Source organism: Ambystoma mexicanum, chromosome 3p (genome assembly GCF_040938575.1).
Source record: "Ambystoma mexicanum isolate Mex_15411 chromosome 3p, UKY_AmexF1_1, whole genome shotgun sequence".
In the NCBI taxonomy this organism is placed as follows: Eukaryota; Metazoa; Chordata; class Amphibia; order Caudata; family Ambystomatidae; genus Ambystoma; species Ambystoma mexicanum.
The window spans coordinates 1,154,141,029-1,154,429,386 of NC_090925.1; the positions used below are offsets into that span (position 1 = coordinate 1,154,141,029).

The following is a 288,358-nucleotide window of genomic DNA, read 5'->3' on the forward strand; positions in this document are numbered from 1 at the left end:
AAGGGAGAGTTTTATAGGACTGTTCCTTATCATAAAGTAACAACCAAGTTACCACCAGAGATGAGACTGGAACATCACCAATCGCTCTCACTCTCCACTGAACCGCAATTGTCAGTGAAGAAATAAACTCTTATCCATTTCAACTCCTCCACTACCCTGGCACTTCCTTTACACTCTTGGTTGCAACCAACATGTACAGTGCTCCATTGCTTCCCAACCAGGTTTCACTTCATAAATCCCATACATAAGGTGCAAAGAGCTTCACTGTACAAAGTTGCATTGTGATTAATCTCCAGTATTTTTCCCTTTACACATCACAATGGACAGGATTTTTGGTCTAGCCCAAGCCTATCGAGGTTCCAGTGAATCTCTTGCAGCAGTCCTAAAAGGAGATGCATTACAAGCAATGCCACAGCAAGGGCCACAACATATTGATTCCTACTGACAAAACTCATTGGGCCCAATTAATAGAAATCAGCGCAAGCGCAGCACACTGAGGAGCGTGCACCAGCTGTGGCCCAAACCAGCAATTGCGCGGCATGTGTATTCATTGAATTTCCAAGGCATCAGTAGCCGTAGGGCAATGAACATAAAGTAGCGCCAGTAACACCCCGACACGCCCCTGTGCCCAGGACAAAGCCAAATTGCATGGGAAGGCCTGCACACACCCCGTCCACACCCCAGCGAAATCGCGTACCCTGCTTGCACCAGCCAAATCGCGTTAGAAGGCCTGCCCACACCAGCCAAATCGCGTGGGAAGGCCCGCATGTACCCAGTCCGCATCCCAGCGAAATCACGCATCCCAGCGAAATCGCGCACCCCGGCGAAATCGCATAACCTGCTCGCACCAGCCAAATCACGTGGGAAGGACCACGCATGCAGCCATCAGCCGCAAACACCACACAGACATCCATGAACCAAATAAAAAAAACAAAAAGAAAGTGAAAATGAAAACCAATGGGATGTAAAAAATGAAAATGTGAAATATTTGGTCCGTCGCCATCAATGTATGTCCAGCAAAAAAAAAAAAAAAAAACACATTCCTTCCTGGTGAAAACAAGTTGTTCCAATGAAAATCCAACTATTTAGAATGATCCAGGGTCCATGGTCCCAAAACATGTATGAACATCCTAAAAGTACAATCCAGAAACTATATACAAGAGGCGAGCAAAGTCCAGGAACTCCAAAAAAAAGTGAAAAGACAAATGAAACCTACTCCTAAAGAACTATATACAAAGGCAGCGGGCTACTCAATCTCCTCACCATCCTTTCAGTCTCCGCCAGGGCATCTTCAAACACTGCGTCCACTTCCACTAGGTGGGCCTCGGCTTCCCCCTCGAGGGCTTGCAGGGACTCCTCCATGCTCCTCTCAAACTCCCAGCGAGTCTCCTTGAGGTCCTCTGCCCGCCTCTCTGCCCGATGCAGTGAATTCTCCGCCTTGGCCATGGTGGGTCGCGCCTCCTGTGTCCACTGCCGCTCTGCCCCGATTTGATGGCCCAAACGCTCCAACACGGAAGACATCCTTGTCGTAAGGTCCACATTTGCCTCCTGCCCGATGGCCGATACCCACCCCTCTGATGAACGCCCCGAGTCCTGTTGCCTCCTACCCTGAGCCCGCTGCTGCCAAAATGCCCGGTGCCTGCGCCACAAGGACAGCATCCAGGATGACTCCACCGGGACATCGTGCACATGCCCTGGTGCCTGCACTTCCTCCATTGCCATGGCTCCTGTTTCTGTGGTGACCGCCTCTGCTGATCTCCTTCGACTCCAGACTGTGGCAGGGATGTGGTCTCCGCCACACTGGCTGCCGGGGTAGGGACAGGGTCACAGGGGGCCCTGGTGGTATCTGGGCCAGAAGACGGCAGGGAGGACGACTGGTGCATAGGAGGAAGAGGGGGTTGCAGCAGTGTCCAGCACAAGTAGCAAATTGACCAGGAAGTGAGCTAGCTAGTTAATGCGGTGACAGACCTCATTGTGATTATGTGCAAGCCCCGGATTGGAAGCCTGAACATCCTCACGAATTGTCCCGGTACGCCTCGCAATACCGGCTAGCAACCTGTCACGAATTGCTTCATCCGCAGGTAGTGGAAGATCCGTTTCCGTGGATACACCCACCACCTACGGATGGGTCCGGCCTGAGGCATGCCCACAGGTGCATATTGGTGGTGCAGTTGCAGTTCCAGGGACAAGATCAGTCACAGGCCCCTCCATGGTGACCTGCACTGCCTCCGGCCCCTGACCCTAGATTGCACCAGTCACACCTACCTCATCACCCCCACCGGGCCCCATGTGCTGGGCTGATGTGGCCTCCACCACTACCAACCTACATGAGTCCTCAGTGCCTTCCACATCAGATTGCCCCTGTGTGTCCCTCCCACTGCTCAGGAGGCCACAACCAACTTCACCTGCTTGGGCCTCCCCCCTCAGCAGCTGCGGCTGTCGTCACAGAACCAGTCTCCTTGCTCCCGGAAGAGAATGGTTCCTTGAAGGATGACTGGGCCCTGTGCCTGCCTGGTGGAGGCATCCCTGCTGTGGTGCTCCACAGCACCTTCTCCGCCCTCTTCTTCCATCGTCCCTGTGGATACGGACACATAAAACACAAACATCAGGCCACTGAATGTGTGTGTATGTTTTTGCCACAATGCAAATGTAAATCAGTGGCACTGTCACGGTCACAACCATCATCACCCTCCGCTACACACAGGGAAGTACCATTCACACACATTCACAAACATGTCTGTTTTTTACAACAAACATTCACATCCTTGGACAAGGCACTGACACAAGATCATAATTGTGTATTCAGCTCACACACACCATGGGACATGCACATCTCATTCACACCTCACCTGACAGTCATGAGGCAGGCCATGAGGCTATCACGTCACAGTGCACTCTTAGGGCAAATTAGCAGTGGGAGGCAATTACAAATCAAGAGCTCAAGTAATGTACATACCAGAGTGTTGGGCAGTCACACTCACTACTCAGACACCGGCACTGATACAGAAGGCGCCATTTTGGCATGGCATGCAGCTACCACTCCGGCAACCCACGCATTCTACACGCCCTCCCCTCCCCCCCCGCCCGACCACCAGACCCAGTCCTAGGCCCCCACACCAGACATCGTGGAGACTGGGAGGCCGCAACCTTCAAGGCACTGACAGCGGGGGAGCCATTCACACATGCAGTGCCCAGCTCATGCTCTCCATGGTCACTGGCGTGGAACACATCACTGGCTGAAGCCCCTCCCAATCCACGCCAGACCAACGTTCCAGCAGAAGGAGCCTGCGGACCGGAGGTGATGTCGGCCCCTTCCGGGCACAAGGTGAGACCAGCTATCCCCGGAACTTAAAAGGGCTCACAAAGGCCGCCCTCCCTCACCCTGCCTGAAATGCACTGTTGCGACCCCTATCCCCCTCAGCCACTGAACTTGACAATCAGCCTTCTGCACACAGCAGAGAGAAGCAGGGACCAGCCTACGACAACTGGGCCCCGGAGAGCATCTTGCTGACCCGGCCCAATAACCTGTAGCCTACTGACTGAAGAGGGACGCCAGATCTGGGTACCCCCACAGTGGAAATACTGTGCACATGCAGTGCATAAAGCAGGCGACAAGAGAGAAAGGATAAGGCTTCAGAGAAACAAATATGACCCAAGGGCCAAGATTGCTATAAGGGAGGCGGTCACTACCACCAAACCAGGTAGGCGAGCAGACCAGCCCCCTACACAACACAAAGGGTGCGAGACAGCGACGCAGTGGACCCCTGCCCTACCCCGGCATTGATACGTCCGAGCAAAGGGTGAGGAGCCTACAACATGAAATAATGACCACCTGAGCCCGACACAGCAATCAGCACAGTGGAAAACCTGGACATAACCAGCCCCCGCAAGCCCACACCCCCAAGGTCACAGCCATTGAATCAGAAGGTCCCTCTCACTCAGAATCACTAAACCATCAACGTCACACTGCCCCGTGAGCCGGACTAGGAGATGGGCAAAGATAAAACCAAAAGACAGACCCTCCAGAGCAAAATGGACCTCTATACAGTCGGTCCCCTCCTGGGCCCGTCAACCACGATCCCCAGAAACAGAAGACAAACCCCACATCTCTTTGACTGATGTCATGAAACCCATTAGCGAGTCGCAAACATCACTCAAGGGGAAAATAGGGAGTTTGGCTACAGAGGTGTCCTTTCTGCGGCAGGACCTCCATAATTTGTCTTCGAAAGTGGGGGAAACAGAACAGAGGATCTCCGACACGGAAGATGCCATGGGGCGGATGGAGAAGCCGCTATAACCCAGAAAGTGTTGCAACTTGAAACAGGGCCGAGGACAATGAAGGCCGTGCGAGGGGGAATAATATTCAGATCCTTGGAATTCCTGAAAGGGAGGACCCCCCCCCCCCCCAATGGCAAACTATCTCTGGAAGACTGGCTGATCGACGTATTTGCACCCAAGAAATTCTCAAAGTTTTTCTCCATCGAGCATGCACATAGAGTTCCAACCAGACGGCCCGTCCCCGGAGCACAGCCACGAACAATCATTGACTCTTGAACCTCCGGGACAGATATGCAATCCTCCAAATGGCCAGCTCCACTGGTCCCATCACATACAACGGCCTCCGTGTCGGTTTCTATCCGTACTATACCAGGGAAGTTCAGAAGGCTCGACAATCCTACCATTCAGTGAAGAAGCTACAATCCCCATCGATGAAATACACTCTTCCCTGCACTACTGAAAGTACACCACAAAGGCACTACCCATCTATTCTATTCACCGAAAGAGGCTTGGGACTTGATGGAGACCCAAATCCTGAACAAGCCCGAATGCCAAAGGCCACCAAGAGAACCTCCGAACCGGACACCAAGGAAGAACGGCTCCTCGCCGCAGCAGAACCTGCAGAGCCCTGACCCTCCTCCCCGCATCGTCACAAGACAGCCAAGACAGAGAAGGGACCGGACGAAACGTGCCTCAATGACTCCGCTCTGATTCACAACACAGAATTAAGGGGATTACACACTGGCAACCGTCACGGGTAGTCGGAAACTTGTTTGCAGTTGGTGAAACGCCCCGCAACTTTCAATAATGTTCTGGTTCCAGGTTAAGCGCCCAGATGGTGCACAGTTTGGGCGACAGTTGCTTCTGGTTCGATGGGTTGGGGATGGGAGTACAGGGTGGGAAACTGGGATGGAGCACTTGCTACGAAACAGCAGAAAGTTAAGTGGAATATGGTGTGAGGGTACAGAGCTTACTAAGGTTAATCAACTCAAGGATCCAGCAATCATGGCACATACTCTTAATCATATGTGGAATGACAGCGCCCAAACATTCTTCCAGCAGTGACACCACATATCAGAACCAATGCTCCCAAATACCCATGCAGCCTAGCACAGAGCGTGGGATACGAGAACACACCATGAGAATCACTGACAACACACCTCCCTCCCATGAGCATGGCCACGCATAACGCCACAAGCAGGACCCTCTGGCTCCGGACTTGGAATGTTAACGGGCTGGGTAGCGGAATTAAACAAAGCCTAGTCGGGCAGCTTCTGAAAAGGGACACACCGGACATAGTGCTCCTGACCGAGACGCACCTAGCAGGCACGAAGTGCACCCTATTCAAGCACACAAACTACCGAACAGCAATGCACGCAGGGTTCTCTATGGGCGCCCGCGGCATTTTGATACTAATCCACAAGAAACTCCCCTTTCATTTAACCACTGTCACCCAAGACACGGGGGGGGGGGGTAGATACACATATATAACAGGGACACTGTGGGAACAATCTATTACAATGCTAGCGGTTTATGCGCCACCAATCCTGCGGTCCTCACTGCTGACTGACATTGCCACCCTGCTCACTAGGGATACTACGAATACGCGAGGCGACTTCAACAAAGTCATGAATATAGAATTAGATTGATCGCCATCTACGTGGTAGAAACCCTGCCATAGCCACATTTGCTGGTGCCCTGGGACTGCGGGAAGCAAGGCATGCTCTACACCCTGATCATAGAGAATATTCCTACCATTCTGGAGCACATGCCTCGCTCTCTAAACTAGATTACTTTTTCATCCTGTCTGTAGACCTACATAAAGTCCGCAAAACAAACCCACTCCCTAGAGGAATCTGACCACTCCTCTAGTATTCGAACCTAGCACCTCCAGACCGCCCCACCCCCTGTTGGCGCCTGAATTATTATCTGGAATTTCCAGAATTAGTGGAAAGGATCCAGGACACAACAAAATTATATTTTGAATAAAACATCAGCACTGTCAACGGCCTGGGAGTGTTATGGGAAGCCTACAAACCAGTATTGAGAGGCGACATCTCTTGGACCACTGCACAGAATAAAAAGCACCTTGCCACAAACATGAGGCCGAACAGCAGGTCAAACAGGCAGAAGAAACCCACCTGGTCCAAGACACGCCCGGAACACACCAGGCACTATTGCTGCCGCAAAAACTCCTTCAAAACATAGCTCTGGATAATGCCAGGCAAGCACACAGCGCTCTGCGCACTAGAGTACATGAGACAGGGGATAAGGCCAGCAAGATGCTAGCATGGTTAGAACACAGGGATGAGGGACTGAACCATGTTCGACGACTCAGCGATGGTGATTCAGACCCACTGACGTCGGATAGACACATAGCGGAAGGATTTGTTGCATAGTACACCGATTTATACAGGGCACCCAACTCCCCCATAGACAAGTCAATCTTGACAGAAATCGCCCTCACCACCCTCAATACCAAGCAGCAAAGCCTTCTGGAAAAGGAGATCACTGTGGAAGAAGTTATAGCAGCCATGTCGGGACTCCAATCTGGGAAATCTCCGAGCCCAAACGGCTTCCTGGTAAAGCTTTGGCAAAAGATTGGGGCGAGCGATATTGCCTCACATATGCTGAACATGTACCAGAATGCAAGGAAGCAAAGCTCCCTGTCCCCAGACCTGAGGGAGGCCACTATAATAGTGTTGCCCAAGGCGGACAAACCCCCCGAAAACTGGTTCGTACAGACCCATCTCCCTCATAACCGCGGAAACAAAAATTCTGGCCAAAGTATTGGCCGATCACCTGCAACAGGTCATTTCATCTCTGATCCAACCGGACCAGTGCGGTTTTATGCCACAGAGGTCCACCCGTATTAACCTATACAGGCTACATTTAGCTTTAGAAAGGGCAGACATACTTCGAATCCTCTGGCATTGCTTGCCATAGACTTCGAAAAAGGCCTGTGATTCAGTACACTAGCCCATATGGGAAATAATGTACTGCATGGGTTTTGGCCACCAATTCTTGACATGGATAAAACTCGTACAGTCATTCAAGAGCGAGGGCCAGGGTCAACGATTAGCAATTGAACCCCTTAACCCTACGGAGGGGCACAAGGCAGGGCTGCTCCCATCAGCTATGATCTTTGCAATCGATATTGAACCCCTTTCTGTATTGCTGAGGGAGAGAGGCATGGGAGGGCTTCCGATGGTCAGACACATGGGAGGATAAGGTTTCACTGTACGCGGACGATTTGTTGATCTACCTGAAGGATCCAGTTAACTCCTGCTCTACAGTCAGTTGCTAGAGAGATACGGAGCCTTCAGCGGATTACGTGTCAATTGGTCCAAATCTATATTTTTCCCCATAGGGAGAGCGAACGATTAACAATATACTACCAGTAAACTGCCCGTACCTGGTTGAAAAAAACAATTCAGGTACCTAGTCATACAGATCACAAACAGCCTTATAGATTATATACCTCTGAATCTACACCCCATCACAACAAGGTTTCTAGAGGACACTTGCCACTGGATCTCATTACCACTAACCCTGTTGGCAGAGCAGCCCTATTCAAAATCATTGCCCTTCCCAGATTCCTGTACATTCTACAAAATGCCCAGTTACATGTCCCAAGACATGAATTCCAGAAAATTGATCGTGCCCTCTGGAAACTTATGGTCTAATGGTCACCCGCGTATAGCACTCGCCACGCTTCAAAGATCCATTTGGGACGGAGGTATTGGACTGCCCAGGCTACAAACATACTACTGGGCTAGTCAGATGGCGGTGGTGAATGACTTATTACACAGGGACCCAACACTACCACACGTCAGAGCAATAAACTCGACCAACAAAATGGCCACTATAGAACTCCTATATAGCGACCCGGGCCGTGCAGCCTCCCCACCCATGCTGTCGCACATGTCACAGATTTGGGTAAATACACACAAGTACATGGAATGGGACATGAAACTGACACCCGGGCAACCGCTGTGGACCAACTGATACCTCACAGAAATAAACTAACCCAATGGCCCGCCTGGGCGGCTCATGGGATAAAGATCAAAGACGTTGTACAAGAAGGCAAGATGGTTACCTTCGAGGACCTACAAGCCTGTTTCTCTCTCCCACCAGCAGAATGCTACCACTACACTCAAATGAAACATGCAGTACAAACCCATCTTCCGGACATGAAAAACATGCCCGAATACACTCCGATAGAACGCAACATAGTGCCTGAACAGATTAAACACAAGGTCACCTCAACCATGTACAGAGCGAAAACCTCATTTGGCACAAAGGATTTAGATATCCTTAAGGCCAAATGGGAGTGGGATGTGGGGACACTACAGCCAGAGGAATGGACAGCTGTGATGTACACCCGTGCACGTACTACCTGAGAGTGGTGCTCTACCAATGGGGGGAAGGTCTCAGATTCACGATGCCTGCGATGCAGACACAAGGATAGGTAAAACGATACCAAGAGAGCCCAAACCACTGGTACTGGGGATAGTTGACAAATTGATATGTCCCGATACGAAAGGTGGTTTCTGTCTACTGCCACAGCAGTACTAAGGCGGAACATTGCACAACTATGGGGATCGGAAGTAACACCCAACTATGATCAATGGGTTACGGATGTTGATATATGCGCCGCGATGGACCACCAAGTGTATACCACAAGGGGCTGCTCAGACAAGGGACGCCAAATTTGGCAGAACTGGGAATGCTCCCATTGACTGGTACACCCACCCAACCCCCGCCCAAGTTAAAACGTACACCTCTGGAAAGAAAGCGAACCACGTGAATGTCATTGTAATATTTCACACTGCTGATCTAGTGGTTTGGGAAGTTTGCATAGCGTCTGAGTAGATGTAATGTTTATTTACGTATGAAAAACCAATAATTGTTAGATCAAAAAAAAAAAAAAAGGTGTTCTTGTCTGTGGGTTTTCTAAAGAGAGTGGTGGTGAGGCTTTGCCCTTATTTTTGATAGTTAAATCTAGAAAGCCAACTTCCATCATGCTCCATTCGGAGATGAATTTAATGCAAGGATTACAACCGTTAACCCACTTAAGGTATTCAAGGATTCAATATCACCTCTCCAAACTAGGAAGATATCATTGATGTATCTATACCAGGCTATTAGGCACTGGTATAGACCTTGTTGATACCTGTACTATTGCCCCCAGATCTATATCTTTCTTCGAAGTCAGCATAAACAAATTAGCCATGTCAGGGACAAACATAACCCCCATGCTGACTGCTCATTTTTGTTTATAGAGCCATCTTTTTAAACACAAAAAAGTTTTCCATCAGACAGCCGGGCGCACTCTAAAATGAGGCCTGTGGGAGGGCAATGTGGTGTCGATCTCGTGTCTAGAACATTTCCCAGGACTTCCAGGCATTGCATTTGTGGGATCGAGGTGTACAGAGACTCCACGTCCATGGTTACAAGGAGGTCACTTGCTGTTATTTCAAGACTCGCTGTAATCTTGATAATCTCTGTAGAGTCTTTTACGTAAAATGGCATCTGCTCTACGAAGGGTTTCAAAAAGTGTTCTACATAGATTGACAGGGGCTCCAAAAGCGAGTCAATCGCTGAGACAATTGGTCTCCCATGTGGCTTAGTTAGATATTTATGCATTTTAGGCAAGATGTAGAAAGCTGCACGTTTCGGATATACCTTATCCAAAAACCGACTCTTCACAGATCCAGTTTTCATCCCCGGCATGGTTTTGTAAGACTTTTCATCTCATCTTGTAACCTGATGGTCAGTCATCTCCCGATTTCATGTATGATGCCTCACCTCCCAGGAGGTGTAGGCATCCAGTTTCGTATCACAATCCCACCCCCTTTATCCATGGGTCTGATGGGAATACCCAGAGTTGCACATAATGTTCTCAGACTTGCTCGCTCGTGTGCTTAAGATTGTCATGAGCGTGATTTTTCTTTTTGATCATCTCCATTATATATCTGGTCACTTTGTTATAAAATGAACATTTCAGGTGAACAGGCATAGGGAGGTGGATTGAAAGAGGATCTTGTTTGCAAACCACTTCTATTTTGCATCTTGTCACATGGGTCTCAACTACATCCCTATTCTTGAGTAAGGAGGTCTCGAATATTTTAAATCGGATATTTCTGTAGAACCTGTGCAGCTCCAGTTCTGTAGTAAAGCAATCTGCTTTAGCCGCTGGTACAAAGGACAATCCTTTGGACAGCAGGTCTCGTTCTGTATCGTTCAGCACAATGGTAGATCGATTAAAAATGGGTATCCTGTCATGATCCCTCATTGGTTCTGATACCATTGTCTGGTCCTCATTCCTGTGCTCTGTCGTGGGCGTCTTCTTTGGTTCCGTCCCTGAAAACCCTGTTGTGGCATCCTCCTCCCCGAGCTTTGAAGCTGATGCCGGGTAGGTCATTTTGGGATGGGTCAGATCCGTTCGATGTACCAGACATGTTCGAAAAAAATACACATTTGTTTCTGCGAGAGGTTGGTCCAAAAACAGGATCGGTGAACAAGCCTTCCCTCAAATATGGGTAGGTATTATCCTCTTGGTAATTAGAGATATCCTTTTGTAATTTAAAGGCTATCCGATCGAGATTTAGGCGAATTTCCTGTTCCAAATCCTCCAATTGTTTAGCATCTTTTATATTTTTAATTTTCAAGAAACCATTTTTCAAGGTCTGCCAAATGTTCGCCCTGCTTTTCCGTTTCCTCCTTGGCCATCTCGATTATTATGATCGAGAACAATTTTTGCCAACCCCACTGAAGTTCTTTTGGGACTTGGGGTTGTCAAATATTCGGGATATTTTTAACCTGTAAGCCCTCTGGGATAATGTCCGCTTTGAGGTACTCTAGCATAAACTTCCCATGTAAATCGGTCCTCGTAAATTGTTTTCATTTGTGTTTGTCAAAATCTTGCCCGTTGACTGCGGCAACTGGTAAAGCCGCATTCGACAATAGTGCTGGAGTTTCCAGGAGCTTTTTATAGTGCTAATCTGAAAATGAGACGATATTAACCATCAAGTTCTATACCAGTGCCTAATGGTCTGGTATAGATACATCGATATCTTCCTAGTTTGGAGAGACGATACTGAATCCTTGAATACCTTTAAGTGGGTTAACTGTTGTAATCCTTGCATTAAATTCACCTCCGAATGGAGCATGATGGAAGTTAGCGTTCTAGATTTAAAGATAAAAATCAGGCCAAAGACTCACCACCACTCTTTAGAAAATCCATGGACAAGAACACATTATTGCACTGTACTAGTTTTCATCCCGTGGGTTTAAGAGAACATGCCATATGCAGAAACTGCGTATATTTGCAGAAACTGCTACACAAAGTAAGAATTCACCAAACATGCAGGACATCTAAAACAGATTGACCAGAGAGGTTACCCGAGAAAACTAGTCAGTAACAATCTTAAGAGCGGCAAATTCGAGCAGAGAAGAATGTCTAAAACCAAGACATAAGAACAAAGTTGAAGGGTACGTGGAATTTATAATCCAGTGATTAATGATATTTAAAAAAATCATTAATCGCAACTGGGATCTTATAAAAACAACCAGGAACTTTGTCCCAGAGACCTCTTTGCCTTCAAGAGAGGCCAGAATTTGCACAAAAAAAAAACGGGTACACACATACCCAGAAGAGAACAGGGAGCAGCCAATCAATGGGGGCTTCCACCTATAGTGGGACACCAAATGTGGTTGTGTAGCATGTCCAGAGAATAGGTAGGAATTTTACTACAAACACATTGGAAATTACGAACACAAACTGCAAATCAAAAAATGTGATATATATAATAAGCTGCCCATGTGGCCTATTATATGTGGGAAAAACAACACGAGAATTACGCCAACGAATAGGGTAACATAGATCATGCATCAGTAACAAGGTTCCAGGTAAACCCCTAGTAGACCACTATCAAATTGAGCCTTCAAGACACTGATTTAAAGTTGTTTGTCCTGCAACAAGTGAAAGCATCCGCACGTGGTGGTGACATGGCCTCCACAAAAATCGATTTTGACAGCATATAAACTAGGAAACATGTTGAAATTATAACACCTTTCCGAGTAAGAAATGTGGATGTGGTCTGGGTATTTTAATTTATTGTATATTATTTGATTTTCACTGTGTGAAAAAGCTGTTTAAACAAGTACCCAATTGCATTAAATATATCAATGTCATCCATAGGTGCACCATTCCGGATTTTGGGCATGTGGGTTGAGTTCCGTAGAATATGCTGCAATTACGAGATATTCATGGAAGCACCATCAAAGAGTTTCCAGTCTCGTTTCTATGTTCATGAACTGAAGAAACAATATATGACGTGATCAGCGCAGGCGCTGTGTAAAACTGCCCAGTAAAATTGAAAACAAGACATGAAAGCAGGAAGCTGCGAATTTAGGTAAGCGCGCAAATGGTGCTTGTATGTTTTGTTGATTTAATGCGGCTGACATCTAATGAGCGTTTACAATAAAACACAAGAATAGCATTACATATGTTTTGTTTATATAATGTTTGTTTATACACAATACGGCTGCAGTGTATACAATGCAGCCCGGGCACACATTATGAAATTAGCTGCAATCTGACCTCATGAAGAGTGAGAATAACTGGGGCCAAATAAAAAACTGAGGGAAGGGAACTAACCTAGTTACAATCCCAATATGATGCACCCAGACTGGCGTACTATCTTTAGCTGTTTTGACAGCATAGTCGAGCACACAGATTAAGATTAAACAAGAGTACCATCACTTACACAATAAGGACAGAATTACTCCACTCAATGACTAGTGAGCCAGGGGGCTCTGAAATAAGATTAACATATGCGCTGCAAGTGACAGAATATTTGAGACTATATTGGCAAAATATATGAGACTAGGCGGGACATTAGAATATTACTAAGCCAGTATTACTTCTCTCATTTATCCTATAGGATCGCCAGGATGATCTAAAAATCCTTGGACTACCAGTTTCCAAACTAAGGGAAAGAAACAAACATGACCAAAAAACTAAATTGATGGACTATCACGACACGCGAGTATATGGTGATAATCATGAGACCATAGAAGATTTTACCTAGTAATTCCCTTAAAAAGGAGGTGTAACAAGGGGGATGCCCCCGCTCTTGTACACAGGGCGAAGGAAGAGAATGGTCCTTACTCAGCACCAAAAGGAAGATCGCTAAGTGAGACGCCACCAGGAATATCTTTGGAATAGATGTCGTGCACACAACCATCGCCTTAAGTCCAGAGATATCAGTATGAACAATATAGCGGGAGACACTGAAGATTTTCCGATTGCAATGATGCTGAACAGTAAGAAAATAAATTGTTACACGTCTGACCAAGTTGGGAGTTTTGCTACCTGTTTTGAAAAGTGGATATATTCCCACATCTGAACCACCCCCACCGGATACATAGTGGAGGTAAGTCAGATTATGAGTCAGTGCATATACATTAATTGTACGAGAGAAAATTTGAGATGAGAGCTAGAGTGACTCTAATTGTTTATAAGTGCGAGGCTTACCCTACCTATTGAGGTAGGGCATGGAGAGGTATGTCTCTCCCGTCCTGAAGGTTGCTGTACTTAGGTACTGAAACAGGTTCATAGACAACTGAAACATGTAGACGATCAAAGTCTGAGATTAACACTACACAGAAGACTATCAAATAGTAGACCGGAGGAATCAAAAAATTGTGTAATTAGAAAAAGGGTTATCTAACATAAATAGTTAGAAAAAGAATCGATACATTAGTATGGATGCGATGTTGGAGTGAGTATGAATGAAGGTAGAAGATTTGTATGGTGAGTTGGGTTATTTGTATCCAGTCCTATAATTTGTATAGTGATCTGGATATAATTTGTTTAATAATTTAACATTTGTCATTTTAAATGTTTGTGTTTTAATTAAAATTGTATTGATCAAAACTATTTGTAAAAAAGACAAATTGTATAGTGGTCGAGATTATCTCTTCCGCTGGTCCACTACATACTGTTTGTGAATCCTGTTGAAGCCTGAAGGACTAGGCATTGTGAATCAGGCATCCCGTTATATATATTATCATTCCATCTGTGCAATGACTGGGAGGGCAACTAGTGGGAAGGGAGGCAAAGGTGGCTGGGTTGTCCCAGCCCTGTGCAGGGGGAGCCATGCCCCCCACCCAACAGGGTCAGGAAGCGGCAGGGGGAGCAGTAGCAACCACCACCCAGCCTCCAGGTCACTCATCCATGCCTGTGGTGCTCCCCACCCTGGTCCATGGAGACGCTGGGGCAGATGCCATCCGTGCATTGAGGGTGGATGGGGAATGCTGTGCAGCCTCATGGCATCGGCACCAAGTCCAGATGCAGCAGTGTCACCTGCAGTATGCACCCGCCAGGGTCAAGTAGCAACCACTGCCCATCCTCCGGGTCACTCAGCCATTCCTGTGGTGCTCCCTGCCCCAGTCCACGGAGAAGCTGGGGCAGATGTCATCCGTGCATTGAGGTGGGAGGGAAATGCTGTGCAGCGTCATGGCACCCATTTATAGCCACCTGCAAGGGCACCTACAGTCACACTATTAGTGTGTGATGCCACAGCCCAGGCCACCAGTGTTCCAGCCCCTACTGCCCCCAACTGGTCCCAGCCACTTGGGGTGTGCACAGCCTCGTAAGAAGGAAAAGCGTGCAGTAGGCAAATAGGCTTAGTCCCAAGTCACGGCATAGGAGACCTGCATGTAGAGGAAGAGGAGCTTTAGTGATTAGTAGCTCCAGGTCCTCGTGGACTACGTGCAGCTACACCAACGCGACAAGCTTGGTGCAGGCAGGCAAAACACATACGCCTGCCCAGCGTATGGCCCACTGGCAGTGTGTCGCTGACCTTAACGCCTTGGGTCATGAGAGGCGCTAAGCTGCTGACGCAATGAAGCGTTGGTATGACCTGCGGCACAGAGCCAAAAGGTAAGATGGGTGCCAACTACGCCTCTACTCTGGTGACTGGAGGTGGGTTACCAGAAGGACAATGAACTCACTCAACAGGAGGAGCTCATAGTTGCTATGATGGATGTGGAGCAGATCCAAGGCGTGGGAGACCTGCCAAACTATGAGGCAATGTCTGGTAAGTGGTGATGCGTGTGTCCAGGTCATGTGTATGTTGCTTGGATGAAGTGTGTTGGTTGTCTGGGAGTTCTGGCTGCAGTAGCAGGACTGCAACGGGTGAACCATGTCATGGTGGACTGACGCACGCTCATTGACCTGCAGATGCAATGTGCTGCACACCATGACAAACTCCATCCCCACACCTGCGCACTCCTTCCATGTCACTATGTCCAGGCTCTCTTGACCCTCTTCCTGCTCCAACCTGTGATGGCAGAGGGCTGGTCACAATCTTGTACTTCAAACTGGCCTTCTCTGTGCACATCCGACAGGTCACCCTGCCAGCTGCACCTCCTCAGGGGGATTACACCTTTCCTCAGATTCCCCCAGTAGCTCAGTGTCTCCAGTAGACAGGTCATACTTATGGTGGGTCGCTACTACGGCCTATACAGTTTGTGCCTCTTCTCTTTTCCCTCTGCAACTAATCCTGACCAGGGCAGTGGAGATGGTCCTTGTGTTAGGGTTGTAACGGTATACCAGTATAAACACTGAACAATTGAATTATCATGAAATAACCGTCATCTTCTTTGTAACGGTATACCGATATCGTGTTTGTAGTGCACATGTTCAGTGCACTTTACAATATGCGAACAGGGCTGTGGAGGCACTGGCTTCTGCTCGCAGTCAGTGAGCCTGGGATTGGGGGAGGAGTTTGCCCGGGGCACTGGCTTCTGTCTGCTCTGCAGTCCGTGTGCCTGGGACTGGAGGAGGAGTTTGCCCAGGCCTGGATTGCTTAGAGTAGATGTGCCGACACGTGTGCTGATAAAGTCGGCAGCAGTGCCTGCAGCGCTTGTTCGGACTCAATAAAACAAGACTGAAGCATTCACGGCGGGTGCTGCCTTGGGTCCAGCTGATTACAGGATTATTTAACAGGAGCTCTTTTGACTTCTGTGCTGCGACTCGAGTGACAACATTCCACTCCGACATGGTCTAGTGCTCTGGATTCAGAATCGGACGCAGTAGCAGGGCAGTTTTTCCCTATTCGCATGAATATGCAATATAAATAAACGGGTCATTTACACCTTCTCCTGGGCCAAATAGGCTCAGACTGTACATTCAAACACTGGCAGTTTCTTGGCTATGCAGGTCGGCAGGCATGGGGTGGTGGGGGGGTGGGGGGTGAGGAGGACTGGTGCCAGTAATGAGGGGATAGGTAGGCGTTATAAAACGTGACGTGATGAGAGGTGGAAGAGGCAAATAGTGACAGTGTGGATTAGTAGAGGGATGAAAACTCGGGTAGGCTTTGTGGAACAATACAGGTAGGGTGGTACAGATTGGCAAGTGGGTGGGTGTAATTGGGCGAAACAGAGGGGTAGCCATGAGGTAAAGTAAAGCTATTAGTGCATAGGGTCTGTGTGGTCAAGACAGGGTATCCCAGTCTTTGTTGTAGTGAGAGATGTTGGGGGCGGGGGCAGTCCTTTGGGACAGTGAGATGTTTCAGCCACTGTTTTTACGGGCAGGGGTCCAGGAGTCTGAAAAAAGCATAGGGGAGTCACGGAGCCTGGCATTAACCCTTTTCCTGAGGGGGTGAGTAAGAGATCTGCAGCCTTTTCCTATGATGGGGGAGGGTGCGTGGGAGCCTCTAACTCCAGCATTTAACCTGGGTGGGTGTGATTGTGAAACAGCCCTAGCCTGCGATGGGCATCAGGGGTTAAACAGTCTTTTCCTGAAGGGGCCGGGGTCTTCTGACCTCAAACTGGTGGGAGAACTGCCTGCAACCTTGAAACTGTACAGGGATGAGGGGGAGGGGGCATAGTTCTTTACCTGACAAACAGCTACAGCCTGGGGAGGGGCATGCGACCTAGTACGTGTTTGTAGGGTGAGCTTGACGAGCTACTAGTTGGTGCATTAAAATATGGGTGTCTGTAGAGGGGGGACGGAGGGCGTCTGAGTCAGCAAGGTACTGCGAGGGCAGGTGCTCAGGTTGTAAAAAACATTTCTTTTTATCAGTGGCATGATGGAACGTTTCCAACTGAAAGAGGTCGCAAAGCTCAGTTACCTTGCAAATCTGTGATAGTTAAAGTGAGCAACACAAAGCAACCATTTAAAGGCATCTTGAAATACAAAAATATAAAGTTGCTTTATGACACTCACTAATCAAATGTTTTCATGATGAATAACAACGAGCCGGTTTGTTGCAAAGAATCTCTGTACCTCTCTGAGTTTACAACCTTTTTATTACATGTCTTAAATCACTGAAAGTACACAGTGGGTTTAAATAGATTTTTCACGTTGACTGACATCTTGCATTCTGGGATGGATTACCATTCGTGATGTAAAAAATGAAAGCCATAATGATATTCATGTGGCTTTCTTATGCAACTGTAGTTTGCATTTTTTGTAAGTAAACTCGTAACTGTAGGCCTTGAAATCCAAACCATTTTTACTGAGTAAAGCTTGGAAAGTAGGTATATGGTCAAATTTGAAGAATGGATTAAAATCCCTGCTTCACTCACTGTTCTGCCAAAGTTTGTGATCCTGGTCTGTCCCCGAGCACTCCCGCACCCACTCCCCCCAGCCCCCTTGCCATATGTCTGGCAATCACACTCCCTCCTTTTTGGATGCAGGCAGAGTACCACTCGTTCCTTTTTTCACTTCCACCACTGCCTAACTAGAAGTTTCATGTACATGGAGCTTCCCATGGGCAGCTTGTTGCAAAAGTGCCCAAGTGTTTCCTGCAAAAATGGTAACCTTCTAAAATAAAAAGAATGCTCATGTTATTCAATTAGTACTATTTTTTTATAAAACATAACGTGGGGCTTGCAGCAGTCCACTGACTCCAGCCCTGTGTCACTCACCGTGACAGCCTGGAACTGCAACTGGAAAACGAGTTGATCTGATCTTATTTGTACAGATCAGCACGTTTTCCATTTTGCACAGTGTAGATGCACAGCACACTCGAATTCCCAAGCAATTGCTTGCAAGTTCACTGGACCATCACAAGGTGGGATCAGAGGGCTGGAGTGGAGCTCTGCTGCAAAGAAGGCACCCCCCCCATGTTTAATTCCGTTGGAAGCATAAAATTAAACATGGCTTTTTTTTATTTTACACAAAGTTAATTCTGTCAACCAGGCCGTTGCTTTGGGATCCCTCCCAACCCCTACCAGTCCAGTACCACCAGATATTCCAGCACGTGCAGTGCCACGTTAATAGCCCTGCTTGCACTTTCAGTGCAGAGCACACAGCAGCACATGCTTTGCAAGGGCTCATCAGAGGGGAGATGGTGTAACACCAGAGGTCTAGTTCTACCATCCAAAGTAGAGAAGACAACTATTAACTGCAGGAGTCCAATAGGCTACACATTACATAGCCAAAAAATAAACTCTTGCGGGTCATCATTCCTTGTCTGGCAAAGCTATTCAAAAGCCGGTAAGCTAGCAGCAGGCCCTTAACTTGCTGAGCTATCTGTGTGATCTGGAGGTTCCAATCCCTGCTAAGTCAACTCGGCCTTTCATCGTTCTAAATGGGCTTTAGCCCCAGCCCCACAACCCCCCTGCAATTTTGGATTACAGGGCCTTGACTGACCATGGCAGAACAGGACAAGACAGTGCAGGCCCAGTAATTTAAATACAGCATGGGACAAAGTCCAGGGCTATTACCCCTTAGTACTTTAGCAATGAACCTCACGTTGCCCCCATAGAAAAGAAATGTTGCCCAATTTCCAGTTTCTGGACGTACATCCTAAGTGTGTCTGTGTCACTGTACTGGGAAATGTGGATAAAATACTGTTAGTCATAGATGTCAGGTGAACTGCACATAATGCAGTGATTTTGCGCAGTATCACTATCGGGTATCTGGCATCCCCAATCCATTCAGTTTATATTAAGTAATCAGGCAATACCTTTGGGGAAAGAGGGCCTACATTTTCCCACACTGCTGAGTCCTGACTGAGACGAGTGTAATGCATCGGATTGCACACAATCACACATGTCATATAAAGTATAACTTTTTTATATGGCCCTGTCCCCTCCTGACACACCCCATTATGCTTTAAATGTCTTCTAGATGTGTGCATCTGTGTTAACCAGGCTCTTTCAGCCTACAAGCAGCAGCGCTATAGCTTCTGAACCCTGCACTTTCTTCTGACACCAAGCCTCAGTGACTAAAGCTTCCTTCCTCCTCCTTGTGACTTATTTTGAATATACGCGCGTGTGTGCTATATCGCGATAACCGTGGTATACCGTCATTTAAAATTAAGGTTATTATACCATCAAAAAATCAATATCGTGACACCCCTACCTTGTGTTGGTGGCAGGTATTGCATCTCCCTAGAACTGTGATGATGGCACTGGTTCCCAGTGGCTACGACCGTTCATGTCAATCGCTCTGCATTATCCAAAGGGCCTTATAGCTCCTGATGCCGGAATTCAACTCATCTTTCCAATTTGCTTCCTTCTCATGGTATTTGATCATCCCTTTCCTACTCCCTCAGGGTCAGTTACTTCTCAGAGAAATTAGTTGGTGGTTAACGTCCATCTTCGGCTGGGGCCTCCCTATGCCCTGGCCTCCCTGCCTCAATGACCCTGGAGATGAACCTTCTCTGGGTCTGGGGGCTCTTCTGATCCCTCATGTGTTCTGCTTTCTCTGCCTCCTCTCCCATGCTGGAGTCCTGGATGATGGGAGCATGCACTAGTCACCTGCCCACACTATGACCGACACGGGCCTCTGAGCCACCAGTTGTACCCATGCACTGCCTCCCTGCCATACTTCACACACTGTGGCTGTTAGCTGCTAAAGGGTTGTAGGGATAGTCATCGACAGCCGATGTCTGCACATACACTTCCACCAGCATACCACTTTCATTGATGGTAATGTAGTTGTATCCATTTGGTATGCCATTCACATGTGATTGTGAGCTGGCCTCATGTTATGATGTGTCTGGCTTCATTCCACCATCGTTGCCCCATGTGACATCTGCGTGTTTTGAGTTTGTGATTTACATGTGATGTCACATCCTTTATACATGGCTCTGGGACAGTCAGCAAGTCACAACTGATGCAGTATTACATATCAGGCATAGCTATGGTACGTGTCATATGTATTTTCACATCTGTGATGTTGGTGGATAAACTAGTAAACGGGAGGGAAGGCCCTATGTATTGGGAAGGTCAGGTAAAGGGCATCGAAAATGCTATTATACGAACAAGGAACTGACCTCCCGACAAATATTTTTACACACACTATTACTTCCCGTGTGGTTCTTTACAAACAGAAGGCTTAAGGCTAATTCGCCTGTATAACAATGAATGTAGAACCCAAATACTCAGGATATCTGATTAGCTTGATATCTCAGGCTACCCCGAAGCATCCAGTGTTACTGCCTTGGAGCAAAAAACAATACATAAAGAAAACTGCTGTAATAGATTAGTGGCTATTTATTAATTTTGCAGTTATTGTCTAACAAGTAAAAATGATCTCCAAAAAGGAGTATTTACAGAAATGACACTTTCAAAAGAATCAGTGACCATTAGTGTGCATAATAAATTACATCAGATAGTGTAAGACATACACTCAAGTGTTGGCAAGGAATGAACATTTTCAAACAAAAACCATCCACAAAATATATAGCTGAATAAACAGTCTATCCAACAGAAAACGGGACAAAGGAAGAAAAGAAAAAAAAAAACCAACACGTCCTGATTGTATGTGGTAGGGAAAAGCAACCAAATGCGTCCCCCACCAGAGTCTGGTGCATTTGTGGCCACGGCTAGTGAACCAGGTCACTCAGGTGCTCACGTATGTTGCAGGTGCACCATGCACTACAGGTTGTATTTAGCCCTGCCACAGGTCTATCGCTGCTTTCATGCTAGCCCTCACTTGCATAGACACTGCGTAGTTGTGGGAGTTTGACACATGGGAGGTTGATGTGTTACATGCCGATGTTGTAATGCCTATGTGTGTAGTGTATGGTATTTACATGGCTCTTCAATTTGCTTCCTGTCCATGTGCAGGTGAGGAGGGACTGGATGAAGAGGAGGAGGTGGAGACGGAACAGGATAGTGTGTCACGACCAACCACCAGTGGAGGATGTGGTGTGGTACCCCCTCAAGTTCCACTAGTGCTACAGGCCATCCTGCCCCAGGGTCAGTATGAGTCCGCCTCAGAGGATGCCTTATGCTCCGGTGGTGAATCAGACTGAGGTACCTCTGTGGAGTCGCAGGCGAGTGCATCAACTGTGGGTGCTGTTGCATCCACAAACATCGGGGGGGGGGAGAAGAGACCCCTCAGGGCCACTGTGTTACGTCCGTCTGTGGTGGTTATGGTTGCAGGGTCACGTTCCACAGCATTGACTCCTAGTCCTGGGGCAGCAGATCAAGGGACGGATGCAGTCCTGCAGCCACAGACGGCATCACCACATCAGGGGCCAGGTACCCTTGGCCTAGGCAGGCGTTGGGTCCGCCAAAGCAGTGGCCGTGTGTTAGCTGGCGATATGGTGTGGGAGCAGTCCATGTATGCTGTTGCACAACAGGCTGCTTCACATGAGATGTTGGCTCAGGGCATGGAGATACTTTTAGTACTAAGGGATGCACACAATGTAGCACTTCCTGACACATTCTCAGGGTGTTAAGGTTGGGACAGATGACTGTCCCCTTGTCATCGATTGTCACCTGGAATGTGCCAGGCCTGTGTTGTCATGATCTCTGCTTCCAAAAGGTCAGGGTTTTCCCAACTCCCTAGGAAGCAGATCCATAACCCAGGTTCCGAGTGCCAACCAGTCCCAATTGGGACCTTTTGGACCCAGTCCTGGCGCCAGTGGCCCCAGGCTCATAAATATGCCCAGTCCCAGCGCTGGAAGCGCCGGGCTCATAATGCTTGGGTGGACTTACCTGCAGCAGACCATGCTGCTTACTTGCCTGCCAGTTGAGCCTCTGATCCTCTTCTGTTTGGAACTACTTTTCCTGTTGGGTGGGGCTGGAGCCACTCCCTAGATTTAGAACACTGGAACTCTTCTGGAAGGCAGGAACTCTTTTCTTACCAGGAACTCTTTTCTTACTTAGGCGTGGCTGTGGAAGGAGACACCTAAGCACTACAGGAGGCCATTTAAACCACACCCGGTGGATGAATCTTGCTTTGCGTTATTCTGCACCCTCTGCAGCAGGACGCTCATCGTGTCTTCTGCATCCAGTCCTGGGCCTAAGGAAAAAGGCTTACCATCCTGAATCCAGTCTTCAGCAACACCTATAAAGACAAGAAACAGGTTAGCATTCCGGCATCGGAAAGGCAAAGGCTTACCTACTCTTCGTGCGCTCCGGAGGTCTTCATACTGCATTCCGGCATCTGAAAGACAAAAGCTTACCAACTCTTCGCACGCTCCGGAGGCCTTCGGCGCTGCATCCGCATCTGAAAGACAAAACAAGGTGCGTTTAAAGACATTGGGGAACTTTAATACTCACGTGCCATTACTCCTTTCCACATCTAATCCAGTGGGTATTCCGGCACCCTGCAGCCGCTCCGAACTCGTACCTGCAAAATAAAAAGACAGTTAGAGCGCATCGTGAAGCAGGCAACAAGCGCTTACTCACGTGCTTCCAGGCGCTTCTATTCATCACACGGGCTCCATCTTCAACTCACTTCAGCCCGTCATCCGCCATCGCCGGAACCCTGCAAAACAAGAGACATCATTACTAAAGACTTTAAAAAGACATTTGAATGACTCGAAACTTACCGTTCGTGCAGTAAACGACGGACAGCAGTCCTCTGAAGTCAAGAGGCCTGCGCTACCTATCCAGTGAAGAAACTGGCTACAGCACCCTGCCCCGAGGCAGATGGAGAGCTCGGCATTCACTTACCTAAGGTGAGAGCGTTAACCTTTGGGGTCTACAGGAGAGAAGAGGAAAGAGATAGGGACACCCCAATAACCCCAGTTCATTAACCCCATATTTTCTATCTGCAGACATCTTACTCTACACGTCAGGCATACAGTGCACAGAGGTCCAGCCCAAAGAGCCAACCGGGTGCTACACATCACCTTTGAAGATACGGTAGTCGCCCAGTCAAGACCGGCGCCTCTGCGAGAATCAGGTGAGCGTTACATGTGTGCACTCCGCAGAGGTTGGATTTTAGGTGAAGAATTGTGCCACAAGCTGGGTACAGGCAGCCGTGCCACGTGCCCTTTCCCCTCCCATGCGCAGCCACCTTGCATGTGGGGGCACCACCATGTCCATTGGTACGCCCCGCTGTGTTGCAACCTTGTGCAGGACACATGCTGCCACAATGATCCTGCACACTACTGGTGCCGCATATAGTAGCTCACCACCTGAGTGGTTAATGGGAGCGGAAGCGTGACTATCACTCCGAATGTACGCTCCACTATGCCCATTTGCAATATGGGCTGTGGCGGATCTTACCTGGGGTGGTGTGGTGGTGTGGTTCCGTATTGGCGTCATGTAGGTGCTCAGAGGGTAGGCAGCGTCCCCTGTAGAGGTGAGATGGGTTGTCAGTAGTGGTGTGGTTTTGTCTGTGCGAGACATGCATGCATTTGCAGGGCCATTTGTACTCACCAATGAGCCATGTGTTGCCATGCCTCCCAGCTTCCAGGGCCTGCTGTAGCAGGGACATTCGGAATATGAATGTGTCATGGGTGGACCTCAGATAGTTTGCATAGAGAGGTGATTATTGCCTTGGCTTCACATACAACCTGCACGTTGATGGAATGCCAGTGCTTGCGATAGATGTGCTTTGTGGCCCTAGGTGGACGTAGGGCCACATGGGTGCAATCAATGGCACCAAGCACTTTCGGGAAGTGCGCCACCCCTTACAAGTCCTGGACCATGGCCTGCCTTTCTGCAGGTGCTCGGCATGTATATCTGCCTGCAGACTGAGGGGCCTGCAGTCATGATTGCCAACACCTGGTGTAGGCAGCGTGACTGCATGGCCTGCGAAATGCCCCCAACGGCAGTTGCCTGCTGAAATGACCCAGTGGCCAAAAAATGCAGTACATTGAGCACCTTTTCCAAGGGGCTCAATGTTTGGGTGCACAGGGTGGGTGATGTGAGATCATCTTCCCACTCCGTGACCAGGTCTAATATGATATGGGGGGAACCTATACCTGCCATAGAGCTGGTCATCAGGCATCCCAAAAAGGCTGGTCCTGGGTAGAAAAATGCGTTCCCTGGCTATCCTCCTGCGGTGTTCTGCGATCACAGCTGTGAAAAAGGGGACATTCATCGTAGCTCTATACGCGTGTTTGTGTGCTCTTTATGCATCATTTTTGATGCGCTGTGACACTTACACCCGCTTTCGTTTGGCAAACATGTTTCCAGATTAGCCTGTCTTTTCCCGCATGCAGGCAAGCCCTGTTCAATTCCATGAATACATGTTAGCACGCGTGTGGGCGTTGCAAGTATTTTACTGTGGTACTTCCCACTTAACTCACATTTATGCTTCTTTCCCATGCCACGCGTTCCTACCCCTTATTAGGTGACTGCACTAGACGGTACACACCTTCCCTGGGCGTCTCTCACAAGGGCTTAGTGTCGCAGTGATGGGTTGGACCGGCGTGGATTCAGCGCAAGTCTCCGGTAAACCACGCACTATGCGTTCCATGAAGCAACAGATGGGCGCTTGCGTGAATTGCACCCATTTTGCAGCGCCATTTAATTCTATGAATTGGAGCCATTATGGCCAGATAATCTTCAGCATCACAGGGATATGCAGCAACTGAATCGAAGTCAGAAGAACTGGGTACACAGGATTCCAACCTTTCTTCGTTAGTGGGCAAGTCACTTCGAAGCCCTACTTTACTAACATACCCGGTCCACAGCACACTACCAAACAGGGTCCTTCCAGGTCCCGACATTTTAAAAGCTCCTTTCATGGGCACAGCGTGAAGCTAGCACCTTCAGTTCAATAATACCCATTGGACACCAATAGAACCAGATGGATGCACCACATACCCCCCATGAGTTCACTACACTGACCTGTAGTCAGCCGACACCTGTGTCTAGATCTACTACCGCAGCCAATGTATGCAGAGTACACAAGGAGCGTGTCCCAGTCTCCCCGCTTGTTCCACAACCGCACCCATTTTGTATTCTTTTTAGCAGTTCTGATGTGTTCAAATCAATTGCCAACACCAGGACACTGATATGATAGGCATGTATAACATGCCTGTACAAAAGTGCTTCTAGGTACCAATGTCAAAGAAGACCTAGAGGGGGACAAGACAAACTATCCAACTGGGCCTCATCATTCGGATCGTGCAAGTGCAACACTAGAAAAGCAAGGGGAAGGCGGGGTGGAAGTGAAGAAAGGGGGAGTGCCATCAGAGCAGCATGGCTCTCAGTAAGTGCCGCCAGGGCAGCGCGGCTCTGGGTAAGTGCAAGGAGACAGGGAGGCTGGAGGTTACCATTACAGCCCCCCCCCCCCCAACCCCAGTATTGGCCTACGGGAGTGAGAAAAGTTAAGAATGCCTCTGAGGGGCAGCTGGAAGTGGGCCTTTTCGACAATGTCTGATGTGAGAAGAGAAGGAGAAAGTTGACTTAAAGAGGACACCATGTTTTTTTTGCCTCAAAGGAAGGTGAGGGTAGAGGGCCCAAGGAAGGTGGTGGGAGTGAAAGAAGGAGCAGGGGTACCAATAAGAAGGATCTTAGTCTTACTGGCATTAGGGCAAAGATTGTTGGAGGCGCACCAATCCTGAATCGCAGACAGTCAGGGAGGAGAAGACGCTGAGGGAAGCCTGAAAGAGCAGAGTGTCATCCTCAAAGTTAGAAGAGGTGGTGATCAGGTAGGTCAAAGGGGCCAAATAGTCATTGAAGAGCCAGGGTGAGAGGATAGAGCCATGGGGGACACCACATGTGGAAAGGGAGGTGGAGGTGTGTAAGAACCCAAGCTGGACCTGCGACGGACGGTCCAGGAGGATAGCCACGCCAGCATCTGATCCACGATGCCCAGATTCACCCAGAGTCGGTTGACCGTGTCAAAAGCAGAGGAAAGGTCAAGTAGGAGGATAGAGGGAGAGCTGGAGTCTAGGTTCGAGGGCAGATCTTCACAGGCGTTCAAGAGAACAGTTTCCATGCCTCTGGCTGCTCTGAAGCCAGACTGATGGTAATGGAGGCAGTAACATTTAGTGTGGAGGGTAAGCTGGCAGATGGCCATCTTATCCAGGAGTTTGCCCAGGAAAGGAATGATTGAAACCTGGCCATAGTTTGCCAGACATGTACGATCGGCAGAAGACTTTTTAGGCGGGGGTCCACAAGGGAGTGCTTGAGGGGGACGATCCAGTGGCGAAAGAATGATTGCAGAAATTGCCCAAAACTGGAGCGAGGGCGGCAATAGGACGACACTTTCATAGATCAGATTTTAGAGCCATTGTCAGAGCGAAGGAGGAAAAAGGAGGGAGAGGCAGCCTGACCGGTAGGGGGAGAGGAAAGGACAGAATGTGCTCAGTTTTAGTGGTGAAGAGAGGCCAGAGAAGTGCACAAGGCCTGGGAGGGAGATGGAGGTGGAGACTGCAGTAGGATTGGCCAGCTCCTTGCTGGTTTTTAAGAGTTCAGTTGCGTTAGAGGCAGCAGGGACACAGGCTTGGATATTGACCCTCTTCTTGGAGAGGATAGAGTCGGTAATGCCTTTGGAGCAGACAGCAGGTCAGTTTGTCAAAGCAGGCGCCGAAGAACTCATTTCTTGCGTTTCAGGGCAGCAAGGTCGTACCAAGGGTAGCACTTGGAGGTAGGCTTCAGGCCGATTCTCATGAAAGGGGCAAGCATGTCCAGAGTGTTGAGATAGAGAGATACAGGTTAGAGAGGGCTATGTCAGGGTGCGAGTCAGCAGCAGGAGTATCAGAGAAAGTAGAGGCAAAGGCATCCCATGGACACTCACTTCATGGGCCAAATGACAAAAGAAAGGTGCCAGTGCTGGGGTAGGCTTTGCTCGAGGGATTAGAAGTTTCAGGTGAGAGAAGAGCATAAGGCGGTCAGTACAAGAGAGGAGTTGTGAAAGGGGCTCAGGGGGAGGGGGGAGGTCTGAGAAGGGACCATCCAAGGTGTCCAGCAGAGTGGGTAGGACCAGAGGGTAGAATGGAAAGGGAGTCTCACATAGGTTTCCGAAGAGCGCATGAGGGATTGGGAGTATCCGGGTGGATGTTGAGGTCTGTGAGGAGAATTTGAGCTGACGAGGCAAGGAGAGAAAGAGGTCAGCCCATTCGGAGAGGAAGAGGGTGACCTGATCAGGTGGCCTGTAGATGGTAGCCATAGTCAGAGAGGCCAGGAGAGAGCTTGCCGACTAAACATTCACATATCCAGAACATGATCACAATTTGATTTGCAAATGTTGCTCATATTCCACAAAATGAGCCGGACATATACAACTAAGGAAGGTACTATGAAGTTAAGGTAGCAATCACCCAGAGGGTCATCTGAACATAATGGTTATGCAGCCAAATTATAAACTTTACCCATTAACTGAGGTTTAGGAAATCTTAAGCTATCTTGCCAGGCTTGATCAGAAGAGTATTCCAAAAGCAGAGAAAGTCTATTGAAGAAGTTTCACACCACTAGAAAGCTAGATTTGCCAATTACTAATGCGAGAAAGCCATGTTGCTACCTGCACCCATTGTACCAGAGATTACACTAAGGCAACCACATTAACCCATAACCAACGCTGAAAATATCGTGAATCTGTCATTTAATCACCATCAATGGAATAGTAGTAGGTTGAACCCAATTAATATCCAAGCATTTCCTCCAAATAGCAAGGACACACATGAAACCATGTTCATGCCAGACAATTTATAGCAACGCATAAATGGTTTAAAAGGTTTGTGTTTTGAAAGATTTTATTTTTACAGAAGGAATACAAGCTATAAAATGAAGCTCCCATCTGCACATTTTATCATCTGGGTGATTCCTTATAAGCATTAGAAATGGGTAAAAGCAACCGGGCATTTACTTTTCAAAAATAAAATGCTCACTTTAAAAGTCATCTGTAATAAAATAAAGATTACTTGTCAAAAACTGACAGTGTAGGATTCAGGCCTCTGTATAAGGCTACTTTTTGAATGCTATGAATTTAACTGGATAAACAGGAAAAAGTCACCAATATCCAAAACTGTTTTATCTACGGCACATGGGGGAACGTTTACTTTAGAACTTATGAGCTTTCAGAAGCTAACCATTTAAGTATCTAGTGCAATGAAGAATATGGGGTTGTTAGGTTGAACAGAGCCAGAAGAAAAATCCCTTCACAATCCAAATTTGTGTGTCAAAACACCTTTCACAATTTCCAGGTTTTAACTGAAAGGCTTCCCAATGTGGCAGTCCAAGGGCAATTCACTGGCCTTTTAGTAACGCATGCCAGTAATCGACGAGGCAAGTGCACATTAATGGAACTGCAATTTTATAAAATGGTACAGAATATACAAGATGTATACTGCCTTGTCATTTACTAGCTTGAGGTACAAAACTAGGCGATTATGGCGGTTAGTAGTTTAGCCAAGTGTAGAGGGTGTCTGCTCTCATCAAGACATTACATCAGAAGGCAAACTAAAGGCATTTCACCAACATGAAAACTAGAGAACACTGACCTTGTGCCCAAAATGGCAATCATGTAAAGCCTTTGAACTCTATCATTGCCAAGGAAATGCTAAAACATTTAGCTTATTTATGCCCGTTTCCATAAAATAAATGTACATACAAGTGAACACACCAACTTCATAAAAAGTTGAAACTTCAAAGGCAAGCGCTAAATGTCCTATACAGGGATCAAACTTTATTACAGCAAAATAAAAGTCACAAATCTGATTACATTGGTAAAAACAGCTTTAGGATTTAATATGGAGTCAAAGTTACACATGCAATGGAATAATGTCCTTCTGGAAAACAAATTATTTGCTGCCACATCTAATATTAACAATTATTAACAGCAGTGCGCCTAGTGTTGGAGCAGTCTTTACAGTGTGTTAACAGTGCCAGTAACCAGTTTTCATTTTTCTTCACACCACTGGTTCTCTTTGCGTACCTACAAAAAAAAAAAAAAGACAGAAAGCATCACAATTTACTACGGCAAAAAATATTAAGAAAGCTAAAAACCAAATATTAAGAAAGCTAAAAACCGTAGTGTATTGTGGAAGATTCAGGGATGAATCCACAATTTGAAAGAAATTCGAATATTAGGGACACATTGGCAGTTGAAAAGCAGCCTCAGAATCACAACATTAAAGCAATTGCATAGTTTCCTCTGGTATCAGATTGTCCATGGAAAATACATTTGAAGAGTTCAGCTTACAGTGCTCCATAAATGTTTTGGGGGGAATGGGAAAATAAAGCCTCAATATGGGTGCCGATGACAGAATAATGTAAAGTTATACTTGTTCCACAGTCACATGAATGGGGGCGATAGCCTTTGACCAAGCGAATACTGCCACAATGCTTTAAAAAGCAGAGCAACTGCGCTTGGCGCCCAACTGCTCTCTGCACGCTACCTGCCGTTCAGGCGTTTTCCATCCCTGCACAGGGATTGGAATGTGATCATGAAGCCAGTTTGAAGGATAATGAAATCAAGGGAACTAGGACAGAGTGATAACTATGGCAATTCTACGTCGCCTGCTCTGCTTTCCTACATACTATAGGGAGATTCCTAAAGCAATGCATCATTTGGGAGGCTGGTAATAAATAATTTAACCAGAGACTACAGAGCACTGCTTGCCCAAACTGAAAATCACGTTGGAACAGACATCCAGTGTGGTGTTTGCGGGAGAAAGTTGCATACACGATAACCGCCCTGAAGAGGACAACTAGGTAAAAGTCTATGAACAGCAACAGCTGCGCCTTAGGTTGGTACAGATTGAGCTGGAAGTCCTTTTTTGGGGGGTGGGGAGGAGAAGACTTGACATTTATTTTAATTAATGCGTTATAGTGGTACTAAAGAAAACTATTCAACACAATCAGCCCAAGGAATAATAAAAAAAAAAAAATCCACCCCGTCCGTCAAATCCCAACCCAGCATCCACAATCGCATTTCTCTACTCCACGCGCCAATGACCTCACTTTATAACACGCCAGGATGAACAAGACTACCATGTACGAGAAATGCCATACGTAGGAGAGCCTGGTAAATTATTCCCATAGTCGGCGAGCCTGAAAAAGTTGGTCTGGTTGATATCCAGCCAATGAAGAACCTTAAATTCGGAAGAGGGGTCAGAAAAGGTTGGTGGGCAAGTTTCATGCAGAAGTCAAACCCTTTAATTTGGGAGCACGCCACCACGGTCATTGTGAAATGTTCATAGGATTACTTTTGGATAAAGGCACTATATAAATAACACATTACTTGGCTAAAGACTGCTTCACTCACATGCAGGGTAGAGTAAGGGAGACAAAAAAAAATGTTTAAAAAATGCTGCTTTGCACATTACTAGGTGAATTCGCCCAGTAGCAATGGGCTCAAAAGGCTTGTACAAGCTAAGAGGAAACAGATTTCAGGAAGAGCTTGGTGCCTTGCCAAGGAGAGATTAAGTAGCCCCTCCATGTACATGTCACAGCAAGATTACAACATGTAAATTAGTTCCTAGAAGCACTGGTGACAAACATCTATAAGCACTACAAGCATCAACTTGAAATGGCAAGGCCGCTAGTAAATGGCAAAGGTTTAAATAAACATGGTATTGAGGCTCGCTTTTAAGCGATAATGTGAAAACCAGTCACTTGCTGCAGCGCTGTGCCCTCATGGGTGGTTGACTACCTACAAGTGGTTTGCCATCTAGAAAGTACAGAGCCACGAGTGAGGGACCAATTCAACCTACTGCCAAGCTTATTGAGTGTTTTTACAACTCCCCACCATCCTCCCTCTCCCCTTCTACCTCCAAAATAAGTCATGGTGATCTGCTTTTTAAATCTGGTTGGAGAAAGGAATTCCGTCCGAGTCACTTCTGCCGAGAGCAGATTTCTCTCCTACCCACCTCCTGCAAACATTGGGGATAGAAACCCAGACCGTACCATGTGATCCCACCTGGGGATGACAAACGACACTGAAGCCTCAGACTGGAAAAAAGGTGCCAACAATTCCAATGAGGCTCAGACCCAGCCAATACAGAAAGCCCTTTACATACAATGGAGGAAACGATTAAGAGCTCCGATGGCTCGGTCTAGGAAAGATTCAGCCTGTAATTCTGTCCGAGGCTAACCTTTACGTTATTACTCAGACTATCAGCGTCAAAGGTAATCCACCAGCATAAAAAAAAAATCAGATGCTGCCGCGGGTGGGCTGTCCATCGAGATGTGCCAGTTGTCAAAAATGGACAGACGGTGAATCTATGGACTGAGGAGAGTTGCAAGAGGCCCTTTTGTGAATACTTGTGGCAGACTAGGGTGAAAAGGAGAAAACAGTTACTCACTATAGTGACTACTTTACTCCTAGTCCCCTTTCCTCCATACTTGTGGGACATTCTGTCCTTCTGGATGGGACCGGAGCACTTTCGTCAAAAATGAACATTTTTGTCCTTCACTTTTTACGCGGGGTACTGCGTGTGGCCATAACCCCGAGCTCCGCGACCATTTAAGCAATAGAGGGGACGACAGGCATATGGAGGAAAGGGACCATGTACTAGGAGTAAGGTAGTAACTACGTTGAGGGTTATACTCCTAGATCCCCTCCTTTCCTCCATACTTGTGGGAGATTACCAAGCACTCAAGGGTAATACAGGTGGATGGAAAATCCTTACTGAAAAAGGTTTAAGAACAGCCTGGCCGAATTGAGCATTGGCCCGGGAGCTCCGGTCCAAGCAGTAATCCTTACAAAAAGCTGATGGGGAAGCCCATGTAGCCGCTCTGGCAATTGTTTCCCCTGTAACATTTTTGAAAGGCAACAGCAGCCGCTTTGCCACATACAATATGGGCATAAATGCCCTTAGGAGGTTGAAGGCCCTGAATGGTATACGCTCAGCGATCCAGGAGGCAATCTATTGGGAGATAAGGAAACCCACTTCAAAAGCTTTCAGGTCTCCAAACGAAAGAGTTGTCCTTAAGGAAGGTGAGGAATGGATGTTCGACCGACAAAGCTTGAAGCTCGCTTACTTGCCTTGCCGAAGTCACTGCAATCAGAAATGCAATGTTCCATGAAAGGTACATTAGATCCGCCGTAGCCATGGGTTCAAATGGCTTATGGCATAAGGCTTTGAGGACCACGTTTAAATCCAATTTTTGGAGGAGGATTGCATACAGGTGGAAAAAGATTTAATAAACCTGCAAAATGCCTTTTAATGACTGGATTTCTCAAAGAAAAGGAACAGTTGTCAGTGGGCAAGTAAGCAGCAATAGCCGACAAGTAAGTCCTACAAGACAAGAATGCCCGAAGCTGCCAGATGAGATGAACGAAAGGACAGTGTCAAACGTAGCATGTCTGGGGTCCAGCTGCTAAGCTAAACACCATGGCAAAACCGGAGCCACTTGCTCCTATACTCGTAAAGGGTTTCCTGGCAGCTTGGATAATGCACATATTGTCCTCGGACAAGTTAAACCATGCTAAGGTTTTGAATTCAGGCACCAGGCTGCCAAGCTGAATGATTGTGGGGAGGGGTGCCACATTTGCTGGTCGCACTGGTGAAGCAGGTTGGGAATCAACGGCTGATCAGAGGCCAAATCGACAGATGAAGGTCCGAGAAACAATCTGGCTGGCCAGCAAGGAGCTATGAACAGGAGAGTGCAATTCTATGTATTGCTTAGCTTGAAAGGGACTGATGAATCAGAGGAAGAGGTGGAAAGGCATAGGCCTTCATATGCCACGGAATTTCGAGAGCGTCCAAGGGAGGAAGCCCCCAAAACTGTTCCTGGATGCATAAAGAGGAAATTCTTTGTAGAATTTGCAAAAAGGTCCACTTCCGAAGTGCCCCACTGTCAAAAGATGGTGGCGAGGACCTCAGTGTTCAGTTCCCACTTGTAGCTGGCCGCTTAGTGAGTCTGCAGTCACATTGAATTGACCCGGAATGTGTACCGCCAGTAGCCAAATGCTGTGCTGGATGGCCTATTCCCGAATCTGAATGGCAAGGTCCACAAGAGGTGGTGATTTGGTGCCACCCTGCTTGCTGATCTAAAACAGTGAGAGTTGTCAGTGCGGATGCGGACCACCCTGTACGCGACTGACAGGTGGAAAGCTTTCAGTGCCAGAAAAAACATCCAGGAGCTTCAAATAATCCATATGAAACTACCTGTCCTGTGGCGTCCATAGATCAAAAGCCTGGAGACGATACCCACCCAAGAAGGGAGGAGCCTGTGGTAATAGTCACTTGTGGGCAGGGATCCTGAAAGGAGGTCCCCATTATAAGATTGTTGATCGAAGACCACCATAGAAGGTCCGCCATCATGCAAGATGGAACTGGATCATCTTGGAATCCAAGTCCAAAGCCTGACACCAAGTGGGTATGCCTCATTTTGAGACGCGCAAGAGGAAGAGCAAATACGCACAAAGCCATGAGGCTCAGAAGTCTCTGGAACCACTAGGCCACCATGTGCTCAGACTCGAAGAGCTGACACGTGGAGAATAGATCCGCAATCCTGTCCGCTGACAAATACACCCTGGAGTCGATTGTTCCAACGGAAACCCAGGAAAAATCAGGTCTTGGGAGACCGTCATAGAAGATTTCTGGCAGTTCAACGACATCCCAAGATGGAACAGGAGCTGCAGGAGAGATTGGTGATTGCTTGAAGCAGTCAGTGGACAAGGGCTGCGTAGGAGACAGGCTGCCAAATACGGATATACATGAACCCCTGTACCCGAAGGAAAGCTGCGATGACTGACATCTACGTAAAGACACGCTGAGCTGAGAACACAGAACTGAAAATGCTCCTCTCCCAGGGAGAACCGCAGATATTCGATGCAGCCTCCATATCACGATGTGCATATATAAGGTCCACTACACTGAGCCAGTCGCCCTTCCGCAGAGAGCACTTTATTTGGTAGGGTGTGATCATCTTGAATTTCTCTTGGGGAAGAGAAAGGCCGAGGATGGTGCACAGGCCAGACTGCTTGGGTTTGGGCACTGAACAGAAGAGTAGAAGCACTCTCCTTGATCCCCAAGGGGAAAAGGTGCCACCGCCCTGAGGTCTACAAGGTTCTGAACCTCAGCTTGGAGGGAGGGAGGGTTGAAGGGTGGGGGCAAACGAAAATCCACCCGAGATGGACTCTTCAGCGATGGTCTGCCACACCTCCAGATAAGAGATTCATCCTCCCACCGGAGTCTCCTGTGACTGACAATATTTTGCAGATCGGTCGGCAGGGAGACTACCTGCCCCTGGAGGAGGCTGATGGCCGAGAGAAAAACAGATCACGTTTGATGGGTGCCACCAACCCGAAGTTCTTCTGCGCGCCCAGCGGTCCTGAAACCCCCTGAAGCCAGAGAAGGATAGAGACTGAGTCCCTGACCTCTGTGTACAAGGGGCCATAGCTGGGACCTTCCCCAGGTCCGACAAAGATTTGGCAGTTTGGGTGCTCGCCTTGGTCTTTAAGTTAGTCATCTGTAGAAGAATGAAACAACTCCTTTCCGAAGGAAGTTCCAGAACTTTGTCTTGCACCTCCTTCGAAAACTGTCACATGGAGCCATGCCTGGCGGGAGGTGTCAATTCCAACCATAAGGCCTCGAGCAGAGGGATCTACATGTTATGCTGCAACTTCCAGCAGATCTTGTGCCAACACCCTGGCTTGCGACAAACCGGCTTTGAAGTTGTCTGGCCTTTCCGCAGGAATACACTCCTAGAAATCAGCCAACGCCTTCCACAGCCTCACATTAGCTGCAGCCAGGATGAGTTTGGTATTTGCTTGACGAAGATGGAGTGCTGAGTTGGCAAAGACTTTCTTGCCCAAGGAGTCCAGAATCTGGTCTTCCTTGGGCAGAATCTGAGCCGCAGCTGTTGAGGCCGGCTTGGATTGAAGCGTGGCTGCAGCTACCACCGTCAAGGAAGGGAGCGGACAAGACGCCAAGGCCATCTCCTCAGAGGTGTGGAGCCTGTAATGGCCGTCAATTTTATTGATATGTAGCCCGGTGTGGGGTTTATCCCAGACCTTACAGGCCTCAGCCAAAATGTCCTTCTGGAGGAACAGGCTGGTGCGCTCATGGTGACAAGTTGAATACTCCTGAAAGCACCCCTCCTGCAGAGCAGGGGCCTCAGGTACTGGACTGTCGAGGAGGGACATATCCAGGAACCGGTCATGGAATGCTCTCACTGAGTGGGCCTGCTCATCACTATCCTGATCTTCTTGAAGGTCAGGCAGCGAATCGGTGCAGACGGCTGAGCCGCCACAGGTTTTAAAGGGCTATCCTGTTCTACTAGTGTCTTCTCTACGGGAGACAACAGGGGAAGGGGCAGAAGAGCTGGAGGCGGGCCAAGAGGAAGAGGTGGTACCACCGCAGGAGCTGCTGGGGTGGAAGATGGAGTCGGAGTTCAGGGTAGATTTCCTTGAAAAAGACCCTTAAAATACTCCTCCTTGGGGTCAGAGTGCATGAGCCTCTGAAATTACCCAAAAAAACCTAAAAAAAAAAACGCATCCTCTGAAGTTTTAGGCCCTGGGGCAGACAGGCCTCTCATATGGGGCATACCCACCCCACAAACGCAATTAGGATGGTTGCCAGGAAGGCCCACCACCAATCTGGTCCACATAGACCAGTGGAGCAGAAGCGAGACAGTATGAGGCAGCGGCATCTGAGCACGCCAGTCAAAAGAAGGGCGGAACAGATTTTTACCTTCCCCTTGAGTTGGAAACAGCTTGTCAGCCCCAAAAAGAAGGTTCCCTCCACCTGTTGTCGAGAACATAGGTGTAAGGGAAGAATCCAAAATTGCTGCTGTGGACCATGATGGTTGGGCCGCCATTTTGCATATGCCTGAAGAGAACTGCATCACATGTGCAGATGAGGCAACCGTCTCCTCAGGCTGGTCAGGTGAACACAAGGATCCTCAGCAGAGCCGGTACTGGTGGGCGCTCTGATGTTTACTGGACATCTTTGATGTGACCCCAAAATTAGCCTGCAGAGGAAGAACCTCGGCTGAGCCAGTAACATGAGTTACGGTTTGTGCCCCCTCAACAGAAACTGTATCATTGCGTCCTCGAGTGCGGCAATGCTGAGTAATCCACCTCACAGACAAGACCTTCAGAGCAGGTCCTCTGTTTTGTTGGTACAGACGTAGCCTCAAAAAGAGGAAACTCTTGTTTCCTCCCAGTACGTGTAGCTCCCTCGTGGGGGAGCTCAAGCCGTGGCTCGGTACAGAAAGCTCCAGAAAAGGAGGCTTCAAGGCGTACCCTGGCGTCTGTGAAAAGCTCCAGAAACAGACCCGAGCGAACCCCGGTGTCCAAAGCCACAGATGAACTGGGCTAAAGTTTAGCACCCGACAGGTGAACCTCGGAACGTGGTCCGGTCTTGGCAGGTCCGTCGTGGGAACCCTCGGAGAAAACTCTGGTAAGCCCATCAGGCCTACGAAGCACCTAAGGGGAATCCCTGGTACAAGAGCTACTTGAGCCCGTCCCGGACCTAGAAGACCACGGGAAGGAGTCCCCGGCCGAGGCACCCTAAAAAGTAAGAACTTCCCAGGCGTCTCTTCATCTATGATAAACTGAAGATGAGGTGGAACACGCTGAAAGACCTCCTCCCACCGAAGACAGCACTGGAGTGCCCAGACGGAGGGGGAAATCGCAGAAGAAACATGAATCCCAACAATGGTCTGGAACGAGACTCCAAGCAAAGAGAATGGGGATCCACCCTAGCGAAGCGACGCTCGCATGAGGAACAGGACACAAATCCCAGACACTCGGAGCAGAAGAGAAGGAATATGGGAACAAAAACAAAAAAAATCTTTCCCGGTGATGCAAGTTCATCCAGCTCTAACTGTGCGGAGAAAAGGACTGAAGGGCGGTGTGTGGGGCAGAGCTCCGGAGGGTAGTGTTACAGCTGCGTGCGGTACCCTGCATAAAGAGAAACATTTTCATTTGATGCTTTGACAAAAGTGCTCCGGTCCTGTCCCAAAGGACGGAATGTCCCACAAGTATGGAGGAAAGGGGACGGGATATAGGAGTATACCTATATAGATTAGCAGTTTAATTATAAACTGCAATGTAGTGCTCCATAGTCATTTTGGAGTCATACTGCTCAAAGGGCTCTTAGCTTCACTGCTGGAAGAATCTTCCGATGTTTCCCAACACGTTTTGTGTTCAGTCTAATAAAAAAAAAAACTAAATAAATAATGTTGACACTTCAGTTTTCTACATCAATCTTACTTTGACAGAGGATCCTCAGCTCCGGCAACACCTGGTGTGTGTCACGCCCCGGTCCAGTCACTGGCTTCTCCATGAACTGATTATCATTTTCTTCTGACGCTGAGGCCTACATCCATGGCTGAATTCAGATGAAAAAGAGTAAAGTCTGTGCTGCTTAAAGAATGTATTTGTGGAGGATCTCGACAACTGGCTCTACTGCCTCCATCCAACTCAGATCTGCAAGTCGTTAATCGAACATAACGCAGGGAGACCGCCACTAGAGGTTAGTGGCATGGCTCGATGACACTGGGGTCTCAATCTGCTGCGGTCCGTGTTCATGCCTTGCTCAGGCAAGGGAGACCGACTCTGCGTACCACCTCCAGGTCGCATAAGGAGGAGTCACAAAGCAGAAAGACGGCTCATGCTGCGACACCTTGGCTCTTCAGAACATGGTCTGCGACTCAGACCGTATCCATTTCAGTGTTAATGACAAATCTAGAGCAGTCACGTCTTCGGCTGAAGGCAGGTCTTAATGTTAAGTCAACAGCTCCATCGTCGCTGATACCAAGCGCTTCGTCCACAGCATCAACCATGTAAACCATGAAGACAACTCAGTTGATGAGCATTAGCAAGCAGCCAACATCGCTGACCATACCGTCAAGCTCCATCAATCAGAAAGTCTATTCCGGCAACACCATCAACTCTTTCGTTGGCAGAGCCATCCGCACTGGCTGCCAGGACTGTCTAGCTATTGGCATCCCCCAGAAACAGCTCATTCGTCAGATTATGTCCTCCAACCAGATACCTGTCTGGAAGGGCCATTCGCAGTTTCTTTATGGCGACAATGGGTGGGAAGAGACCACCTCCAAACCCAAACTGGACATGCCTCATAAGAGCAACCCTGGCACATGTGCCACCTCATAATGCAGTTTCACCAACAAGGTTGGTGCTCCCAGAGACGTCTCAGAGATCCTAGCCACTGCAAGCTGTAGGTACGGAGTTTCAGCACAGGTTGCCAGTCCCTGGAGTGCCTCAAACGCCACAACAAAGTACAAGAGGTACAGCTACTCAAACCTCACCCTACGAGGGAACACTGCCCTCCTGTGCAGCTTAAAGAGTCAGGTGATGCACCAGACGACCAGGCGTTCGTTCACACCACAGGCAAAGAGTAGTTTGACATCATCCCTGCAAACGGCGAGCCAGATGACACTCCGCCAAGGGATTTGCCACCGGATGAAAACTGATGTCTAGGTTAACAAAGCTCAGAAGAAAGACCGGTTGCTCTACCAACATCGAAAACACTGGAAAGCTGTCCTAGCCATACCCCTGCTGGACATCTGGGAAGACCGATTGTAGACCAACAAATCCTTCCTCTGCTCCTCCACAAGAAGGAAACATACGATCCCCACAGCGTAAACATGTCCAAGGACAGACCATACACCAGAATGTCAGTAGTGGCCCACAAATGCTCTGCCAATCCTACTTCCTGTTCAGTCCCTCCAGACAAGGAGGGGAAGTGCCGAGATGAGTTGGGAAGAGTCTCAAAACTACAGCTGCCACGACCATCAAAGCAGCAAATGCCAGGACTATCCGGTCCAGTTCAGACAAGGAGCTCTGGTTCAAGAAGTCACGTCCTAAAATTCCTTCAATGATGAGAAACGGGAGGCTTCTAAGAGGGGCTGCCCGCTGTCCATTGATTTTTGCCTTATGAATGGAGCCGATTGCATGTCATATCACAAAGAATGCAGCCATTAAAGCGGTCCCAGTCCAGGCAGGGGGGACAACTCTAAGGTTTCTCTATGCAGATGTTCTGCTCACCCTTCATAACCTGTTCCTCACTGGCAAGGCCTGATGGGAAAGGACTGATTTTGGCATGGATTGTTACTTTTTCCCCTTCTTTCTTCATTTTGTAATGCTGCCAGTGAGTTAGAACATCTGAGCTCCCGCTCCAACTTAATTTAAATTCTGTTGGGCTCCATCGCTGCCTGTGTGAGAGCGCTGCCTTATTACTCATTCCCTCTGCCCATCATCCTGCCCGAACACCCGATAAGGCGAACAACCCCACTTTAGTGAAAACAGGGCAGCCCCACTTCCCGTGCAGCCCCCTTCCGGCTAATGGCCCAGAGGAAAAAGGTAGTTCACAGAAGACTCTCCAGACAGTTTCCCTGTGTTCAACGTGGGATCATGCAGCGCAGCCGTCAACCAGTAGCAACAGACAAGGTAAGACCAGTGCGGACAGGGGTAACAGCCATTACTGCTCCCTATGCAACTGTCATCTCTGATTACTCCCATTAGCCAAGTTTTAGTCTGCTGAACTTCAGTTTTAAGTTATCCCTATATGGCCTTATGTGAATTGTCGTAGTTGGCCATTGGGGCCTTTCCCCTCTATCTAGGAAAGTCAATTCTGTATATTTTTGCATTTGCTATTGTATTTGCGCCCTCTGCCCACCCTTCAAGGTTCCCCCCCCCCCCTCTATCCACAAAACTAGGTGTTTTGCTTTTTCGTTTGTATGCCGTTACCTCAGCTTTTCCATAATCCTGGACACGTTATTCTAGATCGTTGCTACGCGTTGCGGTTCAGCTTTGTGCACTGCAGCTTCCCCCTTTCCTCCCCCAAACATCTCTCCCCCCGACCCCCTTTCTGCTATTCTATAGCCTATACTATCTCTTTTGCAGTCTGGAAGGAAAAGGTTCAAGAAATCTCCTGGTCTCCAATCCAGGCCCGACCATCATGGACACCCATGGCAATGCTTCCTCCAGGCAATTAGTCACAGACATCCTCTGTTCCCTCTCCGTACCTTTTGATTCCCCATATGGTCCCAGTGCTCCCCACTTTCTTTTCCTCTCCCATTGATGGTGGCACTCGTTTGGGGGGGGGGGGGCAGTACTCTTGGCATACTTGCTTTCCTCTAGGGCCATCATCAAGGTCTACCGTAATGGCACCATCATGGTCCAGGGCTCTAAACAGAACCACCTCATGGATAAGAGTCTTCCGTCTTAACAACTTGTTCCCTTCTCCCATCACCCCACTGGGTGGCGGGAGAAGGAATCACATTCCTGTACCCCTACTCTGATGACCTCAAAAGTGGCCACCAGCTTCAATTTGCTACCCTAAACTCTCACTCTGCCACTCCTAACACTTGCCACCTCCTTGAAGATCACCACCTCGACATCCTCGCTATCACAGAGTTGTGGTTCACGGCAAGCTCGGTCACAAGTTTTGGCACTCGTCCCAGAGTGCTACAAGATCATCCCTAAACCCAGGCCTAACTGGTCTGGACCTGATCTTCCCTGAATGGTCCCGGTTATCATACCCACTCAGTCCTGCTACTTCATTCGAATGCCTCGTCTGCAGGCTTGGTGCCTCACCAATCTTCTTGTCGACTGGCCACCATCTACAGGCCCCCTGTCCTGGACTTCCTCAGTGATCTGACCTCATCTCTTCTCTCCTGGCCTCCACCTCCAAGCTTCTCTTACTTCAACATTCACGAACTCCCAGATGCAGCCTCTGTACTCTTTCAGAACCTCTGACACTTCCTCTCTCCATTCTTCCCTACGGTCTGATGCACCCAGCCAGAAATATTGGATGCGCTAATCTCTGCTGACAATCCCATCTCAAACCCTTGCACTACTCCTCTCCTGGCCTGATCATGCTCTCCTGGACCGCCTGGGTCCCCCTGCTAAGCTCCTGCCTGCACTGCTAGTCTCAGTCATTTGACATATGAAGCGAGTGTCAGTTGCTGCTTTTGCTGCCACCTTAATTCCCCCTCCAACTTCTTCCTCTGACTCACTCGACACAGTGCTTACTAACCTTAACTCTCCATCTCAACACTATGGTCATCCTTACCCCTGTCCCGAGGATGCACATGAAGCCTGCCTCCAAGTGCAACACTTAGTATGACTCTGACCTGGCCTCTCAAACGCAAGTGCAGAGCTGCTGAGTGGAAGTGGCAGGCTTCGAGCACATCCTCTAACAAACTGGCCTGTTCCAAAGGCAATACAGACTCCATCTGCTCGAAGAGGGCCTATTTCCAAGCCTGAATCTCTGGGGCCAATAACAGCTGAACTTTTCTAAATCTGCAAGGAACTCGCCAATCCTACTGCAGTCTATATTTCTCCTCCACCTTCCCCATCACTTCATTACTAAAGCTCATTTCATTACTAAAGCTCATATCATCCTGTCCTCCCTACAACACTCCCTGCTACCTCTTCCTTTCTCAGGGCTCCCTTGCTCCCCTCCACGCCTTCCTCCTACTTCTCTCCCTTATCACCTGAGTTTACTAGACAAGACCGCTCTATGAAAGTCTCATCCCAACAGGAGCTCCCTGCTCCTCTAGAACAATCAAGGACAACATTGTCTCCCTTGCTCCATCCTTAGCTGAGGCCTGCAATCACTCCTTTGCACTGGATCCTTCCTGCTACTCCTCAAGCACTCCCTTGTACACTTCAAAAGCTCCTGCCGATGCTTCCTGTTCAGCTAACTACCGCCCTATCTCCATTATCCTCATCCTGGGAAAACTCCTGAAGAAGCTGGCCACCTCCCAGCTTATCCACCACACTGACTGTTGGTTGTCTCCACGACCACCAGTCTGGCTTCAGAGCAGACAGGGACACTCAGCTTGTCCGACCAACCCTCAGAGTGCCAGCGTCAAGGGGACCCGAGATGGGAAAGTAGGACCGCAACAAGTGAGGCCCTCTGTCGCCGTTGAGCAGTGACCACCGTCCGAAACTGCTTACCTCAGTCAAGCCCAGTCCTGAGATGGTTCCTGCATTGCGTTTCTCTGCAGTCTTCATCTGAGTCCTGGCACCAGCCAAAGACAACGACCGGAGATTAGCTTGTACCTGCAACCTCTGCAAATCAAGGACTGGGGCCCACTGTGGGAAAAGCAACCTCAGAACTTTTCATTGACATGCCAAGTCCTGGGAAGAATCCGAGTACGGGGCAAGTTAAAGTGGTTCTTACCTTCCCCTAAACTCCCTTTAAAAGTTTTTCTAACTTTTATAAAAATTTTGCTATACTTAAGCTTTTGCCATTGCCTGCTCACGCAAGCATTCCGAAAGTTGCCCCACCCCCCCCCCCCCATTTGTTAAAATAAACTATACACTGGACCCCAGAGACCCTACCTTCATTTTTTCTTGCATCACAAACTGTCAGATCTTTTACTTTTTGGCATAAAGCCTCAGACAATTTAGGGAAGGAAGTTTGGAGTTAAAGTTAATTCTCTGAACATATATGTATTATGCCCTACTCTAGTGATTATATATATATATATAATCTATTAGTGTTGTGTGATGTTCTACCTGTTAGTAGTCATTTTTCATAGCGATATTTGGCCATAAATATTTTTATACATACTGTCTTAAGTGTAATCTGCGATTTCCATTGTGTTTACTCATTGTGGACCCTTTAAAAACTCACCACCTCTTGAGACTTAGCCTAGACCACTCGTCACTGCTACCAGTTATTGGTTTGGCTACAGCTCCCAGAGTTGTCGTAGTCAAAATCTAAGTTGGCCTTCATCTGTCCATCAGGCTCGAGCACTCACCCAAAGAAAACAAGCTGCAAAGCACTGCTCGTCTGACACAAGACGACTCCTGGAATCCGGGTTTGCAGTAAAATCACATGAAGGTGTTAATATACCTCAACAAAGCAGCCCTGCAGATATCCAGCCGGGGTAACACCAGAGAGGAACGCATTAGTCCAAGCGATGGCTCTGGTGGAATGCGCTCTCAGCCAGCCTGGCAGTTGCTGTTGGCCAATTGATGGCAATGCATACAGCCAGAGAGCAACATGGATGGAAACCTTCGAACGGTCCTTCCAATGCCCCACAAGTCCATAGTTGACAAAAAGTTTAGAAGTCTTTTGAAAATCTTAAGTGCGTTTCAGAGAATTCCAAGGCACGCAACATGTACAGTGAATGCAAGGACTTTTCAGCACGCACATAAAGGTTTGCAAAGAAAACTGGTAAGACCAAATGTTTGCTAAAATGAGTCAGATGGGACCTTGACTGATGAGTTTGTAGAACCACAGTAGATTGGTGGAAAGACTAATATGGAAGGGTTAGGACAGTTTCTATGAAGTCCAACTAATGGCTTAGTAAAACCATTCAACTGATGCAGTATAGGACTGCACTCTTAGTATAAGGCTGTACCACCAGCGTATAGGATAGCGTAGACAGAGCAGCTAGGCTTATCTTAAGGAGAGAGGGCTGTAGAATCATCAAATTAAATTAATACAAATGGTCCAAAAAACAGGGAAACACTATGTATTGTAAAAACAAATGGTTTAAATACAAGTAGGCACAGATATATCTGGGGCGGGGGGTAAGTACTCACATTATATATACACACACACACACAATTATAAAAAATAACAGTATGCTTTAAACTTCACACAAAGCATAGAACCTGATTTGGACTAGGGAAGTCAAAACCAATAGTTACTTTCAGTAATACACCCTATAAGTTGTACCGTGACGCTCAGCAAGAAATCACAATCATATCAAGTTGTGCAATATACTTTGCATAGGATCTGTTTCACTAGATCAGAACAGTATAAACCTGACTCTAGGAGAGTTGGACCTTGGGGTGTAAAATTTGAATACAGTTGCTTTTCAGTTCACAGACTTAGGGCAGCAATAGCCAACTTATTTTAGGATAACTCAGTTCTACTCAAGGTGAGTAAAACCTGTACACTAGGTACAGGAGCTATAAGCAACTGAAAGGCAGGTGTAAACCTTAAAACTTTTAGTGGCCGCCTGAAACGGACCAGGGAAAGCAAAACCCAGTGTTACACTTGAGGAATCACTCAGTTGCTCTAGGTAGGAAAACCCTATTGCAGACTTATTCTGAAAGGCTAAAAGCCTTTCAAGAAAAGCAAGACAGTTGGGAACACTCATACAATTACTCTAACAGGAATAATAATGTGAAACCAGCAGCATTACTTTTGGGGGAAGAGGCACAACCAATTCACAGGTGAGTAACAACCTTAGATATACTTTTCAGAATAGTGAAACACACATTCAAAGAAAGAAACTTTAACTGCTCACTCAGAATTACAGTTACCAACCAACTTCTTTTGCAAGGAAGTAACATTTGAAACACATTGGGCCTCATTACACGGATGGCGGTGAACCATGGCGCTATTAGCGCCATGGTTCATGCCGGTAAAATACTGGCACCGCCTTGGTGGAAAGGGGAATTACCGCCCTATTCCAAGGGTGGCGGGGCGGTAATTCCCCTTCCCCATTCCCATTTTTGCCCCATAGGGTTCTATGGGAATGGGGAAGGCGCTAATTACGGTACTGCAAATTGCGGTACCGTAATTAGCTCCCTGGTCCCTCTGCGGGTTGGTTTTTAACGCCTGCAAAAAGCAGGCGTTAAATTCCCCATCCCGCAAAAGGACCTCGTAGTAAGGCGGTAAGGATTTACCGGTACTGGTAAAATACCGGTAAACCCTTACCGCCATCCGTGTAATGAGGCCCATTCTCCTTTCTAGGCAAAAGGCCCAATCATTAGAAGTCTTTCCCTTATTCTTGGAGCATGAGTTTTCAGTGGCAGAAGGGGGGTCACTAGGGTCTAGTAGCCAACAGACAGGTCAGGATAGGCTCTTAAAGTAGCAAAAGTCTAGTTCATAAGGAAAAAACTCAGAACTAAGTACTTTACTTTAGAGTAAGTTGAGGGTCTAGTGGCTTTACAGAAGACACCCTAGGAGGATTCCAGCTGGGGCCTGGGTGCACTGGACAAGAGGCCTTCCAATCAGAGTAAACACAGGAATCACAACAGACTTAAGTAAATACCCAAACCAGCACAGAAGATTTTTGCAGGATAACTGCAGGTTTTTGGCTGCAGATTCTGTCATTAAATTCTTTCAGTAAAACAGGACACTGGAAGGACTTTTGCAGCAAGGATCACAGGCAAGGCTCAAGGCAAGGTATTCCTCACGGCTAGATGCACTTCTGTGACTTTGGCACCTTTTCAGGAGCACAGAAGAGACTATCGCCGGTTGAATTCTTGTCATTTGCAAGGTCCAGCACTCTGGTGAGGGGACTTTTTGGACTGGATGCCCATGAAGTTTCAGCGAAATTCGGAAGACCGAGCACCGCACAATGGGTCAAGGTCCCAAGTATTTTGGTATTACAGCGAAACAAGGTCGCAGCATGGCTAAAAATGTAGGTCTTAGCTGCAAATTCATCTTCCTCTTGTCCTTCAGTGGTCTACTAACTCTTCAGGTTCCCGGAGCGGACTCTTATGCACAAAACCAACCAATCAAACAGCCTTGCAATATTCAACTGGGGGTGGGGGGGCTTGCCAATCCTTTCAGGACAGCCAGTCTTCCAGTTTGAAGTGGAATCTCTCAGACTGGAAGACAAAGGGCTGCAGAGTTATGACTCCTCCCTCGCTTCCCGCCTTCAAAGACACTCCGGAGTCTGGGCAACTCCCACCAAAGATAAAAATCACAAGATACAAATCACAACAAGGAATGTCCAACCCTGGATATCAGGAATCCAAAAAAAAGACAAGGAAAACTAAAATGGCGAAATAAATTACAGGGGCCATTTTGATAAAATGAGCACCCATGGTGTCTTTACCACAGCTGTGGAAACAGCCCGCAGTAAAGGTGCACCGAATTAGTAAAAGATATCACTGCCACCAGCCATTTAAGGCAAGCGTTCTTGTAACAAATCATTTAAAATGAGAAAGGGGATCCCCAGCACTCCACATAAAGTGGGGGGTGCTGGTCTCACTTAATAAAATGTAAAAGGGATGCAAAGATCCTTTCTACCCTTTGGAACTAGTTCGCTCACGGTTAGCCAGAGAACGTTAAAGGGAGAGCACCTAGGGCAACCCAGCAACAAAAAGCAATTATTGCCAAAATGTTGTTAGAGGATAACTTTTAAAAGAAACTATGGAGATGTTAAAAAGACACCCATAAATAGAGTAAGATTGTGAATGTGGGAAAAGATTCCACACAGGTATAAGGAAAAATAATCCACCAGTAAGTTCTGGGGTTGACAGGTCAGGAAGATTTATCATTAATATGAAAATCTTACCCAACAGGAGGTTTACAGGATAGAGCCTGGAGTTTTCCAACACGCCTGGCCAAGGTGATCACTACTAGGAAGGCGGCCTTCCATGAGAGGAACTTCAAAGATGTCCAATGCATAGGCTCAAACTGAGAACCCATCAGTTTGGACAGGATGACCTTCAACTCCAGGGCAGGAGCCTACACCAGAGAATGGTCTGAAAAGGCCCTTGAGGAAACTCTTCACAAGCCTGTTAGACCACAGGGAGAGCTTGACAGGAGCTCAGGTATACTCGGATATCGCAGCTAAGTGCACTTTTATGGACGTATGGGCAAGGCCAGCCTTCGCCAGCGAGAGCAGGTAAAGCATGAGAAGCTGTGAGGCGCTGGAGAGATCTGTGTCTGGCACCACACTGTAAAGTGCTTCCACTTGTGTTTGTAGCATGCAAGTGTAGATGAGTCCTGGCCTTGGCTAGATTCTTGCATTCCAACAGCAGTGAGGGATGCCCAAATTCTATGGCTGCAGGAGCCAGACAGGTTCAGGGACGCTGGGCTGTGGTGCAAAATTGCCCCGCCTTCTCAGAATAGCTGGTCCGAAAGAGGAGGCAGCTTGATGGCCAGCACCACCAAAAGGTGAAGAAGGTCTGGGTACCAGATCTGTCTGGGCCACGCCGATGCAATGAGAATCATCTTGCCACGGGATAGTTTGTGTGTTGATCACGCATATGATCAGCGGAAATGAGTAAAGGAATAGACCTTAAAAGCGACCCCCAGACATGTGGGAATACGCATCATGCAGATCCAGCATCGCCAGAAAATCCCTTTTCCAGCTGGCTGAGCACATGCTGCAACGTGACCATCCTGAATTTCTGGAACATTAGGAATTTGTGTAGACAACGCAAGTCCAGGATGGTCTCCACCCACCTGACTTGAAAGTATCTCGATTATACTCCAGAGCCGTAGAAGGGAGTAGTTTCGAAACAGATTTCTTCAGGGTTGGCATCTTTCATGGATTCACATGCTGTGAATATTTCCAGTCAGGCTGGGAAACCTCAGTAACTTTCATATAGTGTTCAGGTCTGAATGTGCCCCGTTCTTTTTGAAAGATATGGCTGCCAAAACCAGAGCTAAAAGGGTGCACAAGGATGTTAGAACTGGGATGGAAGGTGTGGCGCAAGGCTTGCCAGGCCATGGAGAACCCGACCCCTTGTTCTCCGCAAGTGCCGCTAGTGGCATTGACTGGAATGGTTGAGCAACTGAGGAAGACTATTCGTACGCACTGGGAACCAGTGGGCATTGCAACGCTGGGAGATGTATGGCAAGATGGGAAGGTAATAGAATTCAACGTACTGGTAGAAGAAACTGGTCTACACCTAGGACAATATATTACTTACACCAGATTGGTACAGCATGTGAAAGACATGGTCAGACAGTGCTGGAAGATCAACCAGACACGGCCATAGAAACCATTTACAATATCTCAGAGGGGGGGCCTGAGGTCTCTTGAATCAATGAACTGCTGATGCCCAGGTTGGGAAAGTAAGTGACCCAGCTGAGACGGGACTGGGAAGATGAAGTGGGGAACCCATGAATGATGGGTTGTGGGAGAGGGCTCAGAGTGTTTAGGAATGCGAGGCTGCAACAGATCCAGCTATATGTTACCCAGAGAGCATACATGACCCCCCCCCCTCCTCTCCCCAGAGGACTGCTCGATTCAAGAGCGCAGAAATACAAACATGTCCGAAATGTGGGGAAGTGAACGCTGGGATGATACATACGTTCTGGGCATGCCCGGAATAGGTAAATTCTGGGGAGAAGTAGCCCACCGCTTAATTGAGAAAGGGAATCACACTAGATGTGGAATTTGTGTGGGCATGTATGCTAGTTTTTTTTCTAGATTGCACAAACTGAAACAGGCGAGTAAACTCAAGGACTTGGCCTATATACTCACCAAATGCAGAATTGCCATGGGTTGGAAAGCTAATAGACCAAAGGTAGAGGTTTGGTGGCATGATCTCCAGAAATGGTCAGAAGTCGAAACGGCATTATGGAATGAAGTGGCCAATAGAGGGGGGGCGGGGTGAGGAAGCAGAAACTGATGGCCTGGAGACATTTAGTGGCCACATTTCTGGGTCCACCCAGGCCTGCCTAAGTGAACATGATTCCTCGGGGAATACAGAGGGGGTGGGGAGTACCCCTAGAGGAGACAACGGAGGCCGAAGTGGAGTAGGCTCGAGTTAGGGGCGGGGTAATGGGGAGGCAGTGGACATCTCATGATACTGTATATGATGTTTTAAGTTATGACATGCACTGTTGGGTTTGTGTTCGTCGATTGTCCTTGGACTTTGAGTGTCCCATCGACGTCTTTATGGGTGCTTTAAGCCACACCAATGGGACGTCCAATATATAGCCCTGTGGCTTCCCTTCAGAACAGGGATACCTGAAGAGTATGTTTGCTTGAAGGGTGGGGTGGGCCGAAGGGCGCATGTGAATTCATGAAAGATACCCACGCTGAAGAAATGGAGTTACAGGTAAGAAACTACTCCTTTCTCCAGCACTGGATCTTTCATGGATTCACATGCTGTGAATAGACTATGTAGCAGTAAGATGACATGGAGGTGCATAACAGGCAAACAGGACCCATACTACAGGTACTATAAACGGAAAGACATCACTTTGTTATTTGAAAAACTGAAACATGAGCAGAGCCAAAACCCCAGAAGCTGCGGGGCTTACCTTCGCATGTCCCACGTGCACGTCCTCAGCTGATTCAGACAGTCTGGTAAACTTGTGCGGGACTGCCCACTTTGCTGCCTGGCAAATGTCTGCCCAAAGACCCGCTGTAGACCTTGTACAGTGAGCCCCGGGAGTCGATTAAAGGCTTGTTGGCTTTTTCGTGGCAGAATGATATCGTAGATGCGACCCATTGAGGGATGCCTTGCTTTGAAATCAGCTTCCCCTTGGTGGAGGGGCCGAATGCCACAAAGAGTTGCCCAGATGCCCTGGACGACTTTGTCCGGTCCAGATAGAACTTCAAAGCTCTGGACATCCAATGAATGCAATGCTTTCTCCGCTGGAGTGGAAGCCTTAGGACAAAAGGTTAAGGCTATCATAGTGTTCTTGTGAAAGTCAGATAGAATCTTAGGAATAAAGTGGGGATTTGTAGAGAGGAGAATCTTGTCCTTCATGAAATGTAGGTATGGCGGGTCAATGACCAGAGCCTGCAGTTCCGAAACCCACCTGAGATACAACGGCCACCAGAAAAAGGACCTTCCGCATGAGCATGGTTATGGCTGCTGTTGACATAGGCTCAAACAGTGGTTTCATGAGGGCCGCCAAAGTTGAAACTCCAGACCGGCGCAAACTTCTTCAGGTGGTGTGGGGGGGGGGGGGGGGGGGGGGGGATGGGTAGTCATGAAAATGACCTTGAGGAAATGTTTAATCGATCTGTCACTGAACAGAGGTGTAGAGTTGCGCTACCGCGTGAACCTTGAGACGGCCGCCAAGTGGACCTTCATAGACAATGCTAGACCCTCCTTTGCCAAGAGTAGAAGGTTAAGGAAGGAGCGGTGGAGGGGGGAACCTGCAATGGCTGCAAGTCTGGCTGCTAACACCACCAGATACAAAACTTTGTCCATTTACAGGCACATGACACATTGGTAGAAAGCACCTTCACTGCAACCAAGATGTGGCAACAATCCTGAAGGTTTCTGAATTTGGAGTGGTTATGAGCCCAGGTCATCATGCCACACCCTCCTTGTTCTGCGAAAGAAGATCCGGCTCCAACCCCAGGGGAAGTGGGTCGTCCACACATAGGTGAAGGTGGTCTGAGAACCAGGTCTGTCTGGGCCAGAACAGGGCCACCAGGATTCCCCCTGCATGGAACCTTGCAAATCAACTGAATTGTTTTCCTGATCAGGGGAAAGGGAGCAAACGCATAAGCGAACAGGCCTGTCCACGGAAACGTGTTCCCACCCTCCCCCCATGAATCCGGATGAGACTATGCTGGCGAAGAGACAGCACTGTTTGTTCTCTGGGCTGGTGAATAAGTCCAGAGGGTGGTGGGTTGGGAGGGGTGTCCTATTTCCCGAATTTCCTCCCCACCTGGTCGTCGTTCAGCCACCATTGGTGCATCTCAGTGGATTCCCTGCTGAGGGCATCTGCCTGAACCTTTTGAATCCCCCGTAAGTAGAAAGCAAGGATCCAAACCTTGTGAGCTATGGCCCAGAGCCAGATGGCCTGAGGCTCCTGGGACATGGGCTGTGAATGCGTGCCCCCATTTGCATAGATAGAACATAGTTGTGGTGTTGTCGGTGAGAATCCGTACCACCAAGTCCTCAATGAGGGGAAGAAAAGATGAGTGCCCAATGAACTGCCTTCAATTCCAGAATGTTGATATGCAACAAAACCTCAGTGAGGGACCACAGGCCTTTGACCTGTAATTCGCCTAGGTGAGGGACCCCCCCCCCCCTCACCTCCCACCCGACCTGGGAGGCATTGTCACAATCGTGTACCAAAAATCCAGTTCCACCAGGGGCATGCCCCTTACAATGTTGCCGGGGTGAGCCCACCACTGCAGGGCATCTGCCAGAGACCAGGAGACGAGTACCCTGTCAGACCAGGAGCCATGGATCTGTGACCACATTGAAGCAAGAAACTCCTTTACAGGTCGCATGAAAAGACTGAATTCGGGATGAGTGGGAGGCAGGACGCCATGGTGCAGAGGAGACATGTACAAGCGGACCGTGACTGAAATTTCCGGCAAAAACGAGCCCGCCAAGGACAACTTGGCTATCCTTTCCTTTGACAGCTTGACTTAAGTGCCGTTTGAAACTGAGCCTCCAGAAAAAACAAATCCCTTGAGGGCATCAGAGGATTTGACGAAGTTGACTGCAAAGCCCAGATGCTGTAAAAAAAAAAAACATAGCTGTCTGCTGACAAGACCCCCACCCACCCACCCACCCCCCGACCAACCAGTCGTACAGGTACGGATAAACATGTCAATTTCAGCAGAGGTAAGCCGCCACCGGAGCAAGGAGTGGACCTTAGGCCAAAGGGAAGAACCTGAAACTGGTAATGCTCGTCGCTGACCATGAACCATACAAATTCGATGCCTGGGGTCCAGAGGGGGGGGGGGGATGTGAAAGTATGCATCCTCGAGATCCAATGACCCCAGAAATTCCCCCGGCTGAACAGTTCATATGACGTCTTGCAACGTTAGCATCCTGAATTTGTCACTTTATATTTTTGTTTAGCAGCCGCAGGGTCATTTTCCATTTGGCTTTTTGATGAAAGAACCGGAGTAGGTTCCTCTTTCTGACGCCGGGACCGTCTCGACAGCCCCCTTTTGCAGCATCAGATGCACCACCTGACGCAAGACCTGTTGGTCTAGCTGAGCTCTTTTTACTGGTGAATAGGGAGTTCCAGACGCCTGAACTCTAGTGGCTGTATTGGACTGCATCCAGCACACGTCTGTGGTGATCAAACTCCACGAGGTGGTACACCACCCTCCCTCCTAGTGGACTGCCCTTGTGGCAGTCATTGTTGGGGCTTTGACCGACTCTTTGAGAGGAGGAACCCTTTTGCTGTCCTGGATACTCCTTGCTCTGCAGACTGGAAAGACCGCTGGAAACCTTGGGAGAAATAAGTAGATCTATCATACCCATTGAAGCGGGAACCTGCAAACCTTGCGTTACTGAGACAAAAGGGTGAAAAAAAGAAGGTCTGCCAGGGACCTTGCAGTATCGGAGTCTTCCTTCATGTTCTTCAGCGCGTCGTACATCTCTCCAAAAAGAGGTACGATTTGCAAGGCACGTCCATCACCTTGTGCTGAACTGCTGGTTGGAAATCAGCACAGCAAAGCCAGGCCTGACACCTGAGAACACCCCCCCCAACCCTCTTCCCCATCATCAATTTATCAATCTGCTTAAACTGAGTCTCTGCCAGGCGACTGCAATGTTAATACTATGAATCAACGCTTCCTCCCCTCAAACCAAAATCCGTGCCTCCTTGCGCTGCTGCTCTGGCAGGTTGTCCAACAAAGGAGGCAATCTGCCACATCTCGCAGTTGTACCGCACCATTATAGTCAACGACTTGGCAGCTTTGACCGTAGTAGCTCCCACTGTGAGGATCTTTTCCAAAAGAGGGGGCTGGGGGGGGTGGATCGCGTCTTGCACACTTGTGCTGGCTAGGAGCCTTTCTACTTGCTGCAGCCACGGAGTGGGCTGCAATGTCAGGCACTTTGAGTCAACTCAGGGACCTTGAACTTCTCCAAGCGGCCCTTGACCACAGGCTCCATAAACTGGTGGTGCATTGTCCACAGCCCTTCCTGCCAGCCACGCATGGTCCAATATGGGGATCGAGAAGACTGCCTTCCTCCTCTTCCCCATATGGTCAAACAAAAAGCAGTCTCTTTTCCTCTGGTATGAGGCCAAACTCTGACAGGATTTAGCAATCATAGCATGAAAGTCTCCAATATCATCCAGCAGAGATGGTTGGGCCGGGCTACTCAGTGTCCAGATCAGAATCCCAGGTATCCGCCCATCTGGGCGAAGAAGAGTCCGTTGAGTGTCCTGCGGAATGCTGTCTGGCTCAGACTCCAACAGTTCTCCTTCCTCCTGATCCCTTCGAGGAGGGTTGAACTGCCTGGGATCCGGATGAGGCAGAACCAGGGAAGACCTGGGATGACGCTATTGCCAGGGGCTTCCGATACAGGACTTTCCTACCGTTCCACGTCCGAAGGATGTATCATCGGAACAGCTGGAGCCTGAGGCACAGGGAGCATGGCATCCAACTGCTCCAGGAGCGATTGCAACGTCATCAGCACCTGCATCATGAGTAAAAAGGACTGACCAGAGGCGGAACAGCCTCTAGGCGTGGACAGAAGATAAGGCTGCAGGCCCAAAACCGAAGGATCCAGAAACTGCTGCACTTCCTCCTTTGGATCCAAGTCAAACTCATAGGCGGTTCATGTTAAAGAATATCCATTGGGAGTATGGACGTAAATCCTGCCCTCGACTGCCATTTTGTATCCCTGGGAGACAGACAATCCACATCGTCCACCAGTCGCTGCGGACTTCTGCATTTCCACTGATGCTGGAGCCGCAGACAGGGCAGCCCTCGATGTTAGGGTCAGCAATGGGGGAGTCGGTGTTAAAGCTTTCATCGATGGACAGTCCCTCGTCAAGGCGGCCATAGACGGTGGAACAGCGAACAGACCAGCAATCGGCACGGTCTTTGGCTCAGTCACCTCCTTAGGCGGAGAAGAGGGCCCTTTGGACAAGGACTTGGAACAGTGCCTTGATGACTCATGGCTGGAAGAGGAGTGACGCCTGTCCTTGGAAGACTCGGAATGAGACCTGGACTTCTCCTTGTCTGATGTCGAATACTTGTGCGTCGGTTCCGCAAGCCTCTGCGGACATGAACCCGAGTCCTTCAGCTTATCTGCCCTTGGTGCAGACTTGTCTTGGAGGAGTGGTGCCCTGGCACAAACTACTTGGCACTGGCCATGCACCGAAGACTGACTGCCCCGCCCCCCCCCCCCCCCTCGAAATACGCGGGCCTGGTCCCAGTGCGTTGTTTCATAGGCATTGCTCTGAACACGCCGTCTGGTGCGATGGCAATCTCTTGGCCGAAGGAGTATAGGACCTTCCCCTGCTGAAGAGCCCACCTCCGAAGCCAGGTTGGCCCCCTCGTTCAGCCAGCAAATCAATTACCGGTTTTGGTCCTTGAGCGTCTTCTGGGAGAAACCCCCCCCCCCCCCACAGATGGTATACTTGGCGGCGTGATTGGGGTACAAGCAGCACGCTTGGCCTTCCCCTTCATATACGTTGAGACTGCAGACAGCCGAAAAAAAAAAAAGACTTTTCGGACCCGCAGATGACATGACTGGGCCTAGAAGTACCACAAGACGCTCTGAAAACAGCAAAGGCTGTGTAGGGGAAAAAAGTGAATTCTCTGGAGAGAACAGTGTTCCAACAGTTGGACGGTTGAAATCTGAATGTGGGGTGGGGCTATATACTGGACGTCCCATTGTCGTGGCCTAAAGCACCCATAAAGACTCAAGGTTTCAAGGTTTTTCCATAGGAAAACCACTATTAAAGTTACCAAGGTTTTCCAGCCTGACGGGAAATATTCAAAGCATGCAAATCCATGAAAGAACCAATGCTGGATAAAGACTTGTTCTATTGCCCCTTTCAGCAGCATGGCCCGAGCTTGAAGAGTTGGCTCTGTGCTCAGGAGGAATGCAGAGGCACTTCTTGCAACTGTAGTTTCCCTGCTTGAGGATGTCAAGCACACATTTGTCCGTAGAGATGTTGCACCATGTTGACAGAGCCGGAGCTCCTACTGTGGTGCTAAATTGGGACTCTGGGGCTGGGCCTGGTCAGGCTACCTTCGGCATCTGTGTCCTGGTGGCTTGTGGACAATGCTGGATATCTCCCCCTATAGGTTTGGGATTGGCCTCTATACGCCTCCTGGGTAGTGAAGCAAAAAGGGCTGCCTCCTTTGTTGCAGCGGGCCATCTGTTTTGCTGGTGAGAAGAGGCTTAATCCACTGCCTTTCTGAGGTTATCCATGACGAAAGGCATGTCGCCCACCTTAGTTTGGACATCCTGCTGGATGTTTGCAGCCTTGACTGCATAGGGCAACCCTGATGCACATGTGCCAGAAACCGGCGTCGCAATGTCAAGGGCAGCTATGATTGCATAGTCTGATGCCACTTCCCCCTCCCGAAAGATGGCCATGACGGCCACTTCATCTGGCAGGAAATCAAGGACGCTTGCAACTTGTACCAGGGCTCAGTCGTAGCAAGCAAGAGCGTTGGTGGCCTTGACTGTAGATGCTGCAGTGGTTGTTATGCACTTTCCAGCCGCATCAAGCTTCCTGACCTCTAGTTCAGGAGGAGCTGAGCAAGCGGACCATGGATTAGACTACCCCTTAGTCGCAGCACAGACTAGCGAGTCCGTCAGATGGTCTCGGAGGCACTTTGGAGTAGTCTCTGGGACCCTATATTTCTTATGAAGCCTCTCCTTTTTTAAGAGGCACAGAAAAGGGTTTCTGCATCACCACCAGCCTGTCCTCCCAGAGGTCATCAAGCAGCGATGAGACCAGTCTTTCTGGAGGATTCACAGCGCTAGAAGAGGAATCCTTTCCTCCAGAACCAGGTTGAAAAGCTTGGCCACCAAGGACATAATTGCCTAAAGGTCCCATTTCATCTGGGGGAAAGAGTCCCTAGACGGTAGGTCTACATCTGGTGGCAGGTCATTTGCAAGAAATGACCCTGGAGACCTCTTAATGGATGTGGCTGGTAGCTGAGGGGCCCTGATAGGCTTTGGCAGTAAAGAGCTGCTGGTGCCTCTGCTGGAAACTCTTGGCAACGTGTCCAGCACAGGTGCACCCAGAGAAGGCATTGCGGATGAAACAGACCCAGCTGGGACGGACGGCAGCCTTGGAGGCAATGCTACCCTCGAGATTGCCGTTGTGACCATCGAGCTGGTACCTGCAGTCGTTGACGAGCCTTTAGATGTGACAAGAAGCAGTACAGCAGGCCTGGCAGACTTGTCGACTAGGACTATGCTTCAGACAACAGCCCTGGGGGAGTCGATGAGGATGCTGCCGACAAAAATGAACACTGCTTTGTCAGTGACCAAGTGAATAATCTCCAGCCTTCCAAAGACTGGGCCCCCTTCGGGCCAGTCGCCAATCCAGACAATAGACACTGCAGTGCTCGTCGACAAGGAAGTCCGGTACCTTGTCCTTGGAAGCTTCCCCTCAAAGGATCTTAACCTCTTGCCAGAGGGAGTATGCTACTTGGGCATGCAAGACCTGGCAAAGGCATGACTGTGCACAAACGCAGAGGGAGAGGCCTTACCTTCCCTCCAGCCATGACCGAAGCCGCCGATGCATCTTCCTTGCATTAGTGGAGAAAAAAACTGGCAGATGGTGCATCCCTACACATAGTGGTCCAGGTGCCGGCAGCAAACATTTTTGGCGATGGTCCTCGATTAAGACATTCTTTTAAATACATCTGGTGCAGGCCTTGAAGAGGCTTTTTCTTGGCCTCTGACATGGTGTGTACTAGGCCCAAAACTCGGTTCACAGCTTCACATGAAGTAGCGATATGCCAGAAGGTGGGATCGAGACTGGCAACGGATCCCCCGCTTATTACAAGTCCAACAGTGACAGATTTGAAGAAAAATCAAAGAAAAAATTATGGAAAATAAGCAAGAAAGTCGGAGCAAAACTAGGACTACCAACACGAAAAGGTGTAGTAACAATCTGAAGATGGCCACCAGGGGTGAAGCCAAGGAGGAAGTGTGTCAATGGTTGGGGCAGTAGGACCCAAAGTGACAGCAATAGGCTATAAGACAATGCAGTTTTTAGCTTGAAGCTTATTTGCTTTATTTTACACAGCATTCCCATCCTGACAGGGAATAGTCATAGCTATCTGTGCAATACCCCCATGCTGGAGAGGTAGTGCTATATAGGTCACCCAAAAACAGGACTGATTTTAGTTTCAGGTGAATCTAACAGCAGCAAATATGGATACCAGACCTAAAACGTAGGTTTACAGATTCCTATATAGCTAACTTGGGTGGCAACCAACATATTGCATGGGGTGGATGTGGAAATAAATCAAATATGATTAGAAACAGATACTTTAAATATCTTTAGAACAGTAAACTGATAAGATTCCTAGAGCCAGTACTGCCTCTTCTGGGTTAAATTCTTGAAAGCCGCTATGGGAGCTTTACACATGGGATACTTTTGCTAGAAATTCTTTGTGGTAATACATACATTTCAGCCAAGTTTCTGCTATATCGCATAATTCACTACCAGCCATGGTGCTTGAACTCCATAGTCCAATATTTCATTTTTTTATTGCATACCTGTGCTTCCTCTTCCTCGGTGAAGTCATTTTTTATATTGAAAGTCTTTCGAATTTCTTCTGGGGTTTTCCCTTTAATCATATTTGCTACAGTCTTGCATGTGACATCAAGCAATCCTTTTATATCCAAATAGTTTGCAGCCTGCAAGAGAAATATCAAAGACTGTCAGACTACAGCAAATATAACCTACCAATCTCATTCCCACCCAGTATGCTCCCCACTAAAGGTTCCAGCTTTCCCTGCCATCAATAATGTTAAAAGTCTCAGTAAAGGTATGGACTACAATGGTCTCAAATTAACCATTCTCATTTTTAAACCATTTGTTATGACCATGCCCTTCCAACTATAGCACAAACCTCAGCTTAGAGGTGGGTGTTTTTCGTTCTCCGTATCTTAGAAAGCAATTTAAAGCAACCTAAAAAAAATGTAGGCACTTGTATTTCCAAAATAACCTAGTAGAATTCTAAGTGTCATTGGGTACATCACATCATAGTGAAATACGGAACAAGTTACTTACCTGCAACTGTTCTCCAGCATGTTGTCTGGCATGGATTCACATGAATAAATACATAGCAGTACATACACAACCACGGGAGGTGGCAAGGCTCAACAGAAGCAATTACTCTTACCTCCTCACCAGGCTCACCTTCAAGCGAACAGCTTGCGTAGCACTGCTTGCCGACTCTTGACTCCTCCCTGGAATCCCCGTTGACACAGTAGAATTTTGTGAAGGTGTGTGTCTAGTCCTCCATGTAACAGCCCTGCAGATGTCCAGCAGGGGCACACCAGACAAGAACGCAGTCGTAGCAGTGATCGTTCTGGTAGAATGGGCTCTCGGACAACCAAGCAGCAGTCAGTTTGCCAACCGGTGACAATGAGTGATGCAGCCAGAGAGCCACCTGGAGATGGAAGCCTTGGGCAAGGCCGTCCCATAGTTCACAAAAAGCCAAGTAGTCTTCCGGAAACTTCATATGGGACACGGAAAACTTTACCACAGAAGCCACATCCAGCAAGTGCAAAGTGCTTTCAGCCGGTGATGAGTCGGAAAAAAACACAGGCAACACCAAAGGCTCAGAGGTGAAAGGCTAGGCCTGGATTTCACTGCTCTCCCGGAAGGCGATGCCACACCTAAAGCAGTCTTCCAGGACAGGACCAGGAGCTTGATGCACCCCTCCCCCTCCCCCCCAACCCTCCCATGAGCCTAGTCAGCACCAGGTTGAGTTCCCACACCGGGGCAGGCGCCTTCACCGGCGGGAACAAGCGGAACAGTCCTTTGATGAAATCCTTCACTAGGTGGTGTGACCAAAGAGAAAACCGTCTGTGGCGGGAGATCGAACAAGATGCACCTTGGAGGCGTGTGCCATCCCAGACTTAGCCAACGGCAAGTACAGAAGGACCTGGGTGGCCGTGACACTCCGTGTTAATCTTCTGCGACTGGCACCAAGTCATGAAACACTTGCATTTGTGTCCATAGCATTTCAGCACAGACGTCCTGGCGAGGACCTCCCGGCAGTCCACAGGCAGCTCGTATCACCAAACTCTAAAGCTGCAGGAGCCAGGCCTTCAGGTTCAGCGATCCGGTTGCAGGATTGCACCTCCTTCCCTGGCGAGAAGATCCACGACCACTGGTAGCTTGACTGGAGGAGAAGCTGACATGTTGAGAAGGTCCGGCTACCAGGTTTGCCTCTGCCATGCTGGTGTGACGAGGATCATCCTGCACCGGCACCATCTGAGTTGACATAACTCGTAGCGGCGGCAACACATACAGGAACAGGTATTACCAATGGAAGGAGAATGCATCCCTCATGCTCCACAGCTGGGGAAACCTGCTGGCGAATCTCCAGCACTCAACCAGATCAATCTGGGGACTGCCCCACTTGAGAAAGAGGTTGTCTACTTGATCCTGTTGAAGCTCCTACTTGTGGCAAGAGCACATCTCCCTGCTGAGGGAGTCGGTGACTGATTCCCGCCAGGTGGAAAGGAATGAGAAACATCCCATGGGTGATTGCCCAGTGCCACAACTGCTGCACCGCTCTGGAGAGCACCGGGGATCTGGTGCACCCACCCCCCTCCCCCCAGCTTCCAGATGTAAATCATTGTGGTGGTATTGTCCGTGAAGACCCTCACCACTTTGCCCTTAAGGGGACGAAAGAAAATACTTCAGGGCCCAAAACACAGCCCATAGTTCCAGGACATTGATGTGCAGTGCCTTCTCCTCCGGCAGCCACAGGCCACGGCAAGGAGACGTCCAATGTACTCCCCACCCTTCCAGCGAAGCGTCCGTCATGACCGTCTCCTGGTATGGAGGATTCTGTACCCCCGGTGATGTTGGAGCGCACGCCCCACCACCTAAATCGCTCAACGGAACTCAGTCGAGCACGATCCTGTCTTTGAAGCTTCCAGACACTTGGATCCAACGAACATCCACAAATTCTCGGAGCGGTCACATCCAGCCTGCAGAGCTGGATCATGCCGAGCAACCACTTGATCGTCCTCACTGTGGAGATCTTCAGTGCCAACAGTGGCTGCACTTTGTCCAAAATGGCTGCCATCTATAATACAGAGCTGCCAGACAGGACACTTGAGCATGGACCCCAGGAACAGCACGTTCTGCGATGGAGTCAAGCAGGATTTTGCATAGTTCACTGAACCCCAGATCCGTCAGCAGCCAAACGGTCCCCTCAGTGTGATCGATGATGTCCTTTGGATGAGCCAGTCGTCCAGGTACGAGTACACATGAATTCCCTGTAGTCAAAGATAGGCTGTCACCCGAGCCAGGCACTTTGTAAAGAGTCGAGAGCCTTGAACTGGTAGTGCTTCCCTTGTACCACTAAGTGCAGGAACTTGCAATGTTTTACATGAATAGGGACGTGGAACTACTCTTCCCCCAGATCAACCAACGACAGTCTCCCTCCTGCAGTTGGCCAATTAACGAGACCATCCTTAATTTCAGGGACTTGAACGAGGAGTCATAGATCGAGACCAACCCTCCAGCCCCTGGTCTTCCTTACCAGAAAGTAAGGTCTAGTAAACTCGAGTCGTGGAGAACTAGCTCCATCACCCCTTTTCTTAACATGGTCCGAACCTCCAGCAGCAGATGAGGGATGTGTTCCCGTTGGGCCACCGTTGTATCTGCAGACACTTCACTGAAACCAGCGTGTCTGTGGGCGAGAGCACCCAACACCGATCGGTGGAGATTTTTCCCACATGCTGACGAAGTTTGCCAGCCGGCCTCCCACTGGGGTGCAGGCCCGATGTCCTGGCCGGTACAGTCCTGCTTGGAGGCTGGTGCAACGCCCCATTTATTTTATTTTTTACATTGATAAAGCACAGAAATGGCCCTGCAGCATTGTGGCGCTGTTACAATGGGTAGAAAAGACACTGTAGGTGGTTTTAGTTGGTGAAAATAAGATAGATGACAGTGCAACAGTAATGACATTTACACTATATGCCGCTAAGTACTAAACTGGTTCTAGGGTTCTAATAAACCAACTGATTTTTGTAGAGGAGGGCAGGACTTAGTTGAAAAGCTTGGTTTTGAGTGCTCTACGGAAAGGTGCGAGGGAGGTCTCATTACTAAGAGGTGGGTCGGGCGTTCCGATTTTTAGGTGCTAGAAAAGGAAAGCTTGCCTACGACATCGCCTAGGAGCCTCGACGATGGCGGCCACCTCCGAAGGCCTTGGAACAACTCTGGTAGGGTTCCTGGGTCGTGGAACTGGAGGATTGGCGGTAAGAACGGTCAACCGCCGAAACGCGAGACCTCCCAGACTTCCCTCGCGAGGGACAAAAGGACGAAGACGTTGCAGCGTACCCAGGGCACGGGCCGTCTCAGCTTTTATCACTTGAAGAGATTAGTCAACTACCTTGCCGAAAATATGGTCTCCATCTAAAGGCCTGTCTGAAGTTAGTGGCATTTAGCCAGCCATGACAACCGATGCAAACCCTGTTTCCACATCTGGCAGCACCCTGTGTCCGCAATTCCAGGGCCATGGTGATGGCGTGGTCTAACGCCACCTCACCTTCCTGTAGGATCTCCATTGCCTCATCCTCTGGGAGGAAATCCAGAATCAGAGCCTTGTACCATAGCTCCGGGTTGTACCTGGCCAAGATTGCTAAGACGTTGGGCGCCTTGACTGTTGTTGCCGAGCAACAATCTCAGTCCCACAGAATACAGTTTCTTCCCCCCCTTGCTGTCTGGTGGGGGGACCAAGGTTGAATGATTCAACAACTTCTTCCTACCCACAGCAGAGTCCGCCGATGGTTGAGACTGCAGACATTTGGGTGCAGATTCTGGTACCCAATATTGCCCTAGCCGGCACCTCCGCACCTGGCCTGAGGGAGGGGCTCTGCATCAGCGCCAGCCCTTCATCACAGACATCGTCCAGGAGCGGTACAGACGGAATGGTCTTCCTTTTCGCCTCCCAGCACTGATGCAGGAAACCCTCTTCTCTTCCGGAGTGAGCTGGAAGAGCTCCGACGCATGGGCAAATCAGAGTGGAAGGATCCCACTTCATCCAGCGGAGAAGCCCTTGGTGACTGCGTCACTGTCCCTGTGCCCTTAAGGGGGATGAGGGTCAGCGACAGTTTGAGTGGAGGCGTAAGCTGTCTCCGTTTCATCGGCGGCGGCCCCGGTAGTCGCTGGTGGTGCCATCAGCATCCTCTTCTGAATCTACGACACCAGTGTGTGGCGGGTCGAAAGAATATCATGCGACAGATCTCTAGGAGGTGCCTGGGGAACAGCATCTCTAGGCCCAGCACCTACCTAGTCTCTGCCGCCGCCGGTGGGCATCTCGTCGATGTTGTCACCACCCTCCTCCGGGATGGTGTGTACTGAAACTCCTCCTCAAAGAAATCACCGTGCCCTGGAGTTCTTCCAGGCGCCCCCCCCACCCCCAACCTCCCTATTTGGGTCCTCAGGGGTCGGCTGAGGTCTGGCACCCCCTTTCCAGAGTTTTCTCCACTGGCTTGGCCGAAGCCTTCCATTAGGGGGAGAATTCTCAATTCTGCAAGACCGCCAGCTCTTTTGCTTGACTAATTTTCATCCTGAAGAGAGACTTGTCCCCACTCTCTCGCATTTGCATTTGATCTGAATTTCTTTTGGTTTTGGAGTCTGACAAACTCCATAGGAATCATCTTTTTACATGACACTGCACCCTCAGTGCAGTGTCATAAATCCTTTGGATTTCTGCTATGGTTTAAATGCCTTCTCTTGGATAACTACTGTTTCCAAGAGTATTAAAGTGAAATTGACTACTTACATTTTCCTCTTTATAGACCCAGTACATCTCACAAAAGGGTGCTGGAGGGGTTACTTTGTATCCCCTTTGTCTAGCTTTCTGTAACATTGTTACCCTTTCTACAATTAATGGCTGGTGGCAGGGGTTCACTTTTTCCTACCATGGGGTTTTTACCACAAGCTGCATTTGCAGCTGCAGTATAGCACCAATGGTTGCCCATTGTGTCAAAATGGCCCTGGTCTCTTTTCGCCATTTGTTGAAAATCGACTTCATATTTACTCTGCGCACGAAACCAGATATGGTCCCTTTGTTAGTTTTGTCTTTAGTGGGGTTCACTGGTGACGCCTGCCTCTGGCTACAGCGTGTGTGGCAGGGCAAGAAGCGAGGGAGGTTCCCAAGTCTGCTTGTCTCCTTGGATACAGTAATGCACCCAAAGGTAATTGGCTGACTGTTCTTGAGGACAGTCACCATGCTGTGAGAGTACAAATGAATGGGAGAAACTTTCATAAAAGGTGACGTCTTTTGCAAGGAAGGCAGAGTCAACCACTGGATGAAGGAACCAAAGAAGAAAATGGAAGAGGAGCTTGCTGCACCCTCACGGACTTTTGGTTTGCCAGGTGAAGCCCTGCTGCAGCGCTGAAGCTCCAAATTTCTAATCCACTAGAGAAGCCTGGAAAGGACTTCTCCCCTTGGGTTGGTGGGACCATGGAACCAATCAACCTCAAGATGGACTTGCTTGGAACACCTCCCTCTGCTGGCTGTACTACTTTGCTGCTGCAGGAACAGAGTTCCAGGGGACAGGAACACCAGGACGAGTGCATCACCTTTAAGCCAGACCCGAACTCCGGGAAGATCCTCCAGACTCCCTCGAAGCAGGACTAACCAAGCCTGAGCCACAACAGAATACTGGACCCCAGAAGCAATGAAAGTCCACAAGGTGTCCAAGAACCATGGTGGTGCCATTTGCTAGTAGCTGAAACCGCAAAGTGCCACTGATCTGGAGTGTGCCCATTGCCACCACCGACCTTCAAACCATAGTGCAGGAGTCCCCAGAGGTCCTCCCTCTTGTCCCCACAACTGAGGCCCAGGAACAACGGATCTGCAGGAATCTTTGTCAGACTCAAGGTACTGTCTAACTAAGGGGGGCGGGGGGATGGATGGGGGGGTTTGCTCTCACTGGAGACGTGCATTTGCAGCCTTTTGCGGAGTTGCTTGCATCTTTGCTCTTCACAAGCCTCCCAGCTTGTAGCCCAACATTGATTCTTTTTACAACAAACTGACATTGTGCAAGACTTTTGTGCCATATTCAAGAAATGCCTCAGCTCCCCTAGTCTTTGCTCAATTGACAATGGCTGTCCTGGTCCCCTGAAGACTTCTTACGACTGTGTTGAACTGCCCCACCAAAAGTCATGCATACCTTACTTGTATATCTGGGAAAGGATTACCATATTTCATTGGGGTACCCGTTTGAGAAACTGGTTAACCTGGTTTCCTTCCCCAACCTTTTCCCACATCCTCAGTATTGCCTTAAGCGTAAAAGTTATATGAATGTCCAGTGTCCTAGCAATTGAACTCACATCAGGGTGTAGGAAGTGTGTGTTCCATCCCAAAAGGGTATCTACCCGCTTACTGAAACAGTGTATTTGTTAAGTGTATTTTATGGTTACATATTGATCCTTTCTGAAGGCGTATTTTAAAACTGACTTAAATTAATGACATGCATTACTCACCGCAATAGCATTTCTGATGCTTGCATCTGTTTAGATTCACATGCTGTGCATATGGTCCGACTTACAGTGGTAACCGCAGAGTATTGCATCTCCTCTTTTGGGGACCGAAAGGGGACGTCCGCATTGGCGTCTCTGTAACACTATCCCCATTGTGACGTGGAGTGTACCTAAAATCCCTCACGTGCCGAGGTCCCTCCGATTGTATTTTTTCTGCCATGAGGGAGCCCAGGGCTATTGTGAGGGAGTAGATAAGAGAAAGTAGTAACAAGTCCATGTTCCTTCCACCCGAGCGGGGAGGCAGGGTGGGCACATGGGAATCTAGGCAGATACAATCAGAAATGCTATTTACGGCGAGTAATGCATGTCTGACGCTTGTTAATCTGCTTAGAATCACATGCTGTGCATAGACTAGCGCACAGTACCCAGAGTTGGAGGTGGGTTATGAGAGGAAACTGTAGTGAAAATATGTCTTAATACTGCTTGTCCCACCTGAGAATCGGATCTAGAATGTGTGTACAAACTCCAGGTTGCCGCTTTGCCAATGGACTCTAGGGGAACATTTGCAATGAATGCTATGGAAGCCCCAGTGCCCAGAGTAGAGCATGCTCTAGGCTTGAAGGGCAGTTGTCTCTTAGCAAGAGAGAAACAGTGATGCATTTGTCAATCCACCTTGAGATAGCCGATTTAGAGACAGGATCCCTTTCTCTACCAGCTACCACTGAAACAAAAAAAACTGGTTTGTCTTCCTCAGTGGTTTGGTTCTTTCGAGGTAAAACATGACTGCCCTATGCACATCTAGTGTGTGTAGGCTTCCTTCGGCCATGCTAGTGGGATTCTGGAAGGAAGTGGGTAGTTAGATTGATTGGTTCACATGGAACTTCGAGATGAATTTAGGCGCAAATCTGGGATGAATGCGCAAAACCACCTTATCCCCGTGACTGTAACAAAAGGGTCTAGAACTCAAGGGCCAGTAGTTCACTAACACTTCTAATAGAAGTGATAGCCACTAGGACGGCTGTCAAGTAAGGTCTTTTAGACTTGCTTTATGCATGGGTTCAAACGGAGACCCCCATGAGTCTGGTCAAAACCACATTTGGATACCATCAGGGAGTTGGGTTAGAAATGGGGATGGGGGGGGGGGCGATCTCTTAACCCCTTCCATAAATGCTTTAACGGTATTTTCCACCACAACACTTTCTGTTGTGACATAGTGTAGGCTGATAGAGCAGCTAGATGAACCTTTAAAACCAAACCAGAGTAACAAATGAGTTGGGTACAAAGAAGTAGGTAGGCGAGCAGTCAATGGGATTGACGGCCTTGGTTTTTACACCAGATGACAAAGCGTTTCACTTACTGGAATAGCAATAACGAGAGTTAGGTTTTCTAGCCTCAGAGTATTTCCATGCATCTGAGGGAGTTAAGTGACCTCAGGAGCTAGGCCACTAAGTTCAGAGTTTGCGGGCATGGGTTTAGTGTCTCCCCTCTGTCCTGGACATGTTGTACAGGCAGTGTAGTCTCACAGGGTGATGTGGTGGGGGGGGGGGGGGTGGGGAGGGAGAAAGATGAGCAAACCAGGGTTGGTGGGGCCACCAAAATCATTGTAACTGGTTCTTGGTACATCTTGTGCACTCTTGTTTAGTAGGGGGAGGAGGGGAGCGTAGACAAATTTCCCTGACCGTGTTATCCAGAGTCTGTTCCCCTTGGAGTGGTTCTGGGGTTACCTGGAGGCGTAGTCTTGGCATTGGGCGTTCTCCTGAGTTGCGAACAGGTCGATCTCTGGAAAGCCCCATTCTGCAAAGACGTTGGAGACTATGTCTTCGTGCAGACTCCATTCGTATTCTATGGGCAGTGGGAAATCTCTGCTGAGCACGTCCGCTAGAAGATTGAGTTCTCCTGGAACGTGTTGGAACAGAAGCATCCTGTGTTTGAAAGCACACATCCAAATGTTCTGGGACAGCTTGGATCATCCTGGAGTGTGGCCCCCTGTTTGTTTAGGTAATACATGGCTGTGGTGCTGTCTGTCAGAACCAGGACCGTGTTCCCTTGTAGCTGTGTCTAAAAGGCTTTCCGTGCTTTGAATACCACTAGCAGTTGTAGCAGATATATGTTTGGATGCTACTTGTGGGGACCACACACCATGTGCTGTCTACTGAAGCAGGTGATGTGTCTGTCGCGAGAGTGGCTTCTACTGCAGGAGTGGTGAAGGGAATAGTTTCTTACCTGTAACTCCATTTCTCCAGCATTGGTATCTTTCATGGATTCACATGCTTAGAATATTCCCCGTCGTCAGACTGGGACCCCTCGGTACACATATATAGCCTTTTCCAAAGGAAAACTTTCGACACTTTTGTGTCCTATCTACGTCCTTCTAGGACCCGCCTACGCATGCTCCGCAGGCCGTGCTAGTATAAGAGGCCCGCCCCCGCGGCTCCCCTTCAGATTTCGGCCCCTCCAAAGTAGGAAGGGTTAAATTTATCACATACATTACATACGGGGAGGTTGGCGGGCGCATGTGAATCCATGAAAGATACCAATGCTGGAGAAATGGAGTTACAGGTAAGAAACTATTCCCTTCTCCAGCATTGGATCTTTCATGGATTCACATGCTTAGAATAGATTGTATAGCAGTAACACTTGAGACGGCGGTGAGAATGTAATGTAACAATATATATCCTCACCCTACTACACAATGCATATCTACCGTAGGGATAAGTTAAGTCATATAACGTTGCCCACAAAGTATATCGCCCTTAAGAGGGTAGACAACAGAATCTCCACAGGGAGGAGCTTACCTTACTGAAACAGATGGTGCAGGACAGCTCTTCCCATCTGCACCTCGTCTGCGTGCTGCCTGGCAAGGCAGTAGTGGCGGGTAAACGTGTGGGGCACTGACCATGCCGCAGCTTGGCATATGTCCCTCAGCGGAATTCCAGCCCATAACGCTGTTGAGGAGGACATCGACCTTGTAGAATGAGCTCTAGGATGTCCTTGCAGTGGCCTTCCGGCCTTAGAGTGACAAAAAGCAATCGTCGACGAGACCCATCTAGCCAATCCCTGTTTAGAGATTGCTTTTCCTCTCGTCGACGGACCATATGCGACGAACAGTTGCCGAGTAGCCCTGATGTCTTGTGTACGATTTAAGTAGAATTTCAGAGCCCTCTTAACGTCCAGGGTATGAAGAGTTTTTTCTGCTGCCGATGAAGGAGTGGCGAAGAAAGTAGGCAGAACCACGGCTGAGTGTTTGTGATATCCTGTCGGAATCTTCGGGACGAACATAGGGTTAGTTGCCAGGACTACTTTGTCCTTAAAGAATCTTAGGTAGGGCGGGTCCACGACCAGCGCTTGTAGTTCCGAGATACGTCTGGCTGATGTGATAGCTATCAAGAATGCCAACTTCCACGAAATGAATTTTATGTCGGACGTGGCCATAGGCTCGAAAGGCGGTTTCATCAAGCCTGCCAACACTGTGTTGAGGCTCCACGTCGGGGGAAAACGTTTCACCGGGGGAAAAGCTCGAAATAAACCCTGCATGAAGTGTTTTACCAGTCTGTCATTGAATAGAGGAGGCGACTGCCTCTTCCTTGTGAACCTCGAGATGGCTGCCAGGTGTACCTTTATCGATGAGGGGGACAATCCCTTTTCTGCCAAGAGGAGCAGGTAAGGTAGAACTTGTTCCGGCGTCACCAACAATGGTTGTAGGCCCCGTTGTCCTCTGCACCATTCACAGAATCTCCGCCACTTCTAGGAGTAAGATTTGTTAGTAGAAGGGGCTCTAGCCGCCTGTAGAATTTTTTGGCAATCCTCTGAAATGTCTAAAGCGCCGAACTCCGAAAAAAGTCAGGAGCCAGGCTGTAAAGTTGAGACTGTCCGGGTCGTGTTGCCACACCGTGCCTCTGTCCCGGGATAGAAGGTACGGGACCTTCGGAAACGTTATGGGATGTTCCAGCGATAGATGGAGGTCTGAGAACCACGGCTGCCTCAGCCAGTATGGTGTCACTAGAATCACCCGGCAATTGTATCTGCGTATCCACTGTATTGTTTTCCGTATGAGGGGAAACGGGGGGAAAAGCATAGAGGAACATGTCCGTCCATGGGAAGGAGAACGCCTCCCCCACCAAACCCTCTTGGGGCCATCTGCTTGCAAATTGCTCGCATTTCTTGTTGTCTTTGGTCGTGAAGGCGTCCAGAGGGGGGTGACCCCATTTCTCGAACACTTTCCTCAAGTGACCCGTGTCCATTTCCCACTAGTGTAACTGGGCCATGCTTCTGCTGAGGGAGTCGGCTTGGCCGTTCCTCACTCCTGGAAGGTGATGAGCCACGAGGGAAATTTCGTGCTTCGATGCCCAATGCCATGTTTTCTGGGCTTCTATGGAAAGAGTCCTTGATTGTGTCCCTCCTTGTTTCCTCAGATAAAACATGGCTGTTGTATTGTCGGTCAGTATTCGCACCCGCGAACTCTTGATGTGTGGTAGGAACGCCTTCAAAGCCCATCGTACTGCTCTGAGCTCCAGTACGTTTATGTGTAGGAGTGACTCCGTTGGAGACCAGCGACCTTGCGTTTGGAGAGCACCCATGTGCGCTCCCCATCCGGTTAGGGACGCATCCGTCACTATGGTGCTCTGAAACTCCGGCTCCTGTAGGGGCACACCGTTCAGATTGTGGGAACTCTGCCACCACTGAAGGGTCCAACGTAGCTTGTTGTCGTCGATGGTTATCCTGTCCGACCACGATCCCTGAGCCTGTGTCCATCGGTCCGCGAGGAATTCTTGGACTGGCCTCATGAATAGTCGGCAGTTTCTCACCAGATGGATGCAGGATGCCATGGCCCCTAGGACCGAAACATACTTTCTCACTGAGATCCTGGTGTTTCGCCGTAGCCGGGCCGCTTGTTGAATGAGTCTTGAGGTCCTGTCGAGAGAAGGATTCACCAGCCCTAACTGAGTCTCGAACTGTGCCCCCAAGAATACCAGCGTTCGATGGCCGCAGAGAGGATTTCTCGAAGTTTATGGCGAATCATAGCCGTTGTAGAAGCTGCATGGTGGCTTGCAGACTTGTGTTGGTCGACGCTGGGGAGGATCCCCTTACCAGCCAGTCGTCGAGGTATGGGTATACATGGTGGCTTTGCTTCCTTAGCCAGGCAGCCACTGGAGCCAGGCATTTTGTGAACGTTCTGGGGGAGGTCTTGAGCCCGAAAGGAAGAACCGTGAATTGGTAGTGAGTTCGCCCTATTACAAAACGTAGGAATTTCCTGTGTTTCCGACACATTGGAATATGGAAATACGCGTCCTGTAAATCCAGGGACGCCAGGAAATCTCCCTTTTGAACTGCGCGGATCACTTCCTGCAGAGTGAGCATCTTGAATTTCAGGCTCTTTAAGGACATTGAGATCGCGCAAGTCTAGAATGGGACGCCATTTGCCGTTCGGCTTTTTTACGACGAAGTATCTTGAGTAGACTCCTTGACCTCTCTGATGTTGGAACTAATTCTATCACGCCCTTCGCTAACATGAGTGTAACCTCTTGTTGCAGTACCTTCATATGGGACTGAGCGGTGAACGCAGGTGGGATTTGCGGAGGGTTGTGCTTGAATTGCAGAGAGTGTCCGTTTTTTATAGTGTCTAACACCCATTGGTCCGTCGTTATCCTTTCCCATTCGTCGACATATGCTGAAACTCTTCCCCCAGAACGGTTTGTGGTATGTCACTGCTGATCTTTATTTTGCTGGTCTCTCGACGACGATGGGTATGATGGTTGTTTTCTGGAAGACTGGAAGTTTCGTCGACGGTTAGCCGATTGTGAGGCACGTCGGTATCCCTGGGAGGGGTAAGCCGATCTGGCAAAGGATCTGTCTCCAGAAGAGAATCTTGGATTACCTGAAGCCCCTCTAAAGGGACGAAAAGACTTGTAACTTCTGCCACTCTGGAGGGCACCCAATGAACGTGCCGTGTCCGAATCTTTTCATCCCTTTTAGGGCCTCGTCCACCTTCTCACCGAAAAGAAGTTCTCCCTCAAAGGGCATATTTAAGACCTTGTATTGCACTTCTGGCCTGAAGTAGGTACACTTAAGCCATGACTGTCGACGCAATACCACCCCATTGTTGACTTGCTTGAAGCCTGACTCAGCGAGATCCACCGCAATATTTATTGCGCGATTTGAGGCTTCCTCACCCTCTCGGACCAGTAGCATCGCCGCCTTCCTCTGTTCTTCTGGAAGATGATCAAGCAGCGGAGCTAGTCTGTGCCACATCTCCCTATCGTATCTGACCACAATTGCCAGAGAGTTTGCGGCCTTTACTGTGGTCGCTCCCACGGAGAGCACTTTCTTGCTCAAGGCATCTTGGCGTCTCGCTTCATTCTCAGGAGTCGTCGTTCACTTGTGCTGTGCCTTTGCCTTCCTCGCTGCTGCCACCGACACCACCGAGTCCGGTGTTGGTTGGGAGGATAAACACTTGAGGGTAGACTCTGGAGCCTTAAAAATTTTTTCTAGGTGTCCTTTCACTGCTGGTTCTGAGAATGGGTGTCTTATTGTCTGCAACCCCTCTTCCCATACATGGTCTAGTATTGGTATCGAGAACACCGACCTTCTCTTGCCCATGTGGTCGAACAAAAAAACAGTCCTTTTTCTGTTCTTCCTGGGACAGAACAAATTCTTTGCATGCCTTCTCCATCATAGAATGGAATGACGCAATGTCGTCCGGAGGGGACGGGTGACCTGGGCTTCGGGGGTTTTCCAACTCCGCCTCTGACTCCCAGGTGGGATCCCTGGAGGGGGATAATGAGATATCCGACATGGCTCCCCTGTCAGACTCCGAATCTGGCAGCTCACCTTCCTCCTGTGCCAGTGTTGAGATTGGCGTGCGTGGGTGCGTCGGTTGACGGGACGGGCCCGGCTCGTCGACGGGTGATTGTGGCAGGCTTGCCTGGGGTAGTCGCTGGTCCAACGACCGCAACAAGGACTGAAGCGTGGACAGAATATCCAACGACAAAACCGATTTGAGGATTGAGGAGAGGGGCAGATACCGGTGTAACGGATGCCCTCGTCGACGACTTGTCAGCCGCTCGTAGCCCTAGGTCTGTTGGGCCAGCAACTCTCGTTCTCGTCCTCCGTGGACAGCAACATAGCTTGTTCTTGTAGCAAAGCCTCCGGGGGGGGGGTCGGGTCAAAGACTTCAGGCCTCCTGTAGAGCCCCCGTCGACGGGACGGTGGATGCCCCCTGTGCGAGTGGCAGGGCGGCGGCCGATGACTGGACTGCCGTCGACGACGTAGACTTCGCAGGTGATTTTGGCGGTCCCGCCTTCTCCACACTGTGCCCGCTTTTACTCGATTCTCGACTCGTGGTCGATCTGTAATGATCGCCAGAGGAGGATTTCCTTTCCTTCTCATGCTTTTTTGATGAGGATGATTTCTTTGCCGAGGAGTGACTTCCAGACGACTCTTTTTCCGACGGTCTAGATTTCTTCGCCGGTGGTTCCGACGAGGCTGCGCGGCGTGATGTTTTCGCCGATTGTGTGGAGCCCACCTCCGAGGGGGGGGTGTGTATGCCCCCGCTCCATCATTCAGCCATGCCACCAGGCGTCGGTTACGGTCTTTGAGGGTTTTTGAGAAAACCCCTTGCATATGTCGCAGGTGTCCGCCGAATGGTGAGGGTGGAGGCAATATATGCAGTCCATATGTCCGTCCCCCTCGTAAACCTTTTTTAAGCCGCATGTCGCGCATGGACGGAACAGTGCCTTTCCTGACACAGAGGACATTATACTGTACTCGAAAACCAATAACGCAACCTAGTACAAAACAGTAGGACAACACGAGGAGATCCCACTACTTTGGAGACAGTTGAAATCTGAAGGGGAGCCGCGGGGGCGGGCCTCTTATACTAGCACGGCCTGCGGAGCATGCGTAGGCGGGTCCTAGAAGGACGTAGATAGGACACAAAAGTGTCGAAAGTTTTCCTTTGGAAAAGGCTATGTGTAACGAGGGGTCCCAGTCTGACGACGGGGAATATTCCAAGCATGTGAATCCATGAAAGATCCAATGCTGGAGAAGGTCTTTCCCCTTCAAGAGGTTTTCCCTAGACCACCACTGCAGAGAGAACGAGGGCTGGTGAGACAACTACCAGATCTTCCCATTGACCACTGGCCTGACACCACTGGCTGTTGAGCCACTCTTGCATGGGACGCATGCGCAGCCGCACCTAGGGAACTAAGTAAATGCATGACGCCATCATACCTAGCAAGCACATGGCCTTGTGTACCATCACTTCCCGACTGGCTACATTGAGGGATTTGAGACAGCATGTTCTGAACCTTCTTGTTGGAGGGGAAGACAAGGCAGTCCTTTGTCTGAATTAGAGCCCCTAGAAATTGCTTGACTGGGGTCCAAGCTGGATTTGATGGAGAATCCCAGACTGAACAGGTTTATTGTCCGAGTACTCCATAGGCATGTTTCGTAGGAGTTCCCCATTATGAGCCAGTCGTCGAGGCAAGGGTAAACCGGGACGGATAGTCTACGCAGGTGTGCTGCCGCTACTGCCAGAACCTTTCTAAACACCCTTGCCGCTAAGGCAATGCTGAAGTGGAATACTTTGAATTGATAGTGCCTGTCCTCTATCAAGAACCTTTATTTTCTGTGCGCTGGCAACATTGAAATATGAAAGTATGCATCTTTAATGTCCAGTTTTGCCATGTAATCCCCTGTTTCAACAGTGAGATTACTTCCTGCTTGGTTACCATACGAAACTTGAGGTTTGACAAATTTGTTTGCTGGGTGCAAGTCTAACACAGGGTGCATGGCGAGGTCCTTTTTGGGTACAAGGAAGTACACTGAATAAATAAATACCCTTGTTTACCTCAAGAATAGGGACAGCTTCTATGGTGTCCTTTCCCAGAAGTGCCTCTACTTCTTGTATTAGAAGTCGCTTATGGTCTGGTGCCAGGTGTCGTGCTCTGGGCGGTCTGAATTGGGGGGGCAAATTCCACACAGTACCCGTGGGCGACAGTTTTGAGAACCCACTGCTCTGATGTAATCCCTCCCATGCCGAAAGGAAATGTAAAACGCTCTCACCCCACCCCCCCCCGGACCGGGGTGGCATGGGAGGGGACCTGGATCTGTAGCTAATTTCTGACCGGAGGCTGTGGTTCCCCTGGAGTTTGGGCCTCTGCCTTTCCCACACCGCTGACCCCTTGGTGGGTAGTTTGCAGGGGTGCTGGATGCTTGTCCCGAGTTCCAGGTGTTTCCCGTATTGTACATGTTCTGTGCGGAACTGGATTGGCCTCGAAAGGACTGGAGGGGTATGGGTGATTTGCTGAACGTTCTAGTCTTGTGCCCTTTGGCAGTCTCTAGAGCATAGTCGACTGCTTTACCAAAGAGATTCGAATCCGATAGGTTTGTTTATAAGAGCTGCTTGGGTCTCCAGTTTGAAGTCAGAGTTTCGGAGCCAAGCGTGCCGTTTGAGCAGGGTTCCCTGAGCTAGGGGATCTTCCTGCCGTCTCTGCAGTATCCAGAGTGCTTAGTACATAAGGTTGACCTGCCTGCCCTCGGCCACAATGGCGAGTAATTTAGTTCTTGCGGGTTCAGGCACCTCCTGGAGACCTTATTGTATAAGGTTCCACTGTGCATCGGCATCACTGGCAAGCAAAGTAGCGTTTGCTATGTGCGTGGTAAAAGAAGCTGCCGTGGTAAAAGAAGCTGCCGTGGTAATTCGCTTTCCCAAGGCATACAATATTTTTGACTCCTTATCGTGTGGTGCCTCTCCCTTAGCAAGGGGTACTCCTGCCCGTTTCCGGGTGGTGGTGGTGGTGGTAACCACTAGGGAGTAGGGGGTGGGGTGGTGTGGCCTTTAATATATGTAGGGTCAGTAGGCGATGGCCGAAATTATTTCTCCACCATTTGATTTACTGCCCTAGTCTGGGCTAGTGTGACCAGGGAAGGAGCCAATCTCCTTTTAATGGAATTCAGGAGAGGTATGGCTTGGCTGGGAGGGGGGGGGGGGGGGGGGTTTAAGGGGAAGGGTAAGGTTCACCTCCATGAAATCTTATGCAGGTAGGGCCTCCTGGGTGGTCATTTTAAAATCCGCTGCCTTGCCATCGGATCGTCCACTGGGGAAGCCTGGCGGGCTGGAGTAGAGTGAGGGTAATCCAAACAGGGCATCCATGTTCTGGTCATGAGTAGGGAGTGCCCATGGTTCCATCTAAACCTGGTGAGTGTCTTCCCAGCCTTCTGTGGGATCCGCCTTGTCATCCAGAGTGTAGTCTTGTAGGAAGGTAGTATCCTCATCATAAATGTCCTGATAAGTGCCATCTGGATCTCATCTTCTGGGTGGATAGAAGTGAAGTGTTCGAGAGGGTCCAAACTTTCTAGGACATTTAGAAGCAGGCTCACAGGGAGGGTCCTCCCGAGGCCTCTTGGGGGTAGGTTGCTCTGAAAGTGAAACCAACGTTTCCAAACGGTCCATGCACCCTTCAAATTTCTCTTTGGTCCATTTAGATGAACCAGAAGGGTCCAAGGGTGGAAAATCTTCATTTTCCTCCCTATGGCGCTGAAATTTGTTTACAATAGCGCTAGCCAAAGGCTCTGGACTATCGTCCTAGTCCTCTTAAGCATCGGGGTGTTGCGCCGCATCTTTCAACATGTCCGGGCCTGCTCTTTGCGCTTCATTGTGCATTTAGACTTCTCCTTCAGCCCCACTGCCGAAGCAATCCTAGCAATGCTTTTGGCGATGTTCGGCAAAGTGGGGCATGCCGTATGACTAGGAGGCCTAGTGGTAGATTTTCCCCTACCGGGGCCCGAGAGGGCGTCAGAGCGTAAGCTGAGCGTGCTTCAACGGATGTATGCGTTTTGTCGGTAGCGCCCTTATTTTTTTGAAGGGCCAGTCGCAAGATGCTGCTGCGGATGCAGAGAAAGCTGTTGATCTTGATCAGAGGATTCCGGTGACATTTTCGGCGGCCCCGTTGGCGCTTTTGCCAGTTTCGGCGGTAGCAGTGGGATCAGGGTTGTGTGTTTAGTGTGGCGATCTTGTACGCCCCTGTCGCCAGGTGTTTTCCCCATAGCATGACTTGTGTCAGGCCTAGCGCGGTCAGGGACTGGCGTGGCAGACCTAGAAGTGCCAGTCCTGAGGTCTATGGCATCTGACACAGATGCCTGGTCATCACTAGTACCCCCGTCACTTTCGGTGGGTTCAGCTGTGGGGGTTGGAGGGGGAAATCCAGCCCGCAACATGCTGTAGGCGGCCCACCGCTTAACGCGGCGCTCCTTAAGCATTTTAGGTCGAAGGAGTCTACAGGCCGCGCACCGCGCTCCGTTGTGGTCAAGGGGTAGACAATTATTGCTGTGCTCATCCTTCCAAGGGTATCTTGCCCTGCAAGAGGGGCAAAAACGTAATGGTGTCCTTTCCATAAGGAAAGGTGATGACCAGACCTAAAGGGCAAAGAGGGGGAAAAGAGGAGAGACATAGCTGAACAGATATGACCACCCCGACCCCACTCTCCCTACTGTGTAGGCCGGCCAGAGGGCCCAGCCACGTGGACGGCTCCACCGCCGGAGTTGGGCGTCAAAGTCCAACGCAGTCTTGGACGTAGCACAGGAATCACTGTTGAAGTTACCATCAGAGGATAGTCGATAAACTAGGTATAACAATGTCTTATAGAAGAGATCCGCAATAGGGCGACCAGGTATCAGGGTGGAACAAAACAATCTGAGGGACCTTGGTGCGCGAGGGATTTTGGGTACACTACACGTCACAATAGGGATAGTGTTACAGACACACCTATGCCGACGTCCCCTTTCGGTCCCCGAATGAGAAGGTGCAATTACCACTGGATGTCGGCATGTGATTCTAAGCAGATCAGCAAGCAATAGAAACATTTTATAAAGAAATCTTTAAGTGTTATTTAAATACATGTCTCTGTGAATCTCTATGTTGGAAACCTACAGCTCACATTGACCACTCGAGATATGCCCGGCTGCTCAGTTACTACCAACGTGTGTAGTACAGGCCTATACCAAAGGTTGGGTACCCATTACCAAGAGGACCAGGCTGGTGTAGTCTCCCACAGGGTTAACTACATACAATCTTCCCCAACACCTCACACCTGGAAGGACAGCCACCCTGACTGCCACTGGGGTACCCTCGCCCGAGTCAGCCCATTTCGCCTTAGATAGGGCAGCACAACGGCACCAACCAGCTCAAACCACAAGGAATATTTGGTCTGGATCACTTGGTCCTTAACCGGCAGGTTGGACACCTTTTCCTGCCTGGCCTTCTCTGGCTTTTCTCGCAGCTTCCCCGGGGTAGCCAACTCTTCAACGAAGAGCTGGAGATTGAGGCTGATGGAGACAATGGAATGCGCCCTAGCCGTCCAGGGGGGGGTCACTTGTTCTTCAAATGGATTGTGTCCTCCAACATAGTCTAATAAAGTTACTCACCGTAGTGACTAACTTACTCCTAGTCCATAGTCCCCTTTCCTCCATACTTCAGGGAGTCCTGTGGGATGGGACCAGAGCACTTTTGTAAAAGCATAACATTTCAAAAATGTGTGGTATACTGCATGTGGCTGTAACCCCGCCTTCCTTAGCTCCGCCCATCAGTCCTTTTCTATCGCCAGGTCTGAGAGAAAACTTGGAGGGGACAGCGGGCGGGCATATGGAGTAAAGGGGACTAGGAGTAAGGTAGGCACTACGGTGAGTAACTTCATTATACTCTTACGTCCTGTCTCCCTTCCTCCATCCTTATGGGAGATTCCCAAGCACTCCTCACAGGAATTACGGGTGGATGGAAACTCGTACTGAAACAGGTTCCTAAGCACAGCTTGACCGAACTGAGCATGAGCCCTGGAGCTCACGTCCAGACAGTAATGCTTACAAAAAGCCGATGGGGAAGCCCACGTAGCCGCTTTGATGGTCTCCCAGGGAATATTTTTGTAAGGCCACAGCAGCTGCCTTGCCCCGCACAAGGAGCATGAATTCCCTTTGGGCCAGAAGCCCCTGGATGGTATACGCCTCAGAAATACAGACAGCAATCCATCAGGAGATGGTTGCTTTCGATGCCAGCTTTCCTTGCGGATTTCCGAAAAGTCACTAAAAGCTGCAAAGAGTTCCTGAGCCCAGATGTTCTGTCCAGATAGAACTTAATAGCTCTTCTAACGTCCGGACAGTGTAGAACCCTCTGGGCCTCCGAGGCCGGGTTCTGGAAAGAAGACCGGCAATGAAATTGACCGATTCAAATGAAAATCAGAGACCACCTTCGGAAGAAAGGAGGGATTTGTCTGCAGGACAAACATATCCTTATGAAAAGGAATGGATGCTCCATTGACAAAGTTTGAAGCTCACTTACACGCCTTGCCGAACTGAATAAAAAAAGGACACTTTCCACGAAAGGTACTTAAAATAGACAGTAGCCATTGGCTCAAAGGGCTTATGGCACAAGGCCGTGTGGACCACATTCAGATCCCACCTTGGATCGCAGGAGGGTAAAGATGTAATAGGCCCGCAAAGTGTCTTACTGACCGGATTAGTCAGTGAAAAAGAGCACAGATCAGTGGACAGGTAAGCGGCAACAGCCGACAAACAAGTCCTGCAAGACAAGACATGAATGCCCAATTCTGCCAGATGAGACAAAAGACAGGACCAGGTCGATAGCCTCCCTGGGATCCAGCTACCTAGCTAAACACCAGTGGCAGAACCGTAGCCATTTACTTCTATACTGAGATCTTAAGGGTTTCCTGGTCACCTGAATAATGTGCTCGTTATCCGCAGACAAATTGAAACTCAAGATCTGAACTCAGGCACCAAGCTGAACAATTGAGGGGTGGGGTGCCACAGCTGCCGATCGCTCTGATGAAGCAGATTGGGAACCAGCGGACGCTTGAGCGGCAGGCACAGAGATGCTGAAGCTCCGAAAACCAAAACCTGGCTGGCCACCAAGGGGCTATAAACAGGAGGGAGCAATTCACGATGTTTTTTAGCTTGCAAAGCGCCCAATGGATGACAGGAAGGGGCAGAAAAGCACATAAACCCTCATGTTGTGTATGGAATTTCGAGAGCATCTCCCAGGGAGGAGACTGCGAGACATTCGTGGAGGCATATAGAGTAAGCTTCCCGTTTGTCGATGTCGCAAAAAAGGTCCACTTCTGGAGTGCCCCAACAGGAAAAGATATCCAAGAGGATATCAGTGTTTAGTTCCCACCTCGTAACTGACCACTAATTGTCGGCTGATGGCATCTGGAGTGACATTCAGCAGGCCCGGGATGTGTACTGCTACCAGCCAGATACCATGCTGAATGGGCCATTCCCAAATCTGAATGGCAAGATCCAAAAGAGGAGACCACCTGGTTACCCCTCCCCCCCCCCCCCCCCGTTTGTGAATATAGAACATGGACACTGCATTGTCCGTGCGGACACGGACCACCTTGTTGACAACGTCTGGTTTGAACGCTTTCAGCGCCAGGAGCTCCAGATGATATATGAATCTGTCTGCCCTGTGGCGACAGAAGATGAAAACAAAAAAATTGCACCCCAACCCAGAAGGGAGGAATCAGTCATGACAGTCCATAGTGGGCAAGGGTCCTGGAAAGGAGCGCCCACCAACAGATTGCTGAGAGACGACCCCCACAAGAGGTCCAGCCTCATGAAAGGTGGAACCAGTATCATTTTGGAATCTGGATCCACTTCTTCAAGCCATGAGCTTGAAGCCATGAGCTCTGCAGAGCCATCTGTGTCCGCCTCATCTTGAAGCGAGCAAGAGGAAGAGCCAGCATGCACGAAGCCATGAGGCCCAGGAGCCTCTGGAACCACCAGGCTGACATGCTCTCCACCTGCATAAACTACTGACACATGGCCAAGAGATCCGCCATTCTGTCCCCAGGCAGGTATACTCTGCAATTGATAGTGTTCCAATGGAAACCCAGGAAAATCAAGCCCCGAGACCGTCAGAGGATTTCCGACAGCCCAAGGTGGAACAGGAGCTGAGGAGAGACTGAAGGTTGTTCGAGGCTTTCAGTGGACAAGGACTGTGCAGGAGCCAGTCGTCCAAATACGGATACACATGGATACCCTGTAGCCGAAGATAAGCTGCGATGACAAACATATTTGTTAAGAGACACGGTGCTGAGACCAAACGGGAGCACACACAACTGGAAATGCTCCTTCCCCATGAAAACTGCAGGTATTTCCGATGGGGACTCCAAATTAGTATATGCATATATTCATCCTGAAGGTCCACCACGCTGAGCCAATCACCTTCTGTAAAGAGGACTCTGACCAGGCGTGATCTTGAATCTCTTGGAGGAGAAAAAGATTGAACTGGTGAAGGTCTAGGATGGTGCGCAGGACAGCCTGGTCAGATTTGGGCACCGAAAACCTACTGGCGTAAAAGCCCTCCCCTCACTCCCCCAGCGGACGGGTTCCAACGCCTTGAGATCCAGAAGCTGGACTTCGGCACTGAGGGAGCATGTCCCCGACTGCTGGAAGGGAGGACTGATGGGTGGGGTAGTGATGGTCTGCCATGCCTCTCAGTGAGACGCAATGCGCCCTCCCACTGGGGTCTCATGCAAGCGCTGAAAAGCATAATTTAGCAGACTTCTCGGCGGAGACCGCTTGATCCTGAAGAAGCAGAGGACCGAGCGAAAAAACAGCCTCAGTGCTGCTTCCGACTAGAGTTCCCAGATGTAGGGTCGACCCTGCATGTCCTCCAGTCTAGAAACCCCTGAAAACCAGAGGACCGAGGCTGAGAGGACGTTCGAGCTTTTAACTGCAGTTTCACCAACACGGACAGGGACTTGGCTGTTTGAGTGCCGTCTTTAGCCTTAGTCCGCTCCACATCTGTTGATGAATGGAACAGCTCCTTGCCGCCAAAAGGGAGGTCCAGAACCTTATCCTGGACCTCCTTAGAAAATGAAACGCATCAACCCCAATCATGAGGCCCCGAGCCAAGGTGTCAACATGACCCGCGCCATCGAGCATATCCTGTGCCAGAACCCTGGCATTTGACAAGCCACCTTCAAAATCATCCAGATTGTCGGCAGGAACGAAATCCTCAAATTCAGATAGACCTTTCCACATTTTCATATTTGCTGCCGCTAAGATGAGCTCCGCGATCGCCTAGTGGAACTGCAGGGCCGAATTAGCCAAGATCTTTCCGCAAGGAGTCAAGCAACTTGTTCTCCTTGGCCAGAACCTGAGCTACAGCTGTAGAAGACGCGGAAGCCAGTCTGGATTGTAGTGTGGCGGCCACCACCACGGAGGAAGGGAGCAGGCAGGACACCAAGGCTACCTCTTCCAAAGTGTGAAGCCTATAACAAGCGTCCATCCTCTGGTTAAGGAGACAAGGTGAACGCCCCAGAAAGCACCCCCTCTTGGGGAGCAGGTAGCTCAGGTACTGGTACATCCAGAAGAGATGTCCAGTACCCAGTTATAGAACGCTCCAACAGAGAGGCTGGTCCTCGCTATCCTGATTCCGCCTGCGTGTCATCCAAATTGACCTGCGTCACATCCGGCTCTGCCAAAGACTAGTCTATTGGAGACAAGGGGACAGGGGCGGAAGGTCTGGAGGTGGCCCAACCGGTAGAGGTGGAACAGCTGCTGGAACCATCGGCGCTGGAGGGCAGATTTCCCTAAAAAGACCTCAAAATATTCCTTCATGGGGCCAGAGTGCATGAGCCTCTGAAACTTCAAGAAAAAGGCATCCTCCGCCGAAGGCTTAAGTATTGAGTGGGGAGAGGCTGATCATGAGAGGGGTAACTCCATGGCCGTAAGGGAGGATTGCTAAGAAGGACCTCCAGCCAGAACCACAGATCAAGGGAGCTGACGTAGCAAGCAGCGAAATGGTGTGTGGTAATGGCATCCGAGCATTCCAGTCATAAACTGGATGAAACTGATCACCCCATGAAGTCGATGTTCGCCTGAAAACACGCTCCCAGCACCAGACGCTGATGGTGCAGGTGTAAGGGAGGAATCCAAAATGCCCACCATAGTTATTGCGGGATCGGGTGCAATTTTTGTCAGTATCTGAAGAAAACTGCTTTGTGTGAGTGAAGCAGGAGTCTCCACAGATGGGTCAGGGGCCTCGGCAGAGCCGGTACTGTGTGGCGTAGGCTGTTTGAGACATACCATTAGCCAAATTAGACTCTAGAAAAGGAACCGCGGCAGAGCCTGTAGAAGAGGAATTATGGACAGTGACCACTCTGTGCCCCCTCAACAGAACAGGTATCACTGCAAAGACAGGAACATTGAGGAATCCACCTCACAGACAAGACCTTGACAGGTCTCAGTTCTATCAGTCAGCTTAGCCTCTGAAAGGCACCTCGGAACAGACTCCGGTAACTGCTCCCTCAAGAGGGTGTTCGAACCTTGGTTCGATACAGAAAGCCTCTACAGAGGCTTCAGGGCGAACCCCGGTGTCTGAATGTGAAGCTCCAGACAAGAAGACCTTAAAGCAAGCTCCGGTACCCATGCCTCAGTAGAACTGGGTCGTTGATTTAGCACCAGCAGGAGGGGCCTTGGATTGTAATCCGCTGTCGGCAGGCCCCTTACGGAAGCCCTTGTAGAAAACTGGTATCTTTTTTAGGCCTGGAAGGCACCTCAGGGGGAAACCCCGGTAATGGAGCTATGAAGCCAGCCCTCCCGGACTGGGAAGACGTCCCCCGGTCGGGGTGCCCTAAAAACTCAACAGGCGTTGCCTCTTTTCATCGACGAAACTCCTGAAAATGTGGAGGAGCGTGCTGAAACACCTACTCCCACCGCTCCAGACAACGTTTAAGTGCCTGGACCGAGAGAGAATCGCAGGTAAAAAAGTCCCACTGATGATCCGGACCCAAGCACTCTAAACAAGAGTATGGGGATCCACCCTAGCGAAGCGTCGCTCGCAAGAAGACAAGGAAATTCTAAATGAACCGGCATAGACAGACTAACATGACCACCAAACCAGAGCAGGAGAGAAGGACACTGGAAGAAGAAAAAAAAATCTTCCAAAGATGCAAGTGCGTCCAGCCCCGACCGCGTGGACAAGGACTGATGGGCAATGTGCTGGCCGGAGCTGAGGGCAGAGTTATGGCCAAGCGCGGTACCCCATGCAAGGAGAGAAGGACACATTTTTGAAAATGTGATGTGTTTTTTTTACAAAAGTGCTCCCGTCACAGGATGGAATGTCCCATAAGTATGGAGGAAAGGGAAGGGGTCGTAGGAGTACTCATCTTTGACAGTCTCCCAAAGCATTATCCATGTTTGAAGGAGGGTGAAGAATTTAAGGGCATAGTAAAGTACTGCCTTACCAAAGCAACATCCTGAGCATGGGAAGTATCCAGAGAGTAATGCTTAATAAACGTGCATTGATGAAACGTTGCAGCATCACATAGGTTTTTAATAGGGACACTGCTTTGCAGGGCTGTCGAAGTGGCCATACCTTTGGTTGAATGTGCCTACAAGCCCTCAGGAGGGTCCTTGCCTGCCAATCTATAGCATTCAGAAATAGTGAAGATGATCCACCTAGACAAGGTCTGTTTAGAAACAGCCTGGCCTAGTTTGTGACCTGTATACCACACAAAGTTGGTCGTCCACTCTCACTTTGGACATTCTGGAAATCTAAAAGCTTAATGCTTTTAGCGTCCATGGAGCCTTTCCTCTTCCTTACTAGAATGCGGAGGAGGATAGAAGGCTGGCAGAGCAATAAGTGAAAGTCTGAAACTACCTGAGGTAGGAGAGAAAGTTTCACCCTCAACACAACCCTGTCCTTGTGGAATATAGTAAAGGGTGGCTTGGAAGAAAGTGCCTGAAACTCGCTCAGTCTACGTGCAGGTGTTATAGCAACCAATAGTAATGTCTTAAAGGTCAACAACTTCAATGGACAAGTGTGCAATGGTTCAAATGGGGCACAAGGTCCAAAACTGGAATCTGAGAAGGTTGATAGCGGGAACACAATTGGGAGCCCTTTTAGAAACTGATTAACCAGTGAGATCTTGAAATAGGAGCAGATCTTGGATGAGCGCTTAAAGATTGAAAGCGCTGCCAGGTAACCTTTAATGGTTCCAACCTGAAGACCTTTGGGCCAATGAAAGCAAAAAGGATAGAACACTGAAAAGTATGAACATTCTTTTCTCTGCACCAGTCGCAAAATAATATTCCAACGGCAACGGAACAGAGCCTTTGTTGCTGGCCTTCTGGCCGAAAGCAACACCTCCATCACATCATCCAGGAGGTCCCAATTCTTATAGCTCAGCCTTTCGGAAACCACGTGTGAAGGTTAAGCGTCTGGATCTCTAGGTGGAGAACCCACACCTTCCTCGCAAGACGATCTCTTTGTGGACAGATTGACATGGCCAGACAGTCCGGGGACAACGGTTTCCTGACCCAATCCGGAGCAATGAGGATCATATGGGCCCAAACCCTCAACCTACTGAGAACTTGAGGCATGACGGGAACTGGAGAAAACACACAGTAGCAGGAAACCCAGTCCACCACGAATGAGTCTCCTAGAGCTCCTCAGAGGAAATTCTGTTGAGCAGTACCACTCGCACTTCTGCTTGGCACTGGTCGTGAACAGATCCATTTGATGGGTTCCCCGAAGGGCAAAGATCTCTTGAAGGACTTCCTGGGCTAGTTCATACTTGTGGGAGACCGAGCTCTGCCTGCTCATAGCATCCGCTGCTGTGGTCTCATGCTAGGTGAACTGCTGATAGGGCGATTCTTTCTTGAATTACCCAGTACCAGAGCTAAATTGTCCCTGCACAGTGGTAGGGACCCTACGCCACCACTTGAGGTAGTGCATGGCCACCGTGTGGTCTGTCATCAGGACATTCTTTCCCCGTACAGACGGCAGAAAAGCCTTCAGCGCTAGCCTGATTGCTCTCATCTCCAAAAGATGGATGTGTAGTTTGGACTCCGATGGAGACCAACGATTACCGATTATCAGAGTGTTGGCATGAGCTCCCCACCCTGGGAGTGAGGCATCACTAGTCATCTCCGGCCATGGCTGCCAAAAGGGTTCTCCCTCAAGTTTTTCCTCGCAGGCCCACCACAGAAGATCCTGTGAGACTGACCAGAATCTGAAGGTGGTCCGACATCCGCACTGAGAACCTGGACCATTGTGATCGGAGAGCCCACTTAAGGGATCTCATTCTCAGGCGGGCCTCTGGCGCCAGAAAAACACAGTATGCCATGAGGCCGAGTAACTGAGAATTCGAAGGCTGGAAGACAGTAATTTGGTTACCATCTGGAGAAAGTCTCAAGACCTCACCCTGGGTGGCAAGCACTTTCAACCAAGGATGTGTCTAATACAGCCCCGATGTACTGGAGCTGTTGGCAATGTGTCATATGGGACTTCCTGCAATTGAGGAAGAAGCCCAGCCTGAAGGGAGTGGCAGGTAACATTCAGATGATCCAAGGCTTGCTCGGGAGAACACGCCCTGATCAGCCAATCGTCCAGATAGGGGTAGACCTGAATCCCCCTCCACCTTGGTGAACACCCTAGGGCGGTGGTCAACACGAAAAGGCAGGACTCGAAACAGATAGTGCTCACCACCAACAGCAAACCCCTGTCATTTTCTGTGCTTAAGATGGATCGGCACATGAAAATAAGCATCCTGAAGGTCCAATGACACCAATCCTCAAGTTGGAGGGCCTGAAGGATCTGAGAAAGAACTACCATCTTGAATTTGTCCTTCCTGAGGAACTTGTTCAAGTATCTCAAGTCCAAGATGGGTCTTAGTCCCCTGTCCTTGGGAATCAAAAGATATGGGGAATGCCAACCCTTGTTCCTCTCCGCCACAGGCACTGGTTCTATAGTGCCTTTCTCTAGCAGGGTCCATATTTCCTGCACAGGGAGCAGATCCGGAGTCCTCAAAGAGTGATTACCCGGTGGATTGGCCTGAGGCTTCTTTAAAGGAAGGCAGTAGCCGTGGGCTATGGTTTCCAGAGCCCAAACATCTGAAGTAATGTCTCGCCATTCTTCTAGATGCTGAGACAGTCTGCCCCCCCCCCCCCACTGGTGAGCTATGACTCAAGGCCTCAGCGGTTCTGAAGCAGCTGTTGCAGATGCCGATGGCAAAGAGGCTGCTGCTTCAGCTGTCTTGGCACCTCCACCTCGTCCACCACGAGGAAACTTTTGTTGGTCTCTTTGACCTGCCATTCCCCTCGCCCTTCCAAATTAGGAGTAGTATCAAAAAGATCTGCCCCCTCCAGTGCTGTTCGGCAACCTCTGCCTTTTCGGCGCAACGAACAGCACGGCAGCTGCTTTAGAGTTCTGCAACCTCAAGGCTCTTGTCAGCCTTGCTACCGTAGAACGGCATGTTCAGAAGCCTAGCCTGCACATCAGGTACAAAACCCAACTTCCGCAACAACGCAAACCTGCGCATCACGTTGCTCATAGCTATGGACCTGCTGATGCCATCTGCAGAATACAACCCAGACTGAAGGGATTCGCATGGCGTACTTTCTGCCCTTAATAGCCGGGAAGCTGTCCCTTTCTTTCACTTCGGCAATATGCTCTGCCACTATAGAGATGGTCTCTCCGGGGTCTCCCAATTCCTGGCCACCCTTTTTTGCAGAGCCACATGGAATGACAACACTGGATCTGTAGGTGGACCCTTGTCCAAATTGTCAGTTGGATCATAATACAGTGTCTAGACCAGCCCAAATATTAAACAGCTCTCAACATAAGTTGGCAGGATGAGTCGGCATGCTCCCCTGGGTCTGGCTTGCCACACTCCAGCTCAGGAAAAGTGTCTATATGAAATTGTACCAAAATGTCACCCTCACAATTACGACGGCTGAAAATGACGCCTTTTTTTGGACCCCCTCCCACCTTCACCACATATATGTGGGGGTATAGAATATTAATATGGTGGGTCTGCGGTGGGTCTCCCCCACATATATGTGGTGTAAAGGGGTTTAAAAAAGTCCCCATTTTCTGCCGTCGGAATAATCATAGATCTGTCCATACCATTCGCATTATGCAACACAGATCCTGCATCCTACTCTCCTCCAAAATGAGGCATTCAGGCACATAAGGGGTCAAACTGGAGACCAAAAAGGGGTATTATCCTCTTCCGAACGCTCCTTTTTCGGTAGATGGGCATAGCTTTTCTCTGGGGTAGTACCCAGAGGCTTCAAAGTCGCAGAGGAACTTTGCTATGCCTTCATTGAACCATCAATAGTCACTGGGATCTGCGCTGGTAAAATGGTACAGATGGCGCCGAAGGCCTGACTGGGGTGGAGGACCCAACCGGCACTACCAACTGGCATGGCGCCAATTGCTTCTAAGTGAAGGTGTCAAAGACCTTGACCTCTCTCTGTGTCTTGATTAATCCTAGATACCTTGTCCGAACGAGGCCTTGAGGGCTCCCGATGTGGATAACACTTTACTCTAGCTAGAGGGTGCGCCGATCCGGGCCGAGACTACTCCCTGCCGGCATCTACAGATGGCGCAGACAAAGCTTTGCCCCATTTATCAAAAATGTTAACCATCTCCACACAGAAAGCTTCCCATTCTGCCGGCGTCGATTTTTGTATAGGCATGTCAGCCACTCTGGGGTGTCGCTGGACGAAGACTAGGAAGGCGACCAGCGGTGCCTTCTCAAATGCTTCAACGAGGAAAAAGCGTGATGGGGACCACTCCTAGACCTTGAGCGTTTGCCCTTCTTCCTCCGAGGAGAGTCACCCTCAACTCAATCGGTCGAAGGCCCAGCAGGTCAGGGCTCATGGGGCTTGGGCACCTTGCCTACCTTGAGCTTTGTTCCCTCAAGGCTTTGCCAGTCATAGACTGGACACTTTCAGCACATATCTGTCATGGCCCTCGCCAAGGCACCACAGACAGATTTTATGCAGGTCCGTGATGGACATCTTGGAGGCGCAGTCCCGACATTTCTTGAATCCGGACCGAGGTGTCGGAGTAGAAGACAGACATCTTCAAAAACTAACAGCAAACACCCCAAGTATGAGGCACACTGAGTTTCACAAAGCAAACGCGTTTGCAGAAAAACAGAACGTAGGCAATGGGCCCGGCAGATGCTTCTTACACACTACCTACACCGTGAGGGGTCTTCACTAACTGACAGTAAGGAACAAGTTACTTACCTGTAACTGTTGTTCTCCAGCATGGGACTGGCATGGATTCACATGCTCATGAATATTCCCCGTCGTCAGGCCGGGAATCCTCGGTAAAGAAAAAAAAAAAATCACTATCAGTTTCGCTTCTGATCCGTCTTTCTTAGTAGTAACCAATCACTGGTCTCTGGGTCATACTGCCCCCAGCCAATGACTGCCCTCTCCCTAAGCCCCGCCTCTGGCAGCCATCCTCAGATTTGGTAGCACGTAAAGTGGCAGTATGAGACCAAGTGAAGAGCAGCAGAGGGGTAGGAGGGAGGGTTCACATGTGAATCCATGCCAGACCCATGCTGGAGAACAACAGTTACAGGTAAGTAACTTTTTCCTTCTCCAGCATGGATTCACATGCTCATGAATACAAGAATACATAGCAGTACACATGCACAACCACGGGAGGTGGCAAAGGCTCAATATTAAGCATTACATCAAAACGCAACATTAAGCATTTCTTACCTCCTCACCAGGCTCCCCTTAAGCGAACAGGTTGTGCAGCACTGCTTGGCCGACCCTGGATTCCTCCCTGGAATCCCAGTCGACGCAGTAGAATCTCATGAAGTGTGCGTCGACCTCCACGTAGCAGCCCTGCAGATGTCCAGCAGGGGCACACCAGACAAGAACGCCGTGGTAGCAGCGACCGCTCTGGTCGAATGTGCCCTCGGACGGACGGGCAACGGCCAGTTCACCAACCGATAGTTCATGATGCGGCCGGAAAGCCATCTGGAAATGGAAGCCTTTGAGAGAGCCTTCCCTTGGTTCACAGGTCCAAAGTTCACAAACAGCTGTGATGTCCTCTGAAAACTCTTCGTTCGGTCCATGTAGAACTTCAGCGCTCTAGCTACATCTAGCGGGGGCAAAGTCCTCTCGGTCGGCGACGGAGAGCAGGCAACACCAAGGGCTCGTTGAGGTGGAAATCCAACGACACCTTGGGCATAAAGGAGGGGTGCGTCCTCAGCACCACCCTCGTGTCGCGAAAAGTCAAGTATGGAGGCTTGCAGGATAGGGCCTGGATCTCTCCCACTCGTCGTGCGGAGGTGATGGCCACAAGAAATGCAGTCTTCCATGACAGGAACTTCTACGGTGCCGAATGCAGGGGCTCGAATGGCACCCCCATGAGCCTGGTCAGCACCACGTTGAGCTCCCACACCGGGATCGGGGCCTTCACCGGCAGGCAATCCCTTCATAAATTCCTTCACCAGGCGATGGGGCCACAAGGACGCCTGTCCTGTGGTTCTGGTGTATCGGGAGATCGCAGCCAGATGTATCTTGGAGGCGTGAACCAGTCCAGCCTTGGCCAGCGACAGTAGGTACGGCAGCACTTGAGAGGCCGTAATCCATAAAGGGTTAATCTTCTGTGCACGGCACCAGACAGAACCTCTTCCACTTCCGTCCATAGCATGAGAGTTGAGGACGCCCTGGCCTTTGCAAGAACCTCTGTGCAGTCAGCTGGGATATCGTACCCTCCAAACTCGTGCTGCAGGAGCCAGGCCTGCAAGTTCAGCGACTCCGGGTCGTGATGAAGTATGGCGCCTCCTTCTCTGGAGAGAAGATCCGCGTCCGTCGGCAGCTTGACTGGTGGGGATGCTGACAAGTCCAGAAGGTCCAGGAACCAGATCTGCCTCGGCCACGCCGGTGCGACGAGGATCATCCTGTACCGGGACCTCTTGAGCTGGTTGACGAGTCAGAGCAGGAGCAGCAACGGAGGGAACGCATATAGGAACAGGCCGTCCCAGGGGAACAAGAAAGCATCGCCCATGCTCCTCGGCTGGGGAAACCTGCTGGCGAACCTCTGGCACTGGAGTCACCGTCGTGACCAGGTCGATCTGCAGTCCCCCCCACTCCTCCCATTGTAAGAGTCGATCCACTTGATCCTGACGTAGTTCCCACTCGTGGCACGAGCGCAGCTCCCTGCTGAGTGAGTCGGCAATGGGGTTTATCCCCGCCAGATGAAAAGGCACCAGAAACATCCCTTGGGCGACGGCCCAATGCCACAGATCCTGGGCTTCCTTGGAGGGCTGGGGATCTGGTTCCTCCCTGCTTCCGGATGTAGATCGTGGTGGTGTTGTCGGTGAAGATTCACACCACCTTGCCCTGGAGGGACGGGAGAAAGGACCAGAGGGCCCAGAACACTGCACGGAGCTCCAGGATGTTGATGTGGAGCAGCTTCTCCTCCAGGAGCCAAAGGCCTCTCGCATGAAGTTCTCCGGTGTGCGCTCCCCACCCTTCCAGGGATTGACTGATATTTTATTTCTATCGTGCTCGTACACAAGTGTTTCAGAGCGTGACAAGGGAGGGGAGGGGGAACAGGGGAGAACAAAACATCGATCTTACTAGGCCCAGTGACATGGAGAACGTGCAAGTGCATGGGAGAAGGGGGAGGGGAAAAGTGCATGGAAGGGGGAGAGGTGGAAAGTGCAAAGCAGAGGAGAAACATATAGCAATGGCAACAAACAGTGGTAATGCAGCCAGCAATTTCCAAGTGCTAGGTTTAAGGCAGCAGACAGGGTAGGTCTGATAAGTGCAGGAAGAAAAAGGGGGGCTGTATGGGTACAGATACAGACCCCAGTGCAAGGGGTGGCCCGGAGGCAGTGCGGGAGGGTGACAGGATGAGCAGGTACCTGGGCCCAAAAGAGAGGTTGGCCAGGTGCACGGTGCCAAGAGAGAACAGATCAGCAGGGGAGAGGGGGAGCGAAGGCAGAAGAGTAAGGTCTTGAGGTGCTTCCGGAACCAGAGATGGTTCTGCTTAAGTTTTAGAGTGGCAGGTAAGCTGTTCCACAGGGAGGCATCCGTCGTTAGTTATCTGGTGAGATGGGGTCTGAAAGTCTGTGCCCGCCGTCAGATGAGCGCGGGTGCCCCACCACCGGATTGCTTGTAGGAAAGTCTCGTTGAGCGGGATCCTGTCCTCGAAGCTGCCCGTCGCTTGGATCCAGAAGGCGTTGAGGAACTCTTGCAGAGGGCGCATCCGGAGCCTGCACAGGCGCACAAGATATATGCAGGAGGACATCATCCAGGGGAGGGACTTGATGGACCTCACCCTGGCCACGTCTGTGGCCAGCAGACGCTGCACCTTACCCAGGATGGCCTTTGTCCTTTCCTCCGCGAAAAATGAGAAATTCCCTTTGAAAAAGCGCAAAAACGCAGCAAAAGCTCAAGAGCTAAACACGAGGACTCCCAACACTTGAGCGTGCAGTAAAAATCTGAGGATGGCTGCCAGAGGCGGGGCTTAGAGAGAGGGCAGTCATTGGCTGGGGGCAGTATGACCCAGAGACCAGTGATTGTTACTAAGAAAGACTGATCAGAAACAAAACATACTGATTTTTTCTTTACCGAGGATTCCCGGCCTCACAGGGAATATTCATGAGCATGTGAATCCATGCCAGACCCCATGCTGGAGAAATGCATTTATATATCAATAGTGCACTTTGTAAATTCTGAGGTTTGTAAAAAGGAAAGGGTAAAAGGAAAAAGGTTAAACAGGTTCTCAAAACATGTGAACACTTTAAATCTTCCAATGAAGTCTAGGTAAAAATAAATGCTTCACCTATGAGGGACAGCAAGTACCAAAATCAAATGGAACAGGAGTCTGCAGGGAGCCAGGACAGCCAAGGTCAACGGAAGCAAAGTCTATGGAGCGGAGGCACCTTAGATGGTAAACTTCTTGCAGAAAGTCAGTTTGTTGAAGAAGAAAAAAAAAAAGAAATCGCTGTAGGGTCAGAAGCTGTTACACGTGAAGGTTAGAGCTAAAATCAAAAGCAGCTACTGCAAGTCTCAACTGAGAAGAGCAAAGCTACAGACACAGGAAGTACCCCAAGTCAGAACAGTACCTTTGGTTAGAAGAGGGTCCAGATGGCTCCCGTCTGGTTGCAGCGATGCTGATCCTGTGTTCCTGGGCCTCGGTCGTGGGGACAAGAGGGAGGACATCTGGGGACTACTGGGGCAGCAATTCGAAGGTCGGTGGCAGCTACAGCGGCACTCTGCAGTTTCAGTGCTCTGTAAACAGCACCACCGTGGATCTTTGATACCGGTTGGGCTTCCTTCACTTCGAGTCCTGCACTCTGGAGAGGGGACTCTACCTCTGGTCGTCTGGCTTCTGGAGGGTCCTGGGGAAGACTCCTGGAGCTTCTGGCCGGATCAGACATTGCAGATTGCTCGACCCCTGGCACTCTGTTCCTGCAGAAGCAAAGAAGTGTAGCCAGGCGGGGAAAGGTGTTACAGTGGAGTTAGTCTTGGGGTTAGTTGGTCCCTTCCGGAGCTTCTCTGTGGATTGAGTTTCAGCACAGAAGCAGGGCTTCACCGGGCAGTTAAACCGTCCAGGAGGATGCACCAAGCTTCGTTCTTTGGGATGTTCTTCACAGTGGTCGACTGTCTTCAGTCCCAAAATCCTTGCCTTCTAAGCAGGTTTCTCCAATTCATGCACAGCCTAGCTGTCACTCAAACAGCAGGGTGGCTGTCCCACAAGGACAGCCAGCCAATCAGGACTGGGTGCATTCAGGCTTTCCAGAAGACAGGACAGGGGCGTTTCGATAGCCTCCCTCACTTCCTGTCCTTGCAGATACACACTGGAGCCAGAGGCTGGTTTCAGTACTGAAGCCTGCCAAAGGCAAAACAAACAAAGGGCTTAAACCTGGTTTGGCATGCAGAGTCAAACCCAAGAAAGAAACAAAAATTGTGAAAAAAGACAACCAGGGCCATTTTGACAAAATGGTCACCCATGGCTGCTATACTGCAGCGGAGGATTCAGCCTGGGGTAGAAAAGCACAGTAGAGAAATTAAACAACTGCCACCGGCCATTTAAAGTAGTGAAGGTAACAAAAAAAATGTTACATGAGTAAGTAGGAAAAGGGGCTACTAAGTAACCCCCCCCTAACACTCACATAAAATGAGGTGTTACAAAGAGAAAAGGCAAGTAAAGTCAATTTCACTTAACTATTATTGGGAACAGTAGTTCACACAAGAAAATGTATTTAAACCTTGTGAGAAATCTAAAATGATTTCTCTGACACTGCACTGAAGGTGCTGTGTGCCACAATACACTATATGAGTGAGAAAACGGGCTCACTCATTCCAGGGTTAAGTCCAGCAAAAGAGCTGGGGGTCCTCCAAGGTTGAAGTGAATTTGCACAGAAATGAGAATCCTCGGGATGATCGACCCAGGGAGGTTAGTTTTGCTTTGTGCTAGCTCCGGTCTACTGATTGATGCAAGATAAACAGGATGACAGAAAAGATGTTTTTACAACAGTCTATTGCCATCAACCACCCCCCCCCCCCCACCCCTCCGCCAGTTTCCCTCAATTAAATTCCTTATTTTCAGCACCTTAAAGTGAAGCATGGCATTGGTACTTGCTATCCCTTTCAATAACATTTTTGTTACTACATGTGTGCAAAACTGGTTGGTGGCAATGGATTGTCTTTCTACCATGAAGTTTCGCGCATGCTCTTATTTTACTACACAATTACTTTTTGCATACCATAGTCAAAATGGCTATGTAAAGGGTTTCACCCTTTCCTTTGGCCTTCCTGCCTCAGGCCAGGAAACCCCATCTAACCAATGCCCTTTCCTGGGCAAAGCCTTTGCTTTCTCATATCCTCACTCTGACCGGGAAAATGGGGGTGGGGATGTCTGTGGCAGGGCCGATACGGGGCAAGAGGCTGTCCAGGATTGTGCAGCCCTTGATAAGTTTGAAATATGCAGCTTGGGTTACCATGACTCAAATAGGATAACAGGACGACTCCTGCAGCTATTCAGGATATAGTGGATGGAGCCAAGACTACCAAGTAAGGTTGCAGACAGCTGACGACCTACGCATGGTTGTTGACTTCCAGGATGGCATCCAGCCAAGCCAATCTTGTAAATACCCTTGGACAAAGGGGCCAACTAGTCAACCACTGCATCCAGATCCTGCCCTCCGGACCCTTCAGAAGTGTAGTGGGACAGTCCTATGAGCGGACCAGCTCTGTCCTGGTTATCTACTGTGCATCATTTGGAACTCTGCGTGTCTCCAACTTGTGCAGCAAGAATTCACCAGTCGTTGCTGCTCCCCAACAGGAAGAGGGGGCTTCCAGAAGCAGTTTCTTTGTGCACAACACATAAGTTACCTGTTGACTCTTGAGTATGGCCATTGTCACGGTTGCCTGCCTCCATCTTGTCCTGGAGTCTCAAGAGAGCGTGCCTCAGTCTGCCTCAGAGTTCCTGGGTCCTCATCGGGGTTAAGAACTGCTGCGTAGCCAGATCCAATCCAGACACTAAAAGTGACCACAGTATCCATGACCCCTGAAGCCCCTGCATCGGGACCCAAGACTGAAGTGTGCCCTGCAAACTTAGGAACCACAGGGATGTTACTAGTCTTAATTGAACTAAGGGGATGGGGGCGGGGTCAAGCTGGCACAGCCCCTCCACCCCCCCCCCTTTCAGCCGTAGGATTGTATGGTTGCAGAATGATGATCTAACTGGTCCTTTGCTTGGACCCAATTTGGGGCGGTCTGGCCAAGGACTCCCTGCCCTGGGCTTCCCTAGTGTGTAGGATTGGGAGAGGACCCATAAACTCTTGTGGCTCCCTTTGTTTCTGCAACCTTGGAACATTACCAGTTGGCTTTGCCATACAGCTGCAAGCACTGCAAAAGCCTGCAGACTCCGTAAAGGCTTTTCCTTAGGACCAATAACTTCAGGGCACTTTGTCCACTCACATGTGCTGGGAACGACTGAAGTGTAGTGTCCTAATTTTTAAAAAGGCAAGATAATTGTTGCATATACTTGAACTTCCAAACTTTTACTTGCTTTACTATACTGTCTGCTTCTCCCCATGGAAATGTATATACATGTATAATAGTATGATGGTAATACTTCCCATTGATTGTATTGCATAGAGTGTATCCAGGCCAAAGAAGAGTATTTTTGCACTCTTATTGGAGTGCTGTGTGCACCTCACTATTTCACTGCCGGCACGATCACTGGAGTGTAAACCTTACTGCTCAGCTTGCTACCACTTGTCTAGACTGCAAGTTCACTACACTAGGTTGGCCTCCCAGAACCCTCCTGCAGGGTCGATTCTGGAAGTGTACCTTACACATTGCTACCTTTATTGATAACAAAATTAATGTTTGTGCTATGACCGAAAATTGGGGACATATGGCAGCTGGTCCCTCTTCATTTGGCCATTCCAGAAGGAAATAACATTATACGGAAAGAGGATGGCTGGGGTTGCATTGAATTTTTAATCTGCCTCAACTATATGGGAAGTCGATGCTCAATTCATGAACAGATCAGATTCTCTACACCTAAAAATAGGCATTAATGCATAAACTGCACTGAATGTATTCCTAATCTATCGACCGCCTTCATTAAATGAAGGTTTTATATCCGCTCTCTAATATGCTATCCATCCTAATATGCTATCCATCCTAAAGCCCAACTCTAGCTTTTTAGTACTGGGCGATCTAAATTACTGGCTAGGACAGATATTCTTGCGTCAAATTTGGAGCAAGCTCTAGTGGATCTGGGATTTGAGCAAATAGTTTGTGTGCCAACCCACTGTTTGGGGCATACCCTTGACTGGGTTTAGTCTTTGTTACCAAGGACCTCCAGGTATTCCCCTGTGCATGGTCGGACCACTATCTTTTACTATTTAAAGTACTGGGCGATTTTCCTCAGAAAATGAAGGGCAGGAGCGTGCAAGTAGGGATGAGAAGAAATCTAAAATTACTTGCGAGAAATTTTTTTTTAACCCATATTGAGCCCATCAGCTACCTTTTCCCCCCTCTAGATTCTCTAGAGGATATGTCGAAATGTATTCTTGGTACCCTGAATAATATTTCCAATTGTCTTGCGCCATTAAAACACAGAAAGGTGAAGCAAGGGGCAGATAAAGCCTGGTTTTCACAAGAGCTAAGAAAGCTTAATTCTGCCTCCATGAAAATGCTGTATTCGTGGAAATGAAATCCTTTGCCAGAAGCCTTGATAAACTATAAAGAAGCCACCAAGACATACAGACCGGTGATTGAGGCTTTGAACTTTAGCATTGTGCTAAATTGGAAAATAAGGTACTTTCTAATATTTTAAAACAGGAATCCACTAGCCCGGCCAAAGCTAGCGGTCTTGTAAAAGATGTTGCGTGGTGTCAACATATTTAACTGCTATGCAAGATAAACTGAATGGCATTAGTGTCAGATATAGTCCAGAAAAAAGAAAAGACATTGCCGCCAGCAAGGCGATCAAGGATATTTATGTAAGAATTCCAACCATTCCTCAATTCGGCGTTTCAAACATAACTGAGGGCAAGCTAATTGAACAGCTGAAAGCTACAAAATGCAGAGGTGACTCTTCAGCCATTAATCAAAACCTGCCCCCCCAATCTTGGTGGAAGAGATTTGTAAGTTTGTAAATGCCTCAAAAAAAAAAATAAATAAAAGTCAGCCTGATCTTTTAAAAAAAAGTTTGGCCGCTGAGGAGCCGCTTAATTACAGACCCATCACCAACAAAGGTTCCTGCTCAAACTCCTAGACTGTTGCATATGGGCAAATTGAGCATTTGAATAAACACTATCCTCAACTGTCGCCAATCCAGATTTGGACAGGGCTACAGCACAGAGACCGCTCTACTTTGATTAAACTCTAGGCTCCTGAACGGGTGGACAAATTTAAGCCCTCCATGCTGATGTTGGTGGACTCATCAGCCGCTTTCGACCTGGTTGACCACTCAATACTGGTCACCAGGTTGGAAGGAGTGGCTAATCTGCCTCCTACTGGAGAGCCTTTTTTTGGAAAATGGGGAAAGTAGAGTGTTCTATGGAGATGTAGCTGCCACACCGGTTACAGTAAAATTTGGTGTGGTGCATGCATCTCCTTGTCTTTGTAATGTATTCACAGCTCCCTTCTTTGCTCTTTTAGAGTAGGAGATCATGTTTACAAATTACGCAGATGACAGTGCATCGTCCCTCTTGAGGGGATACATTCACTGGATGAAGCAACCCTTAATAGGATATATTCAATCAAGGATTTGATGGTGCAGAACAATCTGGCACTTAACAGGGGGTGGGGGGTAGAACAGAACTGATTGTTGGCACTCGATCCATGCCAACAAAGCTCGGTCCATCTTACGCGAGCTTCCAGTTAGGAAGTGTTAAGATCACCCGATTAAAGCAGGTAAAAACTCAGAGCAAGATCTTTGATCAACAGCTTAGTAGGACAGCTCATGTAGGAAGTATTGTGTCTGCCTCAGCATATTACATTAAGCTCCTTGCACACCTTAGACCATTAGTCAGACTAATGCAGAGGATAAAACCCTAGAGCAATAATTGGATCTAAACTAGATTACCGCTGCAGCCTCCTTGTTGGGATCAGTAAAATAGAGTCCAACAGGCTGTAGGTAATTCAAAAAGGGGCAGTGAGAGTGATCTTGGATTTGTCCCAAAGAGATTGTTTCTCAGCTGCAAGGCGAACTCTATTGGCTCCCTGTTGATGTCTGCTTACTCCATCGATTATTAGTAATCACTTTCAAACGCAGACTAGGCCTCATGTCCAGCTACCTTCAGGATCTTATCACTGATCAAGTTTGTAGGAGAACCCTTACATCCAATAATGCAGAGTTGATGCTTCCTAGGTGCAGGACCGTGAAAGTGAAAAAGGGTGCCTTCTACATACTAATACTGCATTCACATCATTCACTATAGATGGCAATCCCATCACTGTGTCAAACACTAAAATCCTTGGCATTTACCTTGATGCCACCTTATCCTTCTCCAAACAAACTAATGCGGTAGCATCATCTTCAGCATATACTTGTAAACGTATCACTGCTGCAGGCCGTTCATCTCTACACCTAACTGCATTACACTGGCTAGAACTTGCCACAAAACATTAACAAGTTACAAATATTACAAAATAAATGCCATCAGGGCAACCCTCAACATCCCTAAAAAGTTGCATATATGGAGACTAGACGCAATTTGCACTGGCTCCCAGTAGAGCATAGAATTTCTCTCAAAACCCTTGCCCTAACACACAAAGCCAGAGCCAACCTTGCACCAGCCTACCTTACTAACCAGCTCACCCCACATACGTCCTCAAGACCACTTAGAGCAGCTTAAGTAAACACTATGTCCATACCGAGATTCAAACTCCACAACTCGGGAGGAGCTAGCTTCCCTGTACAGGCTTCAAAGCTATGGAACAGAGTCCCTGCTCCCCTCAGATCAGAACCTTCCTTCCACATTTTTAAGAACACCAAGCGTTGGCTTCAGGACTTGGATAAAATAGTTCAACCTCCCGGATCCTAGACCTGCCCCACTGTTTATATTGTACATACTATACTATTTTATTTAACTATCAGCCATTGTTCACTGCTTGCAACTGCAACATGTATGTATCTGTAACACTAATCTGTATGTAACTAACGTCCTGTAACCTGATCTAAACTGATGCGCCCGTATGCCCCAGGGCCTGGCTGCACTTAATAAATACATTGCGGCTCCTAAGGCACGGAACAACTTACCTCTGGATCTCAAACTGAGCTCCAAGAAAAAAAAGTTGAAAACCATGATGTTTGTCTGACTTCGTAACTGGATTTTCCTAGATTGGTAATGCGGTTTAGGTTTTGTCCGCGCCTTAATGCCCATGGGTTCATGGACTGCACATTAGGAATATTAAACTAAACTTTGTCCCTGCATTTAGCTCTTGTATAAATCTCAACTTCCGGGATATATGTACAAGACTTCAATATACGTTCTGAAGCACCAATGGAACCAACAGTTCACACAGTCAAACACACACTGCTTAAGTCGAAGTAAAAACAAGTTTAGCTTTTTGCAATAGGAGGGCGTCATTCTTTTCACATGGCAAACACAAATGATTTGAAGGCAGAACGAAAATGACTATACATTACCAAAATAAGCTCAAACAGTGTTCCCTGGTCAACTTTAAGAAACTCTTGATCCCATACAGGGATGTCATCGGTCCGCTTTTCTTTGTTCTCATCATCCTCTGGTGGTGGAGGATCATCCTTATGGTGGGTACACCACTGGATAACCTGAAAGACATTGGAGAAATTTCTCACATCATTGTAATATGGAATCTGTTTTAGAGCCACACTGTAGAATACAATAGTCTTCCTGGGGGAAGGGGAAATGAGAACGCACTGGAGGTGCATAGACATTAGAACACAATTGCGTTTAGTAGGAAGGAAAACCTTTGTCACTAGTGCTTCAATGAAGCAATATTTGGCTAGTTTTGACAAACAAAATTGAGCTTGTGAAGGTAGCTGTTCATAGATACTCGAACCATTTTCTTTTATGACTGTTCATGACAGCTGTGTACCAAATCATTGTCTGCAGGTGTTAGGGAGCATTCTCAGAAATGTGCTAATTCCCCCTTCTACCTACGAGATCCCCAGCAATTTTTTGCTGGACTTAACCTGGAGAGAGCGAGACCAGTTCCCCCACTCAATGTATTTTTTTTTTATCTGAACACTTTTGGTTTTGGAATCTGACAAACTCTATAGGTATCATTTTACACTGTCACAGCACCTTCAGTGCAGTGGCACTGAAGTCTCAGATTTCACAAAGGTTTAAATACCTTCTCTTGGATCAACTACTGTTTGAAATTGAAATTGACTTCACTTACATTGTAAGTTTCTAGACCCAGCACACTTTTATAGGGTGCTGAAGGGGTTACTTAGTATCCCATTGGTTTAGTTTCTAATGTAACAATTTTGTGTTACCCTTTCTACAAATGGCTGATAGCAGTGGTTTACTTTTTCCTACCATTGTGTGTTTTTACCAGGGGCTGCAATTGCAGATACAGTAAAGCACAGATGGGTGTCCATTTTGTCAAAATGGCCCTGGTCTTTTTTCGCCATTTCTTATTGTAAATGTTATTTGCTCTGTGCACCAAACTAGGTTTGGACCCTTTGTTTAGTCTTTGGCAGGTTCCACTGCTGAAGCCCACCACTGGCTCCAGAGTGTGGCAGGGCAGGAAGCGAGGGAGGTTCCCAAAACGGTGCCTACTCTCCAAGGTAACAGGAATGCACCCAAAAGGCGATTGGCTGGCTGTCCTTGGAGGACAACCACCCTGCTGTGTGATTGACAGCTATGCTGCAAATGAATGGGAGAAACCTGCATAAACGGCAAGGTCTTTTGCTTGGAAGGCAGCGACCACCTCTGGACGAAGTAATGCGAAGAAGAACTTGGAAGAGACGCTTGCTGCAACTCCTGGACTGTTGGCTTGCTCAGTGAAGCCCTGCTGCATTGCTGAAGCTCTGAATTCGCCTCGACTAGAGAAACCCGGCAAAGGAAGACTTCTCCCCTTAAGTTGGTGGGACAAACTTGTCTGGACATCCGTTCGGAGTTGGTTAGGCTAACTATTGCCAATAGGACAAGGCTAGTGCAGTCTCCCACAGGGTACTGCAAACAATCTTGCCTAACAGCAGGTTTGATGTCTTGTTTCCACTCCTTCAATGCTTTTTCAGCTGATATGTTTAGGGCAGAGGCAGTTTAGCTTCCTTCACTGCTAAATCGAAGTACCGCTTTCTCACAAATGATTGCATTTCATGTAACAAAGCATGTGGTGGGCCCGGAGGTAGATACAGGAGTGAGAATGAGGTTACAAGAGACCCTAGTGGTAGTAGGGCAGGCCGATTAAGAGCATTTAACATCTTGAGGCCATACAGTGCTTCTACAGTTACCGACACCATGAGCACGCATTTCACCAATTGACAAGGTAGTATCACCACAGGTCAGTGTTCATTACAACATGTTTGCAGAACATCACCCGTCACTACAATAAACACAGGCCATGCTTTTGGGACATACAGCAGCTCCTCTGGTGCAGTACTATTTGAAGCAAAACCATTGTCCCAATAGATCAGCAAGTTCCTTAAAGAGGGGGTGATGTGGAAAAAATGCTCCTGTTCAGAGTACAGTGTGTAGAAGTGAACACCCATCTAGTTTGAGGACCTCCACACACCTTGTTAACATTGCTTGTCAACCACCGGCGAGAGCGTTTAAAAAACCTAGTGGACCAGACGAGCTTTACACTAGACTCTAACCAAGCCATCAATAGTGGAATGGCAGAGCTTTAGGTCTTAGGCTCTGGAAGATAACGGGTCAACACAAGAACAAAATTAAAACAAAATGTATTACGAGCCACCCTAGTAGTCACCGTCAAATAAGCATGAGCGCCATCATTTGCTACAGTGGCAAAAATAAATGTAATCACAAACCATAGCCCTTATAACTAATGCTTAAGCAGCCTAGGCAATCCAGTGACCAGATGGGCCAGTAAATCCTAGACGCACAGGTTTAAGGCAGTTTGAACACGTATGCTCGACCATACAAAACAAACTAGCTTGAAAGGCGGTCCAAATGTCCATTTTAAATGTATTAGTGTCTACTATGGGGCTCTTGGCAATACCCCGATCTGCCCAGGTAGGTGAAATGATTAGACAAAATTGATCAGGGCGTCCCGAATGTGCGAAAGAATACGGTTTCCCATATTGAGTTTGACATGACATTGATTAACTACTACCTTAATGTGATCTTAATTACACAGGACAAAAACAGACCATTGATGTGTGTTCTGGTCAAAGTCAGCACAGAAATCAATGTACATGCAGTAATGGACAGACCATTTTTACAAGACATATTGTACACAACAGATGGGTCCCATTTTTTTCCAGGGAGCCACGCAACTTGTGGTGTATGCGGGTTTAATCAGCTGACAGTGTGGACATTAAACAATGAGAGGGAAGGATCATTGTGTGGGACTCTTAGATCATTTGAAGGGAGTCCAGGTAAGGATAGGGGGTGAACCTATCACAGCCTCATCGATGGCAGGCCGTGAGAAAAGATAGATTGGTAAGGCAGTGTTCGTGCCGAGTTGTTGCACAAGTGTGCATAACATGCATGGGGAACCTGTGTGCTCACTGGACAGGTAGACCAAGAGCGTGTAAGACTAGAGTAAAGTGGGCATGACCGCCCCAGTGTATGCCTGTAGCCAATGGGGTGCCAGGTTGCCCACCCAGATGAACAGGGCACCTGTGTGGTCCCTTGAAAGTTAGGCGAAGGCAAGTGTAGAAGAGTGTGCAACACAGGGCTGTGCACCCAGTGTTGATGCTGTCTTTCCGTATGGTGACCTAAAATAGATTATGCACATCAAGGATACCCAATGTTGCCATCGATAAATTGCCAAGTGACTTTCATGCATGGTATGAGTGAAGATCGGAGCGGAACCCCCACGGGGATGCGTTGTGGGTGGAGAGCCCGATCTGTGCAATCCCGAAAACTGGATGCCTTGTGTGTGCCAGTGTCTTGAACTGGCAGCATTGCATGTGTGCTCCTGCAACAGGGCATCCTGATAGAGGATTCCTACCCCGTAGCAGTCAGGGTGATGATCAATCTGATCGTCTGCATGCAATCCGTAACGTGGAGTTGAATACTGAAACGGCAGTGGTAGAACCGAGTGTACAAACGAATCCGTGGCCATGGTAACAATGGCCGTCGTGAATGTGCCAGGCTGCTTATGTGGTGGCAATGTTGGAATGGTGCTGGGGGCCTATGGCCATGGGTTTGTCTCTCCAAAAATATTGACTTGAAGGTGTTGTATGGTTCACCGCAAATTATGTCACCGTTATGGAGAGGGACCTGTATAAGAATTCTGATATCATTCAACACTCAGGGGTGTTAACAAACAAGGGAATGCAGAAGGAATCCGCTCTGGTGCCACACAAGTGATATTTATGCAATTATTATCAACAATGGTTGAGCGTCACTGACAAATGCACGTGAACTGAAAAAGCCAACACAATAGGCTGCCACAGGTAATAGGAATGACATAACTGTACGATCAAACTGACATCAGTGCTATTGCAACTCGTGAGGGTAAAACGTACATGCCACGTTTCACTCAATCATCAACATTTTGCAATGACATGGTAGCCCAAAATAAAGATGACATTAGTGAGAACAGCAACCATCTCATTATCACCAAAGTGTTGATGACAGTTGAAAGGGGTCTATGGGCCGTTTCTGCAAATCAGGAGAAACTGCACAGACAAGACAACGTTTACGCAACACAGAGCATCTCCAACAAAGATTGGTTGACAGGCGATAGCCCAAAAAAAGCAGTAAGAATGTCCAAGAAGATGGCAGATAACTGCAGGCAGACATTTAACTCCTAAGAAACAAGAACCTCTGGACAGACTGTCACAACATACAGCCCATTAAGCAACCTGATAAAAAGTACAGTCAATACACATTGATTGTATCAAAAACAGTGGCACGCTCAAAAATGTTTCCATTCAAGAAACACTGCAATATCAAAGAAAAATGTGTCCACATTTTCCTAGAACCAATAAGAACAACTCTCCCCGAAACTCTGGGGTCTACCGCCTGTAAAAGGACACCATAAATGCGGATATTGCGTTATATGTGACTTCAACAAAAGTAAAGGTTTTTGAACACAACTTCAAGCCCACACCAACTGCAACAGTAGACTGGTCATTTCCGTGATGCCTGTGCAGCTTACTCTAAATTGGCAAAACCATCCGGGAAGTGAAGCAACGCATCTCGGAACACCGCTCCAGCATCCAGAATAAAGTACCAGACAAACCCTTGGTTGAACATTTCGCCTACAAAGCACACCAACTGGGGAGCTAAAAGGGTTTGTCCTGCAAATTCTCTCCCCATAGAAAAGGAGGGGACATCAACAAACAACTGACTAAACTTGAACAAAAGGTGGATACATCAACCACAGTCGAGCTGAGTCATTTCCTGGGAGCCCGATTTAGATTGGTTCGGCCCATCTCTAAGGATTACTTTTGCACATTGTCCATCCCACCATACTTTAAAGCTGTCAAAATCCAAACAGCTCTATCATGGTGCCCCACACGACAGTTGCATCCTGTCTCCCTTACAACCATTGCACAGACCAAGCATTTTCAACTGTGAGAACAGCAACCATCTCATTATCACCAATGTCATTTTGTGCTACCATGGCATTCCCAAAATTGTAGTGTAAACCCGTTGATAATGAGTGATATATGGCATGTACGTTTTACCCTCACAGGTTCCAATACCACCAATATCAATTTGATTGCATACAGTAATGTCATTCCTATTACATGTGCCAGTCTATTGTGTTTGCTTTTTTGGCACATGTCTCTCACAGTGAAACTCCACTATCGTTGATAATAGATCAATACTGCATAAATGGCTCTGGAGCCACACAAGTGATGATTCCTTCTGCATTCCATTGTTTTATTAAAGCCCGATGTCTCTTATGCAGGTCCCCCTCAGTAACCGACATTCGCAGTGGTAATGGATATCATGAACCATGCGACACCTTAGAGTCTGGCTGCCAAGATTTATTAATATTTTTTTGGGAGTGACAGACCCATGACCATAATCCACAGCACCATTCCAACATGGCTGCCACATTCAGCAGCCTGGAACATTCACAACGCCATTGTTAGCATGGCCACGGACGCATTTATACACTTTGTTCCGCCACTGCAGCTCCAGTATGCCCACACAACACGTACCCACAGGGGTTCCACACCGATCTTCACTCAAGCTTCGCAGTCACCATACGGAATGGCAACAGTGGGTGCACAGCCCTGTGTCGCACGAACTAGATGTCACCACCACTTGGTTCGGATTAAAATTCACTTGGTATACACTTTGCCTACCCTTCGAGGGAGCATGCAGATGACCTTCCCATTCGCTGGGCAACCTGGCACCACATGGACGACAAGGCATACAGTGGGTGTCATCCCCACTTTACTCTGGTCGGACACACCCTGGTCTACCTGTCTGGTGAACACACTGGTGCCCCATGCATATTCTGCGCACTTATGCAACAACTCAACACGAATACAGCCTTACAAATCTTTCTTTTGCTCACAGCCTGCCATCGATAAGGCCGTGATTGGTTAACCCCCATCCTTACCTGGATTCCCTTCAAATGATACAAGCAGAGTCCCACACCGGGTTCCTCAAGGGTCACAGTATGACCCTCGCCCAAAAGGTTCTCTTCAAAATAATAGCTTGTCTAAACTAGCAATGAGATACCAGAATGGCTTCTCAGGGACTGAAACCCATTTGTAATTTCAGACCCACACAGGAGCAATCATTCTTTGTGTTATACACCATCTCTTGCGTCCTGATGAAGGCCACCCAACCTCAAGCACCATAGAATGCCTAAAAGCGTCAGAAACACCTGTGTCAACAATCCCGCACAGTGTTTAATGTCAACACCATCATCTGTTTGAACCAGCATACACCACAAGTATGTGGTTCCCAAGCCAAAAACAATATTTAAAAAACCAAAGTCTGATGTCCATTACTGCATGTGCATTGATTTGTGCCGATTTTGACCAGAACACATACAATGGTCTGTTTTTGCTCTGTGCAATTAGGATAATATTACGGTATCAGTTAATATGTCATGTCAAAAACTAATAAGAGTAAACATTTTTTATAACATTTTTCGGAGTCACGAGTTTTTCGTACATTCGGGATGTCCCGATCAATTGTATATTGTAACGATAGAGGTTATGCGACCCTTATAGCTAAAAAGATCAGGCCATCAAAACAAATTTCAAAGCTTGCTCGCAGCTTTGTCCTTCATTATGCTAGTTACTCCCTAAGAGGTATTATAATGCTTTACTTACAAAAGTTCATTTCTGTAGTTGCCTATGGACTTTAAGCTTTGTCAATTAAAAATCTAGATTGCTTAATCAGATAGGCTATTTTTGGCACACTGTTACATCTACCTCGATCATACATATTCAATATATTCGTACTGAAATAGGTTTGATCTAAAAAAAAAACTAAATTCTACAACAAGGACTTTGCACTCGCCGGATGACAAAGTGCTTTCAGGACAATCTCTTGCATCAATGCAACTGATGTCTTTCAAATTCGAGATGGAGTGACCTTAAATGTGTATGACCAACAACGTAAAGCGTTTTTTCAAGCATTTAATTGGTCTATGGATACTTATCGAACAGTTTTTTTAACTTTAGTTTGCCTTTAAAAAGAAACAATCAATTGATTGGTCTAACAATTCTGACTACATAAGTGGTTTGCGTAACAGCTAATATCTTGTAGGCTTAGTGTACACCCATTTAAAACCTCAGATATATTTGATCAGATGTCCCTGTCCTGCAGTGCGCCAATTTAGAGCGTTATGATGCAAACTAGTCAGTTACCTGTCAGAGCTACTTCTGGCACAGTGGAACCTTGATGTTAACCGATGTTTCTGTAGGTTGTGTAATCCGGACTCCCATGAAACTGTCCAACATATTCTAACAACGTGTCCTAAATTGGACGCCCTACATCATAGCATGTATGGAAAATGTGTATAGTCATTCCATTGCCACAATTCATTTTTGACATCTCTGCTTAAATTCTCCTACGAACTCTCTACACATTGCACTGCATTATAAGATCTGGTCTGCTGCTGAATCAATTTGGAGAAACACTAATGACGATTACAGTTGTCTACTAATGAATAGGATTTAAAAAATATTTATATTTCAAACTGAGTTGAAGACGCCATCACTGGTAAAACACTTGAATTCAAAGGCATCTGGGATCTAGGGACTTAAGTGTATTGTATATTGTGATAGTGATATTTATTGTGATGTTATTGCTGTTAACTTTGTATGTGTAATTTTGGGATTATGTTTTTGTAAATGCTTTGTTTGATGTAATAGGTAAAGATTTATGAACTAAAATATAACTAATAAATATTCTCTTTATAATTTATTTTTTAAAAATTAGAAAGACAGATGCGTTGCAGAAAAGACTACTGGCGCTTAAGGGGACTCCAAACAGGCCTATGCCCAGGCCTCCACCACCTACGGGAAGAATAGATACAGGTCGATTGCATATCCGCAGGACTATTTCATATCCGAATGTTATTTGATATTTGTATAGCGCCTACTGCCATTGTTATGGCTTCGAAGCATTGCTAATGCCTTCATAAAGGAACATAAGTACCCAAGGACATGTAGACAGCCTCTGAACAAAAATAGCAAAATTCTCCACAAGACAAGACCTTTTGATAGGACGGCTCACTGAAACTACAGCAGTGGTGCTTGAGGCTCCTGTCAACAGTCTGGTCACAACAAGTAGCCCTCGACTGGAATACGTCATAACTAAACCCTACAAAGCAGGACGGCCACTCGAGTGGTCCCAGGGAGGCCCTTCACCATGCAGAAGTGAAGCAGCAAAGTGAAGACTTCTGCAGTTCATCGAATATGCGCAAACGTTCAAGTCCTAAAGATGGATGTCTACTCACTGAGGTTGTCCACCTCATCACTGCCTCTTCTAAATCCTTAACAGTGATGCCAGGACTTTGGGCTTGCTGATGCCACTTAGTGGGAGGCAGTTCTCCCCACTCGATAAGGTAGCTTTGTGGTGTTTGGCAGGGCTAATGCCGGTTGCAGCAGTCTTTCAGTGTTTTCAGAGCCCTTCAGATACTTTATTCCAACTGGAGTGACCCCAAAGCTCCAAAATAAAGGGCCTGCACCGTTAAATTGGGTTAGCCTGTAACACCACATCTGACCAGCAACATGTAGATTAGGACTACACCATCCCAATTCTGAGTTCAGGTACACAAAGCACTAACCAGGGCTTTCTGGCAGGAACCCAGCGAGCGCACCAGAAAGATCAGGAAGAATGCACAAATAGGCTTAAGCAATGAGCAGTATATGGTACCCTCAAGTTTCCAAAGGGTTGTGCACTAGGTAAAAAAAAAAAATCCAACACGTGCAGTCGCTGAGGTACGATTTTCATAGCAATGATACATCTTCCTCACTTTGTCAGCCACAGAGCATTTTGCTTTACTGGTAGATTATTTTTCTCTATACCTCAGTGAGTGGGAACCTTTTTCCACACTCTATTTGACTATGGATGTAGCGTCTTTAATTCTATCCTCCGACAACTTTTGCCACATACCATTGCTGCCGGGTTGCCCTTGGGGCAACCCTTTTAACTTTGGCTAACCTTGTGAGAACTACAGTTCCCAACGGTAGAAAGGATCTTTGAATCCTTTTACAGTTTATTAGGTTAAACCAGCACACCATGTGGAGTGGCAGGTAGATCCATTTTACAGTTAAAAAGGAGAAAGGCGATACAATGTAGGTTACAGGGACAAGCTTACCTTTGTTGGCTGGTGGCAGTGAACCTAATTTGGTGCACCTTTACCACAAGCCATTTCCACACCCCTGATAAATGCACCCAATGTGTGCTCATTTTACCAAAATGAGCCTGTCTTTCACCATTTCAGTGTTCCTTGTCTCTTGTTACTTCCCCTGACCTCCAGTGTGGGAAAATCCTTTGTTTTCGGCTGGAATCCCATGGATTTCCCCACCCAGGCTCCAGAGTGTCTGAAGGCACGGAGCGTGGGAGTCGACCAAAACCTCACAGCCCTTTGGCTTCCAGCCCAACTCTGAGATTCCAGTTCAAACTGGGAGGCTGGCTGACCTGATTGGCCGAGTTCCTGCATAAAAGTCCAATCCTGGAAACTGAAGAGGTAGTCTACCACTGGAACTGAAACTGAAGGATGAAGATGCAGCTGAAATTTCCAGCGACCGGAGAGCCTGCTGCATAACCAGAGCCTGCTGTTAGCCTTCCTCCCAATCGACCTCAGGACTCCAAAAAACGACCCATAGCCAGGTGAGATCCACTAGACTACCTGCATTTTGAGCCATCCCATGTCGTGGTGCGACCTTGCGGGGCTGCAATACCCCAATACCCTGGGACCTCGAGCCATTGTGCAGAGCACGGTCTTCCGAATCTTGCTGAAACTTAGTGGGCATCCTGATCGATGTCCAGAGACAGGAATAGAGTCTGAAAAGTCCACTCACCAAAGTGCTAGACCGTGCAAACGACGAGAATCCGACAAGCGATATTCTGTCTTCTGGCTCCCAAAAAGGGCGCAAAAACCACATAACTGCACCCAACTGCGAAGGAACTCTTGCTGGAACCTTCCCAATTGATCCTGGCTTCAAAGGTCCTTCCAGGGTCCAGTCTTCATGACAAAGAATCCAGTGACCGGGTTTTTGGCTGCAGATCCTGAAGACCTCACACCACAAACTCTTTCGTGCCGAAGTAATGTGTTGGCTTGGGTATTACTTACAGAAAAAGCTACACAGTAATCACAAGAGACTTTAGGCGAGTCCTTGTCCAGTTGTACCCCACTAGAATCCTGCTAGGGCGAGAGTCCCTGGACACTCAAATAACTGAAAAGTAGAATACTTGTTTGAACAGTCCTCAGGAGCTCAACTTTGCCTGCAACAGAGCCTACAGCTGGCTCCTAGACCACTAGGGTCCCTCTTCTGCCTTAGAACTTGGGTCGTAGAATTGGAAAGGACTGGATAATTAAAGGGGTCTGCCTTAAAAAGTAAAAAGGTGTAAAAGGTGTAAAAGTTTACTTGAGTTAGTTGGTAACTAGCTCTTAGAGCTAACAGTTACACTAGGTTCTTATATACCTTGAAAGTGTTCTGTCACTTGTAAAAGTATATTTAAGGTTATTTTACCTAACTTGGAAATGTTCTGCAACAAGAAGTCTTACTTTACTTAGAAACGGTCACCATTCTAACAAAGTAGATGGAAGATTAATTTACTCGCTAGTGAACTGGGTCCCCCTCTTCCCAAAAGTAATGCTGTTGGTTCCACTGTACTATTACAGTTAGAATATAAAATGTACAAGTGTCCCCAATTGGGTCTTAGCTGACTTGCTGTTCGCTTGTCCTGAAAAGTTTGCCTTAAATTATACAGATACCTCTAAAAGTATATGGGTTTTACCTGCCTAGAATAGCTGTGTCATTCTTCAAAAGTGTTCTTCAGGTATAGCAGACCTCGGTATGCATGAATTAGTGTAAAACAATAGTACTGATCTTACATTGTGTTCAACTGAGCTGAAAAGTGTGTAATTGAATTAGACCCCAAGGTCCAACTATCCCAAAATAACATCCCGATTCAGTTCTAGGTTTTTACTTTTCCTAGAAAAGTACATTGTCCAGTTGGTTTACTGGAATTTCTTTGCTAAGCATCACAGTACCACTGCTAGGGTTTACTTCCCTGTATCACAGAAAGTAATCTAAAAATTAACTAATGGTTTTTACTCCCCATGAATAGTTACCTATAGTGAATGTGCTTTGGTCTGTGTACTTTAATCCCTTAAGTAGCTAGGACAAGCCATCTCGTGCTTCGCATTACCCTTCTGTTGCAAAGGACGAGATAGCTTGTCATTTTTGGCACGTCATTGTGTGATCCCTGCAAAGTGAGATCTAACCCCCAGGCTATGCTAGGAGGAGGTCCCTGCACACGACCCGGGGGTTGGATTTCCTTCAGTTTCTCGTCGAAACAAAGTCCTTTTCACAGTGGCAGCCATTACGGCTGCTGCAGTGAAAACAAGTTGTGTTCCATTTTCTCCCTCGATCTGTGGCATTAATGTGCTGTTCAGTTCAAGAGAGGTGTCGTTGGTAAGGGGAGACTCCCCTTTCCAATAAAACCTTTTTTGAAGCATTGCTGGCCACAGATCAGGCACAGAGCGCTCAATCCGCACCACCAATACCACTAGACTACTAGTGATCTGTTTGTGGAGTGGGGAGAGGGGGCTGCTTACTATGTAAGCGACCCTCTCCACCACCCTGTTCCCCGTCCCCCCCCCGCCCAAGAATGGGCACAGTAGTGATGGGCCCTAGAGTTCTGTCTGGGCTGCGTTACAGCTTTTCCCTTCGGGGAGGTATTGTCACACAGCCAGGGCTCCCTGGTGGGGAAATGCCAAAACAGGCCAGTCAGAACTCCAGAACGGTTAGAGTTGATGTCCCCAGCCTTGGAAATCAGTTTACCATGTGGGTGTACAGTCCCAAGCACAGCGGCAGTTCCAGGGAGCCTCGGCAGGGTCCCCTTCCCTCCCCAGAGGGAAATTCTGTAACAGCACAGCCAGCGCTTCAGGGTGGTCAGGGGTTATGTCCCTAGCCTTCGGTGGCTGTCTCCATGTGATTGGACCGTCCCAAGCTCAGCAGCAAGTGCAGGGAGGCCTGGCAGGGTTCCTGATCTTTCCCGGAGCGAGAAGCTGTAACAGACCAGCCAGAGCTCCGGGATAGTCGGGGGTGATGTCCCTGGTCAGCTGTCTCCCATGTGGTTTGACCGTCCAAGCCCAGCGTTGGTTCCAAGAAGGCCCGGGACATTGCCAGAGGGAGAAGCTGCAACCCAGCCCAGCCAGAGCTCCAGGCTGGGCTTGGGTATGGTCGACCCACATGGGTTACGGGTGCCTAAGGCCTGGGACATCACCCCGACCATCCTTGAGCTCTGGCCGGGTAACGTTACACTTCCCTCCCTGAAACCGCCGCTGGACTTGTGGATGGTCAACCCAAATTAGGGACAACCCCCCCTCCCATCATTTTATTGATATTTTCTAAATAAACCCAAAATGTCTCCTTTTTGGTTATTTTCTCTCACGCCCCCACAGCAAACTAGGATTCCTTGGTGGCGTTACAACAACCTACATGTGGGAAGAAAAGAGGCCAAATTTGGCAGAGTTCTCATGTAACAAAAAGGTTACAAGGGATTGTATGGCGACATACCAAACTCACCAAAAAAGGCCTTGGCAGTTAAGGGGTTGAAGCATAGTATTTTTGTAGAATGTTTATATGATCTGTGATGGTACTCCTCACCCCCAAGATTTATCTGGGCCTATTTGTACTTAAATAAACCCTTTTATTTTTTACAATACATGGTGTCTCTTTGGGCCATATTTGTATTGCAATTTCTTTGTACCGATTCTACAGCCCTCTCTCCTGCTCCCAAGATAAGCTTGGCTGCTCCGTCTACGCTACCATATACTCAGGTGGTACAGCCTTATACTAAGAGTGGAGCCATGTACTGTCTCAGTTGAATGGTTTTACTAAGCCCTTACCATCACCAACCTGTTCAGCGCATATTAAACTTCCACAAAGATTTTGTTTTAAAAAAGTATCCCGGAAACTCAAAGTAGCTTGGGCTGCCATTAAAAGAAAATGAGTGAGGTGCTCCTTTCACTGCTAACCATACGGGTTGACCAATGCACCCCAATCAAAGTTGAGCGAGACAGCAGGACAACTCAAAAATAAAAATCTGGCTCCAGACTTTGAAGATCTGCTGAGGGACTTTACTGGAGTCAAAGGACTGTTGTGAAAGGACTTTAAGGTCAAGAGAAAAGACAGATTTACTGTGACCGATTTTCTATTGATCAGAAAACAGTCACTTTAAAAGGTCTTTTTCTCTCGAGACCTTTAAAATTTGACTCTTTAAATATTCACTTTCCCCCCCACCCCATTTTATTCAGTTTTCCCCCACACACACTTCTGCAAACTCATCATACAGAATGGGGTTGGGTGGCTGTCTATTGGGACAGTCAGCCCTCCAGGGGTAACTGGTTCCATTCAGGCACTGGCAGACAAAGCAGGGGAGTGATTAACTCCTACCCCATTTACTGTCTGCCCAGACACACTGGAGCCTAGGCTGGGACACCAAAGGCAAAGGCCAGCTCCTGAAGAAGCAGCTCCAGATGGTGTTTGCCAGTGGACCTTGAACTGCAGCAGACAACCAGCAGCAACTGACAAGGTAAGATAGGTCCGGGCAGTGGGGTACAGCCATTATTGCTCCACATTCAACTGTCCAACCTACGTTATTAACTAAAAGCTGGTCAGCTTCAAGTAGCCCAAATTGTAGTTTACCCAGATCTGGCATCTGTAATCCTTGGTGCCGCTAGTTTTTGGTGGTACATTTTGTGCTTTTGCCCTTTCCTGTTTTACTACCTGCACGCCCGCTCTTCCCATTCTCCGATCCGGTCTCCCAGCCCGCCCCCTCCCATGATGGTTTTATTCTTCCATTTTCACTCAACTCACCAGGGCAGCACACTGCCCTTCACAGCCCCTGTGGCTAAGGGCCACAAGGCCAAAGGCAGCTCCTGTAGAAGCAGCTCCAGCTGGTGTTTGCCAGTGTTAGTCAGCAGATACTGCAGTGCAGCCATCAAACAGCTGCTACTGGCAAGGTAAACAAGCTCCGGACAGGTGGGCCACCCATTACTGCCCCCCACGGAAATGTCCTAACCATCTCATTACCTAAAGGGTTGTAATTTGCCGCACGTTTGCTAGCTCCTAGTCCAACTTGGCCATCTCGCATCTAGGTCGATTGACCATGTAAACATCTTGCCTTACTGCACTAGCCAGCCAGGTTTTACTGTTGTGAACCCATCTTAGGCCCTTCTCCCTCTATCCAGGTATCGCAATTATGAGCGTTGCTGCATTTACTGTTGTGCCCCCATTCTAGGCCCAGGTAACGCAAATCCGAGCATTGCCGCATTTGTTGTGCCCCCATTTTGGGTCCAAGTATCCCAAATCTAGAAGTTACTGGTTTACACTGTTGTGCATGCATCCTAAGCTCTCCTGCCACCCCCACCCAGGTGTCCCAAATCTAGGCGATCCTGCATTTGATGCTCTGCCCTTTCTTAAATCCAAATCCAGACACTAGCCACTGTTGCTTCTACTCGTGTGTCCTTGCACAGCATCAGACTCTCATCTAGCCCTCCCATCAATAACAGTGCCCCCACCCACACCCTTACACAACCATGGTGATCAGCATAATTCCAAGCCAGACATGCAGCACCTACATCCCCACCTTCCCGTATATCACTACCACTCACCTTGCACCGCTGCTCCCACATACAAGAGCAACTCAAGCACTCCAGGACACACCAGCATCACCCTAAACCACCCTGTTCTCAAACCCACCACCACACCCTCCCAGAATCATCCACACCAGACCCTACCACACCCGCCCTACACCACCTACCCTCACACCCTCATTCTGAAACCCCAACACTACCTGGAATTATATACACACACCCCCCTTACTCATTTACACATGGAGCTCTGACCATCTGGAACATTCCATCCGCATTTCATCATTCACCCACACTTTCTTACCCGAACAAAGTACCACATATACACCCCCTGAGCACACATTACTCCCCCCCACTCACTGCCAGAGCTCAAACAATCACCACCTCACACAACCTTCATCCTCCACCCTTGCACCCAGTCCTGAAGCAAGCTCTGAAAAACTTGGTCACCGCTGAGGCGCCCATTCATATGCCACTCACCCCATGACCCATTGCATCCACCACACATTGTACACCCTCCAACTCGCCGACCAGAGGTGCTCTGTGCCCACCTGGAGTTTCCAGCTGCATACCCTCTACCAACCACTGGCGCTGGCTCTCCTCCAACCCCTCTTTACGACCCGCCCTCACCGAGAACCCACAGCCTCCCCCACCCTAGCAGCACAAACCCTTAAACTCAGACCAGATGGGCACTCTCACCTAGAAACAACTGATCCCTGCCCAGTTTTCTTAATCCCACCAGCCCATTTGCTCCCTGTCCTCTCCACTTCCAAAGGCAGGCCTTTACACCACCCAGCATCCAACCCTCAGACCAGAGGAGATCTCGGGTGCTCCCAAAAATACATCCTCTGCCAGCTCAAACCTTGCGCCTTCTTTGGGAACACACGCTGCACCTCTCGCCACAACCCTGTCCCCAGCCCCATCAGCTACAAGAGACCACCAGGCATCGACCTCAATGCATATCACACAAGGGGAGGCTCCCCTCAACCCAACTGCCACGACCCTCCAAATAGATGTCATGCCTCAGACACTCGCCTGTCCACACTCACCACAACCACCACAGAGGAATCATGGAGGCGCTGTGACAGCTTAAGCCCAACCCCTGTCCGGCGCTACCACCTCCCTCATTCTGACCACCCCCACCTTGGCAAGTGTTGCCCGCCCACCTACCACTATCTCAACAAGGAACACCCCCAAATGGCCTTACCAGCAAGCCTCTGTGCCAAGTGTGGCGCGTCTTACCCTTTTGCAAACCATCACCTCTCCCCGGCCCCACCCCCTTTTTCCCCGCTGACACCCCCACCCTCTTGAACACTCCCCTCAGCACCCAAACAAAAGTCTGCGATAGAAAACGACCATCTGCCCTCAACACTGCATGCCTCACCTGCCCTAGTCCTCAATCCATCTCCCCTCCACTACTGCATCCCCTCTACCACCCCTGCCTCCCATCCCCTCCTGGCAGACCGTTCCCCTTTCTCACTACATCCCTCCCCCCCCTCCCCAGCCCCTGTGAACCTTTGCCAAGCGACACCTAGCCAGACCTTTGTACTACCCATCACTGCGCCTCAACCCTCGCCAGCTGCAGTCTGCTACATACCCACTACAGTATACCACACCCCCGCCCCCCAGCCACCTCCATCAGTCCTATAACACTGCCTTTCCCATTCAACCCTCCGATGACCCAGCCAACCTCAGACACCCAGGTAAACAATGCTGCCTCAGACAGTCACCCGCCTCCTCTCCTAATGCCCCCACCATGTCCCCCAAGACTGTCAGTCCTGGCACCTTTGGCACCAGGCTCATATGGAAAGGCAGTGAACGGGAACTCACAATAGCATTTATACAACATGGATGCCCCCGCATGGCTCAGTTCCAGAGCTGAGCTATGCGGTCTAGCATTTAGGGTGTGGTTGGCCCTGGGGGGCATCTGGGATACCTGCAGGCTATATAAGCCACGCCCAAGCTAGAGAATCGCGTTACTCTGCTGGTCGCAGCGTGACTCACCACGGTCTGTTGGACTCTTCCGCTGTATTCCGGGCCCAACACCTGCAAGACCACCTTTAGAATTTGCTTACTTGCTTCTGTCCTCCGTTCAGAATCCCGAACATCCAGCATCTCAGCAAACGCTTGCTTGCTCTCAGAAGCCGCAACCTGGAAGGCTAGAGAAGCAGCATTAGTAAGCGTTTCTTCTTCAACATTGAAAAAACAACCAAAAGCCGCTCGCCTACCCGAATTTAACTGTCCCTGGGTCCATGTCCATCCCGGGCCATTCCACGACCTACAAGAACAAAGAAAAGACAGATTAACACTCAGGAGTGCTAGAAAAGGAGTTTGTGCAACACTTTACTTACCATTCTCCATCTTCTCGGCAACATACAGCCCGGAACATCACCGTGGTCTGAAAGAAAAGGGACAACAAGCAGGTTAGCACAAGAAAGACACATATCGCCGCGCTCCGACTTACTATCTCGTGCACAGCCCCAGTAGCACGGCATCACCAATACTCCTTCTGCACCCAAGAAAGGAGACATTAATAGGGGCAACTGCAAAATTAAAGGACAAACTACCAACACAGCAGACTTACCGGACGAAAGGAGTCGCAGCAGGTCTGGACTCTGAGGGGCCCGCACCAGTGAAGCAACTTGTTGGCGCCACACGCACCTCTGCACAGAACTGCAGGACGGAGAGCGCATCATACCAAACAAGGTGAGGAGAACACCAAGGGGTTGTTGGGTCCACAAGGGAGGTGGGCTCCAGACTAGAAGAGACGAAGCTAAACCAAAAACTTGTTTTCAGACCTGGTCCTCAGCTGAACAAGAGTCCAAGGGAGTGGGTCTAAGGTCAGAAGCAGTCCAGCCAGATTGGGTGACGTCCCCGTGGATACCAGGTGAGTGTTACAGCTAACTGCAAATCCCTCCTAGTCAACTCTTGCCTAGTCACACAGCTGCCTACTCATCTTCATGCCCCCGGGCTACAGACAATTTCCAACAGCCTATGCAACTCACTAGCATTCACGTCATCAACCCAGCATTTAAAACTGGAAGAGTTAACACGTCTGGTTCAACCTCCCCAACAACTGCATGACTACCACTGGTCAACAGCCTTGAGGCCCTCAACCTCACGGCATATCAGAGGACCAACACATACTGCAAGCCACACTCAATATGCCATTTTCAGCTCGGACATCGCCACATCCACCCTGCAAACCCCTCAACTGGACAGACCACTGCCATACCTTTCTCCATCCTCTCAGCACTGCCCCTCCACCCCCCCCCCTTCCTCAAACCATCCTCTACCCCTTCATCTCAAGTCAAATGCTGGAACAAGGCAAAGGTACAACCAGACCTGGCTGAGGCGCTACCAAGCACCCTCACCTCACTCTCGACCACAGCTGGACCCATACCCATAGAACTCTACTGCGGCAAAACGACTCCCTCATTCCCCCAATCACCTCCCTCCCGCATTGGTCCCCACCCCTTTTAGACTAAAAACCCACAACTGCTCCCTTGAGCGCAAATGTGAGCTTCCAGAACCCCAAAGCAAATTACTCCCCCCACCACAAACTACAAATCAGAGATCCGAAAGGCCGAAAAAAAGCATATAAAGAAATGCCGAAGCAGCAGCAGCAAAGTCCTCCAGAGGATCATCACTGAATTCCTGAACCCACCCTGCAACGCAGCCCCAACAGCCTCCACAAACGCTCTGCAATTCTCCCATCTGAATATTTCCACAAAACAGCCCTAGACAGGACAGCCACAATCAATGTCAAACTACCTTCACTACACCTGCCAGGCACATCCTCCCCATCACCTCCAGCCAATTCCCAGACTCCTTCAAAACTAGGCATCTCAAACCTCAGATTAAAAAAAAGCATCCCTCAACCCCCCCTACTACCAATCAACTACAGTCCAGTAGCCAACACCAGATTCTTGGCATAAAAAGAAACAACCGCACTGCCTACTCACAGCTCAATGGCTTGGTGGAATCTAACAATCAGGCTTCCGTCCGCGCCACAGAACAGAAAAACATGCTGATCTCCATCTGGGATGATCTCAAAAGGGAAAGTCTCCAAAGGATACGCAGCTTTTATTCTTCATCTCTCGGCCACGTTTGCCACCACCAACCACATAATCCTCCTTGAAAGACTGCGCGACTGCTCTCTCCTGGATCACCTCATTCCTCCGACACCAAGACAACCACCCTCCCCCTTTGCTCTCCGCTGCACGCCCATAAACACTGGTGTGTACACACACCCCCCCCCCATAGTGTGCAACAGCCTGTGGGCATTGTGGTGCTGTTACAGACAGCATGCTTAGCTACAAAATACATTCTTAGTTACAAGAATAACAGAGGGGTAAGAGGGAGGAGAGGAGTAGGTTAGTTGAAGAGTAGTTTTAAGCACTTTCCGGAAGACGAGGGAGGTCTGAGCTCTGAGTGTTGGGTAGGGCAATTCATAGTTTGGTTGCTATATTAGGGAAGCCAATCTCCCAGCTTTCGCTCTTTTGATGGGTGGGATGCGCAATTGGTTGGCGTGGCAGGATAGTCCGATAGGTACGGCGGGGCTGTAAGTAATATGCATTTGTGCGTTAAGGTAAGGGACTTGAAGGTGATCCGTTCCTTGTGGAGCCAGTGAGCTGCTAGTCTGGCCTGCACAATGTGGTCTCTTTTCGGTATGTTAAGTGCTGCTCGGAGGGCACTATGTTGCGAGTCTATTTCGATTTTTTTGCAGAGGTGCCTGCTAAGAGGACATTGCAATAATCTAGTTTATCCCCAATAGGGGCTCTGGCTATTGCAAGGCAATTCGGTTTAGAAAGGAAGGGCTTTACTGCATTTATTAACTTGGTGGTGTTTGCTGAGACAGAGGAACTGGCGCTAACCTGTCGCGTCATGGACAGTAGAGTCTAGGAAAATCCCAAGTCTCTCGACTGAGGAGGAGACCATGATGGAGTTATCAATGGTGAAGTTACAGTATTTATCAAGTTAGAATGGCGTTTTTTTAGGGCCCATGAGAAGCTCGGTTTTGTCTCGGTTGAGAGAAAGCCCATTGGCTGCCATCCAGGCTTGGATGGTGGAGTATCTCAGGTGGAGGGCTGCAGCGTCTTGGTCATAAGAGCCAGAGTGTGGCAGGGGTACTTGCATATCGTCGGCATAGTTAGTATTTGCTATGCCAAGGGAGTCCAGTTTGTAAAAAAGTGGCTTAGCAAACAGGTTGTATAGAGTGGGAGATGTGCACGATCCCTGCGGGTTTGGAGCCACACTTGCCTGGTTAGAGAAAACCTTCATGGCTCTACCTTCTAGGAAAGAGGAGATCCATGATGAAGCACTTTTGAGAATGGTGCTGCTTGCGTGAGATGCAAGGTAAGAATCTTGTGATCCATAAGATCACAAGCGGCTGAGGGGTCTAGATGAGAGGTGGCTTGCCTCTATCCATAATTCCTGTAACTTGGTTTTAAGATCTAGGAGGGCGGTTTCTGTGCCATGGCCTTTGCGGAATCCAGATTGTCTTTTACAGAGGATAGAGTTGGATACGATGAACTGTTGCACCTGGTTATGAGCCGCATGGTCTAAGATTTTGAGGAGAAACAGAACAGTGGTGATGGGTCGGTAAGTAGTGTCTAGGGTGGGTTTTTCTAGTAGTGGGCGTACCCATGCTTCTTTGAGGCGGGAAGGGACAGTGCCTATTGTGAACAATGCATTAATAAATGCTGTTAGGAGGGGTGCCAATGGGTCAGCACATTCTTTAATGATGTTTGGAGGACAGCTGTCTCGTTTGCACATAGATGGTTTGGGATGTCGGAGGTGGTCAAGGACTTCCAAGAAGTCACAGAATCGGAACAAGAAGAGAAAGTCAGTGGGCTTATAAGATGCGAGGCTGGGCAAGGGAGGCTGGTCGAGGTTGGGTAAGGCTTTGTGTCTAATTTTTCTTTGTTGAGCAGGGCTGCTTGGATGCTGGAGCACAAAGCTTCATCTTTAATGATATCGTCCGGGCTGGAGGGGGCGATTAGGCCTCTGAAAATGGTGACCATTTCCTTGGATTGAGAATTGGCCTTAGAGATCCGTGATTTGGAAGAGTTAGACTTGGCTTTAATGATCGCTTCTTTATGCTGAGCGGATAGTCTTAAAAGTCTTTCTTGGTGAGATCATTGGGCTTGGATTGTCAGTTGGTTAACGCATTACGTTTACTGGTAAGGAGGGCCTGTAGTTAATCTGTGAACCATGAGTTAACATGCATAGATTTTCTCTTTTTTTGCATTCGATCGAGGCTATAGCTTTGATTGCTCTGGTGAAAGTGTCAGCATAGATCTATGCTAGAGTGCCAGGGTCACTTGAGAACAGGGGCTTAAGTTCAGGGACTTCCATGAGTGGGCGGAGGTCATCTTTAATTTCTTTTTGAGCTTCTAACCCGAGCTGGAGGGGCGTAGGCGAGCGCTTGGTGGTTGGTGCTGTAGGCAAGATGAATTGGATGATCTGTCCATGGGTACGGAGAGCTGGAGTTGATGGAGGTGTAACAGTTGTGGTGAGCCACCGAAGGGAGAACGTGACCTTTGCAGTGAGTTGGGATGGTACCTTTTTGTAGGAAACCCAAGTTTGAGTTCCTTAGCTAGGGCTGTGGCTGCTTTATCTTTAAGATAATTTAGGCCAAGATTAAGGTGGTCAGGTAGGATAGTTCCGGTGGTAGTTTTGAGGTTATCACCTAGTAGGTGGAAGCAAAGTCCTCTGAAGTCCAGGGCTGGGTCTGGGTCAGGTGGCCGGTAAATGAGGTGGATATTTATGATGCAGTTTGGGGAGAAGGACAGTTTCGCTGAGAGAATGTCAGCATTGCCTTCCCAAAGGTGGTTGCACCGCATGACAGGGCATCGTTTGTTCTTAGAGCTACATCTCCTTTCAGCAGCTGTCTCTCTTGTCGGAGGATGGAATATCCAGGTGGGAGGGCTAGAGAGATGGCAGGGCCAGAAGCCTCATGGAGCCATGTCTCAATGACACCAAGTAAATCTAGATCGTGAATAGTGATGAGGTGGTTGAACTCCAAAGCATGGGCCGGGAGAGCACGTGCATTGATGAGTGCACATTTGAAAGGGTGGGGGTCTGCATTTCTTGGTAGGGAGGGTGGGAGGGTGGAAGAGTGGTGGGGGGGTTGAGTGCGAGTATATTGTCTTCTTAGTGTTGGATTGGAGCATACAAAAGGCATTAGTGGTGATGGGGTGAGTCCAGTGAGAGGGTGTTTTAAGTGACGTTTCTGACCAGACATGCGAGTCTTTAGCAGTGCTACCCTTAGTGGCATAGGCGTGGAGAGTGTGCCCAGCCGGGGATTCCTCATAGCTGTAAGTCTAGGGAGACTGGTGAGGTAGATGTTCCGTGCGAGACCAGAGTCTTGGGAGCCTAGATGCTAGGTGGGCCGGAAGGCAGATTATCAGTGGGGCACCTAGGGAGGCTAGGTGGGCAGGCATAGCGGTGGTACTACATTTCAGTGTGGGAGGTTGTGATGGAGTTCCGCACTATTGGTGGAGCAGAGTTAATGTAGGTGATTAGGGCAAGCACTAGGACCAGCATCTTATGCTGGCATGTTGAAGTGTTTGTTACACAGAGTGTGCATGAACGATGCTGGTGGATTAGTCCTGGAATACATTGGCGACATTGTGGACTAGTAGCTCATTTAAGAAATGTCATGCAGCAGACCTGGAGTAAATTAGCAACAGGCATTAGTACTGTGGTGGGGGCATAACATATAACTCATGTGCGCCATGTAAAACCGGTGGCAGTTGCAAACTATACCAGCCCCCTCCCTAGGATCATCTGTTCACACAACCTCATGTGCTAAAACCATGCGCATGAGCCAAATCAGCCTGAGAATCTGAATCGACCACCTACCCAGCCCTGACCCAGCAGCATGACATTGACCGCTGAATGATAACCATCTCCTTCTAAACCCAGGTAAAACAGATCATGGTATGCAGAACATCTGCTATTCCCAATCAGACTCCCGGGCCACCCTCACACCAGAGACCAGTACCACGAGAGGAAAGAAAACCCAAAAAAAAAAACTTGCCTGCACAATGGACTCGGATCCAACTGTCTCACTGCATCAATACTTCCAAAGCTGGTCACTTCCACCTTACCCTCCTGAAGCATATCTTCCCTCACCTTCCCAAACAGACTGGTCGCAATTATGCCCATTGTCATGTCCAGACAATGCAAACTCCATCTATCTGGGTGCACCAGCCTACCAGTTACACTCCAAAGAGTAGAAAACTCAACAGCCAGACCACTTCTTGCATTGAGACAAAGGGACCACATCTCACCAGCTCTACGCACACTACACTGGCTCCCAATATGCATTACCCACCGAGCAGTGCACAAAATAGTCCCCAAATTACCACAATATAAGATTACACCTTAACACCCGACTCACACCCTTTAATCAAGCACTGCCATCCTACATCGGCTGGGCAGCCTACTCAACCCTGCTGCCAACCTTGTGGAATTCACTGCCTCCCTGCATTAGAGACAGCAATGACTACATGGCCTTCCGGAAGGCACTCAAAACCTGGCTCTTCGCCTAAAAACACGTAAGGGAAGGCAACGTACCACTGACCTACCAACACGACCGACACCCGGCAGGGTAACCCACTGATTACGGACCCAGTCAGAACATCAGGCCAGACGCTATGAAACTATAGTACCTAGAGCCTTTGCCCAGACTTGACTTCCCATCGTAGTCATTTATTCATCACCTCATTCACAAGAATCCCGTACGCTCTGAGACCTAAGGCAATCCATGTCAATTACTCATGGGCGATTGTGCTACACCCGTAACCCAAGCACCAATAACTTTCATGAGCCTGATTAAGGCTATGCAATTAAGCTCTAGGCAATCAGCCCAAGAAGACACTTGCCTGCTGTTACAGAATTGCATGCAGTACCCTCTGGGACCACCACACACAATTAGGACTACCGGTGTAAGCAATACCAACCTTTGGTATAAGTCTGTACCACAGTTTGTTGGTAGCGAGCTGAGCAGCCAGGCTTATCTCAAGAGTGAATGTGAGCAGTAAAAGTAGTTACGCAGAGGACTTACACAGTGGTTCAAGTAAACCCTTTTACTCCAGGTTTCTTGGAAACCATTTATTACACAATCATTTAGCAAAAACATTTCACTAGGAGTCAAATTATAAACCAATACAGTTCAATACAAAAGATTTGACAGTTTGAGATCCCCGGAAATAGGAGCCAAATGGCAATTTAGTTACTTCGAAGCGAGCAAAAGGGACAAAGTAAGTAGAATAGATCACATACGAGAGTGCAAATAGTTTCAGTTCACGAAAAGAGTTCAATTCAAGTCAATGGGCTAGTGTTCTGATAGGAAAGAGCAGTTCTGGTATCAAACGGTAAAGTCTTTACAAAAATTATCAGAAGTAGTTTAGGAGATGTCAGGTCACAAGCTGCTTAGGCCTGCAAGTTGAGAAAGGAGTGGCGCTCTCATTTGGGTTGGCAAAGTACCCTAGTATGAAGAACAAAATGCAGCTGAAGATGTTGGTTCCTGGCAGGTCCTGCAGATCTCACTGTTCCTGAGCCTCAGTCCTGGGGACAAGAGGTAGGACGTCAGGAGACTCCTGCACATGATCGTCGAAAAAGCAAACAAGATGGAGTTACTTCAGTTCCAGTAACTGTAGATTAAAGCACACAAACTGGTGTCCCCCTCCCTGGTTAATCCCAACCAGCCTTGAGAATGGTATCCAGGTGGCTTACAAGTTGATTGGTCCCACCAACTCAAGGAAGAAGTCGTCCTTGGAGAGGCTGCTCTGTCGAGATGAACTTTGGAAATTCGGACCTGCAGCAGGGCTTCACTGGGCAAACCAACGGTCCAGCAGCCGTCCTCTTCCAGCTCTTCAGTTCTTTTGTTCCAGTGGTCGACTACTTTCCAGTCCAAGACTCGCCTTTTAAACAGTTCTCTTCCATTCATTCCAGCCTAGCTGTCACTCACCCAGCAGGGTGGCTGTCCTTGCTGACAGCCAGCCAATCACGTCAGAGTGCATTTGGGTCTTCTAGGAGACTAAGCACAGGGAGTTCTGGGCACCTCCCTCACTTCCTGCCCACCCCAGACACTGCAGTCTTCAGTCCTGAAGCCTGCCAAAAGGGATATGAACAAAGGGACCAAACCTGGTTTGGCGCACAGAGACAAACACTAGAAGGACCTATCCAAAAGGAAACGGCGAAAAAAGACTGGGACCGGTTTAAACAAAGGGGCTTAAGGAGTCACCTTGAAAAACATGGCTCCCGTGATTCGCGGTCGGGAAAGATCAAGCTAGTTCGCTGTAAAACCACTGCCACCAGCCTTTTCAATAGGAAAGGGTAGCATTTGACTGCTACATTAGACACAGGGGAATACTAGGTAACCCCTCAAGCACTCCATTGTAAAATGGAGTGTGCTGGGTCTATACTTTTGGAAAGACTAGTAAAGTCAATTTCACTTTACATTCTCTGCGAAACAGTTTATCCCAGAGAAGGTATTTAAACCTTTGGGAAGTCTATAAAGACATCCCTGTGTCACTGCACTGAGGGTGCAGTGCAGCACATGAAAAGATGACTATGGAGTCATCTTAAAACTCCGTAATCAAAAGAAACACAAACAGAATTAAAAAGTACAGAGCCCAAAAGTTCAGCAAAAGAGCTGGGGGTCTCCAAGGTAGGGAGGAATTAGCACATTGTGAGAGTTCTCCCAAACACCTGCTAATTCTACGCACCTGGAAATGTAAGAGCAGAACTAGATACCGGGGCCATCTAGCAGTTAAGCTGCCTGCCACCAGAGAGCAGTCGTCAAAACAATCTAATCCGTCAAGACAAGAAGCTACCACACCCTCTCAAGGCACTGTAAGATGAACAGGAAGGATTCCCCATGGAAACCACCACTATGCTAACTCTTGCCTCTGCACCAACAGTAGAATGCAGCTAAACGCCTCGAAATGGGCGTTGCAGCACACGTCATTCTCAAGCTATCAGCACCGCAAGAACGCAGGTACCATAGTGCTGCACATTCTGATACTACACAACCACTACACACCTAGCACTAGTATGTAGCTGCACACATACCAAGTGCACCCAAGCACGTTCTACTACCTCGAACCTGCAGTCTGAGGGCGTTCAATCAAAAACACTTAATGGTAAAAGACACGAAATGCCAAATAACAGAATCTAGGTCATCTGTGTTAACTAGCCATATCTGGCATTGCTAGTGTGGTCTCTTTCTGTGCTTTCCACCCACTTGCCAGGTGTCCTAAATCTACCACTTTTACTGTTGTGTGTATCCTCCCAATTGGAAGGTATCCCAAATCTAGACATGATCACTTACTGTTGTGTCCTCAAGCTAGGTCTTTCTCCCACTTGCCAGGCATACCCCAAGCTAGGTACTACTGCTGTGCCTCTAGCTTGGGCTTCCCCTGCAATCCCTCAGTATGTAAGGTACAGGTGCCCTTTGACTGATTGCTGCGTCTCCAACCCAGACACTTCCAGCCCAAGGGTTCCACATACCCCAGCTCTCCCACCTAGCAGTGCCCCAAACCAAGGTTGTGCCGCCCACCCCTACCCCGGCAATGTGCCTAGCCCACAGGCTCAGCTGTCTAACTCCGGGGGAGGGGGGGTGTGTTTGTCCATCTTCCACTGCATATGAACCACTAGGTCTCTACCACTTCAACGGTTAGCTAGCCACACAGCCTGTGTTCTCTCAGCTCTCAGCTGCAACCTCTTAACTTTCTAACAGAACCAGTCAATCCCAATACCTGCTGCCCTAGCTATCCCATTCAGAGGTGTTTAACTACTCTCCTGAACCTAAACAAAATCCAACAACCTAAATTAGCAGAAACTGCACTGGGCGAATCACCAACCGCGAACCCACAGAACAAAACAGAATTGATCCTACAACCACCACCAAGCACCTCTGTGTGCACACCCAAGAGTAACACCAAAAACGACAGTCTCAAAGGAGATGCCAGTAAATCAGTAAATGACCAAACCGCAACGGTTTACAACCACTGGGTCAACAACCATAACCTCGCCAACACAAGCAACAAAAAACAGACTGAACCCCGAGGACCAAGAAACATATCCATCCAAAGAGGACGCCCACAAAGGAATACAACCCACAACCCAAACACACACCATGTCTCCCAACAAGAACGAAAGCAGCTAGAATGGACAACAGAAATAAGGAAATCTCAACTGTGCATGGTGACTGCCAGCAAGAGCACACAACTGCAAAAAACTGAAGCCAGACAGCTTGAAGACCCATACAAAGAACACAGCAAAGAGACTACATCCCTTACTACCACTCCATATAGGTCTGCTTGGTAAGCAAAGCCAGGTCAGACAAATACAGACCCCTTCGGGCTGCGCAGCCCAAGACAATTGATCAGCCACTCCAACCTGGACTAGACCATGGACAATAGCCCAAACAGAATCGTGGTCAAACTGGAATCCATTGCCCTCTACACACCCTATATCACATAAGACAAATATTAACTTCTAGACCGTTTTAAGCAAGTACTTTGCTACTAGTTATACTTTCAAGACAGAATACTTTTTTTATCCAGTCCTTCCCAGTCAATTGCACAAGTTTTCAGAGGCAGAAGAGGGGCCCTAGTTGGCAGGTTGCGATAGTGTAGGAAAGTAAAAGTTCCAGAGGAGATATTCAAAAACTAAGTCTTACTTTCAGAGTTAATTAAGTGTTCAGGAACTTCTGAGAAATACAGGCCTGGGCAAGTGTTCTGGACAAACTGCAGCCTTAAGGCATGTACTACCCAAGCCCACACAGTACCTTAGTAGTGGATGCCTTCAGGAGGCACCAGCACATGACCCAGTCCCTGGATTCTTGGTCTGGAGACAAGAGAACTGGGCACTGGATGCGGCCTTACAGCAGCAGTCAGAAGGGTTCCGGCAACATTCCAGGATGCTTACAGCTCTTGATTTGCACCTTTTACAGCAGCCAGATTAAGGATGAATATCAGTGGTCGGATTTTCTTTACTCTCAGTCCTGCAAGCTGGTGAGGGGACTTCAGGGATTCGAATAGTGTGTCTGCAGAGCCAGTCTGGGGTCACCAAAGTTTGACGATTCGGGCAGCCATGCACTGCGCAATGGCTCACACTGGGTAACGAGACGTACTGGATTCATCTTATCACCTAAAGGTGCAGTTACACAGCCAATTGCTCATAACTGGATTACAATTTGTTGAGGTCACGTATTGTTAAGGTGATGGATTATGAATCTAACAATATTAATTGATTCTGTCCACTAGGACAAGGATGCTCACATTCTAAAATGGTTTTGGCCCCCCCCCCCTCCCCTACCATTTTTGCTTTTCTTTAATTTCTTCTTGGTTAGCCTTTTCAACTGTACCTATATTTTGATATGTATTTTTTGTAAAAAACATTTCATGTCAATGGATGATTATAATGTGACATGCTGCAATTATGCCCGATATGCATGCAATTGAATATCAATGCTCTTTGACTGTTTATGGGATGCGTTTACTACCCCATAATAATAGACAATGATAAATATTGTTTGTAATATGATTTATTAACAATTTGTCTAATGATATCAGCGCATTAAGTCTTGAGAACGACCAGACGTCAAAACATGTCGAGTTAACGCCATTAAGAAAACTTATGAACTGCACGGTTATATTCTCATTATATAGATAACATTAATTTGAGAAGCACAGTATAAAACACTTGAAGTGTCAACCTATATTGTTCTCTTAACATTGGGTGTCTGCTGGGGTCAGGAGGGGCAGGTATGGTATTTTGTACGAGGTCTATCAGATATCCAGTAGAAAAAAATACCACCCCTTTCCCCAGGGACGCACAGTACCTCAGACTGAGAGCTGATCTCAGCCGGTGAGAGGGGCAGTACAAACCTACCCCCACCCTTCCCACTCGCCCAAAACCATATCGGACAAACGCACATTTAGTCAGCAAGCACTCGCCGTCTCATTCACAGTCACGAGCACCCATCATATAACACAAGCATAGATACAGCCATACATTTAAATGAACACACTTACACTACATACACACAGCAAGCACGCCCTCGTTCACACCATCATCCATCATACATTCATATCCATCATACATTCACCAAACATGAAAGCATCCATGCACAACTTAAATAAAAAACAGAACAAAAAACCTGCCACAGGTCTATCCTCACCGGGGCTCAGGCCTCTGCTGGAATGAACAGGAATCGGGAAGCTTCCTGGTTTCTGCTCATACGTAGAGGGCCCTGCGCGTGGGTGACGAGACACCCCATTCCAGCCTGCTCAGTCTGTATGTGCCAGGAAGCGCATGAGCGCCCCCTTGAACTTAATGCAGTTCCCCAGCCAGCAGTACCAATGAGCCACGCAAGGCCAGGGAAGCAAATGCTTGCACGGCTATGTAACTTTACTGTTAACGGGAAACGGTTTTTCCCTTCGATGGTTACGAGTACTCCCCTCAGCTGAAGAAAAACAGCTGAGAGAGTGCTCTTAGTATTTTACTGGGCTGGCTCCTCCATAATGGGTGAGGGCTAAGACCCAGTGGGTCGACACCCTCTCGCCCATTATGGACGAGCCACTCCTGCATGCTACAAACCTTGAAGTTTGTCATGTGGGTAGGTTCCATGGTACAGTGTGTTAAAAAGGTTCAATGATTGGACATCTTAGTGGTTGAGCGCCAAGATGGAAATAAAGCAACTCCCCTCCAGCTAAAACCTGCAGGTGTCCACAGGACTTTGTAATCTTGGGGTCTCCCAGAGGTAACAAAAGCCAGTGATTTGGACTCGATGCCCATATGGGGGAGGAACACATCCTTGGCTACCGCCAGGCAGGGTGCCAGCGTCCGTGAAGGGGTCCTAGTGTACCCTAAAATGGGGATGTCACTGGTCTTGTTCTGGGGCTCCCTAGCACTGATGCTCTGAAAGCCCTCCCATGCAGTTGGGACTGACAAAGGGCCCAGTAGCTCTCACAGGGTGCTATAGTCATCAATTTCAGTACCTGGGTGTTAGGCAGGAATGTATGTAGTAACCCTGCGGGAGACTACACCAGCCATGTCCTCTTGGCAATAGGTAACGCACCCATTTGTATAGGTCTGTACTACACAAGTTGTTAGAGTGACTGAGCAGCCAGACTTCAAGAGGTGTAAACGAGCTGTAGAAATGTAACACTGAAATTCAAAATTACAAGTATTCAAACACGTATGCTCAAGGTTTTCTAGTAAAATAAATATTTAACAGTTGGTTTTAAATAAGCCTTCTTTAGAAAGGGCAATATGCAACAATATAAATATGCTTCACAACACTTACTCAGATTTAAGATGAGTAGAAACCCTTTTGGGATGCCACACTTCCTACACCCTGAGGGCACTTAAAATTACTAGGACACTAGACATTGATGTATCAAGTTTTAGACTTCATGCAATACTGAGGTTTTGGGAAAGGTTAGAGAAGGAAAAAGGTTAACAGGTTCTCAGAGCATGCGAATACTTTCCAATCTCCCAACGAAGTCTAGGTTAGACCTTTCCCAGCAATACAAGTAAACGTATGCACCACCTCTGAGGGACAGTTAAAACCAAAGTCAATGGTCAGAAGAGTCTGCGGGGAGCCTGGACAGCCAACGTCACTTTGCAAAATGTCTAGGGAGCAGAGGCACTTCAGATAGCACAAATCTTGCACAATGTTTTAAGAGTGTAGAAAAAGAAACATTGTTATGCCGCAAGCAACTCTGCAGAAACAGCAGCTACTGTAAGTCTCCAGTGAGAACAAACAAGCTACAGACCAAAAAGTAAAGTACCCCTTTAGTCAAGACTACCTTAGGTTGAAAGAAGAGGATCCAGCTGCCTTCTGTTCTGGATGCAGTCTTATGAATCCTGGGCCTCAGTTGTGGGGACAAGAGGGAGGACGCCTGCAGTTTGAAGGTCATTGGCAGCTACATGTTCTTTCTAACTCAGCGGCACTTTGCAGTTTCAGTTACTGGTCAATAGCACCCCTACCGCTGTTCTTGGACACTTGATGGGCTCCCCTTGCTTCTGGGGTGCAGCACTGTCGAGGGGGCTCAGGCTTGGGTCGTCTTGCTTCAGGATTTCCCTGGAGCTCAGGTCTGGCTTAAAGATGATGCAGTCATCTCTGGGTTTCCTGACCCCTGGCACTCAGTTCCAGCAGCAGCAAGGACGTACACCCAGCATGGAGAGTGGTTTCCAGCAAAGTTAGTCTTTGGGTCAGTTGGTCCCATCAACCCAAGGGAAGTAGTATGTTCGGGGCTTCTCTGGTCGATACACAGCAGCAGCGCTTCAGCAGGCAGTTCAACGATCCATGAGGATGCAGCAAGCTTCTCTTCCAGTTCTTCGATGGATGTTTGTCATGATGCCTACCTCCAAGGAGCCAGGCCGGGCCCAGCAACCCCAGAGGCAGACATCATTTTCCCCAGGGAAGTCTCAGCGGGCCCAAGTCGGGGCCCTTTGGACTCAGTCCTGGCGCCTTAGGCGCCAGGCTCATAGAAGAGGATATGTGTTTAAGTGCTTGGGTGCACACTTACCTGATGCAGACCTTGCTGCTTCATCCAGGCCCTCTTGAGGCCTGAATGGGACTACTTTACCTGTAGGACTAATTCACCACCCGGGTGTGGTCGGGGAAGGATACATACCTGATTGGTGGAAGGATACATACCAGGAACTTCTTCCAAGGCTATTTAAACCCCACCCGAACAGCCACACGTGCTTCGCGTTGTTCTGCACCTAGCAGCTGGACGCTCACCGTGTCAGCTCCTGCATCCTGACTTCAGCCACGCCTGCCAGCACCCTGGAACACCTGCAAGGGGAGAAAGGAAGAGAATAGGAGAAGAAAAGCCCTTACCTGCTAAATCTGCATCCCGGAGTCATTTCTCCAACGGCCCTGAAAAGGAAGACATCATTTTAAAGGCATTTTGTTTCGATCGCTGCAGCGCTGCATTTTACTCACCTTTGCAAGGCGCTTCCATCTTCAGCAGCAATCTTCCGGATTCAGCTACGCCCCGGCGCCTAGAGGAAAAAAGACAAGAACAAAGGTGAGAGGGAGAAAAGGAATAAGGAAAGCTCAGTTTCCTTTTAAGTCTTACCTGTTGGATTATTCCCACTGCATTTCGGGTCCTGCCGCTTCCTGGCATCTCCGGACCCCGGCCCCTATGGGGAAAAAAGACAAAGACATTGAATGAGCGAATGCAAAGACATTACCTGAGCGCTCATCCAGAACTGTTTCACTTCAGGTCGGCGCCATATCTCCGGCACTCCGAACCCCGGCCCCTAAGGGGAAAAAGACATAAGCATTAGCGCTTGCTGCAATTAGACAACGAACATTATTATTAAGCTTGAACTTTTGAACAGAACTTTTACAGCGCCTTACCTGAACAGTCAAGCTTACCTGAACTCCCATCAATCCTCAATCCAGTGAGTGAAGTAACTGGGTTTCAACGCGCTCCTGCATCAGAAGCAGGATGGAGAGCTCATCCTTCCAAACCCTAAGGAGGGTATCCAACGAGCCAGGGAAGCCAGAATAGAGGGGCCCTTCCTGTCCATCTTCAGAGTTCTGCGCCTTCGACGCCGCGCTTCTGTGGGAACCAGGTGAGCGTTACAGTTTCTTCCAATGGTCAACTGCCTTCTGTTCAGGAGACCTCGCCTTTTATGCAGGTTTCTCCCATCCATGCACAGCCTAGCTGTCACTCGCAGCAGGGTGGCTGTCCTCCAAGGAGACTAAGGACAGGGAGCCTGGCACCTCCCTCGCTTCCTGCCGTGCCCGACACACTGGCGCCAGAGGCAGGTTTCAGCACTGAAGCACGACAAAGGCAAAACAAAAAAGGGTCAAACTTGGTTTGGCGCGCAGAGTAAGACCCAAGAAAGACCTCACAAGCAAGAAATGGTTAAAAAAAAAAAAGACAGACCTGGGCCATTTTTACAAAATACTGCAGCTGAGGATTCAGCCTAAAAGTTACACAATTGTAGGAAAATTAAACCGCTGCCACCAGCCATTAAATGTAGTGAGGGTAACCCCATTTTTATTTTAACATAATTAGGAAAAGGAGCTACTATGTAACCCCCTCACTACTTCCAAATAAGATGGGGTGTACTGGACCTACATAGGAAAACAGGTAAGTAAAGTCAGTTTCACTTTCCTTCTCTTGGGAGCAGTAGTTTACCCAAGAGAAGGTATTTAAACCTTAAGAAAAATCCAAAGGACTTCTGTGACACTGCACTGAAGGTGCTGCGAGTCCATACAAAAAAAAAAAAAGGTAGATGCCTATGGAGTTTGCCAGACTCCAACACCAAAAGAACGTCCAAATCAGATCAAAAACACGATGGAGTGAGAAAAAGGACTCATTCACTCCAGGATAAAAATGAAAAGCCCTAAACTCCAGCAGTGATTGGGGTCTCAAAAGGTTGAAGAGCATTAGCACAGAAATGAGAATGCTCCCCCAACACTGACGTGCACTGCCGGCAGCCCTGGAATGTGCTTCCTCCTCCCCCCCTTCCCAAGGGGTGCTCTGGTCAGGCTCCCTGCAGGTTCACTGCCCTGCAATTGTATCCTGGATCCCCTGCAGGAAGTGTGGGTCCTTCACTGGCTCCCGAGAACCCCCGCTAGCTGCACAAGTTAGTCCTGGGTACCCTGGGGTCCCCCGCGCTGCACAGCGACAGGAGAATTTGCAAGGGGGCAGAAATTCCAACTGCCTAGGGGCCACCACAGGGTTTAAACCAGAACTGCTTATTCTAACCATTTCGTAAATGGGTGGCACACCACCTTCTTACAGGTGGTGAGGGTGGGTCTAATGGGGACAGCTAGAAGTGTGTAATGCCCAGTTTATGGTCTTTACTCACCACTTAAGTCCTCTCAAGCTTTAGATACGATGATTTTAAGAAGTTCAGTGTGAAACTACTTGTATTAATTTGCCAAGGGTTCACTGTCTTGTGTGAACAGTTTGTTAATGGCAGACATAAATAAAATAGTATCTAGAGTGCCCCCCCTTCTCAAATTGGTGTTTTAGACTTAATTGTACACTACTGCTCATATGCAACTTGGGGAGGTCAACAAATTAAAAAACAGAAGAGCCTAGAAATCAGGCACATTTGGAAAAGGCAGAATGCTTGACTGAACAGATACTGAAAACTAGGAGTAATCCGTTTAACATGCCATCAAGCTAAACAAGGTATTAAAAAAAAGTCCACTTAAGGAGTTTTATAATCGCAGTGCAAATATGAAAATAAATCCATTACTTCTTACCTTTTTAAGTATAGCCGCATTAACATTTGGCAAAGGCACCGGATCGTCATCACCCTCATCATCCATTCCCAAATCTTAAGGAAAAAAAAAGATCAGAATGTCACACCTGAAATCCATTCATATAGGTTGATAGATATTTTTTTAATTCCTCAGGTGGGTGTGTAGAAAATCCATCTAAGGGTAAACAGGGTTTTCAACCACAACATGGAGCAAAAGCACATTGGGGAAGCAATCTCAGAAGAATTTGCTTCACTTAGTGGGAGGAAGGCAAATGGCTGGTAAGATCAGAATGTCACACCTGAAATCCATTCATATAGGTTGATAGATATTTTTTTAATTCCTCAGGTGGGTGTGTAGAAAATCCATCTAAGGGTAAACAGGGTTTTCAACCACAACATGGAGCAAAAGCACATTGGGGAAGCAATCTCAGAAGAATTTGCTTCACTTAGTGGGAGGAAGGCAAATGGCTGGTAATTAGGTACAGTTAAACCCAATATACACATTAACTATTACCACCGGGCAAGGCATAAAATAAGCACTGTTCCATAGCCATGTGCTATGCAACTCTGCATATTTGCCAATTAAACCAACACTTGTGGAGCGCAGCTAGCCATTTAAATTACCCTGTTCAATGAAAGCACAGCTAACCCTGCATTACTCTCCACGCTCTTTTCCCTGTCAGTGCATCTTCAAAGGGGCTAACGGAGTGAGGGAGCAACAGTAATATTGCCTTAACTCGGTGCCAAAGGCCATACAAAAAAATAATTCAGTGCCACAGAAGGTGGCTCTGGGTACTAATGGTGATGACCACTCATGGCTGTACACTGGAATTCTGCGCTTCGGCCTAACTGGCTCGAATTTGACCTTTTTAAGCAGCCCTGCCCTCCTCCTAAAGTACCATTTAGCGCTAGATTTAAATCATATCAATGACAGGCAAGCCCCATCCTGTCCACTGCCACAACACCATACCACATAGTTGTAGGCTATTACTTTCCTGTGACACTGAACATTTTGATTTATGAAACTCCCTGCAGAGCAAATTATGGGTCAAGCATGTATCATACAACTGCGCTTTGCAACAACGACTGGACCCAGATGCACATGTTTTCAGGGCTTTATTGTATCCATGTGTCAATTTATGCAGCCAACCTGTACATTTTACAGGCTCATCTCAAAAATGTCTCACTTCAGCAGTACACAAACTTGTTTATTGTTGCCAATTGTATGTTTTGGGTAGAAACATCTGGTGACACAAACTTGCTAATCAAATATGGTTTGCTAATCTAATCATCCAGTTTATTCAGATTTGTATTAGAAACAATCCATAAAACCATTGCAAGATACAATATAGGACAGTTATCTCAACAGAAACATAAAACCACAACTAAAAACAGAATTACAGCCTCAGTTCATTAATCAGTGTATAAAAAAAAACAACATCCATTATAAAACTACAACAAACGTGGAGCATTCCAGATTCAATTATCTGTGTATAAAAGTTCATTGGCAGGGCAATATATCAAGCAGATTTTTAGGTACGAGACTAGTGACCACAGGCAAGTTAGAGTTGGCCTATATTGCACAATGCTGGTTTCCATTATTAGCGGTAGCATGAGCAGTTTTCTCGTCTGCATATGCAGGGCAAAAGAGAAGTGTGCCAAGATCAATCTGCACCTGCCCTGGCCCATGCTGGCCCCAAAGCCTTTAGGCAGATGCAGTTAAACCTCGCCCTGGATACGAGTATGCGATCTTTGGCGATTCTGCCCATAATAGGTAGTGCTGAACACCCAGGGACATGGTCATAAGCCCACTATTCTTTAGAGTCATAATTTCTCTGTCCAAGTACACAGACTCATCTGTTTATTTCAGCAACTGTTTCCTGATGTGCAACAGCCATGGGATCTTTTCTCCCGCTTCCTTCGCCATCAGAAAAGTTATTAATTTGCGAGTGAGGCCCTGCCATTGCCCCCTAGCCTAAGCCAGTGCAATACCGGCTGCAGAGAAATCATGTCACCAATTGGTGTGCAGCCCAGTTCCATGAATGCTCTGAAATTTGGAGCCAAAATTGTGAGCAACAAGTGTTTTCAAAAATTGGTCCTCCAAAGTCTGTACCGCCTCGACATTGGAGTGGCCCCACAACTCCATCCCAAATTTAGCAACCAAAGCCGCTTTCCCCTTGTGTAACTGAGTCAATGGGGCTATTGGCTTTGCTTTAAACATAAACATGGCCCTGGAGACCCCACCTAACGCCTACTTGAACGGCAGGGCCGGTTTGTTCACATGAGCCAAGGCACACATGTTGGCAGAAAACCTGACGAGTCAAAATGGTCAATCCTGGGGAGACCACTATTCCCACAATATATGACCCTAAAGTTAATCCTTCATCTCCCCTGCCAGCAGGCCATCACCACTGACTTTGCTGCGTTTACCACCAATTCCAGGCCCTCCACAAATGCAGCATATTCAGAGAGGGCCTGCAAAGTCCTTGGAGTATGGGCTATCAATACAGAATCATCCGCGTACACCAGGTATGTTAAGGGCCGGCCACCCAGATTTGGGACATGGGGAAAGTACTTTATATGGGATCCTCTTTCAGGCGAAGGGAAATTAGCCAATACTAGAGGTCAAGTACCTGTTCTGCTGCACCCAGCCCAAGTCTAAATCCTAGCTGTACCTGCGAGAGAGCTCCACTACTCGGAACCCAATCCTCCAGTCGGGCCAATATGGCACAACCAATATTTTAAATAGAGCCTAGGAGTGATATGGGTCTAAAAGAGGCAGGGGAAGCCCAGGACCTCTTGTAAATAGGCTGAATTACTGCCCAAGGACCATGAAGGTGAGATAACATTCAACCCTTGAGCAAGCACTGGTGCAGAGATCTGGCTGCATGACAAATTACTCAACCAGAATATCCGGGCCGGAGCTCGGTTACATCGCTGGCTACCAATGGCCTTCTTTACCTCACCCACTGAGAACCCAACACTATCCTCATTGCCAATCTCATCACTACATTGAGGTGTAGTAACACTGAGCCTACACATCTGCTTGGTGTTAGGTAACCCACCTTTTGGTATAGGTCTGTACTACTCAAGTTGGTAGTGTGAATGAGCAGCCAGGCCCATTTCAAGAAGGGCAAGTGTGAGCTGTAGCAATGAAGTTTGTTAATACAGGTAAACAAGTAACTTCCACCCAAGGTTTGTTAGTTATTTAACATCAAATTTTAAATAAGCATTCATTAAGAAGGCAAATTTAAAAAGGTAAATATACTTTAAATACTTTCAGGATCAGCACAAGTTAGTGGATACTCTTTGGCTATGCTTCTTACACACTTCCTACACCCGGAGGTGTGCTTCTTACACCTACACCACTACAAGGAGACGTCTTCATTCACCAGGACAGTAATGGCATTTATACATCCCAGGTTGAGGTTAGAGGAAAGGGAAGAGATTAAAACGTTTGTGGAACACTTAGTCTTCCAATGAAATCTAGACAGGCCTTTCCCAGCAATAACAGTCTAAAACAAGTTACCACCTATGAGGGACAGACAAAGTCAATGGGCTAGATGAGTCTGCAGGGAGCTAGGACAGCCAAAGGCAATAGGAACACAATCTATGGAGCCGAGGTACTTTAGATAAAACAAGTCTTACACTCGTAACTTTGCATGTAGAAAATCACTTGTAGGGCCACAAGCTGTGAAGAGTTAACTCTTCAAAGGTAAGCTAATGCAATTCCCAACTGAGAAGAGCACAGCTAAAGACACCAAGGTAAGTACCCAAAGTCTAAAACAGTAACTCTGGTTAGAAGAGTGGGCCAGCTGGATTAGGTCTTGTTGCAGCCATGCAGACCCTGGGTTCCTGAGCCTTAGTTGTAGGGACAAGAGGGAGGACGCCTGGATGGCTCCTGCAGTGTCAATTTGGAGGTTGTCGGCAGCTATGGGCGCTTTTCGGTTCAGTGGCACTTTGCAGTTTCAGCCCTCGGTAAACAGCACTGTCGCAGATCTGATACCGGTTGGGCTTCCTTGAGGCCTACACTCTGGTGAGGGGATTCTTGCTCTGGCCATCTGACTTCCAGAGGAGACTCCTGGAGCTTCTGGCCAGATTTCAGATGTTGCACTCCACTATGGATTTCTCGCCCCATAGCACTCGGTTCTTGCAGCAGCAAAGAAAACAGCCGTTCAGAGGGATGGTCCAGTGGAGTTTGTCTCCAGGTTAGTTGGTCCAACTAACCCTAGGGAACAAGTCGTCCCTTCCGGAGCTTTTCTGTCTAATTGAAGGCGTTCAGCACAGCAGCAGGGCTTCACCAGGGAATTCAAAGGTCCTGGGGGATGCAGCAAGCTTAGTTCATGGTTTCGTTGGGTGTTTCTCCCAGTGGTTGAATGCCTCCAGTTCCAAAACCCTCGCCTATAGGGGTCTCCCATTCATGCACAGCCTAGGCTGTCAATCACACAGAAGGGTGGCTGTCCTGAAAGGCCAGCCAATCAGCACTGGTTGTATTCATGCTCTCCTAGAGACAGGGGACAAAGGACAGGTGAGTCGCAGGAACCTCCCTCACATCCTGCCTTTCCAGACACACTGGAGCCAGAGGCGGGCTTCAGGGCTGAAGCCTGCCAAAGGCAAAAACGAACAAAGGGCTCAAACCTGGATCAACACAGAGTTAAACCCAATTAAGACCTCAAACAGAAAATGGAGAAAAAAAAAAGACAACCATGTCCATTTTGACAAAATGGTCACCCCGTGGGTGCTGTACTGCAGCTGAGGGTTCAGCCTGTGGTAGAAACGCACAATGGTAGGAAGATTAAACCACTGCCACCAGCCATTTAAAGTAGTGAGGATAACAAAAATGTTACACGAGTATGTAGGATAACGGGCTACTAGGTAACCCCCTCCCCCTAGCACTCACCACAAGATGGGGGTGCTGGACCTACAAAGAGAAAAGGCAATTAATGTCAATTTCACAGTAGTTCTCACAAAAGGTATTTAAGCCTTATTAGAAATCTAAAGGCCTATGGAGTTTGTCAGACTCAAACAGAGGAAACCCAATCCAAATCAGGTCAAAATTCACTACAGGGTTAAAGTTAGAACATTCTAAAGTCCAGCAAAAAAGCTGGGGGGTCTACAATTGGCACATAAATGAGAATTCTCCCAACAAGAGCTTGCCGCCCCCATCCCCCCCCCCCCCCCCGTTCTGCTTGTTCATCTCACGCGGCCCTACTCCCCACACTGAGAAATGGTCCAACCAAAGCTCATCTGTGACGTTCTTCATCGGGGGTTCATGTACAATTTATAATAAGGGCCCATCTGAGCCATCTCCCAGGATAGTTTAGAATCAGTGTCCCTTGCAGCTACCACCCAGGCTTCCCATGCTTCCTCCATTGGTCTTTTTCTACTGGCAAAGATTATTTGATCTGGCACTAAATAAAATACAAATGAGGGCAGTTTGAGGTGCCAGTACTGCCCAGTGCATAGATTCTTCCTACCTATAGAACAGTCAGAATCGAACCAGCCCTCCCTTCCTCCCAGATTCCCTGGAGCGCGGAGTTTGAGGTCAGCATACTTTCAAACTCCTAATATGCCTTCACTCGCCAGTTTACCAGACAAAAAATTGGCAATTTCACGTGAACTTTTCTCTGCTTTTTTTTTTTATTAGTTCATCCTTCCTGTCCTCCCTCCATTTAAGCCTACCCCGGGAGGCATCGAAAGATACCTCCAGCAGATATGCTTGACTCAGCATATCCACCACTACGGCCGACTTAATCCAGAGTTTAATGGGGAAAGGATCACTGCAAATATCGACCAGCACCTCAAACCCCTTTATGAGCCCCCAATGCACTACCGCAACAGTCTATTGTAGAGCTACCTATTCCTAAGGAAAAAGTAACGCTGCCCAGGATGGCCCCAACCAACTGCCCATTTGTTGACAGTCCCCACTCAGTGCCACAGGCACAACCCTTCCGCACAGAGCCTGGTATCCATCAAAATTGGTGACGGTATCCCTGCCACAGCATCTGTGTTATCGTATAGGTTATATCTACCGGCCCACCCCCCCAATTTCACAATAAAACCATCTCAGATCCAACACACATTGCCCATGGGGGACTTTGGGTGCTCTGGCTCTGGAGGAACTCTCTGCAGACTGTCTTATATGGTTTTTGGGGACTGCTATAAAAATGCACTATTGGGAGATCCACCTGGCCCCATCTAGAAATGTTAACCGCCAGTATTGGCACTGGAGTTGTCAACAGCACCTGCACAACCTCCAAGTGTGTTTTGACCAGGAAACAGCCCACCATAGCTTCTTCCGCAGTTTTTCTCCGCCACCCACTGATAAGGGGCAAAAGCATTGATTTTATCCTGGGACCATGTTTCTTGGAGTAACACAACGGCTATCTCACTGAGTAACCTGTGTCACTGGGCACGCTAGTCTGGTTCTTATTCCAGCCACATGCCAGGACACAATGAAATGTCACCTGCCCCATCCCCGGGCGTCGCACGATACCACCTCTTCCAATAGCCCATGGGTCAGCCCGGGGGTAATCGGCATCATTCTAAATCATCCATACCAGAGGCAAACCGGTTCCGGGACACTGGGTCAGGTACTCTGGTTTGCTATGCTAATCAAGAAATATTTAATTAGCAAACTCTGCTAATCAATTTACACCTTGCCAGGTGGAGGGGGGATGCCGGCTTCCCAGCCAATCGGGAAGCTCGGAACAGGGACTACTCTAAACCTCCTCGGAAGAGGGATTAAGGCAAGTGCTCCCCTGTGCATCCCCTTCCATCCACCACAAATTTCACACCCATCACCCAATGCCACCCCATCCCACTTACCTGTTTCGTTGCCCATCGCCGGGAATACTGCTCCTGTTGTGGCAATGGCCACCATGAAAAGGGAGATGGCAATATGTGCAGTTCACTTCTCACTAGTCCATGGTGACCGTCTTGGCATGTGTTTCCAATTTGAGAAACACGCAGTTGTAAACTTGATAAAACCTATCAGCATCCAGTTATAACATGCAGGGATGCTAATAGCAATAAATCCCAACACCCCCACACTCTGGGCGGCAGGACTTCACTGGGACAGGTAATGGACTGCCGTTAAAGCCTTTGATTCGCTGGGCCTTGCAATAAAGCCCCTGCACATTGGTGTTTATTGTTTAAGTAACCATCAGTTCATGCAAGTACTATAAAGTAGAACAGTAAAAACAATGCAAATGTGAAAACAGTAAAAGTGCGTGTAGACCCTTCACATTCCTAAGCTCAAAAGACCTACACCCTGAAGCAAACTCCATACTTTATCAGAGGGCAAAAATCCAAGTTGCAAGCCAATAGCCAGCCATAATCGCTTCCCATCTCAATTCCACAAGTCTTACTCGCCAAGAGTCAAATATCACTAGCGAATGAAAATATTGCACCCTGCATTGTAATTCTAAGTGTTGAGAAATGCAAATCCAACATAAGCCCAGTAATATGCCATCTAAACTGATTAAGCGCCTGCAAAAAGCCTTAAAAAAGTAGGCAAAATAGATAGCAATCTGTGTATTATAAAAATTGTACATTTTACACAAATAATTTTTCAATTTTATCACAACCGTTTCCTTGTTACAAATTCTCTCGAAAGAAACCAGAATAAAAAACAGAAAATGTATACGTATTCCAAATTCCTGAAGTTGACTTTCCTTATTCCTAGCATCCAAATAAGATGGGTGGATATAGTCACTCAAATCTTTTAGGATATGATTCAGACATTAAGTCACCCTCGCCAAGTCTATAATACCTTGCTCTGTGACGGTCAATTCCTGAGAAAATTTCAACTTACAACTTTACTAGGGCCATCAGTAATGACAGTTGTGAAAATGTAATTAAACGATACCATAAGGAGTTTGTCACAGTGTTCCAAATACCTTGACCTATGAATCCAAAAAGTTGGGCACTCCATTACTAGATGGAACAGACTCAATCGTATTGGAGTTGCACATTCTACACTTCGCAAGGTACTCCCAGCTTTGGTTCCACCACCTGTGTTGGCAAACTAATCTGAATTTTAAGTACCATTCACGATAGTGAGTATAGAAAATTTGCCCAAGTAGGATCTTAAAATGTGACAGAGGAAGACGCATCAATTCCTCACCCTCAAAGTTTTGGCTGGCTTAAATGCAACAGATCCATTGATGTTTTCCATCTTTTAATTTTGTTTTTGAAGGCACGAACAGACTTCTAGAAATGTACTGAGCACACGAAGACGTTAGACCTAGTTAGTCTAATTGCGCTTATTGGCACAGAGATTGGAAGCCTCCTCGGTACTTATTTTAGGATATTTCCTTCTAAGCATCAAAGAACTGCCTATTAGAAATATTCATAAGCTTGCACATAGAGGACAATAGGCGAGATCTTTGCTCTGTAAAAATGTATTAGCAGTGCAGCAGACTAGGAACAGTTTACTTTTTACCCTTTTAAAGTGACAAGCACGAGGTAATCTTATTGTCGAATCGAGCCTCGTCTGTTGCAGTCTTTTTTTTCCTGCGATGTCGTACCCAAGAATTGAATCAACTTGTTTAAACAATTTTTAAATTTCCCCATGTATATTTCCTGGTTTTCTTTTTGGAAGAACCCACCATAACATGATTTCGCAGTATTTGTAGGGAATTATCTTCCAAATATTTATTTAGCCCGTTCAGCCGACGCTGAAGACCCGCTGGGGTGTAGTGCATTAAAATATTATCTGCGCTAGATATGCACCTTCAGGCTAGACCAGTTGCGTATGAATCCTCCCGATCCCCCACTCTTTGCTGGACTCCCATAGGTCAGCCAAATAGAAATTAAAGTGAGTGGGTGCCAGCCCACTGCCTTGCCGTATGCCTTTGTTTGGTGCGATTCGCTAGATAATTCTCCTGCTGAAGTCCAACTCTTGTTGAGTTGTTCGATTACAGCAGGCAAGTCAATGCCAACAAAGAAGGATTTATGTCTCATTTCGAGAGTTTGGACCAGAGCTTAGAGAGGTCGACATTATCAAATGCTGACGTTAAGTAGACAGCACCCAGAGTCAGCACCCACATCTGACAAAGATTCCTTCAGTGTCAAACGGCTACATCATTGTGCCAATGCACAGTCTGCAAAGGACTTGGTAGATAGTTCTTTTTCTCACATGCTCTTAAGTCCGAGCACTAAATTGCAAAATATTTGATGAATTATCGCGAAGCAAAATCAGACGGCAACATGAAGGTTCCGCTAGATATCCCTTCTTGAGAATAGGGACCAGTGTCTGTCCATGACACTGGACATTTAGGATCAGATGCTATGTGTTTAAATAGACGGAATAAAATGCGTAGAGAATGTGACGGTCCATAATTATTCCATTTGTTACTCCATCTGGGCCGCTGGCTTTGGCGTTTCACTTGCCAATGATCATTTCAATGTCAAGATGGTCGAAAATAAGGCATGCAGGTTTACAACTTAAGCCGACACATCTACTGCTGTTGAATGTACATTGTATTTATAAGAAAAATAGTCGACCCAGTCTCCCTCACTTACGCTGCTTGATTGTGCAACTGCCTGTTTGTTTATTATTTAGTTCCCACCAGATGGCTCGTGTCCCGAACTATTTTGTCCAACAAGACTTGACTGGATGTAATCTATTGATGTATTTGATACCATTTACACAATCCTTGGTGGCTTAGAGTTAAGAACTTCTTTCTTTGTGGTCATTCTTCAAATTAAAAAAGGATCTGGATATCTTTGAAGGTCTTTTCGTAACTGACATTTACAAGTATGTAAAATAATGTCATTTATGTGTTTTTAGAGAAAATGGAGTTTGTATTGGCTTTTGCATCTTTGTTTTTTTTAGCCTATCCAGTAGGTAGGGAAAGTTTTTCTGTGAAGTTTGTACTTCTCCCACAGTGTTCCACTAGACCTGGAGGAGATTTACCTCTCCGAAACCCTATTAACAGCATTGGATACCACCAACGTTCAATCATACTTTAGCACTGGGTTTTGTTAAAACCCTTGACCGTCAGTGCTATCTGGAGGATTGAATGGTCACTGGATTGTGTTCCAATTTGAAGGTGACCTACATATTGGTGGCCAAAATTTCGGACAAATCTGTAACATATGTGATGCTGCAAAGTAACTGTGCCAAGTCGGTATGTTTAAGGGAGGCTCCAATTAGTAGGTTGTTTGTAAGCAGTCCAATCAGGAGAGGAATTGACCCTACCGTTTAATTCTCCTTTATACAAAGTGGGCAAAACTTTCCTTGTGACTTCCAAGTGATCCCATTCAAAATCACCCGCTTCTACCACCACTCCTACATTGGGGTTTGCCAATCAGAATATCCTGAATCTTCTTTTAAAAAAAAAAAAAAAAGGCCTCGAGAGGCATATAGTGGGTTAACATTCATTAGCATTAAAGGAGCAGGTGGATGCTTCTATCTGATCATGGTAATTGGAATGGAGTTGCAAGTGTGTGACCTTTTCAGTTACGGCTATTACATTAGAAACCTTTATCACAGTAATAAGGCAGCCATTCGGCCTACGCTAAATTCCCTTACTGCCAACTTTGATACAACTGTAAAACCATCCCATACAGGTATTGACAATAACCAGGTTTCCTGTAAAAACCAAATTAAACTCTTACCATTGGTTTCTCTGTTCAAAAAGCAACACAGCATTAAGAGAACACCACAGTCTACACAAACTGCCTCCTTGTGCCAAGATCCAAACTTTCTAAAATCAGAGGGGGGGGGGGGGGTAGTAGCTGCCTGGTAAAGGCAGCACAGCTTTGGAATTCCCAGCCACCCCAGTTGAGAGCTGACCAAACATTCACTAACTTCAGAGAGGATGTCATTAACTGGTTCAAAGATAATGACAAGTAATACACTGGCCCCATCTCTCTTGCCTTGTAAATAGTATCAAACTCCCATGTAAATAACATTCCTGCTTGTACAGTGTTATTCATTATTATGCTTTCTCTGTATATCCTGTTCATTCTGTATACTATGTCTGAATAACCTGATTTGTATCTTACGTCACTTTGTAACTAAGCTGAAAGCCTTCCTGTATCCTCTGCGCCCGGCGCGCATTATAAATGAACAAACGAAAGTTGTGGTCCATTGAATTCCAGCAGAGAATATTCCATGTTGAGCAAAGCCAGGTCAGATTCGCCCTGTGGTAGGTAAGACTGAGGGGAGCCAACCCCAATTCCGATCTTCGTAATTGGAGGTGTAATACTTGTAGTCCAATGACGTGCAACTGTGATCCTTGATTTATCGGAACGTATGCTGTGGGCTACTTAAGGTCCATAGTAACATTCAAAACCTTCTAGTAGGATTGATACCTGCTCGATGATTGATTTTTCAACAATTTTTGAATAGATGTGTGCAGCACATTTCCCCAGATGGTTTGAATCAAACAAGCACACACACTTAATGTCAGCTGAGAAAATGGACTTAAGCTGCTGGATAGACCACAAAAGCGATAAAGCCAAGTGGAGTGCTTTCGTCACACTGGCTAATATTTGAAGCCATACGGAAGCATTCCTTTCCCATTCAGATTTTCTCAGGTTTTGGCTTGGGGATTATGTTCCCTGCTTCTTGCGCTGGTTTAGTATTTTCTTTAACCCAAAAAACCTGGGTCCTACCGATCTTGGTAGATACTTAACAGGGTCTGGCTTTTTAGATGAATTGAGTCAGGTATGGTTTTCGAACCTGGTGTCATGTTTTTTCCCCCTGGTTCCAAGTAGTCATTTATTTGCTTACTCGTTTGAGCTCAGTTCTCCTTTGAGATTTTATAGTGTTCTATATAAATTGGCAGCTCTTGTAAGGTTATCATTCAAAAGGAACTGTAGAACCCATTGTACGTTGAAATTGGAGGTCTCAAACCCTTGTCATTTATACTGATTAGTGTCACTCGTGATCTCAGCATCACTTTATATTGGAGGACTGTTTTCCACCCTGGAACCCAACGTAAAAACCTTCAGGATCCCTTGTTAGAGATTGGGTTTTTCATTTTTTCTTTTGTTCGAGTGGCAGGTTCTTAGTTTCCACTTTGTTCCGTTTGTCTACTCCTTTTCCGTTAGACCCAGGGACTGTTATCACATAGGAATTCAATTTGACCTCAGGCAATGAACACTTCTGCTCTCGTTTCCTTGCGGGTCTGTTCGCTGTGAAGCCTCAGATTGCAGGCTGGTTAAGTGATAGTTGACATCTTTCTCACTTAATTGTGGTTTGCATGAAACAGGTCCGTAAGGTTTTGATTTCATTGGGTGGTAAGTCGAACCTCATGCACCACCATGTCATACAGATGAATAAGCGACAGTAGCACGATGGCCAGAGCTGCCAAGAACAAACTTCCTCCTTCAGTTGTACCGTTAGACTTCTGAATCAGCCATTGGATTTTCCTGGGTTTAAAAAAAAGTTTCGGTGACATGCTCAATCTTTCCCGAAGGTCCTCCATTGCCTGCATCATCTTCCAGGCTGACACATGCATGAAAGATAATTGTATTAGCCTGCTGCTCAATGTCACTCAAAACTTGGCCATAGATTTCCATTTCAGAATTAACACAAGTTATGCGGATAGGTTGTGTTCCAGTTATAGGTGCTGCTGTATCAGTAGCGGCCCCCCATTTCCCCCCCACCTTTTACCATTTCACTTAACGGTTTTTAGTAAGTCGAGGAGGTGGGGGGGGGGAGGAGAATGAAATCTTTCCTAGGTCCTTTATCGCCTGTAGTTATGTCTGGTTTGTCTCAATGCTTGCTGTGGAATCACCCCTCAAATGAGGGTTCACACTCCCAAGCGTGTAACTTTTTGTTCGCCCTCATTGTGCCAACGGTGAAAACGAACGATCAAAAGGGACTAGCCCTGCAGTCTCCTTAGAGTTGCAAAGATAATGTATATAGTACTTGCATGCTTTCGGGTATTAGCCTTTTCACGCTGTTGCTAGTTGTCGACAGCAGTAGTTCACTTTTCATCAAGGAATTGAATAAATAAAACGGCCGGTGTGAAAAAGATTAAACCTCTCGACACTCAGTTTGCTGTCTTGATCTGCGAGTTGCAAGAATCCAACGGCGTCAGGGTTCGGTTCTCCTGCTTAAGACTTTGTTCACTCTGCCCCCGAGGACCCAGGAGAGTACTTGAAGAGCTCCGCTGCTCACGCAACAGCAGGCAATTGCAAGCTTCGACAGACCGCCAACAGGATTTGCTGCAGTGCACGTGCTGCCATGTTTTTCCACTCCCGGGTCTAATCTTCCATAGCGCGAGACTTTCGTCGCCTTTACCCGACCCTTTCCACCTTCAGCAGTGGCTTGTTTCGAGGCTCGGCAGGTCAAAGCCATTACATACCCATGAACTGTAACCTAGTACTACTACTCAGACTAGGTTTCGAAATATGTGTTCGAGTGCTTTGTACCATGCCACAAAATCAGGTACACTCATCTAGGCAGCGCAAATTAATCTAGAAAGGTTAGTTTTGTTATTTAAAAACAAATACCAAGCCTATTATACATAGAATAGCCTTTCATGAGTTGCAACAATGCTAGAGGAAAACAAACTTCCACGGAGTAGTTGATGAAACTGCACAAAATGAAATATTGCCTAGGTGCATTAACTTCCAAGCAGCTGCACTAGAAAAACAAGACTGCTCTTCTAAACTAATGTGCCATCAGGAAACAAGATCTACATGTCACACGACCCCTTGCAAAGTACTTCATGGCATGCTATGCATATATAAAAGAAAATGCAAAATAAATGCCGGGTGTGGTCTTTCTGGCTGGATAGCATCTTAAAACATGGCATTTCACTTGACTTTCTGAAATTCCAAATAAAAATATCAAAAAGGTTTGCCAGACAGTTCTTTAATAGTCCATCTTGTTTTGCCCATTACTGTTCAATTTGCATTCATGTATCTTTTAACAGTTTATTTTTTCCTAAAAACAGAAGGTGGTGGCAATTACACCATGCAATCATTTTGCTGGGGTGTGCTCCATCCTCATTGTACCATTTCCTGGATGCTTGTATTCAGCCCTTGCCCTTCACTTGGAACAATGTATTCAGACTGGCAGGATAGACATTGTAGCACCAACATCTGCACAATAATTTGCCCCTAATTACCTACCTATTCAGATTAGAATGCGAGCAATCTGAAGAGTGCTGAATTGCAAACATTCTTTCAAATGACAGGAAATAAAGGGTAAGGTATGAACAGCCAGATCCAATTAAACATTAAAAACCTATGCCTAACCAGGAAAACAATGCAAATTACTTTATTTGCATAGCACGCATACCAACCTGTAGGCATTGAGGTGCAGTTAGAGTTTGATCAAGCTTTCGTAAAACAATATCAAGGGTAACACAAATATTAACCAAGAGAGGTGAACTAGTGTAACAGGGTTCCCGGCAGGTAAGAGTAGGGAGAGGTTGGTGGGGGTTGGGAGTCAGGTGAAGAGCTGCTTTTTTAGTGCTTTGCAGAAGACCCAGTAGATTTTTCCTGCCTTCAGAGAGGGGGTGAGGCAGTTCCAAAGTTTAGCAGCTAGGTAGGGGGAAACTTGAGCCACCTGCTTTGCATCTCTTCACTTTGGGCACGATTAGTCGTTCAGTGTAGGGGGTTCTGGCGGGTCTTTGCATTTTGGTAATTTTTTGAGAGGCATGTGGGGCTTTATTGGATAGAATTTTGAAGGTGATGGCACTCCTGGATGGAGAGCCAATGTGCTTCTCTTCTTGCTCTGGAGATCTGTTCTCTTTTGGGGATATTAAGGGCTGCTCCAAGGGTGTTATTTTTGATGACTTGGAATTTGTGGAGGTTACCAGTGGAGGTGCCCAAGAATAGAGTATTGCAATAATCAATCCTGGATCCAATGATTGCGCAGTCAATGGTTAGGAAGCTGTTTAGAGAGGAAGGGTTGGGCCCATTTAGGACCTTGGTGGCGTAGGCTGCTGAGGAGGCCATGGTGCTCACCTGTCTGGACATGGTAAGTGAAGTGTCAAGGTAACCATAAACCTCAATGTACGTTTCCTCATACCTGGGAGCCCCAAACCAACTTTGGTAATCAAAAAAAAGACGACTAAGAAATAGCCCATCTTGAACTCTATATAAACTTCTATGCTTAATGAAAACAGGTTTCTAAATTGATTAGAAGTACAGACAACCTTGACCGGATATTTCATGAACCTAGCATTGGTTTAAATTTGTTTAGCAACTGGAAAAGCACGCTAGAATTCTCTGGGTAAATTGGCAATGTGATCGCTGGGTAACCGCTGGTATGGCAAAGCTCTAGATGACCCAAAAGAATCCATTTCCCTCAAACCTGACACCCAACACCTACTTGCCTTGCACCCATACTGCCCCAATCTGCTAGCTGCTGCCTGTCTCTCCAATCGCTCTTGTGCCTTCATGGTTGGCCCTATGGCTTTGGCTCTGCCTTCTGCTGCCAATAGTTTTTTTTTTTTTTTTTTTTTTTTTAATTTCTGACTCCAAACCTCCCATTTGGAACCCAGCATAGTTTAATCATTGAACACATTAGAAATAATGCAGCTTTTTCTAATATTAAAATTAGCCTTGAAATGACATCCCTACCTGTCCTGATAAAGGTGAAAGTCTTCTGCTCACCTTATAGTTTAAGATTAGGTTATATAAAGACTTGAATTCCAAAAAATGTATACTTTCAGCCAGACCAAAATGCTTACGCTAGCAGGAGGCACATTGACTTGACACTTCCAAAGCACTGCCTAACTGAATAACTACCACAAAGGATAACACCAGCTTTTGATTCTAAGTTCTGGATACATATGACTTGCAAGCACCAGACCACCACATAACACATCGAGAGCAGCCATAGCACCACATACGAAAGCTACAAAAAGGAAAATCATCAACCTACACAACCCCTTACTCACGTTAAAAAAACAAAAACGGTATTGTCTAACCCTGTGGCTCCAGTGGGAAGAGGTACAATCGGGTAAGTGCCTTTATTAGGGACAAAATTCCAAGCTGCAAAGAAGCATGAAAAAAGTGACTCGCCACCCCAGTTCAATACATGCACACAGCTATGCCTCAAAATGTGAAGTCTCCACTACCTGTTGCAAGTGATAACTAACGGCGAGTACGTTCTGTGCCCATGTGGAGAACTGAGGGGGGCCAATTACTTTATGTCAAGCTAGTAAATTGCATCTCTGGTACAGCACACAATTTCTTACTTGCTGCTAATTAAATATTACTAGCCAAGGACTAATGTAAGTGCAACTTCTGCACCCTGCCTTTTATTATGTTACATCTTCTAGTAGGAGAAAAGTACATGTTGGACCCTACTGGTGCCACCAGCCAGGTAGGTAACTGTTCCCAAGTCACTAGTGGGGCAGAAACATTCCAGACAGTCATCCACATACAGATAGTTGGGAGCCAAATACTACACCTCCCTTTTACACAACCAAATTCACAAACACTCCTACACACCCAGGACATTCCCAAGTTTTCCCAGGAGTGTAGAATGCAAAGACAGCAACTGGAGCAAAGCAGGCCAACAAAAACCATGTAGAAAGCACATGCATGACTGGTGAGGCATCCAGGCCCATCACCAGCTTTCATACAAAACAGAACACTCAGTACACAAAGCAACCATCCCAACTGTCAATGCTAGTACGTTACTGACATCTACCACTGTCCCCGAATTCAGGGAGAACCAATGTCAACATACTGTGCTTAACATCTGTATGCAGCAACCCCCCCCCCCAAACATTTAACGTGAATGCTTAACCAGCCTTCCAAACCATTGCTAATTAATACAGTTACCCAGGACGGAAATTGATTCTCAGTACTATCGATTATAAACAGGCCATGAATTCATACTGCAAAATGAATTGCCTCGTCTAATGCCAAGACTCTGTTCCACCCTTAGACAGACGACATGGCAGGCTAGTAAAGCCTGCCTTTAACCATGGGGCACAGAGCCGGCAGATGCAACATACATTCTATAACATTTGCACATACTCATAATGTTCACAATAAAATGGTTGCCTTGTGAATCAATCTAGCTTCCATTACATCTACACGTTCCAACAAACCAATACTACTGAATTGCAGCATGGCCAGCAGGTGCAAGAGTGTTGCTTTTGCTGTGAAGACCCTTCAATACAGAAGTCCAAGGCTCGCAACAACCCATCAGCCACACCAACACCACGGGCATGTCTGCTGGGACAGACATCCAAGTGGGATAAAACATCCAGGTTTGCAAGTCTGACCACTCCAAATCGAAGACAAAGTAAATAAGATTGGGATTTGGTAAAAGGTTGGATTAATACATGAAAACTGCATTATTAGGTGGGTATGAGCAGAGCAAGAGGCCAAGAATAAGCAGTCATAAAACGTGCAATCTGCTCTACCAGTTGTGAGGTTTGCTAGACCTTGCACCATGAAAGTACATATGGGGGGGGGGGGGGAGACCTAGACGTGACTCAAGTATGGGATGTAAGCAGCTGAATACAGGGGGGCGGGGCAGCAAAAACCTGTCCAAGTCACCTGGCTGCTTCGAGACTTTGACCTCCTTTAACCCCACAACCTCCACACTTCACTGGCCTTACACTACTGCACATTCATTGAATCCATCAAAATATCTCAGGACTAATCCAGGCCTGCCTCCAAATAAAGATGCTCAATAACTCAAGCTAGAGACATTCTGAACCAAACAAGACTGCAAGCAAAAAGGTCAAAGGGGCATACTGCCTTCCAGAATACCATTTGACACCAACCATGAATTTTACTCCACTAAACATAAGGAGGTAATCAACCACTGAAGAGTTCTGCAAAAAAGAAAAATCCAGTCCATGGTCCTTACCTGCAGACTTTAGGGTGGTGGGATATCTTACTTCCATTAACACTTAAGGGGAAAGCCCCCCCCCCCCCCCCCGAGCAAGAAATCCATAGCAGCCATCAGTCCAACTATTTAAAGTCCCCAAAATTCACAAATTAAACTATGTATTCCTAAAAATTGGACTTCGGTTCGCTGAAGACTCCACAAGCCAGCTACTCAAAGTCCTTAACCACAAGACTAGTGACCCTAGGTACATCCTACATCGCAGCTAACATGCTAACATGTATCCCACCTAGTATTCAAATGTCTGAACCGTTCCCAGTCTTCTGATTTGGTTGCCATCACTTAATACTCAATCCATTCCCTGGAACCTAGTAACATGCAAATGTGAAACCCATAAGCGACCCTCCTCGGGCAGCAAAATAACTGAGAAAAGGTGTTCTAAACCTAGCTAGTGGGCATCACAAAGAACAGGTCTTGTACCACATTGAGTATATAGTACAAAAAGCATTGCTGTATAAATTAAGTTGCGTGGATGTGCATGAAGAAAAGCTTCAGTACACATTACAAAAGTAATTGTTGGACACTGATTGATCAAAAGACAAATTTGGCGGCAGCTCTACTAAGATATTGCAATATTATCGGAGCGCTCACAAGCTGGAGACTCGCCCATAAATGCAATTGTAACATGTGGTGAACCCAGACAGCTAGTGTCTAAAGTATACAGGTTAGTGCAGGTTACTCAATCGGCTGCCATCGATGCAAGACTAAAAAGGAATGCGATTTGGGGTTCAAATTTTCCAAAATTCAATGGCAAAAATGTTGCTTGCCTATAGAAAATGTGCTGTTTTACACATAAAATTCAAACTATTAAAACTACACCATACCCCGCGAATAACAGGCTGCCCCGATAATTTTTTAAAACACTCATTAGGTTTCTGCATAACATGATAATAACTTACATGGCCCAAAGACCTAGCTCAGAGGCTTGAATTCGACATAAATCCAGATCGTCCCATTCCTCCCCCTGCCCACATCCTCCCATTAGGCAACATAGAAGATACCAAAGAGAAAAGACACCATCCCAGCTGCACACATCCGTTTTGTATCACCATGTTCAAAGCATAAATGGTGGTTGTCGATTCAGTAACTACTATAACAATACTATAGGGATATTTGCCATTATACATTGGGGTAGGATTTTCCAGAAGGGCGCACCGTTACTTCTACATCACCCAGTGTCGAGTAGATTTGTATTGTGAAACACCACTTGATGTTCAATCAGAATTATAATTGGTTTAGTGACTGCGTAGATGCAAATATATAATGCAGAAGTAACAAGTTACTTACCTGTAACTGTTTTCCAGCATGGGTCTGGCATGGATTCAAAGGCTCATGAATATTCTGTCAGGCTGGGAATCCTTGGTAAAGAAAAATCAGTTTCATTTGAGCTGTCTTTCTACTAGTAACCAATCACTGACCTCTGGGTCATACTGCCCTCAGCCAATGACTGCCCTCTACCTAAGCACCTCCTCTGGTAGCCATCTTCAGATTTGGTAGCACGAAAAGTGGAAGTAGGACCAAGAGAAGAGCTGCAGAGGGGTAGGCAGGAGGGTTTGTATGTGAATCCATGCCAGACCCATGCTATAACAACTACAGGTAACTTGCAACTTCAAGCATGGGGTCCGGCATGGATTCACATGCTCATGAATACAAGAATACATAGAGTACACATGCACAACCACGGGAGGTGGCAAGGCTCAACATTAAGCAGGTCAACAACTCAACATTAAGCATCTCTTACCTCCTCACCAGGCTCACCTTCAAGCGAACAGGTTGCGTAGCACTGCCTGGCCGACTCTGGACTCCTCCCTGGAATCCCGGTCAACGCAGTAGAATCTTGTGAAGGTGTGAGTCAACCTCCACGTAGCAGCCCTGCAGATGTCCAGCAGGGGAAATCTGGAAATGGAAGCCTTAGAGAGGGCCTTCCCTTGGTTCACAGGGCCAAAGTTCACAAACAGCTGTGGTGTCTTCCGAAAGAAACTCATGCGGTCCACGTAGAACTTCAGCGCTCTAGCCACATCCAGAGAGTGCAAAGTCCTCTCAGCCGGCGACGGAAAGAAAACAGGTAACACCAAGGGCTCGTTGAGATGGAAGTCTGACAGCACCTTGGGTATGAAGGAGGGGTGCGTCCTAAATACTACCCTTGTCTCGTGGAATGTCAGATACGGAGGCATTCAGGAGAGGGCCTGGATCTCTCCCAGTTGTCGTGCGGAGGTGATGGCCACAAGAAACACCGTCTTCCACGATAGGAACTTCAGCGGTGCCGAACACAAGGGCTCGAATGGCAGACCCATGAGCCTGGTCAGCACCACATTGAGCTCCCACATCGGGGCCAGAGCCATAACCGGCGGGAACAAGCGGACAGTCCTTTCATGAACTCCACCAGGCGATGAGACCACAACAACGACCGCCCCGGAGTACTGGTGTAGCGGGAGATAGCCGCCAAATGGATTTTGATGGAGGCATGCAACAGCCCCACCTTGGCCAGCGACAGCAACTATGGCAGCACTTGCGGGGCCGTAATCCGTGGAGGGTTGATCTGTGCACAGCATCAGACAGAGAACCCCTTCCACTTATGTCCATAGCACAAGAGTCCAGGAGGCCCTGGCCTTTGCAAGCACCTCCTTGCAGTCCGCTGGGATATTGTAGCCTCCGAACTCTAGGGCTGCAGGAGCCAGTCCTGCAGGTTCAGCAATCCTGGATTGTGATGTAGGATGGCGCATCCTTCTCTGGTGAGAAGATCCGTGTCCGTCGGCAGTTTTAACAGGGGGGTGGGGGGGGGGGCAACATGTCTAGAAGGTTCGGGAACCATATCTGCCTCGGCCACGCCGGTGCAACGAGGATCCTCCTGCACCGGGACCGCCCAAGTTGACTGATGAGTCGCAGAACGGCAGCAAAGCATGTAGGAACAGGCCATCCCAGGGGAAGCAGAATGCATCGCCCATGCTCCCCGTTTGGGGAAACCCGGCTGGCGAACATCCAGCACTTGGTGGTGTTGCTGTCGCAAACAGATCGATCTGGTGATTGCCCCACCGTTGGACTAGGAGATCCACTTGATCCGGCCAAAGCTCCCACTCGTTGCAAGAGCACAGCTCCCTGCTGAGTGAGTCGGCGACAGTGTTCTTTACTCCTGCCAGATGAAAAGGTAACAGGAACATCCCCTGGGCAACGGCCCAGTGCCACAGATCCTGCGCTTTCTTGGATAGGGCGGGGGGCTGGGGTGGGATCTGGTGCCTCCATGTTTCTGATGTAGAACATTGTGGTGGTGTCGGTGAAGACCCATATCACTTTGCCCTTGAGGGACGGAAGGAAAAACCCGAGGGCCCGGAACACGGCCCGGAGCTCCAGGACATTGATGTGCAGGGACCTCTCCTCCGGGAGCCGAAGGCCTATTGCGTGGATATCTCCGGTGTGTGCTCCCCATGTCTCCAGGGAGGCATCCGTCATCACCATTTCCTGGTGTGCTGGGGTCTGGAAGTCCATGCCCGCTGCAAGATGCACACGGGTGCCCCGCCACCAGATCGTTTGACGGAAAGTCTCATTGAGGGAGATCTCGTCTTCGAAGCTTCCCGCCAGTTGCATCCAACAGGCGTTGAGGAACTCCTGCAGAGGCCGCAACCTGCACAGACGCACGAGGTAGATGCACAATGACATGCTGAGCAGGGACTTGATCAACCTCACCCTGGCCACTTACATGGTCAACAGCCGTTGTACCTTGCCCAGGATGGCCTTCGTCCTTTCCTCCAACGGTAAAACCAACCGCGCCACTGTGTCGAGTCTGGCTCCCAGGAACAGGGTGTCCTGCGACTGTACCAAGTGGGACTTTGCAAAGTTGATCGAGAATCCCAGTTCCGTGAACAGGTGGACGGTCTTCGATGTGTGGTCGACGGCGACTTCTCTTGACTTTGCTCAGATGAGCAAATCGTCCAGGTAGGGGTATACGTGGATCCCCTGCAGGCACAGCCACGCCACCACCGGTGCCAGGCACTTGGTAAAGACACTTGGCGCCAACTTTAACCCAAAGGGCAGGGCCTTGAACTGGTAGTGTCACCCTTGGACCACGAGACGTAGAAACTTTCAATGTCCTTTGTGTATGGGGGTGGGGGGATGTGGAAGTAGGCATCCTCCAAGTCCAGCAACAATAAGAAGTCGCCTTCCTCCAGCATGTGCTGAAGGGTAACCATCCGCAACTTCTGGGATTTGATATATTTTGAGGCAGCGAAGGTCTAGGATGGGCTGCCAGCTGGCGGTGGTCTTTCGGACGAGGAAGTACCGAGAGTATAGTCCGGAGCTTCTTTGGGACGAGTTCCATCGCACCCTTTCTCAGCATGGCTCGTACCTCCAGAAGCAGCTGTGGAATGCAGTTTTCTTCCCTGGCCACAGGTGGTAAATGGGGGCACTTCCTTTGGAACTCCAGAGTGTGCCCATGGGCCAGGGCATCCAGCACCCAATGGCTGGTGGAGATGGAATCCCACACGCCGAAGTTCGCCAGCCGGCCTCCCACTGGGGTGCTCAGGTGGGGGCCCGAAGTCACGGCTGGTTGTCCCTTTTAGACGAGGCCTTGCCACCCTGGGCTCCTTGGCAACAATAGTATCCACTGGCCTTGCTGCAGCCTCTGTATGCTTCCTGCGATAAGGAACAGGCCACTTGGCGGCACGACGAGGAACTGCCGCTGAATCCTTCAGAGGCACCTTGAGATTTACCTCCGGGGGTCCGAAAGGACAGCCGTCGCTGATTGAGTGCCCAAAGCATGGGCCAGCCGTCTGTCTGCCTTGATGGCCTGCAGTGACTCGTCCACTGCTTTGCCGAACAGGTTGTTTCAGTTGAAGGGCATGTCCAGTACCCTGGTCTGCACGTCCTGATGGAAGTCGGTGGCCCTGAGCCAATGCACCGGTGCAGGCAAACGCTGTTGCCCATCTGACGAAATCTGGCATCAGAGATATCCGTATCTACCGTGATGTGTGATCTGAAGCCACCTTGCCCTCTTGCAGGATTTCCAGGGTTTCCGCCCCCTCTTGTCGTCCGAGAGGAAGTCTAGGACAGAAGTGATCTTGAACCACAGCTCCCATCATAGCGGGCCATGATCACAAGGGCGTTGGTGCCTTGATGGTTGTCGCTCCCAACAAGATGAGCCGATGTCCCATGGCATCTAGCTTCTCCCCCCACTCCTCCCCCCTCGCCCCCCGGCGGCGAAGTGGAAGATGATGCTGTCGCCCCTGCTGCTTTCTTCTTGGCTGCCGCGGAGACCACTGAATCCGTGGGTCGGTTGCGCCCTGAGGCACATAGGAGCGGAGTCCGGGAACTGGTACTACTTCTCGTACTGTCTCTTCGCAGGAGCCATGGACGGGTTCTTCAAAAGGGACAGCCCTTCGTCCCGTATGTCGTCCAACAGCGGGACTGAGAGAACAGTTTTCCTCTTGGCTTCCCGTTGTTGGTAAAAAAAAAAAAAAACCCTCTTTCTTCTGCTCCTCGGGGCATAGCTGAAGAGCTCGAGGCCCTGGCGATCATGGAATGAAAGGAGCCAATTTCGGCAGGAGGGGACGCCCAGGTGGGAGGGGACGGGAGATTCATTCCATCGTCGCCAGTCAGTCCCAGTTGCTGCCATCTCCGCCCCCTTCTCGTCCCTCAGCGGGGGGGGATGAGGTGAAGGAGGGAACGGGGGAGTGGACTTACCCCCACTTGTTCGGAAGGCTCTCCAACGGTCCAGGCGCCACTGGATCGTCCGCTGGAGGTAAGGGCAATCTTGTCCATCTCTGAGCACAGGGTCTGCAAAACCATCAAGATTGCTCCTGACTTGTCCTGCGGCGGAGGCATCGGGAGGTGTGGGGTCTTCCGTTTCATCCATGGCCCGACGCTCCTCGTCGGATCCCCTGTCGCCCTTTACATCCGCCTCGTCGGGATCCTTCCCGTAGGTCCCGACCTCCTCGAACTTGTCCAAGATAGTTTTGACGCCAGACAGCTCAACCTCGGAGGAGTTATCCGAGTCTGTTAGGGCTCCCGTGCAGCCCCCAGTGTTCTCATCCGGGGGGGAGAGGGGGGGGGTCTACGATAGGCTGGAAAGACTATTCCCTCCAGGGTGGCAGGGAAACTCTAGGCCTGAAGTAGTCTCCACTGGGGTTGCCCCCGCAGGCTTCACCATGGCCGTGTCAGAGGCCTTCACCGCTGGGGGGGGGGGGGGGGGGGGGGGAGGTGAAGGGGATTCACCGCCTCACCCCCCCCTTCGCTTTCTCTGTTGGATCGACCCGTGTTCTCCGACTTTTCACTGACCTGGAGCTTTGGCTCGTGGTCGGCGGTGACATCACGCCCTGCCTGGCAGCCGAGGAGCCCGAAACAGCGCTCCGGTGCCCGCGATGCTTTGCCTTTTGTTGGAATCCTGTCGCCAGAGCACCCTCAAAGGTCTTTGAAGACCGCTTGGACTTCAAACCTGTTGCTGGGCTCTTTGCCTCCAACCAGTCAGTGAGTCGTTTACGACAGTCCTCCATGGTCCGGACGAGCTTGTTCTTGCAGAACGCACAGCCCTCCACGTGCGACTTGTCGGCGTGCAGGCAGTAGAGGCACCAGGAGTATTCGTCTTCAAAGACGTTCTGCAGTCCACATCCTGGGCAGTTCCTAAACAGTGGATCCAGTGGGCATTGAATCTCCCTTGTACTGGGCCATGTCCAGTGCGGGGTAGGCCTCAAAGATCTTCTGGAATCCTCCAAGAAGTGGAATTTGATGAAAATTCATCCTTGAGGGGCATAGAAATTTCTGAAACTGGTTCAGAAGAAGGTGGAGCTTGAGGCTCAAACTGACTGAAAAAAATAGAGTAAACTCTTTGAAAAAATATGCAGTAAAAGTTCAAGAGCTAAGCACGAGGACTCCCAACACTTGAACCTGCAGTAAAAATCTGAAGATGGCTGCCAGAGGAGGGGCTTAGGTAGAGGGCAGTCATTGGCTGGGGCAGTATGACCCAGAGATCAGTGATTGTTTACTAGTACAAAGACAGTTCAGAAACAAAGCAAACTTTTTTTTAACCGAGGATTCCCAGCCTGACGGGGAATATTTAGGAGCATGTGAATCCATGCCAGACCCCATGCTGGAGTAGGGGGCCACGACCATATTAACATCTTAATCGATATATGTGTCAACTAGATCCTTCTAAGTGGTCTACTTGTGTACTTCTAGTCATCGCAGGGCAGAGCATTCAAGCAAGCAGATTAGTGGTCAGTGTTATGCAAGCGTGTTGGTAGAGGGACTTTTTTTCCAATGGATGATTAATGGTTTGCATGCGGAGAAGAGGATCATGTGTGTGAGCTTTCTTATAATTGGTCTGTGTGCCAGTCAGCATCCTCAGCGCCAAATAGCATTGGTCCGGGGCACAATTCAATATGTTGGAGATCTGGGTAATCATTCCATGGACCCTCCTCCAATATGCTTTTATCAGGGGGGCATGACCACATATGTCCCAATGTACCCAGCTCACCACATGGTCTCCAACATTCAGGTGAGCAGATAGGATTCATGCGATGAAGTTTTCTTGGAGTGTAGTACAGTCTTTGGATCATTTTGTATTGGACCTCAATTGTGAATTCTGTGACAATGAGGGGCTATTTTTAAAATAGCCAAATGTGTCCCCCACGTCTATTGAGACATGAAGGTCCTAGGATCACGCGCAAGAGTTCTGCGGATTGTATTTTGGGATGCATATAGTGTGGAACAAATGTAGCCGTGGGAACTCAGTCAGGTTTCGTTCCATTGCTAGCTCCCCCGCCGTTGAGGTATTTAGTAATGACAGGTTGTAGTGGACCTAATCACCTCCCGTATGGTATAGTAATGTATCCACTCTGAGACGCAGTTGGAGAATTTGGCTAGCTTCTTGAAGGCCCAGTGGTGTATCCCCATCGTAGAGGTCTAGCACTCTTATCTTCGGCCAATGGAGTTCTGATGTTTGGGTAAGGTGTGGTCTAGGTATGTTGATAGAATAGCTCGTATTCTGATTGAGGATGGGGCCGTCTACATCGGCACCCAGCTGTTGTCTCAAATTGTGCTATTGCATCAGCGAGGGGCCAATTACTGGGTGCGGGCTGCTACGTGTAGTAGTTTATTAAGCGGAATGACCATGGTTTCGGCAGGGTTAAAATGGTGAGATTAGGGGGAGCTCCATCGATCTCCAGCTAGATAGGTCCAATGTGTCCAGCCATCGGTTGGCCCAACATATTTGGGCTGATTGGTAAGAAGGTTGCCGAATTGGAGCTGCCAGCCCACCATCACCATGTCTTCCCGCTTTCTCTCAACACTGACAAACTGAAGTTGTATTCTTTCCCCCTCTAACTCTTCCCCCCCTCCCACCCTATTCATTCACTTTCCTCCCTCCAATCTGCCCATCTCTCTTCAAGCTTGTAATCTAGGGGTTCTCTTTGACTCCACTCTCTACTTCTCCCAACATATTTCCCTAACTTCCTGCACCTGTCGCTACCACCTCTTCAATATTCGCAAAATCCGTCCTTCTCTCACTTTCCACGCTACCAAACACTTAATCTCCTCCCTCATCTTCTCCCGCCTCTTCTACTCCTCTTCCCTACTCTTTGGACTTCCTACTTCTCATCTTGCCCCTCTTAAATCCATCTACCACTCTGCTGTTCGTACCCGATCTCCCTGCCTCCCGTGACTCATCTCTACCTCTCCCTTACCTTGGCAGACTTCCTTTTCACTCCCAAATTAAATTTCAATTTCTCTGCTCGTCTTCAAATCTCTCCATGGTCTTGCTCCCCTCATCTCTCCTCCCTTTTCCTACTCCCCCTCCCGTTCCCTTTGGTCCGCTGACCATTTCCTTCTCACTGTATCCCCATCCCCTTGTGCCGCCTCCCGTTTTCCGCTCCTTCCAACTCCTAGCACCTCTACACTGGAACTCCCTTCCTCTTGCTATCCGTTCTACCCCCCTCCTTCACCTCATTCCGCAATTCCCTTAAATCTCTCCTCCTTGAAACTCCTTCCCCTCCCCTTCTGCTCCCCCCTCTCACTATCCCCCCTCTCACCCTTCCCCTTAACCACTCCCCCTATCCACTCCCCTTTTCTCCCTATCCCCCTTCAGTTAATTGCTCTTCTCACCATTTTGTTGATTGATTCATAATGTAATTGCTTCAACCGTTATATTGTTTGTTTTATGCATTATGTTGTTCCATTGTACAGCGCTTTGGTGTAAGGCGTTTTATAAAAAAATAAATACAAATAATTGAGGCCTGTAGAATTTCCAGTCATATTCTTGCCCCTCCAAATGAATTTGACCAGGTGTGCATCTAGGTCTTTATTTGTTGCGATGGAGCACAGAGTAGCATTATCTCTAAGGAAATGAGTTTCAGGAGGGAGTTTATTTTATTAAGCATTAATGCAACCCATCAGAGAGCGGAAGTGTATTCCCCCTGATGAGGTCCTTTTGATTTTTTCCAGGGTAGGTGGTTAGTTCAGGTCTGCAATTTCTTGAACGGATTGGGCGATTATGGATTCATAGAGCAGAGTGCAGTTGGATGCGGAAAGGGGCAGCTGCACCTGGGTCCCATAGGACCTCTGATTTCATCTAATTTACCTGGTATACTGTCACATGCACACATTCAAGGAGCAGTTGATGAAGGCGAGGGAGCAAGACTGTAGGATTGCTAATATATACCAGGAGGTCATCAGCGTATAGGGAAATTTGATGTTCTTCTGGCCCTCTCATAACCCCATTCCAGTGTGGGTCAGTGTAGTTTTTCAGCTATGGTTTCATTGGAAAGAGCATATAGGAGAGGGTAAAAGGAACAGCCTTGCCTTGTGCCCAAGAATAAACTGGACATACTAGAGGTGACCCAATGGGGGTCACAGAGGCTTTGAGATTCATCGAGTAGCCTCGCCAGCACCATACAGGTTAGTGGGAAGCCATACAATGTAAGTGCCTTGAACATGAAGTCCCACCAGGTGTCTTATGCTTCAGCACCGATAGCCAATACAATTTTGTCTGGGTCGTCCCACTTGGCACGTACATGTAGTAAGCGCCTAACATTGTCGCCGAGTGGCAACCAATTTGATCACTGTAGTAGTTGTGGTAGAGTTCACCTCATTCTACGTGCTAGGCACTTTGCCAGAACATTTGGCATCAGCGTTTATTAGTGAAACTGGTCAGTAGGATCCGCAGTCTTCTAGGTGCCGCCCTGTTCATGCAACAATACTAGCTGCCATCATTCAGCCTGGTAGGTGGCCCAGTATCAATGCCTCGGCAAAGACCTCAAGCAATGGGGCAAGGCGGTCTGACAGTGCATCATAAATCTATGGGGATTCCGTCCGGTCGCCTTACCCCTGAATAATGAAATGGCTCGAGTAATTTCCACTGCAGTAATTGGGGTGACGAGTTCTATTTTTTTACTTCAATGGAAGAGTGGCGAGGAAGGGGTCAGTAAAATCTGCTGCTGTAGGCTTAGCATATAGTTTGCTCTAGTATTCTGCAAGCGTTTATTTATCTCATGCTTGTTTGTTAACAGGTTCCCTGTTCTGTCACGGATGCCGGCTATGTGCTGGGAGGTTCGTCTGGTGCGGAGGGCGAGCGCCATCAGATGGAGGGAGTCTATTGGTATCTTGGTAGGACTGACCAGCTAGTAAATGATGTACCTACCCGTTGGGCAGAAATGTGTTTAAGCTCCACTAAATACTAGGATCGCGGGTCCGTTTATGTTGAGATTCTGTGGTTTTGATATAGGCAGCAATCACATTTTCACGTTCCTTCCGTCCCTGGATTTTTTGGGCCCAACGCAAGATGCATTGCCCTCAAAAAAGGCTACACTCATTCCAGCGGGGGAATAATCCAGAGATAAATTAGTTCACCAAAAAAGGTCAGTGTCGACTCCAAGTATGAAGTCTGGATATGCAAGTGCTCTTAAATTCAGATGCCATAATGGCCAAGCAGGTGGAGTTAAGGGGAGTTCTATATGAGAAGTACTCGTGCGTGGTCCGACACCATCATGGGGAGTATCGTGCATCCTTATATTTGTAATAAAACTGATTCTGGGGCGACCCAGTCTAGTCTGGAATAGGAGTTATAGCTTTTGGAGTAGAATGTGGGATCTAAGCATTGCAGATGGAGGGATTGGCAAACATTGGTTAGCCCCAGTTCAGACATGAGTTAGTAAGGTTATGTGTTTACGTGGGGTCGGATGTTGAGTCAGGGGAGTGCCCTAGTGGTCCAGTGAGACATCCAGGATTGTGTTTGTCGTCCCCTACAAGTGTGATCTTCCCCATGTGATGCACAGATTGCTAATAGTCTTGAAGATGGCACATCATTGGTTGAGCATAAATGTTCAGGAGGGTTAGGTGATGTTGGTGGAACAGGACAATCTCCCGTCTTTGTCCGAGATGGTGTAACGTGCCTGGAAAGGGACAAGTTTGTGAATGAGGATAGACACGACTCTTACCTCGGTGTGGCGAGTGAGCTGCTGCCCTGACCCATCCTCGTCCAATTTCCCTGGGGGGGGGGGGGGTTCTAAGTTGTACAAACCTTATAGGTGATCAACAAAAACCAGGCCTTTAACCTGTATGCCATAACCTTAACATTGGGACATGTCAGTGTCTCTATACTGCTTCTTGGAAATGGAAGCCCCATGCCTAGCGAGGGGCAGGAGAGATGGTAGGGATCTCGTCCACCCTTTTGGCATGCTGGTGAAACTGGTCAGGTCATCCAATGATATTGGGAGCCCATGGGGAATGAGGTCAGGGGACGGCCCAGTGTGGAAGGTGGGTTTGTCGTGCATTGCATAGGTTAAAATGTTCCAAACATTTAAGTATTCTTTTTCAGTATGAGTTTCTGCCCTGGGGTGGGGTGGGGTGGGGTGGGGTGGGGTGGGGGGGGGGGGGGGGGGAGGAGGGCAAGGGGGGGGGGGGGGGAGGAGGAGGGGGGTACGCGGGAGGAGAATAATAGTTGCTGTGGTCTTTGCGTGATGAAATTGGTATGGGATGGGTGCCAGATAAGACAGCCCATTCATTCATATCTGGGGGGTGGGGAGGGGGGGGGGGGGCTGGAGACACTGCAGTCGGGGCCATTTGGCCTCTTCCAGATCGCAGTCGCTTGCTCCTAGGACGTTGCTGGAGTTAGATTTGCCAGAGTCAGATTGGTGGATTGGCCTGGTTTGCAGGGAAGTCAGTGGAGACCAGATCTTGTTGCCACAGAAGGGGCCAGGCATCCTAGGGATCATCGAAAGTGCAATTGTTTTGTCCAATTAGATGCACCTTAGATGTAAAGCCATAAATAGGTGAGCAAATATGTGGCGACACTTCAGCGGCATAGTCTTGGATTCAGTTTATGCTGGTTGCTCTGTAAGCATGTAAGAAGGCAACTATGTTGAAACTTATAGCGCTGCATTTTAATACGTCTTGGGTGCTCCCCTGCCACAGGTTGTGGGATAGGGGGCCATATGAATCCTTTCAATTACATAATATCTTGGGTCTTGGATGTGGACGTGGTCTTGAAATATGCCATAAGCAAATGCCTCGGGGTCCCTTCCCGCCACCTGTTCGGGGAGGCCGATAAGACAGGTTAGTTTAGTGCGCCTTGAGCAGTTCTCCTGGTCGTCGACTTTTGCTCCGAGACGCTGTATTGGAGATCAGTGGCAGCCGTCTCCCCATTATCCTCGAAAGCATTGATACATTGCTCATTGTCAGGAGTGCATTCTGCTTGGGCATTCAAGCGGGTTTGCATGTCTTGGATGTTGCACTTGATCTCCAACACCGACATTCATCTTGGGTGCTGCGACCTAGTGCTCTCATTTCTGTAAGGAGTGTCTGGAGCTGATATTGCACATCCATCTTTGTGTTTTAACGTGAAGAGCAGATCAAGGGTGAATCTGCTAGACTTGCTTTGCTGGCATCACTCCTAGGGAGTGATTTTCTGCCATGCCAGAGGCCAGCCGGCTCATGGCATGGGATGTGTGTAGACCCTTGGGTAGAATAAGACTGTTACCTGTTGAACATGGAGTGGTCAAAATATCTGACCCGATGGCGCACACTTCAAAGCTTGGTACAGAGGCAGAGGCTGGGGTAGGCTTTCCGATTGGTCCCCTAGGTATACAGGCACAGTGTTCAGTGTGTCTAATTTTTATATTAGAATCTCGGAAAGTCTGGCTATCGCCAGGGTGGGCTTTGCCTATCCGTCCCGGCTGTGCAGCCCGCTAGGGTGGTGTGGTACCAGCAGCGTTTCAGGGCAACTACTGCGTTTTTTTTTTAAGACCATCAATTATGAGCAGCAAGATGAGGAAAGTTGGGCTCAGCAGGCAATTCCATTAGTTAGGGTTGTATGGCAGTAACGAGCCAAGCCCAATCCAACCCCGCCTCCCCGGTTCCTCCACGTGACTGGATAGAGAGGTAGACACGGCAAGGCTCCAGATATCCTGCAGGGGCGTCAGGTGGTCAGTATATTGGCAAGCAAAAGGGTTGCCTGGGTAGGTAGGTCTAGCCGGCAGGAGAGACCTCCATGGGCTCTGCTGATGTCTGTATACCCTCCAGCCTGCCTGTTTTTACGGAGGCCGTTCATATACACCAGGTGATTGCGATTTGGCCGTGTAGTGGTCCCATGCTCCCTTGCATAATACCCAGTTGAAAGTGTGCATTGGGCAAGGAGCCAGTCATTCCAGTGCAGCACCGATTATTGCAGCCGCAGTGTCGCGTGGTTTTTGCTGTCCCTCAATTGGAATTTGGACAATCAGATGCGGGAGACTGAGTCGCTTAGTGTAATGGGGCGACTTACTGCACCATCGCTCTGTTATGCGGTGCCCTGGCTCCACCATGTTGAAGAGTCACCAAGCCAAGTATCCAAAGCAGTGGTAGAACCCGATCTGTATTCCGTCTCCCTGCGTGGAGTGGGCAACATGGATATGCGTAGAAGCAATGATGGGGGGGGGGGGGGGGAGGGAATCCAGTGATTTTTTTGTTGGACTTGATATCAGTGGTCAGACCGTTCCGTTGTCCATTCCCCAGCCAGAAGGGTCCACAGCTGCAGTCTGATACTCAGACCTTGCGTTGCCGTAGCTCCGCTCGTTAGTGTTGGGTGCTCCGTCTCGTCTGCGGCATGGTATGGCCTTTGGGACGTTAATACAGCGTAAGCAATCAGGTCAGCACAGGGGATTAGCATGCATTTGATCCCCTTGTCATGGCCTAGCCAATGCTTAGTCTTTGGTTGTGAACCGCGGATAAGCAGTTTTGTGATGTTTCCCCCCGCCTTAATCAGAGCAACATCACTTAGCTGCCATCTTGCCTGGGTTGACATGTGCCCCTCACTATGCATAGGTTTTCACCTGCCCGATTTGTTTCTGGGACAAGGTGGCTGGGACTTTATATTGGATACTAGGCATCCCCCCTGCCCCCATGCACTGGCACCAGTTAAATATCTGCTTGTATGCTATTGCGCCTGTACACCAGTGTTTGATATTGTGTGCATGCGCATATTGCAGACATATGCAGGTGTTGGGATCACCCGGCAGTTTCTCACAGCCTCCATAATTGCCAAAAGATGTACTCTGTATTAGAAATCAAAAAAAGTGCTCCGACTCAGAATGGTTACAAGATCTCATTTTCTTCAGAGAGGAATTCCACAGTACCTTCAACATATAAGCCCAAAGACATTTGTCTGTTACGCTCCAGCCTCGCATGGACTTCATTATCGGTTCATAAGTGTTCTGTTGTAGAGTCTTCAACGTTGTCAGATTCTGTGATAATCCTAGCAGTGTACAATGTTTTCTATTATGCTGTATGATCCAGCCCACTGGCCATGTCAATGTGTGTGCGAACTGTCGGCCTAGTTTAAAGAAAATAATGAAATGCTCAAAACAAATTGAGGCGGTAGTCTCCTTGCAGCACTCCACTTAAGGTAAACAAAGGCATGCTTTCCCTGCACTGGTATGAATAGGGAATGTTCAGGGCATGCCAACCAAAACGAGAAGCAAAAGGTTTATAAAACCTTCCCAACAAGCTTTGTAGGTAGTATGTGCATTCTGTAGGATTCTTGAGCCATTGCCAGAAAGGACAGTTCTATGACTGCATGTGCAGAATCAGGTCCTTCATTCCAGAAGAACTCCTTCAGCAAAATAAACAACGCCCTTACCCACAATGAACAACCCAACCGTCAACCAACATAAAAAGGCTACGGGAAGTGTAAAGCTAATGCACACCCTTTTCACACCTTTTTCACCTACTACATGCTGAAACACCCCCCCCCCATGCCTGCCCACCAGTTATAGACGCATACCAATCTCTATAGTAAAGCATTAAAGTCTAGACAGCAAAAGTGTTACCTGATTTTACAGTAGACACTGAACAAAGGGGTCCCCCAAAAATCCAACTGAATTTGCACAGCAAATCGCCCTCAATGAAAAGGACTTTGGCACAGTCCAGGCCGTTTACCAGAACACCCACCTGGAGATCCATACCACCCTGTGTTGCCTCAACCATATGCCTGAAGAGAGCATGCAAAGTTGGGTACGACTTTCATTCAAACCTCTACCGCAGGACCATCATTAGAAAGGGGGCCAGGAGGAAACTAGGCCCTATGGACCCCTGCGAGAGCCCTGGGGTCCAGCGACCCCAGCTCCGGGTGGTGAACCCAGTTCAGTTGGATGAAATGGTTCCAACCATCAACTCATTGAAATCCAAATTAGAAGCAGAGTGGCAGTATAACTGAAGCCGCAGCCAGGATTGGGGACGTGTAACACAAGGTGGTCCAACATGACCGCACTATAGCCGACCCAACGTCAGAACTGGGCAAGATGCGGGGCAAGTTGATTTGGAGTCGCATTTGTGACGCAATAATGTAATGTTGGGGTGCCTGAAGCCATTCATAGTGTACTTATTAAGGAACTTGTTTGGAGAGTCAACATTGTCTACACACTTTAGTGGAGCAGGCCCTTCGTACAATGGCCCCAGTATTTAAGCTTGGTGATCCCCACGTACCATCATTGCAAAATTGCTCAATTACAGGGACAGACGTAATCCTAAAGTTATCCAGATAAAAGGGTACACTGTCAGAAAGCCAATGATATTTTGCGGCTGGGGTCCAGGTCCTGCGGAGATCATGTGATCCGGTGAAAAGGCTGCTCCAGCCAAGCTGCGGATACAACATGGAGGTCCCGCACACCTTGTCGAAAATCGATTTGACACCATCGCTTATGTGGAGTCTTCAATTCCTCTCTCACCATGAGGAGCACAGAAACAATGAGGAGCACAGAAACAACTGTAGCCCGGCTCATGACATGCAGAACTTAAAAATGAAGCTGGGTGCAAGGAAACGTGGCCAGCATATGCCCGTCTTCGATGCTGGCAAAGCACCCCAGGTGTTTCCACAGTTGAATCAGGGTTGCATCATCAGGTTGGGGTGATGACGTGAGGGGTACAATCTATTGAGGGTGGATTGAGTGTTAAGCAGAATCCTGTGCAGTTCCCTTAGGGAACACTGCAAAAAGATTAAGACTACAGGAGTAAGCAGTAAACCCAATTGGTAGCAGTCTGAACCACCCAGATTTACCTGGTAGCTGTGGCTGAGCAGTCAGATTTCTCTCAAGAAGAGGGCAGTATATGGAGTATACACAATAGGGCTAAAAAACAGAGCAAACAAACACTGACCAGAGCTTTGTATCAAAAGTATATAATTATTTAAAAACACACTAGACAAGTCAGGGTTAAACACCACTATTTGTTAAAACTGATGTGAGCGTGTAACACAGATGGCACTCCAATAGTTAGTTTAAAGGGAGAGAAAAAGGCAGGGCATAGAAATACAACAGTTCACTTTTAGAATTTCAAAGCAAGGGAGTAAAGGCAGTATACACTGTAGAGCCAAAGTTCATAGGCCAGGCCCACTTGGAGCAAAGCGAAATGTGCCCAAGATCACACAGTTTAAAATGCACCAAGTCTGCAGAATGTTCACAAGAGGTTGGGGTGATTCAAGAAGGTGGTCTGGGCCAACCCAGTTGGAAAGCCAAGTCACCTTTAGCAATCGTAGAAAGGGAGGCCCGGCAGAACACAGGACCTTAAAAAGAGGAAGCTCCAGCGGTGGCAGTTGTTCCTGGCAGTGGTTGCAGTTTGTTGTTTCGACCAGGGGAAGAGAGGATCTCGAGGAGGAAACTTGGAGTCGATGCATTGCACAGGGGTGAAACCAGCCGCGGAGTCCAGTTAAAAGGTGCGTTCCTTTTACTTTATTAAAATGGTGAAGCTTGGCTATCCGGGCGCCAGGGTGCTTGGCACAGGCGATTCGACCAAGAGACGTCTTTGGAAGGTGAAAGGGGCGAACTGGTTGAGCCCTCCAGCTCAAAAGGAAGACTCATCCAGCAGAAGATCTTGTTGGGAAAGTGGCGAATTTGTTGCAGCAAGGCTCCACCGGTGGTGTCGTTGCAGGTGGCTCAGCTTCTTCCCTCTTCGGATTCTTAGGTCCTGTGGCAATTTCTGAAATTCGTCCCAAAAGCCCTGCTTTTATGCAGAAAAACCCCCATTCAACAGCCTAGCTGTCACGCAAACATGCTAAGTGGTGAGCCGGGCGGCTCACCACTGGCCCAATCAGAATAGAGTGCGACTTGAGTTGCTAAGGCAACGCAGTCCAGGGTGCTAATTCCCCTCCCCACACATCCTGTGGAACCCAGACAGAGTGGCACCATTTGGAGGGCTTCTGTGGAGAAGCCCTCCAAAAAGTGGACCAAAGGGCCCGACCTTGGTTGGAGTTACAGAGACTGACATGAACGCCATTTTAGAAAAGAGTTCTGGCGAAAAGACCCAAACGTTGATTTAATATTAACTAAACCGGCGGCATCTTTAACATTGCACCAGAAAGTGGTGCGTTTAAAATCAATGGGAAAATCCCATAGGAAATATTCTGGTGGAATATTTTGCATGGTAACCACTGCCACCAGCCAGAAACTGGACGGGGGGGGGGGGGGGGGGGGGGGGTTGGGGGCAGCAGGGACCGGACAGTGCCCCTTGAAAACAGATCCAGGGGCAATAGCATTAACCCCTTCCAGTACTTCCACAATATGATGGTTTGTACTGGTTCTGTTCACAATTTTGGACTAGTAAAGTCAATGGTGACTTTACATGCCCTGGGAGACAGTAGTCAGTCCCAGGGTATGGAGTCTATTTTGGGGGCCACTACGACACCCGTGTTACTGCACTGAGGGTGCGGTGTAAGACCTACACAAAAACAGATGATACCCTATGGCGTAAGAGAGCCCATACAAAATCAAGACATACCACAAATCATGCCTAAAGAGTGGGAGGAAGAGAGTCTCACTCGCAGGAGAAAAAAAACAAACCCCAGAAATCCAGCAAAGCTGCTGGGGGACTCACTAGGTTTGGGAAATAGCCTTATAAGAGAATTCTCCCCAACACTCAGAAGAGAGGGGAGGGAGAAGAGTGTTAGGCAAAGTTTGTATGTAGTACCCTCTGGGACCACTCCCCACATCTAGGACTACAGGTGTAAGCAAAACCAACCTTTGGTATAAGTCTGTACCACACAGTTTTTTGAAGCAAGCTGAGCAGCCAGGCTTATCTCAAGAAGGAATGGGAGTTTGTAAGGGTGTTACACAAAGGTCTACAATAGCAAGTATTCAGATAGACACTTATACTCAAGGTTTCTTGGTAAAACAATTGTTAATTTATTATTACACACTCATTTAAAAAGCATGCACTAAATGAGGCAACCAATACCACACAAAGAAAATATACTACAATACCGATTACTGAGCAATTGAGCTCCCTTGAAGTCGGAGACAAATTGCATTGAAGTAGGAGCAAAAAGGCATAAGTTGTAAAAATGAATATTAATTACTTACAACAGTGCAAATAGTTTGAGTTCAGAGGAGTTGATTCAATTCAATAGGTAGGCCAAAGTCAATGGGCTAGTGTCTTGTACAAGTAAAAACGGTTCTGGTATTTAAAATGGAAAAGTCTTTGCCACAGTTCTTAGTAGTTCACGGAAGAAAGGTTTGTATGCCGGGTCACAAGCTGACTAGGCCTGTAAAAGTGTCAAACATTTGCGGTGAGAGGTAAGTTCAGTCAGGTTTTCACAGTACCTTATATTGAAGAAAAAGATGCAGCTGAAGACTTGTTCCTGCAGATCTCGCTGTTCCTGAGCCTCAGTCGTGGGGACAAGGACGTCGGGGGACTCCTGCACTGCACAGGGACGTATCACCAAGCTGGCAAATTTGCGATTCCGGTTGCTGTTCTTCAAGCACACAAGCTGGTGTCCTTCTCCCTGGTTAATCGTAACCAGCTCCGAGAATGGTATCCAGGTGGCTTATGAGTGGATTGGTCCTACCAACTCAAAGGAAGAAGTCGTCCTTGAACGGGCTTCTCTGTTGAGGTGAACTTGGTGATTGTCCTGCAGCAGGGCTCCACCGGGCAAACCAACAGTCCAGTAGTTGCAGCAGCCGTCCCCTTACAGCTTGTCTTCAGTTCTTTAGTTCCAGTGGTCAACTGCCTTTCTGTCCAAGGGACTCCAACAGTTTTCTCCCATTCATTCCAGCGCCCAGCAGGGTGGCTGTCCTTGCCGGACAGTCAGCCAATCACGCCAGAGTGCTTTTGGGTCTCCTAGGAGACTAAGCACAGGGAGTTTTGGGCACCTCCCTCACTGCCCAACCACCCCAGACATTCAGGCACAAGAGGTGGTCTTCAGTCCTGAAGCCCGCCAAAGGTATAGAAACAAAAGGACCAAACCTAGTTTGGCGCACAGAGAAACTGGACCTTTCCAAAAAAGAAATGGCCAAAAAAAAAAACCTGTTTAAACATAGGGGGGGGGGGCTCAGTCACCATCTTGAAAAACATGGCTCCCGTGATTTTTAGCTACCAGTATTCACGGTCATGAAAAACCATTGTAAAACCACTGCCACCAGCCATTTCGATAGGAAAGTGTAGCATTCGACTGCTACTTCTTCCAGACTGCATGAAGTTATTGGTGTGGGCATGTATATAATAAGCTTCACAGGTTGATACGGGTGAGGATGCAAAATTGAGGACCTGGAATGTCAGTGGCCTAAATTAACCCCATTAAGGCGAGAAAAGTTATTTTGTGAGTTTGTACAGTCACCGGACCAGAGTAGTACTACTGCAGGAACATATTCAAGGCCAAACAGGGAGTTTGCACCCAAATGGGGCGATCAACGATATACGGAACCAGGGGGGTGGGGGGTGCTCACCTTAATATATTGGCATTGTGTTTTTACAGAGAAAAAAGGATAACTGGCTTGCAGGGCAGTTAAGGGATCTTGTGTGGGAGGCTCTGACTGGTAATACGGGTTAACACATACAGACCAAACAGAGGTGACCCTGGATTCTATGGGGACCTAGCAGAGATTCTTACAAAGGGTCAGCCGCCCCGATAATATGGGGGGGGGGGGGGGGGGGGTTGGGACTTCAATATGGATGGGACAGCATGTTGGATCGATTTAGAACCGCACAGAGAAGTCTGACCAGGGCAGCGCGCATTGTTGTCACCCAGCTTATGTCTGGAGACCAAAATCCAGGGCTGGCCGGGTTCACTTATTACTCTGCGGTCCATGAGGTGCAGTCCATGATAGACTATTGTTATTGTCCACTACATGCGTGACAAGGTTGCGAGATACGCCAAAGAACCGTTGATCATTCACCAGTTGATATATCGATAAGGTGCGCAGGTCCCATAGCACCATGGCCATTGTGGTCGATGCGCGCCGCCCCGCCCCCCGCAAACGCGCCCCACACCCCCCCCGCCGAACCCCCCCGCAGAGACTTCCAGCCAAGATTTCCACAGATTCTCGCAGCTGTGGATTTGTCACCTTTTTACAGCAGCCAGATGAACGAATATCACTGGTTGGATCCTCTTCCCTCTCGGTCCTGCACTCTGGTGAGGGGACTTCAAGGATTCGAAGAAAGTCTCTGGAGGTCCATGATGAGTCCAACACATTTTCAGCTGATTCGGACTTGGAAACCCATACACTGCACTCAGGCTCAAGGTCCCGCATCACTCCATGGGATGGCTCAAATTGCAGGTCTTCTTGAGACTAGTGGATCCCACCGGCCTCTGGGTAGGAGTCGTTGCATTTAGACACCCAGGTCTCAGTGTTACATCAGGCTCCGGTTACACAGCAGGCTCTCCAGTCGCTGGAAATTACAAGACATCTTAACTTCCTCTCAGCCAGCACTCCCACCCCAGAGTCTTGGGTTCCTTTCAGGCAAGGTGAAAGACAAAGGGCTGCAGAGTATTGGCTACCCCCCCGCCTTCTCACACTCGAGCCTAGGTGGGGCATACAAAGAATTCCAGCCAAAGGCAAATGTCAATCCCACCTAGAACCGTGGGGAGGAAGGGGGGTCTCAGAAACAAAGATACTTAGAAATGGTGAAAACGAAGTAACCCACCATTCTAGCAGGATGGTGGCCCTTCTATGCATTACCAAGGCCGATTTAACAGCATGCAAGTAATAAGACAAAAAAGTCACTAAGGTAACTGCCACCAGCCAGTCAAATAAACTTGCAATTATAAGAGAAATGCTACAGGTAAGCAAGGGGATACATTGCATCCGCCAAGCACTCCACATAAGGGGAGGTGTTCTGGCTCCTTATATAAAATGTAAAGGGGATGAAAATCGTTCTTTACCCTATGGGAATAGTAGTTCACCCAAGTACATTAAAGAGAAATAACAGGGGTACCCAAAGCCCAAAAAGGTTTAGGAAACTCCAACCATATACTATATAGACATAAAAACGTCACCCATTAAAAGACTAAGTGGGGGGATTCCCTTAGCCTAAAAACAAGGGGAAATTATCAAATCCAAGCAAAAAGTTCTGGGGTTGAAAGGTCAGTAAGATTTCACAGATATGAAAATCTTACCCAAAAGCCAGGAGGATATTTTCAAAGGGTATACAAATCCTGCCAGTCAAATGTAATGACTAGGAGGGCATTTGTCATCAGGATCACATGTCAAAATGCTGGGGAGATCAAACATTAACCAAAGGTGTATTCCAATATCCCAGTCTTGCGCTTCTTCACTCACCCTCTCATTGTGCTGCGACAAGTTGCCAACATCAATCTGACAGTCATCTAGCTTTTTTTATTTTCCCCCTCGACACCCGTTTTAAGGCCACCCCTGGACCTAGGTTTGTCTCCTCCAATTATTGGTTTACACTACTGATTAAACCAGCCATCATGTGACTTTCAAGCAACCAAGTCTCCTGGACCAATACTAAACCATGAACAAGGACAGAAATTGAGGCACCTGTAGTAATAAACTGCTTGAAAACGTGGGCGTTTCAGAACGAAATGCGATGCTAGGGCCCATGCAAAATCAGAAATCAGATTGTAAAGTTGAGGGCAACCAACACCAATTCTTAGTTCGACCAACGAATCAAATTGGCACTTAAGTTTAGGCTATAGGTGTCCCTTGAAATAACTAAGCGGAAACTTTTGCATTAAAGTACAGATGGGGAGGAATGGCATATGAGGCGGGATACAGCCTGTGTTTGGTTATATGCCCACCCATTGCCATGCCAATCCCCACATCCATTCCCACCCAAAACACCTCATGGGACTGAGACTCCTTACCATTAAACTTTGCACCAAGCCTGCCGGCATTTGTTCAAAGCAGTCCAACAAGTTAATTGTGTAATAAAAAAAATGGCTTACCAGGTCTGCCTTCAGCCACTCCATAGGCTTTCTGCATGTCCTTCACTGAAGTACTGTTAAAAACAAGCATTGGCAGAGCCAACAGTTTTGGCTTGTGCACAAGTATTAGGCATTTGCCAGGCACTGCTATTAGGTGGAAAATCTACCACCATCAATGGCCAGTTACTACAGCTATGGATGTGCCTGGCAAGTGCCTTTCCCATGCCTACACAAAAGCCTAACTTTTAAATTGCCAATGCTGGTTTACTTATAAGACCATACTACTAGCCGAGTCACTGCGACTATAGCAAATTATATTTTCTTGCACATCCAACTGCATTTATTTTGTCTATGACAGAAGCATGGTCACTGAAGCCTGAACCGCTTTGCCCTTTGTTGCTTCAGGTTGGAATCTGGATTTGGTTACTGCATTGGTAATGTACTGGACTTCAATATTGCCTGCTCAGCGTTTTGTACAGTTACTTTATGATCTCTGTAGATGCATGGCCCCTGGCACAGTGAACATTGCCCACATTTTACCCTGCGTTTCTGCACTGTATGGCTAGCAGACATTGTGTCTTGGTGTGGGTGTGTGGGGCAGAATATTCCTTCCATATTCTGGCCACCCTCCTGCGTAATCTGCAGCCTATAGCGGGCCCCTTCATCTCTTCCAGAAAACGTCATCCCCTCCCAAGTAACAGCAACAATCTGGCCTACCCATCTGTGTTTGCCCACCTTTCCAACACCCTGTGATTTCCCACTCCTTCCTGTCGCCAAGCATCCTTGAGTTCTGGGAACAGCCCAGAAACCAGTCACCCCTGTTGTGTTCCTCGTGGGCTCTGGAGGTGGGGGGTAGCAGTCTCATAAGCATGTGGAAACTCTGGCCAACTTTCAGGTTGCTGAAATGGTGTGCTGAACAGGTGTGTGGGGCAGAGAAGCTGCAATGCCCTTTAGAAGGTACCTTTCTCCTCGCCTGCCCTTCTCCCCTTTCCCCCCTGCAACCTGCTCTATTTTTCCAGCAGTTAAGACTCTCGGCTGTGCCCTCCCCCCACCCCCTCCCTCCCTCTCCTTCCTGTCTCGCTGCTCTGGGCCCAAGTCTTTCTCCCTACTCAGCCCTCATCCCCTATACCAGCCCCTTGTAAGGAAAGACGTCCTACCAAGACTTCATAAAACCATACATCCGAGGTAGTACATAAGCTCCATTCTTAGTAGAAGGCTGTACCACCTGAGAATGTGGTAGCATGGACAGAGCAGCCAGGTTTATCTTAGGAGAGCGAGAGGGCTGTAGCTTGGTACAAAAGAAATTGTAGCATACGTACGGTCCAAAGAAACAATGAAACTACGCATTGTAAAAATAAATTGTTTATTTAAATACAAGTAGGCCCAAATACATCTTGGGAAATTAGTACGATCGCATCATATAAACACAATTATTAAAAACAACTCAATACTAAAAAAGGGACCCAACCCAAAGTATAAACTTATCTATCAGTAGTCCAGTCAAACCTAGAACACAGTTAGAACGCTACCAACTATTCTTGGGTAGCAAACCCAAGTTAGCTATACTTTTAGAATACAATCAGTAATTCAAGGGTTGCAGACCCAGTCATTATGAAATCACACAATAAACCGACCATGCTACAAATGCACTCCTTTCAACATTACTTTTTAGAACCCAGTTCAGAGTTAGTAAAAACTACTCATACTTTCTGGTGAGGCGCTAAGCTACTCAAGGACAACACTTAAACCAGTTCTGAATGCACTCAGCAATTCAAGGAAAGTAAAACCCAATTACACTTTAAGATGCAAGGTCTTTCAAGTTAAGTAATGGACCCTATGACTATTTTGGAACTGCTAAGCAGATTCAGGGGAGACAAAACCCAGTGTTACAATTTCAGAATAGCAGCAGCTGTTCAAGGTAAGTAACCATATACTTTTGAGAGGGGCTTCAAGCAACTCAGAGGCAAGTATTAACTCAAGAAATGTCTGTATACAGCAGATCAGGGAAAGCAACACCCGATTGTCCACTTTAAGAACACAAGGTTTTTCGAGGTAGGTAACCCATATTGGTAAGCTTTTACATTCATTCAGTAAAGCAATAAAACAGTCCCAACAATTACTTTTCAGAAGCGTGGGGGAGGGGCGGACACCATTCAAATTAAATAAAGCAACTTACACTTTAAGGGTACAACGCAACTCACTTTGTAACCTTTCACAGAGATAGTTACCACACATTCTTTAAGCAAGCAAGTCATTTTACAAGACAAGCCTTTTCTTATCCAGTCCTTCCCTAGTCTATTGCACTAGTTTTCTTGGAGGCAGAAGAGGGACCCTAGGGGGTCTAGACGCGAGCTATAGGCAGGTTGAGATCGGGTTTAAGATGCAGGAAAGTCAGAGTGATGTTATGATATATTTTATTTATATTGTACACACGTGTTTCAGGGCGCAAGTTCCATACGAGATCAAGTAAGTATTCACTTTCAGAGCTAGTTAATGTTGTTCAGGGACTTCTGAGCAGACTCCCCAAATGTGTTCCAGGAATAGGCCTGGGCAAGTGGTAGGGGCAAACTCCCAACCATTTGAATCACTCCCTCAGCCTCAGAGGATGCACACCAGACTAAGTACTACCCAAGCCCACACAGTATCTTAGGAGAAGAAAGCTTTGGAGTGGATGCCTTCAGGATGCAGTAGCACAGGGCCCAGTCCCTGGATTCTTGGTCTGGAGACGAAAGAACTGGACACTGGATGGGAACTTGCAGCAGTCATCAATATGCTTCCAGCAACTGATACAGGTTCTTGCAGTTGTGGATTTGGCACCTTTTTTTAACAGCAGCCAGATGAACAAATAATGCAGGTTGGATTCTCTTCACTCGCTCGGTCCGGTGAGGGGAACTTCAGGGCTCATAACAACCCCCCACCCTCCCTGCCGAGGAGGCCACCACAGTTTTGGACTTCAGTTGACCATGCACCGCACAATGGCTCGAGGTCCCAGGGTATTGCAGCCCAACAAGGTCGCAGCACATAGTGGGATGGCTCAAAAATGCAGGTCATCTTGAGACTCGTAGATCTCACCAGCCTCTAAGTGGGAGTTGCGTTCCAGACCTCCAGGTCGATTGGAAGGGTCAAACCAGGCTCCAGTTACACAGCAGGGTCTCTGAAAATCGTTCAAGTCCTTTCTTTGCCTTCCTCTTCAGTTTCAGCTCCAGTGGTCGACTTGTCAGCAGCTTCCAGGTTTGGAGTATTTATCAGAACTACAGCCCACCTTCTGCAATCTCTCTGCAGTTTACAGAAAGGTGTGGGTCTGGCTGTCCAATCAGGACAGCCAGTCTCCCCCTCCCTCCCCGAACCACCCCCCCACCCCCATTGAGACTTGGTTCCTTTCAAGCAAGGTAGAGTTCAAGAATCCTTCCTCGCTTCCAGCCGTCTCAGACACTCGGAGCCTGGTTAGGGAATACAAAGGATTCCAGCCGAAGACAAAAACTTCAACTGAGGTAGTTGGCAGGGGAAGACCTCAGAATTTGTATTTATTTATAGAGCACACCAGGCCCAAGGGCATCCGGCCGCGTAGTTTAGTTACAACATGGACAAAGGAAGGCTGTGCATTGCAAATTACATTTTAGGTTACAGATATACACAAGGGCAGTAACAGTGAGCATAATAGTCATAACCTATAGCTTTGGCCAGGTTTTTGAATCTGTAGAAGGATGGTTCTGCTCTTAGTGGGTTGGGGAGCGAATTTCAGAATTTAGCCGCCAACAATGGGAAGCTGGCTCTGCCTGATCTTTGAAGGTTGAAGCGTGGTATAGAGAGGCAGTTAGCCTGAGCAGTTCTGCAAAGTCTATTGGTGTTGGAGGGCAAATCTATTGGCTAGGTATCCAGGTGCTTGGTTGGATAGCATTTGTGTGTGAGGGCAAGTGTTTACAGTGTAATTCGTTAATGGACCAAGAGCCAGTGAAGATTACGTCTGGTGTCTTGAGATGTGTTGGTTCCTGGAGATGTTAAGTGCTGCTCTGATGGCATTATTTTGGATAATTTGTAGTTTATTAAGGTTACATTGGTTAGTGCCCAGGTAGAGGGCATTACAATAATCAATTTTTGACAGTACGAGAGCCCTGGCAAGAGTGACAGTTGGCTGGTGATAAGAAGGGGCGGCTAGCCGTGATAAGCTTGCAGGTGTATGCCGCTGTAGATGACTGCATTAGTTTGTCTTGCCAGTGAAAGGGTGGAGTCAACGTAAATCCATAGTGTTTTGGTGCCTTGATAATGTTACCGTCGATAATGAATTAATTGAATGCAGGGGCCAGTTTTTTGGGGAGAGCCGAGAATGAGGAGCTCCGTCATTTCGTCTTTCAGACGAAGTCCATGTTGTGCCAGCCAGGCTTGGTAGATGGCGTTCACAGAGAGAATCGGAAGTGTAGTCTCCTGAGATTGGAATGAGTATCTGGGTGTCGTCCGCATATGGTATATGCGACACCCAGATAGTCCCAAATATCAAATAAAGGTTTTGTGAACACGTTGTACAACGTAGGAGAAACACAAGAACCTTGTGGTACCCCGCAGGTGACGGGTGAAAGTGACGCCGCTGCTAGGGGGGGGGGGGGGGGGGGAGAAGACACGCATCTGTCTGTTGTCCAGGAATGACCGGATCTATGCTGTGGCTTTATCAGAGAAATGTGCGGCTAGTTTAAGGTGTCGACACAGTATTTGATGGTTGACAAGATCAAACACTGCGGAGAGATCAAGAAGTAGTAAATCAAGTTTACCCTTATCTAAGGTCTTCGATCTGCGTTTTGAGGTCGATGAGGGCAGTTTCGGTGCCATGTCTTGGCCGAAACCCTGATTGCCTAAGAGTTTTAGATTCGAGATAGTCTTGAATCTGTAGGTAGGCAGCATGGTCAATGATTTTTAGTAATAAGGGCACCGTGGTGATGGGCGTGTAGTTAGGTAAATTGACATCCAAGGTTATTTTTCTTTTTTTTTTTTTTTTTTTTTTTTTTTTTAAAAAGGAGTGGGATAACCCAGCAATCCTTCAAGTGGTTCGGTACGCTCCCAGTGCTAAAGGAGGAATTAATGAATGTGGTGATAAGGGAGCTAAGCTCAAGGGCTGCTTCCTTGATGAGTCGCTGGGCAGAGGTCCCCTTGGCAGTTGGAGGGTTTAAGGCCATTGATAATGTTTCCACTTCCGTAATAGATAGTGGTGAGAAAAAGAACGGAGTCAATGAATCCGGGATAGGGTTGTTTCCAATAGGGAGAGTTTGGTTGCAGATTGGATTGTAGGTTAGATTTTTTATCATTGATTTTAACTTGTAGGGTGGCGATCTTACCAAGGAGTGCGTTTTGGATATTAGTGCACCAAGTGCTATCTTTGATGCATGTATCAGGTGTTGTGACATGAGTTTCCAATTCTTAAGATTCTGAAAAGTTATTCAGTGTTGGATTTGGCTTGCTCAATAAGTTTGTTGTGTCTTTTTTAGCCTGAAGAATAGCTTTCTTAGAATTTACCGTTGCTGAGATGCTATATTTATTAGCTTCTGAACGGTTACTTTTCCAATGAGACTCAGATTTGTTTTTCTTTACGTAGAGTTCTAAGTTGGGGTGTGAACCAAGAGTTGAGGTGAGCTTGAGGTTTAGATTTTCTCAGTTTAGATGGGGCAATAAGGTCAAGGGCTTAAAGTATAGTGAAGTTGAAGGTGTCAACCAGGACGGTAGGGTCCGTGAATGATCGCGCTTGCATCAAGGACAGGAAGGATGAGCAGGAGAGGTTTGTCACAGGTTTTGTCGCGCTTATTACATGTGGGAATAGCAGGTGCGACGTCTGGAATGGGACTGACGTTTTGGCGGGGATGTTTCAGGTGATTGAATGGTGGTCGGTCCAAGCACATGGTTGGTTGGAAATCACATTGGATAGCCGATTTCAACTGTGGAATCAAAGATTCTGCCCGGAGTGTGTAGGCGAGTTGATATGCTGTGAGTAAAGCCTTAGTTGGTAAGCAAGTCGTCAATCGTCAGGGCAGCAGTGTTGTTGGGGTCAGCCAGACCCAGGTTGAAGTCGCCTAGTACAATACTTTGGGAGTTGGTTTTAGTATTGTCTGTCAGAATGTTGGAAAGGACTTCGGCGAAAGTGGAAAGTGGCCCAGAAGGCCTATAGAGTAGGTGAAATGAAACGGTCTGGTTAGGGTTGAGGAACAGTTTGGCTGTGAATGCTTCCTTAGAGGAAGTTTGATGCACAGTGGAGAGGCGGAAGTTGACGGAGTTTGTGGATAATGGAGATGACACCACCTTCAGATTGATTAGTATTGCGGTCATGAAAAAAAAGACCTAGGCAATGTTGCCTGCAGTGTGGGCCGCACTGCAGGCAACATTGCCTAGGTCTTTTTTTTCCATATAGTCTACTTTTTGTGCTGACACACAGTAGCACAATTTAGTGGGCTGCACCCCAGAAACAGTACTAGAGTACTAAAAAATTTGCATTAAGAGCAAGATAAACAGCAGTACCCGCTCAATTCTCAGCTTCTTCTTAGTATTGCGGTCATGTCTGATATTGTAGTCTATGGGAATAGCCAGGGAGAGTAAAGGTCCAGTTGCATCATGGAGCCAAGATTCAGTGACAGCCATAAAGTCCAAGTCTTGAGTTTGGATGAGACCCGCCACCTCTAGAGCGTGGGCTGTGAGGGATCTCGCATTAATTAGAACCCCTTTGATCGTTTTGCAACGGTGTTGTTAGGTATGGTGGTCAGTGTGTGAGGAGATGAGTCTTGGCAATAGGTTGTGGGTGTTTATTTTCACGACTAGGTCTCGGATGGTTGTGAGAGGCATGGGCGAGTCTGGAGCCCAGTCTGGAGTTACGCAGAGCAACTGGGCAGGGTTGGTTTGGAGGCATAGGGCTGGGTTGTTGAGGTAGGGATTAGTGTGATGGGAGGACGTAGCCATAATTGTGGTGTTGCGCAAGTACGGTGACAGCGTTGTGGTGTAGTTAAGTGCATGTACTAGATGGAGGGTGAAGTAGAGTGTAGTAGCCAAGGCTAGTAGAAATCGGTTGGGGAGAGCAGGCTGGACGGGGCGAGTGTGTTGGAGACTGGGGCATGGTGGCGAGAAATCACAGGACCTTGCAAGCAATTAAAGTCATATAGGGCAAAAAGCAGTATTGTATGAATGATCATGACAAGTAGGTCGTCTAGAGTAAATGCTGCAGAGCAATCACGCAGGGTGAGCAGCGTGCGGGTTCAGTAGCGGGGCGCAATGTCGTACTAGCTAAATATGCAATACATAGAGGTGTGAGAACAGCGAGGCACTTAAGGGGGTAGGCTAATAGGGCAACAGTATTACAACTCAAAGGCATTTTAGCTAGGTCAGCTAAGTAAGCAGTACAGACTGAGAGCAGAGTATACTTAAGTAGGAGCACGATGCAGTTGCCGGATAGCACAGGAATCACAAGAGCTTACAAACAGTTGCCGTCATAAGTGCACTACATACACTAAGGTGCTATTACTGCAAGGCGCTTGTAAGGGTAGGCTAATGGGGGGAAGGGTACAGCATCACAACACAAAGACAATTTTGGATAGGTCAGCTAAGTAAACAGAACAGATGGAGCATCGGGGTAAACCTAGGAAGGTGCAATTGTAAAGTGTCAACAAAAATGAGTTAGGGCATCACTACTACGAAAATGCATTTTTGTTGGGATCAGTCGAGTTAAGGCTTACAGCCCGGTGAGCTACGTGCAGTCAAGGTAGTACGCAAAAGCAATCTGCAGCAAACTACTGGGATACTGGAAAAATGGTATCAAGTCTGATAGCGGATACATGCTTGCTATAATTTGTAAACATATGATGCAGTTCAAAAGCACAGAGTCTTGAGCGAGTTACACCATTAGCAAACCAAGGGGCCTGTGGACAGAATCCAGAGGGTAATTATAGATACACGTATAGTAGTACCTGTAGATGTGCACATGGAAGGGCGCAGGAAGGACAAGTTCCAGAGCGCAAGGACTTGGTGCAGCCCGCAGCACGGCACGCTCAGTCAGCCTTGGTCTCTGGCCTTGGGTCGTGAGGCCGGCTTCGCCTGCATCCAATTGGGTAAAATACGGGTCGGGCAGCCAATCAGCAACATGGAGATGCCGCGATGCGGAAATGTGGACGATCTAAAATGGAACAGCCATTTTACAGTATAGCAGGCCGCATGGATGCCAATGGAGTCTGGTTGCAGAATCAGCAAAATGATGTACAATTTAATTGTACTTTGCAGGGCAGGGTGATGGTGCTGCACAATTGTAGCATCCAGCAGCTAGGTTTCATCAAAAAGGCAGCACAAGTTGAGTACGTGGAAGGAAGCTCAAGGGACTGCTCCGGGCCTTACCTCATCTGAGGTGGGGAAAGGGGGGCTGCTCCTGCAGCGCGGGATGCACGCGAAAGGGCTGTGCTGTGCACCACGTGGGTTGCCAGAGTCACCTACTGAGCTGAAGCTAAAAGCAAAACGAGAAATGGCGAAAAAAGGAGCATTACTGAGGCCGATTTAATAGCCTTTAAAACGTCACTAAGGTAAAACCACTGCCAGCAGCTATTCAAGTAAACGTGCAATTGTAAGGTAAGCAACCAAGGGGAATACATTGTATCCCCCCCACCCCCCCCAACTCCCCCCGCACCACTCCACATGTGGTGGGGTGTGCTGGCTCACTGTATAAAATGCAAAGTGGGATGAAAAATCCCTCCATTTTATTTCATTAATTTATAAAGCACACTACTGCCCATTCGCATTGAGGCGCTGTTACAGAGTACAGTAGAATGCCTTTATAATTTCAGGAATATATCTGAGTTATACATAAATGGGAAGAGGAGGTATTAGGTGAACAACCAGGTTTTGAGAGCTTTCCGGAACATATAGGCAGAGGGTTCTTCTCTAAGCGAACTTGCCAGGGAGTTCCAATGTATGGCTGCAATAAAAGGGAAGCTGGCTCCACCTGCTTTGGTGCATTTGACTGGGCAGCACAAGACGAGTAGGGTGTGGTGAACTTTACCTTGCTGGAGAGGTGAGGGGGCTGTGTTGAGAGAGATTAGGACTTGTGTCCATCGGCATAGTTGTTGCAAAGTGTCAGCGAGATGCATGTGCCCTGTGTGCTGAAATAAATGCATTGCTATTCCTTCTAGGAATTAGGCGATCTGGCTTTCAGTGAGAAATGGGCAGAGATAATGAGATGGTGAGGGTGTTGTGGGTCCACCAAGTTGAAGGAAGCAGACAGTCTAGGAGAAGGGCTGGCTTACCAAAGTCCCTGATCTCGTCCAGCTGTTTTTTTTTTTAAATCAAGTAGTGCCGATTCCATGCCATGACTGGGTCTAAAGCCGGATTGAGGAAGTGTTGGACCAGTAGATAAGCTGCCTTATCTAGAATGTGTAATAAGAAGGGAACATTTGCGATAGGTATGTAGTTGTTGGGTGCAGTGGGGTCAAGAGCCCCCCCCCCCCTCAGCCCCCTGGTGTGGACTTACCCATGCTTCCCTATGTTGTGCAGGGACGAGTCTGGAGGCAAGGCCGTGAAGAAAGGGGCAAGGGTGGCTGCTCATTACTTGAGGGTGGTAGGAATCCCTTTGCATTTTGAAGGTTTAAGGTTTTTCAATAGGCTAAGGACTTCAGGTTCTGAGACTTTTCTGAAAGTGAAAAGGGGGTGAAAGCTTCTGGGAGGGGGCATTCAGGGTGGTAGTGTAACTGGTGTGGGGTATTCAAGCGGTTCTGATTGTTTTGGATTTTGCTGTGTAGGAGGTATTTTTAGCATGGCCAATTGAAGATTTCCCTGGTGTGTCCGATTTGCGTTTAGTGTTGAAGGAGGCAGCTTTGGCTAAGGAAATAGCTTTTTTGTATTTGGCTGAAAGCTTGTTGAATTCTAGTTATGGATTCAGCATTTTTTTTTTGCCAGGCAGTAAGGGCGATCGGTTTTCTATTTCATAGTGCAGTTAACTCGGGTGTACCAGGAGTCGAGTGTTTGATCGCTCTACGTGCTATTAGAGGAGCTATAGCATCGACTGCTTGGGTCAGTGAGAACGTGGATGTCCGAATAGGGGTACTTCTTGAAATGGTAGAAGGTGGTCTTTAGTCATTTGAGGGCAGTGGCTTGTTAAGGTTCCTGGGCTGGGGGATGGAGAAAAGGATGCGATAGTCCATGGGCAGGGCGCATTGAAATTAATGGAAGGCGAACAGTTGAGGTTAACAATCCAGTCTAGAGTTCAGCCTTTGATGCAAGTGGGGTTGGTGACATTGTGCAAATCCAAGGGTTTCTAAGGCCTTGCAAGTTTATCGGCTTGTAGGTCTGCTGGATCATTGAGGCCCATGTTAAGGTCCCCCAGCAGGATGATTGAGGATCTCTTCATGTTCCTTGAGGGGAAAGGATGTAGTTTTTTAAGCGAGGTATAGAGCTGCCTGAAGGGCAGGGACACTGGCTAGGAGGGCCACTCCTTCCCCACTAGTATTCGGGTGGTCCAGTCAGTAGATGGTATAGCCTGATGCGAGGGCTAGGGATAAGGCAGGCCCAGAGGCTTCATGAGTCATGTCTCCGAGATGGCTAGGGCATCTAGGTTGTGCACTGTAAGTAGGTCATGGATATAGAGGGCGGGTGCAGGCAAGCAGCGAGCGTGAAGAGCACAGCTCAGGTGTGCTGGGGTTTTGGGGCGAGCAGTGGGGTGGGCTTGGACATTTCAGCATATGCAGAGTAATAGAATTTACATTGGTGTGTATTTCTGCTTTGGCATGCAAGGTATTGACATTAGTATGTATTTTAACAATATTCTGCAGGGCACTGACGGAGGATTCTTTTGGTGGGACGGCAAGAATGTTGGTAGTCTCGTTTTATGAACGAGGGTGGCCAATGTGGAGTATGACCAGTTCTGGAATGGGGCGAGAGCATGTGGGCTCGTGGAAGTCTTGATTGCATCCGAGGGCTATGGTAGGCCAATAGGTGTGCAAAGGAGAAGGGGTGCCGATCCCTTAGAGATCCTCGGTAGGTGTTCCTTTCTTAGCATGGGCATGGAGACACGGTTGATGCCGGCGGACAAGGCTGAGGTGGAGTCCTGGCTTGGTGGCTGCGTGAGGTGGGGATGTCTTGCTGGGGTTTTGGTTGCGACTGGGCCTCTTGGCTGGGTGTGGAGTCACCCTGTGGTTAAGAGTGACTTGAGTGTGACTTGTTTGTGGTCAAGTGGGCAGACTTAGAGCCAATGCTAGAGCGAGGTAGCAGCTCTGTGCTTAGCGGCTGGGTGAGATAAGCGTCAGTAGGCGGGCTTACAGGTAGGAAAGGGACGTCAGTGGCTGTAGTTAAGGAGGGCACTGTGGGCTTAGTGCGGAGACCAGGCAGACTCAGATTGTGGTGCAACTAGGGAGGGTGGGCTGGAGTGCAGGTAGAGGTTAAGCACGAATATAGTATTGAGCCTACGTGTGATGCTGCGAGGGGCGAGATTTCCTAACCTGGTGATGCATCAGTGTGTCTGTATAGTGAGGTGCGCGTGTTTGTTGCAGTGTAGGTGCATAGATCTGTGTGCCCTGGGAGCAGGGCTGGGATGGCGTTCGCTTGGGCCTCGAGCTGCATATGGCCTGTAGCGTATGCATTCTGTTGGCTTGGAGCGCAGAGGGCGTGGGCTGTGGTTAGGCAGGTGCTCGGGGACAGGTATGCCCTGCATTGTAGCTTGGGGTAGCTTTTTCAGCAGTTGGGTTCTAGGGTCATCGGTTAATGCATGCACTTGAATAATACCTTCAGAATTGAAGGGAGCGGTCGATCAAGAGGTGGCATGCATTGTACTAATCCAGCATGCGGATATGGGGCGGACATCATGTGTGTCCAATGTGGGCAGGGCCTTTCTTACTTTCAGGGCACTCAAGGTGGGGCGGTGGAAGGCAAGGGTGATGCCATGGCATGTCGGCGGGGACTGTAATTGTAGTAAGGGTGCCGTAGGGGATCTTACCTTGCCGACTTGGGTCTGGTTGGGGTCGTTACTAATCCATGGTGAAGTGGTTCAGCTGAGGATGCGGAGCAGTCGAGATATGTGGCTCCATTCTGTATGGGGCGCCCAACACCTGCGGCGCACAACATCACACACCCTTGACCTGCGCAGGCTTTACTGCAGAGGGTCAGATGCGTGGCTTTTATCGTAAGGGGAAATTAGCGAACGTGCCGTTGAACGTAGTGTATATTGAAGATCAGGCTTCATGTTCTGCAGACCTGTGACATGTACTCAGACTAATTTAAGACAGCTTTTCATATCTCATATAGCCTGTTTGCATGAAAGATGTTCATCACAGACAACACTAAAATAAAATGTAATGATACATACAAAGTGTGCATGAGTGTTTGGTCCTGCAGATAAGCCAACGACCAGGCAATGGTGGGTTTCCTGTGCTGGCAGGTCAGCCGGTCGCAAAGCCATCAGCTAGCAGCCGGTTTGACCTCACACTATTAGGTGTGATCTGAATACCAGCCTTTTAACCTCACATGGTTAAGTGTTATCTGATAAGGATTCAAGAACAGGAAATTGACAGAACGCAAAGTCAAAGCCCATAGGGTACAAAAGGAAAAAAAAAAAAAAAAATTATAAATTGTAACAAGAAAGATGTTCCTTGATAAGACAGCCGGCTAATATGGCCTGCAGAAGCATACAATGCGGTGATGCTGTAGAACTTCACAGATGGCACAAAAGTACAGTGAAGGCCATTAACTAGCTGGTTCAGAGAACCCACTTCGAGACGTAGACATAGTTCACATAGGAGTTCTACCTCGAACAAAGTGACATGCTAGCTCTAGCTCTCTCAATGTTCAGAACAGCGGATATGACGAACAGTGGACATAATGAGCCTACATGTGCAGGACCGCCATGTTACTCGATAGATATATAGCCCAGCACAAGGAGTGAAGGAGGGGGTGGGAGGAGAGAAAGGCAGCCCCGCAGACTCGCTAGTCCATTTCAAGCCAGAGGGGCCAGGGAGCAGTACAGAGCAACATCATATGAGCGAGACAGCCAGTACCAGCTAAGCAGAAGTAGTCAACCACAGAAGGAGCCGGTTCCTCTGAAGCACACTCAAAACTTGAGTGACAGGCAGATGCTTGCTGTGTGCATGGAGATACAGTGTAGTGTAGTGGGAAATAGAGTTACCAAGTCTAAACTATAACCACCACTTGTTCTATTACTTACACATTCAAACATGCTGGTTGGCCTCATGGCAATTTTGTTCATGATATCTGCTTTAGCTTGTTTAACCCTTTAAATGCCAGCGACGAGCCGGCTCGTCGGTAAAAACCGCTCCAGGTTGCCACCGACGAGCCGGCTCGTCGGTGGCACTTAAGCGGTTAATGAGGGGGGAAATACTGGCGGGTTTGGGCGGTGAATACCGCGATTTTAAAAAAAACCATTGGCACTGGGGGGGAACCTCAATGGCACTTAAGAGGTTAATTAGAATGAGACCATGAAGATAGTGGGTCATATTAAATGCAACATAACCGCTGTGTCAAGTGTATAATTCAGAGCAACACATCAAGTGTGTCATCTCTTTAAGTCCAAGAACTTAGAATTCCTGACTGTGTATGTTTAATCATGATGAGCACATGAACCTAGGCATCCCTGTCTTTTAGCGCAGAGACACAGCCTAGGATGAGTTCATGGGGTCTGTTTAACCGAGGTGGAGATAAGAGGCTCATGGTCACACCTAATCACAGAGCAATCAAGACAGACTGCATCCCAGACAGATGGGACCTTAAAGATATGACCGTAGCATTGCTGATAACCTCATGCCCCAGTCACTATACGGACTGGACAAAAACTTTCTAAAAAGCTTTTTTTAATCAAGAGGTTAGGTGGGTACAGAAGATGGCCCATCGGGAAATCAATATTCCTTTGGTTATCACACTGTCAGTTTATAAAATGTATTGCAAAAAAGCATCTGAGACACATGTCCGCCCAGACTGCTGAATTACATGGATTGCTGATTTTGCCAAGTAGACTCAGAAGCCCACACTAGTAGTCAGTTACAGATTACATTGTCAGGGTTTATGACATGGATTTGCATTGGTGGATTCAAAATGAAATTAGGCATCAAAATACTGCTTCCAGGCAACTCTGGAAACAAGTGTGGGACCTTAGACTTACCCTTTGTTATGGGTGATGCACACAAGAGCACACGAAACAGCAGTCATAGCATTGGCAATGCATCACAGATAAATATGCCAGAGAGCACACTGAGAAAATAACAGCCATAATTCGCTTAAGCCTGTTTGGGTATTATACCGAGGTTGAAAGGTTTAATCTCTCCCACCCCAAATAATTATATTTATGACATTGAGAATAATAAAGCAGGAGTCACAATTCCTATGAAAAATTGGGATCCCATTCAAAGATTAATCCCCAATAGATCAGACAGGGAAAAGCTAATGGCAGCCACACATGCTGGACTTGCATCCACCCATTTTGGGGTTAGGTACTGTCAGGTTGGAGTGACATTCTTTTACATACAGTAACATATACTCATTTACATTGGGTCAGGGGAGACATGGGGTCAGGGGAGACATTTAGTATAGAAAGGTTTTGGGAAGTTATTATGGGTTATATTTTTAAACAGCCAATTTTGCCCTTAACCTTCATTGCAGTCTATGGAAAATGCCCCAAGCCAAGATGGAGGTTCTCAGTCTAAATTCTAATTGGCTGGAGATTGTTTATAGGGAGGACAGTGAACATTCTAAACTGCCTTTCATCGTCTTTGCACAGCTGAGAGGTCGTGTGCTAAGCTGCTCCTGCTTAACTTGTTCAGGGGTTTCAAGTTCAAGCAGTCGAGCGGCAGCTTTGAAAATATAACAGGAGTCGTGTTTGGAGTTTCATGATGACACAGGACAGGAGTGAGAAATTTCCAATTTTCTGAGTAAAGAAGTTTAATATTATCACGAGATAAGTGACTTTCCATGTTTTGATGAACTTTGTAAAAAGGTTATATTAATTTAAAAAGGATTGAAAAATCGCAAACTCGTATCTAAAAATTGTAGCGCGTACGTTTGTTTTCTTTCCTACGTATCATTTCAAACTAGCGCGTGGTTTTTCCGTTACCTAGAGCCTGCGCGAGTGACTCTGCGCGTGAGAGTGAAGCGTGAGCGTGAACTTTTGACTCGCGTTTTCTGTTCATATATGCGAGGGTTTTGCTACGTGAGTTTGCGTGTGTATTTTGTTTACGCGTTTCGAATCTGCGCGTGCGCAAGAACAAATCTACGTGGATCTTACGTGCGAGCGCTCAGAAGTGTCACGTGATAAACTAAAAGCGCGTGTGCTTTTCACCCCGCGATTTGGTTTTTGCGCGTGTGCGTATTTTTTCGTGGGTTGGACTTTAGCGCAAGTGTGTTTAACTCGCGTCTTGGACTTTAGCGCGTGTGCGTATTTCCCGCGACTTGGATTAATGCGCGTGTGCAGGATTTTTCCACGTGAAGATTTCATCGCAAGTTTCAAAACCGTTCAAGGGTAAAAGACTAAAAAGAAATTATAAAAAGAAATACAAGAACTTAAAATAACTTCCTTTAACTTAAAGAACTTAAGACTTTGTTCAAGAATCTTGAGGTTAAAAAGACGAACTACAAAGTTAAATATTACATTCATGGACCTACTGAGAAGGCTGAATGAGCTTTAAGATTCTAGTCAACAAGTAAGGAAGTCTTGTCTGCTTATCACTTCTCTGGGCATTCTGAAGAGAAGTACCAGGTATGGTCTTAACTATTTTGGTAAAGGATATAGAGTTTTAAGGTTAGTATAGTAACCCATTGAGTAATGAGGTGTATTATAGGTTTGTTTTTAACTACAGGTGAAGAACCAGCTAGTTGATAGCTTCCAGCCTGGTGTTTGTTAATTTGTCCCTTCCCCTTTTCCCCTGGAAGTGACGTAAACTGAGCGGTTATATATATATTATCAGCTCAGAGTGCCACATTTTGGGTGGATTGTCGGGGGTTCAGCAGCTTCCGCAGACACCAGGATCTCAGCCTGACACTGCACAGCTGCTCCTTGACAGGTATTGGTGGCCAGGATTAAGGAACAGGTTAAAGTATACATAGCGGACTTTAACGTGTGAAGAAAACTGGAACACAGCAAAAACCATTAAGAGGCTCCTTTAAGAAAGGCAACTTCGTTTTTTGACATTCAATACCTGGATCATATAGGCCCACTACCAGCAATAAAAAGTACAAACATTCTAGTAATAGTGGTTTCTTGCAGTAGGTTCACCTGAATGATTCCTCAAAAGAAAGCAAACTGCAAATCAGCTATACGGGCACTCAGGGGTGTAGTAGCCATGACACCAACTCAAGGGTTCCATGCCAAAAATGGTCCTGCTTTTGCAGGGCGGGCCACGAGAAAGGCATTAGAGGCTTGAGGATCAGAGCTGAACTCCTAAACCCGTAGGTGAAATGGCCTTATAGGAAGGGCAAACCACTCAATGTTGTGCCCGACTAAGGCATCCTTTCGATGGTGGGGGTGGGGGGTGGTAACTGGGTAGACCATGTGCATCTAGTTAGCACAAGTTTAAATAATTTGCGACGCCAGTCTCTGCAACAGTAAGATGCCATGTAAACTCTTGTTTGAGAGAATGTTTATGCATGCTCTGCACACTTTCCCCAGCCCCCTCACTAAGAGCAACTTCTGGCAACAACGCTGCCGAGGGAATCCCTCCAGTTGGAATCTGCTGAGGCCAGTCCCCAGACCACTCAAAGCAGGAGATTGAAGACTGTTGGGCCTGTCCTGCAGACCAGCAGTACAAGTAATCAGATTGAAAGGTTCCAGAACTGCTGCCCTGCCCGCAATACCACCCAAGAGAGGCACCAGACAAGTTTGTCGGATCACCTGAAAACCACTGCAGATGGTTACCACAATGTTTCCATGCAATCATCCTATTACGGTTGAGGAGATAAAAATGATGATTGGCATGCAAGCCGAGGAAGAATATGCCACTTGACTACAACTCCACAATTCAGGGAGTACTGCAGGTCTGCCAATCTGAAAACAGAAAGCCTTTCTGGTTGTTAACGTAATGAAAGAATGCTCTTAGACTTCCTGAAACTGTTCCGTTATGCTGGCACTTACTTCCTTCTACAGTGGTTGAGCCTCACTATGTTTGTCATCTCACGACTTCGGCCTTTTGAGCAAGGTGTCCACTCCACCTGCAGGCAAAGACGTGGTTCTAAAGAGCTTGAACAGCCAGGAATGCCAGCCTCAATACAAATGTTTCCTCCAACCATGGGTCACGTGTGGATGCCATCATTTAAGATGTTTATTAGCCAAGCAGCAGCAAGTTCACACTTTGTGATTGATTCAGACTGTTTGCACCCAGTAATCCTGTGTCCAAAACATAGAGCACCGTTAAGAACTAGGCTGACATTTGAGCAAAATGCATCGTTTTATGCTTTTGACGATGTTGAGGATCTCCATGAGATGGGGTCCCATGTGGGTTATGTGCATTATTACAATGCCTTTTTACTTGTCAAGCGCAAGCCCATCCTGTGACCCAAATACAATTTCTGGGAACACTGCAGTGTCTTTCCAAACAGATGGAAACTTCCAAGCACAGTTCCCATACATCCCATACATTTCACCAAGACCATACCAAGCAGGGGATTACATGTTTGAAAATCAGTATAAAATTCCCTCCAGAGCCAAAGGGTGCACAGCACAAGAAGGTCGTTTTTGACCTAATATCAAGCATGACTGAACAAACATGACAGGAAACTATCCCTGTAATCTAAATGGCACAGCAAAGGTGTTCACACGTTAGACATGGCATATAGATTCTCACATTTGATGCATTTCTTTTTAAACTACACGCAGTTCCGGACCACTTGCAGTAATAGTAGCTTGAGCTTCTACCCTGACTGGAAGAGGGAAGAAGTTCTGGAGTGTGTCCTAAAGAGAAGAATGCAATAGCACCAAGCATATTACCTACGCATCAGAGAGGCCTGTATCATGGGTAGTTCAAGCACATTAATTCAATAAAAGAAAAGCAGGCAACAGTCTGGGTCCATATGGGGCTTGGAATTTCCATAACACTTCCAACACTAGCTATAGCCATGGGTAAGCTGTGTCAAGGAATGCTTTCGCAGTCATCACCCCGAGTGAGGTGCTACAATCTCTAGATAACTTCAGTGGACAGCTATCATGCAGTCAGCTGCTGTTCAGATGGGCACACAGAGTGGGTGTGTCAGGAGATCAGCTACCTGCACCACCTCCAACCCTAGAGTACCTTGTGAGGTGGGACAAGTGTCAATTACAGGGAAAACTTACACTTGGTCACATGCAATAATGCAAATCCTGCAGACTGACGTGAGGCAGTGCGACTAGGATTTCATGCATCTGATTCTAATGACCAAGCGCTAGAGCAGGGCTTCTATGTGCCAAGGAATCCCATTACAGATTTAGTGGGATTGGTTCAGAGTGACCCGTCTATGATCAGAAGCGACCAAGAAGCCGCAGTAAGTCTCTGTGGTAACATTTTTTGGACACTCAGCAGCGAAATACCAGATTGGAATGCAATTACACAGCCAGAACAAATGCACTTAACTTGAAGGTTGCAATGCGCAAGGCAAGGTCAGGCTCCATGTTCGTATTGCTTAGTGCACTTACGTTTTGCATCAACTGCCTGGGTACAAGGATTGACCAATTGGATTTGATGGTGTGTTAGAGAACACCTTCCATGGTATGTCAGGAACTGCATTCCTGGGTAATGTGCACTTTTAATGACACTTGGAGCTGGGAAGACTATAATATAGTGCCTTATTCACATGCATGTGTAATTTTCAAGTTATGAAATAACACTGTACTCCTTACGTGAATGCAAAGGGTCCACTTGCATGGTCCGCGCGCTTGCAGTGTGTTAGGGAGAAATCTCAAAAATGTGCTAATTCCCTCCACCTTAGAGAGCCCCAGCAACTTTGCTGGATTTTGAGGACTTTTTTTTTTTTTTTTTTTAAACATGGAATGACAAGTGCAAGGACAGCCACCCTGCTGGGCGAGTGACAGCTAGGCTGGAATGAATGGGAGAACTGAATAAAAGGAGAGTCTTTTGGCTTGGAAGGCAGAGTTAACCACTGGACGAAGAAACCGAAGAAGAGCTTGAAGAGGACGCCTGCTGCAACTCCTGCTGCAACTCCTGGACCTTTGGTTTGCCCGGTGAAGCCCTGCTGCACTGCCAAAACGCCAAGTTCGCTTCGAGAGATAAGCCCCTGCAAAGACGACTTCTCCCTTTGAGTTGGTGGGACTAATCAACTCCAAAGTAAGCCACCTGAACACCCATCTCAGAGCTGGTTGAATTTCCTCAGAGTTGCTGGAGGAAACTGTATAGCCAGGGAGAGGGACACCAGATTGTGTGTGTTACTTTTAAGCTGGCCTAAAGCATTCGGAAGATCCTCAGACTCCCACGAAGCAGGACTGACCAAGCCTGAGCCCCCTCAGCAGAGTGCGGCACACCAGAAGCAAGGACAGTCCACCTTGACAGCCAGGAACTGCGTTGCTATTTGCGGTAGCTGAAACGCGAAACAGCCACTGAAAGTGAAGTTTACCGGTTTTGACAGTCCCAGTGCATTGCAGGAGTCCCCAGACATCCTCCCTCTTGTCCCCACAACTGAAGCACAGGAACAATGAGATCTGCGGAGCTGCACGGGAACAGAAGTCATCAGCTGCAGCTTTTCTTCTTTACCAAGGTACTGTAAAATAAGTCAAAGAGAACTCTTAATGTAGAAGAGCTTGTAACTTGCTTGTGGCCTTACATTCGATTCTTCTTTTCATCAAAGACTTCCATTTACTTACCAGAAGTGCTTCATCCTATCCAAGACTTTTGCCCATTGACTTTGCCCATTGAATTGAATGACTCTTCCAAGTATCTGCAATGCTTAGGAATATTTGTGGTCTTGTGTTCTAATAACCTTTTACCAACTTTTAAAGAGTGTTCTGAATGCCAACAGTAAGATATTAATGCCACCAGCACCAGTGTTACTGAAGTCACCGGTGGGTGTAAGTTGCATCTGTGGGCCATCCCAAAAGAGTCTTGTCTGATTCAGAAACTCAAAGTGTACAGTATTGAAGTATATTTGTGTGTTACTATTCTATTGCTCCCTTCTGAAGGCGGCTTAACTTTTTATGCAAGAAACCTTGTGTAAGAGTTTATTTGAATACCTGTAACTGTGAATCTAATGTGTAACCCCACTACTGCTCACCTTTCCCCTCTTGAGATAAGCCTGGCTGCTCAACACGCTACCAAAACTGTAGTACAAGCTTATTAAAAAAAGGTTGGGTTGCCTATACCTGTAGTCATAGTTTGTAGCGTTCCCAGAGGGTACCGTGCCTAACAGAGCCAGTGAATTCCTGCGACAGAACACTAAATGCACACCTCACATGCACCATTTTCATTTTTAATTTCACAGTCAAGTACACAGTTTATCTGGTGCAATTCAACGAGTCCTGTTGCCATGTTGCAATTGGGGTTACAACCATGGTTACTCTGAGTGCACAAGTAAAGTTCTGTGGGGTTTTTCTGAATCCACCCAGGCCATCACAATTCAATTTCTTACACTGGGCCAGTCTCAAGTTAAGACCCTTACAATTTCAAAAATGGAGCTTGCATAGGGCACACCTGCAAAACATGCGTCCAAGAGTTTGCAACTGTGAAGTTTCGACAGTGGTCAAACAGATTGCATCTCTAGACTCCGAAGATATGAAGAAGCCAGCTTGCACTAACTGGCAGAAATACAGTTTTTTCTGTGGTTACGATGGCTGCCACAAAAGCTCTTAGAAAAGGGCTGACCATGCTGGACACATTCAATAAAAGACTGACTTATTCGCCAATTGGTTCGTTGTGTGGACTGCCAATACTTGGACTCTTATGCTTTTGTAGACACTGAACTATGAATGTTTGCAACATGAAGCGCCTCGAAGCAACTTGTTGGTTCTGAGCTGAGCTATGCAGACACCTTAGGTACCAGCAATGTGCTCAATTTCAAATGATTTCATTTTCTCATTGATCGGGAAGAAGTGGACGGTATCAGCCATTGCCAGATGTGTGGTTTGCGCCAAGGAATCGCTTCTCACCAAGAATGTGGGAGTCAGAGTCTCAGCCAGACTTGCATGGATGGCGCTGGACAATCCTTGTGGTTTGAAATAGTAAACCAAGATAAAATGAGACCATAGCAAGGGTCTTTTGAAAAAAGTTACGTGACCCTAAGCATTTAAAAAAACTTCTTGAAAAAAAATAGAGTATAACAAATGGTTGCGTACTAATCTCACTTTGTGTAAAGCGTTTACATGATATGGCATTTATAACTCGCCTATACACAAGTGTTTCAAGGCACGACGAGGCAAGGGAGTGGAACAAAGGGAGGACAGACAACGATCCTTCTAGGCCAGGTGTCATTCAGATCGCGCAAGTGCGTGGGAAGGGGGCAGGGAAAGTGCAGTACATGGGAATAGACAATAAGTACGGCCAGCATGTGGCAAGTGCATGGGTACGTGCCGACATCAGGTGTTTAGGGCTGGTAGGGGGACTGTAGGGATACAGAAACTGTCCCCAGTGCGAGGGTTGCTAGGTGGGCAGTGCAGGAGTGTGACACTGGCAGGGGAGGGACCTGGGCCTAGGGCCCAAGATCAGAGGGTGTCCAGGTAGCTAGTGCAGTTCTGGTTACAGCAAGGTCGTCAGCAGAGAGGAGGAGAAAAAGCAGAAGCAAATAGAAAGGTTTTGAGGTGCTTCCGGAACTGGAGATTGTTCTCCTCAAGTTTAATGGAGGCAGGGAGGCTGTTCCAGAGGGAGGCACCAGCCGAGTAAAGGGATCTACCACCAGTTTGTTGCTTGGAGAAGCGATTGACCCAAAGGGGGTTGGAGGCAGATGAGCAAAGAGCTCGAGAAGGAAGATATTTAGGAAGAGAGTTGAAGGTATTGAGGCCCCAGAAAGCCTTGTGGACGATGCAGAGGGTTTTGAATTTAATCCTTGCAGCCACTGGGAGCAAGTGCAGAGATTTCAGTCCTGAGAGATACGATCCCTGGGCTTCAGACCAAGGACAAGTCTTGCAGTCCTGTTCTGGATGAGTTGCAGAGGGTAGAGAATAGAAGCAAGCAGATTTAAAAAGAGGCTGTTGCAATAGTTCAGCCTCCAGAGCTCGGGAGACTGAGCTACTGGGGGAAGGAGAGGAAAGGAAGAATACCTCAAAGAGATGCAGCTGGTAGTGTGACTGCTTAGAGACGTCAGAGATGTGAGGAGAGAAGGAGAGTGTGGAGTCGAAGATGTTTTTTAGCCTTGCAGTTGGGAGCAGGAAGAGGGCCAAGAGAGGCCGGCCAGAGAGCTACAGGAAAGGATGGAGCAGGTGGGCCGATGAGGAGAATCTCAGTCTTACTGGCATTGAGGCAGAGATCATTAGCGGCATATCGGTCCTGGATAGCAGACAGATGAGGGAAGGAGAGGAGGCCAAAGGTAGCCTGAAAATGAGCTGGGTGTCATCCGCATAGCAGCACTGAAAGTTGGGGCAGAGATCAGCGATGCGGTGGGCAAAGAGTGCCAGGTATTGGTTGAACAGCCTGGGAGAGACACCACAGGTAGAGAAGATGGAGAGAAAGGACCCAAATTGGACCTGGGAGGCAGTCAGCCATGCCAGAGCCTGACCAGTGATACACAGGTTAACACGGAGATGGTTGAGCAGGATGGCATGGTTGTCATTGTCAAATGCTGAAGAGAGATCAAGCAGGATGAGGACGCAAGGGGTGTTTGAGTCAAGATTGGAGAGCAGGTCTTCACGGATGTTCAGGAGAGCTTTTTCCGTGCTTTTGGCAGCTCTGAGGCCAGACTGATGGTCATGAAGACAACCAACAGAATCAGCGTGGAGATTAAGCTGGGAGATAGCCAGTTTCTCCAGGAGCTTGCCCAGGAAGGGAGTGATGGAGATTGGAAGATAGTTAGCCGGGCAGGAGGGGTCAGCAGAGGGTTTAAGAGGGTGCACAAGGGAGTGCTTCAGGGGGTGAAGGGTAGACTCCAGGGGCAAAGGAGTGATTGCAGAAGTCGGCCAGGGCAGGAGCCAGGGAGTCAATGTGGTCCTTGATAGTTGGAGGAACAGAGGGTGAACCTGTTTCGACAAGACTCAGATTGGTCTTGTCTAGAAACCTCGTCTGAGGAGAACAGGGGAAAGGCAGAGAATGAGGGAGGAGAGATGGCTGCAGAAGGGTCAGAGGAAGAGCAGGGAGGAGAGGGAGGTGATTTCCTTCCAGATTTTGAAGAGTTCAGCCGAGTTGTTAGATGCCGCAGAGATGCAGGCTTGGATATGGGCTCTCTTCTTGGTTAGGACCGAGGGCCAGTATTGCCTTTGGAGCATTCGGCAGGCCTGTTTATCAGAGGATGTATGTTAAGCGCACCATCGGCCACCCTGCACTTTCGTTTTAGGGTGAGGAGGTCTGAGTTGTACCAGGAGTTGCACTTGGCTTTGGGCTCCAGGCAGATTGTCATGACAGGGGCAAGGGTATCAGATATAGCAGAGTGGAGTGTGGAGAGGGTTGTGTCAGGGTGAGAGTCAGCAAAAGAGGGAAGGGGGTGAGAAGGTGGCGGCGAAAGCCTCAACTGATAAGCGCTTCATGGGTCGGATGACTGAGGTGGGTGGCAGTGATGGAAGTGGCTTGGTCTGAGGGGTAGGGAGGGTGAGGTGGGAGGAGAGGAGAAAGTGATCACTCCAGGAGGAGTGAGAGGGACAGAAAGGGGAAAGTCTGAGGAGATCAGAACATCCAGAGTGTGCTCTGTAGAGTGAGTTGGGCCAGAGGGGAAAATAGTGAGCGAGAGTCGCAGAGGTCGCGAAAGAGTCCAGAGGGAGGACAGGAGGCATCCAGGTGGATGTCATGGACTCATTTGGAATGAAATAGTGTATAATTAAGACACTAGTGATCTTATGCAGATGTAAAAAATGAATACAATTTGTTGCATTTGAAATGTGGAGAGAACATATGCAATCTATTTACAATCTTTGATAAGAGAAAGTGGTACACCTGTTCTTTGAAACAAAGCAGATTGAGAAAGTGGTAGTCATTCTGACTTTTGCATATATATTGTCCCCATGTAAGACACACACACACACACACACACACACACACCCTCCCCCCCCCCCCCAACGGGAAAAACCCAGTAAAGGCAGTCACTAACGGGTCCAGAGATCCACTTCAAGATGCCAAACAAAAAAAACCAAGACACCTGTGGCCCACAACACTGCGCCCTTGGCCTACGTGGCTACTTCTTAGGAACAATACTTCACCAAGTACATGAAAGAAATTAACAGCGGATCCCAAGGGGCAACACTGCTCAAGCCCAAAAGTTATAGGAAACTATAATGTGCTATGGAGAGGCATAAAAAAAATAAAAAAATAAATAAAAAAAAAGACTAAGGGGGATCCCCTTCACCTTGTGACGGGGACATGAAGTCCAAGCAAACATTCCAGGAGGTTGACATGTCAGAAGATTGATCACAAATATGGAAATCTTACTACTCAAACCCCCCCATCCCTCACTATCTCCCCACCAGCAACACTCACTCCTTATCACTGCCCATTCTCTCTTCTCTCCCCAATCTCTTTCCCTCACTCCTTGCCATCATTCATTCCCAGCAGCCTCCCCACTCTACTTTTCCCACACCAATCCTTCCCTCGGTGTCCCTCCCACCTCTGCCTTGTATCCAGGGCTTCTCTGCAGGCAACCAGGACCCATAAGAAAGTGTGTGCCTAGCCTGTATGCCTGTCGTCACGCTCCGCCTTGTGCAGAACAATATCTGGGTCGTGCCCAAAGTACCGACGGCAATAAGTCTACTTCTCTGCCAGTAACAAATACATTTGATAAAGACTTGGTGCATTCATTGGTGTTTTCACTCCAATGTAGCTGGCCTTTTCTTGCCAGATGAAGGGACCCAGTCCGCCTGCATTCACAACTGACCAGGTCTGTTAATCCCACGGCCCAAAACAGTGGCTCTGCCAAACAGCCTCCCCCATTTTGGCTTGCCTCACAAGTCCACACCATATGTCTCAGATGCAGAGATGAAAACATTGTTGGTTTGTAATGGATTGCAAAAAAACAAGAACGTCTAACCAAAATATCTGTCCCCAAAGCTGCAGCTGCCTGGGAAACCACCAAAAAGCCATTGATGCCAAGCAGCTGCATGAACATATGGCACCTCAAGTATCCAATTCTGGTCAGGGCCAGCTCTCGGCTCAGGGCAACGCCACCTATGGTTTGGTTTTGCAGTAGCAGCTGTTTAATAAGTAGATTTCAAAACTATACCAGACCAGATATAGAAAGCAATTACAACAACAGCGGACTCAAATCCCAATACTCTAACATTAGCACTCCTAGCCAGTCGGCTGGTAGAAGCAGACTGCAGAGCTATAGGAAAATGCAAGGAGGGAGCCAAATTGTGCCTTGTACCATGGTTCTCTTCATTAAATGTTTGCAAAGATGCAAAGTAATGCAACACAGCATTAGGCACACAATCTTGGAACTCACTCCCCTATATTGGCTCCCTTGCAGGCCCCAAAAGGTACACTGCCTAGAATCAACCTCCACCCAAAAGACTGGCTGACCGGTTTTAGAACAAAATGCTCACAAAGCCTTTGGTCACAAACTACTACTAGATCAAGTGGGCGACATCCAATAAAGAACAGAGTTTAACTCTTGAAATTGAAGTAATTGCGGCTCACAGCAGGGACAGATCCCCACAAGAACCCACAATAGGTGCACATGATTCTTATAACATAGCAAACCTCTTGGGCAATGACCTGTACCACTCCTATTTTAGCTGGATACGTCTCAAATGGACTAAAATTACTATCCAACCTCTGGTCTATAAGATTGCTTAGAGAAGTCTATTTAGGAGCCAGGATTGCCAAAGGTCTGCTGAATTAAAACTGTTTGGCAGAAGAGAACCATTGTACCATGGTCTCAGAATGTAAACCACAAGGCAGCACATAACGTGTAATATAAGTGCAAACAAATAGGCCACGAAGGGTAGAATTTAATAAGCAAGTGTTGGGTGCTTATAACCCTGGGGACACTAAAAAGGTGTTATTTTCTCCCTAAAAACATGAGAACATAAAAAGAAAGGCGGGTGAAACGATCATGCCAGATATAAATCTTTGGTACAGACAACAGGCTGCATCAAACCACTCAATCTACCATAAATAGTCACATTCAAATGGCCAATGGACCTGAAAATTGGAGTGTGTCCTTGAACAGCAATATTCCTCTAAACAAGTCGAGTTACCATCAGAATACCACAAACACTACCAGATAAATGTTGACCACAGGGGCATGATTTTTCAAAAGGTACAGTTATCAAAAATCTACTGTATGCTTTTCATTTACGGATCCACCTAAAACAAAAACAGTTAAATAATGAATAGGGGATCATTTCCAATTCAACTTATTTTTGCATGCAAGGACAGGAAAACTACCAAAGGCCTTACAAATTTTACACTAGCCACTCTTGCCCCTCCTTTGCCAAGTAAGTAATTGACGCTCTTCCAAGGGAAACTAACTTCAGACCCATGGTTTATAAAAACATCCAATGGTTTCAAATAAAATGGAGTCGTCTAAACACATTCTGTCAGGACCGGGGGCAAAACACCATCCATCATTGGTTATGCACAAGGTTTTGGTTAAAAGTAACCCAGTGACAATATTCTGTTCCCCGTTTACACCCAACTTTCGTAACCTAGGGTTCACACCGGGTACTGAACCAGGGGCATTTATCCAGTGGCAGCGGGGTAGGTGGCGGAGGATCCGGGACATGTTCCAAAACAATTAGATCTTGTCAAATGTAAAAGCTTTGGGGTAAGTAAACAGGAAAGGCTATGGTACTGTCAGATTCGGATATCAAAGCAGCAGCGGTCTGCCCATTCATTTGAAAAATTACTCACCCCACAAGATGGGGCGAGGGGCCTTATCTCCGTTCTCTATAAAATCCTTGATGACACCACGCTCAAAGCCTTGTGGACATGTATGGTGCAATGCGAGAAATCAATTGGGGAAAGGACTAGGGAAGGCTGGAAGCAGGTACCTGACTAGTAAAGGAATCCCAACTCCAGGGGGGAGGGGGGGATTGGGGCATGGGTACATGATTGAATATTTGGCAATGTCCCAAGATTGTGTTTTGGTGGTGGGGGTGGGAGGGGAGGCTCAAAAGCTAGTCTTTGGGGGGTGTGGGGGGGGGGGGAGATGCCGAAGTGCACCCTGGAAGTAGTAATCTTGGGATTGGAGAGTGGGGGTGCCTAGAGGCCGATGGAAAGCCCAACTGGTGCCAACGCTGGCAGCGTTAAGTGCGGGATTTTGTGGCAATGGAACGGCCAATGTACGCCATGAACTATATAGACAGCCTCATTTTGCAAAAGACCAGGGGGGATAGCTTGACTTTTTTTTAAAAGTCAAGATTACAGAATTCAGTGGTGCCCCTAGAGTATGAAACTCTTGGACCTCAATTAGTCCATAGGAGCAGGGTAGGGCAATCCCAGATATGGGCTGCACATTTAACCTGGGGAGGCGAGGGGGGTTGGGTGGTAAAGGAGCAGAGGCAATGTTTTGATGTTTGTTTATTTTTCATTGAAAATAAAAGACATTTAAAAAAAAAAATGTAAAAACTAATCCAGTGACAAACCATGATGACCAACCCCCACCTGCATGACAATGGATGTATGGGAAATGGAGGAACATGTGGATTCAGACCCCATTGTGTCACAAAGGATGCAAGATATTTCATGCAGTTCCAAGTCTCCTTTCAACAATGATATGTGCCAGTCTTTCAGTTGCACATTTTAAAAAAAAGAAGGATTCAAGCAGTGCAGAGCAGTTTCACTACAGCTCAAAACCTGGACATAGGTGAGAAAATGTATTCTTCAATCTTTAGGTTTAACTTGTTAACATGGCTCGAGGAAGGAAATCTTACATTGTAAGGTTATTTCTTCACTAGCACAAAGCAGTTATTTGCAATGCATTTTAAAGTAGTTGTGCTATATCCTAAGGTATACATTTCAAGTTGCAAGCTACTAGCCAGCATAACTTTTTTTTGTTATTCATTTTTAAACGCTTTCCTCCCATTTATATCATATACCAAACTTAAAGCACCAGAGTGGAGTACAAACGATTACACAAATAAAAACTATTCATTGAAAGCAGTCATGCTAGGTTATTCACCAGAACTGGGCATGACAGACATGTGCACAAACAGCTTTTGCAAACATACATTTTACTACACCTCAACCACATACACCCAGCCATCAACAATCCTTACCTTGAGGGGCGTGGCTAGCTGCGAGACGTAGGTCTCTCCGGCTCCCGCGACCGCAATACACATCCTGGCAAAAATCGCCCGATTCCTGATATAATAGGAGCTAAAAAACACTTCGGACGAGTGTCGGACACCCTTGGGCACAAACGGGGTGAAGGACAATGAAAACCGCGCTTCATTCCCGGAGCGGTGGGCACGAGAAGGAGCACCAACCAGCCCACAAGATGGTCGCCTGCGCACGCAGACGAACGCTCCCAAGTTGAGAAGCGAGGCCGCGCTGCAACGGGGCACTGTCCGTTACCAGTGCCTGCTGAGCGCGGCGGGAGAAGAGCATGGTCCCCGTGGGGGCTCCGGCGGTGCCCTGACTACTGGGCGGACCTTGGCAGGCCCGCCGCAGCTCGTATCCACCGGAGTGGGACGCCCTGGGCCCCGGTGGTGGTGCCGGCATCCAAGGACAGAACGTACATCCCCAGGCGGCACTACGAGTGAAATGAGCCCGAGTGCTGCCGGTGGGGAAGGAAACACCGGCTTGTAAACAGAGCACTGGTGAGTGTCCCCCCTGATGAGACTGCCCCTCCTGTGGCAGCGACGAGCGGTGTCCAGACAAATGGTCGACTTAAAACTGGTCGAAAATTATTTGGTCGAATCACATTTTGGTCGTGATTATTATTTTTGGTCGAAATGTAATACAATACATAAATTCAAGAAATGCAAACTTACTTTATTTGTGTATTATTTAAATTTTTAATATTTTCCTTTTTTACATTAATGCTGCTAAATATACTTTTTTTGTAAACATTGTATAGTTAAACCATTTAAATAATTATATAATTCAAACGTTTTATAAACCAAATAAGTTATACGTGTAGGTGGCGCTATTTGATCATTTATCAATACTATTGTAAATAGAACTTGTTCATAGTTTGTTACGCATGATGTCTTACGTTCGCGACGTAGACGCCATTTTAGAAGTTCCTTCGTCCTGGTTGGAGACCTGTTGCTCGCGCTCCGGACCGGTTCATGGATTTTTTTTTTTTTAATTTTCCATGGAGTTTGCATTGGTTTTTTCTTCTGTTGGATGTGTTTTTTTTGCGCGGATCATCTTTTGGAATGGTTTTTTTTAATGGATCTGATTTTATTTTCGCAATGGATGTTTTTTTTTTTTTTAACACGTGGATTGCTCCGTTTCCTTGGATTTTTCATTGGATTTGCACTTTCTGGATGTTTTTTCCCTGGATCGTTTCGTGGATGGATGTTTCAACGGACTTGATGGATTTTCTTTCGGATTTCTACTTTCTGGATCTATTTTTCACTGGATTTTGTTGCGGATGGCCTTTTAACTGGATTGTTTTTTTTTTCCAATCATTGATGGATTTTCGGACGAACATCTCATTTGGAGTTGGTTTACTATACTTTTGGAATGGTTTTCGTGCATGCAGCCAGCATTCCATGTTTGGTGAGTTATTTTTATTTACTTCTAACATTTCAAATTGATTGCTATTGTTTCAAGGTACTGTATTGGCTCTGTATTTTCAAATGTATGCACTATGCTTGCGATTCTTTCTTCATGGTCTCTGTATTTTCTTTTTGCCATTGGTCGGTTTTCGAGTGACAATGTTTGGGACAGCTTGATTTCTTGTCTATTTTGTTCATTTTTCAGACTTTTAAGGAAGTGCCATAAGGTTGGATTATTTGAACTGAATTCCTTGTTTATTTTACTGTGCCAACCTTCCTGTACGTTGTTTGTTCTTGGGTATTTTTTAATTACTGATGTGTAACAATTCCATATTTTAATCTCATATTTCCCTTTTCTTCGGGTTCCATGTCTCGCTAGTTGCCCAATCCATGTGTTTTCCATGTAGTCAAGTAAAGTGCTTAATTGTTCTTCATGATTAGTATAGTAATTAGATGCAATCAAAGTATCATAATATGTAGTAACCGTGTCCTCTTTTACAAATGCTAAAGCGTATAATCGTTTGATTTGGTGCTGAAATTCGGTATCCTCTATGTATAATGCTCGTAATCCTAATTTTTGAATTCTTCTCCAAGTGATTGACCAAAATGAAAAAACCTTGAATATGCGTTTCAGGATAAATTTTGAAAATGCGGTCATTTGTCCCAGTTCAAAGTCCATGATTATAGTTTGTTTTTTTTTCCAGGCAATGATTCTTGTATTATTTTATATATACAGCTGTACATTTCTTCTGTTTTTCCTGGCATTAAAACGTAGATTAGAGGTGTAACTGTTTCATTTACTGTGCTGTGAACGCTATAAAACTGTTGAAACGGTGTAGGACAGGTTTTGAATGTAGCATCTCCATGCCAACTGTTTGAATTCCCTAAATGCGCTATGTTTTGGAAAGTTGTAAAAATTAACATTTTTTCCTTCATTTCTAAATATTTCCATAGAAAACGCTCTCCCTTTTCTGTTATCTGTAATCTCCGGTATAACCATATTTTCATAGCTTACTGGTGCCATGGGTAAGTTTTTTCTGTTTTAGGCGATTTATATTTCGTTTTACAGTAGTCGTGTTTGGCATCTGTGCCGTTATATGTAGCGGTAAACTTTCATATGCCTTTTCGACCTGAGAAGTCGATGCTTCATTCGTATTTTTCTCTACATTTTCTTTTAATGCGCTAAGTGTTTTCTTTATGAAAACCGTCGTATTGTCCGGCATGTGGTTATGTTCGCAGGTTAAACGTATGTTTTCACCTTCCGTTATTGCCCTTCCTTTGCAATTATTTTTGGTGTACTCTTTACACTTCCAATAGTTTCTCTTGTTTTGTGCATTCTTTATTGTATATGTAGCCGTCATACGCTAATTGCGCTGCGCCCCTTTGGGATTTTATGAATTCCATTTTTTTCTATCAATCAGTATCTGAAATAGCAAAATTATAAAATGAATCTAACCAATTCACTTGTATTTTGGGTAAACGAGTGTAGTTTTAGGTTTATTACTTCAAAAATGCAAAATGGAACATACATGCTGAAAAAAAAAAACGTTCGATCACCAATTCTATTTTTGGGAGGTTTCGTATTTCTATAAAAAAAAAAATAAAAAAAAATAAAAAAGGGGGTTGGGGGGACCCCCCCCCCCCCCCCATTAGGAATATAAAAATGTGTGAACCAAACTGTAATGTGCTTATTTAGTCTGTGTAACGCACCGTTGTTTTAGTCACGTATACGCTTTACACTTGCGTGTTCTGATCAGATGCTCCCTCTGTCACTTTCCTGACGTAGTGACAGTTTATTTTTAACCGTCATCTGTGATTACTGGTGTCATACGAGGTGCTTTACTCTACTATTCATTTCCTGTGACTTTATGTCAATGGTCATCTCTATCTGCCGCCATTCTCTTTCATTATTATTCATTGATTTGTCGACCATTTCACTTCGACCAGTTGGATTGACCGGTTTACATTGTGTATATTGGATGTCGACCATTTGTTTTTCGACCATTTTCATTCGACCATTTGTTTGACGAAATGTCTGGAAACACCGGCTTGTAAACAGAGCACTGGTGAGTGTACCCCTGATGACTCGCAGGCATCCAAAGAGAAGCAACGCATACATGGCCTCAGGAGCGAGACCTGGAGGCCTGCTGTGGGACGAGCGTTCGCCTCAGGCGTGTGCCGGGGGGGGGCGGTGGAGGACAGCTGTGGCTTTGCGGGCGCGGGAGGGACCCGCCAACAGCCTGACCCTGTAAAAGCCTGGAAGAAAGCAGCATACACAGCCCCGGGAGCGGGACTAGGCGGTGGCAATCGAAGCACTACCAGCTCGATAAAGGTAGGGAGACCAGAGCTCCGCAGCAGGCCTCCCCAGGCAGGTGTGGCCCAGACCCAAGGAAACAAGGTGGTCAGGCCCTGGGGGAGGTGGTGGGCCTGAGCAGCCACCTGACAGGCCCAACATCCACACCAGCCCATACAACTTGAGCTGCGGGCAGACCTAGCAGGGCGGCTGCAGCCCCACGTATTTGGCCGTGAAGTGGCAGTACACCTCCTGGGGCAGACCTACAGGACACTGACAACCAGCACAACACCAAGTCCTCACAGGTCACAGTACAAACATACATCATTCCAACCCCCGAAGGCACCAGTAAAAGTGGATTAAGATCAGGGTGAAGCACCTAAAGCACAATGACGAGGAAACCAACCCAAAGAAGAGCCTGCTGGTGTTGGGCGGGACAAGTGGACCTTAACTAGATCCCACTCCAGAGGTCCCCGATTGCAATCCCGGCGCCTACAGAGTACGAAAAGTGCGCGGCCGAAACACAGCTAGCCAGCTACCGCAAAGGGTCCACCACGCAAAAACCACAGGCACATAGCGAAATTGGAACCATGGGGAAATACAAACCTAGAACTGGACCAAAACACCATCCCCACCCCCCCCCCCCCCCATACCCCAGCACAAGCTCCTGACCTCCACTCGCTATCCTCGGAAGAGATGGAAACAGACCAGGTAATCTCCCTCAAGGACATAATGGCCGCCATAGCCGACTCCTGCACATCAATGGAACAGAAAATGTATGGGATTTGTGTACCTCCTCAGGCACGATCTCCAAAAACTAACTACACGCACTGGTGAAGCTGAACATCGCATCTCCAATGCAGAGGATGGGATACACAATATGCAGCAGCAGCTCCAGAACATCACAGCCAAACTAAAGGTGCTAGAGGACAGAATCGAAGATGGAGAAGGTAGATCTAGACGCAACAACGTGTGTACACTCGGCATACCCGAGAAGGCCGAAGGCTCCTGCATTGAGCTTTTGTTTTTTAGAAAAATGGCTCACCGACCTGTTCGAACCAGACACTTTCTCCAAGTTCTTCTCTATAGAGGTCACACAGAGTACCTACAGGCAGATCGGCGCCCGGGGCACCCCCCACACACAGTAATAGCCAAGCTTCTAAACTACAGGAACCGAGATGCTGTACTGCAACATGCACGCTCCAAGAGCTCCATCACGTTCAATGGCTCCAAAGTTGCCTCCCCCCCTGACTATACTAGGGAAGTGCAGAAAGCGAGGCAATCCTATGACCACCAACTACAAACAATGGGAGTGAAATATGGTCTGCTCTTCCCCGCACAGCTCAAGATCTACCACAAAGGAACTACAGTCCACGTCAATGACCCCAAAGATGCATGGCGCTGGGCTGAACAAGACAGATTGTGACTGGTCGACCTCCCATGACAATAGGGGAAGGAATTGTAGACCACCGCCTGACCAACGGCGAGCAGCCCAACAGCCACCAGCACAAGACCCACCGGAAGACCTAGGGGGTTGACCACTGCCTCAATGTCCAATAAAAGCCAGAGACTCGAGGCATACAAGTTGAATTACTGAACCATCTGCAGTACACCTTCACACCCAACAAAAGGCAATACACACTTGCTTGATGCTGTCGCAGGAATGCCCCACGCACGCAAGTCAAGGGGGCCCCCTGATAATTAGACAAACTCCACGTTATCACGAGTGGTAGCTCCCTCTAGACATACCTCTCGAGGGGAGACTGCCTTCTCCTTAAGTTCCAGTTAGTCTTATGTAAGCTGTCCGGTTGACAACTCACAAGTTAATGTTCGGGCGACCGATGCTTCTAGTTGGGAGGAGTATGGGGTGGAGGGTTATGGGCCTATTATGGTTAGTTAAGACAGGGACCAAGCAAGCACGAAACATACCAAAATCGAACATGAGGGCAGCAACACATGAAAGCAAAGTGGCCCGGCGTCTAGCGTCCTCACCAGCAGCACATACATCTTTAACTATAGGTAAACATGGCATCACGTAACTCAACACCGACTTGGCCAGATCGCTCAAACTCATGACATGGAACGGTAACAGCCTTCGCAATGCGATCAAGCGCCGACTGGTAAGACAATACCTGAACAGACATGCACCAGATGTGGTCTCTGTCCGAAACGCACCTCGCGGGCACGGAGTGTACCCTATTTAAAACACACAAATTACAGACTTGCATTCCATGCTGGCTTCACAATGAGCTCACGAGGCGTCATGATACTCCTACATAAAAATCCCCCCTTCCACCTGAATAGTTACCCAAGACACCGGAGGCAGATACATATACGCGACGGGCACGCTATGGGAGCAGTCCATCACACTATTAGCTATCTATGCACCACCCACCCTACTAATGCCACTACTAACTGACATTTCCCCCCTGATCACAAACGTCACTTCCAACATAACCATAATAGGAGGGGACTTTAATGAAGCCATGGACACAACCCTAGATCGCTCACACCTTTGCAATAGGAACCCCAGCATACCCACCAAACTTGCCACATTCACAAATGCCCTAGACCCGTGTGATGTATGGAGACCTTCATCCCAGCACCAGGGAATACTCCTTCCACGCCTCACTCTCCGACTACTTCCTCCTTTCAGTAACTGACTTACACAAAGCATGAGAAGCATACCAGCTCCCCAGAGGCATCTCCGACCATTCCCACTGGTGCTAAAAATTACAACGCTTAGACCGACCCCCCCCTGCCCTGCTGGTGCCTGAACAACTACTACCTAGGCAACCCTGACCTGGTGGACAAGCTCCAAGAGACAACCAAATCATATTTCGAGCTGAATGCAGAGTCTGCATCAGACCCGAGTCACTTTGGTAGGCCTACAAAGCAGTACTGAAGGGTGAACTCCATGGACGACTGCACACAGAAAACACATCTACTCAAGGTACATGAAGCAGAACAGGTAAAGCGGGCAGAAGAAGCACACAACCCAAGACACGCCTGGTACGAACCGAGCCCTACTCCTAGCACAAAAACAACTGCAAAACATAGCACTAGATAACGCCAGACACACACATGGCAATGCGGGCACGAATATATGAAACGGGCGACAAAGCCGACAAGACGCTGGCATGGCTGGAGCGCAGGGATGTGGCCATGTCCGACAGCTAACGACGGAGGGCACAAACCCTCTAATATCAGATCGAGACATAGCACAGGGCTTTGCAGCCTACTACGCTGAACTTTTACAAGGCCGCCCCCCCCAATCACCTGTGCAAACACTGCAATTATAGAGGAAATTAATCTCCCCACTTGAACGCAGCACAAGAGTTGCTAGAGAGACATCACAGAGGAGGAGGAGGTGGTGACCGCCATGTCTGGCCTCCAAGCTGGCAAAGCCCCAGGTCCGAATGGCTTCCCGATCAAGCTGTGGCATAAGGTGGGAACCAACAAATTGCCCCACACCTACTGCAAACGTACCAATATGCGAAGACACAGAGCACCCTATCACCAGACTTAAGAAAAGCCACAATAGTATTACCCAAACCGGACAAACCCCCTGAAAGCTGCAGCTCATACAGACCTATTTCACTTATAAACAGCGAAACCAAAATACTAGCAAAGATACTGGCGGACAGATTGCAGTTATCCCCTCCCTGGTCCACCCTGACCAATGCGGCTTCATGCCCCAGAGATCGACATGCATGAACCTTTATAGACTGCATTCAGCCCTGGAAAGAGCTGACAGTATACAAGGCCCACTGGCCTTATTAGCAATAGACTTTGAAAAGGCCTTCGACTCGGTCCAATGGGAGGCTATCTGGGACATAATGAGGCGCATGGGCATCGGTGCAAACTTCATGAGCTCGGTGCAACTACTATACAACTGCCCTACTGCCAGAACCAAGGTCAATGGCTGGCAATCGGACCCCTTCAGACTGGGCAGAGGCACAAGGCAGGGCTGCCCACTATCAGCCATGATCTTTGCAATTGGTATTGAACCCTTGGCTATTCTCCTACGGAACACACCACTATGGGAGGGATTCCGCTGGTCAGAAACATGGGAGGACAGAGTTTGTCTACGCAGATTACCTACTCATCTACTGGAAAGATCCAAGTAACTCCTGCCACAGGGTCACACAAATGCTGAAGAGATACAGAGCCTTCAGTGGTCTACGCATCAACTGGCTTTTTCCACTTTGTTTCCCTTAGGCAGCATAACAGCCACAGTCCCCGCAGACTGCCCCTACCAAATTGTGACAGAACAATTCAAATACCTCGGTGTAATAATTACAAAGCACCAGACTATGCAGCATTGAAACTCCACCCCATTGTGACAAGATTCGCAGAGGACACTCACCACTGGATCTCTCTGCCACTAACCCCATTCAAAATGATCGCCCACCCCAAATTTCTGTACATCCTGCAAAACGCACCGCTGCACGTCCCACATCATGTATTTCTCAAAATTGATTCCATCCTTTGGAAATTACTTTGGTGCGGGGGCCACCCACGGATAGCTCTCTCCACACTCCAGAGGTCTATCTGGGAGGGCGGGATAGGGATGCCCAGGCTGCAAACTTATTACTGGGCTGGCCAGATGGCAGTGGTGAACGATATACTTCATGGGGATAGGAACCTACCACACATCAGGAGGATCAACACCAACGGCATAACACCCATGGAACTCCTGTACTGCAGCCTGGGTCGTACATTAGCTCCTGTTATGGAAACACATATCGGGCGAATCTGGACGGAAGCACATCGACATGTGGGGTGGGAAGCAAAACACTGGCCCAACCCCTGTGGAACAACAGCCTTCTCCCCGAAATACAGAAGCTGCCCAAATGGCCCACATGGACCCAGCTTGGAATCACCAGAGTCGGAGATGTGATGTGGGAGAAACTGGCCCTGTTTGAAACATTGCACACAGAGTTCGCCCTCCCAGTTGCCGAGATGTATCATTACATTCAATTGAAACATGCACTGCATACCCACCGACAGATCATTAGAGACATACCGGAGTGCACCCCGCTAGAGTGCAACATAGTCCAGGACCAGATAAAACAAAATTCTTGGCCACGCCTGAACTGACCAGCCTGAAAGCCAAATGGGAACAGGACGTGGGACCAATACAATCGGAAGACTGGAACGAGGCGCTGATGTAGCCCCGGGAAGCAACCATCTTGTAGAAACTCCGTCTGGTCCAACTGAAGATCCTGCAACGCATATATTATCCAAGGGTGGCACTCTACCGATGGGGTAAAGCCTCATACCCGAGATGTCTACGCTGCAAACGCGAGGAAGGAACATTCTTCCATATCCTATGGGAATGCGACAAGATACAGCAGGTATGGTGGAAATGCTGCGATAAACTGTCCAGAGTCTTATGTAAACCGATACATAGGGGACCTAAACAGCTCCTATTGATGGTGGGGCGGGGGATTTCTGACGAATGTGATCTGTCCCGATATGAAAAACTGCTCCAGTCAACCGCTACAGCGGTACTCAGAAGGAACATTGCGCAGCTATGGGGATCGGAGAGCATGCCAAGTAACGACCAATGGGTCATGGACGTGGACATTTGTGCAATAATGGAACGCAGGGTGTACGCGGCGAGGGGATGCCCACAAAAAGCGAGCAAAATATGGCAGAGATGGAAGGACGACAATTGAAACCCCCACGTGACGACACGTGTATTGGATGGGCTGGGTGGCACCGGGCCCGATATACATTTTGTTTCATGTGTTCCCTCGCTAAAGACTTGGTCTGAGGAGCTGTGGCCCCATTTCCATTTCCTTTCCCTTGGTTGTTTTCCCTCTTACGTTTCCTTTGCCTCCCTGTAAGGCAAAGTGTTAATTGCGATGTTAATGCATGTTTAAAATCAAATAAAGTTTTTGATTAAAAAAAAAAAAACAATCCTTACCTTCCAACATGGTTTTGATTGTTACAGACTGCTTTGCAATTTCAACATCGACTTCAAATATTTCCCCATCAGAACTTTGTAGTTTAATACATGGCATCTACAAATAACAAAACAATTGTTAAGCCATAAAGTCCTCGTTTCTCTTCATAGGAGGTTTTTTATATGAATGATAGCAAAGGTGCAGTGCTCTGGGTCGTTAAGTTACAACTCTACTAATTCAGAAAGCAATTGGCTTAGTTTTACCCCAAAAAAACGATTATCCCCTGTAAATATCAGAAAATGCCTATGCAGATTGCAGTGTTCCATATAGGATTTTGAAGTGGGAGTGTTTTGCTTCCTATTGATTTTTATGTAAGTAAAAACGTGACTCAGTTCCCAATTGGAATATTTTATTTAGAAAAAAATAAACACAAATATGTAACAACTGCTTGCAAAGCATTTGAGAGAAACACTTTTTTTGCACCAAGTTATTCATGCAGAGTTAAAGATAAATTGGACCTTTTCCATAATTCTAGTAGTTTCTTCATGCGATACTACTGGTCCAAACACATCAATGGATCGGTCTGGGAGAAAGCGGGGGAACAAGCTCCTATGTGTCCATTCTCTACTGGGAGTATTTTTACTCACCATTTTTATTTTTAGGGATTAAAAGTGGCCCATAAACCCCTTATCTGTAGAGCTTTGTGTGTCCTAAATCAAAGGAATTACATAAGTGCAAGAATTACATAAGTGCAAGTCACAACAATCGCCTATACCTCCCACACACACAAAAACATCTACCGGTCCAAGAGGGTCGTTTGAGATATTCAGTAGACCATGAACAGTGGCAATTAAATTCCAGCCGAGTTGGTTTTAAAACAAAAAATACGCTACTAGAATGCTTATAAACAAACATCAATACAACACAATCAAACACGTTTCATACTGATAGAATACCTGTTTTCTGGTAGTCTATTCACCTTCCCCCAGGGTGAACAACCAAACCATTTGCTCGCAACATCAACCTCAACCAGATATGGACAATAAAAAGGCATGTGGTGGTATGTCCCTGGCTTTATCCTCCACAATACGCACTGGCGACTAATGGCACAATGGGATGCAAGTAGCTTTAATGGGAAGAGCTGAAAAATGTCTGCATACTAGGAATGTCAACAGGTGTGTATTAACGTTTGGTGTGGTCATCCTAAAAATGATATTTTTTTAAAATTACAGTCACCCTCCCCACACTTTGTGAGGGACAGACTAATCAGGCATAGCCATCCTGCTCCACAACAAAGTGGAGTAGAAACCCTACTTTTTACCTCACGAGATAACCCCCCCCCCCGCACCACCTGTGTAATTTCTGCTGGCTTGTCTGGGTTTTGACACTGGTTATCCAACTAGCAAAATTCAATACAACATATATCAGTAGTGTGGCTCTGCGTTTTCTGCCTTAAGAGTCCTTATGACGCCTAAGACAGGTGTATTCCCAGTTTCACAGAGAAGGTAGCCCTTCTATTACTCATATGGCTTGGCTAGGCTGGCGGTGGCTTTAGTCTATCACAGGGTGAAAGCCATGTTAGCTGACCGATTCGATCTGAACCCCCTGCATTCACCAAAGTTGAGGTTGCCTGAACACCTGAGGGGAGGGGGGAAAAAAAAAGAATTAAAAAAAATGTTTATATAACTATCCCCTGACCCTGTGTGTGCGCGCGTGTGAAGTGCCATCTAGGACCACTGAATGACTAACCCCGCACTGGTGGCTGTAGAGGTCTAGTATGGATGAATTCCTTTGCTGGATCCTTCCAGAATACATGGGTTTATTTGGATGGATGGTCCACCACTGGCTGAAGACCGTGGAAGGAAATTGTGTGTGCAATTGAATGAGGTGTTCACTCAGTGCATCCTGAGAGGGGATGTAAGCAGATGCCCTTAGCCACTCTGTATAGTGCTGCAACTCAGTACCTGCATTCCTGAAAAGTGTGCTGCTTGATCCAGCATCCTTGAATGATGCACCAAATCCAGAAGCAAACCTTTGCCACTCTAGAAGACTCGGACTGTGGCGCTCCTTCCTGCTGATCCAGTGGGAACAACTGGATCACAGCTCCAGGACCCAGTCTCATATCCAGATCCAGGATTGGGAGGCAATTGTCTGCCTGCCCGGACACATGGGACTGCCGAACTCCACACTTTATTTACACATTTGTTTCAGCGTGCAAAGCCTATGGGCATCTAGGCACTAGTTGTAGAAGGGTGTACAAAAGTCAGCGGGGGGGCAGGGAAAGGGGAAGGTGGTCAGTTGTACCGCATTGTTTTGATGTGCCTTCTGAACATGTTGTACAATGGTTTCGATCTCAGGTGCAACAGCAGCTTGTTCCAAAACTTGGAACAGCCTTCCAAGAGCCATTCGAGAACATAAAACTGAATGCATCCCAAAAGGTTTTGAAGACCTATTTTGATAATTGGAACACTGATGTTTAGTCATAATTTCAGAACCGATATTCTCATAGAATGTGGATTGTGTTACCGTGAGACATCTGCGCCCAGGTACGATCAATTTCGTGAGGAGTGTTTACAAATAAATCAAATCACAAGCAAGGTGCCTGGACAGAAGCTTGCGCCCCATGCTTTTATTAGTTTGTACCTGGGCGTGATGAGGCGGTGGCTGTAGGCTGCTCTGATAGGTCTTGGAGAGGCATGTGGCATGTCTTTTTAGGTAGTCCCCAGGTAACCGAGCGCGTCGTTAGCAAGACAGCGGTGGGTGAGGGACAAGATATTGAAGGCAATTCTGTCTTTAATGGGAGCCAATGGGCAGATCTAGCTGCTGTGATAAGGTCCCTTCAATCAAATGTCTAAGGTGGCTCCGAGAGCATTGTTCTGGGTGGTTTGGAGTTTTAAAAAAAAAAGTGTCCCCCCCACCCACCCCAGAGGAGGCACTGAGCAGGGAGTTGCAGTAGTCTTGTTTTGAGCAGATCAGGGCTCATGCAACTTCCAGGCGGTTGGTGGTGGTGAGACATGGTCTACTGGTGTTGATGTTTTGTAGCATAGCTTGCAGTGAAGGCAATGTGGTTGACATGGATAGGGTTGAGTCAAGGTAGGCCCAGGGTCTGGACTTAGAATGCAACGAGGATCTTGTGGCCATCAATGAAAAAGGACCTGTACACCAGAGAAACTCTTCAGATAGGCAGGGGATCTGACGAGCAAGAGTTCTGTTTGCTCATTTAGAGAGGCTGTGTTCAGCCATCCAGATATGGCTACACCCATAAATTTGGTTGATTTTAAGCGTATTGCGTGATTGCCAGACAGGGGAATAAGGATTTGGGTACCGTCAGCGTAGTTGATATACTAGCTACACAAGGCATCGAGACGGTCAGAGAAGCTTAGTGTAGACATTGTACAGGGTAAGCGAGACGCACGAGACTTGGGGCAACCCGCATTAGGTTGTTGTGGCACTGACCTCGCCTGCGAATACTAGAGGTTCTGTTAACAAGGAAAGATGTGATCCATTTGGGTGGCGTCAGAGGAGAAGTGGGCAGCTGAGGTGAGCACTTGGCATAGGAGACTGATCTACGAGGTCGAAAGCTGCAGAAAGGTCGAGGAGCAAGGATAGGGATCCCTTATCCATGGCCGTGTCCAGTTGGTTTCTGAGGTCTGTTTCTGTTGCATGTTGGGGTAGAAGCCAGACTGGCGGGTTTCTAGAATGTGGTGGAGTTAGATGCAAGCTTGGATTTGTAGTTAGGCTACTCTGTCCATGATCTTGAGGAGAAATGGGGCGGTAGCTGGCAGGGGTGTTGCTAGGTCAGAAAAAGATCAGGGGCTACCCTAATGTCGGGACAGGCTTGCATTTTGGTTGTAGACCCTGAGTTTCTATCCAAAACTTCAACCAAAAGACCTGGGGCTATAGCCCCCTCAGGGTCCCTAGCAACGCCTCTGTTGGCTGGTGTGGATGGCAGGGTCAAGGGAGTGGTGAGAACCAGGATTCTTTCAGTGAGAGGGACGGAACAGGATTTGGAGGAGTTGATTGAGGCTTTGAGCAGGGGTAAGAGCTCCACGCAATCTTTCACCAAGGAGGCCGAGAGTGCATCACCCTTGCATCTAGAGCGTTTGTGTCATGCAGGGATATTGGAAAGGGCAGTGATGGGTTGGAAGGTAAAAGGTGGAATATTAACCCTCACAAGGTCTGGTGTGTGGTGTGTGGCAGTGTGGCTTGCCTTCTGCGGATTTTAGCTTGGAGAAGTTGGATTTTCCTGTGAAGGTGTCTTGGACCTTGTTGCACCATGTGTTGTCTTTGGTGACAGAGTCAGGTGGGGCAAAAAGGGGGTGGTGAAGAGTTCCTGTGATCTGGAGGCTGCGTTGGAGTCTCGTTGTGGGGGCTTTGGTAGTGAGGATCAGTAGTTTGTACTTCTGTGAATCTGAGGATAGGATGCTTGTTACCAGGGCTGGAATTTTTGAGCCACGTTATTCTGGGGTTAACAAGGACTTGGTGTCTGGGGTTTTTAAATTTCATGGTTTTAAGGGGTGCAAGCGTGTTAACAGTGTTGGAGATCAATATCAATGTGTTGTAGTGGTCGGCAAGGATCGAGTGGTCCTGTGTGTCTGGCAGAGCGAAGTTGAGGAGGGGGTGAGGTCGTAAAGTTACGAGAACTACAAGCCAAGGTGGTGCTACCGTCAGGGCTGGGCAGGTTTGCTGAGGGTGGTGCTACCGTCAGGGCTGGGTTTGTGAGGTTTGCAGATGGCTGGGATGGTAAGTGGTCTGACCATGGGAAAGGCAGGCTGGAGGTGACTGATGTTACATTGGTGTGGCCATGTGAGTGCGTGGGGCCTGAGATGGTTTGAACGACCCAGAAGCAGTGAATGCAGAGGCAATGGCAGAGACATCTGCGTCATTGGCATCTTTATATCCTAGGTTGAGGTCACCTAGAATAAAGGTTTGGGTGGTGGGTTTGAGGTTTGTAGTAATGAGATGGTGAATAGCATCCTCAAAAGGTAGCTATAGGGCCGGGAGGGCGATATACAAGGTGAATGGCAATGGTATTGTTTTGTGAGCATCCAAGTTAAACTGATAGGAGTTCACTGTTGGGACATGTAGTGAGAGGGAGTCCATGTAGATAAGGGCGACCCTGCCACCATTTCTGTCTTGCCTGGACAATGGCGTACCAGTCAATGGATAGGTTAAGCCGCAAGGAAGGGGATAGCCAGGTCTCAGTGAGGGCGAGGATATCAAGGTGGTTGGATATGATGAGGTCAAGGATTTTGTGGGGGTGAGCTGTGACGGAGCGAGTGTTGAGGGGGTTAGTGTGTTTAGCAGTTTCGCATGGCGGGTGGGATGGATAAGAGGGTCTGACAGGGTCAATGCGAGGTGGGGTGGCTGGGGGCAGTTGATGCGGCATGTGATGGTTCTTAATTTCAGGTAGACATTGCGGACATTGATGGTGGAGTGAATGTGGGGCCACCGGTGTGTGGTCCCGAGTAGCAGGAAGGCGTTCTGGGTGGTGATGCTCGGTGTGCGATAGTGGCGACTAGGTCGATTGGGGAGGGTGACATAGGGTTTGGCTGCAAGGTGGTGGATCAGATGGGTGATCAGTCGAACTGCTGGGTCGAGCAGCGACTGACCGCTTCAAGTGTGAGCTGGGGGGATGAGGTGCACTTGGTGTATGGGGTGCGAGGCAGTGTGTGAGGGCTGTGATGCTGGGGCCGAACCGCTGTGCATACATGACGCCGCAGGCAGAGCATGTGTGTGGGGATGTGGTGTATTTGGCAGTGTGGGAGGTGGGCAGTCATGTTTTGGTAGTGACTAGGGCTGGGAGAAATGTGGTAGGGGCTGGCAAGTCCATCTGGCGGGAGTAGCTGGTTAGGAGCTTTGGGTGCAGGATAGGTGGTCAAGGAGGAGTGGGAGGAAGGTGGTCAGGGGCACAGGAATGGAGGTGGAATTGGGTGGTGGCAACCATAATAGGCAGCGCCTGCGCACATGCACTGTGTGGGGAGAGAGCTTGTTGTGTCCGCTCGACCAGTATAAATCTGAGGGAGTGTCAGGTGGCATTGGCGACAGATTGAGTTTGGTACGACCAGGTCGACGTCGAGATGTGGCAGGCGTTCTTGTGCGCTCTGGTCAATAAGGCACGCAGAGGGGTGTGGGCAGTACGTGGAGGCACACAGGCTAGTAAAGGTGTCTAGAGGTGGGCCGTTTGCTAGGATGCAGTTGCAGAGGGCATTATGCAGAGCCAAGGGCTTACCTGTAGAGGTAAATTCTTTTTGCTGGGGAACGCGGCCTGAAGATATGGTTTGGTGTCGCGGGAGCCGCAGAGAGCTGCCGAGAGTGAAGCTGGTCTTTGCTCTTGGCCTTCGCTAGTTGCCAGCTGCCTGCCAGTGGTGGGGCTCCTTTATTATTGGGTGGATGGGAGGCCTATCAAGGACGTTGTTGCACCCAGGTGCTGAGGAGGCACACTGCTTCAGTCTGCGGTCGATGGCCGTGGCCATTTTTGTAGGGGTCCCCGTCGCTGAAGTCTGCTGTGTGGTGGCGCACTCATGTGTCCGTTGCGTAGAGGTGTATCCAGGAGAAAAATGCTGCACGAGCAAGGCCAAACTACACCTAACGCTCACGAATGCCCTGAAATAAGTATTCTGGCTGGTCGAGCAGCAGAAAGCTGATGGGCGAACAAAGAAGAGCTTTATAACCTATGTTATTCCATCACAGCAAGCATGCACCCTGCTTCCATCTCCACCACCTGGAAAGCTTCAAGGGGGCCTGTGCTACAGTCGATCCTGAAACCTCAACTCTCCACCCAGTCTTTTCATGGTGGCTACTCTGGTGTGACTTCACAAGCTTTTGATCAGTATTGTTCTTCAAACATACCACCCCCATGCTCAGAAGCCGCATCCTGTACTAGATGACAGCATAAACCTGTATCACTGACTACCACAGACTAAGTCTTTGCCTTTCTGTTCCTCTTACCACACAAAAGAACAAAACTACTATTCCCATGGGTCTTGCGGTACCCCTTGCAATTTGTGTCATTGTTGGAACCCAAGGTGGTCACCAGACGTGCAGTGTGCTTCTTGAAATGCAAACCGCCTGCTGCAGGACATTTTCATACATAGTGTTATTGCTCTCCTGACTGCTGCTGGTTGAGTCCTTTCTTAGTTTACCCCGAGCCCCTCTTCCCTCACCAAGAGTCTTCTGTTGCTTAAACTCCGGACCATCTGCTTTGAAAACTGAAAAGGTGACTTTCCTCCCACCCCCAAATACTGCCCCAAAATGCACATAAGAGGCCTCGGTTCTCTTCAATGTTTGTGGCGTGGACAGGGTATGCGTTTACTGCCTTTTCTCGTTTAAGGAACGTACTTATTTTACTACGGTTTATTTTAAAAATTTAACTTGCAAGTGTAACGATGTTGCTTGCTTTTCCATATAAAGATGATATTGTTATGCCAATATAGCATGAGCATTTATTCTGGTATTCCTAAGTAGTGTGAACTGTACTCGAGGACTACCCTACACCACCTCCTGACAGGACTGTGCAACAACTGGTGAGTTAGAGGGAATCACTGGTATCCCAAATTGACATACCTAAAGAGCCTGTCCTCAGGGAAAGTCTACCTCCATCCGCGCCATTCCTTCAAGAATGCACTGGAAGGGAACAACCTATCCACATCCAACCCTTCAAAGAACTCACAATTGGCACACTCAAATACTCCACGAGACCACCAACATCCATACAGGGTTTGGAATAGCTGGGAGTTTTTCAGCTCCTGCTTCTACAATTCACATGACTACTTTTGCCTCCTCCAGCCAACCAGTGCCATACATACATGCATTGTGTGGCATTAACTTTGAATGTTGGGAATACAAATAAAGAATTAGGACAATATAATGGTTCATACTAAAAAAAGAAACAAAAATGGGCAACAAAGTGAAACTGCATTTAATGTGAAAGTTAGATTTGCAGTGCACAGAGTAATCACTTCTATTTCCCAGAGGTAGCTCCTGCCTACTCGCTGATGCCCGAGGTCAAGGAGCTGGTGTCTTGTCGAATCTCTAATCTTAAACTTAAGACAGGGGGCGGGAACACTGTCAATGCACCAATGGAACTAGACTCAGAAGCCTTACAAAACACATTTTCAGCAGGTGTGCCACCCCTAGACAGTTATGTTCTAGAGAAAATCCCAATGGGATCTCACCATGCACAGAATCCTTTTTCCGTAAGTAGGAGACTCATCACTGCACAACCATCATGATTGAAGCATCCAACAAGAACAGAGCAATCTCCCAAGCTGCGAAGCACAGCATCAACCCACTACAATACCCAAATCCATAGACAAACCAAGCCATCAACAACTTCTTCACAGAAAAGATAGATAAGGCAACACTGACCATTGCAAACACTTCAGACAATCCAACCATGCCAGGTCACAACATATCTAATTACGTCAACACTCAAACCCAGCAGCTACAAAAGACATCCTCTCACTCCTCCATAGTGAAACGCATCACTTACAAAGCACCTTAACCAGGCACTGAAAGCATGTCAAATACCCCACCTCCTGCTGAATAAACACACTCTACACCGATTACTTGCCAACTACTGTTCAATCATGAACCTATCCTTGCTCAGAAATGTGAAGACCACCATTTGGGTGCAGGAAGGATCATTTACAACCTTCTGAAAAGCTACCAATCTGGTTTCTGCCTAGAATGTAGCAGAGATGCCACCACCCAGGTCATCTATGACACTAAACATCCTAGAGAGGGGAACCCTACTTGCTTGTCCTTTGCTGCTTTTGATCACGCTGACCATGAAGTGAATTCCTAAACATGCTCAAGTCAAGAGCTTCAATGGGCAGATATTCAGTGGTCAACTTTACCTCAAATAGATCAACAATTTCTGGCAGAGAAGTGGGTGGGTGCTTGCAAAGATAAATCAAGAGAAACCAATACAAAGATGACCCGGGCTTTACCAAAAGATACATTTCATTCATGGACTGGCACTGTTATCCCACATCAAATCCTGATCATCAAGTGCCTACCTGAAACTCAACCTACACAAAACACATTAGCCTAGGAAACCCCACCAGGCATGCCCACGTCAAGAACTGGTTTACCGACATGAAGCTCAGACTGACACCTAAACTGAGTGCAAAAATCTCAGCTTTACCATCAACTGCACTTATTCAAAATACATCATGGAAAAGACCTAAACAACATGGTACCTACCAGCTTGCGATCTTGCACAAAGTCAAGCCCTTCAATCCCTGCCCAGTCTCCTACCTCGTTAATGAACTTAAGTAAACTGTAAACTTGCCATTTCCCATATTTGGAGTGGCTCGAGATATATATTTTTTTTAATTCCCTTTAAAAGTGCTTTAAACTCTTGTGAACTGTATAACAGTAATAAAATTCTAAGGAATAACCAACACATCGAACATTTTGTTTCAGACACTTTTGTAAATGTTGCCTCCTAAAACCTACTGTAGTGAATCGGGATGAGCATCAGTAAATGAGAATATCTACAAGGAGTGATTTTTTTGCATTCTACAAGCTTGCCACAGACAAATGAGGATTCCGTACAAAATTTGTTAGCAGTGGGTTCAACTGTGGAATTGTATAGCCAGACAACATACAGCTTTATACATAAACACACTTTGCAAGTTAAGACATGGAAACTTAAAGGTCGTGAAAACAGTACATACAGTTACGGTCGCTCGCTAAACTGAAAATTACTTCGGATTAACAGATTTAAGATAGACATTTACGGTTCGACTTCACCCTCTAATAAATGTATAACCCTGCATTGTTCTGCAACCAGCCAGTGGAGTAACCAGCAGTACTGTTGCTCTTACATTGCTAGAACCGTGTGCGTCGGGTTCCCACATCAACTGTTACCAGGGGCACCAGCAGTTTCATTAACTCCCACGGACACGATGGTATCCATGCAATATGCCAAACACAAACCATAGGGCTGCCAAAATAATATTGTGGAGCATGTCAGATAAAGAATATCAATCAAACGAAGCCATTGTTTGATATAGCAAACACAGCTTTGACCGGTTGGCATAGTGACAAATGCTTAGTCACCACGCATGGTATTGCTGCAGGGGAAGGGTTGCAGTGAGCTGCTTTCGTGCCAACTTCCGACACTGCGCAAAACAGACTTCGGGTGTGACTTCAACGCCACCCTGTAGTAACTCCGCATTAACATCTGGTGAGGCATTCAAATAAAACTGAAAGAAGGCGTTGCCTCTACCTTGGCCCAATAAACAGCATTACAGTACTAGTTTCATGCTAAAAATAAAGCGTCCTGTTTGTTTACAACAGCATCTTGCTCAACGCCTACTGAGTATAATCGGAACATCCGGCGAAGCGGCAAGGAAAAACCAGGGCGGGCAATGAAACCACATTAAGTGGTACGGTACCCCTCGTATCCGCTGCACCCGTGCATCTATGCTGATATAACAGTTGGCATGGGACACATCGTCAAAGTAATTTGGGCCCCACCACACCCCATCCATTTATACAGTCGGGACCTCTGAGAGAGCAACATTTATATCCATCACTTGCAAATAGAAGTTTGAAAGATAGTTGGCATTTAAAAAAATATCAATGGTAAGGGGAGGACCAGGTTTTCAAACCTATTAGGAGGTCGTTAAAATAGATTACTATTGACGTGGGGTACAATAAACATGAAGTGTATAGTGCTACAGAACTTGAAAGTATGGAACAGTGGGTGGAATACGTCATAGGTCAAGCTTCAGAACAAATGCAACTTGAAGGCAAATGAGGACCCTTACAAAAGGTAAACATTTAAAAGAAGAAAAAAAAAGTGTAGGTGCCAAGGCGAACGGGCGAAGAGGTGACTTATGTATGATGATTTGGAGGCAAGGGGGCGAGGGATTGGTAGGGAATCCAGAGGTGTCAATGAAACATATGGTAGAATACGGTTTTTAAACGTTAGGCGAGAAATTAAGTGAAGGCGGAAGAACGAGCAGTACGAAGTGGAATTACTGAGTGATGTAGGTGCTGGAGTAAACAGGTAAGTAGTGGGGGTGCTTGAAGTTAGGTGCGGTAGAACAAATACTAAAGAGATATTGCAGTTACACGGCGTGTGTACTAACACATTGGGCACCCCACCCAGCCATCTCCTGGATCTCGACGCCCATGACATTCTCTTTAGAGGATGTCCAACAGGCCTCGTCAAGCCACCTACGAGGCGGCGCGGTCTGCCCGCGCGACAAGCACTTACGGCGACGTCTCTCTGTGTCTGTAGGAGACGATGGGCGGCTCTGGAGGCACGTTACTGTCCACTCGGCCCCGCAAAAACTGAGGTGCGCACGCGATGCCCCCGAAACTGCTTATAGCGCACACACTTGCAAGACGTCACAGACCGCAACCGCGCTTAGCTGCCCACTCAGCTGCCTGTCAGACTGCACTGCGGGTTTGAGACAAGGGTTCATGGAAACAAAAAAAAGACTTAGAGTAGCGTGAACGCGAAACCTCCGCTACAGTAGTACTCTATGACTTCACTTCGTTCAGTGGCCATGCTGGGTGTGGAAAAAGCGACAGACTCCGTCGTCGATACGGAAGGGGAGCGTTTCTTTCCAATTGTGTTTTTTTAAAATGTTGTTTATTTATTGAGCGCATTTGGTTCAAGTTAAAACCTTTTGCACTATACAACAAAAACAATCCCAATTGCATAAATTAAATTTCGGAAGAAAATGACATAAACCAAGAAGAGATATAACAGCCTGCGGCGTTCTTTATACTGCTACAGCAGCTTCTCACACGAAAGGGCCGCAACGAAACTTACATTTGGGGCGTTGGGCGGGAATCAGTGGTGATGGGAGGGCCACTTCAGAAAGTAGGCGGGGCAAACTTGGAGGCTCTGCCCTCACTGTCCTACTACCACCTCACCCACCCCCATTCCCCCCAATAGTCTGGTGCAGACATGCCAACATTCTGAAGCCCCTGAGAGTGAGATTTCAGCACCGAAATCGGGAGAATACATTTTCCCCATAGGAATGCATTGGGGATATTATTATTTTAGGGGGGAAACAGTAACAAATAGCACTGTTTTTAATGTTATGTTATTTTGCATTTATATAGTGCCTTATATACCATTGGTATGGTCTGAAGGCGCTGGTAGGTTGAACGCCCATGGGAACCGAAGTTCAGATCAGTAGAGAGAGTAGAGAGAGTCAAAGGTGTGTGTGAACATGGCTTAGTGTGCAGCTGGTGCGGTATTCGTGTAATAGCTGCTTCTTAGCGGTAGGTGTGGTGGTTGAGAGATCAGGAGTATGTGTTCGTTCTGGCAGGATTTATCCAGACCGAGTGTCGCTGCGTTAGGCCTGAGGAGAACGCCTGGCTGGGGTGTGTGTAACCAGCAGTGTTACTTCGAATGCTGTGGAGTATGCGACGGATGTTAGTATGGGAACAGTTATACCAAATGGTGTCATAGTATCTCTATCTCTGTGTTCTAGTTGAGTGGTGGTGTAGACGGGAGAGTAAGCGTGGTGCTGTGATATGATGTGTTATATGCTCTTTCAAAACGTTCTCTGCATTCCAGACCATACTATATACGTCACGCAGTTCTATGCGCTCCAGTCCGTTCCATGCACTCCCATTTACTCCATGCATCCCAATCTCCTCCACGCACTCCGGTTCGCTCGACGCACTCATGTGTTCCAGTCCGCTCCGCGCGCTCCAGTCCACCCAGCGCGCTGTAGTCTGACCAATGCATGCACTCTTGTCTACTCATGCATGCACTTTTGACAGCCCCACGCGCTCCTCTTCACTCTATCCATCCACTCTACGCATTCAGTATCTCTACGCAACTCGTCCGCTCTAGTAACAGGTCAGTTCCACTCTGGGCACTCGTTCGCTCCAGGCACTCGTCCATTTGATGCCCTCACACGCACTATGTATTCACCTGTTTTGTTCACTCATCGGCTCTACACACTCGCCCCCTGAATGCGCTCGTCCCCTCTACGCACTCATCCCCTTCTATGCACTTTCGCTCATATGGACTCGTCTGCTCTATATACTTGTCGTCCCTACACACTAGTCTGTTCTATGCGGCCCTCCACTCAATACGTTCTTCTGCTCTGCCCATCCATCCCGCTCCACTCATCCATCAGTTCCCAGCACTCATCTGTTCTACGCCCTCATCAGCTCTGCATGCATTCCGCACTCACCTGTTCTACATGCTTATCCGTTCTGCGCACACACCCGGTCTAAGTAACTCCTCTGCTCTTGGCATTTGTCCGCTTTATCCCTCGTATGCACCATACCTTCATCTGCTCTACGCATTCATCCACCCAGTGCAATCATTTGCTCTCTGCACTTGCCCGCTCCCGGAACTCACCAGCTACCCACGCGCATCCGCCCCCGGCACTCACCCGCGCCCCCGGCACTCACCCGCCCCCGGCACTCACTCACATCCGGTCCCCACGCATTCAACAGCAATATGCACTCATCAGCCATATAAAGTCATTCGCTAATATGCAGTAATACTGTTCCATCTATTCGTCCGCTCTATACACCAAGGCGCTCTATACACCCAGGCGCTCTATACACCCAGCCGCTCTATACACCCAGGTGCTCTATACACCCAGGCGCTCTATACACCCAGGCACTCTATACATTCAGCCGCTCTATACATTCAGCGCTCTATGCATTTATCCCCTCTTCATACCCAACCGCTCAGCCTGATCATCCATTCTATACACTCATCCAATGTACATATTCATTCGATGTATACACTCATTCAAATTATATAGTCATCTGTTCGTCTACTCGTGAGTTCTTCCACTCAACGCATTCATCTGGTCCACATGCTTCATCTATTCTAACTATTTCACCCACGCCATTCATTTCGTTCACTCCTCTTGCATTATGTCCATTTCAGGAGTTTAAGTCTCTTTACTGTTTCCGTGTGATTTGTTCTTATTAACCACTTCATTGTTTTGATCAATTTTATCCGGTTAATTCTGATTGTCATTTTAGTTTATATTAGGGGTTTACTGGCTGCCAATTCCTCGCATCAGGTAGTTTGTTGGATTGGTGTCATTGAGGCGCTATTAGTCTGTTTGGGTTAGTTTGGTATAGGTTGATTTTAGGGGAAGAGCCAGGTTTTCAGCAGTTTGCGGAAAGACGCTAAATCCTCAGTTAGGCGGATGTGCAGTGGAAGTGAGTTCCATAGCGTGGGGGCCAAGGCTCAGAATAATGATCTGCCTAACCTGACTGAGTTTGTCTTAGGTATGACTAGGAGGCTGTCTGAGCTTGATCTTAGGATGTATGGGGGGTGATGGGGTTTTAGTTTGTCTTGAAGATAATGAGTTCCGGTTTTATGCAGTGCTCGATGGGAGATGCATAAGGTTTTGAAGGTCACCCTTCGCGCTACAGGAAGCCAGTGCAGCGTTTTAAGGGCTGGGGAGATGTGGTCTCTTGGGCCGAGCACAAGTAGCATTTTGGCTGCTGCGTTTTGTGCCCTTTGGAGTTTATTCAGTTGGTAGGCGTGGATTCCGAGGTATAGGGGGTTTGCATAGTCCAGTCTTGATATAACGATTGATTGGACCGCGGAGAGTCTGTTGGGAAAGGAGAGATATGGAAAGATGTGCCTAAGGGTTTTAAGGTGGTAGTGGCAGGACTTTGAGACGTTGTTCACTTGGCGCGAGAGTGTTAAGTCAGAATCCAAGATTTTTCACTGAGTTGGAGGGGGTCAGTGAGTTGCCCATGGCGGGTGGCCAGGGTAGTGGGTGCGGAAGAAGATCGGAGTTGCCACAAACCAGGATTTCCATTTTGGAGAGGTTTAACAGGAGGTGGCTTTGGGTCATCCAGAGTTCTATGTCAAGGAGGCAGGAGGCCAGGTCAGGTCGGGAGTTAGGTTTTGAGTTCAGGAGTTTTAGAATTAGTGGAGTGTCGTCGGCGTAGTTGTAACACAGGGTGTTGTGCGAACTAATTATTGGTGGGAGGGTGATCAAGTAGAGATTGAACAGGAGGGCGGATAGGCATGCTCCTTGTGGGACTCCCGTGTCGACAGGTCGGGCTTAGGAGGTAAAGGTGGGGAGTATCGTTATTTGGTACCTGTCTTTGAGGAATGAAGCTACCCATTTAAGAGCGGTTCCACAAATTCCTATGGAGTGGAGGCGGTCTAGGAGGATTGAGTGATTGCTTGTGTCAAAGGCGGCGGATAGGTCAAGAAGGATTAGTGCGGCGCATCCAGCGGAGTCTGCGGTCATTTTAAGGTCATACCAGATTGAGGTTAGGGTGGTTTCAGTTCCGTGACGGGCTCTGAAACCTGATTGTGCGGAGTCTAGGAGATTGTTGGCTTCGACAAAGGCATTTAGTTGGGAGTAGGTGGTTTGGTCAATGAGTTTGGCAAGGAACCTGGTATTTGAGATGGGGCGGTAGTTTTTGGGCTCGAGAGGGTCAAGGCAAGGTTTTTTAATCAGGGGTTTGACATGGACTGTTTTGAATGCGTCGGGAAAGATACCAGAAGAAAGGGAGGCATTTATGATGGATCTTGCGTGTTCTCCTGCGCAGGTGGAAGCAAAGATTTCTTTGAGGGTTGTTGCTGGGCAAGGGTCTAGCGGCGAGCCAGATGGTTTGCGGGCAGATATAAGTTTGAGAAATTGCTCTGATGATATTTGACTAAAGGATTTGAAAGTTGGTTGCGTAGTGGTTGCAGCTGGTTGGCAGGTCGGTATGGGGGGAGTATTGCCTGGTGGATGTAAGAGCGTCAGTTTGGTGGCTAGAGTATTTGTTCTTTCGAGAGCTGTGGTGTAAAAGTGGAGGGCGAGTGAGTCGCACAGTGATTGTGAGGGGGTCGGGACGGTCGTGCTACAAGCTGGTTTGGTGAATTCAGAGATTTAGTGGAGTTCTTTGCTCGGGTTTTTGCAGTTTAGGATTCAGGAGTTGTAGTGGGGTTTTTTTGCTCTCCAGATTTCGGCCTTGTACTGATAAAGGTGTCGGGCCAAGGTGGCCCGGCTCTCTCGGGTTTTGTCTTTCTGCCATTTGCGTTCTAGGTATTTATATACTTGTTTAGTGGTCTTCAACTCAGGGGTGAACCATTTGGGGAAGAGGCCACGGCAGGCTGATGGTTTGCAAGAGGGTGTGAGCCGCATCAGAGATGTGTTGAGCCATGAGTCAAAGGCGTCGGGGTTAGTTGTTTACTGAGTTGGCAAGTAGGTGGTGGAGATTGGAGGAGCGCATCGGCTAGGTCCAGGATGATAATTTTTCCAGCATTTGTGTCGATTCGGCGGTTCAGATTCAAGTACGGGAAGGGGGACGGGTGAGTGAACGAGAGAATGAAGTGATCGGACTAGATGATAGGGGTGGGGGGGTTTAGATGAATCCGGGTGTTGGAGCTAAAAATGGGATCAAGAGTGTGTCCTTTATATTGAGTCGGGCCATTTATGTGGGGTTGGAGGTTAATGGCGTCTAAACCGTCAACCAGAGAGTGTGTCATAGGGTTGGTGGGGATGTCGAGCCATATGTTGAAGTCTCCAAGAAGGGTGAGGTTGGGATGGTTTAGTTGAAGGGTGGCAATAGAGTCGCAGAGGTTGTTTGCAAATTGTCTATCATAGCCAGGGGGCCTGTAGATTATTAGGAAGCTGTGTGAGAGCGAGGCGGAGAGGGATAGTTTAACGAGGAGAGATTCGCAGGAAGGAATGGAAGGTTGGTTGTCAATGATTGTGGCGTGGAAGGGAGACTTGAAGACGAATGTTACCCCCCCTCCTCTGGAGGGACGGTTCAGTGGGATGAGGGAGTAGTCAGGGGGGAAGGCTTCATTAGCGATTGGGGCGAAGTCATCAGAGAACCAGGTTTCGGTGATGAAAACCAGGTCTGGTTTGTCAGAGGCGAGGAGGTCAAAGATGCAGTGTCTATTTTTTGCTACGGATCGGGCATTAAATAGGATGCAGTTCACATCGGCAGGCGAGGTTGGTCTCGGAGCTGGAGCGGAAGGGGGTGGTGGCGGAGAGAGTGGAAGCTGGAGAGGGGGAGGGGTAGGGTGGGTGATGATTGATGGGAATACTGGGCTAGCAGAAGTATTGGCAGGTTTCGGGCAGGATTGAGTGGCTGCGTGTGTTGGGATGATTCGGTCTGGCTCGTGGGATTTGAAGGTGGGGTGTGGGCGGTTAGGAGTTTCAGTGACTTGTTAGGGAGAATTCTCAAAAATTTGCTGATTGCCTTCTACCTTAGAGACCCCCAGCACTTTTTTGCAGGACTTTAGGACTTTTAATTACTAACCTGGAGAGAGAGAGACCTTTTCCCCCACTCTCTCATGCAATTTGCTGTAATTTGGACTCTGTTTCTTTTGACTTTGGAGTCTGACAAACTCCATAGGCATCACCTTTACATTGTGACACACAGCAACTTCAGTGCAGTGACACAGGGAAGTCTCTTAGATTTCCCACAGATTCCAAGAGCAGTGAAGTGAAATTGACTTTACCTACATTTTTTAACGTTCTAGGCCCAGCACACACTATCTTGCCATACGGTGCTGGAGGGGTTACATCGTAACCCCTTTGTATATTTTCTAATGTAACAATTTTATGTTACCCTTTCTACAATTAATGTCTTGTGGCAGTAGTTTACTTTTTCCTACCATTGTGTGATTACTGTGGGCTGCAATTGCAGCTACAGTAAAGCGCCCATGGGTGCCCATTTTATCAAAATGGCCCTGGTCTTTTTTCGCCATTTCTTGTTGGAAAGGTCCTTCTTGAGATTTACTCTGTGCACCAAACCAGATTTGGTCCCTTTGTTAGTTTTGTCTTTTGGTGGGATTCACTGGTGAAGCCCGCCTCTGGCTCCAGCATGTATGACAGGGGCAGGAAGTGAGGGAGGTGCTTGAAACTCCCTGTCCTTAATCCCGTTGGTTACAGGAATGCACCCAAAGGTGATTGGCTGGCTGGCTGTCCTCGGAGGACAGCCACCCTGCTGTGTGAGTGACAGCTAGGCTGAGAATGAATGGGAGAAACCTACATAAAAGGCAAGGCTTTTGGCTTGGAAGGCAGAGTCGACCACTGGACGAAGGAATCCGATGAAGAACTTGGAAGAGACGCCTGCTGCAACTCCTGGACCATTGGTTTGCCCGGTTAAGCCCTCCTGCTGTACTGAAGTTCCAAATTCACCTCAACTACAGAATCCCTGAAAGGACGACTTCTCCCCTAGGGTTGGTGGGACCAATCAACCCCAAAGTGAACTCGTCTGGACATCCTCTAGAAGCTGGCTGTACTTCCATTGCTGCTGCAGAGAGAGGGACACCAGATCAAGTGCATCGCTTTTCAGTCGGATCCGAGCTCCAGGAAGATCCTCCTGACTTCCATGAAGCAGGACTGACCAATCCTGAGCCACCTCAACAGACTGCTGGACCCAAGATACAAGGAAAGTCCAAGATGGTATCAGAGAAATGTGGTGGTGCTATTTGCGAGAGACGCAAGGCGCTGCAACCACGAAGTGCAGCTGATCTGAAGTTTGCCCATTGCTGCTGGGACCTTCCTTTCGTTTCCATTCGTAGTGCAGGAGTCCCCAGACGACCTCCCTCTTGTCCCCACAACTGAGGCCCAGGAACACAGGATCTGCAGACCTACACAGGAACTGAAGTGCAGCTGGGTCCAGTTTTCTTCTAACCAAAGGGTACTGTAAAACTAAGGGGACTTACCTCTTGTTATGTAACCTTACTAGCTCTCAGTTGAGACATGTCTTGGTTGCCATTTCAGAGTTGCTTGCAGCTTTGTCCCTCACAAGCCTCTCCGCTTGTGGCCCTTCCAGTGATCTTATTTCTACAAACATTTCTAAAAACTTTATGCAGGACTTTTACTTACCTATAAGAAGATCTTCAGCTCCCCTAGACCTTGCTCAACTAACATTGGCTGTCCTGGCTCCCTGAGAGACTCTTCTTATCGCCGACTTTGTGCTTTACCTTTCCTTCGGAAAGGGTTAATTTACTTACCAGTTTATGAATTATTTGTTAACCTGTGTTTTATTCCCATATCTAATCTTTTGCACCAAACTCAGTATTGCTCTAAATGCACCATTGATAAATCAATGTCCACAGTGTCCTAGCTATTTAAGTCATCTGAGGGTGTAGGAAGTATCTGTGTGCCATCCCCAATGGGCATCATCTGATTAGATAAACTAAGTGTGTCTTGAAGTATATTTCAAAGTCTTACATGTTTTGCTCCCTTCTAAAGAAGGCTTATACAACTGAAAGCTAAATACATTCATAATTGTTTAATCAAGAAACCTTGAGTCTAAGTGATTTATTTGGATAACGGTCACTATGAAATTATGTTACAACCTTAGGGCTCACATTGACCCCTCTTGAGACAAGCCTGGCTGCACAGCCACACTACCAACCTGTATAGTACAGACTTCTACCAAAGGTTGGGTTACCCATTGCCAGGACGACAAGGCTGGTGCAGTCTCCCACAGCGTACAGCATACAATCTTGCCTAACATGACTATTCTCCATTTCCATGTTGTTTTCAGACCTTTCACTTATAGTTAACCTTACCTTTTCCCCCCCAAGATAACTTTATCCAACACTTCGGACTCTCCCATTGGCTTCTCTGGTTATATAGTTCACAGTCTCTGGTTTCTCTTTGGCCATGGCCCTTATTCTCGGTTTCTACCTGCTCTTCAGGCTTTTCTCTTCTATAGTATTTCTCTTCTCTGAATAGACCTTTGTCTGGCTTAACCTAATAACGGTTTTAGGGTTTCTTCCGCTCTTATTTTGTACTATATCAAGATTTCCTCCTTGAATGCGACAAGCAGAAACATTCCAGTAATGATTATCATTCACTTAATTCAATGTCAATGCTTTATCTCGACTGGGATGAGTATTAGCGTTCCAGTAATTATTTACTGTCCCCTTCCTGGGTCTCCCATTTTCCCCGTTGCCTGCCGTGTTCAGGATAACAGCACAGGTTTTATTATGCAGGTGGGACCTTATCTTGTCAGATTGGCCTCTGCTGAGTTTCCTCGGTTTTGTTGCACAAGCAGTTTCCCTGGTATCTTGTCTGCCGGTATGTTCTTCATACATTTCTTTACTGGATGTTTTTGAAGAGGTACTGTTTGCAGGTTTCTTAGGAGTTCCTCATGGGAATGGGAGTCTTTGTCCCCAAAGGGGGAGTCTCTCCTGGTGAGGTCCAGCTTGCCCCCACCCCTATGGGGGTGTTGCAGAGAGGGCTCACCTCCCTGGCCTCACAGGGTGGCTCCCCTTTGGGGAGAAGGGATGAATTCCAGAGATTAGTCACAGACTGCAATAGCATAGAATGCTCATAACCAAATACTTCATATCTAAAGCCTTGACGAATGCCTACATAAGTAGTAGTAAAAAGGTTTATTTTGGGAATCCAGAACGTGCCCATAAAAACAAATCATAACATAATTGCAAATCAACACATCTCAGATGACTCCCTTTTCTCCAGTATATTCTGGAGTAACTTTACTTTCACAGGCTTAGAAACATATCAAGGCATAATATCTGTCACAAAAACATTGAGCCACGTTCAATTCCACTAGCATAGCTTTTACATGCCTGAGCCAGGGGAATCTTAAGATGAGGGACCCTAGGCACCAGATATTTAATTAACTCATTGGTCAGAACCTGCTTTACGGTTTCCCCCAAACTCTGAGCCAATGACTGGCAGGCTGAGCTGCAATGATATCACAAATAAACCTACAGCCTAGTTCCTTGGGCACAGCAAAATTTGGGGTCTCATCGACAGAGCCCCAATACTCTTTTGAAAAAGGTGTTCATCACCTGAATAGGCTTAGCACAGCTATATCCCAACAGCTCCATGCCATACCTAGCAACAGAGCTTTCCCCATTCGAGATTTTAAGCACCAGCTCGACCGGTTTTGCTTTAAATATGCCCATGGCTCTGGCCATCCCCAGATGGCATGCTTAAATCTTGCAGTCTGCTTATTAACATGGGCTCCAGGACTAAAGTTCTGGGAAAATCTGACCCCAGATAGTCAAAGCTATACACCCTGGGAATCAGCAAACCCTTGCTAAAAATTGTCTGGAATTTGGGTGGACGCTTCCCCCTACTACAGAGAATGACGGACGATTTTTAGGCGAGTCCATGAATGAAGAATAATCATCGATAAGATGCTGCCAGGCTTGGGGAGTACGGGCCAGCAAGACCGTATCATCTGCATAAGCAAGAAGAGGCAGAAGCCCGTTACCCAATCTAGATTTCATTAAGTCATATAGACCATTGATGTATAGAGAGAAAAGCAGGGGGGGGGGGCAGCACAAAGCCCTTACTCCCACCCTGCTCCACCTGAAAAAGGGCAGTGCACCATCCATGTATCCCACTCCTCACACAGGCCACCGTTTAGAGATGCAGTCTCTCACGAAGTTCTACCAATGCACCTGGGCAGTTCATGGATCGGAGTACACACCAGAGCTTGTTATGATTGACCTTTCAAAGGCGATGTTCAAATCCATGAAGGCAAGACAAATGGGCTCCTCCTTGGTGTACAATGAATGGGCCTCAACCAAATAAAGGTTCAAAGACTTTCAGCCAGTACAAGACCTGGTCTAAACCCCAGCTGAATGGGGGAAGAATATATTACCACTGAGGACTCCAATCTCCCCAGGAGTGCCCTCCCTGGAATTATAAAAACGAAGTCCAAAGGGGAAATTGGTCTATACGACGCTCGTAGCATCTTCGGACCCTTTTTGTAGATTGGCTGAATCACTGCACGTGGCCAAGAGACACGGTACAGATCGCCTGCGCAAATAGCATTAAACCCCAAAGTCAGAACAGGGGTCAAGAGGTCCGGTTCCAACATAAACAAATCCTGGAGCCCTGTTTCTAGCATGACATGTTATGGCCAACACTTTTCCCTACCAGGAAGACAGTTTTTCCTTCCATTAAGAGTAATGGCTGCTGGAGATCCAGAGCTAGAGTCCTTTCGGTAACCACACCCAAGGGACTGGCACTATGTAAAGAGAAAAAATGGGCCACCCATTCCTGATCGGTAACCATAACATCAATACAACTTGATTTATAAAATGGCCCAATATTCACTATGTCCCCAAAACATTTTGCATCATTGGTAGCAGAGGAATTAACCCAGTCCTCCCATGACTGCTTTAATTTTATTTTTCCTGATGGAAATGGCATTGTTGTAAGCGGCTCAGGCACCAACTACATTCCTCTTCGAAGATAGGGGTTTCTTCAATGTTTCAAGCAGAATAGACTTGGATTTCACACAGTCTGATTTAAACAGCGTGGCTGAGAGCTCACCTTTCTTTCACTGACTTTCAAGGAAACTGTAGTCGATAAATTGAATAAAAGTGATTTTTTTTTTTTTTTTTTTTTTTTTTAATGTTTTGTTTGATTTTACAAACTTTTCATTTTCATTTCTTCATAAAAAAGAATAAAAATAAATAAAAAAAAAAAGGAAAAAAAAGAAATATAAAAATACGACAAAAGAAACTAGACAAAGTGACATTATGAAGTAGGAGCATCATAGAATCCTTGTTTCTGTTTCCTTCGTTCGTTTCAAATGTCATTTGTTAATAGCTATCCAGAATTTAATAATTGTTAAAATTAACTTTTGATCTTGACCTCTTAGCAGATTGTCCCATCTTTCTTTGGTTGTTAATTCTTTCTTTGATATACCAAAATAGTCTCTGTGTAGAGATCTTTGGTCTTTCAAGGCCGTGCAAATCATAACCAAATGAAATAAAGTTTCTTTGTTGGTTGCAATTTTACAAAAACGGCAGGATGATGTTATTTTGTTTGTTTTATCAATCATAGCTTGATACTCTTGTGTTGGTAGGATATTCAGCCTAAATCGGAAGAACAGGTCACGGATATGACAATCCGGGAAGATGTTTAGATAGGCAGGTAATTCGTGTAAGGCTCTTGTTTCTATTTGGCATTTTAGATGTCTTTTGTATTGGGCTTGATCACCGATGGTTTGGATCCAGTCGTTCGTCTGAATTTTACGTTTGGCATATTGAGGTCTATTGATTAACATTTCTTCAGATATATCGCCAGCTTGCATTTCCGTTTTGATTTTAGAACTCCATTTTGTTAGTGCTGTGATATGAAAAGCGTTTTTTTTTTCTCTCAATATTTCTAATGACGGGATCTTATCTTTTGTGATTATTTTTCTAAGAAGGTCCATTTGCTTCCATAGAACGATGGATTTAATGGATTGGAGAGCTAGTTCGAATCGTATTCTTGCCATAGGAAAAGACTTTGGAAGGGATAGGGTTTTTCTCCAAAACAGCGCTTCATATCTAGTCCAATTAATGGATTCGTAGTTGATGAGGGATTCAGAAGCATACGATAGAACAGGAATTACTTTTTGTTTGTACAAGGCTATTATTGGTCTAAAAGAATATGTGCCATACTTCCTATGGAAGAAGCTGCCTTGTCTGGCCAGAGATCTGGCTTTGTCCTCTAGATAATTTTTCCATTCCTGTTCATTTGCAGAGGAGTTGATCATCGCACCCAAGTATTTCATCGACGTTGTCATGGCGATCTCATTTCCATCTAAGAGTATTTTTAGGCTGGGTTTATGGGTTTTCTGTGGGGCGAGTCTCATCGTCCTTGTTTTGTTACAATTAATCACTAGATCGTTCTCCTGCATGAATTCTTGGGTTTTATCTAGAGATTTTTGTAAGCCCGCTATAGTCTTGTCCAGAATGATGATGTCATCAGCATAAATTAAAGTCTGAACAGTTTCGTTGTTGATTTTAGGAGGATTCGCTACTGAGTTTTGAATTTGTTTGCTAAAGTCAAATGTATACAAATTATACAAGCACGCAGCCAAAGGGCATCCTTGTTTCAGGCCATTAGAGGTTTGAATTGGAGAAGTAACTGTACCGTCGTTCGTTAGGCGAACTCTAACAGAGGTATTTGAATAGAGTTGCTTGATGGGGTGCAAGATTGAGTCTGGGCAACCCCAGGCTGTCAGTTTGGACCATAGCTTTGACCTGTTCACTGAATCAAAGGCCATTTTTAAATCTATGAAGATTACATAAATTTGATGTTTTTTTTGTATTGCCTCATGTTTAATCAGGTTCAGGAGTAGTAAGTTCACATTTGTTCCAACTTTCTTGATAAAGCCAGTTTGTCTTTGGTCTCGTTTGGCGTTTTCTATTGCCCATTTAGTGAGTTTTATAACAAGATATCCTGCGAATAATTTGCCCAAGGGATCCAACAGGGCTATGGGTCTATAATTTGCAGGGGATTTGCGGTCTCCATTTTTGTAGATGGGAATCAAAACAGCAGAAGTCCAACTTTGCGGAATTTGTTTCGTTTTTTCTATCAGTTGGAGGAGATGAAAAAAGAAGGCTGCCCATTCTTGCGGGTTTGCTTTAAGGGTAGCGTTAGATAGACCGTCAGGTCCCGGTGCTCTGGAAGGGTTCAACTCCATGATGGTGATTCTTATATCCTCCACATCCCAGTTGAGATTCCAAGGTTCTTTATTTTGCATTTTATTAGTTAGAGACACATTTGGATAGGTGTTGTACAAGGTTGTAAAATGCTTTGTCCATTCTTGAGCTTCGACTTCTTGGATCATAGCGGTTACTTTGGAAGCAGGATTGAGCAGAGTCCAAAAGTTCCTTGAGTTTTGGTCTTTTAGAGCTGCTAAAATTGCTTCAGCGTCATTCTGTTTAGTTAGAGCTTTAATTGTTTTAATTGAATTAGAGTATTTTTGTTTTTCTTTTTTTATTTTGATCTCAAAGTCAGGTTCTTTCAATTTTTTTAATTGTCTGATTTGTTTTTGAAGCTTCTTTTTCTTCTGGGCAATTTCAAGATTGAATTGATGCTTATGACAGACAATAGGATGGTGTTTTTTATGTGATGGATGATGGTATTTCTCGAGAATCCAACTATAGTTAAGTTTTGCATGATCATGCAGTGTAGAATCTTTAAAAGTTGACAATAAGTCAGGTATTTGATGGTTTTTAATGCGAATTCTATTGAGAGCATTATTAATCTCGAGAGGTGGCAAAATTATTCGTGGATATTTTAAAGTTGCTGAGTCCCATGTGATTCTTATTTGGTGGTGATCGCTGGAAGTTTGAGGAATGTTTTCAGTAGAAGTTATTAGAGTTCTCAGGCCTTCTGAAGAAAAAATGTAGTCAATAATAGAATTTGTGTTGTTACAGGACCATGTTGGAATCGGGATTCCTTTATTGTCCACTGCAGGGTCGATTAATGTGATGTTACGAATCGATAATTCTTTTACCCATTTTTTAGCTCTCTCTGATAATGCATTTCTGTCTAGTTTTTGGCCTTGTTTGTCAAATAAATGGAAGTTGAAATCCCCTACAATTAAAAAGACCGTTCCATGGTTGAGTGAGACTAAATTATCGATTTCGTCCAGTATGGATTCCAGGAATTTATGGTCGTTCATTGCTGACGGATTCCAGTATATATTGAAAATAGTGATGTAGTTATTATCCTTACATTGATCTTGGTCTGTAAATAAAGTTGAAATAAGAATGGTCACAAGCTGAGCCCAGGGATGGATGTTCTTTCTCGTTATAATTTTCCAAGATGGATTGATTTTCACTAGGATCATCATACCTGAGGCTGGTCGTCCAAGTTGAGAGGAGATTGCAGGGTTAGATAGTGTAATAAACCCTTCGCAAACTACCTCCTCTTTCAGCCAGGTTTCTTGTAAACATATTATCTCAGTTTCATAAAGCACAGATGATCCTTCATTAAAAAGATGTTTATGGCCTCGAGTGTTCCACGAGCATAGTGAAATCACGCTCGGTTGTGTTGGATTTCTTATTGATTGTTATAAGTATGTTTTCTTGGTCGCGAACCGATGATCGTTGTATAGTACATTTGTGTCGAGGGACCGTTCTAGATCTCTCCATCGCCCGCGTTTCTTTGTAAATTCATTTCGATCAAAAAATGCATTTTCCTCAGTATATTTTAAGGTTTTGTTGTACACATTTGTTTTATTATGACGATAGGAGTCCATTATCGCAAGTTTGTGGGTGTATTTGTTCAAAGCCAAAAGGCTTGATACAGTAATTTCTTTAGCTTCGAATCCCAGAATTTCCAATTGTTGTTTAGTAGACAATACACGATTCATAAGTTTTTCGGAATAGAAGTCTATCTGTACAGAGTCCATTTTGTTTTTATTAGGAAATAGAATTACTTCTATATCTCGCGATTTGATATCCGCTGTTTGTGGAATAGCATTTAGGAGGCGTAATACATTTGCTCTATTCAATATTACAGCCTCATCATTACTTGCTGCACAGGAAGCTAGAGAAATTCTGAAAGCAAGAGACCTTGTTTTCCAGTTAAGAAAGGTCGGTCTAATCAGTGGAGGGTCCGGTTGAGCTGAGAGAGACATGTTGTTACTTGGTTTTTGGTTCACTTCTGACTGTGACCCTGCGTCATCTTCAGACACTTCTGAGTATTCTAAAGAGATGATAGAGGAGTGCTGAGAGGTGTAACTTAAGTCCGCAGAATCAAAAGAAGATTCTTTACATTCGTCTAGCACAAGAAAGATCTCGTCTTGTGGATCTATAGAGCTGAACGTCTTATGTGTCATAACTTCAGGAGTTGTAACGTCATCAGAGTTATTCTCGCCATCGATTACTGATGCAGTGATTTTATTAGAGGCATCTTGATTTATAACTGTCAGTAGTGCATCTAGTGGTTCCGATTGCATTTTATCCATATCTTTATTGGATGAGGTTGGTCCAGTATCACTTGACGTAGAGGCAGCAACATCTGGCAGGCTGCTAGAGTTAACCTTTTTTTGTTTTTCCCTTCCGGTCTTGATTATGTTTTCTTGCACGGATTTTTGTACAATTTGCATTTTTCTTAAAAAGGCCCGTGAGCCCGTTTGGAGTTTTTTTGTGAGTTTCTTTTTGTTTGTTTTTGGAAGAGGTGATATTCCCACTGAGCCTCGTTTAGTCAAATCAAAAATGTCAAAAGGGATACATGCCGGCGGTTCAGAGTTAGGAGTAGGCATCATATGATTTGGATTTATTGTACCGCTGTTGATTGGATGTACTTCAAGATCGGGCCGTTGTTCTGTTTTTGGACCGTCAGTTTGTACAGTGTTATCAATAGTTTGAGATTGTTTTGCTAGACCTGCAGAAAGGGGCAGCACTAGCGATTGTTTCTTTATTTTTTCATCTAACATTCTTTTTGTGATGGTGGAAACAGTCTCCATTAGATTTTGTTTATCGGCACGATCTTGTCTTGCGATTTCGGCCAGTCGACTTTGCCATATACGCGATGTTTCTGCTTCATGATTTAGACGTTCTTGGATAGTTCCAATAAAACTTTCTAAATACGTTTGCTTGGTCATAATCATTGCCAATAAGGTGGCTTGATCTTTGGTAGAATCTACCATTGCTTCTTGTAATTTTAAAAAGGGGATCATAGCTATAGAAAGTACAGCGACTAACGAGTTTTGTAGTTCCAACATCGTCGTAGGTAGTCTGTTTGGTTGGTCTTGAAAGTCGTCTGTTCCTTCAGACATCTTAGGGGGTAAGAACGGATCATGCTCTATATTATCTTGAATGGTCTTTGGAGAAGTTTTTATATGTGCATAGAGACCCTTAGGGACAATTGGGGTCGAAGTGTTTATTTTTGGAGCTATTGTTGGATTCTGATTATCTCCGAAAATGTCTTCTCTTTTTTGTTGGGAATCCATGATTGCATTGATTTCAGTTATATCAAGCGATAATCGTGCAGTACGAACTGAGCGAGGTTGTGGTTTGTCATTGACAGTCGTTTTGTTTAATAAATAAGAAGATTGCCATTGTTGTTTTGCAAGTTTCGCTCGATCCCTAAGGGTTTGTGAATGACTGGGGTCGTCAAAAATAGTATTACTTTGCACTTCCGCAGGTTGAAAACGCGGAGGTGGCGGCAAGAGAGAATCCGGCTCGATATTCTGGATTAACTGTATTGCTGGCATTATATTTCCAGGGGATTGTTGAGGTGCTGTTAAATGCTGGGCCTGCTGATCTGCTTGCTGTAATTCAGACGCCAAGTATACATGCGGAGTGGAAGATAAAATCGGGGTTCGTTGCCCTTTTGTATCAGTTTTGGTAGGACCATTATTAACCATGGATAGCGTTTCATCCAGTTTGCCTTGTAGGCGAGTTCGAGGTTTGATGGGCTCCATTTTAGGGGGTATATCACTCAATGAGGAGAATAACAGTGGGATAAGAAATAATATATGGAGCGTGCACTTACCGCACACAGCCAACAACAGCCGCGCCCTTTACTCCACTGCGGGCTTCACGCCGCAAGGGCCGCTGGGTGCAGCTTTTATGGGTCTTCCTGGAGGTGTGGTCAAAAAAGGGTCACGTGACTCCAGTCACGTGACAGGCCAGGAAGAGAAGGTGCTCGCTTCAACTACTAACGGCTCCAGCCGTTAGACTGACGCGAATCGGAGCAAGTCGCGGTTGCAGGTAAGGAAAGATCACAGCAGCAGCCGCACAGCCAACAACAGCCGCGCCCTTTACTCCACTGCGGGCTTCACGCCGCAAGGGCCGCTGGGTGCAGCTTTTATGGGTCTTCCTGGAGGTGTGGTCAAAAAAGGGTCACGTGACTCCAGTCACGTGACAGGCCAGGAAGAGAAGGTGCTCGCTTCAACTACTAACGGCTCCAGCCGTTAGACTGACGCGAATCGGAGCAAGTCGCGGTTGCAGGTAAGGAAAGATCACAGCAGCAGCCGCACAGCCAACAACAGCCGCGCCCTTTACTCCACTGCGGGCTTCAAAGTGATTTTTATTTTAGATTGGGCAAGTTAACACTCTGATCTGAACAACCTGAAAAAAAAGTATCAAACTCCTGCCAGTTATTTATAACAATATTGCTCTAAAAGCTCTCCTGATCAGCTAACTGCCATTTTAATCTACGCTTTTGGCCATCAAGGGACACCTCCGGGTGAAAACAGGGCTCAACATTAAGATTGGATAAGCAGTATGTGGTGGCAGTGTCCCAAGGTGCAATGTATTGGAAAGAGGTGCTGAGCTGGATGGAAGAAATCACAGGAATAGGGTTGGGTCTAGACTTGCTTCAGTCTCTATTAGGGATCCTGCAAAAAGAAAGGGAAGAATACAGACTTCCTAAGATGTTGGAAGCAATGTTAAGGGCAGGGAGACATGCCATAGCCCAGTGTTGGAAAAGTTAAATTCACCCCGCAAAATATCTGGGAAGGGAAATTACGCACCATGATAATGCAGAGGTTCACAGTTTTAGGGAGAGTGGTGTTCCTTGTTGCTCAAATATGGGGATTGGAGGATGGAAACATTGGGGGGGGGGGGTCAAACAAGCAAGTGAGTGGAACCTGATTTCCGGGGCACAGGGGAATAAGCACTGGAGGGAGCGGACACCGGTAACAGACATATTGAAGATTATACCCGCCGAGACACAGATAAAGGGGACCGGCACCACTGAACAAGTAGGAGATTAGAAGGGGGTGGCGGGTGGAGGTAGGGGGGTAGAGTATGGGTTGGGTTCAGTGGGGAGGGTGGATTGGAGGGGGGACCTAGACTGTTGGCACAGTAGTGATTTACACCTGTAATCACTGTTTTATTGAAATGTCTTGTTCTCTTATGAATGCAAATAAAATTATTTAAAAAAAAAGATTGGATAAGCAGGAGCTAAAAGCAACTCCTTGGCAACCTGCATTAACCAGTGACCAGGAGCTACCTCTGGGGAACAAGGAGCTAGATAGAGTTCCGCAAATCTAACTTCCACATAAGACGGACCTATATAATTCTGTACATTATTTATAACCCCTTGTGCTTTAAGTGTTGTACAGCTGTGTCCTAAAGTCTATTTACAGATAGGTGTGATTGTTTGGCATCAGTTGGCATGGTGAGCCGAAAGTAGCTCCTGGTAGCATTTGGTGTCAGGTTAACCAGGCTCTTCTACTCTACAAGCAGGAGCTAACTAGTTCCTAGCTCCCCTATATTTCGAAACCTGTGATAAGACAGTCCCGACAGTACATGCTTACTGTGTAATTGGACCACATGCCTGGTGGGGAAGTAATCACTACAGATATCACCCAGCCTCTTGAACCCAATGACAGTCCCAAAATGTTACTGGGACACATATGTAGTCATTCGTAGAATGACCCAATGCCGAGGAAACAGGGAGATGACCTGGGATATTGTCTGGGATATCATTTGGGAAACAGCCATTTGCCAAGTGCAGCCCCCAAACGTAGAGGAGCTGCCAAAGCCTAAGCCCCTTTGCACAGATTCTAGCATCCTGCATAATGGGTGTCAGTATCGCAGCCAAATCATCTTCAGAAGAATCTAACGGGGCAATGCCTGGACCGGCACCGAGCTTTTGATTAAAATCTTCCTTCCCACCACTCCCCAAGATTAGAAATAGGGCATTTGCAGCAGCCAAGTTAACCAAACCCTCCATAACGGAGGCTTATACTGAGAGGCCGTTTCTAGCAAACTGCGCATGGGGACTGTTAATTAACCACCAAAGCATAATTCAATCCCACCCTGCAGATTCTAACCATCTGCAAGAAAGGATGAGAGGACTCCTGGCTAGGAGGGTTTTTATCAAAATGCACAGCCCTCTGTAGCACCACCCCCTAGGGTTCTGCCTCTCTACACAGTAGGCCACAAAAGCTTCAACAGGCAAGTCCTCCACTGCCCAGGTCTCCTGTTGAAAAACAATATCAGTCCTCTCAAAAAGTGACGTTGTCAGTGGGCTACCCAGTCTGGATTTAATACCAGCCACATTCTATGAAACAATCGCAAAACATTCAACTGACTGGAGAACAGGAGATTGATCGGACAGAGCATTTGACAGACCATTACACGCCTACCCGCTTGCTAAGCCGTGCCAATTCCCACTCTCAGTCCATATCCCCTAAAGTTGCTTCAGAGGAGGGGCCTGAGTGACAAAAGCCTTACACCTTTTCTCATGCCTGCTTAGAGACCTGGAAGCCCACCAGGGCAGCCTGCTAGCCTTGGCAAGTCAATAATGGGACGGTCAGGATCCATGGTGAGATCATTACTACTACCTAGCCCAATATTCCGGGAGGTGACGTTAAGTGAGTCTGGAAAACAACCCTCTTCCCCATCTTATGCCACTAGTACCAGAAGTCCTGGATATGACATGTTAATCTTGGTGTCCTCGAATACCTTAATTCCATAGACAATCGTGTGGGCACACGGGCCGATTACTACTCAGTTTCTTAATTATGGATGGAATACATGGAGTTCTCTGCACGGATTGCCTCCTCATTCATCACCCAAGTTGTGGTGGCCCCCATGAGCCTCTGGCTTTGTGCCACCAAATTGATGGCAGCCTGCCTAAAACCCTTGGCCCCTTTTGTGCCTGTATAATTAACTGCATCACCTCCTTTTTGTTCTAGCCACTGTATTTGGAGTTTAGCCACCATGAGATCTAGATTAAAAGCACAGCCTACTGCCGAGCCGAGCAACCACCTATCCCCTCACACTGCAGTGGAGGCCCCAAGGAGTAGCAGAGGGTGGCAGGTGAACCAAATGGCTGATAGCAGGGTACCAGCCTCCTAGACTGCCAGGATTCCTAACTTCCTGGACTTCACCCAGCCTTACAGCAGCTGCACCGCAACAGATCATCTCAAAAAGAGGGGTAGTTCAAAAGGGAGCTACAAGCTGCACCCTAATTAAGGCTGCTTCCGACGAGACATCAACTCAGCAACGTATTGCTCAGTTTACTTGAGGATACTAATAGTTATGCTAGGAGTTATGGGTTGTGGATTCAGGCCTTTAATGGAGATGCATCACCCTCAAGTGGTCCCTCAGTTGCGAGCCAAACACACACCAACCCCCGCCAGCAGTGCACCACCAGGTCACCTCATCATATATTAAAGGAGCATTCGGGGCAGAAATAGGAAAAAACTCTGTACGGTGCCCGTCAAGTCACCCTTCATGCTCACACCCTCAGCCGTGACCGCGGTATAGCAGACCCAGAACACCAGCCAATGGCTGCAGAACCATGCGTGGAAGGGACCTCACACCGCATCTCCACAACAACCAGCAGTGAGGCCGTCTGACATTTGTGTTTGTCATTCCAGTATTACAGGATCACATAAGTTTCAGCTTGTGTACTCCAGGACGTGCAAGCTGAATGTGAAGGAGAGTAACTTTAGGATAACAGTGACTGCTGCATGAACACTCCACCGTTCGGCTAATGCTACCCAATTCGAGAAGGATTTGAAGACCCACCTTTTCAAATAAATCCAATAAGCATTCATCTGAAACACCTTGTTCAAGTTTGTTCTGGCAAAGCCTTGGTTTGGCAAGTTAACTCTGAACCAAATAACAGCAACATTGTACGTATTAGAACACAAAACTGAAAAGACAGTTTCTGTCTTAATATATTCACTTACTTGATTGCTTAGAAAAGTGTCCTAAAAAGCTGAATAAAAATGTCATTGCAGTCCTCCAACTCAAAGCAGATGTTATAGGATTTCACCCAAGCTAAGTTCTCTAACAAATAAATCGAAAAAATCGGGAGTCTCCCGCCTAAATCGGGAGGGTTGGCATGTTTGCTGGTGTGGGGACCAACAACTATCAAACAGTATTTGGATTTGGATTTATTTATTTGTATAGTGCATCAAGACCCTGAGGCAACTGAGCGCTTCACTTACATGGTATACAGTCTTACAATTTACAGACAGACATGTAGGGAACATTTCAAGGTAGTATACAATGACAGTACATAGACAATAGCAATAATATACAATTACAATGCATATAAAACAGTGATGACCTTACTGATGTGGGGCATATATTATGGTAAATTCAGTTTTAGTCATGGTGAGCGCGTTCCATTTTTTGGCATCAAGGACTGGGAAGCTAACTCCACCCGCCCGTTGAAGGTTAAAACGAGGTATGACGATACAATGTGTTTGTGCTGTTCTGATAGGTCGTGAAGGTGTGTGACGTGAAAACGTGTCGCAGAGGTAAGTATGTGCCTGATTGTATAAGCACTTATGAGTTAGTGAGAGTGATTTAAGTTAAATTCTTTGCTTGATATTCAACCATTTTAGATTCTGTCTAAGTAATATGGTGTTTTCTTGGAATGTTACATGCTGATCTAACTACGTTATTTTGCATGACTTGCATTTTATTTATATTCTGTTGGGACGTTCCTAAGTATAATGCATTACAATAGTCCAGTTTAGATAACACTAGAGCTCTTGCTACTGACATACAGTTGGTTGTAGAAAGGTAGGGTCGGCAAGCTGTAATAAGCTTGCATGTGTATGCTGTGGCTGATGCTAAGGCGTTGGTTTGTCCCATGAGCGATAGTATTGTATTACCATCGATAAGGAAAGTTTTAAAGGATGCTTCTAGTTTATTCAATTTGTAGGAGGAGCCAAGTAGTTCAGTTTTATCGTCATTTAGACATAAACCATGCTTAGCCATCCATATTTGTATGAAACTATAGATATCATTCAGAGTTTTGCTGTCTACCGCGTCCTCACCAGTGATAGGGATGGGTATCTGGGTGTCATCCGCATAGTTCACATACGTGATACCCAGATAGCCGAGTATATCAAATAGTGGCTTGGTGAAAACATTGTAGAGTGTCGGGGGACACAAGGTCCTTGTGGGACTCCACAGGAGACTGGCGAAGGTGGGGCTGAGGCAGATGGTGCAAAGACCCTCATTGATCTATTACTGAGGAACAATTTAATCCAGCACTTAGCTTGGTCAGAGAAATGTGCAGCAGATGACAAATGCTTGCATAGAATATCATGGTTCACTAGGTCAAATGCCGCGGATAAGTCAAGTAATAAGAGAAGGGCCTATTTGCCTTTATCGTTTACTGTCTGGATTTGGGTCTTGAGGTCAATGAGTGCTGTCTAGGTCTAAAGCCTGACTGTCTTAGACCCAGCAATTTGTTTGTTTCCAAGTATTGCTGAATCTGGAGATAAGCTGCTCGATCCAGTATTTTCAACAGGAATGGGACGGTAGTGATCGGGCGGTAGTTAGATGTGTTATTGGGGTCCAGTGTAGATTTTTTTAGAAATGGGAGTACCCATGCTTCCTTCAAATTAGTGGGCACAGTAGTAGTATATTTTAAAGCGCAATATGAAGAAAGGCATAGAAGTCTTTCTTGAAAGTAGCAGCTTTAAAGTTTTACTGCGTTTGTTCAAGTACATTTTTCTGAACAACAGTAAAACTTTAACACGGCCAGTTTCGGGGAAAGGCTTCCCTTACATCTCTTCCTAACAAAATGCAAGTGCGCACATCCAGGGGTGCACCTAGGCTAAAATTTAGGTTAGGGCTAACCCTTCAAATGTTGGCAGAGGCGCTAACTTCCGAGAGAGTGGAGGAGTGGCAAACTTACTTGTGTGGGGGTATACAACTTCTTCACTCATTGTAATGAGACTATTCTAGTCCAGCTTCAATGTTACATTCACTCTCATTAACTCTCTCTTTTAAGTCTGAAAATACCCACTTCTTGCAGATCCAGAAAATGACAGATGGTGTGCAATGAAAGACTCAATATCATAGAATACCAGGACATAGCAGATTCGGGGGCAGTTCTGTGGACGACCTAAGCAACTTTAGTGGCTGGGAGCAACAGGGGAGAAAATGTAATGTTGGTTCTACCACAGTTAGTCTGATGTACTGGAATCTCTGGTGCACTGACTGGCTGGTGAGACTATGTCTGCCTTTCAAATCAAGTGAAATGAGACTGGGTGAGGACCAGTGCCGCAATAATGCAATTCTATGTGACAGTATTGGAGATACTAGCAGAGGAGCACCAGGGTACACCAATTTGTCCCTAAACTTATTAAAACTGTCCTTTTGTAAGGGTTTAAACGTAATCACTTCTAAGCACTCCAATTTTTGCAGTTAAAGTCAGGGTGAGATTACATTATTTGCCCGGGATCACACTCTTATGCTAAACAGCGAAGCATGGATTTTAACCGACTCTGCAATTTGGGCACGGCCACCTACTTCCACGCTTTACTTGGAACAAATATTTAAGTTTTGGGTGTCAAGACCTATAATAATACTGTCTTGTTAAATGTTAAATGTTAAAGATATTTGTACCGCGCACCGTCACCAACGGAGTTGGTCCCCAGGCGCTCTGGCGGATCTGCAAACGAGAAGGTGGGATGGGTTAGTAGGGTGAAGAGGGAATAGAACAGTGAGAGGGGTGGTGTTCTGTTGGCAGCTTCAACTCGGTATACACCGTGTGCTGAGCTTTTGGTGCGAGTATCAGAGCAATGTCAGTCCTCATGTGCTGTTGGTGCGGTTTATGTGTTGTAACAGTGTGGTGAAGTGCATGCGGCATGCGGTGCGAGAGGTGGTTGTGTTCATTTTTTAGCAAAATAAGTATGTAGAAAGTTTTGAGCTTTTTTGGTTAGTGGGTTATATGTTTTGCAGCTAATCACAATATACCTGAATCCCTGGGTTTCGGGAATCCTGCCTGGTGCGAGAATGGCTAGACTTGAGAGTGCTTTGTAATGGGGAGAGGCCCACGACCAACCAAGCTTTTGAGTATATTACTTCACTTTGCTGGATTTGAGAAGAAATTGAATAATTGAGTACAGTCCTAAAAACGGAGCTAAATCGAGAGTCCCGCAAAGGGAGAGAGAGGCCCACGCCTGACAGAAATTTCGGTTTTGGTACGACACATTCACTGTTGTATTCTAATGAATTATGTATAGTGAAGTTGAGGTGTATATTCTCTCTCTTATAGAATTTACTTGCAAAATACACAAACTGCATAGTAAAGCATCATGCCAACATGTAAATCCGTATAGGGAAGACCTGCTCTCCAACCTTGACGCTAACACCCCTTGCATCCTCATCCTGCTTGATCTCTCTTCTGCCTTTGACACTGTCAACCAGGCCATCCTGCTCAACCGTCTCCGTGATAACCTGGGTATCACTGGTCAGGCTCTGGCGTGGCTGACTTCTTTCCTCTCTGACCGACCCTCCCAGGTCCAACTTGGGTCCTTCCTCTCCGCTATCTTTTTCTCTACCTGTGGTGTCCCCCAGGGGTCTAACCTCTCTCCCTGGCTGTTCAACCAATACCTGGCACTCGTTGCCCACCGCATCACCGCTCTCTGCCCCAACTTTCAGTGCTATGCGGATGACACCCAGCTCATTTTCAGGCTACCCTCGGCCTCCTCCTCTCCTTCCCTCATCTCTGACTGTCTGTCTGCTATCCATGAGTGTTGTGCCGCCAATGACCTCTGCCTTAATGCCAGTAAGACTGAGATTCTCCTAATCGGCACACCCACTCCCTCCTTTCCTGTAGCTCTCTGGCCGGCCTCTCTTGGCCCTCTTCCTGCTCCCACCTGCAAGCCTAAAAACAACGGGGTCATCTTCGACTCCACACTCTCCTTCTCCCCTCACATCTCCAACGTCTCTAAGAAATCACTCTACCAGCTGCACCTCCTCAGAGGCATTCTTCCTTTCCTCTCCTTCCCTCAGAAGCTCACTGTCCCCAGAGCTCTTGTTCTCTCTAGGCTGGACTATTGGAACAGCCTCTTTCTAAATGTGCCTGCTTCTGCTCTCCGCCCTCTGCAACTTATCCAGAACAGGACTGCGAGACTTGTCCTTGGCCTCAAGCCCAGGGATTGTATCCCTCCAGGACTGAAATCTCTGCACTGGCTCTCAGTGGCTGCGAGGATTAAGTTCAAAACCCTCTGCATCGTCCACAAGGCCTTCTGGGGCCTGGGACCTCAATACCTTCAACTCTCTCTCCCTAAATATCTTCCTTCTCGAGCCCTCCGCTCATCTGCCTCCAACTCCCTCAGGGTCAGTCGCTTCTCCAAGCAACAACTTGGTGGTTGATCTCTTTGTTCGGCTGGTGCCTCCCTCTGGAACAGCCTCCCTTAAACTTGAGGAGAACCATCTCCGGTTCCGGAAGTACCTCAAAACCTTTCTCTTTGCTTCTGCTTTTTCTCCTCCTCTGCTCTGCTGACCTCCTGGCTTTAACCGGAACTGCACTGGCTACCAGGACACCCTCTAATCTCAGGCCCAGGTCCCTCCCTCGCCAGTGTCACACACCTGCACTGCCCACATGGCAACCTCCGCACTTGGGGACTGTTTCTGTTTCCCTACAGTCCCCCTACCAGCCCTTGATACCTACCTGATGTCTGCACTTACCCATGCACTTGCCACATGCTGGCCGTTACTTACTTGTTTTATATATTCTTAATTGTTTCATCTATTCCCCATTTACTGCACTGTCCCTGCCCCCCCCCTTCCCACGCACTTGCGCGAACTGAGTGACACCTGGCCTAGTAGGATCATTGTCTGTCCTCCCTTTGTTCCCCTCCCTTGCCCCGTCGCCCCTTGAAACACTTGTGTATAGGCGCGTTATAAATGCCATATCATATCATCATAGCAGCATGTTCAGCCAAAATAATATCAGTGTACCTTTTATTTTCTACATCCTGAATGCAAAACTATAAGATGCAAAAGGCAAAATATCTATTTGCCCACTTTATTTTCAGCGCTTTAAGACACACAATAAAAGTTTTGTAATAAACTCACTTAGGTTGGGAGATTCGTCACAAACCTCCAGCATGTTATATATGGTTTTAAGAACATGCAAATAAGGACATCAAAGCAAACTTTACTTTTTAGCATATCGAGCTATTAGACATTATGGGTATGAACACATTTTCAAAAGGTGCTTTATTGTGTTGCACTCTTTAACTGTCACAGATTTACAAGGTTACTGGTGGTCTTTCAGTTGGAAATTCACCATTATGCATAAGAAAGGCTATGCAGCTGATGACAAAAGAAAGGTGTTGTCGAGTTCATTACGGCAGTGGCTGCAGAGCCAGGGACGCAGCCTGTGTGTCTCAGGGGTGCTGTGACTCAGGGAAACGGGCTGTGCTTGATCATCCCATGCAAGCAGATTTGCCTTAGAAGAATGAAAATGCACCAACAGGGCGATGCTCAGCATGGAAGCTCCGCCCCATAGCTAACATTTTTTTGGGGGGGCTTCAGCCCGGTGAGCTCAATGACGTTGCGCGCCTGCCACAGGGCCATACATATCAAACAAGGCGCAGACACCAGGCTGCAGTGTAATACGTCTTTATTCACCAACATACACTGTTGAACTAACTACTCCCCTTCCGCCCACCCCACTTCCTGTGCCTTAAGGCTCCCCCATGTCACCTGATCATGCACTGATCAGGACATTACAACCTCCCCCCTTTTTAAACATGAAGTTAAACTTTACTCCATCTCTTCAACCAGTCTCTTTGGTTTGTTTCTGGCTCGCTGTGGCCGGCCTGTGGGAGCATCTCAGACTCTCTCTGAGCTGGACAGTTCAGGAGGACTCCAAAACTCACCATCAGACTCCCGTTCTAGCGTCCCTGGACTCCTCCGGAACTGCAAGGAGTTCCTTGTTACTTGCCACTGTCCATCCCCTGCTGTTATCAGGGACCCTTTGACTCGGGTGACAGTCAGTTGAGTACTGCTAAATACTGCAGTGTGTTTGTGAGTGCAGGGTGACCTTACAACGACAGTATACCATTCTTGTAGTTTTGCTTCCTTTGCTCTCTCCGTCTGGTGTCATTGTGGTGTTTCATGTTGGCTTTGGCAACAGCATCTTGCCCTCTCACCTCCTGGTCTTCGATATACCTTTCCTCGGGCAGGGTGATGTGTGGTAGTCGAGTCCTGACATTGCGCCTGAACATGACCTTGGATGGAGTCTTCCCTGTGGTGCTATGTGGAGTATTTCTGTAGTCTCTCAAGAGTTGATAGAGTATCTTCGCCACTTGTTCCCCCGTTAGATGGGCAATCTGGACAGTTCTCTTGACATTACTCATGAAGCGTTCAACTGTCCCATTGGCTTGAGGCCACAATGGCGTACTCCTTCTATGTCTGAAACTCTAATTACTCAGCAAATGTCTTTAAGTCTTGTCCTGTGAATCGGGGAGCATTGTCAGATTTCACTTCTTGTGGTACCCTATATGCTGTGAACATCCTGTCAATGGCCAGGATAGTATGATAGGCCACTGTGGAGGCCACTATCTGGATGTATGCATAGCGAGAATTGTCATGGGTACTGAATTCCCAAGTAAGCATCCTTTTCCTTTTGCCCACAGAAGGACACTAAACAAGCAGATAGGGGCTATGTGGACCAGGGCCTGGCACGCTAAACACTGCTGTGTCTTCACTCAACCTTATTCTGGGTAAAACACTGTGGCCATAGTACTTATTAGACATACTTCCTGGTTGGGAGGGATTTCCATTTCCTGTTTCCTTTGCCGGTTTAGGAGAGCTGCGGTCTAGTCTCTGGGCGTGGCTGGCACTCACCGCAGCTCCGGTTCCAGGGAAGCTTTCGGAAGCATTCATCTCCCGTTTTCGCTTCATTCAACTCAGTGTGTCTCCAGCCCATAACTGACATACCTTTTGCACGGATCCACTTGTCTGGAGCTAAGCGCAACTTCTCCAACAGTGACCGTGCACATTTTGTTTGTTCTTTGTTCCGCACCACAGCTCCGTTTCCTGCATAAAAGAGAAGAAGACAAGTAAGATCAACATTGCATTATGAGTGTTTGCAGCGCATGGACAAAAGCAGTTGAGAGCGCAGCGTAATATTCACGGCTCAGCTCACTTAATCCGGAAGGCATTTTGAGGCACAGCAAGCCCCTCCAACATCCTGTTGTCCCCCACATTTCGCCAGCCTCCGCAGCTATTTCAGCATCTGGCAGCCGTCTAATGGACTTCTCGGACAGCAGCCAGAAAACCAGCGCACACTGCGCTCAGCAGCTCACTGCGCTCAGCAGCCCACATCTAGGAAAGACTGCTCAAAGACACCATTCTACCCCAAAGCATTGTCAGGACTGGGGGGAACACTGTTATTCAGCCATTCAGCAACGGACTACTAGGAACTCAAAACAAGTGAACTTACCTGGCAAACTAGACCCAACGGATTCAGTGAAGTAACTGAACTCAGACAGCTCAAGACTCAGCGCCCCTGCGCAGAGCAGGATGGAGAGTCTACTAAATCAACCTAAAAGGTGAGCCTGGCCTAGCATAACGATCCCAAAGAACACACACCAGGTACCTGGGTGGGAAAAGTTGGGATATTCGGGACAGAGCACTAAATCTCTTGTTGCGTCCACAGGTCAGACCTCTAAACAGTCTGGGATCCCCTCCAGAACAGGGAGAATCACTACAAGGGCAGGAGGAGGGAGCAGAGGAATCCATCGCTCCTGCAGAGACCAGGTGAGCGTTACAGAGCACAAATCCACCTTAAACCACTCTGCCTGAGCGATGGAAAACTCAGGTGTAGACCAGTTATCACAGCTTTTGGGAGAGTTGCGGGCGGAGGTGCATGCTGCCTGGGCTGAGACAAACGCACTCAGATGAGAACTAGTCGTAAATAGGGACAGAACTGATGAGTTGGCTCGCCAGGTACTGCAAACACAGGCGGGTCAAGCCCCTTTGCCAGGAGAGGCTCCGTCCGTTCCAGCTCCATAGCCTTTGGCCCCAGTACAGGTAGTTGTTCCACGTCGCATACCACTAGCACCCCCTGAAAGGTTCACAGGAGATCCAAAGAAGTTTGGGGTTTTCATGAATCAATGCCGTTTACAGTTTTTGTGTCGACCCGGAATTTTCCCAACGGATCAATTAAAGGTAGCGTTTGTACGCTCATACTTGGGGGGGGTCATGCAGCGGATTGGTCGGTTCCGTTGGTGAATAGAGATGACCCCTTACTACGGAACTTCCTCGGTTTCCAGCATGAACTAGAAAAACTATTTTCCCGCCACAGCCAGGGACAGGCATTAGACAACAAATTGTTATCTCTTCGCCAGGGCAGTCAGGATCTTCTGGCCTATGTGGCAACCTTCAATCGTCTGGTGTTTGAATCAAACTCGTCTGAGGAAAAGCGCACCACTCTGTTTTACAGGGGCCTGCAAGCGGAGTTAAAGGGCATCCTCGCACAAGTGGTTACCCCCCCGAGGGGTGTGCTGAATACATAGATCTCGCTATTGAATTAGATCGTTTACCAGATCGGAAGGCCGACCATGCTCGTTCGGAGAACAAATCCTTTTATGTGCGCCCTAAAGACGGTCCAGCCAAACATCCAGTGGAGACACATCCAGAACCCATGCAACTTGGTGTTCTCCGAGGACCTCTCTCCAAAACGGAAAGAGACCGCAGACGACAGGAGCAGTTATGCTTGTATTGTGGCCAGTCCGGTCACTTCCTACGGAATTGTCCAACCTACCCCCCTCGTAAAGTAGTAGGGGCCATGGATAACGGTAATGAGAAAAACGAATAGGAAAACTCCAACACCCGGCAGACCTAGAGGTCGGTTTGTCGAGCACGGAAAAGAGTTCCATGGCCTCACATTTTGCAATCCCAGTGGTTCTAATCAACCAGCTACAACCTTCCAAGATACACACTCTGGAGGCATTCATCGATAGCGGAGCCATCAGTAATTACATGGACTTTGGGGTAGCAGGCAGAATCGGATTACCCATCTGCTCCAAGGCTGTTGCAGAGAACGTTACGGTGGTAGACAGAACGCAGCTTCTTTCTGGTCCGGTAACACAATGTACTACGGAGGTGACACTCATATGTCAAGATGGACACAGAGAAAAAATATCATTTGATCTTATCACAGCCCCACAGTTCTAAATCATTCTCGGGATACCCTGGTTGGAGATGCACAACCCCAGTACTAACTGGCATGCTAGGACCCTGACTTTCTCAGATGAATGTCATAGCTGTTACCAGAAGGAGCGTAACTTGGGACATCTGTTACAAACCAATCCAAAGGCGATCTCTGTGTTGGGAGTAGTGGGAAGTCTACCCTCCGAGTATCAGGAATTCCGAGATGTTTTTGTTAAGGAACAAGCCAACACCTTACCACTGCATTACTCCTACGACTGCCAAATCAACCTGATACCAGGGGCTCAAGTACCATGTAGTCAGATCTATGCCCTAACGGAAAAAGAAAATAACCATATGAAGACCTATCTGGACCAACACCTGGCAAATGGTTTTATTCGACCATCAAAATCACCGGCTGCCTCCCCCCTCTTCTTCATCCCTAAGAAGGAGGGGGACTTAAGAACATGCATCAATTACTGTGCACTGAACCAGGTCACGATAAAGAATAGATACCTGTTGCCGCTAATTCCAGTGCTATTGGACCAAGTCAAACAAGCACAAATCTTCACGAAATTAGATCTATGAGGAGCTTACCCCCTGGTGCGTATTAAAGAGGGCGATGAATGGAAGACCGCATTCCGCAGCAGGTACGGTCTCTACGAGTACCAGGTAATGCCTTTCGGCTTGTGATGTGAGCCAGCGGCATTCCAATTTTTCATGAACAATTTCACAAATTGCGAGAAAACCATCTATACGCGAAACTTGAAAAGTATTCCTTCCATGTTACCAAAGTGGAGTTTCTTGGGTTTATGCTGTCACCGCAAGGCATACTTATGGATAACAGGAAGGTAGAAGCAATCCCCATTTGGCCCGCACTTGCGTCATTAAAAGGGGCACAGAGTTTTCTCGGTTTCATGAACTTTTATAGGTGATTCATACCGATATTTTCACATTTCCAATCACCTCTCTATTACGAAAACATCAGAAATTTGAATGGACGCCGGCTGCCGAGGAGGCTTTTCAACACCCATAATCCGAACTCCCCTATTTTGTTGAGATGGATGCCTCAAGTGTGGCTATGGGGGCGTTCCTGTCCCAAAGGAACACAGAAACGCGTTGTCTGCATCCAGTGGCCTTTTGGTCGAGCAGAACTGAACTACGCAGTTACAGACAAAGAACTACTAGCCATCAGGGGCGCTCTCAAAGAGTGGAGGTACTACTTGCTAGGTGCCAAACACAAGGTAACAATCATAACTGACCATCGAAACCTGCAGTGCCTGCGATCCGCAAAGGCTCAGTCGTCCAGACAGCTTCGCTGGGCTCTGTTTCTTGCAGAGTATGATTTCGTTATTACGTATCGGCCAGGTGTCCAGAACAGCAAAGCAGATGCTTTATCGGGCATCGGCAAGGGCGAAGATGCTTACGTGGTACAGGACCCAGTAGATATCATTCCTGGCCAGAAGATTCTAGGACTATGCGGATCCACCAACTCTCCTCCAGGAGAACTGAAGGAGGAAATCAGGAATAACTGGCAAGCAGCTGAAATACAGACACGGAAAAGGAAAAGGAGCCAATTTTCCATCAAGGATGGCCTGCCTTATTTTCAAACTCGTCTCCATCTTCCAACACACACTTTGCAGGAGCGGGTGATCACCAGTTACCACAGTGCCCCCCAGTAGAGTCATCCGGGAGTAACAAAGACCTTAGAAAAAGTCAAGAGATCTTACTGGTAGCCAACCTGGCAGGACGATGTTACCGATTTTGTTAATTCATGTGGAATCTGCGCTCAAAATAAGGCAACAAGACTGAAGCCAGCAGCTCTGTTACAACCTCTAGCAATACCACGTGCACCCTGGCATACCATTTCGATGGATTTCGTCACAGACCTGCCTCCTAGTTCAGGATACAATGCCATATTAGTTGTCTTCAACCTATTTTCCAAAATGGCCCATTTCATAGCATTAAAAGGAGTTCCTTCAGCTCCAAAGATGGCCCAAGTTTTCCTGGATCGCATAGTTAAGCTACATGGTTTTCCATCTGTGGTGCTATCAGACAGAGGCAGTCAATTTGTGTCACGATTCTGGATGAAATGTTGTAATCTAGCAGGAGTCAAAGTTCGCCGCTGTCATGGCCACAGGTCCCAGAAAACAAAAACCACACCATCTATTGATGGGGGCAATGGGTCACTTGACTCACCTATTTCCCTTTGGGACCCATAAACACAGGGGCCCTGGGCGGTCTCAGTCCTGGCGCCTTTGGAGTCAGAGTCATATAGAGATGTGAGCAGGAACACTTTATTTCAGTGCAGGAGTGCTTTTACTTTATTTCAGTGCAGGAGTGCTTTTATTTTACAAGAACGTTCCAGCCTTTATTCCAGATAACATCCTCATGTGCTGACTCAGCGGGTGTGGCTCCCTAGGCCTGGGCTTCATGTGCTGACTCATCGGGTGTGGCAGGGTGTGGCAGGCAGGCAGAACTTGGTGGGCGTGGCTTCAGAAGCTCAGCTATATAAGCTGCTCCATCCTTAAGGCTGATGCTTCGAGTTACTGTGCACTCGCGTTCAATGTGACGCTCACGGCCGCATGGACCAGTTTACTTGCGTTTGAAACCAGGCGTTCTCCTGCATACTCAGCTCCAGGAAACCGGTGCTTCATCGCTTCATCTGCAGACTCATCTCCTGACATCCAGTGATCTTGATCCCGACGCCGCAGCACCACACTCCACATCCATGAACTCGGACCCTGTGAAGAAGAAGAAAGACAAGGTTAGAACATCCGTCCTAGGGCCTCGCCGCATTTGAACCCTGCGTGCCCCCTAGTTAACAACTTACCAGCTACTGTACCGCTGCAGCTTCGTTCCTCATTCTCTCCGGCTGCCACCTCGGGCTCTGCAGCTTCTGCCGGGCCAGCAACATCACCTGCAAGGGAAGAAAGCAAAAGGGCAAACATCAAAAGTGGAACGAACAGCAATACAAGACAACACACTTTACAATACAACAAAAACAGATGAGGAAAGACAAAGGCAAACAGGAACACTTACCTGAAGTATAGTGGCTTAGTCGCAGCAGGACTGGACTACCAGGTGCAAGGGACCAGTGAAGGAACTCGGTCCAGATCATACAAGCGCCCTGCCAGAAGCAGCAGGACGGAGTGCTCACCAAAACTAATCAACAGGTGAACTTTCCCAGGACAGCGCATCGCAACAGTACACGGTTTGGGAGAAGGGGTTTGGAAGGGGCTCAGGCGCACAAGCCTGCATACTCACGCCCCCTTTTTTCCACGCAGGAACAGTCCCGAGCATCATCACCTATTACCACCAGTCACCACATAAGTGCAGAGGGCGAAGTCGGACCAGAGCGACCTCACCCCCGGGAGGGCTGCAACCGTGCCCCAGCGCCTCTGCAGAGACCAGGGGAGCGTAACAGCCTCTCCACGAGCCAACACCCACAGACCGATCGCCAAACGGAACGCAAAAAATCAAACTCTCGAGCAGTATCTCCGTTGCCTCTTACATCAAACAGACCAAGACTGGGTGGAAATCTTATGGATGGCAGAATATGCTTACAACAACTCGGTACACTCTTCCACTCAGCTAAACCCCTTCTAGATTTTGTATAGTCGAAATCCACAAACATCAGTATACAACCCACCGGAAGCAATCGAGATGCCTGCGGTAGAGACTTTGCACAAGCACATCGGCCAAGCCATCCAAAAGGATATTACTCATTTGAAATTGGCTAAAGAAGCACAGAAGAAGTATGCAGATCGTCGTTGTAGACAAGTACCCAATTACCAAGTAGGTGACTCCATATGGTTGGCCTCCAGGTACATTACACTAAGAGGTTCCAGGAAGTTTCAACCTAAGTTCTTGGGGCCTTTCACTATTGAAGCAGTGGTTTCACCAGTGGCTATGAAACTAACTTTGCCATCCCATATACGCATACACCCGGTTTTCCATGTATCTTTATTAAAACCAGTACATCCAGGAACTCTTTTGAAAGCACCTCCTGCTCCAGTAGTAATTGGGAATGAACCTGAATATGAAGTCAAAAGCATCTTAGACTCTAAAGTAGTTAAGAAAAAAATATATTATTTGGTGGACTGGAAAGGATATGGGCCACAAGACAGGTCCTGGGAACCCAGAGAAAACATTCACGCCCCTCGATTGCTAAAACGATATCACTGGAACAACCCCACTAAAACAGGATCGGGAAGCACACACTTGGGAGAGGCCTTGAGGGGAGAACTGTCATGGGTACTGAATTCCAAAGTAAGCATCCTTTTCCTTTTGCCCACAGAAGGAAACTAAACAAGCAGATAGGGGCTATGTGGACCAGGGTCTGGCGCGCTGAACACTCCTGTGTCTTCACTCAGCCTTATTCTTGGTAAAACACTGTGGCCATAGTACTTATTAGACATACTTCCTGGTTGGGAGGGATTTCCAATTCCTGTTTCCTTTGCCGGTTTAGAAGAGCTGCGGTCTAGTCTCTGGCTGTCTATATAAGCCACGCCCAGCAAGCAACCCATGCTTCGTGTGACTTCTGTTTCACACACTCACCTCAGCTCCGGTTCCAGGGAAGCTATCAGAAGCATTCATCTCCCGTTTTCGCTTCATTCAACTCAGCCCGTCTCCAGCCCATACCTGATATACCTTCAGCACGGCTCCACTTGTCTGCAGCTACGCGCAACTTCTCCAACAGCGACCGTGGGAGTTTTTCTTTGTTCTTTGTTCCGCACCTCAGCTCTGTTTCCTGGATAAAAGAGAAGAAGACAATTAAGATCAACCGTGCATTACAAGTGTTCACAGCGGATGGACAAAAGCAGTTGAGAGCGCAGTGTAATACTCACGACTCAGCTCACTTCATCCGGAAGGCATTTCGAGGCATGGCAAGCCCCTCCAACATCCTGTTGTCCTCTGCATTTCGCCAGGCTCCCCAGCTATTTCTGCATCTGGCAGCGGTCTAATAGACCTCTCGAACAGCATCCAGAAAACCAGCGCACACTGCTCTCAGCAGCCCACATCTAGGAAAGACTGCTCAAAGACACCATTCTACCCCAAAGCATTGTCAAGACTGGGGGAACACTGTTATTCAGCCATTCATCACCGGACTACTCGGAACTCAAAACAAGTGAACTTACCTGACAAACTAGACGCAACTGATTCAGTGAAGTAACTGAACTCGGACAGCTCAAGACTCAGCGCTCCTGCGCAGTGCAGGATGGAGAGTCTACTAAATCAACCTAAAAGGTGAGCCTGGTCTAGCATAAAGATCCCAAAGAACACACACCGTGTACCTGGGTGGAAAAGGTTGGGATATTCATGGGACAGAGCACTAAATCTCTTGTTGCGTCCACAGGTCGGACCTCTAACAGTCTGGGATCCCCTTCAGAACAGGGAGAATCACTACAAGGGCAGGAGGAGGGAGCAGAGGGATCCATCGCTCCTGCAGAGACCAAGTGAGTGTTACAAGAATACTAATCCATGGTCACAAGTATGTGTTCGCCCACTGCAATGGGTCCAAAGAAATCAATGGCCACAGCGTCCCAGGCATGCTCAGGTAGCTCCGTCATTTGTAGGGACTCAGGTCTGGTGTGCGGGTTGAGAACGGTACATGTAGAGCAATCTTTCAGCAGCGCTTCAACTTGACCGTCCAACTGAGGCAACCAAATCTTCTGTTGCAGGAGTCTCTTTGTGGACACTATCCCTCTGTGTCCCCCATGTGCCAGTTCTAGCATACTCCTCAGATTTCTCGGGATTACTATTTTGGTTCTCTTTAAAAGTAGGCCTTTCTCAGCCCACGTTAATTCTTCTTTTGCTAGGAGTAATCCCCAAATGTTTCTTTGTGTCTCAGTGCAGGTATTTTCCTCCATTTATCTGGCTTGCTTCCATCTCCCTAACCGTAGGCATCGTAGGATGATTTGAATGGCTGGCTCATTTTCTGATTCCTGAGCAATCTGTGTGACATCGACCATTTCCATGGTGGCCACTTAGACCACGTAGTGGATGTACTGGTCCACAATCATGGAGCCTGTCACCGCCAACGTGATTGGGTGACGGGACAGAAAATCTGCAGGGTCTTCTTACTTTGCCAGGACTGTGTATAATACGAAATTGAAAGTTCTGGAGTCGAAGGACCAATTTCGCGATTCAATGAGGCATCTTGGCCTGTGGGTTTCCAAATATAAACAGGAGGGCTTGATGTTCAATCACAACAGTAAATTATTTCACATATAAAAATAGTGAGTACGCCTGTTCACTGGGAGATATGCTCCTACTGGATTATGATACAATGTGCCTTTTGTCTGTTGGCTCTGGGTCCACTTGAGCCAGGAAGGCCCCCAAACCCACATGACTGGCATCCACCATGAGCTCAGTTTCCGGAGCCATGCTGAAATAAGCCATGTTGTCTGCCGATGAAATGCGCAACTTGATGGTTGTCAGGAAAGGAAGAAGGCGATGGATATGGCAGGGGAAATGTGCACAAAATACACAGTAAACAACCTTGAATATAACAACGTGCATTCAATACCCAAGACTCGTGTATACCACTATATGAAAAGGAATGTAGGGTAAGCACTAAGAACCTCCTTATGACTGAAAGGAAAGTCGGCAAACTCCTTACCCACTATGCTATTACAGATACTGACAGCGCTAAGCCCACGTAGAGGGCAAGCAGGGACAGAATCTGTAAGCTGACACTCTAGACGGTACTGAATAAAGAATTTGGAAAGAGTACTCACAAGGACCGGAATGACCACATGAATGCCAGTACTCACGAAGACCGGAAAGACCACTTGGATGTCCGTATTCACGAGGACCGGAAAGACCACTCAAAAGTCAGTACTAACCCACAACCCTGTAAATCAAACAAGAACCCAGAAGGCAGTAAAGGCAAAGAGTGAGGATGACTAAATACCTAAGCCCAAGTCAAGAGGCAAGAAGGAATAGTACAGTGTGGAAAACAAAAGATAATCACACAGGAGCTAGTTACAACAGCTTCCCACACCTAATAATAAAATAGGAAATAAATGTAAAAGTGTAAAGGAAAACATGGCATGGATCCCAATAGAAGGCAAGGATCAGGAGCAGTGAAAACGATATCAAAAGGGAAACTGTCCCACCCATCCAAGGTGAAAAGGCAGGAAACTAAACCTGTAAAGGAAAGATTAATGCAACAAGTCTTTCAGTAGCAAAGGACAATTTCTAGGAAACAGTGAACACAGGCAATTGGGCTACAGCAAAAGGAAAGCTCAGAGAAAGGCTGCCTGCAGACATAGAAAGGGAGAAAGGGATTTCCAAAAGGCAGAAATCAATTAGGCATACAAATACGAAATCCAGGACAAGGAACAAGAAACTCTAACTAGAAACTGGGCAGAAAAACTAGGAACCAGGAACAAGGGACAAGGGACCAGTCAAGACAGGAACGCTGCAACAATGACCAGCGCTGGACTGAAGCAGACTGAGGCTTTTAAAGCTGCTTAACGAGCACACCCCTCAGGCGTGTCGCCTGCTGCACCTGCAGCCACAGGTGTGCCTATCCTCCACCCAGCCTTGTCCTGCAAGGGAGGAGGTGAGGCAGTGAGCCAGGCATTCTGGGAAGCATAGTCATTTGATTAAAGCAGCAGTAGCATGCTGGCTGCCAAAAACCTGGAATGGATCCGGAAGGGAAGTAATTTGGGAAATAAGGTTTTAGCGCTCCCAATTCATCAGGACTCTGTAGCATAAGGTTCGGAGGGAATGTCCAGTAGGGAAGAAACCCCAAAACATGCCCCCAAGTGGCGGGAACGGGAGCGAAGGGAGCGAGTCGTGACAGTATACCCCCTTCCACGGCCGACTCCAGGCGGCCGTTACTTGCACAAAAAACATCTTCTTTCCATGACAGGAGCGCTTTGTCTTCAGAAGTGGCACTGACGGAAACGATGACCCACGGGCAGAAGCAGAAGGACTGGAATGAATAGAATCAGGCCGCAGTCTATAAGAGCCATAGGTGGGTTTTCGGTGAGGAAGAGACTCATGGGTCGAAGAAAGGCATGAAGGACTTGCAGGACCCGAAGCAGAGTTGGAAGGTCCAGGAAGCTTAGTCACTGGAAGAGGATATGCATACATCCTTGAGGAGAGAGGCAGGCTGGTGCTACATGCCTTAGACAACGGTAGAAGTTCTGTTAGCCTCACTGCCGAGAGTGGACACACAGGAGGTGAGGAAACAGCAGGTTTCAGGAAATGTTTATGTTCGGAAGAGGAAGGTGGCGGCTGAGGTAGAGGTTCGGATACTCTGTCATCCATCTGGGTAAAGGTTTGTGGTTGAAAGTGACAAAGATTTGCCTGCATAAGTTCCTTGCCTTGGAGGTCTGGAGATCCAATGGGCTGTACGAGGCTGGCACTCCCATTGACAGTCATGTAGCCAGTCAAGTAGCCACCTTGTTGCACGTGGGATACAACCGCAGGAACGTTTGGCATACTGATAGGAGTGTTAGACACAGTACTCGGAACATCAGGCATACTAGCAGCGGGAGCAAAAACAGGCACATCTTGAACTGCAGCAGACATTCCCCTCCTTTGGCTACTATCACCCAAATGGCGCTGCAGCTGGAGGGCCGTGCCCGTCCCTTCCCTCAGGCTCATGTGGGGTCCGGCAACAAAAGGGTTGTCAAGTGGTTGATGCAAACCGGACTCCAAACGCGGACCGTCCAGCCCGCTATCCTGGTCGGATACTCGTTCGGTGACTGGGCCGTGGTGGATGGCATCCGTTTCTCTCTCGTAATACTCCAGGCAAGTCCAGCGGCCTCGCATGTAAGGCCCTCCCGAGTCGTGAGCTGGCTTGATGTTTCTGAAGAGAGAGCTGGCAGAAGTCTCAGGCTCAGATGTTGCATATTCGGGAGGCGTTGATGCTACAGTCAAGTAGTTAGGAGAATTGTTTTGTGTACAAGGCAGACATTCTGGTGATTCCCCTGAAGCATAAGAAGGGCAAGATGGACGTTCATCAGTAAATGGTTGGGATTCAGGAGGAATCTCTGGAGCAGAGGAATATGCAGCAGGATCTGACAGTGTAGACAGGTACACCTCCGATATTGGCAGCGAGGCTGAGCAGGATACAGGTCTCTCATGAACTGAAGCCAAACTAGCAGTAGGCTCTGGGACCGAAGACATGCACTTAGAATGTACTACCGGAGGCTCCATGGCTGAAGGGTAATCTGCTGGATGAGTCACTGTAGCCGGAGACAAACATGCCAGAGGAAATTCTGAGGCTGAGGGCATGCAATCTGGAGCCGTCTTGTTAGCTGACGACAAACTTGTCAAGGTCTTTGGCTCTGACTGCATACATGGTGAAGGCTCTTGGGTGACTGGCAGACATAGCACTCTTTTATTGATCGAAGATACGTGTGCCAACGATGACTGCAGAGCTGTGGACAGGATTATTGAAGAGTCAATGGTAGTAGGAGGACAGTCTGAAGTCCCAGAAGTCGACAGACACACTTGTGGTTCAGGAATGGAAAGCCCCTTTAAGGCAGTTGACCTCTTGGCACCAGTAACCAAAGTCTGAGCTGTACCCCTGCCGTCCCTCTCCTTGGTGGATGACACAGAGTCTCTTCCTTTGTAGAAGTCAAAATCAACCAGAGGAATCACCATAGTAAAGTCTCTGTTAATCAGGATTTCGTCAATTGACCATTCCTCTGTCTTAGCTTCTGAAAGTGGCTGATTAACAATCAACAGTTCAGGGATCGCCTGCCGGGATTTTGTTTCAGTAATCTGTGGACTGAGCCAATCAAAACATGAATTCTGCACTGTCTTTGACTGCTCGTAGTGACCGATATTGGCAGAAGGAAGAGCGAACACAGAGGTAGCATCGTTTTCCACATCAGCTTGATTGTCTACTTCAGTCTCAGCAGCTAGATCAAGGGCAGAACTTAAGCCTACAGTTGTGACTGATTCTGTGTATGCCACCATTGTGGATTGTGTTTGGAAATCAGAAGCATGTATGTGTTCAAGCTCAGAGTTATGACAAACTGCTACACAGGAAGCTTCAGGTAAAGGAGTGGCTTGTGAATCTTCAGCTAACAGCAATTCCTGACAAACGGTAGGACAGTCGTCAGAACCTGTGTCCTGAATAAGCGCTGTGCTTGAAAAAAGACTTTCACTCCCAATAGATCCTACATATTGACAAGTATCATGATTTACAAAAGTCTCCGCACTCAGGGACTGAACAGTATTCACTTCATCAACGGATAAAGTTGGAGGTGTATTCAGAAAAGACTGTAACATCTTATTCTCCTCTTTTAAGGAAATGTATTCTTGTTTTATCTCCTCAAATTCTGCTTTTAGCATGTCCCGCATTAACTGTACATCCCTATCAGTAGGCACAGGGGAAGGCATGGTGGCATCAGGGCTGGATCCTGCCCTAGCCATCTGGAAGTGCATTGATTGTATATTGTCATCTACTGCTTGCAGGTCTTGTGATCTATACTCTCTCTTACCGACGTGGTCTGTGTTTCTTTTAAGCAGACTATTGGCATCAGACCCCTTGGCATTAGTGACCACAGTAAGAATCTGTGCAGAGGAGTAAGCTGTAGACTGAGGGCAGAAAACAGAAGATATGCAAGAAACCCCTCCATTCTTCATGTTTGAATCATGAAACTGTTCAATCTGAGGTAAAGCACAACCAGAGTCATGGGGTTCAATAACAGAGGTACTTGTGTGTATAAATTCTAGCAGTGTGTTGTTTTCCACTGCTAAGGCTTGTGCGGACATAGACTCTGGATCAGAATTAAAGACAGAGCTAGGATCAGGCAATGTACGATGGGCCACCCAGTGGGAAAAATACTTTGCACGTAAATACCCATTCGTGTCAAGGAGTTCATTTAAGTCAGGAGCAGAGATTCGATTTTCACGGGTAATTGTAAGGGAAGCTTTCTGTATAAACTTGTTAGAGGCCTTGCTGCCTTTCCTTCGTAATCTGGCCATGTTCAAACGGGAACAACGGCTGGTCATTCTGTCAGGAAAGGAAGAAGGCGATGGATATGGCAGGGGAAATGTGCACAAAATACACAGTAAACAACCTTGAATATAACAACATGCATTCAATACCCAAGACTCGTGTATACCACTATATGAAAAGGAATGTAGGGTAAGCACTTAGAACCTCCTTATGACTGAAAGGAAAGTCGGCAAACTCCTTACCCACTATGCTATTACAGATACTGACAGCGCTAAACCCACGTAGAGGGCAAGCAGGGACAGAATCTGTAAGCTGACACTCTAGACGGTACTGAATAAAGAATTTGGAAACAGTACTCACAAGGACCGGAATGACCACATGAATGCCAGTACTCACGAAGACCGGAATGACCACTTGGATGTCCGTATTCACGAGGACCGGAAAGACCACTCAAAAGTCAGTACTAATCCACAACCCTGTAAATCAAACAAGAACCCAGAAGGCAGTAAAGGCAAAGAGTGAGGATGACTAAATACCTAAGCCCAAGTCAAGAGGCAAGAAGGAATAGTACAGTGTGGAAAACAAAAGATAATCACACAGGAGCTAGTTACAACAGCTTCCCACACCTAATAATAAAATAGGAAATAAATGTAAAAGTGTAAAGGAAAACATGGCATGGATCCCAATAGAAGGCAAGGATCAGGAGCAGTGAAAACGATATCAAAAGGGAAACTGTCCCACCCATCCAAGGTGAAAAGGCAGGAAACTAAACCTGTAAAGGAAAGATTAATGCAACAAGTCTTTCAGTAGCAAAGGACAATTTCTAGGAAACAGTGAACACAGGCAATTGGGCTACAGCAAAAGGAAAGCTCAGAGAAAGGCTGCCTGCAGACATAGAAAGGGAGAAAGGGATTTCCAAAAAGCAGAAATCAATTAGGCATACAAATACGAAATCCAGGACAAGGAACAAGAAACTCTAACTAGAAACTGGGCAGAAAAACTAGGAACCAGGAACAAGGGACAAGGGACAAGGGACCAGTCAAGACAGGAACGCTGCAACAATGACCAGCGCTGGACTGAAGCAGACTGAGGCTTTTAAAGCTGCTTAACGAGCACACCCCTCAGGCGTGTCGCCTACTGCACCTGCAGCCACAGGTGTGCCTATCCTCCACCCAGCCTTGTCCTGCAAGGGAGGAGGTGAGGCAGTGAGCCAGGCATTCTGGGAAGCATAGTCATTTGATTAAAGCAGCAGTAGCATGCTGGCTGCCAAAAACCTGGAATGGATCCGGAAGGGAAGTAATTTGGGTAATAAGGTTTTAGCGCTCCCAATTCATCAGGACACTGTAGCATAAGGTTCGGAGGAAATGTCCAGTAGGGAAGAAACCCCAAAACATGCCCCCAAGTGGCGGGAACGGGAGCGAAGGGAGCGAGTCGTGACAGTATACCCCCTTCCACGGCCGACTCCAGGCGGCCGTTACTTGCACAAAACATCTTCTTTCCATGACAGGAGCGCTTTGTCTTCAGAAGTGGCACTGACGGAAACGATGACCCACGGGCAGAAGCAGAAGGACTGGAATGAATAGAATCAGGCCGCAGTCTATAAGAGCCATAGGTGGGTTTTCGGTGAGGAAGAGACTCATGGGTCGAAGAAAGGCATTAAGGACTTGCAGGACCCGAAGCAGAGTTGGAAGGTCCAGGAAGCTTAGTCACTGGAAGAGGATATGCATACATCCTTGAGGAGAGAGGCAGGCTGGTGCTACATGCCTTAGACAACGGTAGAAGTTCTGTTAGCCTCACTGCCGAGAGTGGACACACAGGAGGTGAGGAAACAGCAGGTTTCAGGAAATGTTTATGTTCGGAAGAGGAAGGTGGCGGCTGAGGTAGAGGTTCGGATACTCTGTCATCCATCTGGGTAAAGGTTTGTGGTTGAAAGTGACAAAGATTTGCCTGCATAAGTTCCTTGCCTTGGAGGTCTGGAGATCCAATGGGCTGTACGAGGCTGGCACTCCCATTGACAGTCATGTAGCCAGTCAAGTAGCCACCTTGTTGCACGTGGGATACAACCGCAGGAACGTTTGGCATACTGATAGGAGTGTTAGACACAGTACTCGGAACATCAGGCATACTAGCAGCGGGAGCAAAAACAGGCACATCTTGAACTGCAGCAGACATTCCCCTCCTTTGGCTACTATCACCCAACTGGCGCTGCAGCTGGAGGGCCGTGCCCGTCCCTTCCCTCAGGCTCATGTGGGATCCGGCAACAAAAGGGTTGTCAAGCGGTTGATGCAAACCGGACTCCAAACGCGGACCGTCCAGCCCGCTATCCTGGTCGGCTACTCGTTCGGTGACTGGGCCGTGGTGGATGGCATCCGTTTCTCTCTCGTAATACTCCAGGCAAGTCCAGCGGCCTCGCATGTAAGGTCTCCCGAGTCGTGAGCCGGCTTGATGTTTCTGAAGAGAGAGCTGGCAGAAGTCTCAGGCTCAGATGTTGCATATTCGGGAGGCGTTGATGCTACAGTCAAGTAGTTAGGAGAATTGTTTTGTGTACAAGGCAGACATTCTGGTGATTCCCCTGAAGCATAAGAAGGGCAAGATGGACGTTCATCAGTAAATGGTTGGGATTCAGGAGGAATCTCTGGAGCAGAGGAATATGCAGCAGGATCTGACAGTGTAGACAGGTACACCTCCGATATTGGCAGCGAGGCTGAGCAGGATACAGGTCTCTCATGAACTGAAGCCAAACTAGCAGTAGGCTCTGGGACCGAAGACATGCACTTAGAATGTACTACCGGAGGCTCCATGGCTGAAGGATAATCTGCTGGATGAGTCACTGTAGCCGGAGACAAACATGCCAGAGGAAATTCTGAGGCTGAGGGCATGCAAGCTGGAGCCGTCTTGTTAGCTGACGACAAACTTGTCAAGGTCTTTGGCTCTGACTGCGTACATGGTGAAGGCTCTTGGGTGACTGGCAGACATAGCACTCTTTTATTGATCGAAGATACGTGTGCCAACGATGACTGCAGAGCTGTGGACAGGATTATTGAAGAGTCAATGGTAGTAGGAGGACAGTCTGAAGTCCCAGAAGTCGACAGACACACTTGTGGTTCAGGAATGGAAAGCCCCTTTAAGGCAGTTGACCCCTTGGCACCAGTAACCAAAGTCTGAGCTGTACCCCTGCCGTCCCTCTCCTTGGTGGATGACACAGAGTCTCTTCCTTTGTAGAAGTCAAAATCAACCAGAGGAATCACCATAGTAAAGTCTCTGTTAATCAGGATTTCGTCAATTGACCATTCCTCTGTCTTAGCTTCTGAAAGTGGCTGATTAACAATCAACAGTTCAGGGATCGCCTGCCGGGTTTTTGTTTCAGTAATCTGTGGAATGAGTCCATCAAAACATGAATTCTGCACTGTCTTTGACTGCTCATAGTGACCGATATTGGCAGAAGGAAGAGCGAACACAGAGGTAGCATCGTTTTCCACATCAGCTTGAATGTCTACTTCAGTCTCAGCAGCTAGATCAAGGGCAGAACCTAAGCCTACAGTTGTGACTGATTCTGTGTATGCCACCATTGTGGATTGTGTTTGGAAATCAGAAGCATGTATGTGTTCAAGCTCAGAGTTATGACAAACTGCTACACAGGAAGCTTCAGGTAAAGGAGTGGCTTGTGAATCTTCAGCTAACAGCAATTCCTGACAAACGGTAGGACAGTTGTCAGAACCTGTGTCCTGAATAAGCGCTGTGCTTGAAAAAAGACTTTCACTCCCAATAGATCCTACATATTGACAAGTATCATGATTTACAAAAGTCTCCGCACTCAGGGACTGAACAGTATTCACTTCATCAACGGATAAAGTTGGAGGTGTATTCAGAAAAGACTGTAACATCTTATTCTCCTCTTTTAAGGAAATGTATTCTTGTTTTAACTCCTCAAATTCTGCTTTTAGCATGTCCCGCATTAACTGTACATCCCTATCAGTAGGCACAGGGGAAGGCATGGTGGCATTAGGGCTGGATCCTGCCCTAGCCATCTGGAAGTGCATTGATTGTATATTGTCATCTACTGCTTGCAGGTCTTGTGATCTATACTCTCTCTTACCGACGTGGTCTGTGTTTCTTTTAAGCAGACTATTGGCATCAGACCCCTTGGCATTAGTGACCACAGTAAGAATCTGTGCAGAGGAGTAAGCTGTAGACTGAGGGCAGAAAACAGAAGATATGCAAGAAACCCCTCCATTCTTCATGTTTGAATCATGAAACTGTTCAATCTGAGGTAAAGCACAACCGGAGTCATGGGGTTCAATAACAGAGGTACTTGTGTGTATAAATTCTAGCAGTGTGTTGTTTTCCACTGCTAAGGCTTGTGCGGACATAGACTCTGGATCAGAATTAAAGACAGAGCTAGGATCAGGCAATGTACGATGGGCCACCCAGTGGGAAAAATACTTTGCACGTAAATACCCATTCGTGTCAAGGAGTTCATTTAAGTCAGGAGCAGAGATTCGATTTTCACGGGTAATTGTAAGGGAAGCTTTCTGTATAAACTTGTTAGAGGCCTTGCTGCCTTTCCTTCGTAATCTGGCCATGTTCAAACGGGAACAACGGCTGGTCATTCTGTCAGGAAAGGAAGAAGGCGGTGGATATGGCAGGGGAAATGTGCACAAAATACACAGTAAACAACCTTGAATATAACAACGTGCATTCAATACCCAAGACTCGTGTATACCACTATATGAAAAGGAATGTAGGGTAAGCACTTAGACCCTCCTTATGACTGAAAGGAAAGTCGGCAAACTCCTTACCCACTATGCTATTACAGATACTGACAGCGCTAAGCCCACGTAGAGGGCAAGCAGGGACAGAATCTGTAAGCTGACACTCTAGACGGTACTGAATAAAGAATTTGGAAACAGTACTCACAAGGACCGGAATGACCACATGAATGCCAGTACTCACGAAGACCGGAAAGACCACTTGGATGTCCGTATTCACGAGGACCGGAAAGACCACTCAAAAGTCAGTACTAACCCACAACCCTGTAAATCAAACAAGAACCCAGAAGGCAGTAAAGCCAAAGAGTGAGGATGACTAAATACCTAAGCCCAAGTCAAGAGGCAAGAAGGAATAGTACAGTGTGGAAAACAAAAGATAATCACACAGGAGCTAGTTACAACAGCTTCCCACACCTAATAATAAAATAGGAAATAAATGTAAAAGTGTAAAGGAAAACATGGCATGGATCCCAATAGAAGGCAAGGATCAGGAGCAGTGAAAACGATATCAAAAGGGAAACTGTCCCACCCATCCAAGGTGAAAAGGCAGGAAACTAAACCTGTAAAGGAAAGATTAATGCAACAAGTCTTTCAGTAGCAAAGGACAATTTCTAGGAAACAGTGAACACAGGCAATTGGGCTACAGCAAAAGGAAAGCTCAGAGAAAGGCTGCCTGCAGACATAGAAAGGGAGAAAGGGATTTCCAAAAGGCAGAAATCAATTAGGCATACAAATACGAAATCCAGGACAAGGAACAAGAAACTCTAACTAGAAACTGGGCAGAAAAACTAGGAACCAGGAACAAGGGACAAGGGAGCAGTCAAGACAGGAACGCTGCAACAATGACCAGCGCTGGACTGAAGCAGACTGAGGCTTTTAAAGCTGCTTAACGAGCACACCCCTCAGGCGTGTCGCCTGCTGCACCTGCAGCCACAGGTGTGCCTATCCTCCACCCAGCCTTGTCCTGCAAGGGAGGAGGTGAGGCAGTGAGCCAGGCATTCTGGGAAGCATAGTCATTTGATTAAAGCAGCAGTAGCATGCTGGCTGCCAAAAACCTGGAATGGATCCGGAAGGGAAGTAATTTGGGAAATAAGGTTTTAGCGCTCCCAATTCATCAGGACACTGTAGCACAGTGGTATTCAAACTGTGGGTCGCGACCCCCTAGGGGTCCGCGGGTGCATCCCAGGGGGGCCCTGAGAGCTCAGCATGAAAAAAGATTTTTTTTTTTTTTTAGATTGGAAGAAATGGGCAGGGGTGGCCCACATGGGCGGGCTGAAGCATGAAACTGTCTCAGGCAACAATGAAAAAGTGGCCCACAGTTGTAAATGGATATTCATTCCTTTAGTCACAGACTGGGCCTCATTACTACTATGGCGGACCAGTAACAACGGTGCTGGTAAGCTACCGGCACCGTTGCTACCGTTCCGCCATAGTAAGAGTTGTGCTCGTGGGTGCTTGACAGCCCCCGCCAGGTCTGCCCTCAGCTCGTCGGATGCACCAGCACCGTTATTAACGGTGCCGGTGCATCCGAGCTCCCCATTCCCATTTGAGCCATATGGGGCTCAAATGGGAATGGGGATCTACCGGCACCTTCGAAAGGGCAATTATCATGTCCGCCTAACTCGGCATGACCTAGTAATTGCCCATTCGCGGGTGCCAGACCCGGATGCAACTCCAGTGGCAGCCGTGCCGGTTTTACCGGCACAGCTACCGCCAGAGTAGTTATGAAGCCCACTGTTTCAATAGTACCCAAAGGGGTGCTTTGTGTTAAAATGTAAGTAAATTGTGATATATTCAGCACCAATGGTCAACATTACTAACTGCATAGTTAAGTAACTCATCAAAATGGTCCACATTGGCCAAAATGGTGGCCCATTTTGATTGGCCCAAACTAGCATTTTACATTTTTGGTACAGGCATTGCCCTATAGGCCTGTCCGAGCCTGGCGGCTCATCCATAATGGCAAGAGGCGCCCACCCAGTGGCCCCTCACCCATTATGGAGGAGCTAAGGAGCCAGCCCAGTGAAACAGTGAGCACTCCCTCAGCTGCTTTATCCAGCTAATGGAGTGCTCCTGGGCTGGCTGAACTGTCAAAGGGAAACACTGTTTCCCTTTGACAGTTCAGTTTAGTTCCCCAGCCGCACATGCTCACTGAGCCATGCAAGTGCTGGGGCGTTTTGCTTCGCCAGCATTGCATAGCTCATTGGAAATGCTGGCTGGGGCACTGCATGTCTGTATGTCCGAGGGGGAGCTCCTGCGCCTCCTCGCACATACGGACAGAGCAGCTGGAGCAGGCCGTTTCAGCACCCACACACAGGCCAATGCAGAAGGTACGTTTATGTTCATTGTTTTTATTTAAACATGTGTATGGATGCGTTATGAGTGAGTGTATGGTGATGGATGCTCATGTGAATGATAGAGTGATTGCTGTATGAATGTGCAGCGCCTTGCATATACACATAATCATGTTCATTGTGTTAGGACCAGTGGGGCCCAGGGGACAGGGATGGTATCTTTTTACCGGACATCTATCATTCAAAACCCTCTGCCTTGTCCACAAGGCTTTCTGGGGCCTGGGTCCAAAATACCTTCAGCTATTCCTCCGCAAATACCTCCCCTCTCGAGCTCTTCACTCCTCTACCTCCAACTCCCTCAGGGTCAGTCGTTTATCAAAGAAACGAGCTGGGCGTAGATCTCCGTCTTCGGCTGGGGCCTCCCTCTGGAACAGCGCCCTGCCACTCTAAAACTTGAGGAGAACCATCTTTCTTCCTGCACTTATCAGACCTACCCTGTCTGCTGCCTTAAACGTAGCACTTGCAAATTGCTGGCTGCACTACCACTGTTTGTTGCCTTTATTATTTATTTATTGTTATTTATCTGTTTCTCCTCTGCTTCGCACTTTCCACTTCTCCCCCCTTCCATGCACTTTTCCCCTCACACTTGCGCGTTCTCAATGTCACTGGGCCTAGTAAGATCGCTGTTTTATTCTCCTCTGTTCCCCTCCCTTGCCTTGTCACGCTCTGAAACACTTGTGTACGAGCGCGATAGAAATAAAATATCAATGCCTGCCCCCTGGACTCCCAGCAACAATTGCAAACTGTTTGGCTATTTACCCATTTTTTGTTAAAAGTATGCTCTACAATGCAACATTTTAACCTATTATTTAAAAAAAATTCACAGGGGGAAACCCCCCCGAACCTCCCCTTAATGCCCCTCCACTTAAAAAAGAATCACCAGCCGCCACTGGCCCTCAGACTGTGTTGGGAACGGGATGGGGGAACCGAGGGACTATGGTGGGAGCACAATGGGCGGGAACCATGGGATAGTGATGGGAGCAGAGTGGGGAGAGCCCTGGGTGTGTGATGGGGTGGGGAGAGACCAGCGACTGGGTAGGAGTGGGATGAGGGAGCCCAGCGACTTTAATGGGAGCAGGTGACGGCGCGCAATATATACTGTCCATTTGGCATTTCTGGGGGGTCCCGACCTGCCCAAATTTTGCTCAGGGGGGCCCTGGCCAAAAAAGTTTGAAGACCACTGCTGTAGCATAAGGTTCGGAGGAAATGTCCAGTAGGGAAGAAACCCCAAAACATGCCCCCAAGTGGCGGAAACGGGAGCGAAGGGAGCGAGTCGTGACAATGGTCACAAAAGCTTAATGGCATGCTTTGGACCATGTGAAAGGCACCTGAGTCTTGGTGAGCATGCAGAGATGTTTGCTCACTGACGCAGAGTTTTATATGCCTCTCGTACAGTAGCTGGCGATCCCCAAACACTAGCGTAGATTGGATACATTTGTGGGCGGTTTGGCGTTGGTAAGGCCTGCTACCTTCTTCCTTGTGCCGAGAAAGTGTCCAAAAAACTGTAGAGTCACTTTTCGGGTTTCACACTTCTCCTTGTTTAATGTACGATTAGCTGCCTCTAGTGCCATTCACACCCTGGCCAAAGTGTTACTGTGCTGGTCCTGATCTTTTCCAAACACCAATATGTCATTGTTGTAGTTTAGATAGTTAGGGATGTGTTTGATGACATTGTATATTTCAGATTGAAAACTCTCGGCAGCAGAGGACACCCCAAAACATAATCTTTTGTATCAGAACAACCGTAAATGCGTAATTAATGTTGTTATATATCTGGCTCCTCATTCAACTCTAACTGGTGAAACCCTTGTTGAGGTACAACTTGGAAAAGATTTGCATACTGTTCAGCAGGTGGATCATGTCTGTAATTTTTGTGGCTTGACGTCTCTCCCTCATGATTGCTTCGTTAGGCATGCGCATGCCAACGCAGATCCTGATGTCATCCGACCCTTTCTTGGAAACCAGGACTATGAGAGAGACCCACAGGGTGGGACCAGTCGCCAGCTTGATAATATCTTGTTACAGCAGCTTGTTTCATTCGCCTTCCACCTGCATTTGGATGTTTATGGCATGCCCCTGTATTGTTGGGCTATGGGGCACACTTCGGGGTTGATGTGTAGACTTATTTGTCCACCCCTTAACTTACCAAACCTCTAAAATAGCTTGGGAAACAACTGTTCCATTTTGTCAGTTGCATCAATGAACTTGTGCGCCATGAGGCGATATAGTATGTGGATCAGGCCCTTGTCTAGGGCAAGCCTGAAACTTAAGATGCATCCACTTCCTGCAGCAACCTCAAGCACATGTATGGGCAGCATATTGGACATCCCTTTGTATTTGCATTCCGCCAGGAAATACCCTTTGCATGGGAGGGGGGGTTCTAGATCCGTAGGGGTATGCATTTACCTCTTCAGGTTTCAGTCTCAGGGCTCTCAGGATTTGGCTGTATCTTTCCTCACTAATGACGTTTACGGTCGCCCATGTGTCAATTAGGAATTATGTCGACAGTCCTATCTGAAACAGCAAAATGGGGCTATGTTCTTTGGCCGTAGGGTTCCCCAAAGTATATAAGTACCCTTTTTGTTGTGGTTCTTTCTGATTGCATTTGATTTTTATATTTATATTGTGCACGTCCATATGGAACCAAGCAAGGAAGTGCATTTGGGCGCAGATGATATAGTACTAACAACCAGGAAGCCAGATGTATCAAGCATAGTTAGTCAAAAAGATACATTTTCAACTTTTTCCTGAATTCAAAGAGGGATTCAGTTTTCCGAAGATCATGAGGCAGGGAATTCCAGGCTTGGGGACCTGCGCAAGAGAAACGTCTATCGCCCTAGGACACAGATCTTGATGGTGGAACCACCAGAAGGTGTTGTCCTTAGGATCGTAGGCAGCGATCCAGGTGGTAAGAGGACATTTTTGAAGAAAGATATCTAGGGGCCATCCCCTGGAGACATTTAAAAATTAGATAGAGGGTCTTGAACAGAGCCCTTTGCTGTATCGGAAGCCAGTGAAGGTTTCTCTGGAACTGAGGGATGGGCGAGCGTCTGGGCAGTGAAAAGACCAGCCTAACGGCTGCATTTTGAGCAGCCTGCAGACGTTGGATTTGACCTTTTGGAATTCCCATTAATAAGGCATTTCAATAGTCGAATCTGGAATTTACCAATGCACCAAATACCAGTGGGCGCTCTTTATCTGAGATAAGCGGTAGCAGAGGTTTTAATAGTTTAAGATGGTAATATACAGATTTTACAATTTCATGTACCTGGAGGTTACAGCTTAAATTTGCCCGTCAGATACATCCAAGGTTCTTTACCTGGCTGAGAATGATGTTGAAACCTCAAAGAGTGCCGGACAGGACAGACGCTGTGAGATTTTAGCCAGTTTTATCTTAGGTCCAAATAATATAATCTCAGTTTTATTTTGGGTGTAGTTGGAGTTTATAAGCCACCATCCAGCACTTTATTTTACCAGACCAACAAGTAACCTTCCGGCTCCTGCAGAAGCTTCCCACTCAGGAACCCTTGGTCGGCCCAGTACAGTGCATTAATGACTTGACAGTCCAGCAGTAAAAATGGACGCTTTAGCACAGCCACGCCGTCGAACTCTTGGTTGACGGTAAACTGTACTTTCACACACGGTTTAGGTGTACTCTTTTGGCACAAATCATCCATTATTTTGTAATTCTTGTAAATAATAAGAAATAAATTCTGAGATCCTGACAGCCACCGTTTCAAGAACAGATTACCCTCACGGACAGATCCACGCTTTGCGTTTATCCTGATGAAGGCCACCTCAAAAACGGGCTTCAACCGAGCCCCCCATGGCCGAAACACTACAGTGTCAATGATCTGTGACACAACTGTTTAACCCCTGTTGTATGTTTTTGTGGATAGTGTTGTGTACACTGTCCTTTAGCTAGCCCCGGATTAAAGAAGCCCTGGATAGCATTTTGTCAAGTTCTATTTTAGCGAATTGCCAGTTTCTTGTGTTTTTCGTTTGACATTTTACCTCGATAAATCAAGAGGTTGGTACACATATATACTACCTATGGTTAACAGCTATTCTGTCCGTTTTACTTTCATGCTTATCGAAAGTTCTATATAAATATATATTTCATCTACAAAAAAATTGGTTTTGAGATCAGAATAAATAGTTCCAAAACTACACAGCTGTATGTGGATCTCTCATCCTGATTTCTTTTGCTACTTATATATGCGTATCTGTTAGATAGTTTTCATAGAAACGAAACATTGATACCTTCACTATGTGTGCCCATTATTCTACCTTGTAGCCAACCTGTAATAATCACGTTGCTTGTTATCTAAAGTAGTACTACCATAACGTTTGAGCGTGCTTGCCAGTATTAATTAATGCACACCTCCTCCAAACATCAGACTATCCACCCCAATATGAATCAATCTACTAGTTAAAATCTTACCTCAGTCTATATGCACTACTGTTAGATTAGCCTATTTGCTCAACTGCCATTAGCCTTTATGCCTACTGCAGATAAGCCTACTTGCCTAATTGTGAAATAGTCTATAGGTATAACTGCTTGTTGAGTTAACTGCCCAATGGCCAAGAGTCCACATGTCTAACTGCTAGATCAGACTACTTGTTCACTTGTTGATCAGCCCATATGCAGGACTGCCAAGACTAGCCTATTGCACAAATGCCAACAATTCTTGCACTTTAAATGCTAGACTAGCCTATTTGCCATAATCAACTTACATGCATATCTGTATGACAAGATCAATTACTCAATTGCCAATGGCCCTTATGCCCAACTGCTAGCGCAGCCTTTTCGATCAAGTGTTAACGAGCCTTTATGCATAAGTGTATGACTAGCCTACTGGCCCAAATACTAATAGCCTGTGTACTTACTGGCTAGTCTAGTTTATTTTCCTATTGGTTACTGTGACAAAGAGGCAGCAAGCCAGCTTCTGAACTTAAAGTAGTCTTTATTGACTGGTAATTCAAAAAGTGAAAAATAAAAATTCTTCAAATAAAAAGTCTCTTAAATTAATCTCTTTTCTCAGTGTTCTCTTATTCTCTTTCTTCCTGTCCAGGTACACAGTATGGACCTCCAAATCCTCTTCTATGTCTAATCCTCATAGGCCCACAGGCTTCCTTCAGCTCTCCTCTCGAAGTCCAGCTGGCTCTGCAACGAAAGCAAGAATGAACACACATGCTTTTCTTTCTAGGTGCTTTAAATACCTTCTTGATAATTGACCAAACAGAGCCTTCAACATTCGTTAGGTTGTATAAACCCCTGGAAGCCCCGCCCCCTTTTCCTGAAGGCACTGAGTGTAATGGAGACCTGCTGTCTATGGGGCCGGCCACCTCATCTTGTAGTGAAGATCGTAGGTAAGTGTAATTCATGGTAGGTGTTTCGTTTTGTTTAACGTGTATGCCAAGTCTCTCGAGTCCGTGTTGTTGCTGGGACTGTTCATTATGATTGCCGCGGAATGCCGTCGCGGCTCAGCGCCTCTCCCCCCTTGCGGCGTTCCAGGATGGAAATGAACGCAGAAAGGCAGCGGCTTCCCGGCTCTGCCTTCCCGTGGCTCCTCCAATGCTTCGTTTTCTTGCGGCGGCTCCCTGCTTTTGCTCACTATGAGCGCCGCGGAATGCCGTTGCTGCTCAGCTCCTCTCCCTCCTTTCGGTCTCGCAACTTCGGCGGCACCCCGCCCGACTCTGGTATGCCGGGACGCACAATTCACAGCTTTCGCCCAGCTCAGTTCACCATTTTGACCCCACCATGCCCCAAGGCTGTACTCTGTTGGCTTGTCAAGCAGACCTGATGTCTCTGGATTATTATGACCGTTATACATTCCCCCCTCCCCCAGCATTGGGCCATTCGGGTCGATCTAGGGTTCTAGACAGATAGTCCGGAATCAGTTGAAAGGCTGCCGGTTTGTGTATGGTATGGAAACAAAACTCCTGTAGGGTGAGGAACCACCTCAAGACTCTTTGATTCTAATCTTTATGTTTGGCTAGCCATTGCAGTGGCGCGTGGTCAGCATATACAGTGAACTGACGTCCGGCTAAGTAATACTGTAGTGTTTCAACGGCCCATTTGTTTGCCAAACATTCTTTTTCGATGGTGGAATACCCTATTTCGTGTGGCAGTAGTTTCCTGCTGATAAAGGCCACCGGTTGCAGATTTGTTTCGCTGCCTTGTGAAGGCAAGCGTCCCCAACCAGCACGATCCTCCCCGCAATGAGAGACAATAAAGGACTCTCCCAAATTGGGAATCAAGCCAAGACAGAGTGCGGGTGAGATTAAATGGGAGTTTATCAATCAGAATAGGGCATGAAAAGAACTCTGCAAAACTCCAAGAGCGCTCTGTCTGACAATAGCAAAGACAGGCGTATATATTTACAAAAAACGTCATAAGAACCTACACACTATAGGGGGCACAAGTTCAATGGGATTGGGTGGCGACGACTAACTATAGGTGCTGCTGCGATGTGGTTGGCTTTGGCTGGAAGACGTCACTGGTCAGCCTCGCGAGTTGGGCTGGGCCTGGCAGGTTGGCTGGGTTCATCCGGGCGGTGTCGTTGTGCCATCGCGGCCAGTGTCAGAGATGGATGTCTTTTCCTGACTTATTTGCCCTAGGCCATGCACACCGCAGTCATTCAGTCATTGCAATATTATCTTCTTTAGTAAATCTTCCAATAGGTTATTCTACAGGTTAATGCAACACAGGAGGAATGTACCTTGTGAGGGGTCTGGAGGTAATACGTCAGGACATGGTTACCAGTGTCCTGTTGACCGGGGCTATAGGTCGAGGGGCTAAGCTTCAGGGCCTGGGAAGGGCGGTGCAGGTCTTTCTGCCTTGTTAGAAGTTGTTATGGATGTTCCGCTGTGTGTTGTCACAGTGTTGGGTGTCCTGATTGCTGTGGGGGTTTACGAGGGGGCGCCGTTAGAAGTGTGTGTTCGGTCAGAGGTTTACTGCTATGCTGTAAATAGTGCAGGTGGCGGGCCGTGGCCTTGGGTGCTTCAGAGGGGGCTACAAATCTTTGAAGCGGCTCCAGTCTGGTTGGGGGAGGCGGAGTAGCGCAGCGCGGGCCTCTGCTCTCATGTCTTGGCAGCCTTCGCAGGGTGGGAGGGGGAACGGCCTTGCATGCAGTTCACAAAGGTATCTCCCTCGTGTGTTGCCGATTTTAGGTAAAAACATCACAAACATTTGAACACTCTATAATACTTATTCAAATCATTTTGAAACATGCATTTAAACTTTGCTGGATGTGTTTCGATTATACCCAGTCTGAGCACCTTATTCATACACTATGTCTTAACAACTACAGTATTTAGTTATATGCATATACATTTGCAGTGAGTGAGGTAGTTTTAGGGTTCGTGGAGTACATAGAAAGTAACCCGCCACTGTGCGTGGCGGAGATGGCACATGAAGGGCCTAGACATACACGTGTGACGAGTGCATTCTCGCACACTCTTCACATGTGTCATGGGTATGGTTACATTCGTTTTCTTGTGTACTCTAGCAGCATCAGTTCAGTTGTGGTGTGGCACCGCGGGGCGTGGGGCTTTCAGTGGTACTTATGAAGAATAATCCCCCGGAAATGCTTTTAACATTTGTACACCCCTGCAGGGGTGTGGGTCCTTCACGGCTGGTGTCATGTACGATAATTACACAATTTCACAGATTTCTTTAGTAAGAGTGGTTGTATGGAGAGGATACATGTGTTAAAAGTGGCTTCTTACATTCATACTTGGGTACCTGTCTGCTTTCAGCAGATGACCATTCTACAGATTTTCCCATCGCCCAGGCCTTGCTGACCGGGTCATTGTGGGAGCAGCGATACACTGCGGAAGGTGAACTGTTACAATGTTAATGTATTACGCTAGATCATGCCCGTCTTGTTCGTGGGAACGTGCTTGCAGCGGATCTACCATGGTGCTGCGGAGACAGGGAGGACTGGAACTCTCTGAAGGTGGGGGCCGCGCTGCAGCGCGCTGGGCTCACACCATCTTAAGTAGACAGAAAATGGTTTCTGAGGCCTAGCTAGATTTAATACGTGCGGGCAATGTCTTCAGCAGGTGAGCCATCCACCACCTGGGCCCTGGTGGTAGGAGGGAACGCCTGATGAGCCATGGGCCTCACCCGGGGTGGAGGATGTAGGCAAGGGGGGGTCTTTTGGACCACTCCTCCCCTACATTTCCCCCCCTTTTGTTACTTAAGTAACGAATACTTTAACTCCTCCAACCTCCTACACTCTGCTTCGTCCATCACTGCCTCGTCCCATGCAGGTGTGCCTTTTATGGGCATCCATGCTCTGCACACCCCTCGTAAGCTTTCCCCTCTTCTGGCATATTCATCTGGGGTACAAGTCAGGTAGATACATCCGCCATCTCCCGTCAAGTCTACCCACACCTCCTGGTACCATTCTAATACACGGGGCTCTCTAATGGTGGTGTGCCATGCTTTATCTATGATATCTTTGTCATGATAGATAGGCACTAGCTGATATCTTGGTGTGTCATCTGTTCCTGTTTGGACCTGTACTTCCTGCATGTTTTGTATTGTCCCACGGGTGTTGCCCATTGTCACCATCATCATTGCACCATTTGGTACTGCGTTAGCACAAACCCGAAGACCCACCTGGCACAGGCAAAAAATTAAAAGGAGGAACACCACAGCTGGCATCAAAAATTTCACAGTTGTTCCAAGCCATGAGGGGACCCAGGAGAAGATGTTATCGAACCATGTACTGTCTTCTGCCCCACCTTCCATTTTCATTTTTTCTCCTAGGTTGTGGACTGCTTCGATCACATGGGACAGGGAGCCATTTTCTGCGTCTTCAGAAGGTACGAAAGTGCAGCAGGCACTTCCGATTTTTTGGCAAACACCTCCATCCATCGCCGTCAACAGGTCCAGGACATACCTGTTTTGCATGGTCATCAGTCGTAAAGCTCTTAGTTCCACTTTGATTACGTTAAACCCTTCTTCAGTGTCGTTCGCCAGCTGAATCAGTTCCCAGCGTGTTATCTGGAGCCATTTGGCATTTGCTCTTGCTTGGACACTTGAGATCAGTGAGGCAAAGAATGTTTCTGCTGAGCTGAATAATCGATATTTATCTGGGATCTGGGCCAATAGTTCTGATGATTCCTTTGATATGTAGTTTGATGCACGTCTGTTACGGGTGAGCACTTTTCCCTCGCTTCCGGAAGATAGGACGTACATTTGCCACTCTGCAGTTGGCTGGGCTGCACTCTGTTGCCGTCGTTCCTGTGTCTTTTTGCTCCCGTTGATGTGGCTCTCCGGTATTACCATTAGGGCTGAGTGTAGAGTGGCCATTGGTTGCCGCATACCCAGTACGTGTCCATAAGGGCCGCTGTCCCTTTCCTCAGATCTGGGATGGTTAGGGTCTTGTTACAGTTCTTGTTTGTTCCCATGGAGGTCTTCCCCTCTCATTTAAAACATAGTTCATAGTCTATTTCGCTCTGTAGCTTGAAAGGTTTTTCAATGGCGGTTACCCAAGTTAGTTTTGAAATGTGTTCTTTCCATACTGGTGTGCATGTCTCTGCTATCCACTGCAATTTCTCTGGTGCCACACCTCTCAGTGCTTCTGCCTTGCACATTACTTCTTCATCCTTCCACTTGTTATCAGAAAAAAGTGTCCCTTGTATTACAAAAAATGGTTCTTTCAAACATACCACCCCTGCCGTTTTTGGGTAGCATGTTTTCTCGTTCTGCAGCATTTGAAAAGTAACTTCGCGTGCCTGGAAGGTGTTCTTAATTCTGCATAACATGAGATGAAGGAGACATTGGGCATCTATAATTGGCAACTCTTTGGGTAACAATACTTTGGGTGTACCTGAAGCGTGAGGGATGAGGGAGCAGACATAACAGCTCTCGTTTGTTGTTTGTTTAGCTGTGGCACTCATATCTGCATACCACTTATTTGTTTGGTGGGGGTGTCGTGGGTCTTCCATCTTATCTAGACCTAACCCATAGTACTCATCATACTTCCTCCTCCCTGCTTCCCTCTTTTGTCTGTTGTTCTTGTTCCTCATGTACTTCCCAGCTTCCTGCGCGAAGGATAAAATAGACCCCCCTTTCTCATTCCCGTCCCCCGTGGCCTATGCATCATATAATATCTCGTGTATTGCTAACAGCTTTTCCCTTTTGTCCCTGACGTTATCTTGCAGGTCATTTTTTAGGGTGGGGGCAGGCTGGCTGGTGGGGGTGTTATACAACCATGATATGGCAGACGGGTTTCGGTCATTTAAACTACGGGCATTGTAATTAGGTATCCCGGGTGGAGACACTGTGTTGTTTTGCACTCCACCCTGTGGCTCTTTCTTTTCCAATATGATAGTATTGGATGGTGTGGTGTGATAACCCCATACAAGTTTAGTTCCATCCCATACCAGAAAATCACCTTCCCTCATATTGACACTTGCAGTTACATTGGTCCCAGTAGTGCTGTTAATCCTAGTGCTGTTAATCCCTCCCCCCTCGTTCATCTCGATAGAGATGAACGCTATAAACCAATATGTAACCAAGCCAAACAGTATCATAAAAAACATCGTAATACATATAGATAATCCGCACTCATACGAATATCTGCATCTCTCATTTAATATTTCTCTCATTCTACTAATTCTATCCGTTGCAGGCTGCCTGTTAGATGCCATGGTAGTTCCTGTTTAAGATACAAAAGTGCATTAAGTGCATGCATGTAAATGTTTTGTTGGCACCATTAGTGCCGTTATATGTTGACGGGTAATGGAAGCGGGTAGGGTTGTAGGGTGGGGAATTCACAGACAAGGGTGTTAACAAGTCATAATTTTGATCATTTCATTAATCACATAATAGGGCAAGACAAAAAACAAATAAACAAGAGAATGCAACAATACTTCATCAGCCACTTTCCCATTCGTGTTCATTGCTGCCACACACACACAAGTAGATGTTCAGATATTTATTCAGTTAAATTGGTTGCTGTTGTCTGTGCCGCCTCATCTGCCTCCTCTTGCACATTATTATAAGCTCTTCGCACATCTGTCAAGTGTATCCAGTACCGCAAGCCCTTCACTTTTACAGCTGTGGGCGTGCAGAACACTACCTCGTATGGGCCGTGGAACCGTGGTGCATTCCATCGACGCACAAAACTCCTGACATAAATTAGTTTGCCCGGCATTAGCTGTAGCTGCTGCTCAGGTTCTGTGACGGACCCTGTTATGTTTCCCTCCTCTCTAGTGAAGGGTGGGGAGAGCTGCTTTGATATTACGCGTGCCGCTCTTGTTAGTTTTTTCAAATAATCAGTGAATTCTTCTCCTAATATCGCGGCGCTTCTGTGTGCATCTGAGTGTTCGCGCAGCGGGGAGTGTGCTGTGTGCATTCTTCTCCCAGTCACTATTTCGTGCGGGGACAAATGGTGATCTTTACTTGGCTGATTTCTCAGTTCAAATAGCGCAAGGGGCAGACAGTAGATCCAGTTCATTTTCAATGAAAAGCAGAGTTTTGATAGCCTGCTCTTTAGCAGTCCGTTCATCTTTTCCACTACGCCATTGCTTTGAGGATGATAAATCGAGCACAATTTATGTTTTATTCCCAATAATGCAGTTACTTCCTTGAAAAGTTCATTTACAAAATGAGTGCCATTGTCTGAGCAAATCACGTCACAAATTCCCCAGCGCGGGAATATTTCCCTCACTAGGAACTTGGCGGCGCTTTTGGCGTCAGGCCGTGGACATGGTCCGGCTTCCACCCACCTTGAGAATGGGCACACAACCACGATCATGTACCGTGCGCCATTACACCTTTCCCCCATGTCTGCGTAATCTATATGCAGTTCTCTAAATGGACCAATGGGCTTAGGGATTGTTCCCCGGAGCGTGCGTAATGTCATTCCTGAATTGTATATTTGGCATGTTGTACATTCCATTGCTAATCGAGACACATGCTCCTGGAGACAGGGCACGAACCATTCTTCCTGTATCTCTGCTGCGATGTGATGTTTGGTATTATGTGCAGGGAAGTGTAGCTGTTGAAATGCAATTTCTAGTAACTGTACTGGCATTACCACTTTCCCTGAGTTATTTTGTCGCCACAGCAAGTCGGTTCCCGACTTGCTGCACCCCCGTTTTGTCCACATCAATATTTCCTCTGCACTAGCTCCTTCCTGCAATTCTAGTATTTGTGATATGGGCATCATGTTGTACCCTTCCGGGGGCTCTTCGTTTCTCCTATGCTGAAGCATGTACTCACCTGCGTCATATTTCTGAAAATAGGAAGCCTTCTTGGCGGCAGCGTCCGCTGCCGCGTTCCCCAAAGACACAACGTCTGTGTTGGATGTATGTGCTTGGCATTTTACTATGGCTACTGCAGTAGGGTTTTGTAGGGCCTCAATTAGCTCATTCAATAATTCTGCATGCTGTACTGGCGTTCCGTCTGCCCGTCGAAATCCCCTACGCCCCCATCTTGCTAGACCTCCATGTACTGTCGTCGTCATGTAAGCGGAGTCTGTGTATATTGTCACTGCACAACCCTTTGCTGCATGTAGTGCTTCTATGAGCGCAATCAGTTCTGCTGCCTGTGCAGAGTAATGTGATGGGAGGCGGTATTGTACTAGTGTTTCATACTCACCGTTTTCTAACCTCACTACTGCCATGCCAACGTGTTTCTCTCCCGTGTCCACGTCAATTGATGCAGACCCATCCACAAAGTACACTTCCCCCTCGCTTAGAGCGTTCTCACACACCACTGTGTCCTCCCCTCTTTCTCCTGTGTAGGTTGCGCAATCGTGGTTCTGCATGTCCTGTAGTGTGCACGCTTCTGTAATGAATGTGGCGGGGTTCACTGTCTTGCATCTCACCACATGGATATTGGCGCTAGACAATATAACCTCGTAGGCTGTAGCCCGCTGTGTTGTAGTGTGCTCTTTGACCTCTCAAGTATTGCAAATAATGAATGTTCCACAAACAATGTCACAGGGCAACCCATTACTATTGTGGCACTTTTCTCAATCGCGAACGCGGCGGCAGCGAGTGATTGCTCGCACGCGAAATGGCCTTGCATCACGGCATCCAAAGTACCACTATAGTAAGCCAATGGCTTGTGTCCTAGGGACGTCTTTTGTGTCAGCACAGCTGTCATGAGTGTTCCCTTGCAGTGTGAAAATAGGTAAAATTTGCGTCCATAATCAGGGTTTGCTAGCACTGGAGCGCTTGAAATTAGCTCTTTCAATGATTGAAATGATGCGCTCATTTCTTCTGACCATTATATTTTTTTATTCTCCTGTTGTGCTTCCTTGAGTGCTTGTAGGAGGGGCCTCGTGTATGCTGCATAATCTAATATCCATGCTCGGCAGTAGTTGCACATCCCCAAAAATGTCTGCATGTCTTTCACTGTTGTGGGTTCTCCTACTGATCTTATTGCTTCTACCCTGTCGGGAATTATTCTGTTTCCATCTTTTGATATGAGCTGTCCCAAGTATAAGACCTCTGTCAGGCAGTACTGTAACTTTTCCTTGTCTACCTTGTACCCCTTGTTTGCCAGCAGGGTCAGGGGCGTTGTTGAATCCTTTCTGCATGTTACCTCATCATGTGCACACACTAATAAATCGTCTACGTACTGAATAATCGTACTCTCAACTGATAGGTTTCCCAAGTCTTCATGCAAGATGGGGTTGAATATACTCGGGCTCTCACAGTATCCTTGTGGTAGTCTGCAGTGTTCATATCTCTTACCCCCCAGTGTGAATGCTGTGAGGTATCTACTCTCTTCAGCCAGAGGTATCGAGAAAAATGCGTTTTTCAAGTCTACTACTGTGAAATGTGATGCCACTTTCGGGATGCTGCATAGTATTGATGCAGGGTTCGGGACTAGAGGGAACTCCTTCTGAATTACATCATTGAGGGGGCGTAAGTCCTGTATCATCCTCCAAGACCCTCCTTTCGCTTTTTTGATTGGATAAATACATGTGTTACATGGGGAGTTTGAAGGCACTATTATCCCTTGTGCTAGTAGTGCATTTATTGTTTCTTTTATCCCTTCTTCAGCTTCACGGGACAATGGATATTGTTTAACTCAGGGTAAAATTGCTCCTTGCTTTAGTTTTATTACCACAGGTTGTACTCCGTGTAACAGCCCCACATCATGGGGGCCTGTTGTCCATAAATTGTTTGGTACGAGCCTCATGTCGTCATCAAAAAATGACGGCGGTGCTCCTACCACTGCCATCAATTGGACAGGGGCTTCCCTGGCTTGAATCAAAATGTCACAGGGCATTGCTATTTCCATTACTATTTCACCATCCCCTTCTGTGTCTGAAAATAGATCCTCATCTGTTAACTCTCGTAGGGCGATGTTGGCGTTTGTACACAGTACTGTACGCCACTCACACCCTTCCCTGTCCACTCCAATCACAGTGATCCTTTTCGCTGATACCTGTACAGCGTGCAAGTCTAATGATACCACTGATCCTGGTGCTGCGTTGGGACACACTATAGGGCGGAAAAGGAACTCCGCTGGAACCCTCCAATGCATTCTTCTTAGCTCTGGAATTATGAGGGCCAAAGTCTTTAGCCCTTCAATAAACATTTCCTCATTTTGTGGCAGCCCTCGTATTTCCTGTGTGGTTGTGTAGGCTTGCACTACCAACATTGCACGCAGGGGGCAGATCCCGGGTCTAGAACACACTATCCCTCTCTCGGTAAATGATATGGTCATGTTAAGTTTACTCAGGAGATCCCTCCCTAACAAATTTATTGGTGAATGTTCGTAATACAGTAAGGGTGCCTTCACAGTTTTACCCCCCACTGTTACATCCAAAGCTTCTGTGTAAGGAACTTCAATTACAGCCCCAGAGAACCCCTGCGTCTCTAACTTCCGGTTAGATAACGGGAACTGGCCCTCTCTGATACATGATTTCTCCGCTCCCGAATCAACCATGAATATTAACTGCTTGTCTCCTATCTGTGCCCCTACCAATGGTTCCTCTGCTGCATTGTAGGTGGTAGATAGAACTGGACATGCAAGTGTTCTCTGTGGGCTGTCCTATGCGGGGTGTCTCATCGCCCCCCCCTCATTAAAGACACTTCCTGAAACCACTGACATGCCGTTGTAAGGTGCTGGTGCGGGGGCCCCATTTGCTGTTGTCGCGAAAGGGTTACCTTGCGTGTATTGCATACTGTCATTGTTTTGTGGGTGGTTCTGTGTTCTATACTGGGGTCCCTGCTGCTGGCCAGCATTACCTTGGCCTGGGCTTCTTAGTTGCTGTTGTCCCATTGGTAGACCATATGGGCTTCCCGGGTGGGGATGGCCATATTGTTCTACCTCTTGGAACCCGTTGTTGGGTCTGCTTCTGCACTCTCTGGAGTAATGCCCCCATCTCCCGCAATTCCAGCAACTTCCTTGCGCACCTCTAGGACCTTGCCATCCATTTCCCCCCATTCCCCCGTACCCTGGTCCACCTCCTCTTCGGCCCCTGTACCCACCTCGTCCCCCTCGAGGGGTCCACTCTTGCCACTGCGGACCTCCGCCTTGCTCCTGCTCATTCCACTGCTGCTGTCCTGCTCCCGCCCAATTAGTTGCCACCCTTCCTTGTAGTGCTATCAGCCCCTCCTCCTCATCATCTCCCTCCCTGCTGTGTGGGAGCGTGGCTACTGCTGCTGCAACCTTCACCAATTTTGTCTGTACTAACTTCACCTCGTCTGCCAACCTTTTCTGCGCCACCTCCTTCTCCCTCTCCTTGATTCGTTTACAATGGTGTACTATTATGCTCTGAATCTCTGGCCATCCCTTTGCTTCAATGCCTGCTATCTTGTCGAGCGCCTTCTGCACTTCCTTTGGGAGCCCTCTTTTTATAATGAAGTAAAATAAAGATGTTGATTGATACCAGGGCGTGCCCGTTTCAGCTCTCCACATCTCTTGGACCCGAAAAATGTAATCCATAGCCTCCTCCCCGTCATTCATTGTACACTGCATCACTGACTGTAAGTCTGGTGTATCTGGGAATGTTTCGCGTAAGGCATCCCACACCCTGGCACGCACTGTGTTAAAGGAGGCCCCATCATGGCGGTCACAGTCTAACGTTACTCCCGGGAAACCGGCTTTAACCCATACTCTTTCAGCCTGATCGCCCACTGCTGATACGAGCAAACTCTTCACATCTCCTATAGCTAGGGGTACCCCGGCAGTGTGTTTCTCAAAGGCGTATATCCACTTACTTGCCCCTCCAGATAACGGGGGCAATAGCTTTAATAAATTGGCTTTATCCATCTGAGCCCATGGGATGTAGTTAGGTCTCCCTCCTCCCCTATGTATCAATGGGAGCTGTAGCCTTCCTTTTGTCGTTGCCTCTACACCCGTTCTTGCTGCTGAGGTTCCTAGGGATGCCATTTTCCCCACTCTGTTCCTTAATCACCCCGTCCACTCATCATCCAGGGTTCTCATTGAACATGTACCATCCCCCCTTCGCTTCCCCCTCCCATTACCATGCTCAACCTGTCACTTTCTTCTAACTCGTCCCTTATGTCACATAGTAATTCCTCTCTGTCCCCCATAGGCCTTTCTTCGTTGTCAGTATCTCCCTCTCGTGTCCCTATTTCAATTATTCGTGTCGGTTCTTCTTCAATTCTAAACAGTATCTCACCTTTTTTCCACCCCTGTTCAGGTTTTCTATTCTCACTTGGCGCTCTAGAAGTGCGCTCTGATCTAGCCACATTAAGTGCTGTTTGTCCACACATGTCTTTTATCCTCGAGAGCTCATCTTTTGCTATTGACAGTCTTGACTGTAAATCATCTGTGAGTTTCTCTATGTCCACCCTTTGTGTACTCGCCTGGCCTCGCTCTCTCGTACTTTCATATGGTGGGGGTGCCGTGGGTCGGTGGGGTGTAGTAGTTGTCGGGGGAGGCACATATGTGCGGTCACTGTATCCTTCTGCGGGTACAGGCTTGTTTAATATCGGGTACAAACTTATTACCTCTACTGGTGGCGCTACACTTGACAATTCTTTGACATCTTTCTGTGTCATTAGTGGATTGTCTGTGGTGGACGGGAGATCAGCATTTAATACTGGTGTTTTAGGCGGTGGTATCTCTTCAAATAACCTCCAAAGATCTAATATTTCCCTCCTATTTTGCAACTGCTTCCCCTTGTACTTCAAATAAATGCATGTGGCCACCATATCCAGAACACTTTTATCAAATGACCCTCCCTCGGGCCATATCTGGGGTAACCCCTCTCCCTTCAACTCGGTTATCCATTGGTCGTGATATTTCTTAATCCGCTCCGCGTACCCTGGTAGATTCTTACAAATATGTGATAACGGTGTTCCAGCCCCCATCTCTGTGCCCTCCTAGTGCTGGTGTGTCTCTGTGTGTTTGCAACTACAATGTAAATGTAGTATCAATATTATTTTTCGTATTTTACTTCACATTCAATATTGGGCTTCTTTGGGCTCTCCCCCCCCTGACTGCACAATACGAAACTGGCTGTACACAGTGTCTACTCTGTTCTCTTTGGGGGGCACATACAAGAGCAACCCATCATTTATTTTGAAACCCGGAAATCAAAAAAGGTACCCACTCACTTCACTTTATCAACGTTGTCTTCAAAAAAAAGTTTTATCCGGTCACACTTACCATGACCATTTAACTATTATACATTTATAACCGTTTTACACATTCACAACATCAAATTGTCTTCTGACACATACGAGGTGCACACACCTCTTGGTACCACTCAATTCACCACTCAAGCTGCCCTCCCTTTCCTCCCTAGCCGGCTGTCCCTGTCCGTCTTATTTGAATATATGGATGCGTATAT

At 47.5% G+C, this 288,358-nt stretch overlaps 1 protein-coding gene across 1 annotated transcript; it reads right to left on the reverse strand.

Annotated features, from left to right (window-relative positions):
• Positions 1 to 29,105: 29,105 nt before the first annotated feature.
• SKP1 (S-phase kinase associated protein 1) lies at positions 29,106 to 222,363 on the reverse strand. Its single transcript, XM_069652552.1, has 6 exons — positions 222,124 to 222,363; positions 210,908 to 211,004; positions 132,499 to 132,572; positions 98,437 to 98,580; positions 57,509 to 57,649; positions 29,106 to 29,380 (listed from the first exon to the last, which is right to left on the reverse strand). Exons 2-6 carry the CDS (start codon positions 211,002 to 211,004, stop codon positions 29,345 to 29,347), a joined length of 492 nt encoding a protein of 163 aa, XP_069508653.1. The 5' UTR covers positions 222,124 to 222,363; the 3' UTR covers positions 29,106 to 29,344.
• Between the last annotated feature and the right edge of the window lie 65,995 nt (positions 222,364 to 288,358).

What these genes read in the sequence shown, in the direction of transcription:
- SKP1 (XM_069652552.1), bottom strand. Translation starts at nt 211,004, where the DNA reads ATGCCATGTATTAAACTACAAAGTTCTGATGGGGAAATATTTGAAGTC. An exon ending in AATCAAAACCATGTTGGAAG is followed by an intron (nt 132,573 to 210,907) that starts GTAAGGATTGTT and finishes TTTTTCCTTAAG; the next exon opens with ATTTGGGAATGGATGATGAG. An exon ending in ATGCGGCTATACTTAAAAAG is followed by an intron (nt 98,581 to 132,498) that starts GTAAGAAGTAAT and finishes AATGTCTTTCAG; the next exon opens with GTTATCCAGTGGTGTACCCA.